The following is a 286575-nucleotide window of genomic DNA, read 5'->3' as shown; positions in this document are numbered from 1 at the left end:
AGAGATTACACTAGTGCATTCCAGCCTGGGTGAGAGAGAGAGACTCTGTCTCAAAAAAAAAAAAAAAAAAAAAGAAAGAAAGTAAAGGAATACAGAATGGCTACTCCATAGGCAGAGCAGCAGCATGGGGTGCTTGAATATGATACTTATAGTTATTTTTTGAATATATGCTGAAGAAGGGGTAGGTTATTCATGAGGTTTCCAGGAAAGAGGTGGAGAATTCTTGGAACTGAGGGTTCCTCCCCCTTTTTAGACCATAGACATGGCCATGGCATCTGTAAACTGTTATGGCAGTGGTAGGAGTGCCCTTTAGCATGCTAATGTATTAGAATTAGAGTACAATAAGCAGTGAGGTTGACCAGAGAGATCTCTTCCGTTGCTATCTTGGTTTTGGCTGGCTTCTTTCCTGCAACCTTTTTTTTTTTTTGAGACAGAATCTCACTCTGTCACCCAGGCTGGAGTGCAGTGGCACAGTCTCGGCTCACTGCAACCTCTGCCTCCCAGGTTCAAGCGAGTCTCTTGCCTCAACCTCTCAAGTAGCTGGGACTACAGGCACACACCACCACACCCAGTTAATTTTTTTGTATTTTTAGTAGAGAATGGGTTTCAACATGTTGGCCAGCTGGTCTCAAATTCCTGACCTCAGGTGATCTGCCCACCTTAGCCTCCCAAAGTGCTGGGATTACAGGCATTCGCCACCACACCTGGCTAATTCTGTGTTTTTAGTAGAGATGAGGTTTCTCCATGTTGGTTAGGATGGTCTTGAATTCCCAACCTCAAGTGATCTACCCACCTTGGCCTCCCAAGTGCTGGGATTACAGGCATGAGCCACTGAACCAGGCCAAATTAATCACTTTTATCTCTTTTAATCTCTTTTTTTGAGACAGAGTCTTGCTCTGTCACCCAGGCTGGAGTGCAGTGCCGGATCTTGGCTCACTGCAACCTCTGCCTCCCAGGTTCAACCAATTCTCCTGTCTCAGCCTCCCGAGTAGCTGGGACTACAGGCGAGCGCCACCACGCCCAGCTAATTTTTGTATTTTTAGTAGACACAGGGTTTCACTATGTTGGCCAGGGTGGTCTCAATCTCTTGACCTCATGATCCGCCCGCCTCAGCCTCCCAAGTGCTGGGATTATATGTGTGAGTCACTGCCCCGGCCATTAATCACTTTTATGATAAAAACTCATGTAGGGGAGAGAGATCCAAGATGGCTGATCACTAGCAGGTCGGGATTGTAGCTCCCAGAGAAAGCGCACAGAACGAGAGGACGCCACACTTTCAGATGAATTTTTGTTACCCATGGACCAGAAGATTCCCAGTGGAGGAGCCCCACGGGTCGCCAGGGCGACTCTTGTGGCCGGCGTCGCGGTTTTGCCAGCGGTTCTTGGTGCAGAGTAAACGGGACTGGGTCCCCTTTTGATCGACATTTGGAGCTCCGGGAAGGCAGAGTCGCCCATTTACCTGATTGAAGAAGGGACTCAAGAGGGAAGCCAGACCAGAGATTCCTGGGCAGAAAAGCACCATGAATCTTGATGCTGCTGTTTTAGCCCGCGCAGTGGGTTGCTCAGATTCCTGCGCTGGGAATCAACAAGTTGGACGTCCACTCAGAGACCTAATTTGAAAGCAGGCAATTACAAAGACGACAGGTGGATGAACTCACAATGATGGGAAGAAACCAGCGTAAAAAGGCTGAGAATACCCAAGATCAGAACGCCTCTCCTACAGGTGATCACAGTTCCTCATCAACAAGAGAACAAGGCCTGATGGAGAACGAGTGCGTTCCATTAACAGATTTAGGCTTCAGAAAGTGGATAATAAGGAACTTTAGTGAGCTAAAAGAACATGTTCTAGCCCAATGTAAAGAAACTAAGAACCTTGAAAAAAGGTTTGATGAAATGCTAACGAGAATTGACAACTTAGAGAGGAATATAAGTGAATTAATGGAGCTGAAGAACACAATACGAGAACTCCGTGAAGAATGCACTGGTTTTAACTGTCAAATTGATCAAGCAGGATATCAGAGGTCAAAGACCAACTTAATGAAATGAAATGAGAAGACAAGATTAGAGAAGAAAGAGTAAAAAGGAATGAGCAAAGTCTCCAAGAAATATGGGACTATGTGAAAAGACCTAATTTATGTTTGATAGGTGTACCTGAATGTCACGAAGAGAATGAATCCAAGTTGGAAAATATTCTTTGGGATATATTCAGGAAAACTTTCCTAACCTAGTAAGGCAGGACAATACTCAACTCCAGCTAATCCAGAGAACACCACAAAGATATTCCTCAAGTAGAGCAACTCCAAGACACATCATCGCTAGATTCACTAGGGTTGAAATAAAGGAGAAAATTTTAAGGGCAGCTAGAGAGAAAGGTCACATTACCCATAAAGGGAAGCCTATCAGACTCACAGCAGACCTCTCACCAGAAACCCTACAAATTAGAAGAGAGTGGGGGTCAATATTCAATATCCTCAAAGAAAAGAATTTTCAACCCAGAATCTCATATCCCGCCAAACTAAGCTTCATAAGCAAAGGAGAAAGAAAATTTTTCGCGAACAAGCAAGCACTCAGAGATTTCATCACCACCAGGCCTGCTTTACAAGAGCTTCTGAAAGAAGCACTACAAACAGAAAGGAACAACCAGTATCAGTCATCCCAAAAACTTACCAAAACGTAAAGAATATCTCTATAATGAAGAATCTACATCAACTAATGGGCAAAATAGCCAGCTAGCATTAAATGACAATATTGAACTCACAAATACTAATATTAATTCTAAATTTAAATGGATTAAATGCCCCAATCAAAGACACAGACAGGTAAATTGAATAAAAAGTCAAAACCCATAGGTACACTGTATCCAAATCTATTTCACAAGCAACGACATATAAAGACTCAAAACAAAGGGATGGAGGAAGATTCACCAATTAAATGGAGAGCAAAAAAAAAAAAAAAAACACGAGTTGTAACTTTCATCTCTCACAAAATAGACTTTAATAGTAACAAAGACTAAAAGAAACGAAGGACATTACATAATGGTAAAAGGATCAATGCAACAACAGGAGTTAATGATTATAAATATATATGCACCCAATACAGGAGCACCCAGATACATAAGACAAGTTCTTAATGACTTATAAAGAGACCTGGACTCCCGCACAATAATAGCGGGAGATTTTGATACCACATTGTTAATATTCGATGGATCAATGACATAGAAAATTAATAGGGACATCTATGATTTGAACTTAGACCTGGAATAAGTAAACTTAGTGAATATTTACAGAATTCTCCACCCCAGGTCCACAGAACATACATTTTTCTCAGTATCATATTACACCTATTTTGAAAGTGACCACATAATTGGAAGTAAATCACTCTTCAGCATTTGCATAGCATTTCACAGACTTAAATGAAAGATTGGTTGGCTGTTTGTTGTTTTCTTCCCTTATTCCTTCCTGTCTCCGTTGTTAAGCACAATTATCGGCATAAAAGAGGTTTTTAATACCTATTTTTAGATTGCATTCCAGCCCGGGCAATAGAGCAAGAATCCTGTTCTCTCTTCCCTTTTTCTTTCTCTTTCTTTCTCTCATAAAAAAAAAAAAAACAAAAACAAAAAACAAGCAAGGCTCATTAGCATTGCTCCAAAACTATTAACAGAAACTCAATTAGTGGTGAATTAAGAATGAAAACTCCTAAGGTCTGGGGTTCACAAGAAAAAAAAAAAAAAAAAACCATGTAGGGAAGCTGATGATGTGCTGCCCGCACCTCTTTTTCTTGGGCTGCCCCATTGGTGTGCTCCTGATGTTTTCCCGTCACCAGTAATGTCTCTAGCTCTGGACCTGGGTGCCTTATCCCAAAGGCTACTCTGCTATGTCAGACCAGAACCACCAGAGAATTAAAACTCTCAGGGGGAACCCAGTGCAGTAGCTCACGCCTGTAATCCCAGCACTTTGGGAGGCCGGGGCGGGCGTATCACTTGAGGTCAGGAGTTCGAGACCAGCCTGATGAACAAGGTGAAATTCCGTCTCTCTCAAAAATACAAAAAAATTAGCTGGGTGTGGTGGCAGGCACCCATAATCCCAGCTACTCGGGAGGCTGAGGCAGGAGAATCACTTGAACCCAGGAGATGGAGGTTGCAGTGAGCCGAGATCACACCACTGCACTTGAGTCTGGGTGACAGAGTGAGACTCTGTCTCAAAAAATTAAAAAATTATAAAAAATAAAAATAAAAGGTGGCTAATTTTTGCATTTTTAGTAGAGACAGTGTTTTTACCATGTTTGCCAGGCTGGTCTCAAACTCCTGGCCTCAACTGATCTTCCTGCCTTGACCTCCCAAAAAAAAAAAAAAAGTTACCCAGGTGATTGCAGTGACCAAGTAGGATTGACTGACTTTTCTATCCCTGGAGACAACTCACTGTGAACGACCCAGGGACCCAGGACTTCATGCAGTTGGAAGAGGGCCAGGGAGAAGTGCTGAGCTGGGTTGAATGTCTGACTCTGAGCCCTTGCCAGGAAAGTGTGGCAGCTGGTGGGCACAGTTCTGGTCTTAGTCACATCTTTCTCCAGGTGGCAGCTGGAGCTGCCAGATAAAGAAAGGTCAGCATAAGGTCTTATCTTGTTCAAAGCATTTGAACTTTTCCTTATATATATATATATATATTTTTTTTTAAAATTAATTAATTAATGAATATTTTGAGACAGAGTCTCTCGCTCTGCTGTTGCCCTAACTTCAGGTGACCCACACACCTCAGCCGTGAGCCATTATACCTGGCCTGTGGTTTCTTTTTTTTTTTTTTTTTGAGATGGAGTTTCGGGTTCTTGTTGCCCAGGCTGGACTGCAATGTTGCGATCTTGGCTCACTGCAACCTCTGCCTCCCAGGTTCAAGCAATTCTCCTGCCTCAGCCTCCTGAGTAGCTGGGATTACAGGCATTCGCCACCACACCCAGCTAATTTTGTATTTTTAGTAGAGACGGGATTTCTCTATGTTGGTCAGGCTGGTCTCGAACTCCTGACCTCAGATGATCTGCTTGCCTTGGCCTCCCAAAGTGCTGGGACTAAAGGTGTGAACCACTGTGCCTGGCCAGCCTGCCTCTTCTTTTTTGCCAAAGGAAATAACCACTTTGCAGATACGACATTTCAGCCTCTAAAAGAGGCATTTCCTAGAAGTCTCTCTCCCCAGCTTTCTAATTCCGGAATAATGGCCAGCCCGAGGGAACATTCCGTTCTAGCTGGGATGCTGCTGGTCTTGCCGGGTCATAGCCTTGCTTGGGGAAACTTCTCTCAAGACTCAGAATGGGGAAGAATTGCGCTTCTCCCAGGCAACTGGCAGTTTGTTTTTTATGCTCTGGAAACTGTGGCTCATGGGATGAGCTGCATTTCCCTTTTTTATTGGCTGAATGAAAGTTTGGAGGAGAATTTGCTGACTTTTGCTAACTCGCAGGTGCCTTGCCTTATCCATCTATTGGCTATTTGCCCTTGGCTCTGAAATCTTCCCTTAACTACAGAGTAGTTTTAGCTTTGGGCAAAGCTTGGGGAAGCCACCTTTAAGGTCCATTCTCAGCCTAAGAGAGTGGGGTAGGACTCTGGGACTCTCAGACGCAGAACAAGGCACAGGCATGGCACAGAATCAGCTTTGAGCCTTGGTTCTGCCATCCATGAGTTTTGTGGCCTCAAATAAATCACCTTCTCTCTCTGAACTACAGTTTTCTAGGCTGTAGAAAGGGGATAAGAAGATCTCCCTTAGCCAGGCGCGGTGGTTCATGCCTGTAATCCCAGCACTTTGTGGGGCTGAAGCAGGCGGATCACTTGAGGTCAAGCGTTCGAGACCAGCCTGGGCAACATGGTGAAACCCCATCTCTATTAAAAGTACAAAACTTAGCCAGGTGTGGTAGTGCATGCCTGTAGTCCCAACTACTTGGGAGGTGGAGACAGGAGAATCGCTTGAACCCTGGAGGCAGAGACTCCAGTGAGCTGAGATTGTGCCACTGCACTCCAGCCTGGGTGACAGAGGGAGACCCCGTCTCAAAAAAACAAAAAAAAAAGGAGCTGAGTGTCATGGCTCACGCCTGTAATCCAGCAAATCATCTGAGTTCGGGAGTTCGAGACCAGCCTGACCAACATGGAGAAACCCCGTCTCTATTAAAAATACAAAATTAGCCGGGTGTGGTGGCACATGCCTATAATCCCAGCTACTCGGGAAGTTGAGTCAGGAGAATCGCTTGAACCCAGAAGGTGGAGGTTGCGGTGAGCCGAGGTCGTGCCATTGCACTCCAGCCTGGGCAACAAGAGCAAAACTCAGTCTAAAAAAAAGAAAGAAAAAGAAAAGAAAACTTGCCTCCCAATAAAGCAGGAATAGCTACAAGAAACAAACCTCTTGAACACCAAACTGGATAGGAAGGGGTGATTTATTTGGCTGGGAGCAAGGCGGCCTAGCTGCCCAATGGCCAAGCTCTTATAACAAAGAAAGTCTCTGCCCTTATATAGGCTTACAACTCTACAATTTACATGTGAAAGGGTCTTGGGCCCTGGAGTAGGCGTGGGGTATAGTGTTTTAGGTGGGGGTTTGATCGTGTTTAAGTGAAAACAATGCCTTCCAGAAAGATTCCTCCCTACCATGCCTGCGATCTATAGGAGGGTGATTAAGGTGGGCCTGGTCTGCCAGCCTTTACTTCTCCTATTGAAATGCAGTGTGGAAGTCAAGGCGGGTGGTTTTAGATGCTTAAGGGTGATTAAGGGTCTCCTCCCTGACTAGAACCCTTTGAGAGTAATTGGATTAACTAGTAACAAACAAACAAAAAAGTTTGTTTTTCTTCCAACTCCAGGAGACACTTCGTTTGTTTGAAACAGGGTCTCACTCTTTCACCCAGGCTGGAGTGCAGTGGTGCGATCATGTCTCACTACAGCCTCAACCTCCTGGCCTCAAGTGATCCTCCCACCTCAGCCTCCCCAAGTAGCTGGGACTACAGCCACGTGCCACCATGCCCAGATGATTTTCTCTCTCTCTCTCTCTCTCTATATATATATATATATTTTTTATTTTATTTTATTTTATTTTTTTTGAGATGGAGTTTTGCTCTTGTTACCCAGGCTGGAGTGCAATGGCGTGATCTCGGCTCACCGCAACCTCCGCCTCCTGGGTTCAGGCAATTCTCCTGTTCTCCTGCCTCAGCCTCCTAAGTAGTTGGGATTACAGGCACGCGCCACTGTGCCCAGCTAATTTTTTGTATTTTTAGTAGAGACGGGGTTTCACCATGTTGACCAGGATGGTCTCGATCTCTTGACCTCGTGATCCACCCGCCTCGGCCTCCCAAAGTGCTGGGATTACAGGCGTGAGCCACCGCGCCCAGCATTTCTATATTTTTTTAAATTAACAAGCAACATAATCAAAAACAAAAATACACAACCTTAAAGCTGACAGCAATAAGTCAAACTGCTCCTGCAGTTCACGGATGTACCTGGGGTGCATGCTTCCTCATTGCCAGACAGGACATCGGCACATGACTGTGCCTTTAGGTATATATGTGACCAAGAAGAATCAGAGAAAACACTGGAAAACAGTATCAAGAACGTTCGCAGTGGCTCATGCCTGTAATGCCAGCACTCTGGGGGGGCCGAGGTGGGCGGATCACCTGAGGTTGGGAGCTTGAGACCAGCCTGACCAACATGAAGAAACCTTGCCAGGCATGGTGGCTCGTACCTGTAATCCCAGCTACTCAGCGGGAGGGTGAGGCAGGAGAATTGCTTGAATCTGGGAGACAGAGGTTGCAGTGAGCAGAGATCGCGCCATTGCACTCCAGCCTGGGCAACAAGAGTGAAACTCTGTCTCAAAAAAAGAAAGAACTTTTCATCAGGCAGTCCCAAAGCGCTCTGCTCTTTTCCTCTTCTTTGCCTCTGTGACCTCTGTGGTTCCAGTTCCAGCTGAACTTGTGACAATCCCAAATCGCTCCTTCCTCTTTGTCAGTTTCTCATCATCTTCAGACTTTCTGGAGATTGAAGAGACATTCAGACCAAACCTTCGAGCCCTTTCCTTCAGCTTATCCAAGTTAACCACGGGTTTGTTATCAGATAACAGACCTTTTGTTGGAAGTGAAGAAATCTAGCTACCCAAGAGCTTTCTTACTCTCCAAGCTCACAGGTACTGTGGGAAGTAGAAATGTTCCTTTTTAAAGTTTCCTTTCTTGTTAAAGAATAAGTGTGCTAATGACTTTGTTAAGCCCTATCCTACGTAGCTGCGAGACATGCCATGCTTACAGGCACGTAGTACATTCTATGTCCTTGTACTTTAACCAAGATACCTGTGCTGGATGTGCTCACAGGCATGCCCCAGCTCGCTATTGCTTTTACCTGTTTAGAAAAGTTTTCAGCTGTTAGCCAATCGGGTTTTAGTTTAGATTGTGAGGTCTGGCTCCAGCCAACGGAGGTCAGACAGAGCAGTAAGGAGATCCCAGATGTGCAAGGGATACATTTGTGTGTTTTCCTTTGTTCACTGTACTCTCATGGCAAGATGGCTAGTGAGGGTACCCTTCCTGCAGTCCAGGAAGTAAAAATTGCATTGCTAAAAAAATCCTTTGTCTCAGTGCTGATTTTTCTTTGCGGCTCCGAGCATCTGTTTCCAACAGGTACATTGAATCGATCCGCCCTCTTCTGCATTCTCTCGGTCTGTGGAATTTCAGATGTAGTTTTCACTACATTATTTTCTGCTGCCACCATCAACAGTTTTTTCAGGGGGTTCTTTCTCTTTGACGGGGAGCCCTATGGGCTTTATTTCTTCTTTCTCTGTTTCATCTCCCACTAAATCTTCTTCATTTGCCTCGTCTTCAGCATGTTTTTCAAGATATGCCTGGAGCTTGTGGATAAGATCTTTATTCCCTTGCTCTCCAAACCACGAGCAAGATATTCCTTTTTTTTTTGTATTTTTAGTAAAGACAGGTTTTGCCACGTTGGCCAGGCTGGTCTCAAACTCCTGACCTCAAGTGATCTACTCCCCTTGGCCTCCCAAAGCACGTCTTTTTTTTTTTTTTTTCCTGAGATGGACTTTTGCTCTTGTTGCCCAGGCTGGAGAGCAATGGCACCATCTCAGTTTACCAAAACCTCCGCCTCCTGGGTTCAAGCGATTCTCCTGCCTCATCCTCCCGAGTACCTGGGATTACCGGCATGCGCCACCATGCCTGGCTAATTTTGTATTTTTTAGTAGAGATGGGGTTTCTCCATGTTGGTCAGGCTGGTCTTGAACTCCTGACCTCATGTGATCCACCCACCTCAGCCTCCCAAAGTGCTGGGATTACAGGTTCGAGCCACCGCACCCAGCTCAAGACATTCTTCCTTTAGTTCAGCAAGCTTCAGCTTATGGAGCTCCACTGTCTTGGTCACCACCTTGTTACCCCTCTGCCCAGATGATTTTTAAGATTTTGTAGAGACAGGGTCCCACTAGGTTGCCCAGGCTGGTCTTGAACTATTGGGCTCAAGCAGTTCTCCTGCCTCAGCCTCCAAAAGTGCTGGGATTACAGGTGTGAACCTCAGCATCCAGCTGAGACATGCTTTTATTTTCCTGATTCTCCTTTATCTCTGTTGCACACAAACCAGGATGGTGCTTCCTCCTGGAAGAGCTTCCCAGGGCCGGGAACCCCTCCTACCACACTGCACCTTCTTCCGGCTTCCCTCACTAGCTCCCCATGTTCAGGTCTCACTGGCACAGCAGACAGAGGAGTTTCTTTACATCCACTCACCTTCTCTTTCTTTTTTTTGAGATGGAGTCCCCCTCTGTTGCCCAGGCTGGAGTGCAGTGACGCCATCTTGGCTCAATGCAACCTTCACCTCCCAGGTTCAAACAATTCTCCTGCCTCAGCCTCCCGAGTAGCTGGGATTACAGGTGTGCACCACCATGCCTAACTAACATTTGCATTTTTTTTTTTTGAGACTTAGTTTCAATCTTGTTGCCCAGGCTGGAGTGCAATGGCGCGATCTTGGCTCACCGCAACCTCCGCCTCCTGGGTTCAGGCAATTCTCCTGCCTCAGCCTCCTGAGTAGCTGGGATTACAGGCATGCGCCACCATGCCCAGCTAATTTTTTGTATTTTTAGTAGAGACGAGGTTTCACCATGTTGACCAGGATGGTCTTGATCTCTTGACCTTGTGATCCACCCGCCTCGGCCTCCCAAAGTGCTGGGATTACAGGCGTAAGCCACCGTGCCCGGCCCCAATTTTTGTATTTTCAATAGAGACAGGGTGCTACAATGTTGGTCAGGCTGGTCTCGAAATTCTGACCTCGTGATCTGCCCTCCTCAACCTCCCAAAGTGCTGGGATTACAGGCCTGGCCACTTTTTGCATTTTTCCCCCTTTTCCTTTTTTTTTTTTTTTTTTTTTTTTTGAGACAGAGTCTTGCTCTGTCGCCCAGGCTGGAGTACAATGGCGCGATCTCCACTCACTGCCACCTCCACCTCCCAGGTATAAAGGTAGCCAAGAGAAAGGAGAATAGACCCAAAGTCAGGCAAGAAACTTTCATTAACTTGCTGGGCTGCTCTGTAACAATCAGAGGAGGCAGCCCCAAGCTTACAACACATGGGCTTATATGGAGTGAGAGGGGGCATAAGGGAGTTTTCCTTAACAGGCACAGAGATACTTTGTTAACTTGTAACAGACCTACAGTACCTCATCCTGTGATTTTTGTGGCAGCAGTCTTTTAAAAAAAAAAGACAGAAACCAGGATTTTTTTACAGATATGTGTCAAACAGGAATTCACAAGTATGGATCGCCAACATGTTTTCCCTGTGCTCCCTCGAGCTGCCCGATAGCTGTAATCAGGCTTTGCTTAATGGCCACAGGTCTGGCAGCCTTGATGTGGCACCTAGATAGGGGTTCAGGAGTGCAGCTGCAGAGCCATCAGAGGGGAATGGGGGTCAGCCATCAGAGGGGGTTTTCTGAGACAGCACAGCTGATCCCTGACATTCCAGCCTCTTGATACCTAACAGAGGACGGGCACCAGAGTCATCTGGCTGCTTCTTGCTGGATAGGGGCGACGTATGGGGTGGGGGCTAGATCGCAGGGACTGTCGTTCCTGGAACTGTCGGTATTCTTAAAGCAGCAGCGTATCTTGTATTGTTCCATGGGTGAAAGCTTTAATACAGTCCTGTAAGAACTGGGTGAGAAGTCGGGAGGTCCAGCTAGTGGGAGGAGCCAGGGTGCCCAGCTCCAAAGATCAGCCCAGGAGTCTGAGAGGTGCTGTCTGATTGCAGAAGCTTTTTCATTTAACCGTCGAGTGGCATCCCATACTAGTCCTGACTGGTTAGTATAGAAACAGCATTCTTCCCCTAAAAAGGTGCACAGTCCTCCTTTCTCGGCAGTGACGAGGTCTGAACCCTGATGGTGTTGGGAATGTAACTGCTGCTAGAGAGTCTGTTTGGGATTGAAGAGTAAGAGTGGATTCTGCCCTGGCTGGCAGACTGTCTGACAGGTCTTTGGAGAGGGTGTGATAGTAGGACAGGGAGGTGGACAGCCCTGCCATCCCTGCTCCTGTGGCCGCAGGAATTCCAAGTCCTATTGGCAGGGGCGTTGGCCGCAGGGCTCGGTGCTGGCTGATTTGAGCTTTGATGAGAACTGCTAAGTTTGGTTCTCTTGAGCAATGTCTGTTTTGGGGCTTAGAAAGACTAGGGTGCAGGTGCCAGGCCAACCAGTGGGGAGGCAGAGGTAAGTTGAGGCCCCACACATGAAAAAGATGCCTTGGCTGTCAGACAGAACTGCTTGTGGTTGTTAAAAAGGTGTGTAGGGCCGGGCGCTGTGGCTCACGCCTGTAATCCCAGCACTTTGGGAGGCCGAGGCGGGTGGATCACGAGGTCAAGAGATCGAGACCATCCTGGTCAACATGGTGAAACCCCGTCTCTACTAAAAATATAAAAAATTAGCTGGGCGTGGTGGCGCGTGCCTGTAATCCCAGCTACTCAGGAGGCTGAGGCAGGAGAATTGCCTGAACCCAGGAGGCGGAGGTTGCGGTGAGCCGAGATCGCGCCATTGCACTCCAGCCTGGGTAACAAGAGCGAAACTCCGTCTCAAAAAAAAAAAAAAAAAAAAAAAAAGGTGTGTGAGTTTCTTGTTACTCTCCCACGCTCCTGGGGTGCTAGCTAGGGCAGCTCCGCTAGGCAGCTGAAAAGGGGTGAGTGGGGAAAGCTGAGTGGCCCCTGGTGTTTGTTTTCCTGTTGAAGAATCACTTTGTGTCTACCAGGATCCATTCAGAAAGAGTGGTTAAATGTGGGTATCAGGAGGCATTCTTCAGGGTGGGGGCCGCGCTGCAAGGGCTCCATGGGTGTAGAGTCATGCAGTGAGCATGCCTTCCATGGCAGAATCCTGATCGTTTCTTCAGTAGAGAGTTACTAATGACTTTCAGGGGTCCTGAAAAGCGGACAGCCTGCCTAAATGGAGCGGCTTGGGAGACTTGAAAGTTCTGATAGTCGGTTGGGGCCTGAAGCTGTAAGGTAGAGTTACATTATGGGGCAGTAGGTGCCCAGAGGTATACCTGAGGACAGATTGGGGCTTGGAGAGTTAACTCTGCATTCCTGGTGATGGGGCCGCTTATGGGCTTGTTTTATTGTCTTTGTACTGGGTGATTGGAAATAGAGGCACACAGAAGTTGTACTGCGGTTCCTGTGAAAGTATTTGTTGTTGTTTCCGAGTTGGGAAACCTGGCTAATGACTGCATGCCTAAGGGCTGGAGGAGGATTTACCTTCACATTGGGGTTGATGGGTTAACTTGGTAGAAGCCCAGGTTTTTGCAGGGGCAGGAGTGGCAGTATATGCAGAGGTGACACGGGGAGGCACAGCCAGCAGTCTCTTGCTGGGTTGGGTGGGATTGATTCAGCAGTGAATGGGTTAAGCTCAGGGTTTTGTAGAGGTAGTTAGGGATGATAGGAAGGGGGAGGGCTGCGGGGCTGCAGGGCAGTCACAGGAGCTGCAGAGATAGATAAACAGAGTGAGCAGAAAGGTAAACAGCTGTGTTTCATCTGGGAGAAGTCGCACAGAGTGCCTTAGAAAAGTAGGTCATTTATCCACTCCAAAAGAGAGTCAAGAGTGGGAGTGTGGGGGTAAAACCGGATGTCTTCACAGACAGAGCAGAGAAAGGGGTAAAGCGGCAGCATAGGCAGGGGCAGGCATTTAGGTTTCTTTAGGGACTCGGGGAGTACTTATGGCTTTTTTTTTTTTTTTTTTTTTTGAGACAGAGTTTCACTCTTGGTATCCAGGCTGGAATGCAATGGTGAGATCTCGGCTCACCACAACCTCCGCCTCCTGGGTTCAAGCAATTTTCCTGCCTCAGCCTCCTGAGTAGCTGGGACTACAGATGCACACCACCATGCCCAGCTAGTTTTCGTATTTTTAGTAGAGACAAGGTTTCACCATGTTGACCAGGATGGTCTCTTGACCACTTGGCCTCAGCCTCCCAAAGTGCTGGGGTTACAGGCATGAGCCACCACGCCTGGCCTGTACTTATGGCTTTTAAGAGGAGGGACACAGAAGGGAACTAGAGAAGCAGCAGAGGATGGTCGTGGGTGGGTTAGCGGGCGCTTCAGGAGCTCTTTTTAATCTGGAAAGATGGCACCAAGAGACATGTCCTGAGAGTTTAGCTGCAGTGGGGACGTGAGCAGCACTTGAAAGGGACCTCCTGCGTTGGCTTAAGGCTTGCTGGGTTAAGAGTTCTTAGGGCCGGGTGCGGTGGCTCACGCCTGTAATCCCAGCACTTTGGGAGGCCGAGGCGGGTGGATCACGAGGTCAAGAGATCGAGACCATCCTGGTCGACATGGTGAAACCCCGTCTCTACTAAAAATACAAAAAATTAGCTGGGCATCGTGGCGCGTGCCTGTAATCCCAGCTACTCAGGAGGCCGAGGCAGGAGAATTGCCTGAACCCAGGAGGCGGAGGTTGCGGTGAGCCAAGATCGCGCCATTGCACTCCAGCCTGGGTAACGAGCAAAACTCTGCCTCAAACAAACAAACAAACAAAGAATTCTTAGGAAGACACGTTCTCCTGGTAGGAGGGTCTGGTTGGTGGGGCCTTCCTGGGACTTTGGGAGGCCTGGTCCCCTTGTTCAGGGAGGAGATGGCGGATGAGGGAAAGCATCAGGAGGTATTCTCCTAGCTGAGAGTTGGAAGGGGTCTGTTTTGTAAGAGGAAAGGGCGTCTATCCATTAACTCAAATGGGCTGAGGAAGGAGGGTGCTTTCAGGCTGGCTCTGATGCAGGCTAGGGCTGTGGGCAGAAGAGTTCCAGGGTGTCTGGACTTCTAGAGCGAGTGTGGTTAACTGAGTTTTAACGATCCCATTTGCCCTCTCACCTTTTCCTGGTGACTGGGGCTGGTATGGGGTATGGAGGCACCGCTGGACGCCGAGGGACTGAGACCTGTCGGGTGATTTGGGAGATGAAGTGAGGGCCGATGTCTGATGGTATGGAGCGCAGAAGACCAAATCTAGGAATGATTTCTGTTAAAAGGGTTGGGGAGACTGCTGCAGCTGTTTCTGAGGAGGTGGAAATGCTTCTACCCACCCGGAGAAGGTGTCTATAAGAGTAAGAAGAAACAGTCCTTTTAACAGAGGCATATGGGTAAAGTCTATTTGCCAGTCTTCCCCTGGGAGTGTTCATCTTAGCTGATGTGTAGGGATAGGAGGAGAGTGGAGGGCCCCTGGGAGGAAGTGACAGAGCATGTATGACAGTTGGAGGTTATGTCTTTTAGTAAGGTGAATAGATGGGGGAAGAGAAATAAGGCCGAGGAGTAGGTACGGGAGCACGCACCGATATGGAAGGACTGGTGAAGAGATGTCGGAATTTCTTTGGTTTGTGCTTGGGGGAGGATGAGTTTTTGATCTCTGACTATCCAGTTCCGCTGGAAGGAGGCCCCGTGTTGTAGCAGTGACGCTTTTTCAGTGGGGGAATGTTGGGGTTGGATTGTGGGAGCGATGAGGAGAAGGGGGGCAGAGGCAGAAGAAAGGGAGGCTTTTTTGGGGCCTTGTCAGCCTTTCTGTTTCCTCTTGAGACCTTATCTGACCCTGTTTTGTGTCCTTCACAGTATATAACTCCTGCCGTAGCCGGGAGGTGTGCAGCTTGGAGGAGTTGGCAATTAAGGGGGACATTAGTAATGGGGGTTCCTTTGGCAGTAAGAAATCCTCTCTCTTGCCAGATGGCGGTGTGTGAATGGAGAATGTGATAGGCCTATTTGGAGTCAGTAAAAATGTTGACTCGTTTGCCTTTGGAGAGGGTTAGGGCCCTGGTGAGAGCTGTAAGTTCTGCCTTCTGGGAGGAGGTCCCTGGGGGTCGTACCTGGTGTTTTTATGGGAGTTAGCCGACTTGGAACAGGAGCCGTCTATAAATAACTGGTCATCAGGATCGGTGAGAGGTTCAGGGAGATATTAGGGAAACGAGGCTGTAGGTGATGGAGGATTTCAGGGCAGGAGTGGGTGGGAGAGGAGGAAGATACTGGAAGCAGAGATGCAGGATTGAGGGGAGCACTTCTGGAGAGGCCGAACTCAGGGTTTTCAAGAGGGCATGGAGTAGTTGGATCTGAGAAGGAGAAAGTGTGCTCAGTGCTCCGGAGGGGAGATCTTGTAGATTGTGTGGGCTGTGGACTGTGGTGTCTTGACGGAATGTTAGTTGTTCGCTTTCTGAGGCTAGGGTGGCAGCTGCTGCTGGGCTCTCAGACAGGTGGGCCACCTTTGGATGGTGTTGATTAGTTGTTTAGATAGGTAAGCTATGGGAGTGAAGGAAGGCGGATGTCCTTTTTGTTGGTCAAGGACTCCAAGGGCTATTCCATGGTTTTCGGCTGTGTGCAGAATGAAGGGCTGAGAGATATCATGCAAAGACAGAGCAGGAGCAGTGACGGGGGCAGCTTTAAGTTTGTGGGAGCTAGGGATTATGTTGCGTGAAGGATTCAGGGGCTCATTGAGAGGGCCTTTAGCTGCTTCATAGAGGGGGCAGGCTAGGAGGGCACAATTGGGAAGTCATATTCTGAAGAAGCCTGCTAGTCCTGGTGAGGAAGGAGACCCAGATATCTGGGATCACCTCCTCCTCGACTTCCACACTACATTTCAATAGAAGGAAAAGCAGGCCCACTGGCGCCTCCTGATCCACCTTCCTGTAATAACATGCTTGGTATTGGGGAAACTTTCCGGAAGACACTGTTTTTACTTAAAACGAGATCAAACCCCCACATCAGTTCTCGGTCCAGAGACAGAAACCTTTTTACATGTGATTCCTAAAACTGTAAACCCGAAACCCTTTCGTGTGATTTCTAAAGCTGTAAACCAGAAACCCTTTCATATGTGATTTCTAAAGCGGTAAACCAGAAACCCTTTCATATGTGATTTCTAAAGCGGTAAACCAGAAACCCTTTCATATGTGATTTCTAAAACTGTAAACCTGAAACCTTGCTACATGTGATTCCTAAAGCTGTAAATCCAAAACCCTTTCACCCGTGATTTCTAAGGCTCTAAACCTAAGATTCTTCCATGTGTAATATCTAGAGTGTAAGCCTCTATAAATGCAGAACCTTCCTTTGTTACACAGCTGGGTTTTAGACAAATCATTGCCCAGCTCCCAGAGGTAATAAACCTCTTTCCTCCCCCATTCAGTATTCGAGAGCTTGGTTTCTCTCCGCCGCTCCTGCTACATTTGGTGCATTGGCCGGGAAGCGAGTTTCGGTTGGCAGATGGCGGGAAAGGAGCCTCTCAGGCAGTTTGCCTAGCCCTTTGGAGCATCCCTGCAGGGGGTTCCTGCCCGCTGGGGTGACTTGATTCTTAAGAGGGCTTCTGGGCAGGTATTTGCCCAGTGAAAAGCCTCACCCCAGTAGCAGAGCAGAAAGGCCCCCGCAGTGTGAATCCACCCAGTGGCTGAACGCCGAGAAGGAACGGGTACTTGGAACGTCCCGACAACTGAATATGGTAGGATTGATCCCGGGGAAGATAGCCTACCCTCTCTGAGTGGAAGGGTGACCTGATCACCCACAGGTGCCAGATTCGGCACTTTTGAACTTGGTGCTCTCTCTCTCTCTCTCTGTAACTAACCTTGGAAGCTTTTGCTTATGGTTTCGATTTGGGTGGAGGGAGAAGAGCGGGTGTGTGTGTGTGTGTGTGTGTGTGTGTGTGTGTGTGTGTAGAGGGGTCCAACTGGGCTCCTTAGTCACAAAAGGTGGGAGTATCAGGCCCATTAGAAGGAGGGGCCTCATGCGTTGAGCAATTTGTAGGGCTAGTTGGAATTAGAGATAGCCACATAAGGCTGAGTGGAGAAGTCTTTGCCATCTAGGCGTTGTAAAAGGATTGAAGTGAATGTAAATCGGAGAGTACAGCGTCTCGCTGGGTGGGGACCACTGTGGGTGAAGTAGCACTCTGTTAACTGTGGGAATTGTTTCTTTGGAGTGTTAGCATGGGTCACTCTCATAGTAAGCCCACTCCTTTAGAGACCATGTTGAAAAAGTTCATGAAAGTATTTAGTGGGGATTATAGAGTAGCTATGACACCAGAGAAATTAAGGACTTCATGTGAGGTAGATTGACCAGCATTTGGGGTAGGGTGGCCCCCAGAGGGGACCCTAGACAGGTCTCTTGTCTCCAAAGTAAGTCACGAGGTTATGTGCAGTGAGCTAGAACACCTTGATCAATTTCCGTACATAGATTCATGGTTGCAGTTAGTTTTGAACCCTTCGACATGGTTGAGAGGGCAGACAGCATCTATTTTAGTGGCTGAGGGACAGACTGCTGGAAACCACCATCCCCCCCCGACCAACACACACAAAGAGATGTGGACTCCCAAGGTTCTGGCAGCTCCAGTGGCAGTAGAGTTTTTGATACCAAGCAGCCACCAGCTCTCGCTCACCTACTGCAAACGACTATTCAGACTCATAACCCCACTCCTGCTGATTACTATCAGCTGCGTATGTATCTTCTTAACAGGAACGAGAGGCTGGGTGACGCGTTTCGCATGTATACTTCTTTTGATCCTAAAAGCCCTGAAGACCAATGCATAGTAAATGTGATATTAGTCAGTCAGTGGGCAGAAGACATTAGATGAGAATTGCAGAAACAGGCAGGATTTGTGGGCATGCATGCTTCACAGAGCCTGGAAATAACTAACCAGGTGTTTGTAAACCAAGAAGCAGTGAGCCATGGAGAAAGTCGTAGAGAAAATGAGCGTCAGGCTTGAGGAAATGCCGACTTAATAGCTGCTGCTAGGAGAAGCGCCCCCGAGAGTGTGGGCAAAGGGGGGTTCCTGGAAAGCCCCACAGTCTACCCGCCCGTGCCTGCAACAGATCGGTGTGTGTTCTGTCAACAAGGGAGAACATCGGAAGGACCTGTGCCCCCAGCTAACGGGAAAACAGGGAGACCCTGAGCACGAGGCTTTAAACAAAAGTGAAGGAGCTCTGTTCAATCTAATGAAAGGGCCACTGGACTAAAGGGGGGGCCGGACTCAAATGCCCCCAAAGAGCCCATGGTCCGGACAACAGCCCTGCAACCCCACATCAAAGGAAACAAAACCAATACCATTAAAGCTATTAAGACATTAAAAGAAAAGACCTTAATGGACTGCCCCTACCCCCCTTCTCAGGCAAAACTTGTTGTGCAAATTAAGGGCTACTGCCATCTCATTTAATAAGAAAAACACCCTGCAGCTAAAACTGCCTCAGCAGGGGTTATCCAGGTTCTCATCATCCCTCTGGAAGGAGGGTAAAGACCTTCCCTAACCAGGAACTATAGACTGATATTTCCGCCCAGGTCAGTGCAGGGTGTGCGTGACTTTGCACCCACTTGCACCCGACTTGTGCTTGCAGTTGGGATTATTGCCAGTGGAGGATAGTTGATTCACTTGGTTGGACTTAAAGAATACTTCTTTAGCATTAGACTGGCCTCGGAGAGTCAAAAACTATTTGCATTTTAATGGGAGAAATCCAGAGGCAGGTGTGACCACCCAGTGCACCTGGACCTGGCTTCCTAGTGGCTCAGAGGCTCTCTCAGCATGCTTGGGGAGGCGCTGGCCCATGACCACCCCCTAGAAGTTTCTTGATTGCATGCTGCCCCCATATGCTGATAACCTTCTGTTGAAACACCCCACGGTAGTCGGGTGTGCAAAAGGAACAGATGCCTTACTTCAGCACTTAGAGGACTGTGGGTATAAAGTGTCTAAAAGAAAGCCCAGATGTGCCAAAAAAAAAAAAAAAAAAAAAAAGCAAATGCAATATCTGAGGCTCACCATCTGGAAGGGGGAACGCAGCCTAGAAGCAGAGAGGAAGCAAGCGTTTGCAACCTGCCAGAACCCGAGACTCAGGCAGGTGGGATTGCTCCCGGGAGCCATGGGTTTTGTAAATTTTGGATTTCCAAATTTTGCAGTACTAGCCAAACTCTTATAGAAAGTGACAAAATGGGGAGGGGAAAAGACAAGAAACCCTTTGAATGGGGCAGAAACTAAAAGCGAAATTTTTGTCAGCCCTGGCTGTGGGGCTACCCGATTTAACAAAGCCTCTCATGCTGTATGTGTCAGGAAAAAAAAGAGGAGGAAGAAGAGGAACGGCAATTAAAGATTCAAGCCTCAATTCTGGGAAGAATTTAAATTTCAAAGCACCCCACACAGTAGTGACCCTAATGAATACCAAAGGACATCGTTGGTTAACAGATGCTAGGCCTGCCAAAAACCTGAGCCTGCTAAAATGAAAATCTCCGCATCACCATTGGGGTCTGTGCAACACCCTAAACCTGGCCCTGGTACCCCTGGTGCCAGGAAGACCATAAAATAACCCATGCGCTGCTTCAAGATCTCAGTCTTAGCTTTGGACTGCCACTGCGCATCGGATCAAACAACGGATCAGCATTTTCGGCGAACTAGGCCCAGAAGACAGCAACGGCCTTGGAGTATTACTTTGGAAACTGCATGCTGCCTATTGCCCTCATAGTTTGGAAAATGTGAAAAGAATAAACCAGAGCATCAAAAATAGCTTAGGGGAAGTGTATCAGGAAACAGGATCAAAGTGGGTGCAGGCACCTCCCTTAGGGTTATTCAAATTTAGTTGCACTCCCTTTAGGAAGATAGAATATTCCCCTATAAAGTCTTATATCATAGGCCCCCCTCCCCTACTCCAGGCACTCCCAAGATCAGGAGTGGGGAGAGATTGAGTTAGGATGCTAGTTACCAGCTCTAGAGAGAATCGCTCAGGATACTTCAACCAGGATAAATGACAAGTGTCCTGTAAGCTTATTCTCCCCAGTTCACCCTTTCTCACTAGGTGGTCATGTGTGGATAAAGGACTGGAGTACAGCCCCTCTAAAGCCACGGTGGAAAGGACCTCAGACCTGATCCTGACCACTCCCACAGCTGTGAAGGTGGAGGGACTCCCAGCCTGGATCCACCACAGCTGTGTAAAAACCAGCAGCAGCTGAGACTTGGGAAGCTATACGAAGGCAAGGACTGCAGAATCACCTTAGAAGGGACAACAAGCCCTGCTCCAGCCACATCCCGGAAACTGGCTGCTCCACGCACGGCCAAAGCATGAGGAAATTCATCATGAGACTTGTTCTTCTTAATATTTGGACTTGCACATGAGGAACATTAACCAATTCTGAAGAATGCCCTCAGTGTGTACACCAGGTTATTAAGGTAGGGCATAAAGTTACTGCCATTCTTTTGTCCTACAGTTATTATAAATGTCCAGGAACACAGAAGGGAACCTGTTTATATAATGGCACTCAGTATAAGGTGTGTAATCTGGGGGATAGACAGCCCAATGTCTGCTACGACCCATCAGAGCCCCCTACACATACAACTTTTGAAATTAGACTCCTGAGCTGGGCGCAGTGGCTCACGCCTGTAATTCCAGCACTTTGGGAGGCTCAGGCGGGTGGATCACCTGAGGTCAGGAGTTCGAGACCAGCCTGACCAATATGGTGAAACCCCATCTTTAAATAATAAATTAAATTATATATAAAAAAAGAAATTAGACTCCTGACAGGGCGATGGAACGGCCCTACTAAATTGAGAGCCAGAACAAGGGAAAAGCAGCAGCTCAAAACAGGTTACACTAAGGTTGGATGCCTGTGCAGCCATCAATGCCTATCATCTCAGTAGGGGGGGCTGTGGCTCCCTCGGATGGGAACAAAGTTATGCAAAAGAGCATAAATACTTCTGCCAGAAAACCTATTGGGGCTATGACTCCCCCTATTAGTCATGTGTCACCTGGGTCACTTAAAAGTGATAAAAATGATCCTGTTTGCCTTGTAAAAGGGAGGGACACCATTCCATGGGGTAATGTCCCCTGTGTCTCAGGACACTAACCTGGTGAAATTAATAATCACAAACCCCCAAGACCCTAAGTGGGAAAAAGGGAAAAGTATAATGCTAGAAATGAATGAAGGGCTTACCCCCGAGTCAGTATCCAGATTCAGGGAAAAATCCAGAGATGCTCAGCCCGGCCAGTGTACCAGCGCTTTTATAATATATTAAATGAACCAATACTGGAGCTTCCAAAAAAAAAAAGACAAAGAACTTGTTCCTCCAACTTGCTGAAAATGTGGCCCATTCCCTCAATGTCACTTCTTGCTATGTATGTGGAGGGACAACTGTAAGGTTTAAATGAGAGGCAATGGAGGCCAGTTATTGAAATGAAGAAATTTAATTGGCTTCTGACTACCTAAGCCTTGGCCGCTGCCGCGGAGATGATTAGAAGGGCGACTTAGCGTTCTGGGCCGCACCATCGAACACCAGAGAATACGAGAGGGTTCAGGAAGGCGGGGACATCTCCCTTGGAATTCTGACCCTGATGAGGCCGGGGTCCTGGACCCATGGCAAGAAACAAGATGAGGCCAGGGTCCTGGACCCACGGCGAGCGAGAGGGTTCAGGAAAGTTGAGACGTCTCCCTCAAAATCCTGACCCTGAGCAACCCCTCACAGGGAGAAGACAAGAGTGTAGCGATGTTTCCTCTACGCTCAGGTCCTCGAGACGAGGCCAGGGCCCTGGGCCCTCGGTGGGAAGCCGGGGTCCCAGACCCACGGAGGGAGACGAGAAGGAGTCCCTGACGCTGCAGCGTTTACGAGCAGGGAGTCCATGAGGCAAACAGCAGGAGGGGTTGTGGGCAACAGAAGTCTTACCTTATGGTGGAACGGCTTTACTTTGTGATGGAACGGCTCCCTGGTCCAGCTTTGAGGGGAGGAGTTAGTTTCCCCCAGGAGAAGTCTTACAACTCCTCCTAGGTTTTGGCACCACTTGTAAGGGTTAAACGTGGGATTTTTTATAGGGAGTGGAGGTGTTTGATTGGTTGTGGGAGAGCAGGACGTGGACGTGGCAAGCTGCTATTGGCAGGTAGGCGGGATTTCCGGTGAGCAGGCTGCCTAGAGGGAGTGGGACCTGGACGGGATTGGGCAGGTTCTGGTGGGGCTTTTGAATTTTGGCGGGATTCTTCAACGGCTGGCTAGGTGCCGAGTGCAGAGCCTAGTGCCAAGTGCAGAAGTGGGCGTGGGATGATGACGTGCTTTGCTTTCTAGGTGGGGGGGGGGGGGGCATGTCCTAATGCCTGGAGGGGGAGAGGGCACGTCTGAGCTCCCGGCAAGGCAACCGGCCTTACAACAACTATAAGTGACAGGTGGCCATGGGAGGCCCATGAGCTATTACCCTCTGACTATGTCCCTGACCTAACCTCAGGTCAGAGGGTTCAAACCAACAGTTTCTGTGTTTTAAAGGTTTCAGTTATTAAACAATACTGTTTGACCAGAAAAGGAACAGACTTCACTGTTCCAGTTGGAAAGCTTAGCTGCATAGGGCAGCGATTGTATAATGGAGCAGTGAAGGATATTGTGCGAGACATGACCAAACTGGCACACGTGCCTGTGCAGACATGGCACGGATTTAACCCTGAGTCCTTATTTGGAGGTTGGTTCTCATCCTTACACTCTCATCATAAGTGTTATAATAATGATAGGCGTTTGTTACTCCCGCTGTTCCTTCAGATGATTGGGGGATTCATCACTACTGTGGTTAGCCAAAAAATGACATCACAAGTATATTATGTGAAACATTATCAATCGGTTTCTTCAGAGGATCTGGAAAGTGAGAAGGTGAGACCTCTCACTGATATTATAGAGTGGTGAGGGTCTCAAAGGTGGGGTGGTGAGGAAGGAGACCCAGGCATCTGGGATCACCCCCCGCCTCGACTTCCACACTACATTTCAATAGAAGGAAAAGCAGGCCAACTGATACCTCCTGATCCACTTTCCTGTAATAACATGCTTGGTACTGGGAAAAGTTTCTGGAAGACACTGTTTTTACTTAAAAGATCAAACCCCCACCCCACTCCTCCATATAGAGACTGAAACCTTTTCACATGTGATTCCTAAAACTGTAAACCTGAAACCCTTTCATATGTGATTTCTAAAGCTATAAACCAAAAATCCTTTCTTTTTTTTTTTTTTTTTTTTTGAGACAGAGTCTTGCTCTGTTGCCAGGCGCCAGGCTGGAGTGCAGTGGCACAATCTCATCTCACCACAATCTCCACCTCCTGGGTTCAAGCAATTCTCTTGCCTCAGCCTCCTGAGTAGCTAGGACTACAGGCAAGAGCCACCACGCCCAGCTACTTTTTGTATTTTTTAGTAGAGATGGGGTTTCAACATGTTGGCCAGGATGGTCTCGATCTCTTCACCTTGTGATCCGCCTGCCTTGGCCTCCCAAAGTGCCGGGATTACAGGCGTGAGCCACCGCACTCAGCCCAGAAACCCTTTCATATGTGATTTCTAAAACTGTAAACCTGAAACCTTGTCACATGTGATTCCTAAAGCTGTAAATCCAAAACCCTTTCGCTCATGATTTCTAAGGCTGTAAACCTAAGATTCTTCCAAGTGTAATATCTGGAATGTAAACCTATATAAAGGCAGAAACTTCCTTTATTAGACTAGCTGGGTTTTAGATAAATCATCTCCCGGCTCCCGGCTGTAATAAACCCCTTTCCTCCCCCATTCGGTGTTCGAGAGCTCGGTTTCTCGAGGCTGCTCCTGCTACACTAGGAAAGAGAGGATTTCACCCTTAGAAGTGGGTGGGGGCAGGCTGTCTATTAGTACTGCCCGTGCTGGGGTCATGGCTCGGGCCCGGGGCAGAGCTGGACTCCACTGTTGGAGTGGAGAGCTGTGTTTTGGAGGGGGAACCCTATATACTTTATTAGCAAGAAAGTTTAGATGGGTAATAGTGTGAGTTTGAGGTTGCAGGGAGCTATGATCACACCACTGCAAAGAAAAGAAAGAGAAAAAAGAAAAGAGGGCCGGGCACAGTGGCTCATTCCTGTAATCCCAGCACTTTGGGAGGCCAAGGTGGGTGGATCACAAGGTCAGGAGATAGAGACCATCCTGGTCAACAAAGTGAAAGCCCGTCTCTAATAAAAATACAAAAATTAGCCAGGCGTGGTGGTGCGTGCCTGTAGTCCCAGCTACTTGGGAGGCTGATGCAGGAGAATCACTTGAACTCGGGAGGCAGAGGTTGCAGTGAGCTGAGATCGTGCCACTGCACTCCAGCCTGGTGACAGAGGGAAACTCCGTCTTAAAAAAGAAAGGAGAGAGAGAGAGAAAGAGGAAGGGGGAGGCAGGAAGGCAAGAAGGCAGGAAGGCAGGAAGGAAGGAAAAGAAAAGAAAGAAGGAAGGAGGGAGGGAGGGAGGACAGACACCTGTGAGACAGTAGAAAGGCAGTCTTCAGGGTGGGAGATTATTTCTGCAGTACATCTGTACTGGACTGAATGACATATCCCCAGAATTCATTGTCCACCCAGAACCTCAGAAATGTGACCTTATTTGGGAATAGGCTGTTTGTAAATGTCCATATATGAGCCAAGAGAAGGCCTTGACTTAGGGTCCCAGGGGTACCCGAGGTCCCAGGGACTGGAGCGGCTCTAGCAAGCTCTGGAGGGCGAGCCAGGAGTCTGGAATGGAGGCTGAGCCAAAGATCCTGGCTAAGGGTCAGGGACTTTGTTTCTGGGACCCTGCCAAGTTGGGGTTTGGAAGGAGGTAATGGACCTTGCTTGGTGGTGGGGGCCCAAAATGAGGGGGTTTCTCATTGCAGGAGAGAATTTTCAGAGGATGGACTCCATTGCCAAAGGCAGGGAAGGTGGAAGTATGGAAAACGGCTGGCCACTGACATGCTATAGCCCCAGCCAGCACTTTCCCTTGAAATGAGAGACATTCTGACCAAAAAAAAAAAAAAAAAAAAAAGGAGCGAAATGGAGGTTCCCAGGACAGTGAGAAAGAGAGAGAAACATTCTCTTTTTTTTTCTTTTTTGTTAGCAAAATGAAGTCTCAAAAAAGTGCACTTCAGAAATGCCTATGGGCTGGTAATAAAGTAAGTACTCTGCATCATAGTAATTAAGTTTTGATTGCTAATGAGGAACCCCAGACACCTCCCTTTAAAAGCTGGCATGTGAGGTGGGAACAAAGCCCTAAAATTCAGATTTTATACATGGGCCGAGAAACATTCTCATCTCAAGGAAGGAGGGAGAGAAGCGATTCCCATATAACGTTTCCTTAACTGCAGAATTATTTGTTTTGTTTATTCACCATATCATTTCATTCCTCTTTACTAATTTATTGAAATATAATATACATATAGAAAAGTACATGGGCCAGGCACAGTGGCTCGCACCTGTAATCCCAGCACTTTGGGAGTCTGAGGCAGGAGGATCGCTTGAAGCCAGGAGTTTGACCAGCCTGGGTAACACAGCGAGACCCCCATCTCTACCAAAATAAATAAATAAATAAATAAATAAATAAATAAATAAAAGTTGGGCTGAGGGCCCCACAGGGTCGTGGGCTGTGCCTTACGCTGTGCTGAGGCGCAGGATCTGAGAAATAAAGAGATGGGACACAGAAGTACAGGAAAAATGCAGCTGGGCTCAGGGATCCACGCCACCTATAAGCGGAGTCAGACGAGGCCCCGAATGTCCAGAAGCGTGAGTATTTATTGTGTATAGGTTAGGGGGCAGGGCAGTAAGTGAAATAATCTTTAAGGATAGTGATAGGGTTGTGAGCAATAAAACATGGGGTCCGCCCCCATTAGGTCACCTAGGTCAGGAGGTGGACAGTGTGCAGCAAGGGGCCCTTTCCCAAGATGGCAAGGGCCATGTGCAGTAAGGGGCCCACCCCCATTAGGTCACCGAGGCTTGGAGGAGGGCCGTGCGCAGTGAAGAGGGTGCAGTGTGCAATACTTCTATCTATGGGCAAACTACTTCTAAGAAGATTTATAGGAGGATGCTTTAAGTCACATAGCAGTGACAGAGCTGTCAACACCTTCTGGCAGCTTCCAATGAGTTCTATGGGAAGATGCTTTTCGAGCAGCATAGTAGCAAGAGCTGATAAAGTTTACAGTCACCAAGGTGGATTGCCGTTCTGAGGGCAGCCTTCCACAAGAACTGGAGCAGGGTCCTACAACTCCTTTATCAGGAGGAGTGGCTCTTGCCCCAAGCCTGCCATATGGCGGGTATCTTTACGATACTGAACGCTGCCGCCTGGGCCATGGATTCTTGTCCTGGTATAACTGTTTTTCTCTTAAATCATGTTCTGCACTGTGTCTGCTCCAGGCATTCCTCCGATTATAAGCTAAGATATAATTATAGGTATATATGTAGGGAAATATCCTTTAGGCACTCATACTATCAACTATTATATGATTATATATAGAGGATTATATAAAGGGATTCTTCAAGCCCTAATTCTATAAACTAATATACGATTATGTAAAGGATTATATAAAAGGAAATAGCTGAGTAGTAACACTATAAAGTGAGATATTCTTTAAGCCCTAACTGTGTCAGGGTTCTGCTTAGCTCTCATTCCTCGGTGCCTATATGGGGGGTTACCCACAAATAAATTAGCTAGGCATGGTGGTGTGCACCTGTAGTCCTGGCTAGTCAGGCAGCTGAAGAATCCCTTAAGACTTGGAAAGTTGAGGCTGCAGTGAGCTATGACAGTCACTGCACTCCAGCCTGGGTGACAGAGTGAGATCCTATCTCTAAATTCTGCAAATGCTGAGTACAGCTCAATGAATTTCCACAAAGGTTAAAAGGTGAACCAGCACCCACATCAAGGAACAGAGAATACCAGCCCCCCAGAACTCCCCCTCACAACCCCTTTAAATCATTGCCCCGAAGGGTGACCACTCTTCTGACTCCCATATTTAAGATTAGTTTTGAGGGCTGGGCATGGTGGCTCACGCCTGTAATTCCAGCATTTCGGGAGGCGGAGGCAAGCGGATCACCTGAGGTCAGATGTTCGAGACCAGCCTGGCCAACAGGGTGAAACCCCGTCTCTACTAAAAATACAAAAATCAGCTGGGTGTGGTGGTGGGCACCTGTAATCCCAGCTACTCAGGAAGCTGAAGTAGGAGGATTGCTTGAACCCGGGAGGCAGAAGTTGCAGTGAGTTGAGATTGTGGCACTGCACTCCAGCCTGGGCAACAGAGCAAGACTCTGTCTTGGGAAAAAAAAAAATTAGTTTTGCTTGTTTGGTTTGATACTTTACACAGGTGGGATCCTACAACATTATTCTTTTGTATCTAGCTTTTTTTTTTTTTTTTTTCTGACACAAGTTCTCACTATGTTGTCTAGGCTGGAGCTTTGAACTCCTGGGCTCAAGCAATTTTCCCACCTCAGCCTTCCAAGTAACTGGGACCACAGGTGCACACCACCAAGCTCAGCTAATTTTTCTTTTTCTATTTTTCTTTCTTTCTTTCTTTCTTTCTTTTTTTCTTTTGAGTAGAAGTCTTGCTCTATCACTAGGCTGGAGTGCAGTGGCACAATCTCAGCTTGCTGCAACCTCTGCTTCCTGGGTTCAAGCGATTCTCCTGCCTCAGCCTCCCAAGTAGCTGGGACTACAGGCACACACCACCACGCCAGATAACTTTTGTATTTTTAGTAGAGACGGGGTTTCACCATGTTGGCCAGGACAGTCTCGATCTTCTGACTGCGTGATCCACCCACCTTGGCCTCCCAAAGTGCTGGGATTACAGGCGTGAGCCACTGTGCTCGGCCCATCAGCTAATTTTTCTTACTTTTCATAGAGATGGAGTCTTGCTATATTGCCCAGGCTTGTCTCCAACTACTGGACTCAAGTGATCCTTTTGTCTTGGCCTCCCAAAGTGCTGAGATTAGCAGTGTGAGCCACTACACCTGGCCCATATCTGGCTTCTTTTCCTCAGCCTTAGGTTGTGAGTTGTGTGTAACTGTAGTTCATTCTCACTGCAGTATAGTATTGTATTATGTTAATAAATGACAATTTATTTTCCATTCTACTATTGACAGACATGTGGGTTGTCTCCAGTTTGGAGCTATTACAAATAATGCTGCTATGAATATTCTAGTGTGTATCTTTTGGTGGACATATGAATACATTTATGTTTTTGTTTTTTGAGATGGAGTTTCGCTCTTGTTGCCCAGGCTGGAGTGCAATGGCACAATCTCGACTCACTGCAATCTCTGCCTCCCGGGTTCAAGCAATTCTCCTGCCTCAGCTTCCTGAGTAGCTGGGATTACAGGCACACACTACCACACCTGACTAATTTTTTGTATTTTTAGTAGAGACAGGGTTTGGCCAGGCTGGTCTCAAACTCCTGACCTCAGGTGATCCACTGCCTCAGCCTCCCAAAGTGCTGGGATTACAGCGTGGACCACTGTGCCTGGCCATAAACACGTTTCTGATGGGTATGTGCCTAGGAGCAGAATTGCTGGATTATAGAGCATGCAGATGTTTGGCATTAGTCAGTCCTGCCAGTAGTCTTCCACTCCCACCAGCAGTATGACGTCCCATGCACCACATCCCCACTTATATTTGGTGTTTTCCATTATAGCCATTCTGGTGAGTGTGTGAATAGTGGCACATTGTGGTTTAAATTTGCATTTCTCTGATGACTAATAAAATCAAGTTGCTTTTTATATTCACCACGTGGGTTTCCTTCTCATAAAGTGTTTATGTCTCAGCCATTGTCTTTTTCTTTTTCTTTTTTGAATGCAGTGGTGCCATCATAGCTCATGGCAGCCTCCACGTCCTGGCCTCAAGTGATCCTCCCACCTCAGCCTTTCATGTAGTTGTGACCATACATGCCTGCCTCCAGGCCTGGCTATTTTATTTTTTTTAAAAAACAGAGATGGGGTCTTGCTATGTTGGCCAGGTTGATCTTGAACTCCTGACCTCAAGCGATCATTCTGCCTTGGCCTCCCAAAGTGCTAGGATTATAGGTGTGAACCACCATGCCCAGCCCAAGCTAATTAAAAAAAAATTTTTTTGGCCTGGTGCAGTGGCTCATGCCTGTAATCCCAGCACTTTGGGAGACTGAGGTGGGTGAATTACCTGAGCTCAGGAGTTCAAGACCAGCCTGGCCAACATGGTGAAACTCCATCTCTACTAAAAATACAAAACTAGGCCGGGCGCAGTGGCTCACGCCTATAATCCCAGCACTTTGGGAGGCCGAGGCGGGTGGATCACGAGGTCAAGAGATCGAGACCATCCTGGGCAACATGGTGAAACCCCGTCTCTACTAAAAATACAAAAAATTAGCTGGGCACGGTGGCCCGTGCCTGTAATCCCAGCTACTCAGGAGGCTGAGGCAGGAGAATTGCCTGAACCCAGGAGGCGGAGGTTGCGGTGAGCCGAGATCGCGCCATTGCACTCCAGCCTGGGTAACAAGAGCGAAACTCCGTCTCAAAAAAAAAAATACAAAACTTAGCCAGGCATGGTGGTGTGCACCTGTAATCCCAGCTACTTGGAAAGCTGAGGCAGGAGAATCACTTGAACCCACGAGGCGGAGATTGCAGTGAGCTGAGATTGCAACATTGCACTCCAGCCTGGGCGACAGAGTGAGACTCCATCTCAGAAAAAAAAAAAGAGAGAGAGTGTGAACTAATTTGGAAATAGGGTTTTGCAGAACTAATTAGTGAAGAGGGGGATGTGCTGGATTAGAGTGGGCCATGTAGGGTGGTGGCTCACCGCTGTAATCCCAGCACTTTGGAAGGTAGAAGGATGGCTTCCTCCACTGCACTCCAGCCTGGGTGACAGAGCGAGACTCAATCTCAAATGAAAAAAAAATAATTAGGGCCGGGCGCGGTGGCTCACGCCTATAATCCCAGCACTTTGGGAGGCCGAGGCGGGTGGATCACGAGGTCAAGAGATTGAGACCATCCTGGTCAACAAGGTGAAACCCCGTCTCTACTAAAAATACAAAAATTAGCTGGGCATGGTGGTGCGTGCCTGTAGTCCCAGCTACTCGGGAGGCTCAGGCAGGAGAATTGCTTGAACCCAGGAGGCAGAGGTTGCGGTGAGCCAAGATTGCGCCATTGCACTCCAGCCGGGGTAACAAGAGCAAAACTCCATCTCAAAAAAAAAAATAAATAAAATAAATAAATAAATAAATAAATAAATAAATAAAAAATTAAAGAAAGGAAAGTTCAGCCTAAAGAAGAGAATGACTTTGGTCAGGCGCAGTGGCTCACACCTGTAATCCCAGCACTTTGGGAGGCCGAGGCAGGCAGATCATCTGAGCTCAGGAGTTCAAGACCGGCCTGACCTACATCGAGAAACCCCCATCTCTACAAAAACACAAAAATTAGCCAGGCATGATGGCAGGTGCCTAATCCCAGCTGCTCAGGAGGCTGGGGTGGAAGAATCACTGGAACCCAGGAGTCGGAGGTTGCGGTGAGCCGAGATGGTGCCATTGCACTCCAGCCTGGGTGACAGAATCTCTCCAGCCTGGGTGACAGAGCAAGACTCTGTCTCAAAAATAAAAAAAATTAAAAAATAAATAAAAAGAAGAGAACATCCAGAGCAAACATGACCATGGCTTCAGCAGATACTGTCAGGCAACTCCCCTTATTCCTTCAGTAGTCACTTCTGTAAACCAAAGGCTGCTTCCCGAGGTCTCTTCCTGAGGGCCTTGTTTCTGGTTACAGAGAACCCTCAGCTTGCTCATAAGACAAGCCAGTAGACCGGGCCTAGTGGCTCACTCCTGTAATCCCAGCAGTTTGGGAGGCCAAGGTGGGTGGATCACCTGAGGCCAGGAGTTTGAGACCAGCCTGACCAACATGGAGAAACCCCATCTCTACTAAAAATACAAAATTAGCCGGGCATGGTGGCGCATGCCTGTAATCCCAGCTACTCCGGAGGCTGAGGCAGGAAAATCACTTGAACCTGGGAGGCGGAGGTTGCAGTGAGCCAACTTCACGCCACTGCACTCCAGCCTGGGCAACTAGAGCGAAACTCCATCTCTAAAAAAACACCAAAAAAACTCCACAAGCCAAGCCAGTAGTGTGGGGTGCAGCCCTCAACCAGTGACAGCAGGGAACTGGGGGTACCTGATCCCTGCTCTGAGCCAGCTATGAGGTCTGCCCTGCACAGGCTTCCAAAACTCCTTGGCTGCCCACGCAATGACCTGCTTGAAAACTCCCCTTGTGTTGGCACTGCTCCCTGCCTCAGTTTCCCCTCCTCTGCCGGGGCTCTTATGAAATCACCTCCCAAATTAATGACTTGCACCAGAATCCTTGTCTCAGGGTCAGCCAGAGGAACTGAAATGAAAACAGCAGACTTCAAATCTTCCTACTCCTCAATTTCCTTTATCTTCCGAAAGAAACAAAGACAAGTTAGACATTTTTGTAAAGAACTGGGTCAATAGGTAGAAGAAATAGGAATACAGATTTCAGTTAAAGAAGAGTTTTTTTTTCTTCCTTTTGAGATGGAGTCTCGATCTGTCAATCAGGTTGGAGTGCAGTGGCACAATCTCGGCTCACTGCAACCTCCGCCTCCTGGGTTCAAGCAATTCTGCCTCAGCCTCCTGAGTAGCAGAGATTATAGGTGCTCACCACTGCGCCTGGCCCTTTTTTTTATTTCTATGATGGAGTTTCGCTGTCGTTGGCCGTGAGACCGGCACGTCTGCCGGGGGTCTCTTGACCAGCAAGAGGGTCCTAATACCTGGAAGAGAGAGTGCGCAGAAAAAAAGGGAGATAGAGAAGATGGGTCCGGAGGTCTGAAATGAGCTATGCTCAGATCAGCGATTTATTCTTTGTGCACATGATCTTATATATGGTTTTACATACAGTGACTGACGTCAGTTTTCTTACAGAATCATTATCAGGGAAAAAACAGAAAGTTACAAGGTAACCAAAGGAGGTTCAAAGTAACCAAGGGAGGGGGCAACATGCGAGCTTACCTAAAGGTCGCAAAAGATTCTTATCCTCTTATCCATTGTTACAGAAAATGACGTTAAGACAGGTGGGCAAGCAATAAATCAGGAAGGGAGCAATTTTCTAGTAATACAGTGAATGATCTCAATGCTTCTGTGACTACAGGTAAACAGAGTCATAGAACTAGCCCAGAACAGGGACTTCAACAGAAAAACAATAAGCTGGCATTACCTCAGTCATGCTCTAAGAGCAGTGAACTGAGAGTGACTCTCTGTAAGCTTAACATTTCCCACGTCTTCCTGTAGCCACCTCACTCGACTGCACCCAGTGGAGGGAAACGTGTCTGGGCTCAAACCCTGTCATGGCGGAGACACGGAGGGGCCTCTACGCTGGTGGGGGATCCCCACATTTTGCCATGTTGGCCATGCTATACATATGACCTTTAGGTGATTGTGCTGAATATGCTATATATATATGAGCTTCAGGTATCTATATATATATGAGTTTCAGGTGATTGTGCTGAATATGCTATATATATGAGCTTCAGGTGATTGTGATTATCTGTCAGGTTTGGGATCCTAAGTTAGAAGAGCTCTCTTGGGCAGGTGCAGTGGCTTACTCCTGTAATCCCAGCACTTTGGGAGCCCAAGGCAGGTGGATCATGAGGTCAGGAGATCGAGACCATCCTGGCCAACATGGTGAAACCCCGTCTCTACTAAATACAAAAAATTAGCCAGGAGTGGTGGTGCATGCTGTAGTCCCAGCTACTTGGGAGGCTAAGGCAGGGGAATCACTTGAACCCAGGAGGCAGAGATTGCAGTGAGCCGAGATCGTGCCACTGCACTGCAGCCTGGGTAACAGAGCGAAACTCTGTCTCAAAAAAAAAAAGAAGAAAAAGAGCTCTCTTGAGTGCCCCCAGCCAGCCCTGGCTGTGCCAGTGTGACTCTGAGAAGATGGAATGGCACATGCCTGGACCACTGTTTTTAAATATTCATTGTCGAGGCTGGGCTACTTCATGCTTACGTCTTGAGACCAGTCAGATCTCCACCCAGAGATAAGCAATGCTTAGAAAGCACACAAAACTTTGCCCAAGAGCCAGAAACTTATCTGCAACAACCAACTGTGCTATAAATTAACTTCGTTCAGTTCACTGGAATATTACTTAATTTCCTCTGCTTTTGTTTTTTAAACAAGGAAGTGTTGACTCAGCCAACAGCACCAGGAATGGGCCTCCCTGTGGTCCGCCCGTCCCTGCTCTTCTCCCAAATTCTCTTGCTTTTTTGTTCCTATTTATGGAATTCAATAAAGGGATCCCTGCCATCTGTCAAGGACCAGCTGTACTGTTTCAGAAAACCCCTTCCTGGCAGGCTGACTGACCCCCATTCCCCTCTGATGGCTCTGCAGCTGCACTCCTGAACCCTTACCTAGGCGCCACATCAAGGCTGCCAGACCTCCAATTAAGCAAAGCCTCATTACAGCTATTGGGCAGCTCGAGGGAGCACGGGGAAAACATATTGGCTATCCATACTTGTGAATTCCTGTTTGACACTTATCTGTAAAAAATCCTGGTTTCTGTCTTTTTTTAAAGAGACGGCCGCCACAGAAGTCACAGGATGGTGTATGTGTATAGTAGGTCTGTTACAGGTTAATGAACTATCTCTGTGCCTGTTACCAGTGGATAGATTGCCTCAGTCCTAAGACCCCGAATGCCCCTCTCACCCCATATACACCACTCGTTTTGTAAGCTCAGGGCTGCCTCCTCTAATTGTCACGGAGTGGCCCGCAGGTTAATAAAACTTGGTTGCCTGACTTTGGGTCTATTCTCCTTTCTCTAGGCTATCCTTACACCATCAGTCACTTGTTTTTTTTTGAGATGGAGTCTTGTCACCCAGGCTGGAGTGCAGTGGTGTGATCTCGGCTAGTTGCAACCTCTGCCTCCTGGGTTCAGGCAATTCTCCTGCCTCAGCCTCCTGAGTAGCTGGGATTACAGGCTCACGTCACCACGCCCAGCTGACTTTTGTATTATTAGGAGAGATGGGGTTTCACCCTGTTGGGCAGGCTGGTCTTGAACTCTTGAACTCAGGTGGTCTACCTGCCTCAGCCACCGAAAATGTTGGGATTACAGGTGTGAGCCACTGCGCCCGGCTTTTTTATTTTTTATTTTTTTATTTTTATTTTTAAAGATGGGGAACATCCACTTTTAATAAGCTCACAGTGAGGTAAGGAGTGCAGGAATCATCAACTATGATGAATAATCCTTGAAAATGTGGTTAAGAATTAAATAACATGATGAGTGTAGGGTTCTTTTCTGGGTGATTAAAATATCTTAAAATTGATTGTGGTGATGGTTGCATAATCTGTGAATATACTGAAAACCACTGATTTATAATTATATACTTTAAATGGGTGGAGCTGTATATGGTGGAGAGGGTTAGACTATTGCTTGAGTCCAGGAGTTCAAGGCTGCTGTGAGCTATGATCGCACCACAGCACTCCAACCTGGGCAACACAGTGAGACTTCATCCCCAACAAAATAAAAAAAAAAGAGTGAATTACGGTATCCCCCAGTAACCACAGGGGACTGGTTCCAGGATTTTGGCATGCAATTTTCCCTGCATTTCTGCAGGTTTTGCATCACTGAGTACTGTGTTTTCCATCCTCCTTTGGTTGGAAAAAGGCTGCCTATAAATGGACCCACAGAGTTCAATTCTATGTGCTGTGTGAACTATGTCCCAACAAAGCTGTTATATTACAATGGAAGAAGTAGCCAGGTGTGGTGGTGTGTGCCTGTAAATCCCAGCTACTCGAGAGGCTGAGGCAGGAGAATCACTTGAACCCTGGAGGCGGAGGTGGTGGTGAGTCAAGATCGTGCCACTGCACTGCACCTTGGGAACAGAGCAAGACTCCGTCTCAAAAAAAAAATAAAAAAATAAAATAAAATGAAAGAATGGCCTGGTGCAGTGGCTTACGCCTGTCATCCCAGCACTTTGGGAGGCCAAAGTGGGTGGCGGATCACCTGAAGTTGGGAGTTCGAGACCACCCTGGCCAACATGGCAAAACCCTGTCTCTACTAAAAATACAAAAATTAGCGGGGCGTGGTGATGGGTGCCTATAATCCCAGCTACTTGGGAGTCTGAGGCAGGAGAATCACTTGAACCTGGAAAGTGGAGGTTGCAGTGAGCTGAGATCGCCCATTGCACCCCAGCCTGGGCAACAGAGCAAGACTGTCTCAAAAAAAAAAAAAAAAGTTAAGTGTCATGGTGCAGGCTGGAATGGGTGGAAAATGATAAATAGTACCTGGGGAGGTAGGTCTGGAGGCACAATTTCCAGTGGAAATCAAGGTAGCAGAGAGGGAGGCAAGGCCCAGGAGAAGAAGGGACAGGGACAGAGAGAAACAGGGGTGTGATGAGACCAGAAGACCAGTGAGGGAACTGCCCCCCTTCCCTTTCTCCCCCATCCGAGGAGGCAGAGTCTCAATATTGACTTATCTATGTCTCTTTTTTACAGATTCACTACCAAAAGAGGCAAGAAAGTCTGTACCCATCCAAGGGGAAAATGGATGCAAGGATACATTTCTTTGTTGAAAACTCAGAAACAATGTGACTCATAATTTTCATCCAAGGATGCCTGGACCCTGCTCTTGGCTCTGCAGGCCTCGGGAGAGCCTGCACAATCTTTTCCGAAGCCTCCATGGGCCTGGTGGGGAGGAGAGGGTGTTTTCTTCCAGAAAACCTACGTTTTCTTTTTTCTTTCTTTCTTGTTTGTTTTTTAGACAAAGTCTCACTTCTGTCGCCAGGCTGGAGTGCAGTGGTGGGATCTTGGCTCACTGCAACCTCCGCCTCCCGGGTTCAAGCAATTCTCCTGCCTCAACCTCCCGAGAGGCTGAGATTACAGCCTTGGCCACCATGCCCAGCTAATTTTTGTATTTTTAGTAGAGATGGGGTTTCACCATTTTGGCCAGGCCGGTCTCAATCTCCTGACCTCAGGCGATCCACTCTCCTCGCCTCGGCCTCCCAAAGTGCTGGGAGATATTGGTTTTCTTCAAGGAAAGGAAATTAATTCCATGAGCAGGACTGGCTGCCTGGGAGGTTCCCAACCCCCGAGCTGACTCGGATATTGAATTCTGCCTTGGGTTTTTGTTTGTGCAAAAAAGCAAGGACAATTTTAATACATTTTGGTAAAATGCTCAGTGAATGTTTTAACATTATTTAGGGAAATAAGAAATAAGTTTATTTTATTTGGAAAGGTAAATTCTGTGCAACACCTCACAGCCTGTCCGTGCTGTGTAAATGTAGGAGCTCTGTGTTTGGCAGTTTTCTCTAAGAAAGCAAGACACTAATTAGTAAATGTGAATATTATCTACCTACCAAATGGAGGGTGCCTATGCCTATATGGCTTAAATAAGCATTTTACAAATATAATCAGCCAGGTGCAGTGGCTCACAGCTGTAATCCCAGCACTTTGGGAGGCTAAGGTGGGAGGATCACTTGAGCCCAGGAGTTTGAGATCGGCCTGGGCAACATAGTAAGACCCATCACTACAAAAAATTTAAAAATTACTCAGACATGGCGACATGTACCTGTAGTCCCAGCTGCTCGGGAGGCTGAGGTGGGAGGATTGCTCGAAACTGGGAGGTTGAGGCTGCAGTGAGCTATGATGGCACCACTGCACTTCAGTCTGAGCAACAGAGGAAGACCCTATCTCAAATAATAATAATTAAGACCAGCCTGGGCAACACATTAAAACCCTGTCTCGGCCGGGCACGGTGGCTCAAGCCTGTAATCCCAGCACTTTGGGAGGCCGAGGCGGGTGGATCACGAGGTCAAGAGATCAAGACCATCCTGGTCAACATGGTGAAACCCCGTCTCTACTAATACAAAAAATTAGCTGGGCATGGTGGCACGTGCCTGTAATCCCAGCTACTCAGGAGGCTGAGGCAGGAGAATTGCCTGAACCCAGGAGGCGGAGGTTGCGGTGAGCCGAGATCACGCCATTGCACTCCAGACTGGGTAACGAGCAAAACTCTGTCTCAAAAAAAAAAAAAACAAAAAAAAAAACCCTGTCTCTACGAAAACACAGAAAATTAGCCAGGCGTGGTGCCACACGCCTGTGGTCCCAGTTACTTGGGAGGCCGAGGCAGGAGGATTACTTGAGGCCAGTAGTTGGAGGTTGCAGTGGGCCAAGATCACACCACTGCAACAGAGTGAGGCCCTGTCTCAGAAATTTAAAAAAAAAAAAAAAAATATATATAATAAAATAGTAATAATAATTATTATTATTTTTGCAATTTCTTGCAAATTTTTGAGAATCTATACTGTTTATAATTCTTAATTATTAATATCTATAATCATTATAGATTCACGAGAAGTTGCAAAAATAGTATGGCGAGGTCAGGTATACCTTTTTTATTACTGAGACAGAGTCTCACTCTGTCACCCAGGCTGGAGTGCAGTGGCATAATTACAGCTCACTGTAGCCTCTACGTCCCTGAGTTCAGGTGATCCTTCTACCTCAGCCTCCCAAGTAGGTGGGACAACAGGCACGATCCACCACATCCAGCTTATTTTTGTATTTTTTGCAGAGACAAGTTTTCACCAAATTGCCCAGGCTGGTCTCAAACTCTTCGGCTCAAACAATTTGCCCACCTCAGCCTCCCCAAGTCCTGGGATTACAGGTGTGAGCCACCCTGCCCAGTCCCCAAATCTGTCTTTTACTTAGTTTACCCCAATGGCTACATCTTACATAATTATGATGCAATCGCAAACCCAGGAAACTGACATTAGTATAAAGTGTGTGCATAGTTCTGTCACACTGTCATTTTGTTTTTGTTTTTGTTTCGAGACAGAGTTTTGCTCTTTTTACCCAGGCTGGAGTGCAATGGTGCGATCTTGGCTCACCACAACCTCTGCCTCCTGGGTTCAAGCGATTCTCCTGTCTCAGTCTCCCGAGTACCTGGGATTACAGGCATGCACCACCACACCCAGCTAATTTTGTATTTTTAGTAGAGATGGGGTTTCTCCATGTTGGTCAGGCTGGTCTCGAACTCCCGACCTTAGGTGATCCACCCACCTCAGCCTCCCAAAGTGCTGGGATGTGGGTGGGAGACCCCACAAGTGCCGAGGAAGGAGTCAGAAGCCCCAGCCTGTTCCCACATGAATAATGAAGAAGAAAAGAACTAGACATAAAACTATAGTAGTTATTCATAGGTGATCTTAGTTATTCATAGGTAACCATTAAGATACATATATATATTTATATATATATATTCAGCATAATCTTTTTTTTCCCTTTTTATTTATTTATTTATTTATTTTATAAGACGGGGTTTCACCATGTTGGTCAGGCTGGTCTTGAACTCCCAACCTCAGGTGATCCATCCGCCTTGGCCTCCAAAGTGCTTGGATTACAGGAGTGAGCCACCATGCCCGCTGATTCAGCATAATCTTTTACTAATGCCTCTCAGGTCACAAAGTGTGAACCTAAGGTGACATGGTGAAAGAAGTGACCCTAAGGCAAGATGCTCTAAGCTCTCTGTCACGCCCGTGAAAGGGCTGCTGGAGGGTGCCTTGGCTGTGTGGCAGCACCAGCGCTGGGAAAGCACCCGCTGTTTAGCCAGCTGTGGAAGGAGACATCTAAGATGTCTCCTTCCCTGGAGGAGCTAGTAGAAAACTCTGCTCCCCGAAGCTCATGCGGTAGGCCTGACGGCTGTCAGGGAGGCCCGCAGACATCCGGGGGCTTAACTGTCTCTATGTGATGCTGTGCTTCAGCGGTCACATTCCAAGTCCACGCTCCTGTCCCGCTTCTGCACCTGGTTCCTTTTTTCTTACAAGAGATAATCAGTAAAAGTAACATATATCTTAATGTCTTTGTTCTGCTTGACAAGTATGGAAAAGCGCTGACGCATTATGCTCCTTACCTCATCTTGGCTGCTAGAAAGTCCTGGGCCCCCATCCCCATGACACGTGATGTACTTGACCTTATCACAGACCGCCAATGCCGCGCCCTACCTGCCCTGCCCCCAGCTTCGTACTCAATCAAAGTCAGGGTGTGCGGACACTCGGGGCCACTGCCGGACTCCACGCTTTGACTGGCAGTGGACCCCTGGGCCCAAACTCTTTTTCTCTCGGTCTCTGTGTCTTGTGTCTTTTATTTCCAGTTTCTCCTCTCTGCACCAGCAGAGAGGGGCTCAAAGGACCCTGTAAGGCTGGACTCTACACTGGGATTACAGGCATGAGCCCCCACACCAGCTCATACTGTCATTTTATCATGTGTGTGGATTTATATCACAACAACTGAGATCCCGAACTATTCCAATGTCATGGAGATCTCCCTACAGTTACCCGTTGAAAGTCACACCTCCCCTTCACCAACCATCTTTTTTTTTTAAGACAGGGTTTCGCCGTGTTGGACAGGCTGGTTTCGAACTCCTGACCTCAAGTGATCCACCCACCTCGGCCTTCCAAAGTGCTGGGATTACAGGCGTGAGCCACTGCACCTGGCCCCTTCACCACCATCTTTAGCTCCTAGCAACCACCGTCCTCATCCTTGGCATTATGAATTCTACTGTTTAGATGCTACAATTTTTTAGATGCTACATGTAAGTGAGATCATGCAGCATTTGTCTTCCTGTGCCTGGCTTATTTCATTTTGCACCATGTCCTCCAGGTTTATCCATGTTGCTGCAAATGGCAGGATTTCCTTCTTTTTTTAAGGCTGAATAATATTGCATTGTGTGTGTGAATCACATCTTCTTTATCCATTCATCCATTGATGGACACTGAGGTTGCTTCCATATATGGGCTATTGTGAATAATGCTTCAATAAACATGGACGTACAGGTACCTCATCGACATACTGATTTCTTTTTTTTTTTTTTTGGAGACAGAGTCTTGCTCTGTCACCCAGGCTGGAGTGCAGTGGCACGACCTTGGCTCACTGCAACCTCCGCCTCCTGGGTTCAAGTGATTCTCCTGCCTCAGCCTCCCAAGTAGCTGGGACTACAGGCATGCCCCACCACGCCTGGCTAAGTTTTATATTTTTAGTAGAGACAGGGTTTCGCCATGTTTGCCAGGCTGCTCTCCAACTCCTGAGCTGAAGTGATCCACCCACCTCAACCTCCCAAAGTGCTGGGATTACAGGCTTGAGCCACCGCGCCTGGCCGACATGTTTATTTCAGTTACTTTGGATAGACACCCAGAAGTGAGATTGTTGGACTGTACTGGCAATCCCGTCGCCTATTTTAACTTTCTAAAGAACCTCCCTGCCGTTTTCCATAATAGCTGTACCAATTTACATTCCCATCAACAGAGTACAAGGGTTCCCTTGTCTCCACATCTCATCAACACTTATCATTTGTGTTTTTAAAATTTTTTGTTTTAGGCCGGGCGCGGTGGCTCACGCCTGTAATCCCAGCACTTTGGGAGGCCGAGATGGGCGGATCCCAAAGTCCGGAGATCGACACCATTCTGGCTAATATGGTGAAATCCCGTCTCTACTAAAAATACAAAAAATTAGCTGGGCGTGATGGCGCATGCCTGTAGTCCCAGCTACTAGGGAGGCTGAGGCAGAAGAATCGTTTGAACCCGGGAGGCAGAGGTTGCAGTGAGCCGAGATTGTGCCACTGCACTCCAGCCTGGGCGACAGAGTGAGAGTTCATCTCAGATAAAAAAATTGTTTTAATTGAGACAGGGTCTTGCTCTGTCACCCAGGCTGGAAGGCAGTGGCATGATCATAGCTACTGCAGCAGTGACCTCCTAGGCTCAAGCAATCTCCCACCTCAGCTTCCTGAGTAGCTGGGACCACAGGTGTGTGTCACCTTGCCTGGCTAATTTCTTTCTTTATTAATATTATTTGTAGAGACGAGGTTTTGACATGTTGCCCAGCCTTCATTTGTCTTTTTGTTAAAAGCCATTCTATTTATTTACTTATTTATTTTTTGAGACGGAGTCTAGCTCTGTTGTCCAGGCTGGAGTGCAGTGGCCCGATCTCAGCTCACTGCCGCCTCTGCCTCCCGGGTTCAAGCGATTCTCATTTACATTTATATTTACATTGTAAAAATACAAAATCATTCATGAGAGCTATTGGCTATTAGTACTTGGCATTTAGGAAACACTCACCGCTTAAAGTCCAATCTTCTTAATTTTTTATCTCAGGTCTCGGATGATGTTTTAGATGGTGTTACCCCAGAAATAAGCCTTAAGAATCTGCATGTAATATGTTTTGGAAGTGATCTCACAAGACACCAATAGGGAGTAGGGACATGAGACAGAAAAGGGAAAGCGTCCAGTAAGTGTGCATTCTCAAGCAAGTTACCAACGTGAGCTACGATGCTTCATGTTGCTGAGGCGCTCTGGGCAATGATGTAGAATCCGAGGGGCAAGGGAGCAAGGGTATTTACACACCAACTCCAGGCACTCATTGGTTGATGGCTGATGTGGTGGGGCAGGGGCGAGTGTTAATTCTCTAGGAGTTCCTGCCGGCTGTGTACAAGGGCAGAGTAGACCACAGAGCTGCAGATTCTGCCGGCTGTAGAATAAATTAATTGTAAGGGGCCAGGCATGGTGGCTCACACCTGTAATCTCAGCACTTTGGGAGGCCGAGGAGGGCAGATCATTTAAAGTCAGGAGTTCAAGACCAGCCTGGCTAATATGGTGAAACTCTGTCTCTACTAAAAATACAAAAAAATATTGAGTGGTGGCGGGCGCCTGCGATCCCAGGCTGAGGTATGAGAATCACTTGAACCCGGGAGGCGGAGGTTGCAGTGAGCTGAGATGGACTCCAGACTCGGCGACAAGAATGAAACTCCATCTCAAAAGTTAATAATAATAAAAAGTAAAAATAATAAAATTCTGCTTGCCAAACTAGACATGAAAGGACAAAATGCCTCTTCCATTTGATAAGAATGTCAATGTTATGACCAGGCACAGTGGCTCATGCCTGTAATCTCAACACTTTGGGAGGCCGAAGCAGGGGGATCACCTGAGGTCAGGAGTTCGAGACCAGCCTGATAAGGTGAAATCCTGTCTCTACTAAAAATACAGAAATTAGCCAGGCGTGGTAGTGGGTGCCTGTAGTCCCAGCTACTTGGGATGCTGAGACAGGAGGATCCCTTGAACCTGGGAGTTGGAGGTTGCAGTAAGCTGAGATCGTCCCACTGCACTCCAGCCTGGGTGACAGAGAGGCTCTGTCTCAAAAAAAAAAAAAAAAAGAGTGTCAAGGTCATGTTTTCCAGAAGGCTTCCATGATTTTTGTCATGTCCCACACAACAGTGGCCCTCTCTGGCCTCTGGCATCTTTTGTTTCCCATGTACGGTGCTTTTATACAATTGTAAAATGGTTATTGCTGTTCTTAGCTCTGCTATCAGACTGCAGCCTCCTTGCGTTTGGGAATTAATTCATTTTTTTAATTAAAAAAATTATTATAAGGCCTGGTGCAGTGGGTGATGCCTGTAATCCCTGCACTTTGAGAGGCTGAGGTAGGTGGGAGGATCACCTGAGCCCAGGGAGTTGGAGGGTGCAATCAGAAGAGATTGCGCCACTGCATTCCAGCCTGGGTGACAGAGAAAGACCCTGTCTCAAAAAAAAAAAAATATATATATATATATATATATATACAATTATTATTTTTTAAAAATTGGGGGCAGGTTCCAATGGCTCATGCCTGTAATCCCAGCACTTTGGGAGGCGGAAGCAGGCAGATCACTTGAGGCCAGGAGTTCGAGACCAGCCTGGCCAACATGGTGAAACTCTGTTTCTACTAAAAATACAAAAATTAGCTGGGCATGGTGGTAGGCACCTGTAATCCCAGCTACTCGGGAGGCTGAAGCAGGAGAATTGCTTGAACTTGGTAGGTGGAGGTTACCATGAGCCGAGATCTCGCTGCTGCACTCCACGTTGGGTGATGAATCAAGACTCCGTCTCAAAAAAAATCTTTTTTTTTTGTATCTCCTATGTTTCCCAGGCTGGTCTCAAAATTCTAGTCTCAAGCAAGCCTCCCACCTCAGCCTCCCAAATTGCTGGGATTACAGGTGTGAACCACACCACCCAGGCATCAGGGATTAATTCTATCTTGCACAAATGAAAGACTCAGGAAACATCTGTGTAATATGCCACCAAACACAAATACTGCCAGACACCCTTTGCCCAGGCTCAACTTTCAATCAGAGCAGAGTACCTAGGGGAAGAGGTCCAGCCATCCAAGCTTGCAAGACAAATCCCTGGTTGAGGGACTTTTAGCTGTAGTTCTGCAAACTTACCAGAAGATGGCAACAGTCTCCTACCACTACTCTGTTGACAACGAAGATTTACAGAAAAGTCCATTCTGTGAGTCTTTACCAAGGATGGACTTGAAATCCAGAGTCATGTGCAATCTCTTTAGGAGGCGGGCAGGGAAGAGACAAAAGTAAAGGAAGACTGAGCTCAATCTTCAGAGAGTACATTTCATTGGAGAGCAATGAAATATACACAAAGCAATTAAGATCCCTACAAGATAACACACCTGTGAGTTTGACTGGAGACACCATCTCCTTGAGCTTCAGTTTTACAAAATAAGGAGAGTGGAATAGAAGACATTCATAGTGACTGGGTGCGGTGGCTCACGCCTGTAATCCCAGCACTTTGGGAGGCTGAGGCGGGGGGGTCACCTGAGGTCAAGAGTTTGAGACCAGCCTGACCAGTATGGTGAAACCCTGTCTTTACTAAATACAAAAAATTAGCCAGGCATGGCACGGTGGTGAATGCCTGTAATCCTAGCTACTTGGGAGGCTGAGGCAAGAGAATTGCTTGAACCCGGGAGGTGGAGGTTACAGTGAGCCCAGATTGTACCATTGCACTCCAGCGCAGAAGACAAGAGTGAAACTCCATCTCAAAAAAAGAAAAAAAAAGGCTGGGCGCCATGGCTCACCTCTGTAATCCCAGCACTTTGGGAGTCCGAGGTGGGCAGATCACGAGGTCAAGAGATCGAGACCCTCCCGGCCAACATGGTGAAACCCCATCTCTACTAAAAAACCACAAAAATTAGCCAGGCATGGTGGCACACGCCTGTGGTCCCAGCTACTCGGGAGGCTGAGGTGGAAGAATCACTTGAACCCAGGAGGCGGAGATTGCAGTGAGCCGAGATTGCACCGATACACTCCAGCAACAGAGCAAAACTCCATCTCAAAAAAAACCAAAAAGGAAAAAAAAAAAGAAAAAGAAAAAAAAGAAGACATTCATAGTGTCCCAACCTGGGTGCCCATCAACAGTGGACTGGATGAAGGAAATGGGGTACATATACACCATGGAATACTATGCAGCCATAAAAAGAATGAAGTCATGGCTGGGCATGGTGGCTCATGTCTGTAATCCCAGCACTTTAAGAGGCCAAGGCAGGTGGATCACCAGAGGTCAGCAGTTCAAGACCAGCCTGGCCAACACATGGTGAAACCCTGTCCCTACTAAAAATACAAAAATTAGTGTGGTGCCAGGCACCTGCAATCCCAGCTACTCTGGAGGCTGAGGCAGGAGAATTGCTTGAACCTGGGAGGCAGTGGTTGCAGTGAGCTCAGATCACACCACTGCACTCCAGCCTGGGCAACAAGAGTGAAACTCTGTCTCAAAAAAAAGAAAGGAAGAATGAAGTCATGTCCTCTGCAGCAACATGGATTCAGCTAGAGGCCATTATCGTAAGTGAATTAATGCAGAAACAAAAAGCCAAATATCACATGTTGTCACTTACAAGTGGGAATTAAGCATTGGGCACACAGGGACGTAAAGATGTTAACAATAGCCCAGGTGCAGTGGCTCACACCTGTGATCCCAGCACTTTGGAAGGCTGAGGGAGGATGGCTTGAACTCATAAGTCCAAGGGCAGCCTGGGCAACAGGGCGAAACCTCATCTCTACCAAAAATACAAAAACTTAGCCGGGTGTGATGATGCACACCTGTGGTCCCTGATGCTCAGGAGGCTGAGGTGGGAGGATGGCTTTAGCCCAGGAGGTGGAGGTTGCAGTCAGCCATGATTGCAACACAGCACGCCAGCCTGGGTGACAGAATAATACCCTGTCCTCCCCCACAAAAAAGTCTAATTTATTTTATTTTATTTTATTTATTTTTTTGAGAGTCTTCTTTGTCACCCAGGCTGGAGTGTAGTGGCGTGATCTTGGCTCACTGCAACTTCTGTCACCTAGGTTCAAGCAATTCTCCTGCCTCAGCCTCCTGAGAACCTGGGACTACAGGTGCATGCCACCACCCCCTGATAATTTTTGTATTTTTAGTAGGAATGAGGCTTCACCATGTTGGCCAGGATGATCTCAATTCTTGACCTCATGATCTGCCCACCTTGGCCTCCCAAAGTGCTGGGATTACAGCCATGAGCCACCATGCCCAGCCAAAAAAAATTTTTTTAAAGATGGGAATAATAGATATTGGGGACAATATTCTACAAAAGTGGGAAGGGAAGGAGAGGGAGGCAAGGGCTGAAAAGCTTCCTATTAGGTATAATGTCCACTATTCGAGTGACAGGATCAGGGGAAGCCCAAGCTTTAGCATCACGCATATCCCCTTGCAATGAACCTGCGCATGTACCCACTGATTCCAACAATTTTTTTTTTTTTTTGAGACAGAGTCTCGCTTTGTCACTCAGGCTGGAGTGCAGCGATGTGATCTCAGCTGACTGCAACCTCTGCCTTCCAGGCTCAAGTGATTCTCCTGCCTCGGCCTCCTGAGGAGCTGAGATTACAGGCATGCACCACCACACCTGGCTGATTTTGTACTTTTAGTAGAGACAGGGTTTTGCCATGTTGGCCAGACTGGTCACAAACACCTGACCTCAAGTGATCTGCCCGCCTCAGCCTTCCAAAGTGCTGGGATTACAGGCGTAAGCCACCATGCCTGGCCTAAAATTTTATTAAAAATAAAAATAAAAAACAAATCAAGTATATATGCACATGTGAACAATAAGTAGAAGATACTCAGATAAATTCCCTCAAAACAGCAAAGCATGCTTATGAGGCATCTAACAGAGAGGCCAGCAGGTGTCAGCAGAGCGATGCAAGGCTTCATGAAAGAGGCTGGGGCTGGGAGAAGGTTTGCTAAAGGAGAGTCAGTTGCAGTAATAGAAACTCTTGGCCATGCTGTGCCTGATCCTTCCCATTCATTTTTTTTTCTTCTTGTTTTATTTTTATTAATTTGTGTGTGTGTGTGTGTGTGTGTGTGTGTGTGTGTGTGTGTGTGTGTGTGTATTTTTTGTTTTTGAGACAGAGTCCAGATCTGTCGCCAGGCTGGATGGAGTGCAGTGGCGCGATCTCGGCTCACCGCAATCTCCTCCTCCCTGGTTCAAGTGATTCTCCTGCCTCAGCCTCCCAAGTAGCTGGGATTATAGGCACGTGCCACCATGCCCAGCTAATTTTTGTATTTTAGTAGAGATGAGGTTTCACCATGTTGGCCAGGATGGTCTCGATCTCCTGACCTTGTGATCTGCCCACCTCAGCCTCCCACAGTGCTGGGATTATAGGCATGAGCCACTGTGCCCGGCCAATTTATATATATTTTTAAGAGGCAGGGCTCTTGCTCCGTCACCCAGGCTGGAGTGCAGTGGTGTGATCATAGCTTACTGCAGCATCAGACTCCTGGGCTCAAGCAGTTCTCCTCTTCAGCCTCCTGAGTAGCTGGGACTACAGGTGCAGACCACCACCACACCTGGCTAATTTTTTTTTTTTTTTTTTGAGACCGAGTTTCGCTTTTGTTGTCCATGCTGGAGGGCAATGGGGCGATCTCAACTCACTGCAACCTTCGCCTCCCAGGTTCAAGCGATTCTCCTGCCTCAGCCTTCCAAGTAGCTGGGATTACAAGCATGCACCACCATGCCCAGCTAATTTTTGTAATTTTAGTAGAGACAGAGTTTCACCATGTTGGCCAGGCTGATCTCAAACTCCTGACCTCAGGTGATCCACCTGCCCCAGCCTCCCAAAGTGCTGGGATTACAGGTGTGAGCCACCAAACCTGGCCAAGGGGACAGCTGTTCTAAGCCCTGTAAAAAGCACTTTTTCTGCAACTTCCACTGAGATCAGTCAGGATAAGTTAAGTTATGCTGCAGAACAAAAACCCCAAATCTCCGTTTATGTTCCATTCATACTGCACGTGGAGCATGGGTAGCCAGAAGTTTTGCTCACATAATCACTCAGGGAGCCAGGTGAACAGAGGTCCTGTCTCAACCACCCTTTCAGTGGCAGTGGCAAAGTAAAATGAACTCCCAACAAGCAACTGTATGTCATGAGCCCTAAGTAGCACCTGTCAATTCTCACAACTCATTACAGATCAAGCTGCAATACCTCATTTAACCACAAGAGGGCCCAAAAGTCCACTCTCAGGCGACAGGAGGAACAAATATTATTAAGGATTAAGGACAAGTAGAGAGAGATTTGTACTTCAATAAAAAACTATGCACTGGGCTGGGCATGGTGGCTCACACCTGTAATCCCAGCACTTTGGGAGGCTGAGGTGGGTGGGTCACTTGAGGTCAGCAATTCGAGACCAGCCTGGTCAACATGGTGAATGAAACCCAGTCTCTACTAAAAATATATAAATTAGCTGGGTGTGGTGGCAGGTGCCTGTAATACCAGCTACTCTGGAGTTTGAGGCAGGAGAATCACCTGAACCTGGAGGTGGAGGTTTCAGTGAGCCGAGATTGTGCTACTGCACTCTAGCCTGGGTGACAGAGAGAGACTCTGTCTCAAAAAAAAAAGCTATGCATCATCTGTAGCATAACATTCTATCTTATCAGATTCTTATTTATTTATTTATTATTTTGAGACAGGGTCCCTCTCGGTCACGCAGGCTGGAGTGCAGTGGCTCCATCATTGCTCACTGCAGCCTCAATCTCCTGGGCTCAAGCGATCCTCCCACTTCAGCCTCCTGAGTAGCTGGGACTACAGGCACACACCACCATGCCCAGCTAATTTTTAAATCTTTTGTAGAGATGGGGGTCTCGCTGTGTTGCTTAAGCTGCTCTTGAGCTCCTAGACTCAAGAGATCCTCCCATCTCAGCCTCCCAAAGCTCTGGTATTACACGCGTGGCCACCATGCCCCCAGGCCCCACCTTATCAGATTCTGATTCTGTGTGAACTATTTTACCACTCTAATTTATAAGTGAGAGACATATGGAGTCTGCTGTGAATGACAGAAGTAAAATTGTGTTCCCTCCTATCTTTGAGGAAAAATCAATTTTGCCTCTATTTGCATATTCCTTTTTATATTTCTGATCGATAAAGTTGTGTGTTTTTCGAGGTCAGGAGTTCGAGACCAGCCTGACCAACATAGTGAAACCCCGTCTCTACTAAAATTACAAAAAGAATTAGCTGGGTGTGGTGGCACACGCCTGTAGTCCCGGCTACTCTAGAGGCTGAGGCAGGAGAATCGCTTGAACCCGGGAGGTGGAGGCTGCAGTGAGCCAAAAGCGTGCTATTGCACTCCTGCCTGGGCGACAGAGCAAGACTCTGGCTCAAAAAAAAAAAAAATTGTGTGCTTTCATATTCTGTTTTGAACTAGGTATGACATCTGCCTCCCTCCCTCATTATGAGCAAAATAAAATTTTTAACACGTGATCTTTTTTTTAAAGAAAAAGGAAGAAAGAAAGAGAGAAAGAAAAAAAAGAAAAAAAGAATGAAGAAGAGGAAGAAAAAGGAAGAGAAAGAGGGAGAGAGAACGGGAGTATTGCTTTATTGCCCAGCCTAGAATGCAGTCTAAAAATGGGAATTGAAAACCTCTTTTATGCCAATAATTGTGCTTAACAATGGAGACAGGAAGGAATAAGCGAAGAAAATAACAAACAAGCAGCCAACCAATATTTCATTTAAACCTATGAAATGCTATGCGATTACTGAGGAGTGATTTACTTCCAATTATGTAGTCACTTTTGGAATAGGTGTGATGTGGTACTGATAAGAATGTATGTTTTGTGTATTTGAAGTGGAGAGTTCTATAAATGTTTACTAAGTTTACTTGTTCCGGGTCTGAGTTCAAGTCCTGGATATCCTTGTTAATTTTCTGTCTCGTTGATCAGTCTAATATTGACAATGTGATGTTACAGTCTCCCACTATTATTGTGTGGGAGGCTCTCTTTATAAGTCATTAAGAACTTGTCTTATGTATCTGGGTGCTCCTGTATTGGGTGCGTGTATATATAGGATTGTTAGCTCTTCTTGTTGCATTGATCCTTTTACCATTATGTAATGCCCTTCTTTGCCTCTTTTGATCTTTGTTGCTTTAAGGTCTATTTTATCAGAGGTGAGAATTGCAACTCCTGCTTTTTATTTATTTATTTATGTTTGCTCTCTGTTTGGTTGGTAAATCTGCCTCTGTCCCTTTGAGTATTTGTGTATCGTTGCATGTGAGATGGGTCTGGATACAGCATACCGATGGGTTTTGGCTTTTTATCCAGTTAATAATATATATGAGTTTAATACTGCCATTTGATGCTAGCTGGATATATTTTTGGAAAGGCTGATACTGGTTGTTCCTTTATATGTGTAGTGCTTCTTTCAGAAGCTTCTGCAAAGCAGGCCTGATGATGGTAAAATCTCTAAGTACTTGCTTGTTTGCAAAAGATTTTATTTTTCCTTCACTTTTGAAGCTCAGTTTGGCTGGATATGAAATTCTGGGTTGAAAGTTCTTTTCTTTAAGGATGTTGAATATTGGCCCCCACTCTTTTCTGGCTTGTAGGGTTTCTGCTGAGAGATCTGCTGTAAGTCTGATAGGTTTCCCTTTGTGGGTAACCTGACCTTTCTCTCTGGCTGCTCTTAGTATTTTCTCCTTCATTTCAACCCTAATGAATCTGACGATTATGTGCCTTGGGTTTGGTCTTCTTGAGGAATATCTTTGTGGTGTTCTCTGTATTACCTGGAGTCCAATATTGTCCTGTCTTACTAGGTTGGGAAAGTTTTCCTGAATAACTTCCTGAAGAGTATTTTCCAACTTGGATTCATTCTCTTCGTCACATTCAGATACACCTATCAAACGTAGATTAGGTCTTTTCACATAGTCCCATATTTCTTGGAGACTTTGCTCATTCTTTTTTATCCCTTTTTCTCTAATCTTGACTTCTCGTTTTATTTTGTTAAGTTGGTCTTCAAACTCTGATATCCTTTTTTCTGCTTGATCAATTCGACTGTTAAAACTTGTGCATTCTTCGCGAAGTTCTCGTGTTGTGTTTTTCAGCTCCATTAATTCACCTATATTCCTCTCCAAATTGTCTATTCTCGTTAGCATTTCGTCAAACCTTTTTTCAAAGTTCTTAGTTTCTTTGCATTGGGTTAGAACAAGTTCTTTTAATTCACAGAAGTTTCTTATCATCCACCTTCTGAAGTCTACTTCTGTTAATGGAACACACTCGTTCTCCATCAGGCCTTGTTCCGTTGCTGATGAGGAACTGTGATCACCTGTAGAGGGAGAGGCATTCTGATTTTGGGTATTCTCAGCCTTTTTACGCTGGTTTCTTCCCATCATTGTAAATTTATCCACCTGTCGTCTTTGTGATTTCTGACTTTCAAATTAGGTCTCTGAGTGGACGTCGAACTTGTTGATTCCCAGCGCTGAAATCTGAGCAATCCACTGCGCCGGCCAAAACAGCGGTGTTAAGATTGATGGTGCTTTTCTGCCTGGGAATCGGCCAAAAGGGGACCCAGTCCCACTCACTCTGCACCAAGAACCGCCACGCTGAGGCGCCAGCAAAACTGCCGCCTGGCCACAAGAGTCGCACTAGCGACCCATGGGGCTCCTCCGCTGGGAATCTCCTGGTCCGTGAGCAACAAAAATTCGTCTGAAAGTGTGGCGTCCTCTCGTTCTCTGCGTTTTCACTAGGAGCTACTATCCCGAGATGCTAGTGGTCAGCCATTATCTCTCTCTCCAACACGTAATCATTTTTAAGATCTGTATGAGAGCCATGATTTTGCCTTTATCTAAAATTATCTTTATTTTGCTTTTTTTATCTTATGTTTTGCTTTTTTTTCTACAATATTTATCTTAGAATTTAAAAAGAGAATAGTAATATAATAATAGAGATAGGGTTTCGTCTGGGTGCTGTGACTCATGCCTGGAATCCCAACACTTTGGGAGGCTGAGGTGGGCTGATCACTTGTGGCCAGGAGTTGGATACCAGCCTGGACAACATGGTGAAACCCCATCTCTACTAAAAACACAAAAATTAGCTGGGTGTGGTGGACCATACCTGTAATCCCAGCTACTTGGGAGGCTGAGACACGAGAATTGCTTGAACCTGGGAGATGAAGTTTGCAGTGAGCCAAGATCATGCCACTGCCTCCCAGCCTGGGCAACAGAGTGAGACTCTTGTCTCAAAAAATAAAAAATAGAGTCTCAGTGTGTTACCTAGCCTGGTCTTGAACTCCTGGACTCAAGTGATCCTCCCACCTTGGCCTCCCGAGGTGCTGGGATTACAGGCATGAGCCACCGTACCTGACCTGAAAGATAATTTTCAGGCTGGCACAGTGGTTCACGCCTATAACCCCAGCACTTTGGGAGGCCAAGGCAGGTGGATCATCTGAGGTCAGGAGTTCAAGACCAGCCTGGCCAACATGATGAAACCCCATCTCTACTAAAAATACAAAAATTAGCCAGGCATGATGGTGCATGCCTATAATCCCAGCTACTTGGGAGGCTGAGGCAGGAGAATCTCTTGAACCCAGGAGGTGGAGGTTACAGTGAGCCAAGATCATGCCACTGCACTCCAGTCTGGGCAACAGAGTGAGACTCTAGCTCCAAAAAAAAAAAAAAGAACCCTCATAGGTCGTGTCAAGGTGTCTGGATTCAATTGTGTGGGCCACAAGGAGCCCCTGTGGGTCTTTTTTTTTTTTTTTTTGAGAAAGAGTCTTACTGTGTCACCCAGGCTGGAGTGCAATGGCATGATCTTGGCTCACTGCAACTCCGCCTCCCGGCTTCAAGCGATTCTCCTGCCTCAGCCTCCCAAGTAGCTGGGATTACAGGTGCCCGCCACCACGCCTGGCTAATTTTCATATTTTTAGTAGAGATGGGGTTTCACCATGTTGGTCAGGCTGCTCTGGAACTCCTGACCTGGTGATCCTCCTGCCTCGGCCTCCCTAAGTGCTGGGATTACAGGTGCAAGCCACCACGCCGGCTGCCCTTGTAAAATCTTGAGCAATCCATGAAGAGTAAGTGATTAGCTCTGTGCTGTTTTGTTTTGTTTTTTGTTTTTTGAGACAGAGTCTCACTCTGTCTCCCAGGCTGAAGTATAGTGGCATGATTTTGGCTCACTGCAACCTCCACCTTCTGGGTTCAAGTGATTCTCGTGCCTCAGCCTCCCAAGTAGCTGGGATTAAAGGCATGTGCCACCACGCCCAGCCAATTTTTGTATTTTTAGTAGAGACAGTGTTTCACCATGTTGTCCAGGCTGGTCTTGAGCTCCTGGCCTCAAGCCATCTGCCTGTCTTGGCCTCCCAAAATGCTGGGATTACAGATGTGAGCATCTAGCCCGGCCAGCTTTGTGTTTTAGAAATGTATGTCCGACACTTCTACAGAGAACAGGCTATCGGGCACCATCAAAAGCAGGAACAGGCCGGGCTCTGTGGCTTACGCCTGTAATCCCAACACTTCGAGAGGCTGAAGGAGGAGAATCCCTTGAGGCCCAAGAGTTCAAGACCAGCCTGGGCCATATAGCAAGACCCTGTCTCTATTCATTAAAAAAAAAGAAAAAGAGCCAGGCGCGGTGGCTCACGCCTGTAATCCCAGCACTTTGGGAGGCCGAGGTGGGTGGATCACGAGGTCAAGAGATCGAGACCATCTTGTCAACATTGTGAAACCCCGTCTCTACTAATACAAAAAATTAGCTGGGCATGGTGGCACGTGCCTGTAATCCCAGCTACTGAGGAGGCTGAGGCAGGAGAATTGCCTGAACCCAGGAGGCGGAGGTTGCGGTGAGCCGAGATCGCGCCATTGCACTCCAGCCTGGGTAACGAGCGAAACTCCGTCTCAAAAAAAAAAAAAAAGAAAAAGAAAAAGAAAAAGAAAAAAAAGCAGGGGGCCAGGTGCAGTGGCTCACACTTATAATCCCAGTACTTTGGGAGGCTAAGGTGGGCAGATCATTTGAGCCTAGGAGTTTGAGACCAGCCTGGGCAATGTGAGAAACCTCTACTCTCTACAAAAAATACAAAAATTAGCCAGGTGTGCTGGCACGCACCTGTAATCCCAACTACTTGGGAGGCTGAGGTGGGAGGATCCCTTGAGCCTGGGAGGTTGAGGCTGCAGTGAGCTGTGGTCGCACCACTGCACTCCAGCCTGGGACACAGAGCAAGACCCTGTTTCATAGGAAAGAAAGAAGAAAACAGCAACAACAATGACGCTACGCAGTGGCTCCCCATGGCACTGGGATAGACAGCCGCATCTTAGAATCGCTAGGAAGCTTTTGCTAAGTAAACTTGTCCCTGCCTGTGAGCTCATCCTCTCTAACCTCAGGCCCAAATTCCAGTATGTTCTGGGATACGACAGAAGCTGGGGGGTGAGGACCCAGGTGAGGTGAGCCTCTGGCAGGTGAGGAACCCAGGCACAGAGATGAACTTTGGCCTCAGAAGATGCGGGATACCTGCAGCAGACACGGGAGACGCCGTGGCTGGGAATATAAGAGCCGAGGATTGGCTGGAATGAGCTTGCTTCCCTAGAAGCCACTCGTTTTATTTTTTTTCCCCATCCTCTGGCTCCCTGCTGTGTTTGGTAATGACCTTGTCTTCTCCGTTAGGAATCCGCTGTTTCAGCTGAGGCTGTGATGCTACATGATTCCATTAATGCTCTCCTGGGGCAGCCAGACATCCAGCAAGTTCATTAGGTCTAAGACAGGGCAAGCCGGGAGGCACCAGGCTGGACCTCCACCCACCGGGAGGAGCAGGGCGGCAGCCTGGATCCCTTGTCCTCCCCGCTGCCAGCCAATCGCTCCAGCAAACCCAAGGTGCTTAATGAAGGGGTCTCTGTGCCAAGCAGGTCACTCACTGCCCCTTCTTGGGCCCTGGTGTCTTAAATAACGATAAGTCCAGGCCAGGCGTGGTGGCACATGCCTGTCATCCCAGCACTTTGGGAGGCCGAGGCGGGCGGATCATCTGAGGTCAGGAGTTCGAGACCAGCCTGATCAACCTGAAGAAACCGCATCTCTACTAAAAATACAAAAAATTAGCCTGGCATGGTGGCACGTGCCTGTAATCCCAGCCACTCGGGAGGCTGAGGCAGGAAAATCACCTGGAAGGCAGAGGTTGCAGTAAGCCAAGATTGCACCACTGTACTCCAGCCTGGGCAACAAGAATGAAACTCCATCTCAAAAAGTAAATAAATAAATAAATAAAAATAACAATAACTCCTTCCATGTATACGCGATTTTTTTGATTATGTTTGGGTTATTGTTTTTTTTATTTGTTTGTTTGCTCTGTCACTTGGGCAGGAGTGCTGTGGCACAATCTCAGCTCACTGCGGCCTCGACCTCCCAGGCTCAAGTGATCCTCTCACTTAAGCCTCCTGAGTAGCTGGGACCACAGCATGTGCCACCATGCCTAATTTGTGTGTGTGTGTGTGTGGGTGGGTGTGTGTTTAGTAGAGATGGGGTTTTGCCATGTTGCCCAGGCTGGTCTCGAACTCCTGAGCTCAAGCAATTCACTTGCCTTGGCCTCCCAAAGTGCTGGGATTACAGGCATGAGCCACTGCACCTGGCTCCAAGCAGTTTTCTTTCTTTTTTTTTTGAGATGGAGTCTCACTTTGTCACCCAGGTGCAATGGTGTGATCTCAGCTCACTGCAACCTCCGCCTCCCAGGTTCAAGCGATTCTCTTGCCTCAGCCTCCTGAGTAGCTGGGATTACAGGTGCGTGCCACCGTGCCCAGCTAATTTTTTTGTATTTTCAGTAGAGATGGGGTTTCAACATCTTGGCCGGGATGGTCTCGAACTCCTGACCTCGTGATCCACCCGCCTCGGCCTCCCAAAGTGCTGGGATGACAGGCATGAGCCACCGCACCTGGCCCCAAGCAGTTTTCTTATAGCAAGCCCTACTGCACGCATGCGTGATCTCTATGCTGCAGGCTGTGTTGAGCACGGCTGGGACGCAAGCCTGAACTCCAGTTGCCTGGGCTTGGATCCACCATTTATCAGCTGTGTGATCTGAGATAAGTTCTTGAACCTGAGCCCTCCATTAACCCCAGTTTCCTTACTGGTAAATGGAGATTGTAACGATATTAGGCTCATCGGGTAGCTACAGAGACTCCATAAGATAATGGATAAAAAGCTCAGAGACAGAGCCTGCTGTGTAGTAAGTGGTTCACAAAAGTCCATTGCTGTGTCAGCTCTTGTTTTTTTTTTTTTGAGAGACGGAGTCTTTCTCTGTCACCCAGGCTGGACTGCAGTGGTACAATCTCAGCTCACTCCAACCTCTGCCTCCTGGGTTCAGGCGATTCTTCCGCCTCAACCTCCCAAGTCACTGGGATTACAGGCGCATGCCACCACGCCTGGCTAATTTTTGTATTTTTAGTAGGATGGGGTTTCACCATGTTGGTGAGGCTGGTTGAACTTCCAACTTCAGGTGATCTGCCTGCCTCGGCCTCCCAATGTGCTGGGATTATAGGCGTGAGCCATCGCACCTGGCATTTTTTTTCCTTTTTTTTTTAGAGTTACGGTCTTGCTTTGTTACCCAGGCTGGAGTGCAGTGGTACAATTATAGCTCACTGAATCCAAGAGGCGGAGGTGACAGTGAGCCGAGATCACGCCACTGCACTCCAGCCTGGGCAACAAGAGCAAAACTCTGTCTCAAAAAAAAAAATTGGCTAGGCCCGGTGACATGTAGCTATAGTCCTTCCTATTTGGGAGACTGAGGCAGGAGGATCGATTGACACCAGGTTGAGGCTGCAGTGAGCCGTGATCATGCCACTGCACTCCAGCCTGGGTAACAGAGTGAGACTGTCTTAAAAATAAATGAATAAACAAAAAAGTCTGGGTGCAGTGGTTCACACCTGTAGTCCCAGCACTTTGGAAGGCTGAGGTGGGCAGATCACGAGGTCAGGACATTGAGATAATCCTGGCCAACATAGTGAAACCCTGTCTCTACTAAAAATACAGAAATTAGCTGGGCATGGTGGCGCTTGCCTGTAGTCCCAGCTACTCGGGAGGCTGAGCAGGAGAATCGCTTGAACCCAAGAGGCAGAGGTTGCCATGAGCCAAGATTGCGCCATTGCACTCCAGCCTGGGGGACAGAGCAAGACTCCACCTCGAAAAAGAAAAGGTAGCAGGGGGCGACAGTGAGATGAGTGACTACATACCTGTGCCCAGTGAGTCTACCTTTTACGTAAGGTGTGCATTTGAAAGTAAAGGGAATAGAGGAGGCAGGTGTCCTGGGTGTCTTGGGGAGGGGTGCAGAAAGGCAGAATCTCATCTTGTCTTTGTCCTGTGTTTGTGAGGATGAGCTAGTAAAGGACATTATCAGTGATAATGAGAAAATGAAAGGGCTGGTTTCCGTTTAGTCCCTAGGGAAGAAAGGCTAATGGTACTTAGTGAGGGATTGGGGATAATGAGCTGTGTCTGACCTCTCTTCCCGTCACGGCTGTGAACTCAGCTTCCAAGCTTTATCTGGGGTTTCCTGGGCCAACAGGGGTTCTGTTTAGTCTGCTGGGGACTTAGAATTTTGGTTTTAGATCAGGTGCAGTGGCTCATGCCTGTAATCCCAGCACTTTGGGAGTCCGAGGTGGGAGGATGGCTTGAGCCCAGGATTTCAAGACTCCATCTCTATTTTAAAATAATAATAATAATAAAGAATTCCTGGGGCTGCTCTGGAAAGTGAGAGTCAAAGCAGAGAGGGGAAGTGGGGGAAAGGAAGGAAAGGAAAGGAGGGGAAGTGACAGAATGCTGCTTTTGTTTGCTGTTATTAGCCTTAGAGAACCATAGATATATTTTAAAAACTTTTTGCTCACTCCTGTAATACCAGCACTCTAGGAGGCCGAGGTGGGTGGATCACCTGAGATCAGGAGTTCAAAAACCAGCCTGGACAACATGGCAAAACCCCATCTTTACTAAAAATACAAAAATTAGCCAGTGTGGTGGCACATGCCTGTAATCCCAGCTACTCGAGAGGCTGAGGCAGAATTGCTTGAACCTAGGAGGTGGAGGTTGCAGTGAGGTGAGATCGGACCACTGCCCTCCAGCCTGGGTGACAGAGCAAGACTCTGTCTCCAAAAAAAAAAAAAAAAAGGGCCGGGCGTGGTGGCCTATAATCCCAGCACTTTGGGAGGCTGAGGCGGGTGGATCACGAGGTCAAGAGATCAAGACCATCCTGGTCAACAAGGTGAAACCCCATCTCTACTAAAAATACAAAAATTAGCTGGGCATGGTGGCATGCGCCTATAGTCCCAGCTACTTGGGAGGCTGAGGCAGGAGAATTGCTTGAATCCAGGAAGTGGAGGTTATGGTGAGCCGAGATCACGCCATTGCACTCCAGCCTAGGTAGCAAGAGCGAAACTCCATCTCAAAAAAAAAAAAAAAAAGCTGGGCATGGTGGCTGACGCCTGTCATCCCAGCACCTTGGGAGACTGAGGCGGGCAGATCACCTGAGGTCAGGAGTTTGAGACCAGCCTGACCAACATGGAGAAACCCCATCTCTACTAAAAATACAAACTTAGCCAGGCGTGGTATCGCATGCCTGTAGTCCCAGCTACTCAGGAGGCTGAGGAGAATCGCTTGAACCCGGGAGGCAGAGGTTGCAGTGAGCTGAGATTGGCACTGCACTCCAGCCTGGGCAACAAGAGCAAAACTCCACCTCAAAAAAAAATTTTTTTTTTAGAGGTAGAGTCTGGTTCTGTTACCCAGGCTGGAGTGCAGTGGCGAAATCGTATCTCACTGCAGCCTCAAATTTCTGCGCTTAAGTGATCTTCCCAACTCAGACTCCCTAGTAGCTGAGACTACAGGCACGCACCACCATGTCCAGTTTTTATTTTTGTAGAGATGGGATCTCGCTATGTTGCCCAGGCTGGTCTCGAACTCCTGGCCTCAAGCAATCTTCCTGCATTGGCCTCCCAAAGTGCTGGGATTACAAATGGAAGCCACAGTGCCTGGCCAGAGGCTGCTTTTATTGGTTATTGTTAGCCTTAAAGAACTATTTGTTTTAAAAAATTATTTTGGGATAGCATCTAGCTCTGTTGCCCAGGTTGGAGTGTAGTTGGATTATAGCTCACTGCAGCCTTGACTTCCCAGGCTCAAGTGATCCTCCCACCTCAGCCTTTAGAGTAGTTGGGACTACAGGCATGTGCCACCACAGTCTACTAATTTTTAAAAAAATTTTAGCCAGGAGAGGTGGCTTATGCCTGTAATCCCAGCACCTTGGGAGGCCAAGGCGTGTGGATCACTTGAGGTCAGGAGCTCCAGACCAGCCTGGCCAACATGGTGAAACCCCGTTTCTACTAAATACAAAAACTAGCCAGGTATGGTGGCACATGCCTGTAATCCCAGCTACTTGGGAGGCTGAGACAAGAGAATTGCTTGAACCTGGGAGGCGGAGGTTGCAGTGAGCCGAGATTGCCCCACTGCACTCCAGCCTGGACGACAGAGTGAGACTCTGTCTCCAAAAAGAACTTGGGCTCCAGAAACCTGATGGGACAATGATGCGGCCATCCTCATAACAGATGCTAAACCAGATCCAAACCGAGTGTGGAATGGGACATATTTCACCTGTCATAAAGAGGCAGATGATAGGACACTTATTCCTATGGGTTTCTAAGAGATTAAGATTTCATGTCTGGAAAGCAGCATCCCTCAAAAGTACAAGAGGGGTGGCACAGTGGCTCATGCCTGTAATCCCAGTAATTTGAGAGGCCAAAGCAGTAGGATTGCTTGAGCTCAGGAGTTCAAGACCAGCCTGGGCAACATAATGAGACCCCTGCCTTGGCCAAAAAATTAAAACATAGGCCAGGTGCGGTGGCTCATGCCTGTAATCCCAGCACTTTGGGAGGCTGAGACGGGCAGATCACCTGAGGTCGGGAGTTCGAGACCAGCCTGACCAACATGGAGAAACCCTGTCTCCTAAAAATACAAAATTAGCCAGGCATGGTGGTGCAAGCCTGTAATCCCAGCTACGCAGGAGGCTGAAGCAGGAGAATCGCTTGAACCTGGGAGGCGGAGGTTGCAGTGAGCTGAGATCACACCATTGCACTCTAGCCTGGGCAACATGAGCAAAACTCTGTACCCTCCCCCCAAAAAATTAAAATATAAATGAGCTGAATGTGGTGGTACTCGCCAGTAGTTCCAGCTAAGTGGGGATTGCTTAAGCAATCCTCGGGAGTTTGAGGCTATAATAAGCAGTGATTGTGCCACTGCACTGCAGCCTGGGTGAGAGAGTGAGACCCTGTCCCCGCCTACCCCCCATCAAAAAAAAAGTACAAGAATTGTTTCCTAAATTGCTGGGAGAGAAGGTCAGAGTTAAACGCATCTCACAGTCTTGCAGTTTATATCCCGGGAGAGGTTTCCCTCAACTCTTGGCAAAGGGTTTTGCTGCTAAGGCAAGGAAGTGCGAGATCCTTCGTTTTAACTCCGAGTTTCACAGAGGAAGGTAACTCTGCTGAGTCCTTTCTCCACAGGGTGCCTCCAAACCACAAATTCCTGATTCCTCTTCTGGTTTATTCTACTAAGAACTAGGCTGATCCCTTAATCCCTGTTTAAAGGGGCCATGTTTATTGAAGGCATAAACTCTGGGCAAAGGGTCATAAATCACTCTGGGTCCACAGAGTGACGAGGGCACAAGACAGAGAATGGGCTCAAAGTGGTAATGTTATTAAGCATCTCGTCTGCTTCTCTGGTGTTTTTCCTTGGAGGTACACCCCTGAGAATCCTCTGCGCTAAAAATCTCTGCCTCTCCAGGCCCAGCTCTCCACACTCTCCAGCTGGCTCTGTGCCTGGAAGAAGGGGTGCAGACAGCACGGACCACATCACCCTTGCCCTTGGCTTCCAACTGAGTTTAGCCAATGGGGACACTAGCAGAAAATCAAAGTAGATGGTGGGGAGGGGGGAGAGAGAGAGAGAGACAGAGAGAGAGAGAGAGAGAGAGCGAGAGAGCCCAGAGCGGTGGCGCATGCCTGTAATCCCACCACTTTGGGAGGCCGAGGTGGGTGGATCATTAGTTTGTGACCAGCCTGACCAACGTGGTGAAACTCCGTCTCTACTAAAATACAAAAATTAGCCAGGAGTGGTGGTGGGTGCCTGTAATGCCAGTTACTCTGGAGGCTGAGGCAGGAGAATCGCTTGAACGTGGCAGGCAGAGGCTGCAGTGAGCTGAGATGGTGCCACTGCACTCCAGCCTAGGCCAGAGAGCAAGACTCCATCATAAATAAATAAATACAAATAAATAAATAAATATACAAAAATTAGCTGGGCATGGTGGTGGGTGCCTGTAATCCCAGCTACTTGGGAGACTGAGGCAAGAGAATCACTTGAACCTGGGAGGTGGAGGTTGCAGTGAGCTGAGATTGTGCCACTGTACTCCAGCCTGGGCAATAGAGTAAGACCCTGTCTCAAAAAAAAAAAAGAAGCCAAGTGTGATGGTGCACGCCTGTAATCCCAGCTCCTTAGGAGGCTGAGACAGGAGGATCCCTTGAGCCCAGGAGGCAGAAGTTGCAGTGAGCCAAGATTGTGCCATTGCACTCCAGCCTGGGCGACAAGAGCAAAACACCATCTCAAGATAAATAAATAAAAACAAAATTGAGGTCAGGCCAAGCTTGGTGGCTCCTGTCTATAAGCCCAGTGTTCTGGGAGGCTGAGGCAGGGGGATCACTTGAACCCAAGAGTTTGAGGCTGCAGTGAGGTATGATGGCACCACTGCACAACAGCCTGGGCTACAGAGTGAGAGTCTGTCTCTTAAAAAAAAAAAAACTAACAAAGAGGAAGGAACTATGTACAAAGGTGTGATAAAGGAGTCAACTAGAATGGGCAAATTGGCAAAGCATCAGTGATTGCTGGAACAGCGGGAAGTCACTCTACCCTATCTCTAAATAAATAAATTAATTAAAATTAAATTGAGGTTTTTTTTTTTTTTTTTTGGAGGCAGTGGCTCGCTCTGTTGCCCAGGCTGGACTTCAATGGCGCAGTCTCCGCTCATTGCAGCCTCAACCTCCAGGTTCATGTTATTCTTCTGCTTCAGCCCCCCAAGTAGCTGGGATTACAGGCACGTGCCACCACACCCAGCTAATTTTTACATTTTCAGTAGACAGAGTTTCACCATGTTGGCCAGGCTGGTTTCAAACTCCAGACCTCAAATGATCCCCCTGCCTCAGCCTCCCAGAGTGTTGAGATTACAGGCGTGAGCCACTGTGCCTGGCCAAGGTCATTTCCTCTTCCTCTGTCAGCATCCCTACCATGTTCTCACACTCGTTAATTGTCATCTCCCTCTCCACTAACACAAAAAATCAGGGGACATCTAATCTCTCCCAAAGGAACCCAGGGAAGGGGGTACTCCCAAAGCCTCCCACATAAACACAATCTAAGTAAAGGTGAAACCAGTCCAGTCCTTGCTATGCAAATGTAGCCTGAATGGCACCGCCATTGCCCATCCCCAATCCCTGTGTCCAGGTCTTATTTGTGTAACCTCCCGTGAGATAGAACTTCCTCCTTGCCCTTCCCTTCTAGGCCCTAGAGCTCCCCATTGATTTCCTCCCTTCCATCAGGCCTCCATGATCCATCCCCACAATATAAGTTCCTCAGTGCAAATGTCTGAACAAAAGCCTTCAGTGGCTCCCTGGTAACTGCAAATGCCTGCCCCCTTTTCACTTCTCTACTGAATGTGTGAATTTTTACCAAACACTCTTATTAATTAAAAAAAAAAAAAAAAGCCAGGTGCAGTGGCTCATGCCTGTAATCCCAGCACTTTGGGAGACTGAGGCGAGCGGATCACGAGATCAGGAGTTGGAGACCAGCTGACCGACATAGTGAAACCCATCTCTACTAAAAATACAAAAATTTAGCCGGGCGTGGTATTGGGCACCTGTACTCCTAGCTACTTGGGAGGCTGAGGCAGGAGAATCGCTTGAACCTAGGAGGTGGAGGTTGCAGTGAGCTGAGATCACGCCATTGCACTCCAGCCCAGCAACAATGCAAGACTCCATCCCCCCGACCCCCCCAAAAAAAATGCTGGGGCAGGATGGCTCATATCTGTAATCCCAGTGCTTTGGGAGGCCGAGGTGGTAGGATCACTTGAGCCTAGGAGATCATGACCAGCCTGGACAACCCAGCAACATTCCTCTCACTACAAACAAGTAATTTTTTTTTTTTTTTTGGAATGGGGTCTCGCTCTGTCTCCCAGCCTGAAGGGCAGTGACCCAATCTTTGCTCACTATGACCTCTGCCTCCCTGGCTCAAGTAGTCCTCCTGCCTTGCGAGTGGCTGGGACTACAGGCTTGCACCACCACACCCAACTAATTTAAAAATTTTTTGTACAGATGGGGTCTTGCTCTGTTGCCCATGCTAGTTTCAAACTCCTGAGCTCAAGCAATCCGCCTGCCTCGGCCTCCCAAAGCGCTGAGATTACAAGTGTGAGCCACCTTGCCTGATCAAATTAAAAAAAAAAAAAAAAACAAAACACTTAAATCATCAAATTATTATGCCTAAAGGTGCCATTCATTACTTTAGTTTCAAATAACTTTTAAAAAATACATCTACACCAGGTGCTGTGGCTCACTTCTGTAATCACAGCACTTTGGGAAGCCAAGGCGGGAGGCTTGCTTGAGGCCAGGAGTTCGAGACCAATCTGGACAACATAGAAAGACTTCATCTCTGCAAAAAGAATTAAAAAATTAGCCAGGCGTGGTGGCATGCACCTGTAGTCCCAGCTACTCGACAGGTCGAGGCAGGAAAATCGCTAGGGCCCAGGAGCTCAAGGCCACAATGTGTTATGATCTGCACTCCAGCCTGGGCGACAGAGAGAGATTCTGACTCCAAATGAAAACAAACAAACAAAAATACCTAAATTGGAATTTAACCAAAAACTTTAACTTTCTCCAGCGTCTCTGCTAAGCATCACACTTCTCTCTGCTTGCTGGTACCCTAGCTGACGTCTGAGCAGGATGGGATGCGCGCCTCAGAGCCTAAGATAAAACAAAGTGTCTGTAGGGCTTTCTACCAACAAATAAGTTCTGACGGATTCATTTGATGAGGTTTGGAAGGGAGGTCCCGGGAGGTGCCCGCGGACTCAGCCCTGAGCGCCGGAATCTGGGCTCTGCGATCCTTGCAGAAGGCATGGGCAGGGGCAGAATCAAGAGGAGCAGGATGGGAAGCCTGGGGGCTGGGTGGAGGCAGCTACCCACTGAGGCCGGGTCCGGCCAGGCGCCCACACTGCGCCAGCCTGCGGGGCTGCGCTTCTCGGGGCTGCGGCCGCGGAGCTGGTCCGGCGCTCCCCGGTCCCAGGCCCGGAAGGAGCTAACGAGCTATTTGCAGACGGGCCGGGATTCCCCCGGGGGAGGCCCCACTTCCCATCCCGCGTGATCCCCGCCTACCACCCCGGGCCCTCGCGGGGCACCCCCAGCAGGAGCAGGCAGGGCAGTGGGCGGTGCTCGGCGGAGGGCAGCGCGCTCTGGGCGCGCGGGGACTGCGGGCGGGAGGAGGAGAGGGTGGTGCGCGGGCGGGGGCGGGGCGAACGAGGGCAGATCAGGGCAGCCCGCCCCCAGGCCCCGCCCCGGCCCGGCCCTGCCCCGGCCGCACCCCGCCCCGGCGAACGGCGGGGCCCCAGTGACTGACAGGACTCCAGACCAGTCACCGCGCGCTTCGAGGCCCCGAGGGGCCAGTCGGGGCTGACCCAGCAGAGGTGCTCCTGATGGGGCGGGGGCGGGCGGGGGCGGGCGGGGGCGGGCGGGGAAGCCTTTCGGTGAGGGGCGGGGTCTCAGGAAGACTGGCAGAACTCACAGCCAATGGCGGGCGGGAGCCGTCCCGTTAACGCCGGATCCCCGCGGGTAGGGCGGGGCAGGCGGCGCCGTGGGGATCCCGGGGCGGCCGAGGGCCCCAGACTCGGCTCCTCGCGGCGACATGGATCGGATGGCCAGCTCCATGAAGCAGGTGCCCAACCCGCTGCCCAAGGTGCTGAGCCGGCGCGGGGTCGGCGCCGGGCTGGAGGCGGCGGAGCGCGAGAGCTTCGAGCGGACTCAGGTGAGGACGGGGGACCCCGGGGCATCCCTGGGGCACCCTGAGGGACGCGGTGTCCGGGAGGGGCTTTGAAGGGAATAGGAATCTTGCAGGCCCCAGTTGAGGACGGAGCGAGGGGATCGTGAGCGGGGACATTGGCGTGCAGATCTGGGCGATCCCAGGAATGTCGGGGACCCCAGGGTATCCCAGCTGGCCTGGGGAGAAGGGCAGGAGGGTCAGGGGCGGGCTCGGAGGAGAAGGCAGGATGCGTGCGGCCGAGCGGAGCCTGATCGGCTGGGGTCCCGGCAGGGGTCGCAAGGGGAGGTGAGGGGGGAAGGAACTGAAAAGGCGGAATGGAAAGGGTGCCCCTAAACAGCGGAAGGGCACGGGAGCCACTTGGAGACTCAAGTGTGGGGGCGGAGAGTGGGGGCGCCGGACTGGGAATGTGAAGGGTGAAGGGACCTCTCCTCCCCTCCTATCACTTCTTAGTTGCACTGACATCCCCTTCCAACCTGCACCCCTTAGCATCCCCCTTTCTAGTTGCCTCTTGCTTGGCTCTGGCCAGCCCCAGCTGTCAGCTCTGAGGCCGGGACGAAGGGGTCGGAGCAGGGAAAAGGAATGCAGGAAATGCAAAGTGTGGCCAAGCTGGGAAAATGACTTTGGGGGCAAAAGTGGACACTACTGTGCTCCATGGTGCCCCGAGCCCGCACTTGGGGTCTTGGTTTTATCCGCCAAGATGTGCCTGACAGCTACTAGGCAGACTGCCCTATTTGTCCTGGCTGACCAGGGCTCGGGGCCAAAATTCCTCAGTGTCATCAACAAAAAGCCACAATCCATTTTTACCTCCGAGTTTTTAATGCCTGGTGTATTGATTGGACTGAATTAAGCTGACATGTTGATGGTGTTCATCCGTTCATTTGTATGTAAAATCCATTTCAAAGAGTACAACGCTTCTTTTAATCCCAGTGCCAATGTTGTAGGGGCAGATTTGTTCTACACTCTTGTGCTCAGAGTGGAACCCTTGAAGATCCAGTTGGGTCCCCCACTGCCAGAGGCTGGTCCCCTGATGTGTTGTGTAAGGAATACTTCCCCCAGACACAGTTGGAGGGAAAGTGCTTTGGGATTTGAGTTAGAAAAGATGTGAGAATCTGACTGAGGGTTCTGTATATGGAATCTTTCAAAGAATAAAGCTTTTGGCATAGCGCGATACCTCACGCCTATAATCCCAGCACTTTGGGAGGTCTAGGCTGGTGGATCACCTGATCAGGAGTTCGAGACCAGCCTGGCCAACATGGTGAAACCCCATCTCTACTAAAAATACAAAAAATTAGCCGGCGGACGACTGTAATCCCAGCTACTTGGGAGGCTGGGGCAGGAAAGTTCCTTGAACCTGGGAGTTGAAGGTTGCAGTAAGCTGAGATTACACCACTGCACTCCAGCCTGGGCAACAAGAGCAAAACTCCGTCTCAAAACAAAAACAAAAACAAAAAAGAATAAACCTTTCCACCCCCAGAGAACTTCATCCTCTTCTTATTCTGAAAATCTTTGCCTGAGCCACCCTACCCCACACTGGGTCAACATAGTGAGACCATGTCTCTACAAAAAATAAAATAATAGGCTGGGTGCAGTAGCTCACATCTGTAATCCCTGCACTTTGGGAGGCCAAGGTGGGAGGATTACTTGAGCCCAGGAGTTTGAGACGAGCCTGGGCAACACGGTGAGATCCTGCCTCTATTTTTAAAAAAATTTTTAAATTAACCTAGTGTTGGCATATGCCTGTAGTCCCAGCTATTCGAGAGGCTGAGGCAGGAGGTTGAGCCCAGGAGGTTGAAGCTGCAGTGAGTTATGATTGTGCCACTCCAGCCTGGGTGACAAAATGAGACCCTGTCTCTACAACAACAACAACAAAAAAAAAAAAAAAAAGAAAAAAAAAAAAAAAGGAGAAAAGAAGTTGGCCCCACGCAGGTGTGTCTGAATGGTGTGAGGCAGGGGGTCTCCCATACCTGGTGATTCTACCCCAGGAGGGAAGTGGCAGATGGTCATTCATTTCACTTCTGCCTCCCAGGATCCAGCTGGGTTTGAGGCTTGTTCTCTGGTTTCATGGACCGGACCCCTGAAAAGAAGGAAGTTTTCTGTCGGTCTTGGATATTAGTGCGTCTGCTAGCTGCCTGGTCATATGAGGCTTCTTGCTCCATGAAACAGTGTGTATATTCCTTTTATTTTTATATTTTTGTAGAGATGGGGTCTCACTGTGTCACCGAGATTGGTCTCAAACTCCTGGCCTCTAGCGATCCTCCTGCTTCTGCCTTCCAAAGTGCTGGGACTATAGGCATGACCCATGGCACCCAGCCTATTGTTGTTGTTTTTAAATAAATGAAGTAAGAAAATAAATAGGCCAGGCGCAGTGGCTCAAGCTTGTAATCCCAGCACTTTGGGAGGCCAAGGCGGGTGGATCACAGTCAGGAGTTCGAGACCAGCCTGGCCAACACAGTGAAACCCTATGTCTGCTAAAAATACAAAAATTAGCTGGGCATGGTGGTGAGCACCTGTAGTCCCAGCTACTCGGGAGGCTGAGGCAGAAGAATGGCTTCAACCCAGGAGGTGGAGGTTGCAGTGAGCCGAGATTGTGCCACTGCACTCCAGCCTGGGCAACAGAGCTAGACTCCATCTCAAAATAAATAAACAGATATATTTTATAACAACCCATTTCTTCTAGAGTCTCAATAAGTAAAAACTAGAGCAAGAGAAATATGCATAAGACTTTGACCCATAATAGTGATAGAAATTAGGTTTGCGAAAGTTTCCACCCGTGAGTGGTGTGTTTTCTTGCTATCCAGGGACAGCCCAACAGGATAGTCTAGGTCAGTGTTTTCTGGTGTTTTACATTCTGTGGGACATTTGTGACTGGCCAGATTTGACCTGGGTGGGGTGAGTAGGGATGACGTAGAGTGGAGCAGAAAAAGAATTTTTCTGATGTTGGAATTCTTATTTTTATCTTTTTATTTTTGAGATGGGGATGTCACTGTGTGTGCCCAAGATGATCTTAAACTCCCAGCCTCAAGCGATCTTCCCATCTCAGCCTCCCAAAGTGCTGGGATTTCAGGTGTGAACCATTGCACTCAGCCTCTGGTGTTGAAACTCTTTAGGGGAGTAGGAGAGTAAAGAAAAAGAACAAGCCCAGACAACACAGTAAGACCCCATCTCTACAAAAAATAAAATTAGCAGGATGGGGTGGCATGTGCCTGTTGTCCCAGCAACTTCAGAGACTGAGGCGGGAGGATTGCTCAAGCCCAGGAGGCTGAGGCTGCAGTGAGCAAAGATTGTGCCACTGCAATCCAGCCTGGGCAACAGAGTGAGACCCCATCTCAAACATAAAATAAATAAAAGAACAGCTCCAAAACCCATCATTAGTCAATCTGCGAAAAATTATTTTGTTTAATGACTACCTATCAAATGTATTATGAGGTTGCAGAGCTTGGTAAGCAAAGGGGAAAATGTATTATGAGATATAAAAATGAATTCTAAGAAACTTAATGAGTTAAGAGACCGCGAGAATCAGCCAAGGTATAATAATAACTAACTAATTATTGTATTTGACATCATTCTAAGGAGTTCATTGTATTATCTTTTTAAATCTTGACAAGAACGGACGAGATGGGTGTCAATCAACCACATTTTACTCTCAGGAAAATCGAGGCACAGAGAGGTTAAGTAACTCACCAGAAGTCACACAGCTGGACATGGTCCCAACCTTTCCCTACTGCCTTGGGCTGCCTCCGAGTACTGAGCAGATGCTGGCATTGGAGCTAGAAGGCATTTGAGTCTTACGGCTAGGCATGTATATGAGCCATATGGCCTCAGGGACATTGTCTAACCTTTCTAAGTCTCGATTTCCTTATGGTTAAATAAAGATAATACTTATCTGGCAGATTTATTGTGGGGATTAAATTAAACAATATGCATGGAGGCATTTTGTAAACTGTGGAGTGCTAGTTCAGTGATTATTGTTTTTTTTTGTTTTTTTGTTTTTTGGAGACAGTCTCACTCTGTTCCCCAGGCTGGAGTGCAATGGCACAATCTTGACTCATTGCAACCTCTGCCTCCCGAGTTCAAGCGATTCTCCTGCCTCAGCCTCCCGAGTAGCTGGGACCACAGGTGCCTGCCACTGCGCCTGGCTAATTTTTGTATTTTTAGTAGAGACAGGGTTTCGCCATGTTCGCCAGGCTGGTCTCGATCTCCTGACCTCAGGTGATCTGCCCGCCTCAGCCACCCAAAGTGCTGGGATGACAGGCGTGAGCCACCGCACCTGGCCCAGTGATTATTATTATAATCTAACTGGGAAGACGAACCCGAGACAGCGGAAGAGTGAGGAATCATACAGGCTGCGGTTAGTTCTTCCTTAGGGGGATAGAAGTGGTACCAGGTACCAGGTAATATGGTAATTACCAAGAGCACGTGGATGAAGCACAGGCTTTGGGGTTGGAGCTCTCCCTGAGGACTGAACCACATCTTTCAGCATGAGTTAGTGCTTGCTGAGTGGACGAGGGGATGGGGCATTCCAGTGCAAGAGGAACATAAATAAAGAAACATCTAGACTAGGCAGAAAAGCTTCTCAGTGGATGCAGCCGAGACTCATTGGCTGGGGTAGAGAGAAGGGCAAAATTGGCCACTCCCTCCTCTGAACTATAGCAGGGCTGGTGACCTCTCCTAGCTCCTGTGACCTTGTGCTGTCATCATTTCTCTCCACGGCCCCCAGTGAACGCTGAGCTTATTGAGGGCAGGTCTGTGTCTTGCTCTTGCCTACATCCTGAAGCTCATGGTTAGTGGTGAATGGGGCCAGCAAGGGAACTCTTGGCCTGGGTAGATAGCTCAGCCTGGGCTACAGGAGATATTAATAATTTCTTTCTTTCTTTCTTTTATTTTATTTTATTTTATTGAGACAGAGTTTCGCTCTTGTTACCCAGGCTGGAGTGCAATGGCGCGATCTCGGCTCACCGCAACCTCCGCCTCCTGGGTCCAGGCAATTCTCCTGCCTCAGCCTCCCTAGTAGCTGGGATTACAGGCATGCACCACCATGCCCAGCTAATTTTTTGTATTTTTAGTAGAGACGGAGTTTCACCATGTTGACCAGGATGGTCTAGATCTCTTGACCTTGTGATCCACCCGCCTCGGCCTCCCAAAGTGCTGGGATTACAGGCGTGAGCCACCGTGCCCGGCCTTCTTTCTTTATTTTTTAAAAGATAGTCTTGCTCTATTGTTCAGTCTGGAGTGCAGTGGGATGATCATGGCTCACTTTTGCCTCAGACTCCTGGGCTCAAGTGATCCTCCCGCCTTAGCCTTCTGAGTAGCTGGGACTACAGGAGCATGCCTCTGTGCCTAGCTGATCTTTAAAATTTACTTATTTATTTTGTGAGACAGTCTCACTCTGTTGCTCAGGCTGGAGTGCAGTGGCCTGATCTCGGCTCACTACAACCTCAACCTCCCAGGTTCAAGCGATTCTCCTGCCTTAGCCTCCCAAGAAGCTGGATTACAGATGTGTGCCACCACACCTGGCTAATTTTTTTTATTTTTAGTAGAGACAGTGGTCTCACCTTGTTGGCCAGGCTGGTCTTGAACTCCTGACCTCAGGTGATCCAGCCGCCTGAGCCTCCCAAAATGCTGGGATTGCAGGTGTGAGCCACTGTGCCCAGCCTAAAATTTTTTTTGTAGAGATGGAGACTTGCTATGTTGAGCTCCTGGGCTCAGACAGTCCTCCTGCCTTGGCTTCCCAAAGTGGTGGGATTACAGGTGTGAGCCGCAGTCCCCGGCCTGGAATTACTTGATGTTTTCTGCTAATGCTCCAAGTTGGCTTTTGGTCTAGCCTTGCCTCTCACATACCCAGTGTAGAACCAGACGGCATGGGTATCCAAGAACTCTCACTGCACTGCCTGCTGCCTTCTGTCCTGGAGTCTATATCTTCAGACCAGCTTACATACCTACTCCTGCCAGCCTCCTCCAGGAAGCCTTGCCTCCTGAACTCTCCTGGCACCGTCCTCATGTTTCACCTGGCCACAGTCACTGCCAGAGTAGGCACCACTGACCTGCCTGATGGCCCAGTCACTGTCCCCATCTCCAGCCAGACCCTTTGTGTGTTCCCCACCCAATCCATTACAAGCCACCTTCCAGCTTTAGGGAAGTGAAAAGTACTTCCTGCCCTCAAAAAAAAAAAAAAAAAGAAAAGAAAAAGAAACCAGATGTAATAAATAAGGAGACCTTATCAGGAGTACTTTACAGTTTATAAAGCATGTTCCTAGCCATCATTGGGACCACACGATAATTAGTCATTATCATTTTCATTTTATGGATGAGGACATCGTGACTCAAAGAGCTTGGTAACTTGCCCAGGGTCATCCCACGGGCGAGTGGAAGGGCCAGGACTCAAAGCCAGGACTCCAGATTCCAAGCATCAGGCCCATTTGACCACACTGTCCTCCCGCCGGCCAAGAGGGCGATTCTGGAATCAGCCAGGAGGGCTGCCAATCACAGGGCAAATAAAATACCTTGTCTGTTTTTACTTAGCTGGAAAATGGTTTTCTCCATGGTTTGTTTATTTCTTCAACATCCGTTTAGTGAGCACATACCGTGAAGGAGACACAGAGATGAGTAAGATAGAGAGACCTTTCCAGGGGGGGCTCGTGAGTCAGCTGGGAGGCGGACTGGCCGCGGTGCGGCTCCGGGACAAGCCTTGGTGCTCGATGTGGTCTGGCCCCGAAACATCGGCATCACCAGGGCCATTAGGATGTCGGGCACCACCCAGAACTACTGAATCAGGGCCTGTTGTTTTCACCAGAGCCCCGGGTAGTCTGTGCACGCTGACGTTTGAGCACCAGTACTCTGTGAGTTCTGGGATTAGAGGAAAAGACAGAGGAGGGAAGAAACCTTTAGAAAGTCACAGTCTCTTTGGGTGGGCTGGGCACAGCAGCTCATGGGAGGCCGAGGTGGGAGGATTGCTCGAGCCCAGGAGTTTGAGACCAGCCTGGGCAACACAGTGAGACCCTGTCTCTAAAATAAAATAAAATATAAAATAGGGCCAGGTATGGTGGCTCACACCTGTAATCCCAGCACTTTGGGAGGCCGAGGTGGGCAGATCATGAAGTCTGGAGTTCGAGACCAGCCTGACCAACATAGTCAAACCCCATCTTTACTAAAAATACAAAAATTAGCTGGAAGTGGTGGTAGGAGGCTGAGTCTGGAGAATTGCTTGAACCTGGAAGGCGGAGGTTGTGGTGAACTGAGATCACGCACTCCAGCCTGGGCGACAGAGCGAGACTCTGTCTCAAAAATAAAATAAAATAAAATAAAACAAAATAAAATAATTAGGTGGGCATGGTGGTGCTCTCTGTGGTCCTAGCTACTCGGGAGGCTGAGGCAGGACAATTGCTTAAGCCCAGAAGTTGAGGCTGCAGGGAGCCGTGATGGCACCACTGCACTCCAGACGGGGTGACAGAGCAAGACCCTGTAACAAACAAACAAACACAGAGCCAGAAACAAACAAAAAATCTGTGGGTGGTACATTCGTTGGAGCAAAGGATCTTAACGCGTCCTGCATTGAGAAGAGGCTTGGATCCTAGAGAGGAAGAGACGGAAACAAATATTTATCAAGGTCCCGCTGGCTACTAGAAACATGCAGGATGATTTATATCCATTATTTCATTTTAATATCTCAGGCTCAGGGAGGCCGAGGGACTTGTCCAAGGTCACACAGCGAGTAAACCGAGAGAGAAGGCAGGGCTTCACAACCAAATGGCAAAGTCCTTTTTCTCGTGTTTACATTGTGGGTGCCTCGGCCCTCTTGCTCAGGATCTTCAGCAGATGCTCAGCCTTAGTTCAGCAGTTGAAAAATTTTAGGGCTGGGCCAGAAGGATCCGTGGTTCTGAACCCTGGCTGGAGAGCTCTTTAAAAAATAAAATACTGGGGGCCGGGCGCGGTGGCTCACGCCTGTAATCCCAGCACTTTGGGAGGCTGAGGCGGGTGGATCACGAGGTCAGGAGATCAAGACCATCCTGGCCAACATGGTGAAACCCCATCTCTACTGAAAATACAAAAAAATTAGCTGACTGTGGTGGTGCAGGCACCTGTAATCCCAGCTACTCGGGAGGCTGAGGCAGGAGAATTGTCTGAACCCAGGAGGCTGCAGTGAGCCAGATTGAACCACTGCACTCCAGCCTGGGCAACAGAGCAAGACTCTGCCTCAAAAAAAAAGGCATTTCAGTTCAGGAGTGGTGGCTCACACCTGTAATCCCAGCACTTTGGGAGGCTAGTGCGGGTGGATCACCTGAGGTCAGGAGTTCGAGACCAGCCTGGCCAACCTGGTGAAACCCCATCTCTACTAAAAATACAAAAATTAGCCAGGTGTGGTGTCAGTCACCTGTAATCCCAGCTACTCAGGAGGCTGAGGCAGGAGGATTGCTTGAAGCTGGGAGGTGGGGAGGTTGCAGTGAGCCGAGATCACGCCACTGCAGTCCAGCCTGGACAATAGAGCAAGACCCTGTCTAAAAAAAAAAATTTACTGCCCACATACTGTGTGCAGGTGTTAAAGGCCTTACATGAGCTATCCTTCTCAATCTTTGCAAGATATGTATGAATTATAATCCCTATTTTAGCTCAGGCGTAGTGGTGCATGCCTGTAATCCCAGCTTCTCGGGAGGCTGAGGCAGGAGAATCGCTTGAACCCGAGAGGTGGAAGTTGTGGTGAGCCGAGATCATGCCACTGCACTCCAGCCTGGGCAACAAGACTAAAATTCCATCTCAAAAAAATTCTTATTTTACGGAGGAGGAAATTGAGGCTTTAGGCGTTGATAGCTGTGCTCTCCGTCTGTCTCTCTGTCGCTGCCTGGCACCCTCTGCTCTCTTCCTCCTTCCTCCTTTTGCCACTTGGGGTCCCCAAGGCACTATCCTCACCCCACTTCTCTTTTACCTCCTGTCCACTTCCTTTGCCCTCACCTCCGTCTGAGGTTTCTGTTCTCACTTCTGTGACACTGACTCCCTCATCTCCCTCCTGACTTCCCAGTGTGAGTGACCACTTCCCACTGGACATCTGTACCACCTCGGGCAGCCCCATGGCAGGACAATGGTCACCACCTTGTCTCTGGCATCAATTCTGAGCCCTCTCTCCCTCCGGCCCTCACAGCCGCATCCTGTTGAGAGCCTCTGTGAGGCTCCTCTCGCCCACTCATCCTGCATTTCTTGCATTTCCTGTTCTTATTACCTCTTGCCTGGATTTTTGTCATCCCGCCTGCCTACTAAATCATCTGTCTTGGACACAGTGTCCCTCAAATCCAACTTTGCATTTTTTTTTATTTTTAGGGATGAAGTCTCTTCTTGTTGCCCAGGCTGGAATGCAATGTCACGATCTTGGGCCACTGCAAACTCTGCCTTCTGGGTTAAAGTGATTCTCCTGCCTCAGCCTCCTGAGTAGCTGGGATTATGGGCTCCTGCCACCATGCCTGGCTAAGTTTTATACTTTTAGTAGAGACGGGGCTTTGCCAGGTTGGCCAGGCTGGTCTTGAACTCCTGACCACAGATGATCTGTCTGCCTCAGCCTCCCATAGTGCTGGGATTACAGGCATAAGCCACTGTGCCCATCATTCTTGCTTTTTAAGAGATAGGGTCTTGCTATGTTGCCCAGGCTGAAATGCAGTGATGCGATCATAGCTCACTGCAGCCTCGAACTCTTGGGCTCAAGCAATCCTCCCACCTCAGCCTCCTGAGTAGCTGGGACTACAGGCATGTGCTGCCACAACCAGCTAATTAAAATTTTTCTTTTGTAGAGACATGATCTCACTATATTGCCCAGGCTTGTCTCAAACATTTGGCCTCAAGCGATCCTCCTGCTTCAGCCTCCCAAATTGCTGGGACTGTAGACATGAGCCACTGCACTTGGCCCAAAAATGCTTTTTTTTTTTTTCTGTTCTAGTTTCTGTTTTTATTCACTTGTTAGAATTTTGTGTATGTGTGTTGTTTGTTTACCATGTCCTCTGCATTTTTTTCCTCAACTTTTAGGTTCAGAGCATATGTGCACAGGTTTGTTACGTGGGTAAACCACATGTCGCTGAGGCTTGGTGTATGAATGATCCCGTCACCTAGGTAGTGAGCATAGCACCCCATAGGTATTTTTCTGCCCCACTTCCGAACCCTGCACTCCCCACTCACCAACAACTACTTTTATAACTGGCGTTTTTCAAAAACTTTTGCTGCCTCCCCTGAGACCCTGCCTGATGTGGTGCCATCAGGGTCCCTGGTCCCTGTCTTTTGTTTGTTTTCTTTGAGACAGAGTCTCAGGACTCTGTGTCACCCAGGCTGGAGTGCAGTGTTGCCATCTCAGTGCACTGCAACCTCTAGCTCCTGGGTTCAAGCGATTCTCCTGCCTCAGCCTCCCTAGTAGCTGGGACTATAGGCGTGCACCACCACACCTAATTATTTATTTATTTATTATTTATTATTTTATTTATTTATTTCTTGTGATGGAGTCTCGCTCTATTGCCAAGGCAGAGTGCAATGGCATGACCTTGGTTCACTGCAACCTCCGCCTCCTGGGTTCAATCGATTCTCCTGCCTCTGCCTCCCAAGTAGCTGGGACTACAGGTGGGTGCCACCACACCCAGCTAATTTTTGTACTTTTAGTAGAGACGGGGTTTTACCATATTGGCCAGGATGTTCTCTATCTCTTGACTTTGTGATCCGCTCGCCTAGGCCTCCCAAAGTACTGGGATTAGAGGTGTGAGTCACTGTACCCGGCCCCTAATTTTTGTATTTTCAGTGGAGACGGGGGTTTCGCCATGTTGGCCAGGCTAGTCTCAAACTCCTGACCTCAAGTGATCCGCCCGCCTTGGCCTCCCAAAGTGCTGGGATTACAAGCGTGAGCCACCGCGCCTGGCCCCGCTGTTTTTCAACCTTAACTTACACCACATCCCTCCACTAGACAGCAACCGGATCATGTAGTCAGGTGAGCCAGGGCCCTCAGCCACCATATGTTCTCACATTCATTCAAGCCCACATCTCAGCTTCCCTTCCAGACTGGAAACTCCTGGGGGTAGGATCTGGGTCTTGGTGCCCAGTGTAGGCCCTAGCACGAGGCAGGCTCCATTCCTGTTTGCCAAATGTGCGAACAAAGAACAGTTGGAAGATCTGGGTGCCGTGGGCAGGCCCCCACTTGCAGAGGATTTTTCCCTTACAAATTTTGGAGACTCTCCCTCTGTCTCTGATTTCTACAGTGATTAATTCTTCCCAAATGCCTGTCTTGTGTGCCAGGCATGTGCACCCAGGGTGCCACAGAACCCCCTGCCTAGCTGGCTCCCTGGGAGGTTCCCTGTAGAACCCACGGACTCAGAGCCTCTGGGGTCTAGAAACAGAATTAGGGCTGAAGATCGATGACTTGAGTGTCTGCAAAGTTGAGAATATTTTATTTTATTTTTTGTTTGTTTGTTTGATTTTTCGAGATGGAGTCTTGCTAGTTGCCTAGGCTGGAGTGCAGTGTCACAATCTCGGCTCACTGAAACCTCTGCCTCCAGGGTTCAAGCGATTCTCCTGCCTCAGCCTCCCAAGTAGCTGGGATTACAGGCATGCGCCAGCACACCTGGCTTTTTTTTTTTTTTTTTTTTTTGTATTTAGTAGAGATGGGGTTTCACCATGTTGGTCAGGCTGGTCTCGAACTCCTGACCTCAAATGATCCACCAGCCTCGGCCTCCCAAAATGCTGGAATTTACGGGCGTGAGCCACCTCGCCTGGCAAGAACACTTTATAAGTGTTCCTAAAACATGGTTTTGGCCTTCCCAGGGCTTCTTTCTGATTAAGGCGGGACTTGCTGAGCTAGAAGATGTTCCCAGGAAGGGAGAGAGACTGGTAGTGCCTTGGGCACCTGGATGTGGCTGACTGGCAGTGGCCTGTATGCAGGTGCTGATGTTTGCAACAGGGCACAAGGGATGTGAGGGCGAATCCCGAGTAATATGAGGACCCTCTTTGGAGATCGAGAAAATCTGGCTCTGCTACTGAACTTCTTGTTTCAAAATGAGGAGGTTGGAAAAGATTTTGGCGGGTCCGTCCAGCTCAAAAATATTTTAGCTTTTAAAACTTCTGTAAGCCGCTTTCACATTGTGAACTACAGACATGCATTTCTACTGAGCTCTTAGCTGCTCTCTTGAAAGGAGTTTCAAATACCCCTGTATGTGGAATGAGAAACAGGTACTAGAGTCGGGGGCTCTTAAAAGGCCAGTGCATTGCTATAACAAGATATCTACAAAACCCACTTTGGGAGGCTGAGACGGGTGGATCACTTGAAGTCAGGAGTTTGAGACCAGCCTGGCTAACATGGAAAAACACCATCTCTACTGAAAATACAAAAATTAGCCAAGTGTGGTGGCATGCACCTAACTCCCAGCTACTTGGGAGGCTGAGGCAGGAAAATTGCTTGAACCCAGTAGGCGGAGGTGGCAGTGAGCTGGAATTGCACCACTGCACTCCAGCTGGGGCAACAGAGCAAGACTCTGTCTCCAAAAAACAAAAGCAAAAAATAGGATGTCTATAAAGCCAAACCAAAACAAACATAAAAGGATGGTATAGGCTGGGCACGGTGGCTCACTCCTGTAAACCAGCACTTTGAGAGGCTGAGGCAGGAGGATCACTTGAGGCCAGGAGTTTGAGAGCAGCCTGAGCAATGTAGCAAGACCCCCATCTCTGAAAAGGAAAATGGAAAAATGAAAAGAAAGGGTTGGTGAACCTTAAGAAGGATGGGTGTGTCCCTATGGCCCAGGAGAGCAGATTCCTGCCCAACTTGGGCACTGAAAGGGTTTCCCATCTTGCTCTTCTACAGGGCACTGATGAAGACTCTTTTGTGCTTCCCATTCACTGGCCCACTTATTCCACTACCTCAAGGCGAGGTGTGGTGGAGACAGGGGTGTGGCAGCGGGCACAGCCTTGCGCAGTGGGCTGGCGGCCAGCTCTCCTCCGGCATCAAGGAGGGTTGATGACCTGGAGAGATGACCACCTGGAAGGAGAACTTGTCAGCCCCACCTCCCGGCAGGGTGGTGGCTGTTTCCTGTTTTCCTGCCTGGGCAGGCAGGGAGGAGCTCTGTTCCCAACTTGTGGGCAGGACTTGTGAGGGGAGAGGGACCGTGACTTAAGGTGTCCACTGGCTCAGAGGAAGGGAGAATGACATCTTTTCTTGGATTGGAAAGGTTGCTGCTGCTGCCTCTGTGAATACTGCCATAAGACAGCCCAGGAAGCCACGTGGCTACGGCTTGTGTTTAACAACTAACACTGTAATTTAAAGGCAGGTTGACACATTACCCCTCTGAAGCCACAGAGCAAGCATACAGTAGATGGTTGTGATCAGTTTTCAAATACAGACACTGAGTCTCAGAGAGATTAAAAGACTTGAGAGCACTCAGGAAGTGGCAGAACTGAGGTTTGAACCTGGTATGTCTGGCCCCACATTTTATACTTTCTTTCTGTATCTCCCTTTAACACGGAAGCCTGGTCAGTGGCTTAGACATGTCTTAGAAAAGGTACAGGCGTTTATTTTGCTAAGTCTTTTTTTTTTGATGGAGTCTTGCTCTGTCGCCCAGGCTGGAGGACAGTGGCAGGATCTCAGCTCGTTGCAACCTCTGCCTCCCGGGTTCAAGCGATTCTCCTGTCTCTGCCTCTGGAGTAGGTGCAACTGCAGGTACCCACCACCACGCCTGGCTAATTTTTGTATTTTTAGTAGAGATGGGGTTTCACCATCTCTACTGGGTAACACTATCACCTGTTACCCAGGCTGGTCTCGAACTCCTGACCTCAGGTGATCCATCTGCCTGGGCTTCCCAAAGTGCTGGGATTACAGGAGTAAGCCACTGCGACTTAGTTTGCTAAGTCTTTTCCAGTTGACATATTTGGACATTGAAAATTCCTTCACGCCTGTAATCCCAGCACTTTGGGAGGCCAAGAAGGGTGGATCACCTAAGGTCAGGAGTTCGAGACTAGCCTGACCAATATGGTGAAACCCCTTCTCTACTAAAATTACAAAAATTAGCTGGACATGGTGGTGAGTGCCTGTAATCCCAGCTACTTGGGAGGCTGAGGCAGGAGGATCACTTGAACCTGGGAGGTGGAGGTTGTCCTGAGCTGAGATCGCACCATTGCACTCTGGCCTGGGTGACAGAGTAAGACTCCATCTCAAAAAAAAAAAAAAAAAGAAAAGAAAATTCCTCTCAGAAGAAAATATTTAAATATTTGCAACACACATAATTATCAAAGGGCCTATATTGAGAATATGTAAAAAATTTAAGAGAAACCAACAAAAAAAAAACTTAAAAAAAGAAAAGACCAGGCACCGTGGCCCATGCCTATAATCCTAGCACTTTGGGAGGCTGAGGTGGGCGCATTCCTTGAGCCCAGATGTTCGAGACCAGCCTGGGCAACATGGCAAAAACCCGAGGGTACAAAAAATACAGAAAGTTAGCCAGGCGTGTTCCTGTAGTCCCAGCTACTCGGCCACAGGAGACTCAGGCCATGGGCCTGGGGAGGTCACTGCATGATCACGGCACTGCACTCCAGCCTGGGTGACAGAGTGAGACCCCATCTCAGAAACAAACAAAAAGACAAAATAAAAGAAATAAGCAGGAGATACTTAATGAAAGGGGATAGACAAATGGCCAATAAACCTATGAAAACGTGTGCAGCTTCATTAGCAATCAGGAAAATGCAAATTAATCTTTAATGAGATACTGGCTGGGCACGGTGCCTCACACCTGTAATCCCAGCACTTTGGGAGGCTGAGGGGGGCGGATCACCTGAGGTCAGGAGTTTGAGACCAGCCTGGCCAATATGGTGAAACCCTGTCTCTACTAAAAATACAAAAATTAGCCTAGTGTGGTGGCACGTGCCTGTAGGCCCAACTACTTGGGAGGCTGAGGCAGGAGAATTGCTTGATCCTGGGAGGCGGAGGTTGCAGTGATCCGAGATTGTGCTGGTGTACTCCAGCCTGGCCGACAGAAAGAGATTCTGTCTCCAAAAACAAAAAAAATGCCCAGGCACTGCAGGTGGGACTGTAAACTGGGGCAACCACATCGGATAACAGTCTACTGCTATACTAAAATTAAAGACAGGCATACTCAGTAATTTAGCCATACCACTGCTAGTTATATATCCAACAGAAATGCATAACACTGCCGGGCGCGGTGGCTCACGCCTGCAATCTCAGCACTTTGGGATGCCAAGGCAGGCAGATCAATTGAGGTCAGGAGTTCAATACTAGCCTGGCCAACATGGTAAAACCCTGTCTGCTAAAAATACAAAATAATAATAATAATAATAATAATAACTGGACATGGTGGCACACGCCTGTAATCCCAGCTACTCGGGAGGCTGAAGCAGGAGAGTCACTTGAATTTGGGAGACAGAGGTTGCAGTGAGCTGAGATTGCTCCACTGCAGTCCAGCCTGGGCAACAGAGTGAGACACTACCCACCACCACCAAAAAAAAAAAAAAAAAATTGCATAGCACATGCATCAACAGACATTTAGAAGAATATTTATAATTATACTTTATAATAGTCTCAACCTGGAAACACCCCAAAAGCCCATGAACAGTAGATGGATGTATATGTTATATAGTCTTTCTTTCTTTTTTTTTTTTTTTTGAGATGGAGTTTCCCTCTTGTTACCCAGGGTGGAATGCAGTGGTGCCCTCTCAGCTCACTGCAACCTCCACCTCCTGGGTTCAAGCAATTCTCCTGCCTCAGCCTCCCAAGTAGCTGGGATTACAGGAGCCTGCCACCATACCCAGCTAACTTTTTGTATTTTTAGTATAGATGGAGTTTCATCATGTTAGCCAGGTTGGTCTTGAACTCCTGACCTCAGGTAATCCACTTGCTTTGGCCTCTTAAAGTGCAGGGATTACAGGGGTGAGCCACCGCGCCGGTCTTTTGTCGGAATACTATACACTCATGAAAATAAATAAACTCTAGTTACATTCAACAACACGGATGAATCCTGCAAACATAATGTTGAGTGAAGAAAAAGCAGACATAAAGGGACATTTTCTGTATGCTTCAATTTGCTTGCTTAGATAGTAAAACTGTAAAGGAAAAAGGAAGTGATTCTCATAAAAGACCAGTAGAAGTTATCTTTGAGTGCAGGGGAGGTTACTGATTGGGAGGGTGGGCAAGGGGAGTTTCTGAGGCCCTGCTAACATTCTGCTAGCCTCGGTAGTGGTTTTTGATAATTCATTAAGCAATACAGTTTTGTGCAGTTTTCTTTACATTTTAAAATACAAAAAAAAAAAAAAAAAAAAAAAAGAACTCCTAGCTAGGCATGGTGGCTCATGCCTGTAATCATACCATTTTGGGTGGCTGAGGCGGGAGGATCGCTTGAGGCCAGGAGTTTGAGACCAGCGTGAGCAACATAGTGAGACCCTGTCTCTACAAAAAAAATTTTTTAACTAGCCAGGTGTGGTGGTGCGTACTTATATTCCCAGCTACTTGAAAGGCTGAGGCAGGAGGATTACTTGAGCCCAGAGAGGGAGGCTGCAATGAGCTATGATCGAGCCACTGTACTCCAGACAGAATGACAGAGTAAGACTCCGCCCCTAAAAACAACCAACAAAACAGAACTCCTTCCCCAGAGTAGGAGACAGTGTCTAAGAACCTGCCCCTTACCCTCTTGATGCACCCTTTGAGGTCTCTGTCAAATTCAGCCTCCCCTCGAAAGTGTTCCTGAGTCCACCCTAGACCTGGGGAGTGTTTGGTTTAATTTAATAATTAAATTTATTAATTTATTAAATTCAAGGGATTCTCCTGCCTCAGCCTCCAGAGTGGCTGGGAGTAAAGGCGTGTGCTACCACGCCCAGCTAATTTTTATATTTTTAGTAGAGACAGGGTTTCACTATGTTGGCCAGGATGATCTCAATCTCTTGACCTCATGATCTGCTTGCCTTGGCCTCCCAAAGTGCTGGGATTACAGGCATGAACCACCACACCCAGCCCCTTTAACTTTTAAGAAGAAATTTGAGGCTGGGCATGGTGGCTCACGCCTGAAATCCCAACACTTTAGGAGGCCAAGGTGGGAAGATTACTTGAGGTCAGGAGTTCGAGACCAGCCTGGCCAACATGGTGAAACCCTGTCTCTACTAAAAATACAAAAATTAGCCAGGCATGGTGGCGGGCCCCTATACTTGGGAGGCTGAGGCACAAGAATCACTTGAACCCGGGAGGCGGAGGTTGCAGTGAGCTGAGGTCGCACCACTGCACTCCAACCTGGGTGACAGAGCAAGACTCTGTCTCAAAAAGAAAAAAAAAAAAAAGAAAGAACTTGAAACCTGTAGCCAGTGCATAGACGCATTGGTTTGCCAGAGTCCCCACTACTCTCTGTTAATTGTCTTCCACCAGCTTCATGCATTGAGCCTTGTTTTCCCAGTTCCTGGAGCTGTCTAATGTGTGGTCTCTGATTTAATCCAGTTTCCTAGAGGAAACTGAGGATTAGAAAAGAAATAATAACTTTCCTAGCGTCCATGCCACAAGTAATCCCCAAATATGAGGGAGACCCAGCCTTGTGTCTGGGTCTAGGTTGTGTCCGAAGACTCTGGAGAGGTTCTGAGCCTGGACTTTGGAACCAGACAGTTTACCTGTTATGGGTACCAGGCAGACTGTTTTAAGAGACAATGGCAGACATGGGTTAATCTGAATCCGTTCAGTAGAGATCCATTAAAAGAGTGCAGAGGGCGGGGCGCGGTGGTTTCTGCCTGTGATCCCAGCACTTTGGGAGGCCAAGGCACGTGGATCACTTGAGCCCAGGAGTTCCACACCAGCCTGACAATATAGGGCTATGGAAAGGATTAAATGATAAAACGCATGAAAAGTCCACAACATTGTGCCTTGCATGTGAGCATTGAGAAATACCAGCTCCTATTCATCTTCTCTTACTAGTATTTAGTAATATCTAAGGTTCTTTCTCTTTAATTTTTATTAATTTATTAAATAGACACAGGATCTCTCTATGTTGCCCAGGCTGGCATTGAACTTCTGGGCTCAAGCGATCCTCCCTCCTCAGCCTCCCAAAGTGCTGGGATTCCAAGTGTGAGCCACTGCATGCGGCCAACATCTAACTGTTGGGGTCTGGGGTGCTCTTTGGCACAGAGCAGGTGCACAGATGTTGGATAAGTAGATGCGTCCTGGCTTATCTGCTCCCTGGTTAGGCCTGAGTTGAGGGCTATCTAGGAGAGGATATGGGGTGGGAGTTCCCTGAGTTTGCGGCAACTATGTGGTTTCAGAGAGTGGTGAGCAGAACCACCAAAAGAATTACTGGGAAATTTCAGGAGGTGTTTACCTGAACTGTGACCCACCTTTGCTCAGGGCCTCGGGAGAGCTGTGTGCTTGGAGCATTCTGTGTGTTTCGGCCGAGTGTGGTGGGTCATGCCTGTAATCCCAGCACTTTGGAAGGTAAAGGTAGGTAGATCACCTGAGGTCAGGAGTTCGAGACCAGCCTGAGCAACATGGAGAAACTGTCTCTACTAAAAATGCCAAAATAGCTGGGCATGGTGGTAGCCTCCCGTAATCCCAACTACTCAGGACACTGAGGCAGGAGAATCGCTTGAACCTGGGAGGTGGACGTTGCAGTGAGCTGAGATTGCACCACTGCATTCCAGCCTGGGCGACAGAGTGAGACTCCATCTTAAAAAAAAAAAAAAATCTGTGTGTTTCTGGTTCTGTGACCTCAAGAAAGACCTGGTGGCACAAAGCCGGCTCAGAAGTGACAACTAAAATGATGGAGGGCTGCAGAGAGAAGTATCCAGTCTGGAAAGACAAAGGCTGGAGAGCAAGGGTACAGATGGGCCGGGAAGAACGTTGGCTGCAAGTCAGAGGACTGGGGTTTGCGTCTGCCTGCTGTCAGTTATGTGATCTTGATTTGTTTGTTCTGCATTTTATTTTCATTAAAGGTATACATGTACCAAGTTACCAGAACCAAATCATTATACAGGCTTGTTACCAAAAAACAGCTGTCTCTTAGACTCTTCCTCCTTCTCCAATCATTTCCTAATTCCCAGAAGCAACCAGTTAATCAGCTAATCTTTTTTGTGCATTTTTTTTTGAGACAGGGTCTTCCTCTGTTGCCCAGGCTGGAGTGCAGTAGTATGATCATACTTTATAGTAACCTCTTACTCCTGGGCTCAAGCAACCCTCCCACCTCAGCCTCCCACATAGCTGGGACTACAGGTGTGTACCACCATGCTAAACTAATTTATTTTTACTTATTTTTTTAATTTCATTTTTTATACCATAAGGCTTTCTTGCAAAACTCATCTAATTTTTGAATACTTTTTTTTAGAAATGAGGTCTTGCCATGTTGTCCAGTCTGATCTCAAGCTACTGGCCTGAAGCAGTCCTTCTACCTCGGCCTCCTAGTGTGCTGGGATTACAAGTGTGAGCCACCACAACTGGCCCCAGCTAATTCTCTCTCTCTCTCTCTCCCTCTCTTTCTCTTTTTGAGAGTCTCACTCCGTCACCCAGGCTGGAGTGCAGTGGCGCAATCTCTGCTCACTGCAACCTCCACCTCCTGGTTCAAGCAATTCTCATGCCTCAGCCTCCTGAGTAACTGGGATTATAGGTTCCTGCCACCATGCCTGGCTAATTTTTGTATTTTTACTAGAGATGGGATTTCACCATGTTGGCAAGGCTGGTCTTGAACTCCTAACCTCAAGTGATCTGCCCACCTCGGCCTCCCAAAATGTTGGGATTACAGGCATGAGCCACTGCATCCAGCCTTTTTTTTTTTTTTTTTTTTAATTTTTAGTAGAGACAAGGTTTCACCATATTGGCTAGGCTGCTCCTGAACTCCTGACGGTGATTGCCTTCCTTGGCCTCCCAAAGTGCTGAGATTATAGGTGTAAGCCACTGCACCCAGCCCCAGCTAATTCTTTTAACTGCTATAGTTTGTAGCTAGTGTTATGAACCTGCCATTATGGAAGATAAAGATCCAACATTCATTTACTCATATGTCCCCCCACTTCCCATGACAAACATTTTTCTCCCCTGTCCCCCCAGAATTTTAACTCTGTGTTCACTGTTGACTTTCTCACGACTTTCTAAGTGTCAGGGACAGCTGAGCTCCTTGGGTACCTGGAATCCTTTTCCTTTCCTGCACACATTTCTGTTATTCCTGGAGTAACTAATTGTCTTTGTTTGGTTGGGTTTTTGTGTATTTATCACCAATGATCCATAATTCTCCCTTTGGTCTGTAATCGCCTCTTAATATGACAGGTATCCCATCAATTTCATCATGCATGGGTCAAGTAATACTGCGCGTGGACAGGGGCTTTGTAAGAAGTAAGGAATCGGCTGGGCGTGATTGTTCACACCTATAATCTCAGCACTTTGGGAGGCCGAGGCGGGCAGATCACAAGGTCAGGAGATTGAGACCATCCTGGCTAACACAGTGAAACTTCGTCTCTACTAAAAATACAAAAATTAAAAAAAAAATACAAAAATTATCTGGGCATGGAGACATGTGCCCATAGTCCCAGCTACTTGGGAGGCTGAGGCATGAGAATCGCTTGAACCCAAGAGGCAGAGCTTGCGGGGAGCTGAGATCTCGGCATTGTACTTCAGGCTGGGCAACAAGCCTGTCTCAAAAAAAAGAAAAAAAAGAAGTCAGGAATTGGCCGGGCATGATGACTCATGCCTATAATTCCAGCACTTTGGGAGGCCAAGGTAGAAGGATTGCTTGAGCCCAGGAGTTTGAGACCAGCCTGGGCAATATAATGAGACCCCATCTCTACAAAACAAAATTTAAAAATTAGCTGGGTATGGTGGCATGCGCCTGTAGTCCTAGCTACTCGGGAGGATGAGGTGGGCAGATCACTTGAGGTTAGGAGTTCAAGACCAGCCTTGCCAACATGATGAAATCCCATCTCTACTTGAGTTAGAGATTCGAGGCTCCAGTGAGCTGTGATCACACCACTGCACTCCAGACTGGGCGACAGAGTGAGACCCATTTCCAAACAACCAACAAATAAACAAACAAAAACAAAAAAAACCAAAAAGGCTGGGTGTGGCGGTGGCTTATGCTTGTAATCCTAGCACTTCGGGTGGGTAGATTATCTGAGGTCAGGAGTTCGAGACCAGCCTGGCCAACATGGTGAAACCCCATCTCTACTAAAATACAAAACATTGGCAGGGCATGGTGGTGTGCTAATCTCAGCTACTTGGGAGGCTGAGGTTCGAGCCTTGCTTGAATCCAGGAGGCGGAGGTTGCAGTGAGCCGAGACTGCACCACTACACTCTAGCCTGGCCGACAGAGTAAGACTCTGTCTCCAAAAAAAACAAAAAAGAAGTCAGGAATCTTGAACATGACATAGATCGGTGATGATTGTTTTTGTCTGGAAATTTCCAAACTGGAAAGTAATGATAGGGTGATGTGGTTTGGATATTTGTTGGCACCAAATCTCATGTTGAAATGTGCAGCGTTGGAGGTGGGGCTGAGTAGGAGGTGTGTGGGTCATGGGGGCGGATCCCTCATGAATGACTTGGTGCCATTGTACTCCAGCCTGGACAACAAGAGTGAAACTGTCTCAAAAAAAAAAGAGAGAGAGAAAGAGAGAGCATGTTGCTTGGCAAACCCTTAAACCCTTAGTCAGGGCTAAGTGAATGTGCTTTCCCTTGCCCTACTGGGCCTTTCATTCTTGGGGACTCTAGAGACCCACATACACAGAGAAACAGGACAGGATGGTTTCCAAGTAGGGAAAACTGGAATAGCTCGGGTTGCATCTGAGGATGGAGAATGTCCAGTGCTTGCTTTGAGGAGGAGCTGCTCTGTGTGCCCTGGGTCTTGGAGGCAGAGGTGGAGTAGGACCTTCCTAGGCAGCCTTGCAGAAATGTTGCTGTCGCCTTCCCCTGTTGCAGTGCTGCTAGCACCTGCTACTAGTAAGACGCTGTAGTCAGCCTTAGCTCCAGCTTCAGTTCTGTTCCTTATTACTTTGCAGAGACCCAGGGAAATAAGTCATTGCACCCGTAATATGGGATCTTGAACTGACACCTGGCCTCACTGTGTGCATTGAATGAGAGGGTCTAGAGCCATAGCCAGTGCTGGTGGCTGTTTCTTCTCCTCACAGCCTTCACTAATGCCTCCAGTGGAGATGCCCACTGTCCACCAGGTCCCCCATGGCCCTCACTTTGTGCCCCTCCAAGGGCCCTTTCTAGGGATGCCTCCTGATTTGTGTCTTGTTTGCTTTATGACCTAGAGCTCCGGTAGGCCACAGGGCTTTGCATGTAGGGGCTACTGAGGAAATGTGTTGAGTGAGTGAATGAATGAGTAAGTGAAGGAGTAAGTGGCCAAATGGATGAGTAAATGAGTGAGTGAATGGTTGAATATATGAGTAAATGAGTGAGTGAATGAATGAGTGATTGAATATGTGAGTAAATGAGTGAGCAAGAGTAAATTAGTGAGCGAATGAATGAGTGAATACGTGAGTAAATGAGTGAGCAAGTCAGTGAATTAGTGAGTGAATGAGTGAATGGAGTATATAAATGAATGGATGAGTGACTAAATGCATGAGTAAATGAGTGAGTGAATGGATGGTTGAATAGGTGAGTAAATGAATGAGTGATTGAATATGTGAGTAAATGAGTGAGCGAGAGTGAATGAATGAGTGAATGAATGACTGAATATGTGAGTAAATGAATGAGCAAGTCAGTGAATTAGTGAGTGAATGAATGAGTGATTGAATGAAGGAATGTATAAATGAGTGGATGAGTGACTGAATGCCTGAGTGAATAAGTGAGTAAATGAGTGAATTTATATGAGTGAATAATGAATTTATATGAGTGAATTTATTTATTTTTTTTTCCATTTTTTATTTTTTAAATTTTTTTTTAAAGATGAGGTTTCACCATGTTGGCCAGGCTGGTCTTGAACTCCTGACCTCTGGTGATCCACCCACCTCGGCCTCCCAAAGTGCTAGGATTACAGGCATGAGCCACTGCACCCGGCCTATATGAGTGAATTTAAATGAGTGAATAAATGAACAAATGAGTGAATGAGGGATTGAATGAGTGAGTAAATCAGATTGACAGAATGAGTAAATGAGTGAATGAGAGCAAAGGAATGAGAGTGAATAAAGGAGTGTGTGAATGAGAGAGTGAATGAGAGAGTGAGTGAATAAATGAGAGTGAATGAATGAATGCACGATTGAATGGATTCCCCTCCTGCCTGTGAAAGAGGGCTATCTGTGTACCACATATTGGCCCAAAGCATTGCCCCTCATCAGACTGTTCTCCAGGATGACTTTGGAAATGTTCAGACCAAACACACACCCCTTTGTGATTTTTCCCCCCGCTATCTGGGGTGCGAGCCACCTATCCAGAAAAAGCACTCAGCTCATTTTTTCACACCGTTTCAACATCTCAAGCTTTCAAGCTGTTTGTCAGTGCCTGGAACGCTCCTGGCCTCTCTCCCTGTTGCTGAGAACTTTTTGCCACAGGAAATCAGGCTCATTTTGAGGGCCAAATAGTAGCTAAATATAGCTTCCCGGCACAGATATTTAAAGAGCTATGTTGATGATGTTATGTCTGAACAGAGAAGAAGGGGAAGAAAATAACTTTTTTTTTTCCTCCGTAAAGAAGAGCAAAGTTACACCAGATTTTCTGTGGGGCTACAGGGAGCCGAGCGATGGTGAGGTGTCAGTGTTTTAATTACAGAATCACCAGATGTTCATGCTACAACTGTCACCAGCCTGGGGCTTGGGATTTAGATTTCTGTCGCCAGGCAGTCATTTCTTTACAATTACTTCTCATTTCTATTTAAGAATACCTTCTCCTTGGAAAGTAACCTGCGATGAGTGTGTGCTTCTCACCAAGCCCAGGAAAGTTACGACAGGGAGGCATTATGAGAGCTGTGCTGTCCCCTCACTCCGAGACTGGCAGGGGACTGGGTGGAGGAGCCCCCTCTCTCCCAAGTGGTGGTTGACAAGCAGCAGGTGATAAGGGATGAGGCCCTGGGATCTTTCCTGGTGAAAAGTCAGCTGCAGATGCAGAGGCCAGGAAACAGGGCGTACCTCAGAGAGAGGTCTGGACTGAAATTCCACTCATGCCTTCCCTGGAGGCAGACGGCTTCCCATCTACCCTCTCCTCTGGTTTCCATCTTGGGCTCGTTGGGTGATCAGGACAATGTCCAAAAAAGTATAAAACTTTAGGATACTGTTTTTGATCTCAACTGTCCCTTCTAGACTATAAATAGGACTATCCCAGGAGTTCTGAATTTTCCTTGGGGCTGAACTTGTATCTCTTTTGAGAGAGAAACTGCCTAGCTCTTTCTATAAGAAGCTCTGCCCAGTGAACTCTCTTAAACTTTGAAGGTCTGCAAATGTCTACCTTTCACCCTCTTTTTTCCCTCCTCTGTTATGGCCAAGACTGTATAGGTCCTTGCTTGCTGATAAGTATACAAGCATCATGAACTATTAATGCTAGCATTAAAAAGCCTGACCAATGTAATTGTGATACTTTGCTAAAGAGTTTGCTGAAGGGTTATCAAGGGATGTTGCAATCCAAGAGTTGGAGACAATTTACCCACAAATTAGGACATTGGAACTCAGAATCTTAGAAGATTGCTAATTTGTAAATCTTTCACAGGGAATATCCTGATAACACAGGATGGGCTATATTACATAGTATACCCACAGCATATTAACAATTTTGGGGAAATTCTGGACTTTCCAGAGCATGATATTGCCACAGATAGTGTGCAATTCTCACAGGGAGACAAAAGATGGAAGACACAGTAATAATAGAAGGGGAACACACACATATATGAAAGATGAGTAATTTAAAATGTTTGGTTTTGTCTTGGTCATTTGGGGCATGTGTCACTTTAGAGAAATTTTTATAATGTTCTTTATAGTCTATGGAATAGTTAGTTAACATCATATAAAGCCTCCCTTAATCAAACCTTCCACTAATTTCTCATTTTAGTGAAATTAAACATGATTTTACCTCTTAAAAAGGCATTAATAAAAAAAAATACAAGATAGAGTCTCACTGTATTGCCCAGGTAGCGGTGCAGTGGCTACTGATGGGCATGATCATAGTGCACTATGGCCTCGAACTCCTGGCCTCAAATGATCCTCCCACCTCAGCCTCCCAAGTAGCTGGGCCTACAGGCATGTGCCACCGTGCCTGGCCCTACAAAAACATTTAGAACTAACACCAGTTCTTCTCAAGCTTTTCCAAAAAATTGAAGAGAAGGGAACATTCATTAATTCATTTTATGAGGCCAGCATTACCCTGATACCAAAGCTAGACAAAGATACTGCAAGAAAACTATTGATCAGTATTCCTTATAAACATTGATGTAAAAATCTTCAATAAAATACTAGTAAACAAAATTAAGCAGCATATTAAAAGATTTACACACCATGACCAAGTAGGATTTATTGCTAGAATGCAAGGATGGTTTAACTTATGAAAACTGGTCAATGTATTACATCACATTAACAGAATGAAGGAAAAAAACCCACATGATCATCTCAATATATGCAGAAAAAGCATTTGACAAAATCCAGCACCTTTTTCTGATAAAAACATTCAACATGGCTAGGCACGGTGGCTCATGCCTGTAATCCCAGCAATTTGGGAGGCCAAGGAGGGTGGATCACAAGGTCAAGAGATCGAGACCATCCTGGCCAACATGGCGAAACCCCATCTCTACTAAAAATACAAAAATTAGCTGGGCGTAGTGGCACGTGCTTGTAGTCCCAGCTACTTGGGAGGCTGAGGCAGGAGAATTGTTTGAACCTGGCAGGCAGAGGTTGCAGTGAGCTGAGATCGTGCCACTGCACTCCAGCCTGGTGCCTGGCGATGGAGCAAGACTCTGTCTCAAAAAACGACGACGACAACAACATTCAACATGCCAGGCACAGTGGCTCACCCCTGTAATCCCAGCACTTTGGGAGGCCAAGGTGGGTAGATTATGAGGTCAAGAGATTGAGACCATCCTGGCCAACATGGTGAAACCCCATCTCTACTAAAAATGCAAAAATTAGCTGGGCGTGGTGGTGCACGCATGTGGTCCCAGCTACTCGGGAGGCTGAGGCAGGAGAATCACTCAAACCCGGCAGGTGGAGGTTGCGGTGAGCCAAGATCGCACCACTGCACTCCAGCCTGGCAACAGAGGGAGACTCTCCATCTCAAAAAAAAAAAAAAAAAAGAAAGAAAATTGACACTTTTGGGACATCAATAGACACTAACAACACTTAAAAAGGCAACCTACAGAATGGGAGAAAATATTTGTATATCATATATCTGATAAAGGATTAATATCCAGAATATATCAATAACTCCTAAAGCTTAACAATGAAAAACCCAATTCAGAAATGGGCAAAGGACTTGAATAAACATTTCTCCAAAGAAGATATATATAAATGGTCAATAAGCATGTGAAAAAAATGCTCAAAATCATTATGAAAATGCAAATCAAAACTACAGTGAGATACTACCTCTCACCCATTAGGATAGCTACTATCAAAAATGATCAATAAATAAAAACCCAGAAAATAAGTACTGGTGAGGATTTGGGGGAAATTGGAACTCTTGTGCAGTGTCGGTGAGAATGTAAAATGCAGCCACTGTGGAAAACAGTCAGGTAGTTCCTCAAAGTGTTTTGAAAAGGCCAGGCATGCTGGCTCACACCTGTAATCCATGGATCTTAGGAGGAGGAGGTGAGTGGATCACTTGAGGTCAGGAGTTCAAGACCAGTCTGGCCAACATGGATAATAGAGATAGTAGAGATGGTGTCATCTCTACTAAAAATACAAAAAATTAGCCATGCATGGTAGCAGGCACCTGTAATCCCATATATTAGGGAGACTGAGACAGGAGAATCACTTGAACCCGGGAGGCCAAGGATCATGCCACTGCACTTCCGCCTGGGCAACAGAGCGAGACTCCGTCTCAAAAAAAAATTAAATTAAAAATAGAATTACCATATGATTCATCCATTTTGCTCCTGGATATATACCCAAAAGAATTGAAGGCAGGTTCATGAAAAGAGGTTTGTACACCCATGTTCACAGCAGCGTTATTTACACATCAGCTAAAATGTGGAAGCAACCGAGGTGGATGAATGGGTAAGCAAAATGTGCTTATGAATATAATAGAGTATTATAGAACCTTAAAAAGGTAGAGATCTGGCTGGGCGTGGTGGCTCACACCTGTAATCCCAGCACTTTAGGAGGCCAAGGGCAGATCACGAGGTCAAGAGATCGAGACCAGCCTGGCCAACAATGGTAAAACCCTGTCTCTATTAAAAATACAAAAAAATTAGCTGGGTGTGGTGGCGCGTGCCTGCAGTCCCAGCTACTCGGAGGCTGAGGCAGGAGGATTGCTTGAGGCAGAGGTTGCAGTGAGCCAAGACCATGCCACTGCATTCCAGCCTGGTGACAGACAGAGCGAGACTCTGTCTCAAACAAAACAAAACAAACAAAAAAAAAGGTAGAGATCCTGTCACATGCTACAACATGGATGAACCTTGAAGACATGATCTTAGGCGAAATAAGTGAGTCCTAGAAAGACAAATACTGTATGATTCCACTTCTATTAAGTGCCTGAAGCAGTCACAAACATAGAGACAGAGAGTAGAACAGTGGTTGCCAGGGGCTTGGGGGAAGGGAGATGGGGAGTATTTGTTGAATAGGATGGAGTTTCAGTTTTGCAAGAGGAAGAGCTCTGGAGATGGATAGCAGTGATGGATGCACAACAGTGTCAATGTACTCAGTGTCAGTGAACCGTACACTTAAAAATGGTTCAGATGGTAAATTTCATATTATGTGTATTTTACCACAACTTAAGAATTGGAAAAGAAAGAAAGAAAAAGGCATTCGTACTTATTTAAAGACGTATTAAAACAGAGGGTAAGGTGGAATTCTAAGCTTTTAAAAAATCCGTTTTTGGAACTAGCGAATTTGCATTATCAAAATAGTTGCCTGGGCATGGTGACTTACGCCTGTAATCCCAGCACTTTGGGAGGCCAAGGCAGGCAGATCACCTGAGGTCAGGAGTTCAAGACCAGCCTAGGCAACATGGTGAAACCCCGTCTCTACTAAAAATACAAAATTATCTGGGCATGGTGGCACAAGCCTGTAATCCTAGCTATGTGGGAGGCTGAGGCAGGAGACTAACTTGAACCCAGGAGGCAGAGGTTGCAGTGAGCTGAGATTGTGCCATTACACTCGAGCCTCGGCAATAAGAGCTAAACTCCGTCTCAAAAAAAAAAAAGCTGTTATGAACTACCGCTAGGACTGGTGTAAGACTTTTGTCATTATTGTCTGTGAGATCATGTTTGGGGGAGATTAAATTCTGTGGGGTCCTGCATGTGTCTTGACTTATGGAGGTATTTCTTGGGAAGGTTGTATGGTTGTCTCTGCTAGGTTCTTACCAGGTTCACTAGTTCCAGGTCAATTTTTATTGGTTTTCTAGGACAGGGTTTCCATGCTGCATGCATCTTGGGGGAACTTGGCACACCTATGCAGCCCCGGCCAGGGGCCCTGGCTTTTCCCTAGACTCTTCACCAAAGGCTTGGGGCCAGCAGCTCTGGCTGGGAGCTCAGTTCCAGATCCCGGAGGCACACACAGTCAGTGGTCTCAACTTTGTTCCCATAGAGATTATTTGTTTATCCCGTGCATGTGGCTTTGATTTGCAATTAGGAAGCCACTGGAAGGTTTTAAGTAGGATGTGAAATGGTCCATCTACTTTATGTTTTGTTTTATTTTTAAAGAACTCTGCAGCTGCATTGTAGAAGTCTTTTTTTTTTTTTGAGACAGAGTTTTTGCTGTTATTACCCAGACTGGAGTGCAATGGCGTGATCTCGGCTCACCGCAACCTCCGCCTCCTGGGTTCAAGCAATTCTCCTGCCTCAGCCTCCCGAGTAGCTGGGACTACAGGCACGTGCCACCATGCCCAGCTAATTTTTGTATTTTTACTAGAGACAGGGTTTCACCTTGTTGACCAGGATGGTCTTGATCTCTTGACCTCATGATCCACCCGCCTCGGCCTCCCAAAGTGCTGGGATTGTAGGCGTGAGCCACCGCGCCCGGCCGCATTGTAGAAGTCTTAATTCCTGCTATGGTTTGGATGATTGACCTCCTTCAAACCTTATGTTGAAATCTGATCCCCAGTGTGGAGATGGTGGCCTAATGGGAGGTATTTGGGTCTTGGGCGCAGATGTGTCATAAATAGATTAATGCCCACCTTCACAGAGCGGGTGAGTGAGTTGTTGCTCTGTTTGTTTCCTGATAGCTGGTTGTTAAGAAGAACCTGAAACCTTCCCTTGCTGTTTGCTCCTCTCTCTTTTTTTTTCTTTTTTAAAAATATATTCTAACCAGAGTCATGTGATACTATTCTTTCTTTCTTTCCTTCCTTCCTTCCTTCCCTTTCTTTCCCTTTCTTTCTTTCTTTCTTTCTTTCTTTCTTTCTTTCTTTCTTTCTTTCTTTCTTTCTTTCTTTCTTTCTTTCTTTCTTTCTTTCTTTCTTTCTTTCTTTCTTTCTTTCTCTCTCTCTCTCTCTCTCTCTCTCTCTCTTTCTTTCTTTCTTTCTGAGACAAGGTGAGTCTTACTCTGGCACCCAGGTTGGAGTGCAGTGTCTTTCCTCCTCCTCTGTCACCATGTGATCTGTGAGGACACCGGGTCCCCTTCACCCTCAGCCATAAGTGGAAGCAAGCCTGAGGCCCTCTCAGAGGCAGAAGCAGGCACCATGCTTCTTGTGCAGCCTGCAGTACCGTAAGACAAATAAACCTCTTTTCTTCATAAATTACCCAGCCTTGCCGGGCACAGTGGCTCATGCCTGTAATCCCAACACTTTGGGAGGCCGAAGCAGGCAAATCATGAGGTCAGGAGTTCGAGACCAGCCTGGCCAACATGGTGAAACTCTGTCTCTAAAAAATACAAAAATTAGCCAGGCATGATGGTGCACGCTTGTAATCCCAGCTTCTTGGGAGGCTGAGGCAGGAGAATTGCTTGAACCCTGCAGGCGGAGGTTGCAGTGAGCTGAGATTGCGCCATTGCACTCCAGCCTGGGCAATAGAGTGAGACTCTGTCTCAAAGAAAAAAAAACAAAAATTAGCTGGGCATGGTGGCAGGCACCTGTAGTCCCAATTACTCAGGAGCCTGAGGCAGGAGAATTGCTTGAACCCAGGAGACAGAGGTTATAGTGAGCTGAGATCGTGTCACTGCACTCCAGCCTGGGTGACAGAGTGAGACTATGTCTCAAGAAAATAATAAATGAGCCGGGCACGGTGGCTCACGCCTGTAATCCCAGCACTTTGGGATGCTGAGGTGGGTGGATCACAAAGTCAGGAGATCGAGACCATCCTGGCTAACATGGTGAAACCCCATCTCTACTAAAATATAAAAAATGATAAATACATAAATAATAAATAATAAAATGAGGACAGACATACCTGGCAGAATTGGGATTTTTGTGGTCTGTTGTCGTTGTTGTTGTGATGAAGTCTCACTCTGTCACCCAGCCGGGAGTGCAGTGGTTGCGATCATAGCTCACTGCAGCCTCAACCTCCTGGGCTCAATCGGTCCTCCCACCTCAACCTCCTTAGTAGCTAGGACTACAGGTGTGCACCACCACACCAAGCTAATTCTTTAATTCTTTTTAGTAGAGACAGAGTCTTGCTTTGTTGCCCAGTCTGGTCTCAAACTCTTGGCCTCAAGTGATCCTCCTGCCTTAGCCTCCTGAGTAGCTGGGACTACAGGCGTGCTCCACCATGCCGAGCTTAATTAAATAATTTTTTTTTTTTTTTTTAGAGATGGGTCTCACTATATTGCCCAGGCTGGTTTTGAACTCCTGGCCTCAAGTGATCCTCCTGCCTCAGCCTCCCAAAGTGCTAGGATTACAGGAATGAGCCACCAGACCATCATTTGGTAGTGTTTTTGTTTGTTTTGTTTTTGAGACACCGTCTTGCTCTGTTGCCCAGGCTGGAGTGCAGTGGCATGATCTTGGCTCACTGCAGCCTTTGCCTCAGAGGTTCAAGCGATTCTCCTGCCTCAGCCTCTAAGGTGGCTGGGATTGCAGGCGTGCATCACCATGCCTGGCTAATTTTTGTATTTTTAGTAGAGATGGGATTTCATCATGTTGGCCAGGCTGGTCTTGAACTCCTGACCTCAAGTGATCCTCCAAACTCAGCCTCCCAAAGTGCCGAGATTAAAGGCATGTGCCACCATGCCTGGCCTTGATAGCATTTTTATGAGAATGAAATGTGAATATTCTCGTCCCATTCAGAGAGGCTACAGTAGTCATTTTTGTTTAGGGGTTAAAAGAATTCTTGTTTTCAGTGAGGGGCTACAGACGTTCTCCTCATCAGGTCACCCTAGCCCCAGAAGACGTTTCCCTCTCCCTCTCGTTGGTTTTCCTGAGGTGTTGTCTTTTGTCTCTGCTGTGGTTGTGTTTTGAGTGACTGTGGATACTAAGCTTCATGTCAGTTAACCAGCAAATAACGTTTATCAGGACTCACTTAAGCGTCAGGTGTGAAAAAACGGATTCCACCCTCATGGAGACTCCGTGTGGTCCTTTGAGGGCAGGGGACCTGTCGTCTTCTGCTTTCTCTGCAAAGCAGAGAAAAGGTTCTGGGTGAGCAAGTTAGCTGAAATGTCAGTCTGCCCTCAACAGTGCCCGTGATGCCACAGGAAAGGTTGGCGCCACAAGTCAGGGCTGAACCTGGCTTGATTGCTGGGTTCAAGTTGCTTCTAGACCCCCAGGAAGAGCTGACGGACTCATAGTCACTGCAGTCACTTTCATAACCACAGTGGCAGAGGATATGAAAAGGGTGGGATGAGCCCAGGAAGCCAGTATAAACTGTCTCAAGCTGTTTATTCAAGAACTCAGTGCCAGCCAGGCACAGTGGCTCACACTTGCAATCCCAATGCTTTGGGAGGCTGAGGCAGGTGGATTGCTTGAGGCCAGGAGTTTGAGACCAGCCTGGCCAGCATGGCAAAACCCTATCTCTACTAAAAATACAAAAATTAGCCAGGTGTGGTGGCGTGCACCTGTAATCCCCGCTACTAGGGAGGCTGAGGCACAAGAATCACTTCAGCCTGGGAGGCGGAGGTTGCAATGAGCTGAGATCGTGCCTCTGCACTCCAGCCTGGGCAATAGAGCGAGACTCTGTCTCAAAGGAAAAAAAAAATCAGTGCTGCTCCCTCGGCTCCACAGCTTGTAGGTCATTCCAAACCCAACAACCATGGGAAAGAGAAGAGAAGCTCAGAGGAGCCGGATGAAGGTGGAACCCACCTTCAGGGGCTGGTGAGCCTGGACCTGGGTCAGGGCCTTGGAGGACTGGGGCGTGTGGCTGAGGGGAAGAGCAGAGGATGATGTGAGTAAGCAGAGACCACTCGCAGCAGAGGCCACAGACTGGCGTCTCAAGGTCTGGATTCCTTTGTGGGCCGGTTTTGTTTGGCCCATGCCATGTTCTTTAAAACTTGGAACTGAATGTCTTTATATGGAGAACTCACTCTTTCCTTCCCCACAACCGTCACCATCCTCCTTTTCTATCCTGATCTGCTGAAACACATTGATAGAACCAGCCTAGACCCCTGCTCTATCCACTGAAAACCCAGGAGATCAACGGAAAAAAAGGTCTTAGAATTAATAAATAGTTCAGTTTAGGGAATAAGAGTTCTGGGAGTGAGCTATATAAAAATCAAGAATATATTTTCCAGTATATCAGCAACTTGCTTGTCATAGAAAACAGACCCTGTTCACCAAAATGGCAAGACCAGAAAATACCTTTGTAAGAATCTGTGAAAGCTGAGTACCTATAGTTCCAGCTACTTGGGAGGCCGAGGCAGGAGACCGCTTGAGTCCAGGAGTTTAGGTTCAGCCTGGGCAATATAGACAGACCCCATCTCTTTAAAAAAAGAAAAAAGTCTATGAAATCTCTTGTCCTTCACTTCAAACATAGTTACTGCATATTTGCTAATGTATTTCATTTTAAAAATAGGCATACAGGGCCGGATGCAGTGGCTTATGCCTGTAATCCCACTTTGGGAGGTTAAGGTGGGCGGATCACCTGAGGTCAGGAGTTCAAGACCAGCCTGGCCAATATGGTGAAACCCTGTCTCTACTAAAAATACAAAAAAATTAGCCAGGTGTGGTGGTGGGTGCCTGTAATTCCAACTACTTAGGAGGCTGAGACAGGAGAATCGCTTGAACCCGGGAGGCAGAGGTCGCAGTAGCCTAGATCATGTCACTGCATTCCAGCCTGGGCAACAAGAGCAAAAGTCCATCTCAAATAAAAAAAAAAATAATTTTTTTTAAAAAAAGGTAATACATTCAAGTAGTTCCAGAAAAAAGAGTGAAAGGAGTCCCTTCCACTCCTGACCTCCCACAGCTTAGCTCCTACTCAACCTAAGACAGAGAACCACTAATTGACTGATCTCTTATTGTGTCCATCCACGTATTTTATTTTCACATACAAGCAAATACAAATATATGGGAATATTATTTTCCTAGCTCCTTGTATATAATAGTTTGGATTTTTTTTTTTTTTTTTTTTTTTTGCAGGGTGTCACTCTGTCACTCAGGCTAGAGTGCATGATATGATCATAGCTCACTGCAGCCTTGAACTTCAGCCTTGATCCTCCTGCCTCAGCCTCCTGAGTAGTTGGAACTACAAGTGTGTCCCACTGTGCCTGACTTTAAAAAAAAATTGTATTTAGAGTTGGGGTCTTGCTATGTTGCCCAGACTGGCCTCCAACTCTTGGCCTCAAGCAGTCTTCCTGCCTCTGCCTCCCAAAGTGCTGGGATTACAGTCACAAGCCACCACAACTGCCCAGAACCCTGGCAGCATTTTTACATCAGCTTTACAATAGGCTTCCTCATTCTTTTTACAGCTGAATAGTAAAAATAGTGATTTTTAGATAAGACCATGGGCTCCAGAGTAGAACTGCCTGGGTTAGAAACCTGGTTCTACCTGTGACAATTGGTCTAATCACTTGTCTTTCTGTGCCTCCGTTTCTTCATGTATAAATGGACATAGTAGATACCTACTCACCTTGTTGCAAGAATTTAGTGAGATGGTGCATCTAAGAATGCTTACAACAGTGCCAGGCAGCTAATGAGCCCTCTAAATATTAGCTACTTTTCTTATTCTCTTAATAATAACGAATACAAAATAGGAAAAATGATAGTGACTTGGGAGGATACTTTACATAGATAGATCTGTTGATAGTTATAACACTTGACTGGGGCTGAGCACAGTGGCTCACACCTGTAATCCCAGCACTTTGGGAGGCCAAGGCGAGCAGATCACCTGAGGTCGGGAGTTTGAGACCAGCCTGACCAACATGGAGAAACCTTGTCTCTACTTGAAAAATTACAAAATTAGCCGGGCGTGGTGGTGCATGCCTGTAATCCCAGCTACTTGGGAGGCTAATGCAGGAAAATCACTTGAACCTGAGAGGCAGAAATTGCAGTGAGCCAAGATTGCGCCATTGCACTCCAGCCTGGGCAGGAAGAGTGTAACTCTGTCTCAAGAAAACAAAAAACAAAAAAAAAACTTGGCTGGGCATGGTAGCTAACACCTATAATCCCAGCACCCAGCTGGGAGGATCACTTGAGCCCAGGAGTTTGAGACCAGCCTAAGCAGCATAGTGAGACCTCTGTCTCTACAAAAAAATAAAAAATAAAAAAATTTAATTATAAAACTTTACCAAGAAATATGTCAGATGAATTAATTGAGAGACATACTTTGTTTCTGGGTGGAAACTATGGAATTTGTTATGTCATCTCTTTCTAGGGTAACTTTTAGACTTATCTCATTTATAGCCAAGACCCCAGTAGGATTCATGTTGAAACTGTTTTGTTTGTTTGTTTTTGTTTTGTTTTTTGTTTTTGTTTTTTTGAGACGAAGTTTCGCTCTTGTTGCCCAGGCTGGAGTGCAATGGTGCCATCTCGGCTCACTGCCACCTCTCCTCCCAGGTTCAAGCAATTCTCCTGCCTCAGCTTCATGAGTAGCTGGAATTATAGGCATGCGCCACCATACCCAGCTAATTTTTGTATTTTTAGTAGAGACAGGGTTTCACCATGTTGGTCAGGCTGGTCTCGAACTTCTGACCTCATGATCCACCTGCCTCGGCCTCCAAAGGGCTGGGATTACCAGGCGTGAGTCACTGTGCCTGTCCATGTTGGAACTTTTTTTGTTTCATTTTGTTTTTGAGATGGAGTCTCACTCTGTCGCCCAGGCTGGAGTGTAGTGGCACGATCTCAGCTCACTGCTACCTCCGCCTCCTGGGCTCAAGTGGTTCTTCTGCCTCAGACTCCCAAGTAGCTGGAATTACAGGTGTGCACCACCACGCCTGGCTAATTTTTGTATTTTTAGTAGTGACGGGTTTTACTATGTTGGCCAGGCTGATCTCTAACTCCTGACCTCAAGTGATCTGCTAGACTCAGCCTCCCAACGTTTTGAAACTTTTTTTTTTGAGACAGAGTCTACCTCTGTTGCCAGTCTGGAATGCAATGGGATGATCTCAGCTCACTGCAACCTCCACCTCCCGGGTTCAAGTGATTCTCCTGCCTCAGCCTTCTGAGTAGCTGGGATTACAGGCAGCTGCCACCACACCCAGCTGATTTTTGTATTTTTAGTAGAGATGGGGTTTCACCATGTTGGCCAGGATGGCCTCGATCTCCTGATCATGCCAGGCTGGAACTTTTAAATTCTAAAATTTATCTGGAAGAATAAATGAGAATGACTTTTAAATTTTGAAGAAGAATCCATCCAGGAGAAACTTCTTCTGCTAAATATTAAAAACGTATTTGTGTGTGTGTGTTGCCCAGGCTGGTCTCAAACCCTTGGCCTCAAGCGATCCTCCTGGCTCAGTCTCCCAAAGTGCTGGGATTGCAAGTGAAAACAGTTTTAATGATTAAAACGGTGACTCAATAGCTTGAAATTGAACCGATCAGTAGATAGAATAAATAGCCCAGAAACATACCTTTATACACATGTAAATTAACTGTACAATATAGACAACCTTGCAGGTCAGTAGGAATAGAAACATCATTTGATAAATTAGGCGAGGCTAATTTGGTTAGCTGTTTGTGAGAACAGAATGTTTTAGATTCTCACCTTAGGCTGCATGCCTGGATAAATTCCAGGTAGATTTAAAAAGTTAAATTTGAAGGAGAGAAAAATCAAACCATTTAAGAAAAAAAACACTTGGGAAGACAGAAGGAAGCATTTTGGGGTAGGGGAAGACCTCTGAGTTATAAAGCACTCAAAAGTATGCAAGTTGAAAACATTAGGCCGGGCATGGTGGCTCACACCTGTCATCCCAGCACTTTGGGAGGCCAAGGTGGGTGGATGACTTCAGGTCAGGAGTTCGAGAGCAGCCTGGCCAACATGGTGAAACCCCATCTCTACTAAAAGTACAAAAATTAGCCAGGGGCAGGCACTTGTAATTCCAGCTACTTGGGAGGTTGAGGCACAAGAATCGCTTGAACCCAGGAAGTGGAGGCTGCAGTCACCCAAGATCGTACCACTGCACTCCAGCCTGGGCAACAGAGCGAGACCCTGTCTCAAAAAAAGAAAGAAAGAAAGAAAAGGGCTTCAGCTAAAGTGGCAGAATGGCTACACAACTTCCCAAGATTAGCTGCGTATATGATAGTGAAGAAATAAAAATGATGAAGACCCACCAGGACAAAGAGAATGAAAGAGGGATCATTATCGAATAAGATATTTTTGCGCATTTTGGAAAGAAAAGAAGAAATGATAGGCAGGGCACAGTGGCTCACACCTATAATCTCAGCACTTTGGGAGGTGGGCAGGTAGCTTGAGCCCAGGAGTTCGAGATCAGCCCGGGCAACATAGTGAGAACCCATCCCTACAAAACATACTAAAATTAGCTGGGCATGGTGGCTCACACTGGTCCCAGCTACTTGGGAGGCTGAGTGAGGCAGGAGGATCGCTTGAGCCCGGGAAGTCAGTGCTGCAGTGAGCCATGATCACACCACTGCACTCTAGCCTGGGTGACAAAGCAAGACCGTGTCTCAAAAGAAAGAGAAAGAAAAGAGATGCTGGCAGGAGGAAAGCAAATGCCAAGACAGGCTTGAACTGGGAGGCATCATGTTGGAGGCACAGGGGCAGAACTGAAGTCAGGTGGAGAGAATGTCTAAGAACTGGTACTACCCGGGCATGGTGGCTCATGCCTGTAATCCCAGCACTTCAGGAGGCTGAGGCAGGTGGATCCTTTGGGGTCAGGAGTTCCAGACCAGCCTGGCCAACATGGTGAAACCCTGTCTCTACTCAAAATACAAAAATTAGCTGGGCGTGGTGGCACATGCCTGTAATCTCAGCTACTCGGGAGGCTGAGACAGGAGAATCACTTGAACCTAGGAGGCGGAGGTTGCAGTGAGCTGAGATCATGCCACTGCACTCGCGCCTGGGCAATAGAGTGAGACTCCATCTCCAAAAAAAAAACAAAAACCAACTGGTACTGCCCCACAACCCCTGCTGAATTTCAGCAGGCAAGTATTTCTCTTGCAACTGTGTTGGGCTGGAGCAGTGGAATGGGCTGGGGAAGCTGACCCAGAGGAGCTCCTAACTCAGAGACTTCATGTGGCAGAGGTTTGGGTATAGCAGATGCTGAACACAAGGAGATTAACTGAAAGTCTAGAATGTTTCCTCTATCCAGACGAGGCAAGTACAAGCCACCTGGCATCCACGTTCCATGCAGGTGATCAGAGGATGCTTCTCTGCAGAAACCCAAGGTCTCAGAGAAAAAGCCTGCACAATCTGACATTTAGAAGTCCCCAGTGAGAGTGCTGGCTGCCTGCCCACTCTCCCTAAAAAGGAGTTTGCCAGCTGATGAGCTCCACCATGCACACGGAATTTCCAATTAACTTTTTAGAGCCTCACTGCTAATATAAACATCTAACCAAGGAGCGGCTGATGTAGAAGAATCAAGAAACAACGGGAAGAAAAGCACTAAAATAAGCAATGGGGAAAAGACCATCTTTAAGAAACAAAGATGGTGCTAATTCAGAAGATGGAAGGAACTTTTCCATAGTGTTCTCATCGAGTTCAAGAGGACAGTGCCTCATAAAACAAAAATAGAATGCCGTGGAAAGAACTCAAAATTTTATCAGAATGCAGAGAGGATAAAGTCAAGGAACTCTCAGAAAGTAGCCAAAAAACCCAAGAGTTGGAAAGTACAGAGAACAGATAAGAGCCATAGAGAAGCAATCCAGGCCAGGCATGGTGGCTCATGCCTGTAATCCTAGCACTTTGGGGAGGCTGAGGTGGGAGGATCACTTGAGGCCAGGAGTTTGAGGCCAGCCTGGGCAACATAGTGAGACCCCATTTCTGCAAACAAAACAAAATTAAAAAAAAAACAGTAGATAGATGTGGTGGTGCTGAGTAGTCCCAGCTACTCAGAAGCCTCAAGTGGGAGGATTGCTTGAACCCAGGAGGTTGAGGCTGTGGTGAGCTGTGATCACACTACTGCACTCCAGTCTGGGAGACAGAGTGAGACCCTGTCCCTGACCCTGAAAAAAACAGAAAGAAAGAAAAGAAAAAGAAAAAAAAGAATCAATCCAGAAGGTTCAGTATGAAAGTATTTGGATTTCCATAAAGAGAAAACAGACAATAGAGGTAAGGACATGAATGAAGTTGTACAAGAACATTAACCAGAAACACGTCTGCAGACCACGAATGCCCAGCATAATAAATGACAAAGGGTCGGGCTTGGTGGCTCACACCTGTAATCCCAGCACTTTGGGAGGCTGAGGCCAGCAGACGAACTGAGATCAGGAGTTCGAGACCAGCCTGACCAACATAGAGAAACCCTGTTTCTACTAAAAATACAAAATTAGTCGGGTGTGGTGTCGCATGCCTGTAATCCCAGCTATTCGGGAGGCTGAGGCAGGAGAATCTCTTGAACCCAGGAGGCAGAGGTTGCGGTGAGCCGAAATCTTGCCATTGTACTCCAGCCTGGGCAACAAGGGTGACACTCTGTCTCAAAATAATAAATAAATAAATGACAAAGGACACACCAAGGGGCAGCCCTGTGGAATTTCAGAACACCAGGGTTAATGAGGGGATTCCACAAGCTTTCAAAGAGGAAAAACAGGCATCTCATAAAAGAAATGAGAATTGGGACCAGGCACAGTCGTTCATGCCTGTAATCTCAGCACTTTGGGAGGCCGAGGTGGGTGGATCACGAGGTAAGGAGTTTGAGACCAGCCTGACCAACATGGTGAAACCCTGTCTCTAGTAAAAATACAAAAATTAGCCCAATGGGGTGGCTCGCTCCTATAATCTCAGCTACTGGGGAGGCTGAAATAGGAGAATCATTTGAACCTGGGAGGCAGAGGTTGTAGTGAGCCGAGATCACACCACTCCAGCCTGGGCAACAGAGCAAGACTCTGTCTCAAAAAAAAAAAAAAAAAAAAAGAGAGAAAGAAAGAAGAAAAGAGAATTGGATGGTTCTGAACTTTTCGACTAGATACTAGGTATTGCTTCTCAGTGTTGTTGCCATGCAGGGAGTGATTTTCTTTCCCTCTTTCCTTCCTTCCTTCCTTTTTTTTTTTTTTTTTTTTGACAAGGTCTCACTTTGCTGCCCAGGCTTGAGTGCAGTGGTGAGATCAGAACTCACTGCAGCCTTGACCTCCCAAGGCTCAAGTGATCCTCCTACCTCGGCCTCCCAAAGTGCTGGGATTACACACGTGAGCAACTTCGATGGCCGGAAAATCATTTCAGTCCGTTATTTCCTACCCAGCCAAACAACTAGTAAAGGGTGAAAACAGGACAAAGACATTTTCAGAGAATTCAGGATGCAAAAAACGTATCTCTATGAATCCTTTTCCCTGGAGGGTGCATGTCAGCAAGACAAGCGGAAGAGAACATGACGGAGAAGGGGGTGCAGTGCCAAGGGCACTGACGTGCGGGGTGCCTCCTGGAAACCAGGCGCCCCGCAGAATGCCTTAAACAACAGAACATTTGGAAAAAGAATGTCTGTGGCATGAAGAAAGTTGTGCAAATAAAACGACAAAGGAGTTACTCCAAGAAAAACAAAAAAATTGAGCAAGAATGGAAACGTGATCATAGTCTCACACTTGGTTCTGTGCCGAATGCCATTTACATTGTCATATTTTTAAATTTTTTTATTTTTTGTAGATAGGGTTTCGCTCTGTTACCCAGGCTGGAGTGCAGTGGCGTGATATCGGCTCACTGCAACCTCTGCCTCCAGGGTTCGAGCAATTCTCATGCCTCAACCTCCTGAGTAATTGGGATTAAAGGTAGACACCACCATGCCTGGCTAATTTTTGTATTTTTAGTAGAAATGGGGCTTCACCAGGTTGGCCAGGCTGGTCTCAAACTCCTGACCTCAAGTGATCCACCTGCCTCGGCCTCCCAAAGTGCTGGGATTACAGGCGTGAGACACTGCACTCGGCCACATCGTCATAATTTAAACACTGATCATTTACTAAAATATTTGTGTAATTCTTGTTCAGAAGATGGGGAAGAGAGATATTAGGATATCCAAGGGAATTATTTCATATCTGTCATTATAGAAAGTCATTAGGTAATATTTAAAATTAATAAAGTGTCTGGGCACAGTGTCTCACGCCTGTAATCCCAGCACTTTGGGAGGCTGAGGTGGGTGGATCACTTGAGGCCAGAAGTTTGAGACCAGCCTGGCCAACATGGTGAAACCTCATCTCTACTAAAAATACAAAAAAAATTAACCAGGCGTGGTGGTGCACGCCTGTAATCCCAGCTACTCGGGATGCTGAGGCACGAGAGTGGTTTGAAACTGGGAGGCGGAGGCTGCAGTGAGCCAAGATTGTGTCACTACACTCCAGCCTGGGTGACAGAATGAGAATCTGTTTCAAAAAAATAAAAAAAAAGGCTCACTGATAAAACAGAGGAAGATGCCTCTCCTCCCACCCTCTTCCTGATGGTCTCTATGCCTTTCTCCATTTATCATCCCTCTCACCCCTTCCCCTCTCTCTTGGGCTCCGATGAAACATTGTTGACTGCAGCTTTGGAAGTTTAGATCTGAGAACCAACCATAGAATATTTCAGTTCTAGGAAATAAAACCAGTTTATTACTTAAAAAAAAAAAAAATAGCCAGAGATGGCAGTATGTGCCTGTAGTCCCAGCTACTTGGGAGACTTGAGGCAGGAGGATTGCTTGAGCCCAGGAGTTTGAGGCTGCAGTAAGAGTAAGCTATGATCATGCCACTCTACTCCAGCCTGGGCAATACAGCAAGACCCTGTCTCTAAATAAATAAATAGCAATGTAGATATATTAATTGGAAATATCAAGTTTATCATTACTGACCAGAAGGGAAAAGAGATTAAAAAGCATGATGGGTTTGGGGAGTGGAATTGGGAGGTGGGGAAACAGAATGGAAACTGCGGGCTGCTTATTAGAAGCTGGTTGTTTTTAATTGAGGTAAAATTTGTACAAAATAAAATTAATCATTAACCATTTTAAAAGGCTCAGTTCAGCGGCATTCAGGACATCCACAGTGCTGTACAGCCATCACCTCTGTGTTGTTCCAAGATATGTCACCCCTCCCCACTCCCTGCAAAGGAAAGAAACCACAGACCCATTACACTGTCACTTCCTAGTCCTCTGTCCCTCTTCTCCAGTCCCTGGCATCCACTAGCCTGCATTCTGTCTCTATAGATTTGCCTATTCTGGAAGGTTTTTTTTTTTTGAGACAGTGTCTCACTCTATTGCCCAGGCTGGAGTGCAGTGATTGGATTTTGGCTCACTGCAACCTCCGCCTCCCAGGTTCAAGTGATTCTCCTGCCTCAGCCTCCTGGCTACCTGGGATTACAGGCATGTACCACCACACCTGGCTAATTTTTTGTATTGTTAGTAGAGACAGGGTTTCATCATGTTGGCCAGGCTGGTCTCGAACTACTGACCTCAGGTGATCCATCTGCCTCAGCCTCCCAAAGTGCTGGAATTACAGGCATGAGCCACTGTGGCCGGTCCTATTCAGGAAGTTTTTTGTTTTCTGAGACAGAGTCTCACTGTGTTGCCCAGGCTGGAGTGCAGTGGCTTGATCATAGCTCACTGCAACCTCTGCCTCCCAGGATCAAGCAATTCTCCTGCCTCAGCCTCCCAAGTAGCTGGGACTACAGGCACGTACCACCGCACCCAGCTAATTTTTTGTATTTTTAGTAGAGACAGCGTTTCACCATGTCGGCCAGGCTGGTCTCGAACTCCTGACCTCAAGTGATCCACCTGCCTTAGCCTCCCAGAGTGCCGGGATTAGAGGCATAAGCACCACGCCTAGCCCTTTTCTGGAAGTTTTATATAAATGGCATCACACACGTGTGAACTTTTATGCTCCATTCCTTTCCCTTAGCAACCTTTCACTTTCAAGGTTCACCCACACTGGAGCATGTATCAGAACTCCATTCCCTCAATGGCTGCACAGTATCCCATTGCATGGATTATACCACCTTTGTTGATCCATTTCATCAGCGGATGGACACTTGCTGCCTTTTGGCTATTGCAAATAGTGCTACTGTGAACATACCTGCACAAATATTTGTTTAACTCTCTGTTTTCACTTGCTCCATGTACATATCTAGGGTTGGAATTGCTAGGTCATATCCTAAATTTACATTTAACTTTTTGAGGAATAACCAGACTTCTCCACCGTGGTCATACCATTGTACATTTCCACCAGCAATATACAAGGGTTCCAGTTTCTTTACCTTCTTGCCAACACCTGTTATTTTCCGGTTTTAAAAGTTATAGCTATCCTAGTGGATGTGGAATGGTATCTCATGGTAATTTTATTGTGCATTTCCCTAATAGCTAATGATGTTAAGCATCTTCTCATGTGCTTATTGGCTAGTTGCATATCTTCTTCAGAGCATTGACTATTCGAGCCCTTTACGTGTGTGTGTGTGTGTGTGTGTGTGTGTGTGTGTGTGTGTGAGATAAAATCTCACTCTGTCGCCTGGAGTGCAGTGGTGCAGTCATGGCCCACTGCAGCCTGACCAGCCTTGTGCTCAGACGATCTTCCCAGCCCAGCCTCCCGAGTAGCTGGGACTACTATAGGTGTGTGCCACCACACACCGCTAATTTTTTAAAAAATTTTTTGTAAAAGTGGGGTTTTGCCATGTTGCCCATGGCTGATCTTGAAGTCCTGGGTTCAAATGATCAGCCTGCTTCAGCCTCCCAATGTGCTAGGATTACAGGCATGAGCAAGACCCTTTCTCAGAGAATAATAATATGATTATAATGATGATGATGCCATCAGGGCTGCAGACCCGGAGGCAGGGCTCGCAGATCCCCATGAGTGCCTAGTGATGGATGACAATGACACTATTTACAAGTTCTCCACCAGCGCCCTTAGCACATCCACTTAGTTGACATCCCTCGTCCAACAGCCGGTCCTGGCTGAGGTTTCTCAGGGAGATACCTAAGGGAGAAGCATCAGTACTTTCAACGACAGCCCTCCCCCTGCATTCGCTCCTGTGGTTTATTTGTGGAAGCACAGCTGGAGTCGGAAACTGTACTCCAAGGAGCCTGCCCCTGAGTGCCACAGCACAGCCAACATTTTAATTTATATTATATATGCATATGCGTATAATATATGCATATATAATTTGCACAATGTATGCATATTTATATATGTATGCGTGTATAATTTTCTACAGTGAGTTGCTATTACCTTTATTTAATTTTTTTTTTAAGGTAGAGTCTCACTCTGTTGCCAGGCTGGAGTACAACGGCGTGATCTCAGCTCACTGCAACCTCCACCTCCCAGGTTCAAGTGATCCTCCTGCCTCAGCCTACCAAGTAACTGGGATTACAGGCACACACCACTATACCTAGCTAATTTTTGTATTTTAGTAGAAATGGGGTTTCACCATGTTGGCCAAGCTGGTCTCAAGCTCCTGATCTCAATGATCCATCTGCCTCGTCTTCCCAAAGTGCTGGGATTACAGGAGTGAGCCACCATGCGCAGACTATTTTTTAATATATTTTAATTTTTTAAATTTTATAATAAAGATAGGATCTCACTATGTTGCCCAGGCTGGTCTTCAACTCTTGGCTTCAAGTGATCCTCCCACCTCAGCCTTCCAAAGTGCTGGATTACAGGCGTGAGCCATCACTCCCGGCCTGCTATTACCTTTATTATAAGGCAGACATCAAGGCCCGCCTGTGTCTCTCTTTGGGCGTTCACTCTGCTTGTTTGTGTTCACGTCATGCTGACTGGCTGCCGGCAGGCTGCCCAGAGGCTCTGCAATAGACAGGGGTCCTACGCGTGGCCACAGGGTGGACCAGAGCCAGGGGACCTTAGAGGACAAAGGGGGCCTTGATGAAAGCCCTGGTCAGCTGGTCACTAGGAAGCACTGCTGCTCTGCTTGTCACCCAAGTCAGGGACACGCAGGGGCCACGGGGCCGCTCTCCGCTGCTGGTTCCTGGGGAGGCTCTGGAATTTGAAGCTGGCTGTTAGGGGGCAGAGCTGGGAGGCTCGTGCAAACCACCTCCCACCTGCTGGTTTGCTGCAGCTGTCCCAGGAGAGGACCAAAGGCCACCGAGGGAGGGAGGAAGGGAGTAGGCAGCTGCTGGTGGTGGGCACGGGGCCAGAACCGGGACGGCGGGTGGAGGGTGTGCGTGGGGGGCCTGACAGGTGGGGCTTTGTGTCCTGGATGCCCAAGCAGATCTCCCCCTAGTGCGGCTTCCTGTCAGCTGGGCTGCATTGCGAGCTTGGCGGCCTGCCCATCCCTCACCCGTCGAGGGGCTGCACCGAGAACTCATTCCCCCGCTGCAGACGCAGCACAATGGACTTCCCCTTGGAGCCTGGACTGAGAGCCTTCTGCGTATGTGATGAGGGGTCTCCCTTTCCCACCCACCCAACAGCTCTGCAAGCTCCTGCCCTGCCCTAGGGGAGGACCCGAGTCTTTGACCCCAGTTTAGCGGAGGAGAAAGACTCCTAACAAGTAGACTGAGTGAGTTTAGTGGCTCAGGTGTGGAGGGGATAGTAAGCGGCCTTTGGAGGAATGGGAGGCCTCTTTCTAGCTGGGGAGGATAAGCTTACAAAGGTGGTACCACATAGGCTGGCCTGGAAGAACTCTTACAGCCCAGGGCTCCAGAGAGAAAATTCAATGGTGAAAACATCACGTGGAAAGGCCTGGAGGCATGGGAGACAGCCGGGTTCTGGGAGCAGGGAGGGTTGGGGAAAAGGGGCTGGAAAGAGAAGAGGGCAAAGGAGGCTGAGGAGGCTGAGAAGGAACATTGGGCTCAGCTTGTTTGTCATCAGAGACTTTAAAGGTGGAGAGACTGGCAAGAGCCAGACGTGTTTTTTGTTTATTTGTTTGTTTTGTTTTGTTTGAGACGGAGTCTCACTCTGTTGCCCAGGCTGGAGTGCAATGGTGCGATCTTGGCTCGCTGCAACCTCCACCTCCTGGTTTCAAGTGATTCTCTTGCCTCAGCCTCCCAGGTAGCTGGGATTACAGGTACCTGCCACCATGACTGGCTAATGTTGTACTTTTAGTAGAGACACGGTTTCACCATGTTGCCCAGGCTGGTCTTGAACTCCTCACCTCAGGTGATCCTCCTGCCTTGGCCTCCCAAAGCGATGGGATTTACAGGCATGAGCCACCATGGCTGGACTTGATGTGTTTTAGAAAAATAGATTTTCACAGCAGGATAAATAAGAGGTGGGAACAAGACAGACCAGCAAGGAGGTAAACTGAGAAGTTGTTGTAAGAAGTTGAGACATGAGAAAGGCGCTGGGGCCCAGCTACAGGTTGGCTCCTGCTTCTGGGAGGTACCTCTAGACTCCTGGAGGGAAGGCCAGGGACGGCCTGAGACTTTTGGTGACAGCCTCAGAGTGGACCAGACAGCCCGAAAATCCTGCTGCCACAAATACTCAGAAATGCTCAATAAAGAAAACAAATTTCCTTTTAGACACATAGCAAAGCTCATCAAGCCAGAAGTAGGGCTCATGCCTGGAATCTCAGCACTTTAGGAGCTGAGGCCGGAGGATCATTTGAGTCTGGGAGTTTGAGGCCAGCCTGGACAACATAGCAAGACCCTGTATCCAAAAAACAAACAAACAAACAAACAAACCTAAAAAAATTGCCAGGTGTGGCGGCAAACACCTGTACTGTAGTCCCAGCCACTTGGGAGGCTAAGGCAGGAGGATGGCTTGAGCCCCGGAGGTCAAGACTGCAGTGAGCCAGGATTGCACCAGTGCCCTCCCGTCTGGACAACAGAGTGAAACTCTGTCTCAAAAACAAAAAAATGAAAACAAATGCTCACCAGTTGATAAGAGAATCTCTCTCTCACCTTCCTGATCTCCTTCCAGCATTTTCCAGGGCCCCTCCCAAATACCAGATAAGCTCCCTGCTCTGACATCTTTGTCTCAGAGTCTGCTTCCATGGGAACCCCAGCTAAGAGGAATTCTTCAATACATGACGTTAGAGCAACTGGTTCTGCACAGGGAGAAATAAAATTAGAATATTACTTTATGCCTTAACTAAAAATAAATCCCAAGTGTATTAAAGGCCTAACTACAGAAACCAAAGCTTTTAAACTTTTCAAAGAATATATGAGAGAATATCTTTCTGATCTTAGTTCCAATAGGGAAAAAATTCGTAAGACACTGAAAGCATATAAATAAAGGACAATGTTGACAAAATCGACAACTTTGTCAACAAAAGATGCCATTGTACATAAAAAGGCCATAGGCTGGGGCTGGGCACGGTGGCTCACGCCTGTAATCCCAGTAATTTGGGAGGCCAAGGTGGGTGGATTCCTTGAGGCCAGGAGTTCAAGACCAGCTTGGCCAAAAAACCCTATTTCTACTAGAAATACAAAAATTAGCCAGGTGTGGTGGCGCACACCTGTCATTCCAGCTACTAGGGAGGCTGAGGCACAATAATTGCTTAAACCTGGGAGGTGAAGGTTGCCATGAGCCGAGATCACGCCATTGCACTCCACCCTGGGCGACAGAGACTCTGTCTCAAAAAAAAAAAAAAAAACAAAAGGCCACAGGCTGAATAAACTATTTGTGGTACAGAAAACTGACAAAGAATTGGGAATCGAGCCGGGTGCAGTGACTTATGCCTGTAATCCCAGCACTTTGGGAGGCTGAGGCAGATGGATCATGAGGTCAAGAGATCGAGCCCATCCTGGCCAACATGGTGAAACCCCGTCTCTACTAAAAGTACAAAAAATTAGCCAGGCGTGGTGGCACGCACCTGTAGTCCCAGCCACTCAGGAGGTTGAGGCAGGAGAATCGCTTGAAACCGGGAGGCAGAGATAGCAGTGAACCAAGATTGTGCCACTGCACTCCAACCTGGGTGACAAGAGTGAGACTCCATCTCAAAACCAAAAAAGAAAGTAAGAAAGAAAAAAGAATTGGGAGTCTGAATGTATGAAGAGCTAGCACAGAGATGTAAGAAGGAAGCAGCAATCCAATGGAAAAGTGGGGAAAGACATCAGTAGACATTTCACAGAAGAGGAAATGTGAACCATAACGAACATATGCAATACCATTTCACGGCAGAAATTTAAAAGCCTGACAAAACAAGTGTCAGCAAGTAGATGGAGCGGCTGGGGCACCTGTTCCCTGGTGTTGGAAGTGTCCAGTGTCTCCACTACTATGGAAATCAATTCGGAAATAGAAGTTTGGTTTTTAGGGGATTTTTTGGTAGAAACAGGGTCTCACTATGTTGCCCAGGCTGGTCTCCAACTCCTGGGCTGAAGCGATCCTCCCGCCTCGGCCTCCCACAGTGCTGGGATTACGCACCATGCCCAGCCTGGAAATAGATTCTTAAATGTGCATACGTTGGGCCCCAGCTTTCCACTTCTAGGGACACATGGACAAGGATGTATAATCAGGATTATTCACCAAAGCACAGAATAATTAATTTTTAATTATAAAAAGTCAAAAGCAACCTAAGTGTCCATCTATGTGAGAGTAGCCAAATACATTGGTAGTGTGAGATACTCATCAATGGTTTATATTTAATTAACCTGAATTAGCTCTGAAAATCTGTAAATTCTGGACCCAAAAAAGCAAGTGGGGGTTCAGCTTCTGCTTAGGATATAAGAAAAAAAAGAGAGAGAGCAAATAGCTGAAATGGTACTGCTTTTTATATCCTTTTTTTTTTTGAGATGGAGTCTTGCTCTGTCACCCAGGCTGGAGTGCAGTGGCATGCTCTTAGCTCTCTGCAACCTCCGCCTTCCCACCCAGTTCAAGCAATTCTCCTGCCTCAGCCTCCCAAGTACCTGGGATTACAGTTGCACGGCACCACACCTGGCTAATTTTTTGTATTTTTAGTAGAGACAGTTTCACCATGTTGGTCAGGCTGGTCTCGAACTCCTGAGCTCAGGCAATCCACTCACCTTAGCCTCCCAAAGTGCTGGGATTATAGGTGTGAGCCACTGTTCCCAGCCCCAGCCCCAACTTTTTTTTTTTTTTTTTTTTTGGAATATAGAGATGGAGTCTCACTATGTCGCTCAGGCTAGTCTTGAACTCCTGGCCTCATGCAGTCCTCCTGCCTCAACCTCCCAAAGTGCTGGGATGCATGAGCCACCATGCCTTGCCAAGACGAGGAATTCACTTCAGAGAATTACACAGCTTGTTCAAGTTCATGTTAGCTGGTCAGCTGCAGAGGAAGGATTCAACCCCAGCTCCACTATGAATTAGGGAGGTTTTGTAAACTGTCAAGTGCTGTACAAATGTCCATTTGTTTCTCTTTTCTCCTTAATGAACTTCAGAGACCAGAACAGACACCTTAACAAATTGGGAGCAAGTGTTCTTTTTTCTACAAAGCCAGGTGGCAAGGATGGGGAGGGATGAGAGGTTCACAGATGTCAGTGACGTTCAGCATCAGATGGAGGACATGGTGCTATGAGATGGGGCATGCTGCACCTCCAGAGGCTCCGGGCTCCAGGTATCTTTCTCCATGCCAGAAAGCTGGGAGCCCTGAGTGGTCTGTTTCAAGCTGGCTTCCTCCTGCCCTCGAGCTTCCCCAGGGTGCATCCGCACACACATGTACCCATGCACACACATTGACATGCATGCACACACCCTGCTCTCCTGTGCATCTCCCCAACTAGCTCAAGTGAATGCCTTTGCCTCTCTTGCTTGCTCTTTGGCTCAGGCCAGTCCCTGCTCAGGAAGCCCTTTTGCGGTCACAAGAGACCATTACAGCTCATTTGGTCAAACAGCCCCCATCCAGCACCTCGAAGACCCTTCATAAATCTCAAGGAATGATGAAAACCTCTTGCAGGTAATTTAAATTCTCTGGGCGCCCTCCTAACGTCCTTAAATAGCACGCCCCATTCCATAGAACCAAGTCCTTGCCTGACCAGCAGAGCGGGGACGGATTAGCGCACATTCCCTCCAGGGCAGCGGTGTGGGCACACATCAGCAAAGAGGAGGTTGAGAATGGACAGAATAGCTTGCTCCTGTTTCTGAGTTTTGTAGCAGGTGTGTTTTGGAGTGTGTGTGTGTATTTTCTCGCTCTCTCAGTGCTTTATTAAGCATCCCAAGGTCAAAGACCTGCATACGTAGCTAAAACTCTTGACTCCTGGGAAATGGGAGTATTAATTCCCTCTGGGCTGAAGTTTTCTGTTTTGTTTTGTTTTCTGACTGTAAAATGAGGATGTTGGCCAAGCACAGTGGTTCACACCTGTCATCTCAGCACTTTGGGAGGCTGAGGCAGAAAGATGGCTTGCTTAAGCCCAGGAGTTCAAAACCAGCCTGGACAACATAGTGAGATCTCACCCTTAGAAAAAAATTTTAAAAAACTAGTTGGCTGTAGTCCCAGCTACTCAGAAGGCTGAGGCGGGAGGATCGCCTAAGCCCAGGAGTTTGAGGCTGCAGTGAGCTATGATCGCACCACTGCATCTTAAAAAAAAAATCAGGGTAGGCCAGGTGTGGTGACTCACACCTGTAATCCCAGCACTTTGGGAGGCCAAGGTGGGTGGATCACGAGGTCAGGAGTTCAAGACCAGCCCAGCCAAGACGGTGAAACCCCATCTGTACTAGAAATAGAAAAATTAGGTGGGTGTGGTGGCGTGCGCCTATAATCCCAGGTACTACAGCACTCCAGCCTGGGTGACAGAACAAGACTCTGTCTCAAAAAAAAAAAAAAGAGAGAGAGGATGTTGCTTTTGATAAATAGCCTTCATACATTTAAATTTATTTATTTAACGGATGTTTATTGACCTCTTTCCATGAGCAGGGACTGTGCCAGCCCTGGGGAGATGGTGGGTGGACAGGACAGGACAAGATACCACCTTCATGTGTCTGGTGGGTGAAGAGATGTTCGAAATGAAATGACAAGCATGATACAGTCATAAAGAAGAGCAGGTGCTGGCTAGGCACTGTGGCTCATGCCAGTAATCCCAGTACTTTGGGAAGTGGCAGGACGCTTAAGGCCGGGAGTTTAAGGTCAGCCAGGGCAACATACTAAGACCTTACCGCTACAAAAAATAACAATTAGCCAGGCATGGTGGTATGCACCTATAGTCCCAGCTACTCAAGAGGCTAAGGCAGGAGGATCACTTGAGCCTGGGAGGTTGAGGCTGGAGTGAGCTGTGGTTGTGCTGTGGTGCTGTGGTGCTGTGGGGTGGTTAATGGGAGAAACACCCAGGTCTGGGGACTGCAGGAAGGGAAGTTTTGGCTGAGATCCAAAGGAATGGCAGGAATTAGCTGGAAGAGGAGGTCAAGAAGAGCATTCTTGGTGGTGGTCCCAGCATACGCAAAGGCCAGAAGGTGGAGAAGATGCTTCTCATTGCGGGAACGGTGCAGAACGCCTGCAGGGTTGACAAGAAGGGGATTAGGGGCAGATGCACAGGGCCTTGAGGCCCTGCTAAGAAAGTTATATTTTATCACCGGGCGCAGTGGCTGACGTCTGTAATCCTAGCACTTTGAGAGGCTGCGGCGGGCAGATCACCTGAGGTCAGGAGTTCAAGACCAGCTTGGCAAACATGAAGAAGCCCTGTCTCTACTAAAAATACCAAAATTAGCTGGACATAGTGGTGCATGCCTGTAATCCCAGCTTCTCGGGAGGCTGAGACATGAGAATTGCTTGAACCCGGGAGGCAGAGGTTGCAGTGAGCTGAGATCGCATCACTGAACTCCAGCCTGAGCAACAGAGTGAGACTCTGTCTAAAAAAAAATAAATAAAAGTTATATTTTATCCTAAGGACAGTAGCAAGCCTTCAAATGGTTGGAAGCAGAGGAATGTTATGATCGCATCTGTATTTAATAAAAAAATCTGTCTGGCATACAGTGGCAACCCCATAAAGATTTGAATGAGGTGAGAGGATGGAGGAAAGAGAGGCTTCAGTGTGAAGAATGGGTTGGCAGGGATTGGAGGTGAACAGGGGATCCGTTAGGATGGTGACCGCAGAGGCGGAGAGAAATGGATAGAGATACTTAAAACCCGGAGTTTCGGCCGGGTGCGGTAACTCCTGCCTGTAACCCTAGCACTTTGGGAGGCCGAGGCAGGCAGATTGCCTGAACTCAGGAATTCGAGACCAGCCTGGGCAACAAGGTGAAACCCTGTCTCTACTAAAAATAAAAAAAATTAGCCGGATATGGTGGCAGGCACCCGTGATCCCAGCTACTCGGGAGGCTGAGGCATGAGAATCCTTTGAACCCAGGAGGTAGAGGTTGCAATGAGCTGAGATAGTGCCACTGCACTTCAGCCTGGGTGACACAGTGAGATTCTGTCTCAATAAATAAATAATGTTGGAGTTTCAAGAACTTGGTCACTGAGAAGATGTGAGAGGAGGCTACTCACAGACTATTTCCAGGATCCTGGCTTTGGCTACAGATGAAAGTAGGATGATGTCACAGATTTGCAGAGGTGGTCAGGAGTGGATTTGGGACATCTTGATTCTGAGGTCACTGTGAGATATTGCTAAGCAGATCTGGAGGTTAGAGAGATGGACAGTAAGTTGGAGTACAGGCGGTAAAGGCCTGGGCTGTTGGAGACTGCCAAAGGAGAGAGTGCAGAGGACAAAGGGAGTCTGGGTCTACCTTGAGGACACCAGCATTTAACATACAGGTTGGGAAGAAGCTAATCAAGGAAATGAAAATGAAGAGGGAAAGGAAGGAAACCAAGAATGCCTGGCCCATGGGGGTCAAGGGAAGGAGGTCTCATGAAGGATGGAGTGGCAAGTGCTGGAAAACAAGCTCTAGTTAGACGGGAACTGATTGAAAAAGTGGAAAAGTAAATCTCTGGATTTTGCAAATAGAGGTTTATTGTTGGCTGGGCAAAGTGGCCCCCACCAGGAATCTCAACAATTTGGGAGGCCAAGGCCTAAGGATCACTTGAGCCCAGGAGTTCGAGACCAGCCTGGGCAGCAGAATGAGACCCCAGCTCTACAAAAAATACAAAGATGAGCCAGGTGTGGTGGTGCGTACCTGTCGTCCCAGCTACTCAGGAGGCTGAGGTGGAAGGATCGCTAGGGTCGGGAGGTCAAGGCTGCAGTGAGCCGTGATCACACACCTGAATTCCAGCCTGGGTGACACGGGGAGACCTCATCTCAAAGCAAAACAAAAACAAACAAGACTGATTGTTGATCTAGCAAGAGTGGAGCCTGTTAAACAAAGACCGTCAGTGAAGACAGGTATTTCAAGAAGTTTAACCGGGAAAGGAAGGAGGGGGTCATCGCTGGAGAAGACTGTGAGGTTGCAGATGGTTTGGTTTTGTTTTTAAGTTAGCTACCCTTGTTTAAAAGCAGGTGGGGATAAACTGATAGAGAATGGTGGACAGAACTGGGCTAGTTTTTGTGTGTGAGAGAGAGACGAAATCTCACTCTGTCGCCAGGCTGGAGTGCAGTGGCGTGATCTTGGCTCACTGCAACCACCGGCTCCCAGGTTCAAGCGATTCTCCTGTCCCAGCCTCCTGAGTAGCTGGGATTACAGGCATGCACCACAACGCCTGGCTAATTTTTGTATTTTCAGTAGAGACGGGGTTTCGCCGTGTTGGCCAGGATGGTCTTGATCTCTTGCGCTGCTGATCCGCCTGCTTCGGCCTCCCAAACTGCTGGGATTACAGGCATGAGCCACCATACCCAGCGGGGACTGGCCTAGTTTTTATAGCGAAACCAAACATCCCATAATTCTAGCTTCCTTGGCTATTGTTTTAGGCTACTATTACCTTCTTGCTTATCAAGGTGCTGACTTCTTAAGGTTAGGTAGGTGCCTGGAATTTCCGTTGAAGGAATCTACAATTTTCCTTTATTTCCATGATGCAGTGGCCTGCAGGCCCCTAGGAGGGGGTTCCTGCTCCATCTCAAAGCAGGAGCTGGAGGAGCATGGGCCTGGCTGCTGCTCCATACCAACCAGATGGCCCAGCAGATAATCGGCAAGGAGCACAAGCTTCAGCCCTGCCTGGTGCCCTGGACCAGCTACATAAACATAAAGGAGGCCAGGCACAGTGACTCATACCTGTAATCCCAGCACTTTGGGAGGCCGAGGTAGGCGGATCACTTGAGGTCAGGAGTTCAAGACCAACCTGGCCAACATGGTGAAAGCCCGTCTCTACTAACAATACAAAAATTAGCCAGGCATGGTGCTGTGCACCTGTAATCACAGCTACTCGGGAGGCTGAGGCAGGAGAATTGCTTGAAGCCAGGAGGCGGAGGTTGCAGTGAGACAGGATTATGCCACTGCATTCTAGCCTGGGTGACAACAGAGTGAGACGCTGTCTCAAAAAAAAAAAAAAAAAAAAAAGGAATATGACTACTCCTTCATGGCTGCCATCCACATCTTGGGTGAAATATCTCTTGCTAATTTGCGATAACAAGGGAAAGAGAATTCTGTAAGGTGTAGTCCAGCTCAGCTATGCTCACAGAATACAAATTCATCATAAAGACCACTTCGTTTTTAAGAAAGTATTTATTAGCAGATCCAGGTACTGTTTTTAGGATGTTGGGCTAAACTGTGAATTAGAATGAGTCCGTCCTCATGGAATGTAGGTTCCAGTAGAGAAATCAGACAATAAGCACGTACATCTCTGATACGATGTCATTTGTAATAAGCACTATGGGAAGACAAAAGCCACGGGGTGGGAGCTGGGAAAGAAGGAGGTTATGTGAGAGAGGGTGCGTGCTTGGAAAACCATTTGATGAAGTCCATTTGATCAGAGGCCATAATGAACTGATGGAACCAGAGAAGCAGAGATCATGAGAAAGAGGTTTTGTTTTTGTTTTTTGTTTTTTTCAGGCAGAGGAAACAGTATGCGCAAAGTCTCCAAGGCAGGAGTAAACTCGTTCAAGAAATGCAAGAATGCCAGAGTAGCTGGAGCACTGAGCGGGGCGGAGAGCGGTAGAGGTGAAGCTGGAGAATCAGGCAGCAACAGCGAATAGTCATTCTGTGACCTGTCTAGTGATTCCCTTGAAAACCCTACTTGAAAGCCTTGTCTCTCTCTTTTTATTTATTTTTTATTTTTTTGAAATGGAGTCTTTCTTGCTCTATCACCCAGGCTGGAGTGCAGTGGCACAATCTCAGCTCACTGCAACCTCCGCCTCCCAGATTCAAGGCATTCTTCTGCCTCAGCTACCCTGAGTAACTGGGATTACAGGCACCCGCCACCACGCCACGTTAGTTTTTGTATTTTTAGTAGAGTCAAGATTTCGCCATGTTGGCCAGGCTGGTTTTGAACTCCTGACCTCAGGTGATCCACCTGCCTCAGCCTCCCAAAGTGCTGGGATTACAAGCATGAGTCACTATGCCCAGCTAAAAGGCTTGTCTTTTTTTACCTTACTTAATGTCTCCCAGTGCTACATGCCTTTTTGTTGCATATTTTATTTTATTTTTTAAATTTTGAGACGGAGTTTCACTCTTGTCCCCCAGACTGGAGTGCAGTGGCATGATCTCGGCTCACTGCAACCTCTGCCTCCTGAGTTCAAGCAATTCTCCTGCCTCAGCCTCCTGAGTAGCTGGGATTACAGGCGTTCACGACCACACCCAGCTAATTTTTGAATTTTTAGTAGAGACGGGGTTTCGCCGTGTTGGCCAGGCTGGTCTCGAACTCCTGACCTCAGGTGATCTGCCCATCTTGGCCTTCCAAAGTGCTGGGATTACAGGCGTGAGCTACCAAAACTGGCCCATTTGTTGCATATTTTTACATCACAGTTGCCTAAGGTCATAGATAACAGTTGTATTTTCAGTAGAGACAGGGTTTCACCATGTTGGCCAGGATGGTCTCCATCTCTTGAGCTCGTGAAACGCCTGTCTCAGCAAACAATAGACTAGCATAAAGCTTTAAAGGAAAGGCTAAAGAATGAGATGTCCATAGGGGGCTTGTTTAAGCTCTGACGTACTCCCGGCATCCAGATGGCCATGTTGGGTTGGCTGTGTGCATGCCCAGGAAAGACTTGAGAAGGCAATAATAACTCCCCTTGGACTGACCTTGAAGCTCTGTGCAAGCAGAAGGTGAAAGCTGAGGCAGAGTTAGAAACTGCCTGGTTGGATGTTGAAAGTTTCCAGGGACCCAGAGCCTCTCAGCAAAGAGTAGATGTATCGGTTCCAAGAGTTTAAGGAAATCTGTCTAATCATTAGCTAACCACTAAGTTAACTGCACAGAGAATTCAGTGGCCAGGCATGATGTAGAATTCAGACTTTGCATAATTATGAGGAAAGTCGCTGAACCAACAGCAACCATAATAAACAGCAGCAACAACAAACCCTGCAGAGGAGGCAGAATCTGACTTCCAGCTTGACCACATTGTATTATTTGAAATGTCCGGTTTTGAACAAAAATTATGAAACATGCAAAGAAAGAAAAAAAAATATGATCCTTAGGGAGAAAAAGCAGTCAATGCTAACAGTCTCTGAGGAAACCCAGAAATTGAAATTATTAGAGAATTTATTGATTTATCAATCAAGTGATCCTCCTTCCTCAGTCTCCCAAATAACTAGGACTACCAAGCACGCACCACCATGCCTGGCTGATTCTTAATATTTTCTGTAGCAATGGCATCTCACTATGTTGCTCAGGCTGGTCTTGAACTCCTGGCCTTAAGTTATCCTCCTGCCTCGGCCTCCTGAAGTTCTGTGATTACAGGTGTGAGTCTAGCTTAGACAAATACTTTAAATCAGTTATTTTAAGTATGTTCAAAGAACTAAAGGAAACCATGTCTAAAGAATAAATGAAAAGTATGAAAACAGAATCTCAAACAGAAAGAGATGATCAATTAACAGATAGAAATTATAAAAAGGAACTAAAAGAAAATTGTGGAATTGAAAAATACAATGACTGAAACAATTCAGTGGAGACCAGGTGTGGTGGCTCATGCCTGTAATCCCAGCACTTTGAAAGGCTGAGGCGGGTGGATCACCTGATTTCAGGAGTTTGCAACCAGCCTGGCCAACATGGTGAAACCCCATCTCTGCTAAAAATACAAAAATTAGCCAGTCATGGTACTACGTACCTGTAATCCCAGCTACTCAGGAGGCTGAGATAGGAGAATTGCTTGAACCCGGGAGGCAGAGGTTGCAGTGAGCTGAGATGGTACCACTGCACTCCAGCCTGGGTGACAGAGCAAGACTTCGTCTCAAAAAGAAAAAAAAAAAAAAAAAATCAGTGTAAGGGCTCAACAGCAGATTTGAGAAGATGAAAGAAGAATCAGTGAATTTAAAGGTAGGCCAATTGAGATTATTCAGTCTAAGGAACAGAGAGAAAAAGAATGAAGGTTATTGACCTGCGGGACACTATCAAGCCTATGAACATACGTATAATAGGAGTACCTGTGGAAGAAGAAAGAGCAAAAAGAATATTTGAAGAAATAATGACTTGAAAACATGCTAAATTTGATGAAAACAAATAGTAGCCTACACATCCAAGAAATGCAATGAACTCCAAGTAGGATAAATTCAGAGAGGTCTACACCAACACACGTCATAGTCACAGTCAGAAGACAAAGAGAAAGCAGTGAGAAGTGACTCATCACATACATAGGAATTTTAATAAAATTAAGAGCTGGCTTCTCATTAAAAAAAAAAAGCCACAGAGGTCAGAAGGCATGAAAGGAGAAAACTGCCAGCCAAGAATCTTATCTTTCGTAAAACTCTCCTTCAAAAATGAGTGAGAAATTAACATTCCTCAGTTAAATAAAGGAAATCTACTAAAAAACAAACAAACCAAAAAAAACCCCACGGCTAACATCATACTTAACAGTGAATGACTAAACATTTTCCCCCTAAGATCAGGAACAAAACAAGGATGACTGCTCTTACCACTTAAATTCAAGATTGAAAAGAACTTGTGAGAACTAGAGGTTCTGAAAGGGCAGCTAAGCAAGAAGAAATGTGTAAAAGACACCATGTTGGAAAGGAAGACATGAGATTATCTCTATTTTTCAGTGACATTATCTCATGTGCGTAGAAAGCACTTCAAAGTTTTCTATTACAACAGCGGAAACTATTAGAGCTCACAAATGAGTCAAAAATTGCAGGATACGATATTAATATTTTATTTATTAATTTTCTTTTCTTTTTTGAGACAGAGTCTCGCTCTGTCATCTGGGTAGGCTGGAGTGCAGTGGTGCAAGCATGAATACTGCAGCCTCGACCTCCTGGGCTCAAGTGGTCCTCCAACCTCAGCCTTCCAAGCAGCTTGGGCCACAGGCATGCACCAGCATTCCCAGGTTATTTTTGTACTTTTTTTGTAGAGATAGGACTTCACTATGTTGCCCAGGCTGGTCTCAAACTCCTGGGCTCAAGCGATCCACCCACCTTGGCCTCCCAAAGTGCTAGGACTATAGCCGTGAGCCACCACACCTGGGCCAATATTAATATTTCAAAAATTAGTTGTATTTCTATATGAAAAATCCAAAATGAAATTAAGAAAACCAATAAAAAAAAAATTTAACCAAAGATGTGCAATACTTGTATACTGGAACTACAAAATATTGTTGGAAGCAATTAAAGAAGACCTAAATAAATGGAAAGACATTTTATGTTCTTGGGTCAGAAGACTTAATAGTGTTAACGTGGCAATACTTTGCTAGTCAGTGCAACCTGTATCAAAATTTCAAATGCCTTTTTGCAGAAATAGACAAGCTGATACCAAAATTCATATAGAAATGCAAGGGACCCCAAATAGAAAAAGCAATCTTTGCTTGGTGGCTCATGCCTATAATCTCAGCACTTTGAGAGGCCGAGGTGGGCGGATCACTTGAGGTCAGGAGTTCAAGACCAGCCTGGCCAATATGGTGAAACTCCGTCTCTAATAAAAACAGAAAAAATCAGCCAGGCATGGTGGTGGGTGCCTGTACTACTTGGGAGGCTGAGGCAGGAGAATCACTTGAACCTGGAAGGCAGAAATTGCAGTGAGCCGAGATCACGCCATTGCACTCCACTCCAGCCTGGGCAACAGAGAGAGACTCTGTCTCAAAAAAAAAGAACAAAGCTAGTGGACTCCCCAATTTCAAAACTTACTACAAAGCTGCAGTTGTCAAAGCAGTGTTACTGGCATAAGGATAGAAACGTAGTACAGGAATGGAATTGAGTGTCCACAAATAAACTCCCATGTCTGTTGTCAACTGATAGTCAACAAGGATGGCAAGGCTTCACACCATATGCAAAAGCTAACTCCAGATGGATCAGAAGCCTAAATGTAAGAGCTAAACCTATAAAACTCTTAGAGGGGGCCAGGCACGGTGGCGCACACCTGTAATCCCAGCACTTTGGGAGGCCAAAACGGGCGGATCACAAGGACAGGAGTTCAAGACCAGCCTGGCCAACTAGTGAAACCCCATCTCTACTAAAAATACAGAAAGTGAGCCAGACGTGGTGGTGGGCACTTGTAGTCCCAGCTACTCAGGAGGCTAAGGCAGGAGAATTGCTTGAACCCAGGAGGCAGAGGTTGCAGTGAGCCAAGATCCAGCTACTGCACTCCAGCCTGGGCAACAGTGCAAGACTCTGTCTCAAAAAAAAAAAAAAATACTCTTAGAGGGAAACATAGGTGTAAATCTTCATGAGCTTGGATTAAGCAATGGCTTCTTAAATGTGACATAAAAGCATGAACAACCAAAGAAAAAATAAACTGTTCTTCAACAATATTACAAATGTTTTTGCTTTAAAGGACACTATCAAGAATATAAAAAGGACCAAGCATGGTGGCTCACACCTGTAATCCAGCACTTTGGGAGGCCGAGGTAGGCAGATCACTGGGGATCGGGAGTTTGAGAGCAGCCTGGGGAACATGGTGAAACCCCGTCTCTACAAAAAATACAGAAGTTAACCAAGTGTGGTGATGCGCCTGTAGTCCCAGCTGCTTAGGAAGCTGTGGTGGGAGGATCACTTGATCCCAGGCAGTGGAGGTTGCAGGGAACTGAGACCTTATCCCTGCACTCCAGCCTGGATGACAGAGCAAGACTGTCTCTTTCTTTCTTTCTTTTTTTTTTTTTTTAAGACGGAGTCTCGAATTGTTGCCGAGGCTAGAGTGCAGTGAGAACTCGTCTCACTGCAATCTCTGCCTCCTGGGTTCAAATAATTCTCCTGCTGCAGCCTCCCAAGTAGCTGGGAATACAGGCGTGCACCACCACACCCAGTTAATTTTTTTGTTTTGTTTTGTTTGTTTGTTTTGAGACAGAATCTCGCACTGTTGCCCAAGCTGTAGTGCAGTGGCAAGATCTCAGTTCACTGCAATCTCCACCTCCTGGGTTCAAGCAATTCTCCTGCCTTAGCCTCCCAAGTAGTTGGGACTACAGGAATGCGCCACCACGCCCAGCTGATTTTTTTGTATTTTTGGTAGCAACGGGGTTTCACCATGTCGGCCAAGAAGGTCTCGATCTCCTGACCTTGTGATCTGCCCACCTTGGCCTCCCAAAGTGCTGGGATTACAGGCATGAGCCACTGCGCCCTGCCAAGCCTGTCTTTCAAAAGAAAAAAAAAGAATGTAAAAAAAAGACATCTCATAGAATGGGACAAAATACTAACAAATAGTTATCTCATAAGGAATTGATACCCAGAACATATACAGAATTCTTAAAACTCAATAACAAAAATAAAATTCAGTTCAAAAATGGGCAAAGGAGTTGAATAGACATTTCTTCAGAGAAGATATACAAATGGTCAATAAGCACATGCAAAGGTGCCCATCACTAATCACGAAGAAAATTCGAATCAAAACTGTGATGAGGTAACACCTCACCTCTGTTAGGATGGCTACTATAGAAAAACATGGAAATTGGCCAGGCGTGGTGGCTCATGCCTGTAATCCCAACACTTTGTGGGGCCAGGGCAGGTAGATTGCCTGAGGTCAGAGTTTGAGACCAGCCTGACCAACATGGTGAAACTCCGTCTCTACTAAAAACACAAAAATTAGTTGGGTGTGGTGGTGCAAGCCTGTAATCCCAGCTACTTGGGAGGCTGAGGCAGGAGAATTGCTTGAACTTGGGAGGCAGAGGTTGCAGTGAGCTGAGATCACACTATTGCACTCCAGCCTGGGCGAACAGAACAAGACTCCATCCCGCCCCCGCCCCCCAAAAAAAAGAAAAGAAAAAAAGGGAGGCCAGGCGAGGTGGCTCGTGCCTGTAAATCCCAGCACTTTGGGAGGCCAAGGCAGCCTGACCAACATGGAGAAACCCAGTCTCTACTAAAAATACAAAATTAGCCAAGTGTGGTGTAATCCCAGCTATTTGGGAGGCTGAGGCAGAAGAATCACTTGAACCCGGGAGGCAGAGATCGCGGTGAGCTGAGATTGCACCACTGCACTCCAGCCTGAGCAATAAGAGCGAAACTCCGTCTCAAAAAAAAAAAAAAAAAAGGAAGAAAAGAAAAGAAAGAAAAACATGAAATAAAAAATGCTAGCCAGGTTGTGGAGAAAAAGTGCTGGGATTACAGGTGTGAGCCACTGCACCCGACCAGGGTTTCTTTTTGGGGTGATGAAAACGTTCTGGAATTGAATCGCACCTTGTGCATCATTGGTGGAAATATAAAATGGTACAATGCTGTGAAAAACAGTATGGCAGCTCCTCAAAAAATTAAAAATAGAATTACCATATGATCCAGCAATTCCACTTGTGGGTTTATATCCAAAAGAATTGAAAGCAGAGCCTTGAAGAGATATTTGTACCTCCGCATTCATACCAGCATTATTCACAATAGCCAAAGCATAGAAGCAAGCCAAGTGTTCATCACCAGCTGAATGAATAAGCAAAATGTGTTATATGATGAATGTTATTCAGCTTTAAAAAGGCAAGCAATTGGCCGAGTGCCATGCCTCGCGCCTGTAATCCCAGCACTTTGGGAGGCTGAGGCAGGTGGATCACAAGGTCAGGAGTTCAAGACCAGCCTGCCCAAGATGGTGAAACCCTGTCTCTACTAAAAATACAAAAATTAGCCAGGCATGTTGGTGGGCACCTGTAATCCCAGCTACTCAGGAGGCTGAGGCAGAGAATTTCTTGAACCCAGGAGACAGAGGTTGCTGTGAGCCAAGATTGTACCACTGCACCGCAGTCTGGGCGACAGAGGGAGACTCCGTCTCAAAAAAAAAAAAAAAAGGAAAGAAATTCTGGCCAGGTGCAGTGGCTCAAGCCTGTAATCCCAGCACTTTGAGAGGCCAAGGCAGGCAGATCACTTGAGGTCAGGAGTTCCAGACAAGCCTGGCCAACGTGGTGAAACCCCATCTCTACTAAAAATACAAAAATTAGCTATGCATGGTGGTGGGTGCCTGTAATCACAGCCACTCAGGAGGCTGAGGCAGGAGAATCACTTGAACCTGGGAGGTGGAGGTTGCAGTAAGCCGAGATCGTGCCGTTGCACTCCAGCCTGGGCAACAAGAGCAAAACTCCATCTCAAAAAAAAAAAATTATATAAAAAAGGAAGGAAATTCTGACACATGCTACAACATGGATGAACCTTGAGGACATTATGCTAAATGAAATAAGCCAGTCACAACAAAGACAAATACTGTATGATAAATACAGCATGACTCCCTTTATATGAGATACTTAGAATAGTCACAATCATAGAGACAGAAAGCAGACAGGTGAGACTGGGCGCAGTGGCTCATGCCTGTCATCCCAGCACTTTGGGAGGCAGAGGTAGGAGGATCACTCAAGTCCAAGAGTTTGAGACCAGTCTGGGCTACATAGCAAGACCCTGTCTCTACCCACCCTGCTAAAAAATGTTTTAATTAGCTGAGTATAGTGAGCATGCCTGTAGTCCCAGCTACTTCGGAGGCTGAGATGGGAAGATTGCTTGAGCCCAGGAGGTCAAAGCCGCAGTAAGCTGTTTGTGCCACTGCACTCCAGCCTGACTGACAGAGCAAGACCCTGTCTCAGAAAAGTAGACTGCTGTTTGCTAGGGGCTGGGGAGAGGAGAGAATGGGGAATTATGTTTAATGGGGACCGGTTCCATTTTACAAGATGAATGGCAGAGATTAATGGAGATGAATGGCAGCAATGGTTGCACAAATTATGGACATGTTTAGCACCACTGAATGGTACATTTAAAAATAGTGGGCTGGGCACGGTGGCTCATGCCAGTAATCCCAGCACTTTGGGAGGCCGAGGCGGGCGGATCACCTGAGGTCGGGAGTTTGAGACCAGCATGGAGAAACCCCGTCTCTACTAAAAATACAAAATTAGCTGGGCGTGGTGGTGCATGCCTGTAATTCCAGCTACTCAGGAGGCTGAGGCAGGAGAATCGCTTGAACCCAGGAGGTGGAGGTTGTGGTGAACTGAGATCACGCCACTGCACTCCAGCCTGGGCAACAGAGCGAAACTCTATCTCCAAAATGAATAAATAAATAAAAATAAAAAGGAATGAAGTGCTGATGCCTGTTACAAGACACATGAACATTGAAAACATTATGCTAAGTGAAGAAGCCAGACAGAAATGGCCACCTGTTTTATTATGACCCCATTCTATGAAACGTACAGAATAGGCAAATCCCTGGAGACAGAAAGTAGATTGGCACTTGACAGGAGTGGGGGAAGGATGAATATGGAGTGACTAGTAACAGGTATGGGGTTTCTTTTCTTTTCTTTTCTTTTCTTTTTTTTGAGACAAGAGTCTCACTCCATCACCTAGGCAGGAGTACAATGGCACAATCTCAGCAAATTGCAACCTCTGCCTCCTGGGTTCAAGTGATTCTTGTGCCTCAGCCTCCCAAGTAGCTGGGATTACAGGCACGTACCACCACACTCAGCTAATACTTTTTGTATTTTTTTTTTAAAGTAGATACGGGATTTCACCATGTTGGCCAAACTGGTCTCGATCTCCTCACCTCAAGTGATCCTCCCACCTCAGCCTCCCAAACTGCTGGGATTATAGGCATGAGCCACTGTACCTGGTCAGAGTTTCTTTTTGGGGTGATTAAAATGTTCTGGAATTGGTGATGATGATTGTATGACCTTTAAAATACATTAAAAATGACCGGGCGTGGTGGTTCACACCTGTAATCCCAGCACGTTGGGAGGCTGAGGCAGGCGGATCACGAGGTCAAGAAATCGAGACCATCCTGGCCAACATGGTGAAGTCCTGTCTCTACTAAAAATACAAAAATTAGCCGGGCGTGGTGGCACTCGCCTGTGGTCCCAGCTACTCGGGAGGCTGAGGCAGAAGAATCGCTTGAACCCAGGAGGTGGAGGTTGCAGTGAGCAGAGATTGTGCCACTGCACTCCAGCCTGGTGACAGAGCAAGACTCCATCTCAAAAAAATTTATCTATCTATCTATCTATCTATCTATCTATCTATCTATCTATCTATCTGTTAAAAACCACTGAAATCTACCCTTTTAAAAAATGGTGAATTCCATGGTGTCTGGAATATCTCAATTTTTAAAAAATGTGTTATTCTGATTACATGTAGAGATAGGCTGCAGGTGTCTAAGAGTGGAAACAGGGCGGATGCTGCTGCCTGGTCCAGCAGTGAGCTGATGGTGTTATCATTGGGCAGGAGGCTGGCCCACGGGGATGATGGCTTGAAAAGTTGGGAAGTCCCAAGTGCAGGAATCCTATAAAGAGGCTATTATTCTCAATAGGAGACGGGACACTCCCCGACCCCTGCCAGTGAGGCAAGAGGGGATATGAGGTCAGGGGCAGGCATTTCAGAAAACTGATCTGACTTTTGGTTTGGTGCCAGAAAGGGTTTATGAACCATTATGGGCAGAGGCCTGAAAGCTGCAAATAGCTGCAGGTTAGCAGAGGTCACGGCCTTGGCGTCTAGGAAAATCATGGAGACCTGGAACCGGGCATTCAGGGAAGCTGTCATCTTGAAGTGTCCCTGACAATAATTTTTGAGTTGAAATATGGGGGCTTGAGATATTCATCATAATTATCATGGCTTGGTAATACAAACTATCGCCCAATTGGAGATTTGGGATGTCTGTTTCATAAAATCAAAGTCACTGATTAGTCTAGAATTGGCATTGCATTTTATAATCACAGTATCATTTTGAATTGGGCATACGCCAATGCATTAATAAAGAAGTAAAAGGTAGAATTAATACATTAAACTGCTGAGTGCAGTGGCTTATGCCCTGTAATCCCAGCACTTTGCCAGACTGAGTTGGGAGGATTGCTTGAGGCCAGGAGTTTGAGACCAGTCTGGGCAACATAGTGAGACCCCGTCTCTATCAAAAAAATTGTTTTTAATTAGCCAGGCATGATGGCACACGCCTGTAGTCTCAGCTACTTGGAAGCTGAGATGGGAGGATCACCTGAGCCCAGGAGCTCAAGGCTGCAGTGAGCTATGATTGAGCCACTGCATGCCAGCCTGGGCAACAGAGGGAGACCCTGTTTTCAGTTTAAATAATGAATAAATAATATTAAATGAACAATTTGGTTTATAGAATTTTTTCATTTGCAGTATCTGTCTTGGTCTCTACTCAACAGCCTTGTGAAACAAGGTTTGCTATTTTCAGGCCTCTGTTTATACGTGGAAATGGAGGCTTAGTGAGTTAACACTTTTCTAAGAAGCCTGAATCCAGGTCTTCTAAATCTCATGTTCTTTCCATTATCGCTCCATGAATCAAGTAAAATACTTTTTGTTTATTCAAATTCTCAGAGTTTGTTGCCAGGGTACCTTTTCCCAGAAAGTCTATTTTTATAGAATGTCTTTGATTCTTGCGCATCCCAGTGGCTATTTTAAATAACATTTTTTTCCTGTTAATTATGTTCATGTTAATTTTAGAAAGTCTAGAAAAACAGTTTTAAAAATCACCACTCATAACCACTCTTAACATTTGAGCATATTTCTTTCCAATGTCTGCCTATAAATACACCACCTATAAATACATATACACATAGATACATGTATATATTTATAACTATTTTTCCAAAACTGTGCTCATACTATATAAATGGTTTCATGTCCTGCCTTTTTGTTTAGTATGATCTTGTGAAACACAGTGTGGCATAACGGTGAAGGTTAATTAGGCCCTGGAGCCAGAACAAAACACTCTGTTAGGTGTGTGTGCCCTTGTGAATTACTTAACCTTTTATCACCTTGATTTCTTTCCTCTGATCCCAGCTGACCTGTGTTCTTGGGGTCCGGAACTGTTCTGTCTCTGAAATACATCCATCCTTCCTCCCATTGGATGGCAGGGTCCTTACCTTCCATCCCACTCCCATCTCCCTTGCCCTGTGACTTCAATAACACCCGCTCTATCTAACCTTGGGTCCACCATGCCCAGTTTCCTGAATGCTTCTGGACAAGACCACACAGCGGAGAATATCGGTGTCGCTATTGACCCACAGCCTTCTTGTCCTTTTCCTTTCTTTGTAATTTTTGTTTGTTAGATTGTATTTATTTTTTAAATATATCATGTATGGGCTGGGCACGGTGGCTCACACTTGTAATCCCAGCACTTTGGGAGGCCAAGGTGGGTGGATCACCTGAGGTCAGGAGTTTGAGATCGGCCTGGCCAACATGCAGAAATCCCATCTCTACTGAATAAACAGAAATTAGCTGGGCGTGGCGATGGTGCATCTGTAGTTCCAGCTACTTGGGAGGCTGAGGCAGGAGAACCCCTTGAACCCCGGAGCAGGAGGTTACAATGAGCTGAGATCACGGCACTGCACTCTAGCCTGAGCCACAGAGGGAGACTCCATCTCAAAAAAGTAATTAAAATTAATTAATTAAGCACAATTTTTTTTTAATCTACTGTACAAAAGGGTGATCAGTGCATCCCACATCCCCCGACCTGTGGTCCTTCTCCCCAGAGGCAGCCACCTCTGTGCAACTTCAAGCATATCCGTGTAGGTCTGCAGCCGTATTGCACGAGTAACATATATCTTGGATATTGTTTCAGTCTGAATATACCGGCCTGCCCAGTTGTTCTGTTTTGTTGGTTTATTTTACATTGCCACATAAAGGGAAGGTTTCCTAAAGCATGCCACGAACCTAGAAGCTATAAAGGAAAAGTTGATCAATTTGACTATGGAAAGACAGGGCACGGTGGCTCACGCCTGTAATCCCAGCACTTTGGAAGGCCGAGGCGGGCAGATCACTTGAGTTCAGGAGTTCGAGACCAGCCTGGTCAATATAGCAAAACCCCGTCTCTACTGAAAATACAGAAATTAGCCAGATGTGGTGATGGTGCTCCTGTAATCCCAGCTACTCGGGAGGCTAAGGCAGGACAATCACTTGAACCCGGAGGCAGAGGTTGCAGTGAGCCAAGATCGTGCCACTGCACTCCAGCCTGGGTGACAGAGCGAGACTCTCTGTCTCAAAAAAAAAAAAAAAATTGACTATGGAAAAATGAGAAGCTTTAGTAAGAGAAAATATACCATTAGTAAAACCACAAGATAGAATGGGCTCCACGTCCCACTGAGCCTTGAACACTGCTCAGTGGCCCTTCTTTGCCCCCCGTGGTTCTCCTCACAGATACTGCTTCAAACCTTCCTGCCCCTCCAAGCTCCAACTCCATCCCTACTAATTTCACACAGAAAACCAAAGTCATCAGATGGAAATGCCCTCTGCTTCCTGCAACCAGACCTTTATTATTATTAATTTATTTATTGAGATGGAGTTTCGCTCTTGTTGCCCAGGCTGGAGTGCAATGGCATGATCTTGGCTCACCACAACCTCTGACTCCCAGGTTCAAGTGATTCCCCTGCCTCAGCCTCCTGAATAGCTGGGATTACAGGTACCTGCCACCATACCTAGCTAATTTTTTTTTTGTTGTTTTGTATCTTTAGTAGAGACAGGGTTTCGCCATGTTGGCCAGGCTGGTCTTGAACTCCTGATCTCGGGTGATCTGCCCACCTCGGCCTCCCAAAGTGCTGGGATTACAGGCATGAGCCACTATGCTCCACCTTTTATTATTATTATTTTTTAATTACTCTTATTTTTTATAGAGACAGGGTCTTGCTCTGTCACCCAGGCTGGAGTGCAGTGGCTTGATCATAGCTGACTGTAGCCTCCAACTCCTGGCCTCAAACGATCCTCCTCCCTTAACTCCCTGACTAGCTGGGACTACAGGTGTGCACTTCCATGCCGGGCTAATTTTTAATTTTTTTTTTTGTAGAAACAGGGTCTCACTATATTCACTATATTGCCCAGACTGGTTTCGAGCACCTTAACCTCCCAAAGATCTAGGATTACAGGTTTGAGCCAGCAAACCCAGACTACCAGACATCTTGATGTATTTGAACACAAATTAATCTCTTCCTTCCCTCTGTTAAAATGGAAGGTATCTGGGCCAGGCATGATGGCTCACACCTGTAATCCCAGCACTTTGGGAGGCTGAGGCGGGCGGATCACTTGAGGCCAAGAGTTCAAGACCAGCCTGGCCAATATGGTGAAATCCCGTCTTTACTAAAAATGCAAAAATTAGTTCAGTGTGGTGGCACATGCCTGTAATCCCAGCTACTCAGGAAGCTGAGGCATGAGAATTGCTTGAACCTGGGAAGCGGAGGTTGCAGTGAGCTGAGATTGCACCACTGCACTCCATCCTGGGCGACAGAGCAAGACTCTGTATCAAAAAGAAAGAAAAGAAAAGAAAAATATAAAACAAGGGAAGGCATCTGTCCCCCTGCAAGAAGCTGACACCTCCCTGTTTTCTGATCCCATGCAATCTTGCCCTAGTAGGACTGTTGCTTGATTGATTAGCTGAGTCAGAAAGCTAGAAGCCAATTTGTCACTCACTATTCCACTCCCCTCCTGCTTCCTTCCATTACCGTCTCCTACTGGGTTTTATCTCCTAAATACTCCCTGGCTGTATTCTCTCATCTCTTTCCTATTTCCACTGCTCATGGTCAGGACTCACTTGTTATGCCCAGAACTTGGCATCCTCCTCCTCACTGATCCCAGGCTCCGCCCTGGCCATCCTCGGAGCTGTCTCTGCACAGCGGTCAGTGATGCATCAAAAACTCAGATCTGCTCCTGTTCCCTGGCAAACACCCTGAACTGACCATCTGCCTCCTACTTCGGTAAGCCTCACCTGCCTTAGCGGTAGGAGCAGTGTGGGGAATTTCCTGGTTGAGGAGGGAGCAGCTGGAAAAGCTTCCCCATCCCATCCAAGTCAGAGACCTTCAGGATAGTCTTGTCACCCAAGGCTGTTTCTCTCACGACCATTGACTATCTGGCTCTGCAGACCCACCTGCCATCATCTCTTGCCTTGGACTTCATGCCTAGTGACATGCCAACCTCCCACACACCTACCCTGCTTCTTCCAAGAACATGCTTAGCACCCGGTTTCACCAGGGCGGTGGCTGCTCTGCTTCCAAACTCAGCTCTGGCCAGGTGTCAAGGCTCATGCCTGTGATCCCAGCACCCGAGACACAAGGATCGCTTGAGGTCAGGATTCAAAACCAGCCTGGGCAACATAGTGAGACCCTGTCTCTACCAAAAATAAAAAATTAGCCAGGCATGGTGCTGCTCATCTCTAGTCCCAGCTACTCGGGAGGCTGAGGAGGGAGGCTCACTGGAACCTGGGAGTTCAAGGCTACAGTGAGCCGTGATCACTCCATTGCACTCCAGACAAAATGTGGCAAAACAACAGAAATCTTAGCTCAGGCATTATCGTCCTTGAACCCCAGGCTGGGTAAGGTATGCCTCCTCCTCTGGGCAATTATTATTATTATAATTATTATTATTTTAGGTGGAGTCTTGCTCTATCACCCAGGCATGAGTGCAGTGGCACAGTCTGGGCTCACTGCAACCTCCACCTCCCAGGTTCAAGTGAGTCTCCTGCCTGAGCCTCCCGAGTAGCTGCGATTACAGACATGTGCCACCACGCCCAGCTAATTTTTGTATTTTTGGTAGAGACAGGGTTTCACCATGTTGACCAGGCCTGGTCTCGAACTCGTGACCTCAGGTGATCTGCCCACCTTGGCTCTCAAAGTGCTGGGATTACAGGCGTGAGCCACGGCAATTGACCTTGGCAGTTCTTGCATCCTAAACTTGCTGAGTGCCTGGTTGAAGAGTCTCGTGGTCTGGCTGCCTCGTAGGAAGCTGGCCAGGAGCTATGTGACTCCCTTTAGAATGCAGAACACATATCACCAGTTGGTCCCTAGCTAGGGTCCTAGCAGTCAATCCTGGGGTGATAGGAGAAGTCCCACTTCCTTTCTAGCACTTGCTATGATATTGAAACTTCATTTATTTATTTCAGAGACAGGGTCTCACTCTGTCACCCAGGCTGGAGTGCAGTGGTGCAGTCGTAGCTCACTGCAGCCTTGACCTCCTGGGTTCCAGCCATCCTCCCACCTTAGCCTCCTGAGTAGCTGGGACTACAGGTGCATGCCACACTCCTGGCCCTGACACTGTATTTATTTAAATGATCTATCTTTGAGCTTGCCTTCCCACTACACTACAGACATCTGGAGAGCAAAGACTCTGTCCGGGACCTTCCTACTAAACTGGCACACACCTGGTGCACAGCTGATTCAAAACAGAACTTGCCAAAACACCCACGGAATGTTTTCTTGGTCGTCGTACCAGAACAGATGATCATAAAGACAGTTTATGAAACGTAATTAGGATAAGTGTAAATTCTTGTAGTTACATCTGAAACTCACAGGCATGCAAATATCAGATAGGCAACCGTGGCTTGCTCATGTAGAAAAAGGTGGGGATTTTCATTGAGGAAGCCTCAGCGTGGGTTACCGGTGTGGTGAGGCTGCAGGAAGCGGCTCAGATCTTAGCCACCTGTACTGGTGTCCTCTGAGATCTTGCTCTGTCCCTGTCTCCATTCTCTTTCATGTCTTCAATAGTTATTCCTCCTCTCAGCCTATAAACAGTCCCCTGTGTCCTCTAACCTTTAAAAACCTCTTTCCAGACGGGGTGCAGTGGCTCACACCTGTCTGTAATCCCAGCACTTTGGGAGGCAGAGGCAGGTGGATCACCTGAGGTCAGGAGTCTGAGACCAGCCTGACCAACATGGTGAAACCCTTTCTCTATTAAAAATACCAAGATTAGCTGGGCATGGTGGTGCATACCTGTAATCCCAGATTTTAGGGAGGCTGAGGCAGGAGAATCACTTGAACCTAGGAGATGGAGGTTGCAATGGGCTGAGAACATGCAACTGCACTCCAGCCTGGGTGAGTGCCGTCTCAAAAATAAATAAATTAATTTAATTAAATTTTTAAAAAACTTTCCAGCCAGGCATGGAGGCTCACACCTGTAGTTTCAGCACTGGGAGAGTCCAAGGTAGGAGGATTCCCTGAGGCCAGGAGTTTGAGACAAGCCAGGACAACATAGCAAGATTTCATCTCTACCAAATAAAATAAAATAACATAGCTGGGCATGGTGGTGCAGTCTGTACTTCCAGCTACTCGGGAGGCTGAGGTGGGAGGGTTACTGGAGCCCAGGAGTTCTAGGCTGCCATGTGCTGTAATCGCACCACTGCAGTCCATCCTGGGTGACAGAGCGAGACCCTGTCTCAAATAAATAAACAGAAAGAGTGGAGACCCTCCAGCGTGAGCCTCCTCATCATCTCTGATTTCACCCACCATGACATCTCCAGCTGCGCCCCTCCCTCCCCTCCACCTTCACCCCTCATCGTGGCTCACTCACCCACCCACTCTCCACTTCACACCTCCTCAGAGACCCTGCCCACCCACCCATCTCTCTCCCATTGCGCTTCCTTCTCACTCCAGACCTTCTACCTCCCACCACGTGCAAATCTTCTCCATCCTTAACAACCTGACTGCCTCCTCTGCGTCCTTCCACACTCTCAGGAACTTCCTGTGATTCCCTGCCCTTCGCCGCCAGCCTTTCCCAAAGAGAAGTCCGCCTCAGCACTTCCCTCTGCTCATTTCCCATCAGTGGCTACAGGGCACACATTTGGACTTAGGCCTGTGCTGCTCTGCTGTGGCTGCCCTCAACGTGGCGTCAGGACCTAACAGCACTTGCCACTTGTAGCATCTTTTCTTCCCTGTTCCCTCACTTCGCATCCTTGGGGATCTCTGCAGGATTGGACCCACTTCGCTTCTTTCAGGGCTCCCGACAGTCCTTATCTTCTACTTGGTGTCCCTCCCTTTATTTTTAAATTAAATTAATTTTTTTTTTTTTTGAGACAGAGTCTCTGTTGCCAGACTGGAGTGCAGTGGCACGATCTCGGCTCACTGCAACCTCCGCCTCCCGCGTTTAAGTGATTCTCCTGCTTCAGCCTCCTGAGTAGCTGGGACTACAGGAGTGCGCCACCATGCTCAGCTAATTTTTTGTATTTTAAGTAGAGACAGGGTTTCACTATGTTGGCCAGGCTGGTCTTGAACTCCTGATCAGGTGATCCACCTGCCTCAGCCTCCCAAAGTGCTGGGATTACAGGCATGAGCCACTGTGCCCGCTTTTTTATATATTTATTTTTTTTGAGACAGGGTCTCATTTTGTCACCTAGGCTGGAGTGTAGTGATGCAAAGATGGCTCACTGCAGCCTCCACCTCCAAGGTTCAAGTGATCCTCCCTCCTCAGCCTCCTGAGTAGCTGAGACTACAGGAATACATCACCACATCCGCTTAATTTTTGTATTTTTGGTAAAGACAGTATTTCACCATGTTGCCCCCTGCTGGTGTTGAACTCCTGGGCCCAAGTGATCCACCCATCTCGGCCTCCCAAAGTGCTGGGATTACAGATGTGAGCCACCACGCCAGCTAATTGGTGTCTTGACTTTCTTTGCTTCCTGCAGTGACTGCTCTTCCCATTCTGAATGCAGGCTTTCCCCTTGCTCTGTCCTTGGTCCCTTTCCCTCTTTATGCTTTCCCCATTATCTATAATAATAAACAAAGAGATAGAGAGGGTTCTGAGAGCTTTGAGGATGAAGGGAGTTCTTTGTTGGTTTGGTGGTATTGTTGGGTTTTCGTTGTTATTTTCTTTTTTCTTTTCTTTTCTTTTTTTTTTATAATGGCATGAGGGATTCCTTGGGGCACGATGGAAAGAGCTGAAAGGAGGCCAACAAACAAATCACATGCCTTTTTTTGTTTTTTTTTGAGACGGAGTCTCGCTCTGTCACCCAGGCTGGCGTGCAATGGTGCGATCTCAGCTCACTCACTGCAACCTCTGCTTCCTGGGTTCAAGTGATTCTTCTGCCTCAGCATCCTGAGTAGCTGGGATTACAGGCACACACCACCATATCTGGCTAATTTTTGTATTTTTAGTGGAGACCAGGTTTCACCACGTTGGCCAGGGCGGTCTTATCTCCTGACCCCGTGATCCTCCCACCTCGGCCTCCCAAAGAGCTGGGATTACAGCGGTGAGCCACCGTACCTGGCTCGCATGCTTTTACTATTTTCTGGACATGCCCCAAACATTCTTCATCTTGATGCCATTTTGTTGATCCTGTCCACGGGTTGCATTCCCTCTTTGCTCTTAACCTCTGTAGCATTCTGGTAATGCTTCTTTTACCCATCAAATAATCATGATGTCTTATTTTTGTTTTTGTTTTTGAGACAGAGTCGCAATCTTTCACCCAGGCTGGAGTACAGTGGCGCAATCTCGGCTCACTGCAGCCTCTGCCTCCCAGGCTCAAGCAATTCTGCTGCCTCAGCCTCCCTAGTAGCTGGGACCACCAGTGCGCACCACCATGCCCAGCTAATTTTTGTATTGTTGGTAGAGACGGCTTTTGCCATGTTGGCCAGGCTGGTCTCGAACTCCTGACCTCAAGTGAATCTGCCTACCTTGGCCCCCCAAAGTTCTGGGATTACAGGTGTGAGCCACTGCCCCTGGCCTATGCTGCCATTTTTTACCACGTACCATATCTTAAATACTTTGGCAGTAGACTTAGGCTGTCTTGAGAGCAGAACCTGAGTTATTTTACATCCCTTGGAGCACTTAAAAGAGGTCCTTGCATATAGTGGGTACCCAATAAAATGCTTTCTCAGCAAGATCCGCTAAGGGGAAAACCATGAGTTTTTGATGCAATCCCTTCCGCTCCCCTCCTCTTCCTTCCCCTCCACTTCCCTCCCCTCCCTTTTTTCTGGAGTCTCACTCTGTCACCTAGGCTGGAATGCAGTGGAGCAATCTCAGCTCACTGCAACCTTTGCCTCCCAGGCTCAAGCAATTCTCCTGCCTCACTCAGCCTCCCGAGTAGCTGGGATTACAGGCATGCACCACCATATCTAGCTAATTTTTGTATTTTTTTGTAGAGACGGGATTCCACCAGGTTGGCCAGGCTGATCTTGAACTCCTGACCTCGTGATCCACCCACCTCAGCCTCCCAGAGTGCTGGGATTACAGGCGTGAGCCACTATTCCCGGCTCTGCTAACCTTTTTAATGACAGTAATTGCCATAAAGCATTGTGAATTTTAAAGATGAGGATGCATGTCCGGCAATGGGCATTCCCTCCCCTCACAGAGCTGGGAAGGAGCTGGAAGAAGGGGAGTGTTATAGGCACCAGCATGGAGGACACCAGGGCACCCAGGGAGTCCAAGGCCAAGCATTTTTGCAGGTTTCAGGATTTGGGGGAAAGACATTTGCAAGATTGCCCTGGTTTGCCACAACGCTTTCAACCCTGTGACTGGCCAGAAGTAGAACGAGACAAAATGACCCAAAGCAGCGTGTGAGGACATGTCGATACCGCTTGATGTGTTTCCACCAGGCAAATGACTGGCGAGCCACTGGAATTTCACTGTACTTGGTATGGCTCTGGCCCTTTTCACCTTCACATAGTCCTGCCTTAGTTTGCTTTCTTCCTGGGGTGTGTGTGTGTGTTTTAGATGGCGTCTCACTCTGTTACCCAGGCTGGAGTTCAGTGGTACAATCACAGCTCACTGCAGCCTCAACCTCCCCAGGCTCAGATGATACTCCCACCTTGGCCTCCTAAGTAGCTGGGACTACAGGTGTGCACCACCACACTCAGCTGATTTTTTAAAAATCTTTTGTAGAGATGGGATTTTGCCACAGGCTAGTCTGGAACTCCTGGGCTCAAGTGATCCTCCTACCTCAGCTTCCCAAAGTGTTGGGATTACAGGCGTGAGCCACGGCGCCCAGCCTCCTGCTGTTTTAACAGCCCTTTTCCTGCCTCTTTTCCTCCCTTGGCCCCCACTGCACACAGGCCAATACCCAAACCCAGTGACCCCTGTGCTTCCTTTCCCGCCTGAAAAATTTAGCTGCTGGGAGGACATTCCAACCCTTATCTCAATTCTGGCAGCTCTTCAAGTGGCCTCACACAAACTAGTCCTGAAACTGGGCGGATTTGTTCTCCACCCTCCAGAATTCCTTCAAAAAATGAGGAAGAGGCCAGGCGGGGGGATCGCCTCAGGTCAGTAATTCAAGACCAGCCTGGCCAACATGGTGAAACCCCATCTCTGCTAAAAATACAAAAACTGGCTGGGCATGGTGGCGTGTACCTGTAATCCCAGGTACTAGGGAGGCTGAGGCAGGAGAATTGCTTGAACCTGGGAGGCGAAGGCTGCAGTGAGCTGAGATCACAACACTGCACTCCAGCCTGTGCGACAGAGCAAGATTCTGTTAAAAAAAAAAAAAATGAGGAAGAGGCTAGTAAGCCATCAAGTAAATCCTTTTGGAGTGTCTTGGGATGAAGAGTTTGTTTTTGAAATGTTTCTCTGTTGGTATTTTTAGATCAACCACTTTCTTTTTAACTACTGCATAGTATTCCTTAGTATGAAAGCACCGAGTTTTCTTTTTCTTCATTTAAATGTGTGTGTGTGTGTGTGTGTGTGTGTGTGTGTGTGTATGTGTGTATTCAGATTCTAGATGCAGGGGGTATACGTGCAGTTTTGTTGCATGGATATATTGTGTGATGCTAAGATTTGGGTGATGCTAAGATTTGGGCTTCAAATGGTCCCGTCACCTATATAATACTAAATATTAACAGGTAATTTTTCAGCCTTTCTCCCTCTCCTTCCCTCCTGCCTTTTGGAGTCTCCAGGGTCTATTCTTCCCAGCATTATGTCCGTGTACTCAATGCTTAGCACCCACTTAGAAGGGAGAACATGCAATATTTGATTTTCTGTTTCTTTCTTTCTTTCTTTTGAGACAGAGTTTTTGCTCTTGTTGCCCACGCTGGAGTGCAATGGTGTGAGCTCAGCTCACTGCAACCTCTGCCTTCCGGGTTCAAGTGATTCTCATGCCTCAGCCTCCCGAGTAGCTGGGATTACAGGCATGTGACACAATGCCCAGCTAGTTTTTATATTATTAATAGAGGTGGGGTTTCTCCATGTTGGTCAGGCTGGTCTCCAACTCCTGACCTCAAGTGATCTGCCAGCCTCAGCCTCCCAAACTGCTGGGATTACAGGTGTGAGCCGCTGTGGCCGGCCTGGTTTTCTGTTTCTTTTCTGTTGAATACATGTAGGAAAATGGCCTCCAGCTGCATCCATGTTGCTGCAAAGGCTGTGATTTTGTTCTTTTTAGGGCTGCATAGTATTCCATGGTGTCTATGCACCGCATTTTCTTTCTGCACTCTACCATTCATGAGCACCTGGCTTAATTCCATGTATTTGCTATTGTAAACAGTGCTGCAGTAAACATACATGTGCATCTGTCTTTTTGGTTGAATGATTTATTTTCCTTTGGGTCCTAGTGATGGGACTGCCGGGTCAACTTTCTACTGTTGCTGGAACATGCAAGTCGTTTTTGCTTTTCCCTAGGGAACAGTGCTTCAGGGAATGTCCTTGAATGTGGCTCACGGTGAACTTGTGGGATCATTTGTCTAGGATAGATTCCCAGGGGTCAGACTGTGTACGTATTTGAAATTTATCAGACCCTGCCACATAGTCCTATTCAAAGACCGCACCACTGCAGGGCAAGTGTCTTCCTTTACGGTTTCATCATTGTATAGCTTGCTTAAGAAAGTCTTCTCAGTACTAAAGTTGTAAACAGATTTTTCTTTCTTTTCTAAGTTTATGGTTTTGCTTTGTACATTTGGCTCCGGACACAAACTGGGATGTTTTTCTCCCAGAGCGAGAACTTTTTCTCACTTTTCGGTACCACCTCAATAGCCTGCCCTTTCCCTTCTAATTTGGAATGCCACCTTTATTATAAACTAAATTCCGATAAACATACTTGGTCTATTTCCCTAATCCATGGGCTTCTCCTGCTATGTGTTTTGGTGTGTATATGTTTGTGCTTTTTAAAAAAAAATTGGGATAGGCTGGTGCAGTGACTCATGCCTGTAATCCCAGCACTTTGGGAAGCTGAGGCGGACGGATCATGAGGTCAGGAGATCGAGACTATCCTGGCCAACATAGTGAAACCCAGTCTCTACCAAAAATACAAAACTTAGCTGGGTGTGGTGGCGTGTGCCTATGGTCCCAGCTGCTTGGGAAGCTGAGGCAGGGGAATCGCTTGAACCCAGGAAGCAGAGGTTGCAGTGAGCCGAGACTGCACCACTGCACTCCAGCCTGGTAACAGAGCAAGACTCCATCTAAAAAAAAAAAAAAAGAAAAGAAAAGAAAGGGAGGGTAAAATATATATAACGTAAAGTTTGCCATTGTTACCATTTTTTTTTCTTTCTGTGACAGGGTCTCGCTCTGTCACCAGGCTGGAGTGCAGTGGCGCAGTCATGGCTCACTGCAGCCTTTACTTCCCAGGCTCCAGCAATCTTCCTGCCTCAGCTTCCTCAGTAGCTGGGACCATAGGCCCATGACACCCCGCCCAGCTAACTTTTGTATTTTTGGTAGACAGGGTTTCACCATGTTGCGCAGACTTGAATTCCTGAGCTCAAGTGATTCACCCACCTTGGCCTCTCAAAGTGCTGGGATTACAAATGTGAGCCCCTGCACCCAGACTGTAACCATTTTTAAGTATACAATTCAGTGGCATTAGTTACATCTATAATGCTGTATAACAATCACCACTATTTCCAAAATATTTCATCACCCCCAACAGAAAATCTTACTCACCAATAATCTATGCTATTTAAGCTATGTATATATTATAATAATCTAAGCTATGTTACCCAGGCTGGCCTGGAACTCCTGGGTTCAACTTTCTGTTGCCATGACTTCGCTTATTCTAGATCTTCATATAAGTGGATTCATACAATATTTATTCCTTTGTGTCTGGCTCATTTCCCTCCTTTCCTTCCTTCCTTCCTTCCTTCCTTCCTTCCTCCCTCCCTCCTTCCCTCCTTTCCTTCTTCCTTCCTTCCTTTCCTTCCTTCTTACCATCTTTCTCTTTCTTTTCTTTCTGTCGCCTGCCTTCCTTCCTTCCTTCCTTCCTTTTGAGACAGAGCCTCACTCTGTTACCCAGGCTGGAGTACAATGGCACGACCTCGGCTCACTGCAACCTCCACTTCCTGGGTTAAGCAATTCTCCTGCCTCAGCCTCCCAAGTAGTTGGGATTACGGGCATGCATCACGACGCCTGGCTAATTTTTTTTTGTTGTTGTTGTTTTTGTATTTTTACTAGAGATGGTGTTTCACCATGTTGGTCAGGCTGGTCTCGAACTCCTGACCTCAGGTGATCCACCTGCCTCGGCCTCCCACAGTGCTGGGATTACGGGCATGAGCCCCTGCACCTGGCCATGTTCTGTTTCTTAGAGGACCCCTTGGCTTCCCTGTATCTCATTGGTGCTCTGGAAGTGCTGTGGCACTCCTGCTGCAGAGCATGGTGAGGCATGCGACCTGGTTGCAAGTGCCTTTGCTAAAGCCAGAGGTACCCACCAGTTTTCGAGACTGCAGAGATTGTGTATGCCCAGCACTCAGAATAGGGCCTGGCACGGTGAAGTCATTTCTTGCATGCATTCACTCACACATTCAACAAGTACTGACTGAGCATCTGCTCCATGCCAGGCACGCTCGGGAGGTAGGGACGCAGCCAAGAATGGTAAAGACAAAGGCCCCAGGGCCCCAGCGATCACTCAGTGGCCCAAGAACAGGTCCCAGGAGTCCTAACTCCCTTCCCATGCTTTTTTTTTTTGAGATGGAGTCTCATTCTGTCACCCAGGCTAGAGTGCAGTGGTATGATTTTGGCTCACTGCAACCTCCACCCCCCAGATTCATGTGATTCTCTTGCCTCAGCCTCCTAAGTAGCTGGGATTACAGGCACCCACCACAATGCTTGACTAAGTTTTGTATTTTTAGTAGAGACGGGGTTTCACCATGTTGACCAGGCTGGTCTCGAACTCCTGACCTCAGGTGATCCACCTGCCTCGGCCTCCCAAAGTGCTGGGATTACAGGTGTGAGGCCTCAACCTCCTATGCTAAAGTGATCCTCATGCCTCAGCCTCCTGATTAGCTGGGACTACAGGTATGCAGCATCATAAACACCTGCTAATTTTCCTATGTTTTGTAGAGATGGGGTCTCACTCTGTTGCCCAGGCTGATCTCGAACTCCTGGCCTTAAGAAATCCTTCCACCTCAGCCTCCCAAAGTGCTGGGACTACAGGTGTAAACCATCATGCCTAGCCTTTGCCTATTTTATTGATAGACACACTGAGGCCCACAGAGAGTAAGATGCCTCAGATTACAGAAAGAGTGTGTGTCTGAGGCTTAACGTGTGTGATATCTGACAGTTGTGGACACATTTTATCAAGTGCTTCCTTGCCAGTGAGATTCCCAGAGCAGATCCCCAGCCTGGGGAGGAATAGGAATTCCTCTGCTTAATGAGATCAAATGTGTTGGTTTTTTTTTTCCCCCAAACCTTTATTACCCAAATCACATATCCTAATGAATGCAGCTGACATATATATGTTATTTACCAGGGTTTTCAGAGACACCCTCGCCAACACACCCACATATACCATTTCGCCAAATATCTGGGCACCCCATGGCCCAATCATGTTGACACGTGTAATTAACTGTCACACTCAGCCAACCTCAGGAGCACCTCCTGTGAGCTTTGCTGAGAGCGTCTGTTTGCATTAGCCTTTTACAACCCTATAGAGTGGGTATTACCCTGTTCACAGGGGGAGAAACTAAGCTTTAGCATTCACATCTAAAGAGATATGAAGCCTCTTCCATACCCATCCTTGGTAGGAGTTCGACTGTGAATATGACTTTCTATTTTACTTCTTCCCCACTTCAGACTTTCTGTGGCTCTGATCTTCACATTGTATCCTATTCTAATATAGTTTTTTTTTTTTTTTTTTTTGAGACGGAGTTTCACTCTTGTTACCCAGGCTGGAGTGCAACGGCACGATCTCGGCTCACCGCAACCTCCGCCTCCTGGGTTCAGGCAATTCTGCCTTAGCCTCCTGAGTAGCTGGGATTACAGGCACGCGCCACCATGCCCAGCTAATTTTTTGTATTTTTAGTAGAGACGGGGTTTCACCATGTTGACCAGGATGGTCTCGATCTCTTGACCTCGTGATCCACCCGTCTCGGCCTCCCAAAGTGCTGGGATTACAGGCGTGAGCCACCGTGCCCGGCCCTAATATAGTATTATAAATGATTCTTTTCATTAACAGCAATAATGAACATGTGGCTGGGCATGGCGGCTCATGCTTATAATCCGAGCACTTTGGGAGGCCAAGGTGGGAAGATTGCCTGAGCCCAGGAGTTCAAGACCAGCCCAAGCAACAAAAACCACACTCCATTTCTACAAAAAATTTAAAAATTAGCCAGGAGCAGTGGCATGCACCTGTAGTCCTAGCTACTCAGGAGGCTGAGGTAAGAGGTTCGTTTGAGCCCAGGAATTGGAGGCTACAGTGAGTTTTAATCACACCACTGAACTCCAGATGACAGAGCAACCCCCATCTCTAACAAAATGAAAAAGTAAACCTAAAACAATTTTAAAAATTAATATACATATAATGCTTTTTTTTTTTTTTTTATTTTTTTGAGACAGAGTCTTGCTCTGTCACCCAGGCTGGAGTGCAGAGGCACAATCTCAGCTCGCCGCAACCTCTGCCTCCTGGGTTCAAGTGATTCTCCTGCCTCAGCCTCCTGAGTAGCTGGGATTACAGGTACGTGCCACCGTGCCCAGTTAATTTTTGTATTTTTCATAAAGATGGGGTTTCACCATGTTGGCCAGCTGATCTTGAACTCCCGACCTCAGGTGATCCACCTGCCTCAGCCACCCAAAGTGCTAGGATTACAGGCATAAGCCACTGCACCAGGCTCATATAGTGCTTTAATAAAAATAATCTCTAACCTTAATGTAACAGTAGGTATGCCAGGCAATTTTCTAAGTACTTCCATAATATTAACTTAGCCTCAAAACAACCTAAGAGGTAGTTATGATTAGTCTTGTTTTTTGTTTTGTTTTGTTTTGTTTTTGTTTTTTGAGACAGAGTCTTGATTTTGTCTCCCAGGCTGGAGTACAATGACACGATCTTGGCTCACTGCAACCTCCACCTCCCAGGTTCAAGTGATTCTCCTGCCTCAGCCTCCCAAGTAGCTGGGATTACAGGCACCTGCTACTACGCCCAGCTATTTTTTTTGTATTTTTAGTAGAGGGGGAGTTTTGCCATGTTGGCCAGGCTGGTCTCGAGCTCCTGACCTCGTGATCCACCCACCTTGGCTTCCCAGAGTGTTGGGATTACAAGCATGAGCCACCACACCTGACCAATTAGCCATGTGTTATAGACAGAGAAACTGAAGCACAGAGAGGCTGACTGACTTGCCCAAGGCCACACGTAGAATAAGTGCTGCAAGCCGGGTGCGGTGGCTCATGCCTGTAATCCCAGCACTTTGGGAGGCCGAGGCGGGTGGATCACGAGGTCAAGAGATCGAGACCATCCTGGTCAACATGGTGAAACCCCGTCTCTACTAAAAATACAAAAAATTAGCTGGGCATGGTGGCGCGTGCCTGTAATCCCAGCTACTCAGGAGGCTGAGGCAGGAGAATTGCCTGAACCCAGGAGGCAGAGGTTGCGGTGAGCCGAGATCGCGCCATTGCACTCCAGCCTGGGTAACAAGAGCGAAACTCCGTCTCAAAAAAAAAAAAAGATTAAGTGTTGCAGCCAGGGTTCCTGCCCAGGGCCTCCTCCGAATTTGACAGTGACCCACCCGAAGCTACACAGCGGGGAATTGCTGGAGACAGGAAGGACTTGAACTTGGGATTCTGATATAAGAGCCACTCTGATTCAGCATCCCTACTCTGGCTTTAGAATCCCGGGTTGTTTTTACAGCGTGGAGGGTCCTTGAAGACCCTCTCACCCTCCCCTGTCTTCATTCAGGCTGAGTCCCCCCAGTGCCCCTCTCTCCACCTATGTGGGCAGCTGTCTTGCTAAATGGCTTTAGTTGCAGAGCTCAGGTCATGGCTCTCAAAAAAAAAAATGTGTGGGATGAGTAAGCACCTAAAAATAACCCAGGATCAATTTTGTGTGTGTGTGTGTTTGGTGGGGAGAGGGCTGTGTTTTCCTTTCTCTTCCCTCTTCTCCCTCCCTCTGCCCCCAAGGCCAGTAAATTGCTGCTGGCTGACAGCCAGGCCAAGCTGGCTTCCTGTAAGCCGTGATAACATGGAATTAGCCCAACTGCCATCCTCCCCAGGGCGGGGACGCCAGCTCTGAACCACTACAGGCGACACTGAGCTGGTACTTCCTACCCTCAGCCTGGTCCATGCTTCTGGGACACATCTTTGCTTTGGAGATAACTGGGCAGAGCCGGGCGCGGTGGCTCACGCCTGTAATCCCAGCATTTTGAGAGCGGGTGAGCGGATCATTTGAGGCCAGGAGTTCGAGACCAGCCTGGCCAACATGGCGAAACTCCATCTCTACTAAAAACACAAAAATTATATGGGCGTAGTGGCAGGTGCCTGTAATCCCAGCTACTTGGGAGGCTGAGACAGGAGACTCACTTGAACTGAGGAGGTGGAGGTTGCAGTGAGCCAAGATTTCGTCACTGCACTCCAGCCTGGGTGACAGAGGGAGACTCCGTCTCAAAAAAAAAAAAAAAAAAGAGAAAGATAATTGGGCAGAGACACATCCCTGTACTTGTCCTCCAGTGCAGAAGTGGTAGGAAAACCTCTCCCAGTACAAGGCTGGCAGCTCCTGAACTGGGCCGTTAAGGGAGCTCCAAATTACCACTTACAGGGAGGAGCCGGCGGGCAGGGGCAGAGAGCTCTGGCAGGCTGGGCCACCCCTGAGGCAAGGTTTCCAGGCTGTTTGCTGACTCAGGGACTTGGCTAAGTGGCTCCTGTCTGTCCTGGTGCCTCTAATAGGCCCTCTGACCCCTGCCAGCCACCCGCAGCTGCCTGGAGAGGCTTTAGAAAACCAGCAGATCTTTGCTGCCCAGAACCCACCAGCTAGTGGTGGCATTGTAAGACCAAGCCAAGTGTTTTCCTTAGGCGGGTCTATCTTGCAGAATGGTTAGGTTCTGAGGGTGCACTAGCCATCTGCATATAGCTCAGCCATGCTTGAAGTCACCCTTTTCCCTGTGAAGTTAAATCTGTGGAAAGGGACCATGGTCACCTGTGTTTAATATGAGGGGAACAGCCGTGTCAGGAGGGAAAGGAGATCTATTAATATCAGGGGCAAAGCGTCCAGAGGTCTCCGCCTATGCTGAACCTTTGACCGAAGGATGGAAAATTCCAGGTGGGAGCTTGGAAATTCCCCGTGTAGGAGAAGCAGTGAGGGAAGTACCACACTTCCTCATCTTCCGCACCCCTCAGCTTCAGCCAAGACCAGGGCGGGGGTTCCTGAGTCCTGGCTGCGGTTGTTCGGTTGTTCATAGTCTTGGCTGTACATCACAGCCTCCTGAGGGAAGTTTAAAGTTCTGATGCCCAGGTGGATCCCAGACCTGTTACATCAGAATCCCTGGGGCGGGGCTCAGGCTTCCCAGGTGACCGGAGTGTGCAGCTGGGGTGGAGAACGGCAGCCGGCAGTAACACCCTCTGTTTTTCTCCACCGTCTGTCTGGCTCCTTTATTTCTGATCTCTCAGATTCAGAGGTAGGCACGGCCGTGCATACCGGGTGTTTGGAAAATGGTGTTCAATGTCATTGCCGCTACTACTGCTAATAGTAATTTAGGTTCACTCGAAGGGCCAGGAGCATTGGAAAAGTGCTTTGCTAGGATTTCATTTAAAAATGTTCCTAGCCTGGACAACACGATAAGACCCCATCTCTAAGAAAAATTTAAAAAATTAGCCAGGCATGGTGGCATGCACCTGTAGTCCCAGCGAGACCAGGTCTCACTATGTTGCCTGGGCTGGTGTCGAACTCCTGAGCACAAGCGATCCTCCCGTCTTGGCCTCCCAAAGTGCTAGGATTACAGGCATGAGTCACGGAGCCCGACCCTGTTCCTCTTAATGGCCCCACTGCCTCCCAGTCCTAGGGTCTGCTCTCTGGGCAGGCTGTCTCTGTGCCACCTTCCTTCCCACAGCACGTCTCATCTCTCCTTGTCCCCTTCTTGAAGCCATGACCGTATTGCAGGCTTTGGACTCCCTGGCTCACCTCTGCAACCCCTGACTTTCTGCAGCCTAGGGGAGTCTATCTTGCAGAATGGTTAGGTTCTGGGGGTGCACTAGGCATCTACATATAGCTCAGCCACGCTTGAAGTCACCCTTTCCCCGTGATGTCAAATCTGTGGGAAGGAACCATGGACACCTGTGTTTAATATGGGGGGAACAGCCATGTCAGGAGGGAAAACAGATCTATTAATATCAGGGGCAAAGAGTTCGGAGGTCTGCACTGAATCTACAGAGGGAGGAACCATAGGAGCCACCCTTTGAGACTTGATGCTCCTCCATGACCCTGCCCAGTCACTCCAACCAGCCCCAGCTACTGCAATCAGCCCCAGCTACTCCAACCAGCCCCAGCTACTGCAATCAGCCCCAGCTACTCCAACCAGCCCCAGCTACTCCAACCAGCCCCAGCTACTGCAATCAGCCCCAGCTACTCCAACCAGCCCCAGCCACTGCAATCAGCCCCAGCTACTCCAACCAGCCCCAGCCACTGCAATCAGCCCCAGCTACTCCAACCAGCCCCAGCTACTCCAACCAGCCCCAGCTACTGTAATCAGCCCCAGCTACTCCAACCAGCCACAGCTACTCCAACCAGCCACAGCTACTGCAATCAGCCCCGCTACTCCAACCAGCCCCAGCTACTCCAATCAGCCCCAGCTACTCCAACCAGCCCCAGCTACTCCAATCAGCCCCAGCTACTCCAACCAACCCCAACTACTACAACCATGTTGGCCAGGCTGATCTTGAGCTCCTGACCTCAGGTGATCTGCCTGCCTCGGCCTCCCAAGGTGCCGGGATTACAGGTGTGAGTCATTGCATCCAGCCGTGTTCATGCACAGTTTTATTGGTACCAGAGCAAGAGGGGTACTCAGAACTTCTAGGCCCTCCCTCTTAGGAGGCCCTGGCCCTTTCCTAACCAGGAGGGTCCACTTCCAGGCACCTTAGGTAGACCCCGTAGTATCTGCCCCTGTCTCCGGTCTGACACTGGTCCTAGAGGGGCTGATGACTGCAGAGCACTGGCCTTTCCTGGCTCTAAGCGGTGCCACAGGCCTTACCTCATTTCTCATTTATGCTGCAGCTCTCAGGGCTCCCCAGGGGTAGTTCCAACATCCCCAGCTGGTGCCCAGAGAGTGCCATGGGGCAGACAGATCCTAGCTGATGGCCTCACTCCTAAAAGGCTGACAGATGGTCAGTCAAAAGTGACCTCAGCCCTTGCTGTGCCTAGTGGACCCCTGGGGCAACGGGGCCATGAGTATGGACGGGGGGAAGCAAAGAACATGCAGGCAGATGACTGGTAGTGGTTACTCCCTGCGAGACCCTGGGCAGGTCAATAACGTCGCTCCATCTGTGTCCACAGTGGTGAGGGCTGCTGGGAGCATCAGAGAGGACAGCATAGGCAGAACACTGGCGATGCCCCTGGCACTTTGCAGGTGAGTGCCTTGCACTTGTAGACCCTGTGGTCAGCAAAGCACTGCACAGCTGCTCATTAGATTTAGTGACTTTGGCTGGGCGTGCTGGCTCACACTCATAATCCCAGCACTTTGGGAGGCCGAGGCAGGCAGATCACCTGAGGTCAGGAGTTCGACACCAGCCTGGCCAACATGGTGAAACCCAGTCTCTACTAAAAATACAAAAAAGAAAAAAAAATAGCTGGGTGTTATGGAGGGCACCTGTAATCCCAGCTACTCAGGAGGCTGAGTCAGGAGAATCACTTGAACCCCTGAGGAAGAGGTTGCAGTGAGCCAAGATCATGCCATTGCAGCAGAGCAAGACTCGGTCTCAAAAAAAAAAAAAAAAAAAAGAATTCATTTTAGATTCAGGGGGTATATGTGCAGGTGTGTTACATGGGCACATCGTGTGATGCTGCGGTTTGGGATTCTGATGACCCCGTCATCCAGGTAGTGAGCACAGTACCCAACAGGTAGTTTTCCACCCTTGCCTCCCTCCTGCCTTTTGGAGTCCCCAGTGTCTGTGGTTCCCATCTTTATGCTCATTTGCACCCAATGTTGAGCTCCCACTTATAAGTGAGAACATGCAATATTCGGTTTTCTGTTTCTGTGTTAATTCATTTAGGATAATAGCCACCAGCTGCGTCTATACTGCTGCAAAAAACATGATTTCATTCTTTTTTATGGCTGCATAGTATTCCTTGGTGTATATATCCCACCTTTTCTTTCTCTAACCCACTGTTGATGGGCAGCTGGGTTGATTCCATGTATTTACTATTGCGAATAGTGCTTTGACGAACATATGAGTGCAGGTGTCTTTTTGGTAGAATGATCTATTTTCCTTTGGGTAGATACCAGTAATGGGATTGCCAGGTCAAATGATAGTGCTATTTTTAGTTATAAAAGAAACAATCCAGGCTGGGTGCAGGTAATCCCAGCACTTTGGGAGGCCAAAGCAGGTGGATCACCTGAGGTCAGGAGTTCGAGACCAGCCTGGTCAATGTGGTGAAACCCCATCTCTACTAAAAATACAAAACTTCGCCAGGCATGGTGGTGGGTTCCTATAATCCCAGCTACTTGGGAGGTTGATGCAGGAGAATTGCTTGAACCCAGGAGTTGGAGGTTGCAGTGAGCCTAGATTGCACCATTGCACTCCAGCCTGGGGAGCAAGAGTGAAACATCATCTCAAAAAAAAAAGTAGGCCAGGCGCAGTGGCTCCCGCCTGTAATCCTAACACTTTGGGAGGCCGAGGTGGGTGGATCATCAGGTCAAAAGATCAAGACCATCCTGGCCAACATGGCGAAACCCCATCCTCTACTAAAAAAATAGAAAAATTAGCTGGGCGTGGTGGTGCGCACCTGTAGTCCCAGCTACTCAGGAGGCTAAGGCAGGAGAATCGTTTGAACCCTGAAGGCAGAGGTCGCAGTAAGCTGAGGTCGCGCCATTGCACCCCAGCCTGGTGACAGAGTGAGACTTCATCTAAAAAAAAAAAAGTAAAGTAAAAAATAAAGTAAAATAAACAATCCTTGTAAAGTGCTTGTCATGCCTGGCACTATGGTGAACGTGATCAATGTTATCTGTTATAATTCATCGCATGACACAAGTGCCCCCTCCCCCACCAGCAGCAGCCACCTTCCTAGTTCCTGAATGACGCTGCACCTTTCAGGTGTTCTGAACTCAGCCCTAGGTCTAGGAATTCGTGTGTTTCCTGAGGGTGTAATTATGTCCCAGAAAGAGAGGCGGCAAAAGGCTTTTCTCACTGGAGTGAAAGTGAAGATTCCTGAATTCATTGAAAAAGGCCATCTTCTGTCCAAAACAAGCCCAGTGAGAACGCTCTGTGCCACAGCCGCCAGGATCACAGCCCCGCTGGGATCTCACTCACCCTAGCTAAGGCTTTGCTTGCAGGCATTCCCATGGGGAGATGAGGAATCATTCAGCTAGTGGTGGTTGGTTCCTGTCCTCCACGGCTCAGCTGGGCATGGTCAGTGACTCTAGTTCCTCCCCCGCCCCATATGACCTACTTATTTGCTGCCATTTTAATGAAAATGACTACCGTTATCTTGGCTTTTAATTTTTTTTCTTATGTTTAAACTTTTAAAAAATTATCCTGTCTGGGTGCAGAGGCTCATGCCTGTAATCCTAACACTTTAGGAGGCCGAGGCGGCAGATCACCTGAGGTCAGGAGTTGGAGACCAGCCTGACCAACATGGTGAAACCCCATGACTAAAAATACAAAAATTAGCCAGGCGTGGTGGCACACGCCTGTAATTCCAGCTACTCAGGAGGCAAGAGAATCGCTTGAGCCTAGGAGGTGGAGGTTGTAGTAAGCTGAGATTGCGCCATTACACTCCAGCCTGGGCGATGAGAGTGAAACTCCATCTCAAAAAAAAAAAAAATTACCCAGAAGCTTCCAAGAGCCAGCCACCAAGTAAGCTGAGAGACAGGTGCATGGAGCCAAGAGCCACCGCCCACTGTGTTGGGTCTTTATCTACATGGGTTTGCTTAATTCTCACATTGACCCTGGGAGGGATAATATTTATTAGCCTGTTTTTCTATAAGAAAACTGAAATTCAGAGAGGTTAAAGAACTTGCTCGTATCTAGAAATAAATGGAGCCACAATTCAGCTTGAGAGCTGTCTGACTCCAGGGCCTGCCTACCTATATTTTCTTCCTTTTTTTCTCTCTCTCTCTTTTCTTGATACAGTCTCGCTCTGTCACCCAGACTGGAGTGCAGCTGCGTGATCTCAGCTCACTGCAACCTCCGCCTCTCAGGGTCAAGCGATTCTCCTGCCTCAGCCTCCCAAGTAGCTAGGATTATAGGTGCCTGCCACCACGCCCAGCTAACTTTTGTATTTTTAGTAAAGACAGGGTTTCACTATGCTGATCAGGCTGGTCTCGAACTACAGACCTCAAGTGGTCCACCCGCCTGGGCCTCCCAAAGTGCTGGGATTACAGGCATGAGCCACTGTGCCCTGCCATACTGATTTCTTTTAACAGCCATCATTATTATGCAGGTAATAACATTTCATTACATTCTCCTTATAAATATGAAAACACTGCAAAAGGACCTTCGGACTACCCCTCCCCATCCCACTGCTCCTCCCAGGTCTCAGCCGTGCACTCTTCCACAATACCTGCAAAATAGGTGTGGTAATAATAATACTCATTCTATCTGCCTTTCCTGACTTAAAAAAAATTATTTTGATTTAAATAGAAATAGAGATGAGGTCTCACTATGTTGCCCAGGCTGGTCTCGAACTCCTGGGCTCAAGCAGTCCTCCTGCCTTGGCCTCCCAAAGTGCTGGGATTACAGGTGTGAGTCACCACACCTGGCCCCTTTACTGACTTTTTACGAGTCAAATGAAATAATGAGTAAAAATGTCTTTTGTAAACATGACAGCCCTCTGCATAGGCTTACTGTTAGCATTAGCATAGTAACATACGTTACTTAAGTCCCTTTCATAAGCAGTATTGTTTGGCTTAAATATCATTACTGGGAATTAGTGGACATCTATGCCTCTAAAGATGGTTATAAAGCCTTGCCAGAGCCTGCCAGGGAGAACCTCAGGGTAGTCTTTAGGGCTAGGCTGCAGAATCTCAACTCACCAGTAGGTGTCAGCCTCTACCAAGATGCGCCCACCACACCTTCTGTAGGAATTAGGTCTACGATCTGACTTCTAGTCCTGTTCTGTGCTTTTCAGTGGACGTTAAAACGTAGGGGTGTTGGGCCGGGCGCGGTGGCTCACGCCTGTAATCCCAGCACTTTGGGAGGCCGAGGAGGGCGGATCACTATGTCAAGAGATCGAGACCATCCTGGCCGTGGTGAAACCCCGTCTCTACTAAAAATACAAAAATTAGCCGGGCGTGGTGGCACACACCTGTGGTCCCAGCTACTCGGGAGGCTGAGGCAGAAGAATCGCTTGAACCCAGGAGGTGGAGGTTGCAGTGAGCCGAGACTGTGCCACTGCACTCCAGCCTGGCAACAGAGCAAGACTCGGTCCCCAAAAAAAAAAAAAAAAAAAAAGTGGGGTGTTGTGGGTGTGGAATTCCAGCTGGAAGTAAGGGGCAGGGCACTCAACATGCAAAGACTGGTGAGGCAGCGTTTGGCCTGAGTTTGCTCACAGGTGAACCAGGGAGTCCTGGGCTCAGATTCTCCTATCCTAGGGAGATGCGAGCTGGGCTCAAGTGCTGTCCATTGTGGGAAGGGACTCCCAAGGGACCGGCTGTGTCCAGATGGGTCAGGGAAGGTGACATTTGAGGTCAGTCTTGAAGGATGAAAAAGACTCTTCCAAGTTCAGGAAGAGGGAAGCACGTTCCAGGAGCATCCTGAACACAGGTGAGCAGTTTGATAGGTGGGCAGGGTGGAAGGATAAGAATGGGGCAGATATGACCACAGTAGTGAACCAAATGAACCATAGGATGGTTTTATTTTTGTTTTGTTTTGTTTTGTTTTGAGACAGAGTCTCGCCCTGTGGCCCAGGCTGGAATGCAATGGTGTGATCTCAGCTCTCTGCAACCTCTGCCTCCCGGGTTCAGGTGATTCTCCTGCCTCAACCTCCTGACTAGCTGGGATTACGGGCACGCGCCACCATGCCCGGCTAAGTTTTGTAATTTTAGTAGAGACGGGGTTTCACCATGTTGGCCAGGCTGGCCTTGAACTCCTGACCTTAGGTGATCTTCCTCCCAAAGTGCTGGGATTACAGGCAAGAGCCACTGTGCCCAGCCAGAAGGGTTTTTTGTTTGTTTGTTTGTTTGTTTTGTTTTGTTTTGTTTTGGAGACAGGGTGTCCCTCTGTCACCCAGTCTCCTCACCTGGCTTCAAGCAATCCTCCCACCTCTCACCTTGGCCTCCCACAGTGCTGAGATTATAGGCATGAGCCACTGCACCTGGCCTGTTCTGTCTGTTTGTTTGTTTTTCCATTTGGGATGGGCTGGCCCGTGAGGAGTCACAATTAGATGTGTATATGATGAATTGGACAAGAAGAGACTGGAGGCAGAGGCTGTTGTCGAAAGTCTTATTCAGGGAAGCAACAGTTAATAAGACATAGATTGGAAGCTAAGTGCAAATGAGAATTGCAGGGATGTGGGACCTGATTAGATGGAGTGGGAGTGGGAATTGTCGCTAGAGGAATTAAGGCTGCCTTTGAAGTTTCCAGCTTAACCAGCTCAGTGGAGGTAGAAACATTAGTTGAGCCAGAAAACAGGAGGAAGAACAGATTGTGAAAATAGAGAAACAGCCAGGAGAGGTGGCTCATGCCTGTAATCCCAGCATTTGGGAGGCTGAGGAGGGTGGATCACCTGAAGTCAAGAGTTCGAGCCCAGCCTAACAAGGCAAAACCTACTAAAAACACAAAAATTAGCTGGGTGTGGTGGTAGGTGCCTGTAACCCAAGCTACTAGTGCGGCTGAGGCAGGAGAATTGTTTGAACCCGGGAGGCGGAGGTTGCGGTGAGCCGAGATCACGCCATTGCACTCCAGTCTGGGCAACAAGAGCAAAACTCCATCTCAAAAAAAAAAAGAAAGAAAGAAAATAGAGAAACAAGGAGTAAATAAGAAAGAAAGAAAACAAAAATAGAGGGAAGGCTGGGCATGATGGCTCACACCTGTAATCCCAGTACTTTGGGAGGCCGAGGCAGGTGTCTGCAGTCTACACCTGAAGTAAGATGGAGACACCTGGGCCCGCGGTCTGCTCCCTGAAGCTGAGGGACCCTTGACAAGGCTCCAGACAGATTCACAAAATGAAAATCACCACCACTCCGAGAGCCCTTACATTCCTGTATTTCCGCCTTTACATTATCTTATTTATTTTCCTTTTTGAGATTGAGTCTCACTATGCTGCCCAGGCTGGAGTGCAGTGGCGTGATCTGGGCTCACTGCAACCTCTGCCTCCTGGGTTCAAGCGATTCTCCTGCCTCAGCCTCCTGAGTGGCTGAGATTACAGGTGTGCACCACTATACCTGGCTAATTTTTGTATTTTTAGTAGAGACGGGGTTTCGCCACGTTGCCCAGACTGGTGTCAACCTCCTGACCTCAAGTGATCCACCTGCGTTGCCTCCCAAAGTGCTGGGATTACAGGAGTGAGCCACCAAGCCCGGCCTTATATTATCTCTTATATCTTGATGTTCTCACATACTGCTAGGAGGCAGGCAGATAAAGAATCTCAATTTCGTCTATAAGAACTCAGCTTTGATGGGAAGGGGCTGAGATAGTAAGCCTAGCAGGCCCTGGGGCCATGATGGGAGATTCCTTGGCTGGCTTCTGGGGGCCCCTTCATGTGGATCTCTTCATGTGGGTGCAGAGGTCAGCCTCGCAGCTGTTCCTGGATCCCATCACCTGTTCATTATTTTTCTTTTTTTTTTTCTATTGTCCAGGCTGTAGTGCAGTGGCATCATCTTGGCTCACTGCAACCTCTGCCTCCCAGATTCAAGCAATTCTCCTGCCTCAGCGTCCAGAGTAGCTGGATTACAGGCGCACACCACCACACCCAGCTAATTTTTGCATTTTGAGTAGAGACGCGGTTTCATCATTTTGGCCAGGCTGGTCTCGAACTCCTGGCCTCAAGCAATCTGCCTGCCTCAGCCTCCCAAAGTGCTGGGATTACAGGCATTAGCCGCTGCACCCAGCCCACTTGTTCATTATTTTAAAAGCCCCAACTTCAGGGTTGTCCCGTGGCAGCATGGGAAGCCCTTTTGGGCTTGGGCCGGATGGTCCTTACTTAACTCTCCCCTGCCCCCCAGTCCCTGCCAAGTGTGTGGGACCTTGGCAGGGGCACCTCCCTCTCCCTCTCTGGGTCTTAGTTTCCTCCCCGTTTAAAGTGGGGTTGGTGCAGGGGGACTCTCAGGTCCCTGGTGCATCCAAAACCTTACTGCCACCTGATTTTGGGGGGAGGAGGGGCCGGCTGTTGAAACTATATGTTTGGACGGCCAGGCTTTTTCCGGAGAACTTGCCCCAAAGGAGCATTTGACAGGAGTCCTTTTGGGGCCACCAGCTGTGTTTACTGCAGAGGGGAACGTCTGCCGTGCATTTCGGTATCAAATAAGGAAAGGGACATCGGGATTCTGGCTCGAGAGAACGGAACTCCCAGCTCAGGGCAGACATCATTTAGGAGCCACAGAGCCAGTTTCCCTCACTCCAGGAAGGGCTGGCCGTGGCTCACGTGGGAGGGGGACGCTCAGGGCCTTCCTGGGGATACCTGTTCCACTTCCTCCCAATTGTCCATCTGTTTGGAGACCCCAGACTCATTCGGAAGGCCCCTCCGGATTAGCCGCAGGAGGCCAGCAACCGGCTGTGAATTCCCCCTTTGTCCGGGGAAGCCAAGCGGGGAGGGGCCGAGCGGACCCCCTGCCCCCACTGGAATGTCGGCCTCCTGCGCCCCCCATCTCCCCTTCCTTTTCCACCACCTCCCCGGCTCACTTCCTCAGTCCCACCGATCCCACCACCAAAACACACGCACGCATGCACACACCCGGAGCCGCACACACACACACGCTTCCTGGCGGGCCGGCGGCCTCTAGCTCCGGGATCGGCGATCCCCGCCACCGGGAGCTAGGGGGAGAAGCCACCTTTTGTTATCCAAATCACACCCTCGCCGTGCGCGCCCGGGGGCCGCGGGATCGGGCCCGGGAACCCGCCTCCCGGTCTCCCCCCGTGTCCCCGCCAGCTGATTCCGGGATTTCCCGATCCCTGGGGGCTCGGGCGCGCCGGTCCCTGCCGGCGGGGCCGCGCCTCCCCCGCCCCCGACGCGCGCTGCGGCTCCGCGCCCGCCCCCTCCCCCTTCCCCTCCCCCTCGCCGCCTCCCCTCCCCCTCCCCTTCCTTTCTCCGGTCCAGCCTCGGTGCAGCCGCCGCCGCCGCCGCCTGCCCCGGTCCGCGGGGGCCCTGCCGACCGCCCTCCCTGCAGCATGGCACCCTCGGGGTGCGATTAGCCGGGAACAGCTTTGGGGGAAGCGGGATCTCCAGGGGTGGGGGGGTGCCCCGCAGCCTCGGTCATGGATGTGAGCAAGATGGTAAGTGTGAGCAGGGGCTTTGCCCCTCTCCCCCTCCCCCCCACCAGCCCTGGCGCCCTCCCCTCTCCCCCTCCTAGTCGGCGCGATCCATTGAAAGTTTCTGGATTGTTGATCCAGCCTGTTGGCCCCAACTCCAGGCGTGCCGGAGGAGGGAGCCGGGCCAGGATTCTGGAGGCGGCTGGCCGGCCGGGATGGGCTCTCGCTTTCCCGCCGCGCCGCCGCCGGGCTGCCCGGGAGATCGCGCTGGATTCCAGGGACCGGGCTGCGGAGCTCGCAGCCCACCTGGGGAGACCTGCGGGGCGGAGGGAGGGCAGCGCCGCCGGAAGGGGCCCCCTGCCCGCACACCTACAGGAGATCGATGGGAAGATGTATGGGGCTGAGCCCGTGGGCAGGGAGGCACAGGTGGCGCCGGGAGGACAGGGAGGAGAAGCCAGGGTTTCAACCATCCTAGGAAGTGAGGGGGCAGAAATGGAGCAGAGAGGGGGGAGGTTCTAGGTGGGCCACTTGGGAACCCCAGCTTCATGGGCCTGGGGTGCAGCCAACATCTTGCCTCTAAGCATGACTCCCCATTCCTTTAGAGATGGGCTTCTCTGGAGGGGTCTGTGCCTTTACCCAGAGCAGCCCTCCACCCCCACCTGCACCCCAAATACAGTAGGAGCATGAAAAAATCATAGCTTATGGATTGAGACCAAGGAGCATCCCTCAGCGGGTACCAGGATGTGATTTGGGGGATTCTGATGGGAGGGGGTTCTCAGGGAGCGCCTGGAAGCCGGGAAACTGCAGGTGTTCCCAGGGATCTTGATTGGCTGTCACTCTGAATGGAGACTGAAGGGTGCCCTTGCCATCACGACTACCCTGACCCGCAGTTTAGACTTGGGGCTTGGGCTGGATGGTCCTTACTTAAGTCTCCCCTGCCCCCCAGTCCCTGCCAGGTGTCCCTACCTTCCAGCCTTGCAACCCTCAAGGGCCTATGTGTCAGGCTGGTGTGGTGGGAGGGAGGCCATCAGGGCTTTCCAGGAAAGGAGCTGTCGTGGGCTGTGTCTGTGTGTGTATTTGGGTGGTGGGGGGAAGGGAGAGGGTTTGGGTCTGCCCTTTAGAGATGAGAAGGTACTAGAATTTAAGTTTACCTTGTTCAGAATTACATTACTTTTCCCCAGAGGGTGCCCTTTTGAGGCAACCAAGGGAGGTTGGTTCTCTGCTCAGCACTGGCCTTTGGCACTCTGTCTTGGCTAGGAGACAATGGGATGGGGGCGATGACAGGTGAGGGTCCTCTTCTATGGCCTGCATCAGTCTCAGACTGAGCACCGCCCCTGGGGCTGGGGGCTGGGTGAGGGGCTTCATGGGTTCCCCTCTTTATTTGGAGAGACATATCTATCTGGCTATGGTTGGGCAGAAGTTGGACCAGCATTCCCTGTCTGTCTGCCATGAAAGCTTGCTTTCTTTGGGCATGTATTAGAACTCCCTCTCAAAAAAAAAAAAAATCCTCTCTGCAGCTATGGGGGTGGAGATGTAGAAAACTAAGCAAGAGTTCTTTCCTAGAGGTGTCTGAGCAAGACCAGAAGAGTCACCTCTCTGGGCTATGCTTAGGGGGATCTGAATCTTTGAAGCTCCACTCCAGTGCCCACTAAACCAAACCACCCCTAAGCATCCTCCCAGCCCTGCACTCAAGTTCCCTGCAAAGGTTGGCCTGCAAGGACCAGCTTATAGGGCTCAGGGACCTCTGTCCATTCATCCCTCATTAATTCAACGGCATTTATTTAATTCCCGTGATTTCTATAGCAAGTGCTAGGTAAAGAACACAAAGAAACATCATCGGAAACCTCCCTCCCTGCTTCTCAGGGCCCTTAGCGTGAAAGTGAAGGATCCAGAGAGATACAGGCCAACTCAGCAGTTAGCTATCAATGCAGGCCTGGAGCAGAAGGCCAAAGCTTTGAGGACCGTGGGCGTCTGAGAGGGGATTGGAGTGCAGAGTTCAGATGGAAGACCAAGACCTCAGTTGGCCCTTGGAGGTTGGGTGGGGTAGGCATTGCCTGTTGGGAGAATTGCAGGAAGAGGATGGGCAGAGCCCACTGGGTGAGGCTGAAGACATTTGGCTGGTACAGAGGTTTGAGATCAGGAAACATTGAGATGGTTGTTTGGGGCCAGACCAGCAAGGCCTTGAATGCCATCCAGGGCGTTCTGACCCCGACCTGTAAGCACTGGGAAACCTCTGGAGAATTCTGAGCCCTGGGGAGGTGCATCTATTGCCTCTTTCCTCTTTTAGCTTGGGGTCCAAACAAAAGTGATATTAGATTCTCATTAATCATTGAGCAGCCAAGCACCCAGTCCAGAAACAATTGTCCGCAGCTCTTTGTAAAGAGCACAGACCTTCGACTGTGTAGCCAGAAGAACCTTACCCACCCTGGGGAATTGCCGTCTGCTTTCCAGTCCTGCAAGAGGCCAAAAGTACTTTCTGTTCTGGTCATTAAATTCCCATCTCTGGTTTGCAGTCCTCGCTCTGGAGGCCGTTGGCTGCAGGCTTGACCTCAAATGCAGCCTTTCAGGAACATCCTTGACAGATGTCAGTGTCAACCTTGGAGTGTCAGTCTTTCTCTTGCTTACGCAGCATAAGAGAAAGCAGATTCTAGTTTACCAGACTCTGTGTGATTTTTATTTTTATTTTTTTTAGACAGAGTCTCACTCTGTCGGCTGGAGTGCAGTGGCACAGTCTCGGCTCACTGCAACCTCCACCTCCTGGGTTCAGGCCATTCTCATGCCTCAGCCTCGATAGTAGCTGGGACTACAGGCATGTGCCACCATGCCCAGCTAATTGTATTTTTAGTAGAGATAGAGTTTCACCATGTTGGCCAGATTGGTCTTGAACTCCTGGGTCCAAGTAATCCACCTGACTCAGCCTCCCAAAGTGTTGGAATTACAGACCTAAGCCACCACACCTGGACCTCTGCATGATTTTTTTTTTTTTTCTTTTTTTTTTGAGACAAGGTCTTGCTCTGTTGCCCAGGCTGGAGTGCAGTAGTGCAATCTCAGCTCATTGCAACCTCCGCCTCGCAGGTGCAAGCAATCCTCTTCACCTCAGCCTCCTGGGTAGCTGAGATTACAGGCGCACACCGCCATAACCTGGCTAATTTTTGTATTTTTTGCAGAGACGGAGTTTTGCCATGTTGCCCAGGCTGGTGTCAAACTCCTGGGCTCAAGCAATTTCCCTGCCTAAGCCTCCCAAAGTGCTAGGATTATAGGTTTGAACCTCCGCACGCTGTGTCCCTGCATGATTTTGAGCAAGTTTCTTCTGTAACTTCTTACCTTCATCTGTAAAATGAACATAATAAAAGAGAAGGTTGGAAATACTCCGTTGAAGGCATAGAAGCTGGAGTAGTAAGTCTTCCGTAGACCTGGTGGCTGTTCTGATAAAGATCTCTCGTCTGATCTGGGCCAAAGGTGACTCTTGATTTCCCTCCCATGCTTTAATGTTTTGATTGGCCTACAGAGCTGAGCACAGGCGGTCTTTCAGACAGCTTTTGGGACCAATTGTCCCAGGCCTGGTTATCAACTGGAGACAGTGGATTCACCAGCTGCTGCGACCCATGAATTTTTGATGACATCAGATAGCTGCCTAAGGGAGAGTAGGTTTAACCCTGCACTCAGGAATAAAGTGCAGATGCCTTTTATGGGTTGATGATGGAGGCTGTGCCTTTCGCTAAACACAGAGAACGCATGGTACTGTAATTTGGGAAATAGAGTCAACACTATCAATTATTACCAAAGAACATACAGTTTATATAACAATTTATATTTGTGTGGTGCTTTACAGCATACAAGGCATTTTTTTTCTTTTGTTTTTTTTAGAGACAGGGTCTCACTCTGTCACCTAGCCTGGATTACAGTGGCACAATTGTAGCTGATTGTAGCCTTGAACTCCTGGGGTCAAAGCCATCATCCCACCTCAGCCTCCTGAGTAGCTGGGACCAAAGACATGAGCCACCAAGTGGGGCTAATTTTTAATTTTTTTTTTTTTTTTGTAGGGACGGGGTTTTCTGTGTTGCCCAGGCTGGTCTTGAACTCCTGGCCTCAAGCGATCCTCCTGCCTTAGCATCCCAAAGTGCTGGGATTACAGGCATGAGCCACCACACCTGGCCTATACAAAGCATTTTTACACTTGTTCTCACTACAACCCCATGAGGAAGGCAGGGCAGAAATGATTAGCCACGTTTTATAGATAAGAAAGTGAGTTCAGAAAACTGACATTTGATATTCCATATCAGGGGTAGAATCAGGTCTTGTGTCCAGTTCTCTGACAGTCAAGGTATGCTCTATAGTGATATAATAAATAAAAGGTAAGGAAAAAGACATGGAGACTAGATTGTAGAATGGACACTAGTTAATTTCAAAAGATGAGCTAAGGGTCGGGTCTTGGCCTCTGGGTCCCCTGGGGAAGAAGACCTAGGAAAGAAGGATGAGTGACTATATGTGGACTCTGAGCCTCGTCAATCCCCTATATCTGTTTTTGTTGATTTTTTTTTTTTAGAGACAGGGTCTCACTCTGTTGTCCAGGCTGGAGTGCAGTAGTGAGATCATAGCTTACTGCAGCCTCGACCTCCTACGCTCAAGCAGTCCTCCCAATCTCAGCCTCCCAAGTAGCTGGGACAACAGGCAGGCACCACCACCATGCTTGACTGCTTTTTTTTATTTTTAGTAGAGACAAGTTTTCGATATATTTCCCAGTCTGGTCTAGAACTCCTGAGCTCAAGCCATCCTCCCACTTCAGCCTCCTGAAGTTCTGGGATTACAGGCGTGAGCCACTGTGCCCTGCTCCCTGTAGCCCTATAGCTGTTTTTAAAATTTAGGAGTTTCTTTGTGAATCTGACTGCTTCCTCAAATGTAAGACACCCGACTCACCCAGCAGGCAGATGGGAGGGGTGGAGAGAAAAGATTTCAGATGCTCTGAGTAAATGATATTGATGGTGGAGCAGAAAAGACTTCTGGTCAACCCGTTGCTGCTGGTGTCACATGTGTTTGCTGGGTTGGAGGGACGTGGTAGAAGTTAAATGCCCCACTGGAGAGATCCCTGTGCAAAATGATATCAAAGACTGATGGGTGACCCGCCCAGCAAACAGCACCGTTTTCAGCCCTGGCCACAAAATCCATTTAGGGGGTTGCAGCCAGCATTTGAAAGAGTGAAATAGGCCAGGTGTGCGGGGGCTCACGCTTATAATCCCAGCACTTTTCGAGGCCAAGGCGGGCAGATCACCTGAGGTCAGGAGTTCAAGACCAGCCTGGCCACCATGGTGAAACCTGTCTCTACTAAAAATACAAAAATTAGCCGGGCGAGGCAGCATGCGCCTGTAATCCCAGCTACCTGGGAGGCTGAGGCAGGATAATCACTTGAACCCAGGAGGCAGAGATTGCAGTGAGCCAAGATCACACCACTGCACTCTAGCCTGGGCTGGAGTAAGACTCCATCTCAAAAAAATAAAAAATAAAAACAAGAGTGAAATAGATGAGAAAACATCCAGGTATATTCCACGTAAGAGGGTAAGCATTAGTTCATGAAACTGATTTTGGTTGTATCTATGCATTCACACAGGTAAGTTTGACTGGCTGGACCCGTCAAATGTGTGTTTTTTTCTTCAACTTTTATTTTAAGTTCAGGGGCACATGTGCAGGTTTGTGAAGTGTGCCATGCTGGTTTGCTGCACAGATCAACCCATCACGTAGGTGTTAAGCCCAGCATCCATTAGATATTCTTCCCGATGCTTTCCTTCCCTACCCTCTGACAAACCCGTGTGTGTTGTTCCCTGCCACATGTCCATGTGTTATTGTCACTCAGGCCCTACTTATAACTGAGAACATGCCGTGTTTGGTTTTCTGTTCCTGTGTCGGTTTGCTGAGGGTAACAGCTTCCAGCTCTATCCATGTCCCTGCAAAGGACATGGTCTCATTCCTTTTTATGGCTGCATAGCATTCCATGGTGTATGTGTACCACAGTAAAGTGTGTTTTTTTTTTGTTTTTTTTTTGAGACAGAGTTTCGCTCTTGTTACCCAGGCTGGAGTGCAATGGCGCAATCTCGGCTCACTGCAACCTCCGCCTCCTGGGTTCAGGCAATTCTCCTGCCTCAGCCTCCTGAGTAGCTGGGATTACAGGCACGCGCCACCATGGCCCGCTAATTTTTTGTATTAGTAGAGACGGGGTTTCATCATGTTGACCAGGATGGTCTCGATCTCTTGACCTCGTGATCCACCCGCCTCGGCCTCCCAAAGTGCTGGGATTACAGGCTTGAGCCACCGCGCCTGGCCTAAAGTGTTTTTTACTGCTGTCAGTTGCCTAGTCTATTTGTGCTGCTTTAACAACACCTGAGACCTGGTAATTTATGAAAAACGGTAATTGGCCAGGCACAGTGGCTCCCACCTGTAATCCTAGCACTTGGGGAGGTTGAGGCAGGAGGATTACTTAAGCCTAAGAGTTTGAGACCAGCCTGAGCAACACAGTAAGACCCTGACCCTGTCTCTCCAAAAAAATAAAAATTAGCCAGGCATGGTGGTACGTGCCTGTAATCCCAGCTACTCGGGAGGCTGAGCTCAAAAGGTCAAGGCTGCAATGAGCTATGATGACATGACTGCACTCCAGCCTAGGTGGCAGAGTGAGACCTTGTCTCTAAAAAAAAATTGCTTAGGAGAAAAGAATGTTTGATTTACCCTTTGTGGATTATTACCTTTCGTTGTCACTATCACTAAGATTTTATCTCCACCAAGATGAGGTTCCATTACTGAATATCCCCTTTTCATGCACACCCCTGGATGCAGACGTTAAGATATGAAGGGATCCAGGGCTGAGGACGGCTGCATCCTTGTCTGTCGAAGAGGTTTACAGAGTTGAGAGAGAGGGATTTCCTTGAAATGCACCAAGTGTGACAACACATCAATAGACATTTGCAAGTGACAGAACAATCTCACCTGGATTATTTTCTTCCTCACAACAGCCTTGAGAAGCAGGATTTGGTGTCCTAGGAGGACCTGTCTTCAGAAGCCCCTCGGAGTTGCACTTCCGGTCAGGGTCTAAGTCCACATGCAGACATGGGTTTTAAGACAGCCCCTCCCATGGTGCACTTTTGCCCCGACCACACTCTCCCTCCCACTTCCCTGCTTCCTGCTGTCTTTCCCCTCTTCCATTCTCCCCGAAACACACACGCAGCTCTGTGAGTTTCTTGAAGCTTAAGTCCAAGCGCTGTTTCCCCTCTACCTTTGCCTCCCATCTTGCCCAGAGAGGCCCCAGTTCAAAGCCAGGACACGCACGTGGTCTCACAGCTGCCCCTGAGCCAAAGGATTCCACAATCAGAGAAGAGTCCTACTATCCCCAGAGCCCCAAATAAATTAATCCATGGGTCATTTAAGAAAAAAAAATTTCCCCACGTCTCCTTTAGATTCCCTGAAGTCCTAACGCATCTTTAATTTAGAGGAGGTTCCTGTGGGCAAATAGGGAGGGGTCAGGGTGAGAGGCGTTTTTGTAAATGGGAATGGTTGAGTGAGTGGGATCCTAGCCAGACACCACGGCCCTGTCGCCTGTGCACAGAGGATTAAGGGAACCCTGTCTGTGACCTGAGGCTGCTCTAGATGCTGAGCCTGGGCTTTGGAGTCACAGAGGCTAAGTCCCATTGCCACCACTTGCCAACTCTCAGATCATAGACAAGTTAGTTGATCTCGATGTATTGCTTCCTCATCTTAAGACAGGTTGGTGCTGTTGAGGTGCTCATTTAAAGTACTTTGCACAAGCCAGGCATGGGTGGCTCATGCCTGTAATCCCAGGGCTTTGGGAGGCTGAGGCAGGAGGATCACTTGAGCCCAGGAGTTCAAGACCAGCCTGGGCAAAATAGCAAGACCCCATCTCTACTTAAAAAATTAAAAAAAAAAATTATCTGGGTGTGGTGGCATGGGACTGTGGTCTCAGCGACTAGGGATCCTCACAGCTAAGGCGGGTGGATCACTTGAACCCAAGAGTTCAAGGCTGCAGTGAGCTGTGATTGCACCACTGCACTCCAGCCTGGGCGACAGAGCGGGACCCTGTCTAAAAAAATAAAATGAGATAAAGTAAAAAATGTAGTACTTGGCACATAGTAGGGGCTTAGTAAGCCACGGTTATCATTAGTAACATCTTTGCTCTTTCATTTAGGCTACAAATCTGAAAACTTTAGGGGGATGGGGAGAGCATTGCTTCTTTCCAAATGATCAGTGCTGGGTGAGCTCTGTCTGCTGGGGCAAGCAGACCTGTTAGTAGTTGCAATACACGTGATGCAATGCACAAAGTATGAGGTGTGTGTCAGCCTGGAGAAGGTGGGGTTAACCAGCAGGCAACTTAAGGAAGGGTGTCATTAAGAAAACTAGGGACAGTGGGGAAGGGTATTTCAGGCACGTTAAAAGTGTAAGGTCACGAAACCACAGGGTTTAATCAGGAGCTACCTCTGGTTGATGCTTGAAAAGTAGGCACACTCCCTATCTCTGTGGGGCTGACAAAGTTCCTGGGTTACGGAATCCCAATTTTTTTTTTTTTGAGATAGAGTCTCACTCTGTCCCCTATGCTGGAGTGCTGTGGTGCAGTCACGGCTCACTGCAGCCTCAACCTCTCAGGCTCAAGTGATCCTCCCACCTCAGCCTCCCGAGTAGCTGGGACTACAGGTGCTCACCACCACATTGGGCTGATTTTGTATGTTTTGTAGAGACAGGGTTTCACCGTGTTGCCTAGGCTTGTGTTGAATCCCTGAGCTCAAGCGATCCGCCCCGCTTGGTCTGCCAAAGTGCTGAGATTATTGGCATGAGCCACTGTGCCTGGCTTGTTTTCCTTTTCAGAGAGAAGGTCTCGCTCTGTCCTTGAGGCTGAAATGCAGTGGTGCAATTCCAGTTCCGGTTCACTGAAGCCTCAACCTCCCGGGCTCAATTGATCCTCTCACCTCAGCCTCCCAAGTAGCTGGGACTGCAGGCATGTGCCACCATGCCCAGCAATTTTTAACTTTTTTGCAGAGACAGGATCTTGTTATGTTTCCCAGGCTGGTCTTGAACTGCTGGCCTCAAGCAATACTCCTGCCTCAGTCTCCCAACTTGGCCTCCCAAAGCTGAATCTTTTTACACCTCATTGATTCCTGGAAGAGCTATGCTTTACAAAGGGGAGCAGACCGGGTGCGGTGGCTCACACCTGTAATCCCAGCACTTTGGGAGGCCAAGGCAGGCTGATCACCTGCGGTCGGGAGTTCGAGACCAGCCTGACCATCATGGAGAAAACTCGTCTGTACTAAAACTACAAAATTAGCCTGGTATGGTGGCACATGCCTGTAATCCCAGCTACTCGGGAGGCTGAGGCAGGAGAATCACCTGAACCTGGGAGGCGGAGGTTGCAGTGAGCTGAGATCATGCCACTGCACTCCAGCCTGGGCAACATAGCAAGACTCCGTCTCAAAAAAAAGGAGGGGGGGACAGCAATTGAAGGAAACACAGGATGCACAGCAGGTGCTGAGTGCATGAATGATTACAAGACAAAAGGAGAAGACATTCCATTTGAGAGAGAGGTGCTGCACACAGCCTGAATACAACCCGGGGGAATGAATGTTGAGTAGGTTTTTTAGGAGTGGGGCCAGAGAAACGGAGAGGAGGAGTGGGCACAGGTGTGAGGTCCCGTGTTAAAAATAACAAGCAAGTCTCTAGTAGAGCCAGTAAGTGGGGCTGCCTCCACTTGACAATCAGACATGGATATGCTATTCTGGCCAACAGGCTTACCCTGCCTACCAGTCCCGGGGCCTGGAGATGGCTCTCACTGGTACCAGGATAAGTGTAGGCGTTGCAAATCGTGGGTTGGACAAAGTTTTTTTGAAATGAACATTTCATTAACTTTCTATCATAACCTCTCTTTTGAGCACTCAGTGCGGCCTCGTATTCTGGGACCTAAAATCACTTTTTCTTGCTGGATTTTTCTCAGGCTAGAAAGAAGTCTTACGAAATCACTGCCTCCCTACTCCCCCTAGCTCAAGATTATGTCACCAGCCCTGGTGCTGGGTAGGGATGTTTCCAGTGGTTACAACCAGGGTCCTGGCTATTGTCCTTTTTGCCCTGTGTATGTGAAGATTGTCCCCTGAGTCAGCAGACACTGAGGACCCAGCCAGACCTCATGCTAGGAATAGATAATATAAGAGAGAATGTGATCCTTTGATGGCTTCTGCCTTTAAAAAGGTACAGGCCAGGCACAGTGGCTCACACCTGTAATCCCAGCACTTTGGAAGGCCGAGGCAGTTGGATCACTTGAGGTCAGGAATTTGAGACCACCCCGGCCAACATGGTGTCTCTACTAAAAATACTAAAATTAGCCAGGTGTGGCAGCACGTTCCTGTAATCCCAGCTACTTGGAAGGCTGAGGCATGAGAATCGCTTGAACCCGGGAGATGGAGGTTGCAGTTAGCTGATGTCATGTCACTGCACTCTGGCCTGGGCAACAGAGCGAGACCCTGTCTCCAAAAAAAAAGGTACAGGAGATAAAATTATAATATTAGTTTAATATTAGTAATTATAATAGTGTAATTAGTACAACATTAGAGATTTAAGCAAAGTTCTATAGACGTTCACAGGCAGGATGATTAATTCTGCCAAATGGTACAGGAAGTGGGGTGGGGAAGGTGACATTTCATTTATTCATTTATTCAGAAAAGATTTATAGAATGCCTTCCATATGCCAGGTGCTGTTCCAAGCACTTGGGATACGTCACTGAACCAAACAAAGATTCCTGCCTTGTGGAGCTGAGCTCCTGCAGGGATTGAGGGGTTAAGTCATAGATAATAGCAATAAATGTAAATGAGAAAATTTTTTAGGCTGTTCGAAGGTGGTAAATGATCCAGGTAATGGGGTTAGATGCAGAAATGGTTGCACTGTCCTAAATATGCTTGGGTAAGAATTGTAAATGAGGGGTGAGCTTGTCATTCCCAGCAGGGGACTTTCCTTGGCTGCCAGGGGACTCTGGAACTCCCGTTCATGGTGTGTTCTTAGCTTACTGTCTGGCTGAAATCCTGGACTCTAGATTTAGCTCATGGCTCATTGTTGAGAGTTGCCTGAGTCTAAATCTCAGGGCCCTTTCCCTGCGCCCAGCTCCCCTTGACCATCTTCCTGTGGTCTACACAACTGTGGATCCAGCCATCAGCCAAATGGTGTACACAGCACTGAACGCTCATCCCATTTCTGCCAGATTTTCTAGAAGTTGGAGGGAAGATGCTGCCTCTCATATCCAACAAATCTCTGGTAAGGGAGCCAAGGTCAAATGGGTAGTTCTCTGGCCATAATCCTGGGTGTAGACTTGATGCTATCCACAGTAAACAAGGCCCCCTCAGCCCTACCAAAGTAACATCAACTGGAACGAGGCTGGGGGTGACAGAGCACTGTGTCTCATGCAAGTCTCAGAAAAGCATAATTCCTATTTTCATGTTCAAGCTAGAGAAACTGAGGCCCAGAGAAGTCAAAGCACATAGGACCCCTCACTTTGATCTAGGAACAGTATTTCAGAGTGGTCCCGGCCTTGGGTCCTGAGGTTCAAAATCTGTCTCTATGGCTTACTCACCTGGGCAGGTTACTGGGCTCTTTCTATGGAGATTTAAGGAAACTCCTATAGAAACTCAAGTAGGAACGATTAATTCTGGCAAGTGGTATAGGAAGTGGGGTGGAGAACGTGACCATTCATTCATTCATTTATTTGGAAAAGGTTTATAGCATGCCCTTCATATGCCAGGCGTTGTTCTAAGCACTTGCTTAACTGAAGTACACGCTTTGCCTTCTCGGTCCCCGAGGAGAGATAGCCTTGAGTGCATAGGTCCTGATGCTGGACTTAGCAGGGCTGGGGCTCCTGCACATTGGGTAGATTTTAATACCATATAGCTGTGGTCATCAGCACCAGCAGTAAGGAAACAGGTAATCCACAGAAATGTTAAACTTCTGCCACTTTTCAGAAAATATGAAAAGGTATAAAGTAAAGATCAAACATTTTCCCACCATCTAAAACTACTGCTAACAGTTTAGTGTAGGTCCTTACAGACTTCTGTGTGTGTGTGTGTGTGTGCACTAGGTTGAATCATATGAAATTGCCTTTTATAGAAGTCGAAAACAGTCAAATTTTCTTTTGATTCAACCAAACACAAGCATATACACATAGATCAATACACACATATTTAAACAAAATGGGACCACGCCATAATACAGTTTTGTAGACTTTAATTTTTGTTTTCACTATGCTGGGATCTGGAAACAATGTATCAGAGTGGTCCAGGACATCCATGGGTTCTGGGGTTCAAAACCAGTTTCCACTGTGTACTCACCTGGGGGGTCACCAAGGTCTCCCTTTGTGAGGCTTTCCCCTTTATACGGTGGGCATAGTCCTAGTAACTTCCATACAGAGTTGTGGTGAGGGCAGATGAATTACTGCATGTAAAGTGCTTAGATCAATGCCTTGGCATGGAGCATTCAGTCAATGTTAGTGTTACTATAATTCCAGATGAGCAGGGGGTGATGTATTGTTTCATTATGATCTGTCCTCTATTAATTACATTTTCCACTGTCGGGGTGAAACCCTTGTACATTCACCTAAGAGTATGTATCTATTGGCTTATGTATGCTTAAAGATTTAAGTTTTAAGGTTCTAGCTTTTAGGAATTCTTTTTCCTAATGTTTTTCAAGCTAGGTAGTGAGTACAGGGGAAGCTTCCTTGGATGCTGCCCTATGACCCTATAAATTATGCTTCCAGGTCCTGGCCCTGGTCTTAGTCCATTCTTGCTGCTGTAACAAAATACCATAGACTGGGTCTATAAACAATAGAAGTTTATTTCTCGCAGTTCTGGGGCCTGGGAAGTCCAAGATCACAGCACCACTAGATTCTGTGACTGGCGAGAGCCTGTTCCATAGATGGTGTTTTCTCATTGCATCCTTACATGGCAAAAAAAGGTGGAAGAGATGAATGCTGTGCCTTCACATAGCAGAAGAGATAGAAGGGGCAAGCAGCTCTCCAAAGCCTCTTTTTTTAAAGAGACAGAGATTCACCATGTTGCCCAGGCTGGCCTCAAACTCCTGGGCTCAAACAATCCACCTGCCTTGGCCTCCCAAAATGCTGGGATTACAGGTCTGAGCCACTGCGCCCAGCCTCCAAAGCCTCTTTTATGAGGGCATTTGTCCTCTTCACGAGGGCAGAGCTCTCATGACTTAATCACTTCCCAAAAAGCCCTACCTCTTAATACCATCACAGTGGAGATTAAGTTTCAACATGAATTTTGGAGGGGACACAAATACTTAAAACTATAGCACCCCATCTCTGCTTTTCTACTCGCTAGAAACAGTGACTGCTCACCAGTCCCCAACACTGGGCCTTGCTCGCTTCTGTGGCTCAGTCATGCTGTCACCTCTACCTGAATGCCCTGGCATCTCCCCTTTCCAGGCCAGCTTCTCAGCTGGTTAGGTTGGTTCTTCCTCCAGGCAGTCATCACCAACCCTTCAGCCTCAGATAGATGCCCACACCCCAGGTCTCCGTACGGTACATTCCCACCAATCTCTCTCCTCTGACAAGGCGGACACGGTGCCATCATCTTTCTCCCCATCTAGACCTCACTCTTTGAAACCAGGACTACATCTTAGTGATCTGTGAGTTGACTTGACTGGGTGCTCAGTACTCCTACCCAGGAGTTTGAGACCAGCCTGGGCAACATAGCAAGACCCCATCTCTATAAAAACTTAATCAATGGTGGCTCATACCTGTAATCCCAGCACTTTGGGAGGCCAAGGCCGGCGGATCACCTGAGGGCAAGAGTTCGAGACCAGCCTGGCCAACATAATGAAATCCCCAACTCTACTAATTTTTGTAAAAATACAAAAATTAGCTGGGCATGGTGGCAGGTGCCTGTAATCCCAGCTACTCAGGAGGCAGGAGTCTGAGCCAGGAGAGTCGCTTGGACCCAGGAGGTGGAGGTTGCGGTGAGCCGAGATCGCGCCAGTGCACTCCAGCCTGGGCAACAGAGCGAGACTCTGTCTCAAAAAAAGAAATTAAACAAAAATATACCTATGTACAGACACAGAGGGATGACTGTGTATATTTGATGGGTGAATTCAATGAATGAATGAAATCCTGACTATCTGAATGAATGACAGAACTTAAATAAATGGAGATGGTTTGGGCAGGGTGGTTAATCTTGGTTACAGAGGTGGCATGAAGTGAAGGCATGAGGGTCAAATTAGGCAGGACATGTTTGGGAATGGGAAGGACAGGAATGAATTCTAAGACTTGAATGGCAAGTGGGGGCTGGATCTCAGGGCCTTGAGTGCCAGGCCAGGCAGTGGAGCAGTTTCCCCATGAGCCCTAGATGTTTCTGGCATGATTGGAGCTGTGCTTTAGAAAGGCAGGGTCTGGGCCGGGCGCAGTGGCTCACACCTGTAATCTCAGCACTTTGGGAGGCCGAGGCGGGTGGATCACTTGAGGTCAGGAGTTCGACACCAGCCTGGCCCACATGGTGAAACTCAGTCCCTACTAAAAATACAAAAATTAGCCAGGCATAGTGGTGCACACTTGCAATCCCAGCTACTCGGGAGGCCGAGGCCAGAGAATTGCTTGAACCCAGGAGGCAAAGGTTATAGTGAGTCCAGACTGTGCCACTACACTTTCTGGGTGACAGAGCAGGACCATGTCTCAAAAAATGAAGAAAAGAAAAAAGACGAGGGGTCTGGTGACATTATAGCCACCAGGAGACCAGTAGGCTGTCAGGCCTGGAGGCCTGGGTGGGGCTTACCCTGCTGTGGCCCGTTGGGTGACTTCCCTCTCTACACCCCTATACTTCTGAATCTCACAGCAATTTTCTCCTCAACTCTAAAGAAGGGCTCTTGTTCACCCCCAAGACAGAAGTAGAAGGGAGAGTTCCTGGCAGCTTTGCTTTTTGAGGAAGTCACGTCACAGCCATGCAGCCGATGATGAAATCCACCTCCGGAATTAGCAACAATCCCTCTTTCCACTTTAGAAAACTGATTAGCAAATCCTCCCCAGCTTGTTCTCACTCCCTGGGTCCGGAGCAGGGAGCATCCATCAGCCTGATTCTGTGGCCTTCAGAGTGTAACCAGAGCCTCACTCCTTACTCACTCTCTTTTCTTTGGTTCTGACCTGAGATAGTGAGGCCTGTGCTTTGGAGGGGTGTGTGTGTGTGTGTGTGTGTGTGTGTGTGTGTGTGTGTTTCTTTTACAAGATCTGGCTCTGTCTCCCAGGTTGTAGTGCAGTGGCATGATCATAGCTCACTGTACCTTCTGGACTTGAGTGATCCTCCCGCCTCAGCCTCCCTAGTAGCTGGGACTAGAGACGCCACCATTCTTGGCTAATTTTTAAAATTTTTTGTAGAGGTGTGGTCTGACTATGTTTCCCAGGCTGGTCTCAAACACCTAGGCTCAAGTGATCCTCCTGCTTTGGCCTCCCGAAGTGCTAGTATTATAGGCTGAAGCCACCATGCCTGGCCTGGTTGTATGTTATTTGTATATTAATAAGGATTTCAGTTCCTGAAACCTAGGATAGGACTTACTTGGCCTTGACCTGTAAGTTCTCAAGTTCTTTTTTTTTTTTTTAAGACATGGTCTCACTCTGCACCCAGACTGGAGTGCAGTGGCATGATCTTGGCTCACTACAACTTCCATCACCTGGGTTCAAGTGATTCTCCTGCCTCAGCCTCCTGAGTAGCAGAGACTACAGGTGCATGCCATCACACCTGGCTAATTTATGTTTTGGTAGAAATGGGGTTTCACCATGTGAGCCAGGCAGGTCTCGAACTCCTGACCTTAAGTGATCCACTCAGCCTCCCAAAGTTCTGGGAATATAGGCGTGAGCTGTTATGCCTGGTTGAACTCCATGTTCTTATCAGTGGAAAGGCATGTCAGTCCAGGAAGGATATAGCCAGGATTGACAGATCTGGAGTGAGATCTTCGTTCACATCCTGGCTCTGCTACGGGCTGGGGTCATCTAACTAGCCATGCATTACAAGTAGCTCGGCAAATCACTCCCCCATTGTAAGTCTCAGTTTCCCCACCTGTTCAGTGCAGTTAGTAGTCACTGTCACTATAAGGGTTAAACGAGGTAATGAATGGGAATGAATCTATTACAGATCAGAAGAGGTTAATTGAATTAGAGCCTGAACCATAGAGAGGTAGAATCTGTGTTTAATTTAATTAATTTATTTATTTAAGACAGTCTTGCTCTGTCACCCAGGCTGGAGTGTAGTGGTGCAATCTCGGCTCACTGCAGCCTCGCCTCCCAGGTTGAAGTGATTCTCCTGCCTTAGCCTCCCAAGTAGCTGGGACTACAAGTGCGTGCCACCACGCCCAGCTAATTTTTGTATTTTTGGTAGAGATGGGGTTTCACCATGTTGGCCAGGCTGTTCTCGAACTACTAACCTCAGGTGATCCACTTGCCTCAGCCTCCCAAAGTGCTGGGATTACCGGTGTGAGCCACCTCACCCAGCCAGGTCTGTGTTTTAGATTAAGAACTCAAAACCCTAAAAGAGAATATAGGAAGAAGGAAGTTGAGAAAAGAACTGAGGAGAGAAAATGTGGATGTTTGGCCTTGTATTTTCTCTGCTTCCCTCCTAGACTCCTCATACTTCCCCTCACTTCAACTGCGAAGATGTGTATGCATGTGTGTGCACGCACACACGTGCACACACACATACACACACACAAACACACACACACATTTACAGCCCAGGTCCTGGTGCCAATCTTCCCCAAGCAAGCACCAATCAATTCCATCTCTCTTTTCCCTAAAAGATCCTATTAAAAAACAAGAAGGGTGAAAGGGCCAGGCACGGTGATTCGTGCCTGTAATCCCAAGACTTTGGGAGGATGAGGCAAGTGGATTGCTTGAGCCCTGGAGTTCAAGACCAGCCTGAGCAACATAGCGAGACCCCCATCTCTATGTATTTTCAAAAAAAATATTTGAAGAAAAGAAGGGCACAAAAGTGACCAAGTACATTTAAGTATTGATTTCATCCGGGGAGGTCCAAGCACTTTTTATATTTGTATTTATTTATTTATTTTGAGATAGGGTCTTGCTCCGTCGCCCAGGCTGCAGTGCAGTGGCACAAACGTATCTCACTGCAGCCTCAACTTCCTGGGCTCAAGTGATCCTCCTGCCCTCAAGCGATCCTCCTGCCTCAGCCTCTTGTGTAGCTATGAGTATAGGCATGAGCCACCACACCCTAATTTTCTGATGTTTTGTAGAGATAGGGTCTCACTATTGCCCAGGCTGGTCTCAAATTCCTGGGCTGAAGCAGTCCTCCCGCCTTGGCCTCCCAAAGTGCTGTGATTACAAGCATGAGCCACCAAGCCCAGCCTCAAGCCCTTTACAAGCCAGAAAGGCTGTGAGGAGGAGGAGAAGAGTTGGTTTGAGGACAAGGGAGAGGCTCGGGGGAGAGCGGGGCTGGAGAAGAGGAGGCGGAGGCTGGCTCAGCTCCTTTCTCCAAGTGGCACTTGCCTGCGCCTTGAGTGCAGCTCCCGGCATCCTGCGCACTCCTCAAGTCCTGAGCTCTCAGCCCTGACCTGGCTTCCTGTTTCACTGTGAAGAGACGCGATCCGTGAAAATTGGCACTGCCCTCGCCCTTATGTCCGCCTCCGCCTCCGTCTGCATCTGTCTTGCGGGATCTGGCCCGGCCTGCCCTCCTGCTGGGCACCAGGCCCCATCCCCGTCCCAGCCACTCTCCCTTCCGCGCCTCACGCACATGCAAACGCGCTATCATGCCTCCCGTTGGAAACAAGAAAGCGTTGACCTCACCTCCTCCCAGCGGCTGCCCTCTTTCTCTCTCCCTCTTCACAGCAGAAATCCTGGAGACCACTCCTTGCCTCCAGCATTCAACCTTCCCTTTCTCTCCTGGCTTTACCATCAGAGAGGGAAATCTATTTATTTATTTATTTGTTGGTTTATTTACTTATTTTTTGAGACAGAGTCTCACTCTATCATCCAGTCTGGAGTACAGTGGCACGATCTCGGCTCACTGCAGCCTCCATCTCCTGGGTTCAAGCAGTTCTCCTGCTTCAGCCTCCCAAGTAGCTGGGTGGCATGCTAACGACCACATCTGGCTAATTTTAGTATTTTTAGTAGAGACAGCGTTTCTCCATGTTGGCCAGGCTGGTCTTGAACTGGCCTCACACGATCTGCCCACCTTGGCCTCCCAAAGTGCTGGGATTACAGGTGTGAGCCACCGCCTGGCTCGCTGCAACAGTGAAGGAGGCGGTCTCTCTGCTATGGTTCCTGCAGCCACGCTGATCCCTGCAATTTGTTCTCAGCACAGCAGCCAGGGGGATCCTAGTGAATCATAGTTTTACCGCTTTGCTCAAAACCTTCCAGCAAGGCTGGGAGCAGTGGCTCACATGTGTAATCCCAGCAATTTGGGAGGCCGAGGCAAGAGGATTGCTTGAGGCCAGGAGTTCAAGACCAGCCTGGGCAACATAGCAAGACCCAGTCTTTACCAACCCCCCACCAAAAAAAAATAATAATAACAGCTTCCAGTGGGGCTAGTCCTTACCAAGGGCCACGAGGCCCCTAGGGATCTGGCCCCTCCTGCTCCTGACTTCTGGCTCCAGCCACACTTCCTCATGCCTGCCACCTGGGCTTCTGCTCCTGTGCCTGGAACTCTTCCCCCCAGTATCTGCCAGGCTCACTTCCTCATCATTTTATTTATTTTTTGAGACAGGGTCTTGCTCTGCTGCCCAGGCTGGAGTGCAGTGGCACTATCATAGCTCACTGCAGCCTCAAACTCCTGGGTTCAGGTAATCCTCCCACCTCAGCCTCCCCATTAGCTGGGACTATGCCACCACACCAGGCTAATTTTTTCCTTTAAATTTTTTTTTATAGAGACAGGATCTTGCTATGTCACTCTGGCTGTTCCCAAGCTCCTGGTCTCAAGCAGTCCTGCCTCCTCGGCCTCCCAAAGAGCTGAGATTATAGATGTGAGCCACCTCATCAGCCTGTCATCACTTACAAGTCTGTGTCCCTCCCTCTGTCACCTCAGCACAGTCTTCCTCAGTGACCCTTTGGGAGGTTATAATGCTGCCTAGAACACTCCAGCCCCGTCCTTGCCATCTTCCATAGCACCTGTCACCATCTGAACTATCATAGATTTTATTTCTTTGTTTACTGCCTCTGCCTGTCTACCCTGCTAAAATATAAGATCCATGAGGGCAGAGATTGTCATTTCTGTTCCTCGCTGTTTTTTGTTTGTTTGCTTGTTTGTTTGTTTGTTTGTTTGTTTTGAGACAGAGTTTCGCTCTGCCACCCAGGCTGGAGTGCAGTGGTGCTATCTTGGCTCACTGCAGCCTCCATCTCCTAGGCTCAAGCAATTCTCGTGCCTCAGCTTCCTGAGTAGCTGGGACTACAGGCGCGCACCACCACACCTGGCTAATTTTTGTGTTTTTAGTAGAGATGGGTTTCACCATGTTGGCCAGGCTGGTCCCGAGCTCCTGACCTTAAGTGACCCACCTGCCTTGGCCTCCCAAAGTGCTAGAATTACAGGCATGAGCCATTGTGCCCGCTTTTTTTTTTTTTTTTTTTAAGACAGGGTCTTGCCCTGTTGCCCAGGCTGGAGTACAGTGGCACAATCTTGGCTCACTGCAACCCCTGCCTCCTGTGCTCAGATGATCCTCCCACCTCAGCCTCCCAAGTAGCTGGAACTATAGGCACACACCACCATGCCTGGATAATTTCTTGTATTTTTGTAGAGACAGGGTTTTGCCATGTTGCCCCGGCTGGTCTTGAACTCCTGGGCTCAAGCAATCCACCCACCTTGGCCTCCCAAAGTGCTGGGATTATAGGCATGAGCCACCACACCCTCACTGTATTTCCAGAGCAGTGCCAGGCGTATGATAGGCCTTCCAGAAATATATGCTGAATGAATGAGTGACTATGAAAATAATTCATAGCAGTTGTTCCCTGGGTTTAGGGAAGACCAGAAGAGATTGGGGTGGCCCCTGAGAATCTGTTACCCGTGATCACAGTGAAACAGAAATAGATGACACAGAGCAGGGTGGGTGTCTTTTAGAAGAAAATAGGTGACCATCTATATTGGGCCAGTTCTATACTTAGCAAGACGACATGGGAGGAGAGCTATTTTTCTGAGCTTTATGTAACAGATGTGATTTTGTATAAATCACACTTCTGTAAACTGAATCCTATCTTAAATGTACTAACGGCAATTGCTATTTAAAGGAATCAGATGCCAGTGTCTTCTGTGAAATGAATAATAATCTCCTAATTTGGCCTTAGTGTCAATTCACATTTTCCAGAAAAAAATTTACTTACATCAAGGTATGCTTGTCTGAGCTGAGAAACTGTCTTCATTCTCCCCATTTCCACCGTATTTATTGTTTCTTCTCTCTTTGCTCTCATTCCTCCTTTTCGTCACGATTTTTCTTTTTTTCTTTTTTTTGAGACAGAGTCTCTCTCTGTTGCCCAGGCTGGAGTGATCTTGGCCCATTGCAACCTCCACCCTCTGGGCTTAAGCGATCCTCCTGCCTCAGCCTCCCGAGTAGCTGGAATTACAGCATTCACACGCCACCACGCCTGGCTAGTTTTTGTATTTTTAGTAGAGATGGGGTTTCGCCAGGTTGTCCAGGCTGGTCTTGAACTCTTGACCTCAAGTGATCCACCCACTTGGGCCTCCCAAAATGCTGGGATTACAGGCGTGAGCCACCGTGCCTGGCCACTGTTTTTCTTTTAGCTGAATTTTTTTATTAGACTCTGACATAGAATGTTCTTCTGTAACATCACTAGAATTAACTACCATGGGCCCTTCCCGGGCCAAATGAGTCCAATTTGGGGGTAGAGCAAAGGCATCTGGGGGGTTGTACAAACTAGGGGTACAGGATTCTCAGATGATATCCCGGCCTAGCCAAGTCTGGGAACTACTGACCAAAGGCATTCTTTCTAGGCACAGTGATTCCTACAGAAATAGAATAAAAGGTAGGATATCAAAGATGTTGGGCGGGAGGCCGAGGTGGGAGGCTCACGTGAGCCCAGGAGGTTGAGACCAGCCTGGCCAACATGGTGAAACCCATCTCTACTAAAAATACAAAAGGTAGCCAGGCATGGTGGTGCATGCCTGTACTCCCAGCTACTTAGGAGGCTGAGGCACGAGAACTGCTTGAGCCTGCAAGGCGGAGGTTGCAGTGAGCTGAGATAGTGCCACTGCACTCCAGCCTGAGCAACCTAGTGAAACCCCATCTCTACAAAAAACTTGGGGAATAAAAAACAAGGATGTTCTCAAGGGAGAGGCATCAGGTTTTGTAGTTCTGAGATGCGGCTGGGGCTTCTTGACTCATTCACTTGACAGAAAGGTCCCTTTTAGAAATTGGGTTCTGCAGGAGACCCAGAGCTGGATAAGGGACTGTGCTGGGGGACCTCCTGTGAGTCAGGCGTCACCCCGCCTTGTGTCTTCAGATCATTGGAGAAAAGTTGCGGTATGTTAACAAAAGAGAAGAGACAAAAGTAACCTCACCGTTAGAGAGCTGGGGAAACGGCCGGCGCGGTGGCTCATGCCTGTAATCCCAGCACTTTGGGAGGCCGAGGTGGGTGAATTACAAGGTCAGGAGTTCAAGACCAGCCTGGCCAACATGGTGAAACCCCGTCTCTACTAAAAATACAAAAGTTAGCCTGGCGTGGTGGTGCACGCCTGTAATCCTAGCTATTCTGGAGGCTGAGGCAAGAGAATCGCTTGAACCCAGGAGGCAGAGGTTGCAGTAAGCCGAGATCGTGCCATTGCACTCTAGCGTGGGCAACAGAGTGAGACTCCATCTCAAAAAAAGGAGAAAAAATAGCTGGGGAAATGGCTGGGTGCAATGGCTCACACCTGTAATCCCGAAACTTTGGGAGACAGGTGGGAGGGTCCCCTGGGGTCAGGAGTTCAAGACCAGCCTGGCCAACATGGTGAAATCCCCATCTCTACTGAAAATACAAAAATTAGCCAGGTGCGGTGGCTCACACCTGTAATCCCAGCACTTTAGGAGGCTGAGGCAGGTGGAACATTTGAGGTCAGGGGTTGGTGACCAGCCTGGCCAACATGGTGAAAACTATTTCTACTAAAAATACAAAATTAGCCAGAGGTGGTGGTGCATGCCTTTAATTCTAGCTACTTGGGAGGCTAAGGTGGGAGAATCTCTTGAACCCAGGAGGTGGAGGTAGCAGTGAGCCGAGATAGCACCACTGCACTCCAGCCTGGGTGGCAGAGTAAAACTGTGTCTCAAGAAAAAAAAAAAAACCTGAGGAAACGAGAGGGTGTTAGAGGGCACGAAGAGAGGAAGTTGGGCAATGCTGTGGTTTGTAGGGAGGGCATAGCCCAGGGTTTCCCACTCTTGCTGACAAGCTGCCTATCCGGAAGGCTTCCCCCGGAAGCTCTGGCCAGGGCCATTACAAAAGGCCACTCCAATCTGGCTCCGTGAATAGTGAAGGATCAGGATATGTCTGGTGGATTTACCCAAGGCTGGGCTTTCTAGGCAGAGAGCCTTGCCCAACCAGTGACTATGATGAATGGGGAATGAACCCTCTGGGTGCAACACCTGTGAGCGTGACTTTGCAGTTTGGGGTGCTGTGGAAGCGGAACCAAGGCTTCCTCCATGACGAGAGATGCAGCCTCACAAGGGAGGAGCCCCTTTCGAAGCCACAGCACCCTGTGGTTGAGAGGAGGGAACATAAGGCAGCTTTTCCTTTTCCCCAAGACCTGGCGTCTGAGTCTCTTACCCTGTGCCCTACATCCCAGGCCACTCTGAAAGCCTGAGTGGGCACCCCGAGGGTCGTCACAGATATTCTGTTATGGAGGGAGACAGCTGGCATACGGGGAAAAGGAGACCAAGAAACCAAGACTCACACAGGGAACCAGGCTGAGGCTGGGCGCAGTGGGTCACGCCTGTGATCCCAGCGCTTTGGGAGACTGATGCAGGAGGATGGCTTGAGGTCAGGAGTTTAAGACCAGCCTGGACAACATAGGGAGATCCCCACCTCTACAAATAATAAAAATGAGTGGCCAGGAGCGGTGGCTCATGCCTGTAATCCTAGCATTTTGGAGGCCGAGGCATGTGATCACCTGAGGTCAGGAGTTCAAGACCAGCCTGGCTAACATGGTGAAACCTCGTCTCTACAAAAAAGATTAGCTGGGTATGTTGGCAGGTGCCTGAAATCCCAGCTACTTCGGAGGCTGAGAGGCAGGAGAATTGCTTGAACCCAGGAGTCTGAGGTTGCAGTGAGTCGAGATTGCGCCATTGCATTCCAGCCTGGGTGACAGAGCAAAACTCCGTCTCAAAAAAGAAAAAAATTAGCTGGGCGTGATGGCATACGCCTGTGCTCCTAACTACTTTGGGAGTCTGAGGAGGGAGGATCGCTTGAGCCCAGGAGGTCGAGGCTGCAATGAGCCGTGATTATACCACTGTACTCCAGCCTGGGCAACAGAGCAAGAATTTGTCTCAAAAAAAAAAGTCATCTAAATGCAGTTACTGTTGTTCCCAGCATCAGTCAGATCAGTCACTGTGCCTGACATGTACCTCCCGGGTAAACATGGGGAGGAAGACAGGCTCCACAGGCTCGGGGAGCCAGCATGCCTTACCCTAAAGTGATGGGGGCCAGTAATCAGCCTCTGTAAATGTGGACATCCACCTTTATAGGCTGCTTTATCTAGCCCAGGGGCCAGCAAACATGTTCTGCAAAGGTCCAGATGGTAAAACGTTTTTGGCTTTGTGGCCTCCTGCTGCTAGTTTCTCCCTCTTCCTCCTCCTCCTCCTCCTCCTCCTCCTCCTCCTCGTCCTCCTCCTCGTCCTCCTCCTCCTCCTCGTCCTCCTCCTCCTCCTCGTCCTCCTCCTCCTCCTCCTCCTCCTCCTCGTCCTCCTCCTCCTCGTCCTCCTCCTCCTCCTCGTCCTCCTCCTCCTCGTCCTCCTCCTCCTCGTCCTCCTCCTCCTCGTCCTCCTCCTCGTCCTCCTCCTCCTCCTCGTCCTCCTCCTCGTCCTCCTCCTCCTCCTCGTCCTCCTCCTCGTCCTCCTCCTCGTCCTCCTCCTCCTCCTCCTCGTCCTCCTCCTCCTCGTCCTCCTCCTCGTCCTCCTCCTCCTCCTCGTCCTCCTCCTCCTCCTCGTCCTCCTCCTCCTCCTCGTCCTCCTCCTCCTCGTCCTCCTCCTCCTCCTTCTCCTCCTCCTCGTCCTCCTCCTCCTCGTCCTCCTCCTCGTCCTCCTCCTCCTCCTTCTCCTCCTCCTCGTCCTCCTCCTCGTCATCCTCCTCCTCCTTCTCCTCCTCCTCGTCCTCCTCCTCCTTCTCCTCCTCCTCCTTCTCCTCTTTCTCCTCCTCTTCTTCCTTCCCACTGTTAAAAAATTGAAAACCTGGCTTGCGCCTGTAATCCCAGCACTTTGGGAGGCTAAGGCAGGAGGATCAGCTAGAAGCCAGGAGTTCAATATCAGCCTGGGCAACAAAGCGAGACCCCCATCTCTACAAAAAAATCTCTCAATTCCTTGTACTGTGTGTTGCCCACCCAAGCCAGAAGGCTTCAGCTCGCTTGGCACCCAGGGCAATCCTACCAGCATCGAACTCATCCTGGACTTGGGTTGTCTCTTTTGGAGCTTTTTCTGGCTTTTTCAGTTCAAAGATTGTTCCAGACAGAAAAGACAGAAGCAGAATTAGAGTTTCTGATCTCCCTGGGCTGAAAGCAGCGCACCATCCCTCCCTTGTTCCCTTCACTTCTCGTGTAATATGGTAGCCCTTGTGTGTATCCTACACCTGTTCTGGAAGCTTTGTATCATTGGGGGTTTAGTTTTCTGACACTTTCATTATTGTGTGTTACTCATAGATATAAGTAACTTGTACACCCATAACTGGTCTCTTTTCTTCATAAAGTACATTTTCTGTTTCTGTATTTGTTTTTTGTTTTGTTTTGTTTTTTTGAGGCAGTCTCATTCTGTCACCCAGTCTGGAGTGCAGTGGCGCGATCTCACCTCACTGCAACCTCCGCCCCCTGGGTTCAAGCGATTCTCCTGCCTCAGCCTCCCGAGTAGTTAGGACTACAGGCGCCCACCACCACACCCGGCTAATTTTTGTATTTTTAGTAGAGACAAGGTTTTACCGTATTGGCCAGGCTGGTCTCAAATTCCTGACCTCAGGTGATCCACCCGCCTCAGCCTCCCAAAGTGCTGGGATTACAGGTGTGAGGCACCACGCCCAGCTGGTTTTTTTCTTGTTGTTTTTGTTTTTCGTTTTGAGACAGAGTCTCGCTCGCTGTATCACTCAGGCTGGAGTGCAGTGGCACCATCTCGGCTCACTGCAACCTCCACCTCCTGGGCTCAAGCGATCCTCCACCTCGATCTCCTAAAATGCTGGGATTGCAGGCGTGAGTATAGTCAGAGAAGGAAGGAAAGGACAGAAAGACGAAGTACAGTCTTTGTCTTTTTGAGGACAAGATCCACTTTTTTGTTGCAAGACTAACATGACTGTTTAACTTCAGGGTCTCTATCTGTCATCCAGGATAGAGTTCCGTGGCGCAGTCATAGCTCACTGCAACCTCCAACTCCTGGGCTCCAGTGATCCTCCTGCCTCAGCCTCTCAAGTAGCCAGCACTACAGGTATACCACCATACCCCGCTAAACTTTTATTTTTATAGAGATGGGGTCTTACCGTGTTGCCCAGGCTGGTCTCGAACTCCTGGCCTCAAGTAAGCCTCCCGTCTCTACCTCCCAAAGTGCTGGGATTCCAGACATGAGCCGCCATACCTGGCCACAGGATCCACTTCCTATCATCTGTGTGCTCTCTTGCAGCCCCTGGTGTGGTGCCCTGCGTCCTGGCAGCTGTGTGCGGGTGCCTGGTTGTCCATTACTGTCTATGAAAGGCCCTCTTGTGGTTGTATGGCAAAGAGTCTTACCACCTGTATGGCAGCCCTGCCTTGCGTATAGTAGGTATTCAGTAAAACATTTTCTCAGGCTGGGCGCCGTGGCTCATGCCTGTAATCCCAGCACTTTGGGAGGCCAGAGCAGGCAGATCACTTGAGGTCAGGAGTTTGAGACCAGCCTGGCCAACATGGTGCAACCCCATCTCTACTAAAAATACAAAATTAGCTGGATGTGCTGGTGGACGCCTGTAATCCCAGCTATTCAGGAGGCTGAAGCAGGAGAATTGCTTGAACCCAGGAGGTGGAGGTTGCAAATAGCCAAGATTGCCCCACTGCACTCCAGCCTAGGCAACAGAGGGAGACTCCATCTCAAAAAAAAAAAAAATCATTTCTCAGTGTTTTTTATCTTTTCTTATTGTGACAAAATACACATTACGTGAAATTCACCATTGTAACCAATTACAGTGTATAAGTAGCATTCGGCACATTCGCTATGTCGCACAACTAACGTGACTATTTAATTTCAGAACATTATCATGACCCCAACAGGAAACCCACACCCGTGAAGGAATCACTTCCCAGTCCCTCTCCTACCAGACCCCAGTGGCCACCAGTCAGTTCTCTGTCTCCATGGATCTGCCCATTCTGAGCCTTTCATACAAATAGGATTGCACATTGTCTCACATTTCATGCCTGGCTTCTTTCATGTAGCATGTTTTTGAGGCTTATCTACCTTGTAATTCTTTGTGTGTGTGTGTGTGTGTGTGTGTGTGTGTGTGTGTGTGTGTGTGTGGTGGTAAAATATACAAACCATAAAATTTACCATTTTAGGGCCCAGTGCATGGCTCACGCCTGTAGTCCCAGAACTTTGGGAGGCTGGGATGGGCAAAGTGCTTGAACCCAGGAGTTTAAGACCAGCCCAAGCAACATAGTAAAATCCCATCTCTACAAAAATTAGCTGAGTGTGGTGGTGTGTGCTTATAATCCTGGCTACTCAGGAGGCAGAGGCAGGAGGATCACTTGAGGCCAGAAGTCTGAGACCTGCTTAGGCAACATAGCAAACCCCATCTCTACAAAAAATATTTTAAAATTAGCCAGGTGCGGTGGCATGCACCTGTCATCTCATCTACCTGGGAGGCTGAGATGGGAGGATTGCTTGAACCCAGGAGGTTGAGGCTGTAGTGAGCCATGTTTGCACCACTGTACTCCAGCCTGGGCAACAGAGTGAGACTCTGCCTCTTAAAAAACAAAAACAAGGCGGGCAGCTGTCATGGGTAAGAAGGTGAGGCAGACAGTAGCGGGGAGGCTGTTGGCTGGTGACAGGTTGTGTTGGATCCTGGGAGTTACAGAAGGGAGCACGCTGTGGGAGAGGCGGCGCACTCAGATGGACCTGGGTTTGAATTCTGGCTTCACTTCTTGTGGGCTGTGCTACTTGCAAGCAGCTTGTGGAAAATAGGGGCTCAGATTTCCCGCCCTCTAGGGCCCAAAGGAGGATGAGAAGCAAATTACCAGTGCAGTGCCTGGGAGGAGGAAGAGACCCAATGAGGGTCAGCGGCTGCTGCTGCTACCACTGATCCGGTGACAACGGCTCTATTATTATTATTTTTGATCAAGAGAATAATTAAAAAGACCCTGATAGGCCGGGCGCAATGGCTTACACCTATAATCCCAGCAATTTGGGAGGCTGAGGCGGCAGATCACGAGGTCAAGAGTTCCAGACCATCCTGGCCAACATGGTGAAGCCCCGTCTCTCCTAAATATACAGAATATTAGCCTGTAATCCCAGCTACTCTGGAGGCTGAGGCAGGAGGATCGCTTGAATCTGGGAGCTGGAGGTTGCAGTGAGCTGAGATTGTGCCTCTGCACTCCAGCCTGGGCAGCAGAGCAAGCCTCCGTCTCAAAAAAAAAAAAAGACCCTGATGTTGGACAGCAAATTCCAACTGTTGCAGCTGGGACCAGAGCAGTCTCCAGGAGCACTGAAGGCTCCCCAGGGGGGATGCTCTGTTGGCTTTCCGTGCCTCACCTGTCCCTCTGCTCTCCAGGCTCACCTGATCTCCATTTGCTTCTATATTCTCCCTGTCATCCTCGCTCACGCAGAAGGTCCCAGCTGTTAAGCTGAGCTGTTGCCACCTGGACTGCAACCTGCCATGGCTAGCCCCTTCCTTCCTTCCTTCCTTCCTTCCTTCCTTCCTTCCTTCCTTCCTTCCTTCCTTCCTCCCTCCCTCCCTCCCTCCCTCCCTTCCTTCCTTCCCTCCTTCCTTCTTTCCTTCCTTCCTTCTTTCATCACCCAGCAGGTTGGAGTGCAGTGATACAATCATAGCTCACTGCAACCTTAAACTTCTGGGCTCACGCCATCCTCCCACCTCGGTCCCCTCAGTAGCTGGGACTGCAGGTGTGTGCCACCTTACCCTGCTAATTTTTATATTTTTAGTGGAGATGGGGTTTCACCATATTGGCCAGGCTGGTCTTGAACTCTTGGCCTCAAGTGATTTGCCCACCTTGGCCCCTGAAAGTGCTGGGATTATAGCCTCTTTTTTTTAAAAAAAAATCTTATTATTATTATTTGAGGTGGAGTTTTGCTCTTGTTGCCCAGAATGGAGTACAATGGCATAATCTCAGCTCACTGAAAACTCCGCCCCCAGGTTCAAGCAACTCTCCTATCTCAGCCTCCCGAGTAGCTAGGATTACAGGCACACACCACCACGCCCGGCTAATTTTTGTATTTTTAGTAGAGACAGGGTTTCACCATGTTGGTCAGGCTGGTCTCGAGCTCCTGACTTCGGGTGATCTGCCCGCCTCGGCCTCCCATAGTGCTGAGATTACAGGCGGTGCCACCGCGCCGGCCTCCTCTGCACTTCTTTTGCCCTTCTCCTTTCCCATCTGGGCTGCCTGTTCTCAGGTTGTCCTTCCCTGGCCCCTTGCCTGGGGACCTGCCACCCCCACCTGGGGCACATCCCTGTGCCAGCTCCTGCCATGGGACCTTTTCGAGCCAGGCTGGCCTTGGCAGCCCGCGGGTTGGACTCCTGCCAAGAGCTGTGTGTTGTGACCGGACAGTGCCCAGCCGGCCCCACAGGCCAGGCCCGGCCCCACTCCCCACACAAGCAAGGCCAGAGGGTTTCCAATTGGCCACCGCCTGGCTGGGCTGTCCTAGGCCAGCGGAGGACGGGGAGTGCTGGGGAGGGAGGAAGAGAGGCTGGGAGAAAGGCGCCCTTCCTGCGGTGCCTGCTGGTAATTGGCTCTCCGGAACCAGCCTGGGACACGAGGCCCTGCTGGGTCAGGAAGCGGTGGACAATGCCGCCCTTTCAGGGGAGACACGGCTTGGTCTTAGGTCCTGTGTGACTCCAGGGAAGTCCGGAGAACAGCCTGTTCTCAGATGATGTTCCCTAACCCAGAGCCCCCTCCAGAGGTGAGATGCTGAGCCCCACACTGCCCACCCTCGGGAGTGGGAGGGGCCGCTGGGCATTGGCCTGTGGAGGGGCCGGGGACAGTACAGAACCAAACGATGTCCTTTCTGAGAGTCTGGGGCGGGGAGGAGAAGGGAGTAGATTTTCTCAAGAGACTGTGAATCACACACTTGGGACTTTTTTTGCAACGGAGTCTCACTCTGTCACCCAAGCTGGAGTGCAGTAGTGCAATCTCAGCTCACTGCAGCCTTCGCCTCCCTGGTTCAAGTGATTTTCCTGCCTCAGTCTACCAGGTAGCTGGGATTACAGGCACACGCCACCATGTGTGGCCACTTTTTGTATTTTTGGTAGAGATGGTGGGGTTTCGCCATGTTGGTCAGGCTGGTCTTGAACTCCAGACCTCAAGTAATCCACCCACCTCCGCCTCCCAAACTGCCAGGATTACAGACCTGAGCCACTGTGACTGGCCTACCTGGGACTCTTTCTAAAAAAATTTTTATTGGCCAGGTGCCGTGGCTCATGCCTGTAATCCCAGCACTTTGGGAAGTTGAGGCAGGTGGATCACTTGAGGCCAGGAGTTCAAGACCAGCCTGGCCAACATGGTAAAACCCTGTCTCTACTAAAAAGAAATATAAAAATTAGCTGGACGTGGTGGCATGCATCTGTAATCCCAGCTACTTGGGAGGCTAAAGTAGGAGAATCATTTGAACCTGGGAGACAGAGGTTTCAGTGAGCCGATCTCACACCACTGCACTCCAGCCTGGGTGACAGAGTGAGACTCCATCTCAAAAAAAATAAATAAATTCTTTTGTAGTGATGGGATCTTACCGTATTACCGTATGATCTTACCATAGTCTCCCTATGCTGCCCAGGCTGGTCTCGAACTCCTGGGCTCAAGAGATCGTCCTGCCTTGGCCCCTCGAAGTGCTGGCACAGGTATGAGCCACCACGCTTGGCCTCTACCTGGTGCGCTTTAGATGGGGGAGTGCTAGGAAGCAGCCAGTCCTGATGATTTATGGACTTAGGACCTGCCTTCAAAACTGTGGGCCTATGGGGAAGGAGAAGGCAGGGTCCCTGCCCTTGGGATTCTAGTCTGGGTAGAGAGGGAAGGTAATACTCAGTGTCAAACATATTGAGAGAAATAGGAATTCAAAAAAGAAAAGAAAGGCCAGGTGCAGTGGCTCACAACTGTTATCTCAGAGCTTCGGGAGGCTGTGGGGGAAGGGTCACTTGAGCCTAGGAGTTCAAGACCAGCCTGGGCAGCATAGGGAGACTCCATCTCTACAGAATATACAAAAAATTAGCTGGGTGTGGTGGCACGTGCCTGTAAGTCCCAGCTACTCAGGAGACTGAGGCTGGAGGATCACTTGAGCCCAGGAGTTCAAGGCTGGAGTAAGCTATGATCACATCACTGCACTCCAGCCTGGGTGACAGAACAGGACCCTGTCTCTTAAAAAAAAAAAAAAAGGCTGGGCACGATGGCTCACTCCTGTAATCCCAGCACTTAGGGAGACCAAGGCAGGTGGATTACCTGAGGTCAGGAGTTCAAGACCAGCCTGGCCAACAGGGTGAAACCTTGTCTCTGCTAAGAATACAAAAATTAGCCGGGCGTGGTGGTATGGGCCTGTAATTCCAGCTACTCCAGAGAATCGCTTGAATCCAGGAGGCATAGGTTGCAATGAAATGAGATCGCACCACTGCACTCCAGCCTGGGCAACAGAGTGAGACTCTGTCTCAAAAAAAAAAAAAAAGGGAAGACGGAAGGAAGGAAGGAAGGAGGGAGGGAGGGAGGGAGAGAAGGAAGGAAGGAAGGAAGGAAGGAGGGAGGGAGGGAGGGAGGGAGGGAGGGAGAGAAGGAAGGGAGGGAGGAAGGAAGGAAGGAAGAAAAGGAAGGAAGGAAGAAGAGAGAAAAATACATTGTTGGTCTGAGTAGCTTGGTAAGTCTTTAAAAAAGATGCCATTGAGTGTGAGCTTGAAGGAGGTCAGGGTTTGGAAAGTAGAAAGAAGAGGGGGTGTGTACAATGGGGGGGTGGGATGGAGAGGTGGTACACAGTGTTGGTAAGCCACGGGAAACTGTTCCTAGCAGGGAACCTCCGCCCTGGAAACCTTTCAGTATCTGACATTCCCCGGCCCCCTGGAGGACCCACAGTTAGCCTTAGAACCCAGAATGAGCCCCAGGAAGCCTTGCCACAGGCTAGGCAATGGGCCCCAAAGCATGGGGTGGACTCTGCCTCATGGGTACAGCTACTAGGATGAAGTGTTGCCCAGGGAACCTGGGCGCGATGATGACAGTGCCCGAGAGCTCTTGTGAGCCCCCTAGAGCTGCAGGAGAAGGGTCTGGGACAGTCCTGGCAAGCTCAGGCAGTGCTTACAGACGCCATGTAGCTGCTGGTTTGGGAAGAAACTTTTTACCACGGCCAGTGCTAGACCAGGCTCTTGTCAGTTGCACTGGAGTTACACTGGGAGGCAGTGGCTCCCAGGGTGTTCTCCACTTTCCTTAGTGCACTGGAGAAGTAACTCATTCAGGAGGATGAAGAGGGACATTTGTATCAGGTTTCTCCCCTGCTCAAGAGCCTTCTGTGGATCCCCAGTACCCATCAGATCACAGTTCCTCGGCCTGATATCCAGAGCGTTTCGTCATCCCATAGGCCTTTTCAGAGTCTAAAAATGGGAAGAGACCCAGAAGTCACCTAATGTAATCTGAGCCTGTCCATCTCTTCCACAATAACCCAGGGTAAAAATTGCCTCTTCTCTGCATGTGTGTTTCTAATAATGAGGAATCCTCTTTCATGAGACAGCTTTAATTAAGTTCATCCAGAAACTGCCTCTCTGGACTTCTACCCACTGGCCTAGGTTCAAGCCTCTGGAGTTTTTCCTGCTTCCAGATGATCATGCTTCAGAATATTGATATTTCTCTAAATTTTCTTCAGATCTTAAGTCCATTTCAGTCCAGGTCACTCTCTTTTGGAAATGGTCCAGCTTCTTAGTTTCCTTCATAATGTAGAAAACCTGAAACTGAATATGTTTCACGCATGGCCTGATATATGTAGAGAACTGGAACCATACCCTCCCTCATTCTGAACACTATACTCCTTTTAATGCATCCAGAGAGATCAGACTTGCATGTTCATCAACCATATCAAAATATTGCTAATATTAAGTTAGCAGCCAAATGAAACACCTTAATTCTTTTCACAAGCACTGCTGTGCCTGTGAGTTTAGGCCTAAGTATGGAAAATTTCCTTTATACCTACTGGATTTCATCTTGTGACGTTTAACCCATTTTTCCAGTCTGTGGATTCTGATTGTGTCTCTGTGGTGTAGACGGCCTTGTCTAGTGCTGAGGTTGTGATCCTGAGCCTGAGCGGCATGGTCACTGCCAAGTCTGAAACCCCACCTTATACCTGCTGATGGAGCGGGCCTGGATAGTTTACTTAGCAGTTCTTTTTTTTTATTTGTATTCATTTATTTTAGAGACATGGTCTCACTCTGGCTGCCAGGCTGGAGTGCAGTGGCGTGATCATGGCTCACTGCAGCCTCAAACTTCTGGGCTCAAGTGATCCTCTTGCCTCAGCCTCCCAAGTAGCTGGGACTACAGGCATGAGCCACTGCACTTGGCTAATTTTTTTTTTTTTTTTTAAAGGCTGGGCACGGCGGCTCATGTCCATAATCCCAGCACTTTTGGAGGCCAAAGTGGGTGGATCGTTTGAGGTCAGGAGTTTGAGACCAGCCTGGCCAACATCGTGAAACCTCATCTCTACTAAAAATACAAAAATTAGCCGGGTGTGGTAGCATGCACCTGTACTCCCAGCTATTCGGGAGGCTGAGGCAGGAGAATCACTTGAACCCAGGAGGTGGAGGTTGCAGTGAGCTGAGATCACGCCATTGCACTCCAGCCTGTGCGACAGAGTGAGACTCCCCCGAATTATCACCTCCAAGCTCCATCCAGTTCCACTCCAGCTTCTGCTGCCGCTGGCCCATTCTCCTCCACCTGCTGTCATCCCTTCTTGCCACTCAGAAGCCCACTGGCCTCCATTCGCAGCCTCGCCTGCTTTCTGGCTTCTCCCCTATCCCCTGCCCGCCCCTCAGGTCGCTCCATGCCTGTTCACTTTGGTGCCTTTACTTGTGGCACTTCCTCTACCTGGAAGCCCTGTCATCCAGAACCCCGGCCCCAGTCCCCTGCAAGCCTGAGCCCCTTCACGGTACATAGCAGGTGGTGGTTCATAGGTACCTGAGCCCCTTCACGGTACATAGCAGGGCTTGGAACCAAAGAGTATGACCTTGGGCAAGTTTCTCCGCCTTTCTGAACAACAGTCCCAAGCACCCCCAGCGTTTCTATGAGACATACATGAGAGAAGTGGGTAAATGGCAGGGGATAGCACCTGAACAGAGTCAGCCCTCCCTTCCCTTTAAGAAGTTGTTGGAAACAGATGCTCGGTGCCACAAAGAAAAATTAGCACTGAGACAAAGGGTCTCTCGGCAAGCAATTTTTACTTTTTTACTTTCTGCACTGCAGGAAGGGTACCCTCACCAGCCATCTTGCCATGAGAGTACAATGATCAAAGGAAAACAGACATTTTATCCCTTATGCATTTGGGGTCATCCTTACTGCTGTGTCTGATCTCTGTTGGCTGGAGCCGGACCTCACAATCTAAACTAAAACCCAATTGGCTAATAACTTAAAACTTTTCTAAACAGATAAAAGCAGTGGAGAGCTAGGACATGCCTGTGAGCACGTCCAGCACAGGTATCTTTGTTAAAGTACAAGGACGTAGAATGTACTACGTGCCTGTAAGCATGGCATGTCTCACAGCTACATAGGATAGGGCTTAACAAAGAGTTATTAGCACGCATATGATTTATTCTTTAACAAGAAGGAAATTTCGAAGAGGAACTGTTTTACTTCCCACAGAAGTCTTCCTCGAGCAGAGTCTCAGTTTAAAAGGTTTCTCTCTCTTTTCAACACTTACAGCACAGGACTTTCCTGATTTCTGCTATACACACACACTCAGAGAATCAGTAGTTACAAATGCACGGTGTATTATTTTACGTGGCTTAACGGAATTTTAAGGATTTTTAAAATTTGTTACTTTAAGGTTTTTTTGTGAGCAAGGTTCGTAATGACCACAAGCTTGAGCAATTGGTCAGGCACTGGGAACAGGTATTTTTAGGGTAAATCTAAGTCTCACCCATCATGGGTCCTCTCTGGAGGCCCTGAAGCAGTTTCTAGCATTTTCCTTTCCTTCCCTTCCTTCCTTCTTTCCTTTGTTTCTTCCTTCCTTCTTCCCTCCCTCCCTCCCTTCCTCCCCTCCTCTCCCTTCCCTCTCCTCCCCTCCACGCTTCCTTCCTTTCTTCCCTCCTTCCTTCCTCCCTCCCTCTCTCCCTTCCTGCCTTCCTCCCTCCCTCCCTTCCTTTCTTCCTTCCTTCATTCCTTCCTTCCTCCTCCCTTCCTTCTTTCCTTCTTTTCTAAGACAAGGTCTTGCTCTACCGCTCAAACTGGAGTATAGTGGTACAATCTCAGCTTACTGCAGCCTCCAACTCCTGGATCACTCAAGCGATCCTCCCACCTCAGTCTCCAGAGTAGCTGGAAATACAGGTGTATGCCACCACATCCAGCTAATTTTTTTGTAGAGATGAGGTCTCACTATGTTGCCCAGGCTGGTCTTGAACTCCTGGCCTCAAGTGATCTTTCCGCCTGAGCCTCCTAAGGTGCTGGGATTACAGGTGTGAGCCACTGCATCCCGCCCCACTTCCAGCACTTCCAACTAACTGGTTTGCTCCTCCTCCTCATGGCCCATATTCCTTACAGGCCCTCCCAAACTTCCTGGAAATTGACCACATCCAGGTCATTATCTTACAGACTTGGGTTTCTTGTCCTCCTGCGTTTTCACGTGCCTCGTCAGTCCTTTCTGACTGCAGACAACCTTTATGGGCTCCGGAAGTATGGAGACTTTGCCCAGGGGTCTGTGCAGCCAGAATTTTGCCATTGTCATGGTGCCAGGGGAAGAACTGGTTGAAGCGGCTGTAACGCACTGGAGGAAGTGTGCAGAGAAGAGAGTGCTTGGGTCAGTGCTGTTAGCAGAAGCTGAGGACCACGGCCCAGGGAAGGACGTGTTAAGAAGCTGTAAGCACTGTGTCTCCATAGGAGAGCAGCGCTGCTTCGTGGAGAGGTTTGCAGAATGAACCCTTCACTTCTTCCTTGCATCTTTTTTTGTTTTCTTGGAGACAGGGTTTTGCTCTGTCCCCCAGGCTGGAGTGCAGTGGTGCCATCACTGCAACCTCTGCCCGCTGGGCTCAAGTGATCCTCCCACCTCAACCTCCCTGGTAGCTGGGACTACAGGCGTGTGCCATCACACCTGGCTAATTTTTGTATTTTTTAGTAGAAACAGGGTTTAGCTGTCTTGGCCACGCTGATCTCAAACCCCTGGCCTCAAGTGACCCGTCCGTCTCTGCCTCTCAAAGTGCTGCGATTACAGGCATGAGCCACTGCACCCGGCCGGGAAGGATCCTTTCTAGCTTCTCGTGGCCACTGGCTGTCCTTGGCATTCCTTGGCTTGGAGGCACATCACTCTTCTCTGCCTGTTTTCACGCATCCTCCCTGCGTGTCTCTGGATCCCTACATCTTCTCCGAGGATCACCGGTCGTATTACATTCCCTAATATGACCCTACTCCAGTATGACCTCATCTTAACTAATTACATCTGCAAATGCCCTGTTTGCAAATAAGATCATGTTCATAGGTACAGGGGAAGGGGTTGGACTCGATTATATCCTTTTGTGGTGAGGGGTACACAATTCAACTCACAACAGAGGTTATACTGTTTAAGTCAAGTCTGGTAGGGAGAAGAGAACACGTAAGGAGACATGGATTTAAGAACATATCCCAAAATTTTAAAAACCAGCAGCTGGATGTGGTGGTGTGTAGCTGCAGTTCCAGCTACTTCAGAGGCTGAGGCAGGAGGATCGCTGGAACCCGGGAGCTCCAGTCCAGCCTAGACAACATAGCAAGACCCTTTCTCTTGGGAAAAAAAAAAAAAAAAAAAGCTAGCAGGTGTGGTGGCTCACTCCTGTAATCCCAGCACTTTGGGAGGCTGAGGCGGGCAGATCACTTGAGGTCAGGAATTGTAATAAGCTTTGTTTCTTTCTTTTCTTTTTTGAGAGGGAGTCTTGCTCTCTTGCCCAGGCTGGAGTGCAATGGTGGGATCTTGGTTCACTGCAACCTCTGCCTCCCAGGTTCAAGCAATTCTCCTGCCTCAGCCTCCCAACTATCGAGTAGCTGGGATTACAGGCGCCTGCCACCACGCCCAGCTAATTTTTGTTTTTTTGTTTTTCTTTTTCTCTGAGGTTGAAAATAAGGAATAATTTTTGTATATTAGTAGAGACGGGGTTTCACCATGTTGGCCAGGTTGGTCTCGAACACCTGACCTCAGGTGATCCACCCGCCTCGGCCTCCTAAAGTGCTTTATTTTCAAAACCAAGTGTCAATCTGGTCTGGTTTTGGCTTGTTACCTTAGTTTGCTGATCTGTGGGTCTATATCATCAGCCACGAAACTTTTTATTCTCTGGATTATTTGAAGTAAATCTTAGATATTATATCATCTTGCAGGTAAATATTTCAGTATGAACCTTTAGAAAAAAACCTCTTTAAAAATTAAACCACAACATATTTATCACACCTAAAATTTTAAAGATAATTCCGGCTGGGCACAATGGCTCACGCTTGTAATCCCAGTGCTTTGGAAGGCTGAGGTGGGAGGATCACTCCAGGCCAGGAGTTTGAGACCAGCCTGGGCGACATAGTGAGACCTTGTCTCTACTAAAAATAAAGTAACTGAGCATGGTGGATACTCAGGAGGCTGAGGCAGGAGGATCGCTAGAGCCCAGGAGTTGGAGGCTGCGGTGAGCCATGATTGTGCCACTGCACTGCAGCTTTGGGGAGAGGACAAGATCCTATCTCCAAAAAAAAGGGGGTTTTGCACCTCATTTACAGAATTTTCCAGATGATACATTTAAGTAAGAAAAGCAAGATGTAGAGAAATCTGTATATGACAATGTAATTTTTGTGGCCTCTTCAGTATGTAGGTATTTATGTGTATGTATGGGAATTTGTATGTGACACATAACAGGTTTTTAACATGGGTCAGGGATAGAATGACATCAAAACGGAAAAAGGAGAAAACCTGTACTTTAGAAAACAGCCAACGTGGAATAATCACATTTCTGTGTTTGTGCAAATGGTACTCCTATGTATATGTGCTTTGCAAAATTAAAAAGAGTTATGGTTTAGCCGGGCACAGTGGCTCACTCCTGTAATCCTAGCACTTTGGGAGGCAGAGGCAGGAGGATCGCTTGAGGTCAGGAGTTCGAGACCAGCCTGGTCAACATGGTGAAACCCCGTCTGTACTAAAAATATAAAAATTACTTGGGTGTGGTAGTGCACTCCTGTAATCCCAGCTACTTGGGAGGCTGAGGCAGGAGAATTCCTTTAACGCGGGAGGCAGGGGTTGCAGTGAGCTGCGATTGTGCCATTGCACTCCAGCCTGGGTGACAGAGCAAGACTTCATGTAAAAAAAAAAAAAGTCTGTAATCCCAGCACTTTGGGGTGGGTGGATCACCGGAGGTCAGGATTTCAAGACCAGCTGGCCAACTAACATGGTGAAACCCTGTCTCTACTAAAAATACAAAAATTAGCCAGGCATGGTAGCATGCACCTGTAATCTCAGCTACTTGGGAGGCTGAGGCAGGAGAATTGCTTGAACCCAGGAGGCGGAGGTTGCAGTGAGCCGAGATCACGCCACTGCACTCCAGCCTGGGTGACAGAGCAAGATTCCTCAAAAAAGAGCTACTTTAAAAAGGATTGAGAGGGAATGTTTAATGTCCTTTGATGTCGTTAAGGAAGTACCAGGAATTTGCTTAGGAGCTGGAAAATGCCGAAGAGTGTGGGAAAACAAAGACTTAGTGGCCATGCCAGTGCTGGCCAGCTGGGGAAGGCTCTGTGGAAGGTTTAGAGGGGACAGAGAGGCAGCTGGGGGGTCCTGGGCCACGGTTGTTCCCTGGTTGCTCCCTGATCTCTGTGCCTCTTCCTCCCGCTCCCGGGAGAACTAATGTTTCCCTGGGGGCTGAAAAGCATCTCTTTGTGCGGGCTTTAATTGCCATGTGTTGTGCCAAGGGAGTGAGTGGCAGGCGGGAGCAGCAGCTGGGCACAGCCAATGCCAGGCAGCGGTGCCCACTCCCTCAGGACAGCCCGGCCAGCTGGCTCCCGGGAGTGCTGCCCACCTCTGCCCCCAGCTGGGCGCCTGCAGAGGGACCGACCACCCGTGGGGCAGGGGGAGGATCGCTGGAGGAGGAGAAAGGGGCGGGCAACTGGGAGGGTCTCAGCCACTCTCAGAGGCTTATTCATCTCATCCTCCTTCCCCTCCCCCTTCTTGTTTTTCAGACTGTCAGCATCAATAAGGCCATTAATACGCAGGAAGTGGCTGTAAAGGAAAAACACGCCAGAAATATCCTTTTGGATGTTGCTTGGAAGACCGACCACCAGGGAGGTTAAAGCGTGGGGACTGAGGTCAGGGCCAGGCTCCCTTGCTCAGCTCCAGGAAGGGGCAGCCCTGCGCAGGCCAGGCCCCTGCAGCTTCTGATGACAGCAGCTTCCCAGAGAGCACAGACCTTCAGGGTGGCAGAGACCAAGGAGGCCGTGGAGCCCAGGCCTTTCGATTTGCCAAAGATCCTGCTCCTCTCCTTGAGGACTTAAGCATTCCTTGTTTTCTGTTTCCAAGTGGGGTCTTGCTGTGTTGCCCAGGCTGGAGTGCAGTGGCTCAATCACAGCTCACTGCAGCCTCCAACTCCTGGGTTCACGTAGTCCTCTCATCTCAGCCTCCCAAGTAGCTGGGACTACAGGTGTGCCTCACTACACCTGGCTAATTTATTTTCTGTTTTGTAGAGAGGGGGTATTGCTCATCACCCAAGCTGGTCTCAAGCTTCTGGCCTCAAGCAATCCTCCCTCCTCTGTAATCCCAAAGTGCTGGAATTACAGGGGAGACCCACCGCATCTGGCCGACTCAAGCTTTGGAGAACGTCGAAGTCACTTGAAAGTCACCTTCCGGTGAGAGATCTCCTGAGGGTCTGGAGGGGTTTTCACTGGCTATCAAAGCCCTCCAGGTCCTCTCTGCCCACAGAGACAATCAATAATCATCTCCTTTTCTGAGCATGAAAGCGGGGGAAAAAAAAGAAAGAAAGAAAAAGAGAGTATTTTTTTTTTCTTTTTTGAGATAGTCTCACTCTGTTTCCCAGGCCGGAGGGGAGTGGCATGTTCTCGGCTCACTGCCACCTCCGCCTCCCGGATTCAAGCGATTCTTGTGCCTCAGCATCCTGAGTAGCTGGGATTACAGGCGTGTACCACCACACCCGGCTAATTTTGTAATTTTAGTAGGGATAGGGTTTCGCCATGTTGGCCGGGCTGGTCTTGAACGCCTGGCCTCAGCCTCCTAAAGCGCTGGGATTGCAGGCATGAGTCACCACGCCTGGCTGAAAAAGGAAAGTCTTAGCTTCAGTGGTCGGTTGACCTTAAACCAAGGCAGGGGCTCTACCTTCGTGATCAGGTTCAATCTATGCCAGAGGACAGAGGACAAGAGCCTTGCAGTGGATTAGGGAACGGGTGACTTGAAAGCCCTCTGGTAAACCCGCCACACGTAGGAGCAGACTGTGGCTTTGTAGAAAGGTGCAGGACCATAGTGGCTGGTGAATCCCTAGGGCTCTGCCTTTGAGGGGCAGAATCCTGGAGGTGGAGAGCTTAATCCCCAAAGGCTGAAGGAGAGAGGGTGCCAGGGGAGTGGCTAAGCTTTTAATTCTCTGTGTGCTGGGCCAGAGTAAGGTGGAGTTCCGGGCAAGCGGAGTCCGGACTTCTTTTTTTTTGAGACAGTCTTGCTCTGTTGCCCAGGCTGGAATGCACTGGTTCCATCTCCACTCACTGCACTCTCCACCTCCCAGGTTCAAGCAATTCTTCTGCCTCAGCCTCCTGAGTGTCTGGGATTACAGGCACCTGCCACCACGCCCAGCTAATTTTTGTATTTTTTAGTAGAGACGGGGTTTCACCATGTTGCTCAGGCTGTTCTCAAACTCCAGAGCGCAAGCAATCTTCCTGTCTTGACCTCCCAAAGTGCTGGAATTATAGGCATGAGCCACCGCACCCAGCCTCGGAGGCTGGACTTCGGTCTCCAATGGGAAGCTCCTCCGTGCCTGGGCTCTTGGGGGCTGTGCCGCAGCGAGGCAGGCCAGAGCAGCGTGTCCCAAAGCCATCGGGACAGAGCAGCTTGTCCCAAACCCATGGAGGCCACCGACCCTCCAGGTTAGATAGCCAGAGAAGCCCAGCATTGCTTAGTGTGGCGTGTGAACTGTTTGCTAGGGAGAAGGCAGCTCGCCTCAGTAGGAAGACGCTTTGGCTGGATTTAGGATGGGGGCTGTGGAACTCTCTAGGCTAACCCAGAAGTCTAGCCCTACAGCAAGCCTAGCTGGATCTTACTCTTTTTTCCCCCAGAAAGACACAGGCCCCTTGCTTTCTTTTATCATGTTTGGTACCCTTGCAATGATTCAAACCAAGCCAAGAAAAGCCTTTATTTTAAATGGCTCAGTTGATTTTCTCAGAGGAAATGACACAGCCTTGACCTACGAGTAATTTGTGATCAATCTGATATATGAGTGAGGGGCTAGGCGCAGTGGCTCATGCCTGTAATCCCAGCACTTTGGGAGGCCTAGATGGGTGGATCACAAGGTTGGGAGTTCAAGACCAGCCTGGCCAACATGGTGAAACCCCGTCTCTACTAAAAATACAAACAATTAGCTGGGCGTGGTGGCACATGCCTGTAATCCCAGCTACTCAGGAGGCTGAAGCAGGAGAATTGCTTGAACCCAGGAGGCAGAGGTTACAGTGAGCCAAGATTGTGTCACTGGACTCCAGCTTAGGCAATAGAGCGAGACTCCATCTTAAATAAAAAAAAGATATGCGTAAGGGAGAGACAGTTATCACTGGGCAGCCTGCTCTTCAGGACAAGATATGGGGGCAGAGAGGCCAGGCCTGCAGCAGGAAGGTCAGGTCAGGTCACACGCTGCCAGGGAGGCTTCCTGGGAGGAGGGAAGGGATCCTGTAGGGTCCTGGAACTCTCGGGCTCACTCTGGGACCTTGAGTGGGGCCTCCATGAGCCTTATGTCACTTTCTGTTCGATCAAAGAGTTGGACAAAGAAGATTTTGGGTGGGGTGCAATGGCTTATGCCTGTAATCCCAGCACTTTGGAAGGTGGAGGCAAGTGGATCACCTGAGGTCAGGAGTTCAAGACCAGCCTGGCCAACATGGTGAAACCCCATCCTACTAAAAATTCAAAAATTAGCTAGGCATGGTGGTGGGCACCTGTAACCCCAGCTACTTGGGAGGCTGTGGCAGGAGAATCGCTTGAACCCGGGAGGCAGAGGTTGTGGTGAGGTAAGCTGAGATCATGCCATTGTACTCCAGCCTGGGCAACAAGAGTGAAATTCAGTCTCAAAAAAAAAAAAGATTTCAAAGATTTAACAATCCAGTTTTAACATTCTGTTAGTCTCTGATTCACAATTTCTAAATGGTGACTAAATGTTGAAAAATCAACTCCATACAGTAGAGTTTTAAATGCCTAGTTAGAGATATCGCCAAGATTTTTTTTTTTTTTTTTTTTTGAGGCAGGGTCACACACTGTCACCCAGTCTGAAGTGCAGTGGCACAATCAGTTGGAGGCTCACTGCAGCCTCTAACTCCTAGGCTCAAGTGATCCTCCCGCCTCAGCCTCCCGAGTAGCTGGGACTATAGGCACACACCATCATGCCTGGCTAATTTTTTACAGAGACAGGGTCTCGCTGTGGTCCAGACTGGTCTTGAACTCCCAGCTAGCTCAAGCAGTCCACCCACTGGACCTTCCAAAGTGCTGGGATTACAGGCGTGAGCCATCGCACTCAGCCCCTTTATGTATTATCGAGTCTTATATCAGCTGCCTTAGATACAAACTAAATAAGCATTAGGAAGTCTGACTTCAGAAACGCTGCTTAGACGTTTATCGCAGATGCCCAAATGCTGAACAGGTTGGCCCGCCACCTTGCTATTCACTCCTGGGGGGCTGGGGACTGAGTCTTATTTTTCTTATTTTCTTTCTTTTTTCTCCCTGAATGCATTTTACAGTCTTTGACACATAACTGGGGCATAAAGATGCTTATAATGTGAAAGAATGCCAGGAAGGTCCCCTTGCCCATTTGAAAGTCAGGGTGTCTCAGCCAGGTGCGGTGGTTTGCACCTGTAATCCCAGCACTTTAGGAGACCAAAGCAGGAGGATCAGATAAGCCCAGGAGTTCAAGACCAGCCTGGGCAACATAGCGAGATCCCTCTCTACAAAAAATAAAAAATTGGTTGAGTGTGGTGGTGCATGCCTATGGTCCCAGCTACTTGGGAGGCTGAGTAGGGAGGATCACTTGAGCCCAGGAGTTGGAAGCTGCAATGAGCTATGATTTCACCACTGCACTCCAGGCTGGGCAACAGAAGGAGACACTAAAAAATAAATTTAAAAAAGTAATTTAAATTTAATAAAATAAAGCCAGGGTGCCGGGCTAGCTTTGTTTAGGAGGCTGCTTTCAGGAAAAGTAAGCCCTGTTTGCTGGGAGAAGTGAGTGTGGGGAGGCTGGGGGCTGCCAGTCTCTCCTCACTGCTTCCTGCAGTCTGTAGGGGCTGTACTTTAGGTGGAACCAAAAATTATTTCAGAAATCACTCCTGCACCAAGGCCAGGTGTGGTGGGTCATGCCTGTAATCCTAGAACTTTGGGAGGCCAAGTGAGGCAGATCTCTTGAGGCCAGGAGTTCAAGACCAGCCTGGGCAACATAGCAAAACCCCTTCTCTACTAAAAATACAAAAATTAGCCAGGCATGGTGGCACATGCCTGTGATCCCAGCTATTGGGAGACTGAGGCACGAGAAACACTTGAACCTGGGAGGCGGAGGCTGCAGTGAGCCAAGATTGTGCCACACTGCAATCTAGCCTGGGCAACCGAGCAAGACCCTGTCTCAGAAAAAAAAAGAAAGGAAGGAAGGAAGAAGAGAAAGAAAGAAGAAAGAAAGAAAGAAAAATAAAGAGAGAAAAAGAAAGAAAGAGAAAGAAGAAAGAAAGAAAGAAAGAAAGAAAGAAAGAAGAAATGCTCTTACACCAAAAGCTGACTTTAGCTTCCAGACCCAAATATCTGTTCAAGCCCACCCCTCTCTAAATGAAAATGTCATCAAGGAAAGAAACTTTGTGGTATCTTCCAGCTCAGAAGCAAAATAACATGTGCTATGGGTGAGTCATTTAGTTTCCTACCTGAGGCAAGTCTTTCTGCCCTAAATGACACTGCACTTGAGACCTGAGCCTTGCTGAGGAAAGCTTAAAGTTCCGGGCACAGAGTTGGCCTTACAGTTGATAGCGCCCAGTTACTGAATCGTGTGGGAATACACAATTAGAAAAGACAAGTGGAAATTCCTCGCTCCAAAAAGGGCTCACTAATGACAGAGATCTGGATGCTGAACTTAAAATCATGTGAGGCCAGATGGACGTTTATTTATATAGAGACGGAGTCTTGCTCTGTCGCCCAGAGTGCAGTGGCACAATCTCAGCTCACTGCAACCTCCACCTCCCAAGTTCAAGCGATTCTCCTGCCTCAGCCTCCTGAGTAGCTGGGATTACAGGCGCCTGCCACCACACCCAGCTAATTTTTTGTGTTTTTAGTAGAGACGGGGTCTTACCATGTTGGCCAGGCTAGTCTCAAACTCCTGACCTTAGGTGATCCACCTGCCTCGGCCTCCGAAAGTGCTGGGATTACAGGTGTGAGCCACCGCGCCCAGCCATTTGAGTGTTGTTAAAAAGTTAGGTGTCATAAGGCCAGGCACAGTGGTTCATACCTGTAACCCCCGCACTTTGAGAGGCCAAAGGGGAGGATTGCTTGAGGCCAGAAGCTTGAGACCAGCCTGGGCAACATAGCAAGATCTCTCTACCAAAAATTTAACTTAGCCAGGCATAGTGGTGCATGCCTATAGCCCCAGCTACTTAGGAGGCTGAGGTAGGAGGATTGCCTGAACCCAGGAGTTTGAGGTTACAGTGAGCTATGATCACATCACTGCACTCCAGCCTGGGCGGCAGAGCAAGACCCTATCTCAACCACCGCAACAAATAGCTGTCGTTATTCCCAAGGGAACCATCACCAACTCAGCATTCTCATAGAAAGGGCAATCCAATACTACCCTGGCCTACAGGGCATTTGTGCAAGTTAGAAAAAGACACACCTCTCTCTCAAGATACTTCCATCTTGAGAAATTGTCTAATCAAGTGGATTTTATTAGAACAAGTATTGCCATCTGCCCTAAAACTCCCAGAATGAATGTACAGTTCTATGGTCTCTTAGATCTGAGCGGCGCTCCCTCCAAGTCACTGCCAACCACGGCTTGCACAACTGCTCAGTCCCCTGCAGTGGCTGGGTGTGGGCGTGATCCCCTGAAGTGACAGAGTGCAGCCTCGATCCCCTGCAATGGCTGGGTGCAGGTATGATCCCCTGCAGTGGCTGGATGCAGGTGTGACCCCCTGCAGTGACTGGGTGCAGGTGTGATCCCCTGTAGTGGCTGGGTACGGGGTTGACCCCCTGCAGTGGCTGGGTACGGGGTTGACCCCCTGCAGTGGCTGGGTACGGGGTTGACCCCCTGCAGTGGCTGGGTACGGGGTTGACCCCCTGCAGTGGCTGGGTACGGGGTTGACCCTCTGCAGTGGCTGGGTACGGGGTTGACCCCCTGCAGTGGCTGGGTGCAGCCTCGGTCCCCTTCAGTGACTGGGTGTGGGTGTGATCCCCTGCAGTGGCTGGGTGCAGGCATGACCCCCTGCAGTGGCTGGGTGTGGGCGTGATCCACTGAAGTGACAGAGTGCAGCCTCGATCCCCTGCAGTGGCTGGATGCAGGTGTGACCCCCTGCAGTGACTGGGTGCAGGTGTGATCCCCTGTAGTGGCTGGGTACGGGGTTGCCCCCTGCAGTGGCTGGGTACGGGGTTGACCCCCTGCAGTGGCTAGGTACGGGGTTGACCCCCTGCAGTGGCTGGGTACAGCCTCGGTCCCCTTCGGTGACTGGGTGTGGGTGTGATCCCCTGCAGTGGCTGGGTGCAGGCATGACCCCCTGCAGTGACTGGGTGCAGGCTTGACCCCCTGCAGTGGCTGGGTGCAGACTGGCTCCCAGGAGGCAGGGCCCATGTCGTTGTTTTCCATAACCCCCGCTCACCGTGCATACTGGGCACCCACCATGAGAAAGGGGCACAGACCTTTTGGTCTGTCGTCAACCGCCTGCCTCTGTCTAGCAACGCAGTGCTCTGCTGGAAGTTCTGCCATGTGTTCCACAAACTCCTCCGAGATGGACACCCGAACGTGAGTTCCTGGGACTGTACGGTGGCAGGGAGCCAGGGACCCTTGTGGGGAAAGTGACCGCCTGGGCCACAGAGGCTGCTGTCCTCTCCCACACTGCCCCCTTCTCCTGGCCTTTGGGTTCCCATTAGAGATGGGTGAGCTCTCTCCCATCAGCCTGTCCTCCCGCCCCAGCCTCACCTCCGCCTCTCTCCATCCTCCTTTACTTTGTCTCTCCTTCCTTCTCCATTCTCTCATGGCCTGTTCCTTCCCCTCTGCAGGTCCTGAAGGACTCTCTGAGATACAGAAATGAACTGAGTGACATGAGCAGGATGTGGGTGAGTTTGAAGATGAACCCAGGAGCCACCTGCTCCTCTTCTCCTTCCCCAGAGGCCGCAGAGCAAGGACTGGAGAATGAAATAACTTCATCTCCTTCAGCTTGTTGAGGATTTCTCCATGAGCATCAGGGAGGGACTAAGAATGCCCCCAAAGAGTACCATGATATCTACAGTCTTCAGGAAAGTTCCAGGGCCTGGGAACTTCTCCTGCCAATGGAAACTCATGTCACAAAGCTGTCCAGGCATTGGGATTCCTCAGCAATAGTTACACGGCCATGGTTCCTGCTTTTTTTCCCTTTCTTTCTTGTTTGGTAGAGACAGGTTCTTGTTATGCTGCCCAGGCTGGTCTTGAACTCTTGGCCTCAAGCAATCCTCCCACCTCAGCCTCCCAAAGTGCTGGGATCACACACATGAGCCACTGTGCCCAGCCCACAGTTCCTGCTTCTTCTCTTCTTCCACTGGTCCCTTTGGAGTCACAGTGCATTGAGAATTAGAATTAGCATCCCATCCAATTCTTTTTTTTTGAGACAGAGTCTTGCTCTGTCACCCAGGCTGGAGTGCAGTGGCACGATCTTGGCTCACTGCAACCTTCACCTCCCGGGTTCAAGTGATTCTCCTGCCTCAGCTTCCTGAGCAGCTGGGACTACAGTTTGTCCACCACCATGCCCAGCTAATTTTTGTATTTTTAGTAGAGACAGGGTTTCACCATATTGGCCAGGATGGTCTCCATCTCCTGACCTCATGGTCCGCCCACCTCGACCTTCCAAAGTGCTAGGATTACAGGCGTGAGCCACCTCACTCGACCAAGCATACCCAATTCTTTTTTTTTTTCTTCTTTTTTTTACAAGATATGACAGCAAGAAGCATACCCAATTCTTAATGCGAGAGATTTTTCTTTCCTGTTTAGGGATTCTCTGTGCTTTCGGATGAGGGAGGAGGTAGATGGCAATATCACAGTCAAAGGAAATGAGCATTTCTATACACACACCCCAATCACCCCATATTCTGATGTCCATGGATGTGTATATGGAGAGGGATAATCTGCATTTTGAAGGCTCTCCCTTGGCCAGGTGCAGTGGCTCATGCCTATAATCCTAGCACTTTGGGAGGCCAAGGCAGGTGGATAACCTGAGGTCAGGAGTTTGAGACCAGCTTGGCCAACATGGTAAAACCCTGTCTCTACTAAAAATAAGAAAATTAGCCAGGCATGGTGGTGTGTGCCTGTAATCCCAGCTACTCTCTAGAGGCAGGAGAATCACTTGAACCTGGGAGGCGGAGGTTGCAGTGAGCTGAGATTGGGCCACTGCACTTCAGCCTGGGCGACAGAACAAGACTCTATCTCAAAAGAAAAAAAGGAAAAAAAAGTCTCCTTCGTTGACTCTGATATGTTCTTCTGCCTCCACGAGTTGAGAACTACTACTTTAGCCTTTTTGCACAGTCTTACCTGTATCTGTTTGCACTTATAAAATGTTGGCAACTGTGTAGTCCTATCTACCTATCATAGGTGAGGAAACACAGGCCCAGAAAGGGAAGCAGCTTGTCCTAAAGTCACAATACTGGTACCAGAACAAAGTTGAGAGTTGTTCCCAGATTGCCCAACAGTGTGCTAGAAAACTTTCCCTGTAACATGTACAGCTCAGGTAATTTTCATTTTTGTTAGAATTTGCCTGGTATATATTTCTCCATCTTTTTACTTTAAGCATTCCTGAATTTTTATATTTTAGAAATAACATTTATAAATAACATTTAGTTGGATTTTGTGTGGTTTGTTGTTTTTTGTTTTTTTTTTTCCAAAATGGTAGTCTTTGTCTTTTAACTGGGCATTTAGTCCATTCACATTTATTATAATACATGATATGTTTATATTTATCTCTCTCCCATTTTATTTTATGCTTTCTATTTGTCCTGTCTGTTCTGCTTCTATTTCTCTCATTCCTTGCCTTCTTTTGGATGGGCTGGGTGTTTTCTTCTCATTCTGTTTTTTTCCTCATTACTATTTGGGAGGTTAAAAAACAAATCTACTTTTTTGTTTTTGGTATGTTCTCTAATAATTACAAAATGCTTGCTTGGTTTACCTAGGTCTGCCTTTCATATCTTTGTTTTCTGTATAACACAAAGACTTTATAATATTTTAGTTCCATTCAGTCTCTCAATTTATATGTTAGTATAACCATGTATTTTGGTTTTGGTTGTTTATCTTTGAACCCTGTAACTTATTGTTCTATTTTACTTGTTGTATTCAGTGTTATCCGTAGATCTTCCATCTGAAAACACTTTCTTTCTGCCTGAATTATTTCTTTTAGAACTTCCGTAATGAGAGTCTACTGGTGGCTAACACTGTGTTTGCTTCTTTGAGAATGTCATTATTATTATTATTATTATGTTTATTTCTTTATTTTTGGAGACAAAGTCTTGCTCTGTTGCCTAGACCACAGTGCACTGGCACAATCTCAGCTCACTGCAACCTCCGCCAGCTACTCGGAGGCTGAGCCAGGAGAATCACTTGAACCTGAGAGGCGGAGGTTGTAATCCCCGAGTAGCTGGGATTACAGGCACCCACCATCAAGAATGGCTAATTTTTGTATTTTTAGTAGCGAATAGGGTTTCGCCATGTTGGCCAGTCTGGTCTTGAACTCCTTACTTCAGGTGATCTGCCTGCCTTGGCCTCACAAAGTGCTGGGATTACAGGCATGAGCCACTGCACCCAACTGAGAATGTCATTATTTCAACCTCACTTATAGGAGGTATTTTCTCTGGGTTTAGGTTTCAGGGTGACAGTTATTTTCCCTTAGCACATAGAGGATATTATTCAAGATATCTTTCCGCTGATTTCTGGCTTTGATTATTTTCATGGAGTCAGGTGTGAGACACTATTGCTCCTTTGAAGCTAATACGTGTTTTATATCTGGGGATTTTAAGATCTTAGAATATGTCTAGGAGTGAATTTATTTTGGATTCTTTGGATGGTGGTTTAGTGTCTTTTATTCGTTGTGAAAATGTCTCATTGTCACTTGAGACAGTGCTGGTGTCGCATTCTATCTTTTCCTTCTCAGATCTTTTTTTTTTTTTTTTTATATGGAGTCTTACTTTGTTGCTCAGTTTCACTGCCACCTCCACCTCCCGGGTTCAAGCGATTCTCCTGCCTCAGCCTCCCAAGTAGCTGGGACTGTAGGCATGTGTCACCACACCCAGCTAATTTTTGTGTTTTTAGTACAGACGGGATTTTGCCATGTTGGCCAGCCTGGTCTCGAACTCCTGACCTCAAGCGATCTTCCCTCCTCAGCCTTTGCACACTGTCCAAAGTGTTAGGATTGCAGGTGTCAGCCAATGCACCCAGCCCCTTCTCAGATTTTGGCTAGACATGAGTCAGACTTTCTCATCCTACCCCTTATGTCTCTAAACCACTCTTTCAGTTTTTTCTACCTATTTGTCTTTGCTGTATTCTGGACAATTTTTATCATTGCTAACCTTCAGTTTGCCTCCTCTCCAGTTGGGTGTAATGTGTTATTAAACTTCTCCATAGGATTTTCAATTTCATTAGTACAGTTTTCTTCTTTTCTTTTCTTTTCATTTTTTTTTTTTTCTTTTTTTTTTTTGTGTGTGTGAGACAGAGTTTCACTCTTGTTGCCCAGGCTGGAGTACAATAATGGTGTGATCTCTGCTCACTGCAACCTCTGCCTCCCAGGTTCAAGTGATTCTTCTGCCTCAGCCTCCCAAGCAGCTGGGATTACAGGCATGCACCACCACACCCAGCTAGTTTTGTTTGTTTCGTAGAGATGGGATTTCACCATGTTGGCCAGGCTAGTTTCAAACTCCTAGCCTCAGGTGATCCACTCACCTTGGCCTCTCAAAGTGCTGGGATTACAGGCATGAGCCACCACACTCAGCCAAGTTAGTACAGTTTTCATTTCCTGAAGTTCTGTTGTTTTTTTTTTTCAAATCTGCTTGTTTTTTTGCAGGGGGTTGTTGTTGTTATTGTTTGAGACAGGGTCTCACTCTGTCACTCCGGCTGGAGTGCAGTGGTGCGATCATGGCTTACTGCAGCCTCAACCTACCAAGCTCAGATGATCCTGCCACCTCAGCCTCCCAAGTATCTGGGACACCAGGTGTGCACCACCACACCAGCTAATTTTTGTAGGCACAGGGTTTTGCCATGTTGCCCAGGGTGGTCTCCAACTCCTAGGCTTAAATGATCTGCCCACCTCAGCCTCCGAAAGCACTGGGATTACAGGCAGGAGGAGCCACTGTGCCCAGCCCTGCTTCTCCTCCTTTATAATTTATTATGCCCTGCATACATTTTTGAAACAGTCTCTTAATTCTTTAGATATATGAAACATAGTTATTTCATATTTATTTTGTAATTCCATTATCTAAAGTCCTTAGAGATCTGTTTCTGTCCTCCATCACTTTTGGTGCATTTTGCCCACGTTGTGTAGTTTCCTTTGTGTTCGGTTATTTTCTACTGTAAGCTGCTCATCTTCCTTGGAATTTTGTCTGTGGGAATTCTTTGAAGTGTGTAATGAAGGCAGGTTCCTCCAGAGAGAATTGGCATTTGCTTCCATTGAGATCACGCAAAATTAAGTTCTCAGCTTAAGGTTTTGTGAATTTAGGGCAGATTTTCCTCCCTTTGATCACAGCAGTGATTTGAGGCTATAGAATTCTTCATAATCCTTAGGAAGGACTTTCTCAGTGCAGTAATACAAGCATGTGTCATTTTATTATTTACCTTTACTTTTCCTATACCAAGAAAGCAGTCTTTTGTGCGTGTGTTGGTGGTGGTGTTGTTTTGAGACAATTTATTGCTCTGTCACCAAGGCTGGAGGTATGGTGATGTGATCACAGCTCACTGCAGCCTCAACCTTGTGGGCGCAAGCAATCCTCCCACTTCAGCTTCCTGAGTAGCTGGGACCACAGGTACCACACCACCACGCCTGGCTAATTTTTTAATTTTTTGTAGAGATGAGGTTTCGCCATGTTGGCCAGGCTGTTCTCAAACTCCTGAGCTCAAGCAATCCTCCCTCTTCAGCCTCCCAAAGTGCTGGGATTACAGGCATGAGCCACTAAGCCTGGCTTGGCAGATCCCCATCCCATGTGTAATAGTGTAGATGCTATCAGTCTATTGAATCCATCTGGATGAGATGTTCCCTCCACTCCCTAGAGATACGGAAGAAAATAGCCCACTGTGATTTTGCCAAGGGTGGGAGACTCAACATTTTTTGTTGTTGTCGTTGTTGAGATGGAGTCTTACTCTGTCACCCAGGCTGGAGCGCAGTGTCACAATCTCGGCTCACTGCAACTTCTGCCTCCTGCCTCCCAGGTTCAAGTGATTCTCCTGCCTCAGCCTCTGAAGTAGCTGGGACTACAGGTGTGTGTCACCACACCCAGCCAATTTTTGTATTTTTTGTAGAAATGGAGTTTCACAGTGTTGGCCAGGCTGGTCTCAAACTCCTGACCTCAAGTGATCCACCCACCTCAGCCTCCCAAAGTGCTGGGATAACAGGCGTGAGCCACCACACCTGACCAGACTCAACATTCTTCAGTAGGCAGCTTTGTCCAGAATTTATCAAAGGAAGTTCTTATGTTTGTACACAAGATTGTGCTGTAAGGAATGTTCATTGAAATGGTTTATGATAGCAGAACCTTCAACTGTTTTGAATTGGCTTCAGCTCACTTGAATTTGTTGATTCATACAATAATACTGGTCAGTCACTAAAAATAATGAAAGAAAGTTTAAGAACTTGAATAAAATAGCAGCATATAGGCAAGAAAAAGAGATTGATTGTATTTTACATTTAAGAATAAAGGTAGGGTCGGGTGCGATGGCTCACACCTGTAATCCCAGCACTTTGGGAGGCCGAGGCAGGCAGATCATGAGATCAGGAGTTCGGGACCACCTGATCAACATGGTGAAACCCTGTATTTACTAAAAATACAAAAATTAACCTGGTGTGGTGGCACAGGCCTGTAATCCCAGCTACTTAGGAGGCTGAGGGAGGAGAATTGCTTGAACCTGGGAGATGGAGGTTGCAGTGAGCTGAGAGCACCATTGCACTCCAGCCTGGGCAACAGAGCAAGACTCTGTCTCAAAAAATTAATTAATTAATTAATTAATGAAAGGTAGATGGCCAGGCGAGGTGGCTCATGCCTGTAATCCCAGGACTTTAGGAGGCTGAGGCGGGCGGACGGGCGGATCACCTGAGGTCAGGAGTTCAAGACTAGTTTGGCCAACATGGTGAAACCCCATCTCTACTAAAAAATACAAAAATGAGCTGGGCGTGGTGGCACACACCTGTAGTGTAATCCATGCCCTTTGGGAGGCCGAGGCGGGCAGATCACTCAAGGCCAGGAGTTTGAGACCAGCTTGGGCAACATGATGAAATCACATCTCTACTAAAAATACAAAAATTGACCAAGCATGGTGGCACATGCCTGTAATCTCAGCTACTCGGGAGGCTGAGGCAGGAGAATCACTGGAACCCAGGAGGCGGAGGCTGCAGTGAGCCAAGATTGTGCCACTAGCCTGGGCAACAGAGCTAGACCCCATCTCCAAATAAATAAAATAAAGGGGAGAAGAAAAAGAAGATAGATTCTTTACCAAAGAATTTGTGGCAGTCGGGCGCCGTGGCTCACGCCTGTAATCCCAGCACTTTGGGAGGCCGAGGCGGGTGTATCACAAGGTCAGGAGTTCGAGACCAGCCTGACCAACATGGTGAAACCTCGACTCTACTAAAAATACAAAAATTAGCTGGGCGTGGTGGCACATGCCTGTAATCCCAGCTACTCAGGAGGCTGAGGCAGGAGAATTGCCTGAACCTGGGAGGCGGAGGTTGCAGTGAGCCAAGATCGCGCCACTGCACTCCAGCCTGGGCAACAGAGTGAGACTCCGTCTCAAAAAAAAAAAAAAAAGCATTTGTGGCTGCAGATCTCTCGATTCCCGTGTTCTTACTGTTGACTCTTCTTCCTCTCCTCTTCCTGAAAGGGCCACCTGAGTGAGGGGTATGGCCAGCTGTGCAGCATCTACCTGAAACTGCTGAGAACGAAGATGGAGTACCACACCAAAGTGAGTCTCTGCAGACAATTCTGCCATCCCCACCGCCTCACCTGCTCCATAGCCCTCAGCACGTCCCCAGGCTCAGTTCTCAGATCTTTCGGGCAATAGACTGCTTGGGTTTCTGGGGCAGTGTGCGAATTGTGTACCCCAGCTGTGCGAGAGGAAAGCCGCTGCCAGGCCCCTGGGTCGTGATGAGGGCTGGGATTTTGGTCCATGTCTTCTGCACTCTCTGTTCCCCATTTTGCAACTAGAAAGAGCAACTGGCCAGGCGCAGTGGCTCACACCTGTAATCCCAGCACTTTGGGAGACCCAGGTGGGCAAATCACCTGAGGTCAGGTGTTCGAGACCAGCCTGGCCAACATGGCAAAACCCTGTCTCTACAGAAAATACAAAAATTAGCTAGGCATGGTGGTGCATGCCTGTAATCCCAGCTACTCCGGAGGCTGAGGCTTGAGAATGGCTTGAACCCAGGAGGCAGAGGTTGCAGTGAGCCAACATGGTGCCACTGCGCTCCAGCCCAAGCTACAGAGCAAGACTCTTTCTCAAAAAAAGAAAAGCATTAAATGAGAAGTGGAAGGAGGAAGAGCCTATGGTAGGATTTTAGGTGGAAAAGGAGAGAAGGGAGGGAGTGGAGAAAGCAAGGCTGGGAGGAAGGTTAGGGAGGAAGGGGAGTGGGACGGGGGCTGGGGCGGCAGCGCTGCAGGGGTGATAGAGATCGGAGGGCCCCTTTCCTTGTGTATAGGAAGAGAGCAGAGTTCAGTGGCATCAGAAGCAGCCAGTGCCAATGGCCAGGCCCTTAGCTTTTAATCACGTGGAAGGGCAGAAGGGAATGGTCACGTGGGCTTCAAGAATTCGGATCGAATGAGGATGCAGCTGGCTTTGCTTCCAAAGGCTCTGGAGCTCACTGCTCTCTTGTTTTTCCTGGTTTTAGAAAGCAGGGAAAATAGGGAAGCTGGTGTTGTCTAAGTGTGGAGGAGCAAAGGACTTTTCCAGTTTTTAGCAATTAGCAATACAAGAGCGGGGAAGCAGGCTGGGTGCAGTGGCTCACACCTGCAATCCCAGCATTTGGGGAGGCCGAGGCTTGATGTGAGACCAACTTGGGCAACATAGCGAGACCCCATCTCTTTAAAAAAAAATTTTTTTTTTCAATTAGGCTGGGCATGGTGGCTCACGCCTATAATCTCAGCACTTTGGGAGGCTTAGGCGGGTAGACTACCTGAAGTCGGGAGTTCAAGACCAACCTGGGCAACATGGTGAAACCTGTCTCTACTAAAAATACTAAAAAATTGGCCAGGCGTGGTGGTGGGCACCTGTTAATCCCAGTTACTCAGGAGGCTGAGAGGCAGGAAAATCGCTTGAACCCAGGAGGCTGAGGTTGCAGTGAGCTGAGATCATGCCATTGCACTCCAGCCTGGGCGACAGAGTGAGACTCCATCTCAAAAACAACAAGAAAAACTCCCGCACACATTAAAGAAAAATTCATTCTCTGGCCAGGAGCGGTGGCTCATGCCTATAATCCCAGCACTTTGGGAGGCCGAGGCAAGCAGATCATCTGAGGTCAGGAGTTCAAAACCAGCCTGGCCAGCGTGGCAAAACGCCGTCTCTACTAAAAATACAAAAAAAAAAAAAAAAAAAAAAAATTAGCCCAGCATGGTGGTGTACGCCTGTAGTCCCAGCTACTTAGGAGGCTAAGGTGGAGGATCGCTTGAGCCCAGGAATTGGAGGCTGCAGTGAGCGATGATCACGCCATTGTACTCCAGTGTGGGCAACAGTGAGGCCCTGTCTCTAAAAAATAAAACAAGAAAGAGAAACAGGAGAGAGTTGCTTCCCCCTCCTCTGCCATGTAAGCGATGTAACCAGGATGAGGCCCCTCCTCCAGGGACGAAATCTGTCAACACCTTGACCTTGGACTCCTCAGCCACCAGAACTGCGAGACACTGTCTGTGGCTTAAGCCACCCAGTGTGTGGTATCTTGTTATAGCTGCCCGAGCTGACAGACTGATGTTCAGGCTGGAGAGCATAAATGCACAGTGACACCAGCTGTGAGTCCTTTTCCAGGGACCATTGGCAGTTGGCCCTAGGTGCAGAGCCCATGACAAGGACCCAGGCTCAGCAGGTCCTTGAAGCAGTGTGGTGGAAAGGCAGGCAGGGGGTGGGTAGTGGAGCCAGGCCACCAGTCATGATCTCCAGACTGAGCCAAGAAGCAAATGCAGGGAGAGAGATGGGGAGGAGAGGATTGGCCACGTCTGAGACAGAGGAGCTTGAGTAGTGGGTGGATTTGAGGGCGGAAGAGGACTGTAAGGGCAGAGGCCTGGGTGCTGTAGCCAGAGAGGAAGACGCTGGAGTGGAGAGTTCTAGGCAGGGATGTTTTAGATGATGGCAGAGTCCAGAGTGGGTGCACGTAGCTTGGGGTGGAGTCGAGGTGAAAGTACTGAAATTAAGGAGGTCAGAGGTTATAATCTCAGGGTGCATGACTTGGGGCAAAGGAAAACTGTGTCCCGGGTGCCAGAGACTTGGGTGAATGCCAGGTAGGGACCAGGAGATGCCTATCTTCATTGATGAGGAGATAAAAAGGGGGAAATGATCAAATCAAATGAAACTGCAAGCAAGAGCCATGGTGATGTGGAGTGGAGAAACATTAGCAGCTGGGCACAGTGGTGACTGATGCCTGTAATCCTAGCACTTTGGGCAGCTAAGGTGGGAGGATCCCTTGAGGCCAGGAGTTCGAGACCAGTCTGAGCAACACAGCAACACCCCATCTCATTTTATTTAATTTGTTTAGATTTATTTATTTATAATCCCAGCACTTTGGGAGGCTGAGGCCAGTGGATCACTTGAGCTTAGGAATTTGAGACCAGCCTGGCCAACATGGTGAAACCCCATCTCTACTAAAAATACACAGATTTGCCAGGCCTGATGGCGCCATGGTGGTGCATGCCTGTAATCCCAGTTACTTGGGAGGCTGAGGCAGGAGAATTGCTTGAACCCAGAGGCAGAGGTTGCAGTGAGCCGAGATTGCGCCTGGGCAACAGAGGGAGACTCTGTCTCAAAAACTTTCAAAAAATTAAAGATTTATTTATTTATTTATTTATTTTGAGACAGAGTCTCCCTCTGTTGCCCAGGCTAGAGTGCAGTGGCGTGATCTTGGCTCACTGCAACCTCTGCCCCCTGGGTTCAAGAGATTCTTATGTCTCAGCCTCCTGAGTAGCTGGAATTACAGGCATGCGCCATCAGGCTTGACTAATTTTTGTATTTTTAGTAGAGATGGGGTTTCACCATGTTGGCCAGGCTGGTCTCCAACTCCTGACCTCAAGTGATCTGCCCAGCTTGGCCTCCAAAGGGCTGGGATTACAGGTGGGAGCCACCGTGCCCAGCCTAGAACCTAAGGTATTCACTTGTACATGTAGAAGCCCCACGATGGAATAGCCACCCATCTCTGTGGCCTTTTCCCTTTGCCACATGGACAAACACACAAATGACAGGATCATGCTATAGATACTGAGCAATGACTGATGACACCAGCTAGTTTTTCTTTTTTTCTTGTTTTGAGGTAGGATCTCACTCTGTAACCAGGCTGGAGTACAATGGCCTTGAACTGTAGCCTTAAACTCCTGGGCTCAAGCCATCCTCCCGCCTGGGCCTCCCAAGTAGCTGGGACCGCAGCTGTGTGCCACCACGCCCAGCTGAAAGAGAGTTCTTCATGTGCCCCATCCTGACTCCCTTTGCCTCCTTTCCAGAATCCCAGGTTCCCAGGCAACCTGCAGATGAGTGACCGCCAGCTGGATGAGGCTGGAGAAAGTGACGTGAACAACTTGTAAGTGGCGCCTGCCCTGAGCCCAGGGAGGGAGAAAGCTTTTGTGCATGCTGTCGCTTCTTATGCGGGTCATTGAGGGCCTGATGGGAGGGGCCTTGGCTGGGGTGGGCACCAAAGCCCCCGGGTGACTTGGCCTTGGGGCCACTTATTTATTGCTGGGGCCTCATCCAGAACCCCCGCCTGGCTGTTTCACACCCCAGGCTTTCCTGTCTGTCTCACGTTCAGCCCTCAGACTCTGACACTGGTACCTATCCTCTCCCTCTGGCATTGTCACTTTTTTTTTCTTTTTGAGAGGGAGTCTCACTCTGTTACCTAGGCTGGCGTGCAGTGGCGCAACCTCGGCTGGCTGCAGCCTTCACCTCCCGGGTTCAAGTGATTCTCCTGCCTCAGCCTCCCGAGTAGCTGGGATTACAGGTGCCTGCCACCACGCCCAGGTAATTTTTGTATTTTTAGTAGAGATGGGTTTTCACCATGTTGGCCAGGCTGATCTCAAACTCCTGACCTCAGGTGATCCACCCACCTTGGCCTCCCGAAGTTCTGGGATTACAGTTGTGAGCCACCACACCTGACCTGTCGACGTTACTGTTGACCCTTCACCAGCCTGCATTTGCAAATGGCCATAGTACCCATGGGCTTAGACTTGGAGCTGGAGTTGTGTGTGTTCGCGCACGCATGTGAGCGTTGGGGACCGGGGGCGGGAGTGTCGAGCATCAGGGAGGAGACGGGTAACAGACCGGCCTCAGGCTGTGGAGTGTAAGCTCTCTTTCCTCTTGGGTCCAGTTTCCAGTTAACAGTGGAGATGTTTGACTACCTGGAGTGTGAACTCAACCTCTTCCAAACGGGTGAGTCTCTTCCCTCCCGTCTAACTCAGACTCTCATGGGACCCGCCCAACTCCCAATCCTCCTCTCCCTGCAAGGTGTGAGGCACAAGGGGTAGGGAAATGGAGACATTGACACCCCATCTCTGGGCTCTCGATTCCTCTGCAGGGAGGGACTGAAGCTCTTTGGTATTTTTTTAAAATTCTATTTTAAGTTCCGGGATACACGTGTAGAATGTGCAGGTTTGTTACATAGGTATACATGTGCCATGGTGGTTTGCTGCACCCATCAACCCATCATCTACATCAGGTATTTCTCCTAATGCTATCCCTCCCTTAGCCCCCCAGCCCCCAACAGGCCCCGGTGTGTGATTTCCCCTCCCTATGTCCATGTGTTCTCATTGTTCAGTACCTACTTATGAGTGAGAACATGCGGTGTTTGGTTTTCTGTTCCTGTGATAGTTTGCTGAGAATGATGGTTTCCAGTTTCATACATGTCCTTGCAAAGGACATTCACTCATCCTTCTTTATGGCTGCATAGTATTCCATGGTGTATATGTGCCACATTTTCTTGATCCAGTCTATCATTGATGGGCATTTGGGTTGATTCCAAGTCTTTGCTATTGTGAACAGTGCCGCAATGAACATACATGTGCATGTGTCTTTATAATAGAAAGGTCTCTGCCGGGCACAGTGGCGCACGCCTGTCATCCCAGCACTTTGGGAGGCTGAAGAGGGCGGATCACTTGAGGTCAGAAGTTCAAGACCAGCCTGGCCAACATGGTGAATCCCCGTCTCTACTAAAAATTCAAAAATTAGCCAGGCGTGGTGGTGTATGCCCGTAGTCCCAGCTACTCGGGAGGCTGAGGCAGGAGAATTGCTTGAACCCAGGAGGTGGAGGTTGGAATGAGCCAAGATTGCACCATTGCACTCCAGCCTGGGTGACACAGCAAGACTACATCTCAAAAAAAAAAAAGAAAGAGAGTGAGAGAGAGAGACAAGGTCTTGCTTTATCGCCCAGGCTGGGCATGTTATGGCACACTGCAACCTCCACCAAGCGGTCCTCTCACCTCAGCCTTCCCAGCAGCTGGGACTACAGGCACACACCACCATATCTGGCAGATTTTAAAATATTTTTTGAAGAGATGGGGGTCTCACTGTATTGCCCAGGCTGGTCTTGAACTCTCGCCCTTGAGGTATCTTCCTGACTCAGCCTCCCAAAGTCCTGGGATGACAGGCCTGAGCTACCACATTTGGTCACCTAGGTATTTTCAAAGTGGGTGGTTTCACGTCTGAGCAGAAAGACCACACACTGCCCTTTCCTGCTGGCCTCCCTCCTGAAGCGCAGGCCTCCAAAATCCCAAAGACAGGACTTACCTCTTTGCTAGCCCCTGGACCGTGGCCATGGCCCTGCACAGCCCTTGGTCTGGTCCTGTCTGCCACTCAGAGCTGGGCTGGCTCACGGGCCCCATTTCTGCTGAGGAGGAAGGGCTCATGTCTGTTCTTGAGTTGGCGGGCCATGAGAACAAGCTCATCAGGACTGGTTGTCACCCAAGTCCACATGAGAAGCACACAGAGTCCTGTTCCATGAGCAGGGGGAGTTGGCCACACTTCCGGGCTCCCATCTGCCAAGAATTGTGGTGCCTGCAGACCCCTAACACTTCCCTGACAAGCCTCAGGTGGTCCCCTTCTCTCCGGCATGTCTCCTCCCCACACCTCCCAGCAGGCTCCCCTCCCTTCGCTGGGCGACGTAAGCCCAGTGTTCTGAGACTCAGCACGTTCTGCAACAAGCATCCAACTGAAAGAGGATGTTCCGCATTGCGGGTCTCCATGTGCAAGCTTGGCGGCCTCATGCGCAAGCCTGGCGGGCTTCTCTGCATGTGGACACACAGGGCTCAATCTTGGGGCTTGGACTCTCTTGCCCCAAATTTCAGCTTCCTTCAGCATGTTCATCTGTGCAGATATGCCTGCTACTGGCTTCTTTTCCAGAATATTCTGTTTTATGTCGTACTATGGCTGGGACAGGGCAACAAATTCTATAATATATTGACCAGTTTTCAGCACAGGATGTGGTCAGAAAAACACCAGAAATAGTCCGGGCGCAGTGGCTCACGCCTGTAATCCCAGCACTCTGGGAGGCCAAGGTGGGCGGATCACCTGAGGTCAGGAGTTCGAGACCAGCCTGGCCTAACATAACCCCATCTCTACTGAAAATACAAAAATTAGCCTGACATGGTGGCGCATGCCTGTAATCCCAGCTACTTTGGAGACTGAGGCAGGAGAATCGCTTGAACCTGGGAGGCGGAGATTGTAGTAAGCCAAGATCACGCCACTGCACTCCAGCCTGGGTGACGAGCAAGATTCTGTCTCAAAAAAAAAGAAAAGAAAAGAAAGAAAGACAAACACCAGAAACAGTTGGAAACTGCGGTTTGTGGGAGAAAGGGATACTCAGCTGACTAGGAAGCTATTTGAGCAGGGCTCAATAGCTTCAGTACAAAAGTCAGTGGAAAAATAAAAATAAAACACAGAATCCAGTCTGTGCCCTAAGCTACTCCCAGTCCGATTGAAAGAAGTGATGTAGATGCATTTTTTATCTTTTTTGATGCATTGGGGCCAGACGAGGTGGCTCATGCCTGTAATCCCAGCACGTTGGGAGGCCAAGGCAGGTGGATCATGATGAGGTCAGGAGTTCAAGACCAGCTTAGCCAACATGGTGAAACTCGTCTCTACTGAAAATACAAAAATTAGCCAGGTGTGGTGGTGTGTGCCTGTAATCCCAGCTACTCAGGTGGCTGAGATAAGAGAATTGCCTGAACCCAGGAGGCAGAAGTTGCAGTGAGTGGAGGTTGCAGTGATCAGACATTGCACCACTGCACTCTAGCCTAGGCAACAGAGCAAGACTCCATCTTGAAAAAAAAAAGCATTGGAAATGTTTGCATAAACGTATATGAACAAGTATACATTGTTGTGGCTAACTTTTCATCGCTTGGATTTGGGTGGGAACAACATAGGCGGATAATTCAGAATTCATTTGCATTTAGCTTTCATTTATTTTTTGTTTGTTTTGTTTCTTTTGAGACAGTCTGGCTTTGTCACCCAAGCTGGAATGCAGTGGTGCAATCTCAGCTCACTGCAACCTCTGCTTCTGGGGCTCAAGCCATCCTCCCACCTCAGCCTCCCAAGTAGCCGGGACTACAGGCGCGTACCACCGCGCCCAGCTAATTTTTTTGTACTTTTTGTAGAGACGGGGCTTTACTATGTTGCCAGGCTGGTCTCAAATTTCTGAGCTCAAGCGGTCTGCCTGCCTTGTCCTCCCAAAGTGCTGGGATTACAGGCATAAGCCACTGCACCCAGCCTGCATTTAGCTTTGGAATGTGCTAGATCTGAATGCAGGCATCAGTGAGATGCTTGGAATTGTCATCCTCTGGGAAAGTGCAGCCTAGGAGTTGCAGTTCAGCTGCTCCAAGCTCTCTCCCTGTGGCCCTTGCCTCTCCTTGGAGCTGGCTGTCTGCCTGCTGCTGCTGCTGTGGTGTTTAGGGAAGAGCAAGTCAAATGTTTCAACCTTTGGGTGGTCCTTCCAGCTCCTGACAGACAATGGATCATGAATAAGTGAAGATGGTGATGGGGCTCAAGAGGACTTGATTAGCTGGGCGCGGTGGCTCACGCCTGTAATCCCAGCACTTTAGGAGACTGAGATGGGTGGATCACCTGAGGTCAGAAGTTCGAGACCAGCCTGACCAATATGGTGAAACCCCATCTTTAAAAAAAAAATGAGTACTTGATTAGCTGAGAGAATGAGTGAGGAGTGCAGGTGGTGAGCTCAGCCATCTTTTTTGTGCCATATCTCATGAGCCCTAGCTCTGGTTTTTTGTGTTTTGTTTTCATTTTTGTTTTTTGAGATGGAATTTTGCTCCATCACCCAGGTTGGAGTGCAGTGGCACCATCTCAGCTCACTGCAACCTCCACCTCCCAGGTTCAAGCAATTCTCCTGCCTCAGTCTCCCAAGTAACTGGGATTATAGGCACATGCCACCACGCCCGGCTATGTTTTGTATTTTTAGTAGAGATGGGGTTTCACCATGTTAGCCGGGCTGATCTCGAACGCCTGGCCTCAAGTGATCTGCCTGCCATGGCCTCCCATGAGCTACCGTGCCCAGCCTGCTCTGGTTTTATATGCATCGTTCGCTAATATTATTACCATGAGATGCTGAGCTCTTCCTTAAAATGAGGAACCATGACCTACTCATCTTTCAGTTCTCTCTGTTCTAGCCCAGCCTGGTGAATAGCAGGCACTCAGCAATAAAAGAACGCTTGCTTTTTGAAAAACAGCAGGCAGCCAGGTGGGGCGTGGCTCACGCCTATAAACCCAGTACTTGAGGAGGCCAAGGTGGGAAGAGTGCTTGAATCCAGGAGTTAAATACAGGTAGCTCTGCTCCAAAAGACTGAGTAATTCACCTTAGAGATTCCCAGAGCATGCAGCTGGAAGTTTCACTATGTAATGAACTGTTTACCTATTTCATCACTGCTGTTTTTCTTTTCTCTTTCTCTTTTTTTTTTTTTTTTTTTTTGAGCTGGGGTGTTGCTCTGTCGCCCAGGCTACAGTACTGTGGTATGGCACAATCATAGCTCACTGCAGCCTTGACCTCTCAGGCTTAAGTGATCCTCTCTTGCCTCAGCTTCCTGAGTAGCTGAGACCATGGGTATACGCCACCACATCCGGCTAATTTTTAAATTTTTTTGTAGAGATAGGGTCTTGCTATGTTACTAGGCTGGTCTCGAACTCCTGAGCTCAAGTTCCTTCCACCTCAGCCTCCCAAAGTGCTGGGATTATAAGCATGAGTCACCATGCCCAGCCTCCTGTTTTAAGAAGCACCCCCGATGTACACTGTCTAACAGGGTACTCACTAGCCCCATGTGATCATTGAACTTGATTACAGTTAAATAACATTTAAAAGTCAGGTCCTCGGCTGCACTAGGCATATTTCGGGCATATTTCAGGTAGCCACATATGGCTAACATATTAGAAAGTTTATGTGACCATTTTCATAATTACAGAATTCTACTGGATAGCACTATTGTGGGCGATTCTGATGCGTGCTAAAATTTGGCAACCACTGAGCTTGAACATATAGTTTTCAACCCTGGATCCAGGTTAGAATCTACCTGGTGGCTTTTTTTTTCCCTTTTTTTTCTGAAACACAGCCTCGCTCTGTTGCCCAGGCTGGAGTGCAGTGGTGCAATCTCAGTTCACTGCAACCTCTGCCTCCTGGCTTCAAGCAATTCTTGTGCCTCATCCTCCTGAGTAGCTGGGACTACAGTGCCACCACAGTAGTCTACCTGCCACCACACCCAGCCAATTTTTGTATTTTTAGTAGAGATGTGGTTTTGCCATGTTGGCCAGGCTGGCCTGGAACTCTTGACCTCGAAGAGTCCGCCCACCTCAGCCTCCCAAAGTGCTGGGATTACAGGCATGAGCCACGGTGCCTGGCCTCAGGGGGGACGGCAGGGGGAGGCTTTTGAAACACAGGGATAGCTGGGCGCGGTGGCTCAAGCCTGTAATCCCGGCACTTTGGGAGGCTGAGGCGGGTGGATCACGAGGTCAAGAGATCGAGACCATCCTGGTCAACGTGGTGAAACCCCGTCTCTACTAATACAAAAAAAATTAGCTGGGCATGGTGGCGCGTGCCTGTAATCCCAGCTACTCAGGAGGCTGAGGCAGGAGAATTGCCTGAACCCAGGAGGCGGAGGTTGCAGTGAGCCGAGATCGCGCCATTGCACTCCAGCCTGGGTAACAAGAGCGAAACTCCGTCTCAAAAAAAAAAAAAAAAGAAACACAGGGATATCCCAACATACCGCAGACCAACTGAAACGGGGGGCGGGGGGCGGTTCTGGGTATTGCAGGAAGACCTTAGTTTTTCAGTCTCCTCAATCTCAAAGCAAAAGTCAAGAACCCATGCACTTTTCACAGCATTCTTATTGAAGTCTTATGAGACCCTTACAAGGTATGCACTGTTACAGCTGCGTGCGCGCTATAGAAGAGCTTCTGGGGACACAGAGGGGCTGAGTACCTTGTCCACGGTGACACCGCTTTAGATGTTCCTGGGGACCAAAGGGCATTCCTGGAAGGCATTGGGAATCGAGGGCAGGCAGGGAGATGGAACAGCCTGTGGTTCCTGCCAGTTGGAGCCTGAGGAAGCCGGTAGACTTGGGGATGGCTGCCTTGCAGTGACAGCTGCTTTTAATTTGTGTCAAGAAGAAAAGCTGCCTTTTAATTAGAACAGTTTGGGATTTTTTTTTTTTCAGCCGCCAGACTAACCCAGTTACCAGGGATTAGTGCAGTCAGGGGAAACGGAACACACGCAGCCCTGGGCTTCCCTCTGGGCCAGCTCCACTCACAGAGGGACCGCGGGGAGGGTCATTTCATTGCCCGCCGCGTGCAGAGTCTGCAGAGGCAGTGGGTGGCCAGAGCAAGAAGGAAAATCAGCCCTGGCCGGTGGTGTGCACCGAGTGTCTGCAGCCAGGCGGCCAGTTGCTTGGTCTAGATGGGGGGTAGGGGATTCGTGTGGAGGGAGTCCTAGAGTGAGAAATTGAGGGAACAACTTCGTCTCTGAAACTCAAGAGGGTGAAGGCAGGACTTCTACTTTTGTTGATAGGTGTCCCGAGTTTCAGCCTTGGATCCTGACATGTCTTCCTTCTCCCAAGCCCTTTTTCTTATTTTTCTTTCTTTTTTTTTTTGGTGGAGTGGGGCAGTTTCTTTTGAGATTGAGTCTCAATCTATCGCCCAGACTGGAGTGAATAGCACCATCTCAGCTCACTGCAACCTCCACGTCCCGGGTTCAAGCGACTCTCCCACCTCAGCCTCCCAAGTAGCTGGGATTACAGGCACCCACCACCACACCCAGCTAATTTTTGTATTTTAGTAGAGATGGGGTTTCACGATGTTGGCTAGGCTGGTCTCAAACTCCTGACCTCAGGTGATCCACCTTCCTCGGGCTCCCAAAGTGCTGGGATTACAGGCATGAGCTACTATGCCTGGTTTGTTTTGTTTTATTTATTTATGTATTTATTTATGAAACAGCTTCACTCTGTCGCCCAGGCTGGACTGCGGTGGTGCAATCTTGGCTCACTGTAGCCTCCACTCCTGGGTTCAAGAGTTTCTCCTGCCTCAGCCTCCCAAGTAGCTGGGATTACAGGCATGAGCCATCACAACTGGTTAATTTTTGGATTTTTAGTAAAGATGAGGTTTCACCATGTTGCTCAGGCTGGTCTCAAACTCTCGGGCTCAGGCAGTTCTCCCACCCCAGCCTCCCAAAGTGCTGGGATTACAGGTACAAGCCACCGCACCTGGCTGAGACCCAGTCTCTTAAAAAAGAACAAAAGGAAGATGAGGCTCCTCCTCCATGTCCTCCATGGTAGGAGCTCTCCCAGGTTATAATCAAATTTCTTTCCTGGGCTAGCATGGGGCTCTGCATTTAGTTCACCCGCTCATGATGCACTGAATATTTTGACTCTCAGGAGCAGAGTCGCCTGGCCTGATCATCATTGGCCCCATCAGCTCTTGGGCTCTCTGACAAGTCTGTTAACTTACCACCTCTCAACAAAACCACTTCTTTTTTTTTTTTTTTGAGATGGAGTCTTGCTCTGTCTTTCAGGCTGGAGTGCAGCAGCGAAATCTCAGCTCACTGCAAACTTCGCCTCTTGGGTTCAAGTGATTCTCCTGCCTCAGCCTCCTGAGTAGCTGGGATTACAGGCATGCACCACCATGCCTAGCTAATTTTTGTGTTTTTAGTAGAGATAGGGTTTTCCCATGTTGGAGAGGCTAGTCTCGAACTCCTGACCTCAGGTGATCTGCCCGCCTCAGCCTCCCAAAGTGCTGGGATTACAGGCATGAGCCACCGCACCCAACCAAAGCCACTTCTTGACTTTGTGACGGCCTTCAAGTTACTTACGTTTCGTTTCTTCACCTGTCTAATGCAGATACGTTTACCTATCTCATGGGAGTGATGTGAGAGTTAAATGAATTAGATGAGGTAAAGCATGCACAGAATCGGTCCTTGGTATATGTTAGACCCCTGCCTCTGCCCCTCCATAGAGATCGTCTATCATTTCCTGGCCCTACCACCTTTCTCCCTCACTTTTATTTCCTAGTGTTCAACTCCTTGGACATGTCCCGCTCTGTATCCGTGACGACAGCAGGGCAGTGCCGTCTTGCCCCGCTGATCCAGGTCATATTGGACTGCAGTCACCTTTATGACTACACTGTCAAGCTTCTCTTCAAACTCCACTCCTGTGAGTACCACAAGCCAGATCTTCTTATGTGAGATTCAGGCCAGAGGGAGGATCCCAGCCTGAGGATGTCCCTGGAGAAATGCAGCCCTTCTCAGTGACTTTGGCTGTATCTCCTTCTGTTCCAAAAGGCCCCGGAGCTCCTGACCATTGTGAGGATACAAGAGCAGGGCCCGGGCTTTGGTGTGTCCAGGAAAGCACCTGGCTTGCCACTGTTGTGTCCCAGTGTGTTACGGGATCTTTAGGGTGTTGATTTTCTGGCTGGAAACCTCTGTGGCTAGCGGCGCCTTTGCCTGAATTCTTGTTCTGCATCCAGGAAGTATGAGGTATGCAGACAAGCGGAGGGTGCACAAGATGAAGAGGAGCGTTACTGAGTATTAGAACAGCTCAGAGGAGACCGCAGCGGGTAGCCCTCTCTGTAGGCAGAAAAGAGACCACAGAGTGAGTAGCTCCTGACTGCAGCTGGTCGTCCTGGCGTTTCTGCAGGTCTCTGAAGCCCTCAGTAGAGAGGGTCGCTCCTCTTTGTAATTGGTCATCCATCTCTACTTAGCTGTGGCTGAGCTCAGGGCTTTTATGGGCCTCAGAGGGGAGGAAATGCACCCCCACTGGTCCATGGGCAGACCCAGAAAAGGCACCATAAATTCCCACTTCAGTCTGTGGGATTGGCAGCCCAGCCCCCACTGGGGACCCACTGCTTCCACCCAGGAATCTCTCTGCCTCCCGCTGCCATTCATGGCACCAGGGTTCAGCCCCAACTTTGCTCTAAGATTGGAGTGGGTGCCGACAGGAGGGAAACGAAGCCAGGCAGCAGAAGACGGCTCTTCTGGGTCTGTAAGGGGAAGGAGAGCCTTCCCAGGCCCTGAAGAGTGCAAGGATGCCTGAGTCTGCAGCTGGGCTTGTGGGTGGGTGTGGGGTAGCGGGGCTGCTACCTGCTCCGGGGAGCAGGAGGCCCTGGTCTGCAGCTGCAGCTGCACCTGGGAGCGCAGGGTTCCTGCCTGCTCCCGGCCCCCCAGAGAGCACAGGGAGGCTTAGATCTGCAGCCACAACTTGGGCAGCTACAGCCCCACCCAGCAGAGCAGAGGCTTCTGCCTGCCCCATGGAGTACGCAGCCTTGGCCATGCCTCCCTGCTTCAGCTGGCATGATGGCAGTGGCAGGCCACCTGGACTGGTGGCTGCCATCACCAGGTCCTCTCTGTCTGCCTCTAGCTTCAGCACATCACCATTCCTTAAATATGTCATGTATCCTACGAACCACACAATTAACAGCAGACCCGGCCTAGACCTGCATGAGCTAACGTAATGATTTCCAGACTATTTATCCACACGATCCCTTTGTGCAAATGGAATTTTATGGAGAAATATAAATTATAAAACACAGCTGCTCATTAAATGGAGACCTAACCCTCACCTAGCTTTAGTTCCCTGGGGTGCCCTTAGCAGAGTATATATAGTTTAGAGGTTCTGGTCTTGCAGCTCTTATACGTTTTTTTTTTTTTTTTTTTTTTTTTTTTGAGACAGTTTCACTCTGTCACCCAGGCTGCAGTGCAATGGTGTGATCTCAGCTCACTGCAACCTCTGCCGACCGGGTTCAAGAGATTCTTGTGCCTTAGCCTCCCAAGAAGCTGGGACCACAGGTGTGTGCTACCACACACAGCTAATTTTGTTTGTTTGTTGAATTTTTGGTAGAGATGGGGTTTCCCCATGTTGACCAGGTTTGTCTCAAACTCCTAGCCTCAAGTGATCCGCCCACCTCAGCCTCCTGAAGTGCTAGGATTACAGAGTGTGACCCACCGCACCCAGCCAGTTCTTGCACTTTTCTGTGCTTCTGGTTTAAAATGATGTGTCTGGGCCAGGCACAGTGGCTCACACCTGGAATCCCATCACTTTGGAGGCTGATGCAGGCAGATCTCTTGAGCTCAGGGGTTGGAGATCAGCCTGAGCAACATAGTGAAACCCTTGTCTCTACAAAAAATACTAAAATTAGCCAGGCATGGTGACATGCACCTATAGTCCCAGCTACCCAGGAGGCTAAGGCTGGAGGATTGCTTGAGCCCAGGAGGTCAAGGCTACAGGGAGCCATGTTTGTGCATTCCGGCCTGGGCAACAGAGCAAGACCCTGCCTCAAAAAAAAAAAATTGTAGTCTAAGACAGCATACTCTGTAACTATGGTCACTGACACGTGATGAATCTCGTTATTTAGACAGCACAAGGGAAGGAAGTAGCATTGCTTAGATTAATCTGGGATGGTTTTGTGGAAGGGGCATTAGAATTAGCTGCCCAAGGATTAGAAAGGCTTAGCAAGTTAGCCTGCCGGAAGGGAGCTGAGAGGGTGCAGTGAGCCCCCAAGAGAAGGGACCAGCTACTTAGAGCATGGAATACAGATGAACTTTTCATTGTTTTCAATGGAAACTTCTCGTTATTTCCAAGAACACTGTTGCTCAGTAGAACATTGCCACTGCCTTTTTGTAAAATGGGGAGTTAAGCCGGGCGTTGTGGTGCACACCTGTAGTCCCAGCTACCCAGGAGGCTGAGAGAGTTATGAGAAGAGACAGGTAATTAAGTGTTTGGATTTAAAGGCCTTCTTTGAAGGCAGGGTGATACCCAAGACCCACACTGATTGCCTCCAGGCTGGGGAAGGGGTAGGAGGGATACTCTCTATAACATATATCTTTTTTTGAGACAGGGTCTCACTCTGTCATCCAAGCTGGAGTGCAATGGCACGGTCTCAGCCCATTGCAACCTCCACCTCCCGGGTTCAAGCCGTTCTCCTGCCTCAGCCTCCTGAGTAGCTGGGATTACAGGTGCCCGCCACCACACCTGGCTAATTTTTGTATTATTTTTAGTAGAGACGGGCTTTCTCCCTGTTGGCCAGGCCGGTCTTGAACCCCTGAGCTCAAGTGATCTTCCTGCCTTGGCTTCCCAAAGTGCTGGGATTACGGGTGTGAGCCACTGCCCCCGGCCCTCTTTTCTAAAAATAAACATTTATTTTTGGTTTAGGTCTACGGAAAAGTTATAAAAATAGTAACGAGCGTTCTCGTATACCCAGCACCGTTTTCCATGTATTCATATGTTAGTATGAAACGTTTGTCACAACGAATGAACCAGCGTTGATACTTTATTATTAATTAAAGTTTGTACTTTATTCGGATTGTCACAGTTTTTACCGAATGTCCTTTTCTGTCCCAGAATCTCATCCAGTACACCATACGACACCATGTGACATTAGTCGTGATGTCTCCTTAGGTTCCTCTTGGCGATGATGTTTCATTTCTCAAACTTCCCTTATTGTTGATGACTTTGACAGTTTTGAGTTTTTTTGTTCCTGGATTCTGTTTGCCTGATGTTTTTCTCCTGATTTAACTGGGGTTAAGGGTTTTGGGGGAAAGATCACAGGTCAAGTGCCATATTCATTCACTGTCCACTTTTGCCATTTTGTTTTTGTTTTTGTTGGTTTTTTTTTTTTTTCCCATGACCGGGCCTTGCTCTGTCACCCAGGCTGGAATGCAGTGGTGCAATCATAGCTGACTACAGCCTCAAATTCCTGGGCCAAAAGATCCTCCCTCCTCAACCTCTGGAGTAGCTAGGACCCCAGTACACACCACCACACCGGGCTAACTTTTATTTTTTAATTTTTCTAGAAATGGGGGTCTTGCTATATTGCCCGGGCTGGTCTCAAACTCCTGGGTACAAGCGATCCTCCCCGCTCAGCCTCCCAAAGTGCTGGGATTACACATGGGAGCCATTGCGCCCAGCCATCTTTTGCCATTTTGATAATCATGTTTTATACATGTGTTCCCTGATTTTATCTAATGAATGTATGACCCATTTCAAAATAACAAATTTAAATTTAAACAAATAAAGCAAACAGTAAAAGGATTGCCAAGCCATGGATCTATAGCTGAAATATGCAAATTCGCACATCTGAGAGGTGACAGGCCCTCAGAGAACTGGCTCTGTAGAGGAGGAGGCTGCCCTAAGAGGCCACCGCGTGTACAGTGTCACAGAGTTAGCTACCGACCAAGCCAGGACTGGAACTCAGATCCCAAGCCTCAATCCTTTGGGTTTTGTTGTTGTTGTTGTTGTTTCTTTTCTTTCTTTTTTTAAGGATGGGGTTTCACCATGATGGCCCAGCTGGTCTTGAACTCCTGACCTCAGGTGATCCACCCGCCTCGGCCTCCCAAAGTGTTGGGATTACAGGCGTGAGCCACCGCGCCCGGCCCTGTTGTTGTTGTTTTGAGATCGAGTCTCTGTCACCTGGGCTAGAGCACAATGGCGTGATCTCAGCTCACTGCAACCTCTGCCTCCCGGATTCAAGCGATTCTCCTGCCTCAGCCTCTGGAGTAGTTGGGACTACAAGCACATGCCACCATGCCCAGCTAATTTTTTGTATTTTTTAGTAGAGATGCGGTTTCACCATGTTAGCCAGGATGGTCTTGATCTCCTGACCTCGTGATCTGCCTGCCTAGGCCTCCCAAAGTGCTGGGATTACAGGCGTCAACCACCACACCCAGCCCCCTTGTTCTTTTTTTGGCAGAGTCTTGCTGTCAAAAAGTGCAAAAAGTGCAGTGGTGCAATCTCAGCTCACTGCAACCTCCGCCTCCCTAGTCGAAGTGATTCTCCTGCCTCAGCCTCTGGAGTAGCTGGGATTACAGGCGCCTGCCACCATACCCAGCTAATTTTTGTATTTTTAGTAGAGGCAGGGTTTCACCATGTTGGCCAGGCTGGTCTTGAAATCCTGACCTCAAGTGATCCTCCCGCCTTGGCCTCCCAAAGTGCTGGGATTACAGGCGTGAGCCACCGCACCCAGCCTTCAATCCCTTATTCTTTGCCTTCTGACAGCCATCCTCTGGGGCAGGCTCTATGGATCTCTTCCAGACTAATACCAGCCCTGAGCCTCAGCATGAAACAAATGCAGGCAATACCTGAGAAAGAACTGCTCCCTCCTGCGCCTGCCATGGTCCTGCTGGGTTAGGTCACCGTTGCTTCTCTAGTCTGGGACACAATTTCCACCCTATTGTGCCCGGCATGACTTGTCCTTCAGGAACTCACCGAAGTGGAAGGATTTGGAGGATAAGCATCTCCACACTCCTGCTGGTTCCTGCTGGGCTCCCTTGGTTACCAGACCTCGGGACAGCTCTAGGCCAGTCGTGGCCCCTGGCAGTGCTGGCCACATGCCCCGAGATGGCTGGGCCCTTCCCCCTCCAGAGCCCTGCCGTGGCTTCCCTGCCTTCTGGTCCTCCTTCCCTCTCACACTCTTTCCAATTTCTTCCAGGCCTCCCAGCTGACACCCTGCAAGGCCACCGGGACCGCTTCATGGAGCAGTTTACAAAGTAAGTGGTTCAAGTAACAGGAATGGAGGTGAATCCAAGAGCGCTATGAAATCATTAAGTCAGGCCAGGCGCAGTGGCTCACGCCTGTAATCCCAGGACTTTGGAAGGCCGAGGCGGGTGGATCACAAGGTCAAGAGTTCAAGACCAGCCTGGCCAAGATGATGAAACCCTGTCTCTACTAAAAATGCAAAAATTATCGTGGTGGTGGGCACCTATAATCCCAGCTACTTGGGAGGCTGAGACAGAGAACTGCTTAAACCCAGGAGACGCAGGTTGCAATTAGTTGAAATCGCGCCACTGCACTCCAGCCTGGGCGACAGAGCGAGACTCTGTCTCAAAATAAATAAATAAAAATAAAATCATTAAGCCACGTGAGAACACTGGCTTTAAAATACTTGAGAGGTGGCTGGATACATGGCTCATGCCTATAACCCCAACACTTTGGAAGGCTGAGGCAAGAGGATTGCTTGAAGCCAGGAGTTCCACACCAGGCTGGGCAACATAACGAGAACCCGTCTCTATAGAAAAACATGTAAAACAAATTAGCTGGGCATGGTGGTATGCACCTGTGATCCCAGCTACTCTTGAGAGGCTGAGGCAGGAGGATGGCTTAAGTCCAGGAGTTCGAGGCTGCAGTGAGCTATGATTGTGCCACTGCACTCCAGTCTAGGTGACAAAGTGAGACCCTGTCTCTAAAAAATTTTTTAAATACTTGGGGGTAAATTTATCCTCATTCTATGGTGATAAAGTGACAGACAATAGCTCAGACAGAGACAAATCCACCTACAGCTAGGGTGACTATTGGTTCTCTGATAAATCTCACAGAAGCATACAGAAGAAAGAGAGTTCATCCATTCTTTAGTTGCCTGCTTACACCCCAGACTTCATCCTCTTCTCTTTTCCCTCTCCCTAAATTCTGGTCTTGTAGCATTTATAGACTGATAACCCCTAAGTATGTAGCTCTAGCCAAGCCTTACTTCTGAATTCCAACCTCTTGTGCCCAATTAGACATCTGTATACCATACTTAAATCTCCAACTGTACTCTAGGTTTTCCCAAAAATAACCTTTCTCTCTTCATTCCTTTATTTTTTTCCTTTTTGAGACAGAGTCTCACTCTGTTACCCAGCCTGGAGTGCGGTGGTGCGATCTCAGCTGACTGCAACCTCAGTTTCCCTATCTCCAGTGATTCTCCTGTCTCAGCCTCCCAAGTAGCTGGGATTATAGGCATCCACCACCATGCCTGGCTAATTTTTGTATTTTTAGTAGAGACAGGGTTTCACTATGTTGGCCAGGCTGGTCTCAAACTCCTGACCTCAAGTGATCTGCCCGCCTTGGGCTCCCAAAGTGCTGGGATTACAGGCGTGAGGTACCGTGCCCAGCCCCTCCCCATTCTTTTCTATCTCAACAAATACTGCCATCATCTATTTAGGCCAGAGATCTGGAAGTCACTATCTTCCTCATCCCCCGTGTCCAATCCACTAGCAGGTTTGGTTGATACCCTACAAATATGACCTGCTCCTGAGGTGGGATGGGGGACTGGACTCCAGAGGCAGGGCTTGGGCATCCAACCAAATTAAGGACAAGTAAAACAGGGAAGGGGAGGAAGCACCTCTGCTAAGACACGCCCACCAGTATGCCGTGAGAGTTTACCATTGCTATGGCAACATCCGGAAGTTAGCGCCTCTTTCCATGGCAATAACCTGACAATCCGGAAGTTACTTTGTCTATAGAAATTTCTGCATAACCTGCCCCTTAATTTACATAAAACTAAAAGTGGATGTAAATATGACAGCTGCTATTCTGGGCTCACTGCGCTGCTACTGTGCACTGCTGCCTCAGTAAAAGTTGCTAACACCAGCCGGGCGCAGTGGCTCACGCCTGTAATCCCAGCACTTCGGGAGGCCGAGGCAGGCAGATCACTTGAGGTCAGGAGTTCAATACCAGCCTGACTAACATGGTGAAACCCTGTCTCTACTAAAAATACAAAAATTAGCCGGGCATGGTGGCACACACCTGTAATCTCAGCTACTCGGGAGGCTGAGGCAGGAGAATTGCCTGAACCCAGGAGGTGGAGGTTGCAGTGAGTCAAGATCACATCACTGCATTCCAGCCTGGGCAACAGAAGGAGATTCCGTTTCAAAAAAAAAAAGATCTTATTTAGGCCGGGTGCGGTGGCTCACGCCTGTAATCCCAGCACCTTGGGAGGCTGAGGTGAGTGGATCACTTGAGGTCAGGAGTTCAAGACCAGCCTGGCCAACATGGTAAAACTCAGTCTCTACTAAAAATACAAAAATTAGTCAGGTGTGGTGTCACACACCTGTAATCCCAGCTACTCGGGAGGCTGAGGCAAGAGAACTGTGTGAATCTGGGTGGCAGAGGTTGCAGTGAGCTGAGATCATGGCACTGTACTACAGCTTGGACAGCAGAGCAAGACTGTTTTGAAACTGCATCTCAAAAAAAAAGAAAGCAAGCATGACCAGGCAAAAGGGAAGGAATAGGGTGAGAGTTGGGAGGACAGAGGGAGCTGAAAAGGGCCTCCTGGCTTCTGTATATGTGCATCCTCTTGTTTTTCCTGTTAATTTCCTCACCCTTGACCATGGCTCCCAAATGCCAAGTTTCAGCTTCTCTGGCCGCTTCCCCGGGAGCGAGCAAAGGACAAGTCCGTGGTGGTTCCCACCTCCTGGTTCCTCTGTTCCATTTGAGAAGCTGAGTACATATTCTAAGATAAATGGCTTCTTTAGTCCCAGGAGACAGGCCCTGGGGCTGATTTCCTGGAATGTGAAATTCCGGTAGCTTGTGAAAGCAGTCAGCCTGTTACTGTTGGCTCCAACCCAGCAAGATGGGGACGTGTGGTCAGGTGATCTCATTTCCTTTCATTTTCTTCTCGCTTATGAAAACATCTCCCCTGAGTAGATGGGAACAGCCTTGCTGTTTCGCACAGACACAGCCACCTGTCTGAGACCTCACTGTCCTTGAATTCAGGGCAAGTGGCAGTGATGTCACAGAGATGGGCCTAAGTCTTGGAATCTGACAGGCTGTAAGGAGACCCCGGGGGTTTCATTTATTGGGCTAAGCTGGAGAAAATTCTGTGTTGCAGGTGAAGGAGTTAAGGCCTATGTTCCCTTGTTATCTGAGAATAGATAAGTCTGAGCTGGGCATGATGGTGCAAACCTATAGTTCCAACTACTTGGGAGGCTGAGGTGGAAGGATTGCTTGAGCCCAGGAGGTCAAGACTGCAGTGAGCCATGATCATGCCACTGCACTCCCGCCTGGGCGACAGAGCAAGACCTTGTCTCTAAAAAAAGATTAAAAGAGGCCAAGCGTGGTGGCTCACACCTGTAACCCCAGCACTTTGGGAGGCCAAGCTGGGTAGACTGCTTGAGCACAGGAGTTTGAGACCAGCCTGGACAACATAGTGAGACCCCATCTCTACCAAAAATGTAAAACAATTAGCCAGGTGTGGTGGCACACGCCTGTACTCCCAGCTACTTGGAGGCTGAGGTGGGAGGATCCCTTGGGCTCAGGGAGGTCAAGGCTGCAGTGAGCTATGATCATGCCACTATACTCGAGCCTGGGTGACAGAGTAAGACCCTATCTCAAAAAATATTTAAAAGTAATAAAGATAAAGAATATATACATCTGGATACTCTCAGCTTTCTTGGTCTTCAGTGTTTAGATTCAAAATAGATATTTGAGAATGAGAAAAAGATGTTGATTTTGCCAGGTGTGGGGGCTCACGCCGGTAACCCCAGCACTTTGGGAGGCCAAGGCAGTAGGATTGCTTGAAGCCAGGAGTTTGACACCAGCCTGGACAACACAGCAAGGCCCTGTTTCTACCAAAAAATTAAAAATCAGCTAGGCATGGTGGTGCATCCCTGTAGTCCTAGCGACTCGGGAGACTGAGGCAGGAAGACAGCTTGAGCCCAGGAATTCGAGGTTGCATGAGCTATGAAAAAATGTTGGTTTCCTCGTGTGCATATCCACCCACGATTAGGACACACTCCCAAGCGATTGTAACACTCCAAGTGTTTATTGAACGGCTCCCCTGTTCCTGGCACTGGGGAAACAGCTCAGCAGAGCTGTCCCCACTTCCCAGGAACTTATAGTGCAATTGTGAAGAGAGCAAATAGTCCAAAAACAAGAAGTAATTAAAGAAGAGAGCTTCCTTCGTGATTAAATTCCCTTCCCGTTTCTTATGGTTACTTGGTTTATCCTCAGAGAAAGTCAATTTCTCTTAATGTTACTCTAAACCAAACACTCCTAGGAAGTTAAGTCTGCAAAACAACGACATATATTCTACAGCGATGAAGAAATCGGCTTTTGGATTACCTCCTCTTCCAAAGGATTTGTAGCATGAACTACTCTTCCCTTACCACCAGGTCCCTAAGGACCAGCTTTAAATAATCCTTCTCTGTAGCATCATAATTGAATCCCAGCGCCATGGAGTTTATCTCCTTGACAGCCTGGGCCTTTGGACTAGGAAGGGGGCAGGAAGGCCAGGTGGCTGCTCTGTCCCTTACGTGGGGCTTAAAAAGACACCAGCACCCCTCAGGTCCTTCTCCACCCCTAGGTTGAAAGATCTATTCTACCGCTCCAGCAACCTGCAGTACTTCAAGCGGCTGATTCAGATCCCCCAGCTGCCCGAGGTAAGCGTGCCCGACCACATACCCTGGGCACTGCAGAGGCCCCAAGTACCCTCTTAGAGGCTGGCAGGGCCTGGCAAGCGAGCACTGTTTGAGGATGTGTCTCCGTCTTCAGAACCCACCCAACTTCCTGCGAGCCTCAGCCCTGTCAGAACACATCAGCCCTGTGGTGGTGATCCCGGCGGAGGCCTCGTCCCCCGACAGTGAGCCAGTGCTAGAGAAGGATGACCTCATGGACATGGACGCCTCTCAGCAGGTGAGGACCACTTGGGAGAGGAACTTGGCCTTTCCCTTCTTGCCTCCAAGTACAGGGGAGAGGCTGGGGGAGACCCTGGCCAAAGCCCATTGACGCTAACCAGGTTCAGCCTTCTCTTCACCTGGTAGCAACCTTGGCTGAGCATCCTGCTCTGTGGCTCCCAGAAGGATCATAAACGGGTCTGGCTGGGTGCAGTGGCTCACAGCTGTAATCCCAACACTTTGCTAGGCCAAGGTGGGAAGATTGCTTGAGGCCAGTTCAAGACCAGCCTGGGCAACATAGGAAGACCCCATCTTTACAAAAATAAATTAGCCAGATGTGGTGGCACATACCTGTGGTCCCAGCTATGCAAGAGGCTGAGATGGGGGGATCGTTTGAGCCTGGGAGGCCAAGGCTAACAGTGAGCCGTTATGCCACTGCACTCCAGCCTAGGCAAGAGAACAAGAGCCAGGACCTAAATAAATAAATAAATGAAATGAAAATTAAAAAATTAGCCAGGCATGGTGGTCTATACCTCTACTTCTAGCTACTCAGGAGGCTGAGCCAGGAGTTTGAGGCTGCAGTGAGCTATGATTGCACCACTGCACCCCAGACTGGGCAGTAGAGTGTCTCAAAAAAAAAAAAAAATAAAAAAAATAGGCCAGGTGCAGTGGCTCACTCCTGTAATTCCCAGCACTTTGGGAGGCTGAGGCGGGCGGATCACCTGAGGTCAGGAGTTCAAGACCAGCCTGACCAACACGGAGAAACCCCATCTCTACTAAAAATACAAAATTAGCCAGGTGTGGTGGCGCATGCCTGTAATCCCAGCTACTCGGGAGGCTGAGGCAGGAGAATCACTTGAACCCAGAAGACGGAGGTTGCAGTGAACTGAGATTGTACTCCAGCCTAGGCAATAAGAATGAAACTCTGTCTAAAAAATAATAATAATAAAGTAAAAATAAATAAAATAAACAAATCGGTCTGAACCAAATTGAGAAAAGGGACATTCTCCCATGTCGCTCAACTGACCCACACACAGCATTCTCTGGCTCTCTGACTTATTCTCACTCCTTTTTGGTCAACCACAGAATTTATTTGACAACAAGTTTGATGACATCTTTGGCAGCTCATTCAGCAGTGATCCCTTCAATTTCAACAGTCAAAATGGCGTGAACAAGGATGAGAAGTGAGTCCAAGCTGGGTTCAAGCAGATGGTGCAGGAGCTAAGTTCAGCTGTGGTCTGCCTCGAAACACTAACCAAAGAGGAGGGGCTACTTAGACAAAGAACATCTTGAAGGGTCGGGTGCTGTGGCTCATGCCTGTAATCTCAACATTTTGGGAGGATGAGGCAGGAGGATTGCTTAAGGCCAGGAGTTGAAGACCAGCCTGAGCAACATAGCAAGATCCCAGCTCTATTAAATAAAAGTAAAACAAGTAGCTGGGCAGGTGGTATACACCTGTAGTCCCAGCTACTCAAGAGGCTGAAGTGGGACGATCGCTTGAGCCTGGGATATCAAGGCTGCAGTGAGCTATGATCGTGCCTCTACACTTCAGCCTGGGCGACAAAGCCAGACTCTCTCTAAAATAAAACTAAACACACACACAAAAAGTCTTGATCCTCAAATATTGGCCCCTTTAATCCCAGAAGAAAATCCATAACCATGGACTTATGACTATTAGATTAGTATCTGATTTAGAGTATAATTTATGAAGTTTCAAAGAATTATCCCCAAATTAATACCAGCTTTTAATTTCCTCCCCTGAGCTCACAATTAAAAGAAGAGGGCCAGAAGCACTATGGAAGCAAACTCATTCCCCTTCTCTTCCCAGGGACCACTTAATTGAGCGACTATACAGAGAGATCAGTGGACTGAAAGCACAGCTAGAAAACATGAAGACGGAGGTATGCCTTGGATCTGCTCTGCTTTTGTCCTTCACCAAAACACGGTAGATTTGAATGTTACATTTGCATCACACTGGCCAGGCACGGTGGCTCACGCCTGTAATCCCAGCACTTTGGGAGGCTAAGGCGGGAGGATACTTTGAGACCAACCTGGACAACATAGGAAGACCCCATCGCTACAGAAAAAATTTAAATTAACTGAGGTTGGTGATGTGCACCTGTCATCCCAGCTACTCGGGAGGCTGAGGTGGGAGGATCGCTTGAGCCCAGGAGTTGGAGGCTGCAATGAGCCATGATCGCACCCCTGCACTCCAGCCTGGGCAACAAGGCAAGACCCTGTCTCCAAAAGAAAAAAATAAAGAAAGAAACTGCATGGGCCGGGCACGGTGGCTCACGCCTGTATTCCCAGCACTTTGGGAGGTCAAGGTAAGGTAGAAAGATTACCTGAGGTTGGGAGTTTGAGACAAGCCTGGGCAATATGGTGAAACCCCGTCTCCACTAAAAATACAAAAATTAGCCAGGTGTGCTGGGAGGCACCTGTAATCCCAGCTACTCGGGAAGCTGAGGGCTGAGAATTGCTTGAACTTGGGAGGCAGAGGTTGCAGTGAAGCAGCACTCCAGCCTGGGTGACAGAGCAAGACTGTCTCAAAATTAAAAAAAAAAAAATTGCATCACATAATCACAAAGACACTTTTTGGTCCACATCCTTAGGATAGGTTAATTAGTAGAAACGAGCCAGGTGTGGTGGTATGCGCCTGTGATCTCAACTACTCAGCAGGCTGAGGTGGGAGGATCACTCAAGCCCAGGAGTTTGAATCCAGCCTGAGCAACATAGCGAGACCCCGGTCTCTATAACCAAACAAAAACTGGTAGAAATGCTAAATCCAAAAGAACCAGGTCTTCCCGTGGCCTCTGTCATGATGCATGTCCATGTTACATGCCTTAAGGGCAGCATTTAGGCCAGGCACAGTATCGCTGTGATACCCAGAGATGACCCTGGGTCCCCACGAGGCTCAAAAGCTGTGGGAAACAAGACCAGACTTTCTCACATGACGATAAGGAGAGATTGGTATGCCAGGCGCAGTGGCTCACACCTGTAATCCCAGCACTTTGGGAGGCCCAAGCAGGAGGATCACTTGAGCCCAGGAGATCAAGACTAGCCTGGGCAACATAGCAAGACCCCATCTCTACAAAAAACTTTTTTTTTTTTTTTGAGACAGAGTTTCACTCTTGTTCCCCAGGCTGGAGTGCAATGGCATGATCTCAGCTCACTGCAACCTCCGCCTCCCAGGTTCAAGCGATTCTCCTTCCTTAGCCTCCCAATAGCTGGGACTACAGGCATGCGCCACTACACCCAGCTAATTCTGTATTTTTAGTAGAGACAGGGTTTCTCCATGTTGGACAGGCTGATCTTGAACTCCCGACCTCAGGTGATCTGCCTGCCTTGGCCTCCGAAAGTGCTGGGATTACAGGTGTGAGCCACAGTGCCCGGCCCTATAAAAAAAACTTTAAAAATTCGCTGGGCATGGTGGTGTACACCTGTACTGCCGGCTTCTTGGGAGGCTAAAGCTAGAGGATCTCTTGAGTCCAGAAGGTTGAGGCTGCAGTGAGCCAGGATCACCTCACTGCACTCCAGTCTGTGATAGTGATACCCTGTCTCCCCCAACCAAAAAAAAGAAGAGGAAGATGGCTATGTGCAGTGTTGGTGCTGTATCGATAACTGCCCCTCAGAGTGGCTGGTCAGGTGACTTCAAGCACAGGGACAGCCACCACTACTCCTGGCCACTCTAAAGAGGACCACAATTGCCCAGCCATCATCCCCTGTTACTGCTGATTGAGGAGCTCCTAATGACCAGAAGGCCCAACCCTAATGAGACGTGGGGAGTTGACTTGGGGAACCGGGTATTTACATGGAAGCGTGGTAGGACCCGCTTCTCCGGTTCACACCCGTGACCCGTGGCAGTGGGCGGTTGGCCTCATGACCCGAGTCCCCCACAGAGCCAGCGGGTCGTGCTGCAGCTGAAGGGCCGCATCAGCGAGCTGGAAGCGGAGCTAGCCGAGCAGCAGCACCTGCGACAGCAGGCGGCCGACGACTGTGAGTTCCTGCGGGCAGAACTGGACGAGCTCCGGAGGCAGCGGGAGGACACAGAGAAGGCTCAGCGGAGCTTGTCTGAGATAGAAAGTGAGTGGCGGGTGGGGGCAGTGGCAGAGGTGGGGGTGGGCTTGGGGGGCAGGTGTGGGCAGCAGAGCCCAGCTAGACTCAGGATGAGGCACAGAGGCTGGGCAGGGGCACCCCCCACAGCTGTGTCCTTCTAGAAGCACTGTCAGGAATGCCAGCTCTTACCCTCAATCCAGAGGGCGGGTTTGAGTCCCGCAGGTACAAAGGCCTGTGTGAAGCACCGCTGAGCACATAGATGGGAAATATAGACGATGGCGCTGAAGTGCTTGCCCTGGGCAGTGGATGCTAAGGGAGAAGGAGAGAGGATTGAGGTCCTGACAAAGAAATTGACACAAAAGCTGAGAGCCAACCAGGCACAGTGTCTCATGCCTGTAATCCTAGCACTTTGGGAGGCCAAGATGGAAGGATTGCTTGAGGCCAGGAGTTCAAGACCAACCTGGGCAACATAGCAAGACCCCATCTCTAGAAAAAATAAAAAGATTAGCCGAGTGTGGTGGCACGTGCCTGTAGTCTCAACTACTCTTGAGACTGAGATGGGAGTATCACTTGAGCCCAGGAATTCAAGGCTGTAATAATCTGATCTGCATTCCAGCCTCAGTAACGGAGAGCTTTATCTCTAAAAAAATTTAATTAAACTTGTTTGAAAAGCTGAAAGCCCAGATAGAATAAATGCCATGTATGTAAGTGCTGAAGAGGCATGAGGCCCTGGCTGATTGTTTCTTTGTTTTGTTTTCTTTTCTTTTTTTGAGGCAGAGTCTCACTCTGTCCCCCAGGCTGGGCTCACTGCAACCTCCGCCTCCCGGGTTCAAGCAATTTTCCTGCCTCAGTCTCTTGAGTAACTAAGACTACAGGCGCACACCACCATGCCCGGCTAATTTTTGTATTTTTAGTAGAGACAGGGTTTCACCATGTTGGCCAGGCTGGTCTCGAACTCCTAACCTCAGGTAATCCACCCACCTTGGCCTCCCAAAGTGCTAGGATTGCAGGCGCGAGCCACCTCGCCTGGCCCCTGGCTTGATTTTTAACCAGTGGAATTCTTTTTAAAGATGACTTCCCAGAGAAGTTTCTGTAAGTAGGATTTCCAAGGGAGAAAAACATATATGGATTCCTGAAATCAAAGGAGGATCTTTGGCTAGGCACGGTGGCTCACACCTGTAATCCCACGGAGGCAGGTGGATCGCCTGAGCCCAGGAGTTTGAGACCAGCATGGGCAACATAGTGAGACCCTTTCTCTACAAAAATTAGCCAGGTGTGGTGGCATGTGCCCATGAGCCCAGATACTCAGGAGACGGGGGTGGGAGGATGGCTTGAGCCCAAGGAGGTCGAGGCTGCAGTGAGCAGTGATTGTGCCACTGTACCCCAGCCTGGGTGACAGCAAAACTGTCAAAACAAAACAAGGAGGATCTTCGAGGGACCCTGGCTCATGGCAAGGAGGGCAAGGGTCCCTGCTAGGGTAGACTCCTCACCTTGGTCCTTGACAATACAGGGAAAGCGCAGGCCAATGAACAGCGGTATAGCAAGCTAAAGGAGAAGTACAGCGAGCTGGTTCAGAACCACGCTGACCTGCTGCGGAAGGTAGGACCCTCAGCCCCCACCACCATCCTGCAGGCCTCGCACCTCGGGGGAGAGAGCGGCTCGGACCTGCGGCTTCCCCGGGGCCGGCACCCCCTCCATTGATCTCTAAGGCATTGCCACCATCTCGGGAACCACACCTTTTCAGGCTGCCTTGCCTCTGTGTCTTGGGCTCTGTCCTGGCTGCCAGCCCCGCTGTAGGTCACCCACCTTCTTTATTATTTTGGAAATACGTGAGTGGCAGGCATCTGAAGGTGGTAGCTCTGTTCCCGCTTCCCTCCCAGTAGGAAAGTGATTCCTACATCTGACTCTAGGGGGCGCACAGCCAGAGTGTGATCGATCGTTCATCCTAGGAGGAGGATGTCCCCTAAGCCTCAGATCTCCTGGTTCAAGACACTGTTCTTTTGCAGAATGCGGAGGTGACCAAACAGGTGTCCGTGGCCAGACAAGCCCAGGTAGATTTGGAACGAGAAAAAAAAGAGCTGGAGGATTCGTTGGCACGCATTAGTGACCAGGGCCAGCGGAAGGTGAGTGGGAGAAGGAGTGCTCGGGAAATGAAGGAGAGTACTGTCGAGGTGGTGGCGGGGGCTTCGTGGTCTTCTGCTCCGTTGGCAGTTCTGTGGGTTGGTTGGCATCACACTGCAGGGAGCAAACCATGGCGGCCACACAGAACAGCAAGACACTGTCACCAGTGCATACACGAAATAATGGAAGGACCCAAGTTACATGGGTTTAATCAGCAAAGGCTTTCCAAGGATGAGTCTGGAGGAAACTTTAGGGAAAGGAAAACACATGGGTAGCAGAGAGACAGGGACAAGCATTATTTACAAATACTTGCAGACAGGCCAGGCACTGTGGTTTATGGAATCCCAGCGTGAGGGAAGATGGCTTGAGGCCAGGAGTTCCAAGCCAGCCTGGGTCACAAAGTGAGACCTTGTGTCTACATAAAAACTAAGAAATTAGCTGGGCGTGGTAGTGCATGCCTGTAGCCCCAACTACTTGGGAGGCTATGCAGGAAGATTGTGAGCCCAGGAATTTGACACCGCAGTGAGCTGTGATCATGCCACTGCACTCCAGCCTGAGCAACAGAGCAAGACAAAAAAAAAATGTAAAAATTAGCCAGGTGTAGTGGCATCTATGCCTGCAATCCTAACTACTTGGGAAGCTGAGGTGAGAAAATTGCTTGATCCCAGTTTGAGATGGAGGCTGCAGTGAGCTATGATTACCTCTCTGCACCCTAGCCTGGGTGACAGAATGAGACCCTGTCTCTATTTAAAAAAAAAAAAAAAAAGGCCGGTGTAGTGGCTCACACCTGTAATCCCAGCACTTTGGGAAGCAGAGGTGGGTGGATCACCTGAGGTCAGGAGTTTGAGACCAGCCTGAACAACATGTTGAAACCCCTCTCTACTAAAACTACAGAAAAATCAGCCAGGCGTGGTGACGCGTGCCCATAGTCCCAGCTACTTGGGAGGCTAAGACAGGGGAATTGCTTGAACCTGGGAGGCAGAGGTTGCAGTGAGCTGAGATTGCACCACTACACTCCAGCCTAGGCAACAGAGCGAGACTCCATCTCAAAAAAAAAATGCAAGAGAATACCATTATGTTGGGAGAGGACTGATCGGCAGATCAGAGGCTTAGAGGTGGAGTTACAGATGTCGGAGAGATCAAACCAAATGTCTCAGATTTAGAGGAGTAGCTTTCACACTTTTCTGTGACCACACATAAAAACTACATCTGTCTCACAGAAATACAAGTTTCACCAAGCAATACTTATCCTTACTATGTGAATTCATTTGGATATTTCTGTTCTATTTAATCCATTTTTTAAATGATAGCTGTGAATTCTTACTAATGAGTCTCAACCCACTCTTTGACAAAAGCCATTAGCAAAGAAGTCAAAGAAAGAGAGTCATTTGGAGCTGCAGAGATGCTGTAGTTGAGCAGTATACCAGCTGCTGGGATGCCTGGATTTATGATCCAGTTTGGTTTTGGTAGTATGGACTCAAGCATGACATTTGGGAAATATTTCTAAGGTTCCTTCCTGGAAGCCAGGTGCAGTGGCTCATGCTTGTAATCCCAGCACCTTGGGAGGCCAAGGCCGGAGGATTGCCTGAGGTCAGAAGTTCGAGACCAGCGTAGCCAACATGGCGAAACCTCATCTCTAGCTACTCGGGAGGCTGAGGCAGGAGAATTGCTTGAACCCGGAAGGCAGAGGTTGCAGTGAGCCAAGATCGCACCACTGCATTCCAGCCTGGGTGATGAGAGTGAGACTCTGCTCATAAATAAATAAATAAATAAATAAATAAAATTCTTTCCTTGACATTCCACTTAGCCAGAAGAAACATTTTCAGTACACTCTGGGGTCTCGCCGCCTCCTCCCACACTGCATTTTTGGGGGGTGTAACTTACATACGGTAGAGTTTACAGATCTCTTGTTGATCGCTTGGGACATTTTTATGTTTTTATATCCTTTACTGCCACCACCCAGATCAGAGTCCCTCTGCTTTTCTTCTCTTTCAGACACAAGAACAGCTGGAAGTTCTAGAGAGCTTGAAGCAAGAACTTGCCACAAGCCAGCGGGAGCTCCAGGTTCTCCAAAGCAGCCTGGAAACGTCTGCCCAGGTAAATGCCTCCTTTCTCTTTTTTTTTTTTCTCTGAGACACGGTCTTCTTCCATCACCCAAACTGGAATGCAGTGGCGCAATTTCAGCTCACTGCAGCCTCCACCTCCCTGGGCTCAGTTGATCCTCTCACTTAGCCCCCAAAATATCTGGGACTATAGGCACACACCACTATACCCGGCTTTCACTATGTTAACCAGGCTGGTCTCGAACTCCAGGGCTTAAGTGATCCTCCCACCTCGGCCTCCTTAAGTGCTGGGATTATAGGCATGAGCCTCCATGGCTGGCCTCCTTTCTTGCCCCACCCCTGGCTTTGGCATTGCTGTCATCCACCATCCTTGGCCTGGCCAAGTCGGCCCCAGCTGCAATCAGAGCATCTTCGGGAGGGAATCAGAGTGGCAGGTTCAAGAGCCGTCACCTCCCAGTCCTTGTAGCCAGGTGGTGGGTTGGAACTCTAGGAAGTGGGGATTGTTTAACCCAACCAGCGTCTCTCTCTTTCCTTGCGGTCACCTTTGCAGTCAGAAGCAAACTGGGCAGCCCAGATCACCGAGCTAGAGAAGGAGCGGGACAGCCTGATGAGTGGCACAGCTCATAGGGAGGAGGAATTATCCGCTCTTCGGAAAGAACTGCAGGACACCCAGCTCAAACTGGCCAGCACAGAGGCAAGTAACAGATGCGGAAGTGAGCAAGCACCTGTGAACTCCCACCAAGGGCTCTGCGCGTGCACAGAGGCCAGGAAGACTCTGGAGCTGCTGTGAAGAGGGGTGGGGCCCTGATTGTGAAGGCATTCTGTAGGTATAATGCCAGCCCCTAATGCCAGCAGGCCCTGCATTGCCTGCAGGGACCATGAGGAAAAGCAAAGTGCTCTCTTTTTTGTATGATAAGGGAAATTTGGCATTCCCTCCCAGACATGAGAAGGGGATGCAGTAATCCATCCCACCAGCCTCTGTGGGTAGCAGCATACCCTGTGCACAGAGTTAAAGCAACTTTCTCTATCTCAGGCTAACTGGCTTGGACCTCACTGGCCATGACTTGAGCTAAGATGCTAGGAGCTATGTCGGGCCCGACCCGCAGACCCTGACCCAGCGAAGGATGAACAAATGCACTCAGACACACATATCCAGTGAAAGAGCAGGCTAGGGGACCAGGCCACTTATAGACACTAAGGAGGATGCCGTAAAGAGTCAGCAGCCATGGCGCCCACCGACCAGACCCATGAGCCTTTGTTTAGTACAGATTTAATGACAAAGGCCTAAAGCAAACACCATTTGTGGGTAATTAATTTTGCTGACCCCCCAGTAGAGATCATCTACCCGTGGATGTTCAAAGGTCGGTCTTAGGACCACATGAGTAAACAAGTTGTTTAGATAAACTCCCCTACATTCCTTTGTATCTGCTCTATAGCTATTTGCTCAAGGAAAGGGGATTAGGCTGCCTTCAGCCATAGCCTCCTTCCCAAGGCTTTTGAAAAAACCTCCCAGCCTTCCAAGGTTTACATCCTTTTCCTACAATTTCTCCCACCACCCTGACTGAACTCCTACAGAGCTCCAACCAGGTCATGCTGCTCAGGTTCATTATGGAGTCTAGGGCAGAGTCTCACCTCCCTGGACCCTTTTTAGGAATCTATGTGCCAGCTTGTGAAAGACCAACGAAAAATGCTTCTGGTGGGGTCCAGGAAGGCTGCGGAGCAGGTGATACAAGACGCCCTGAACCAGCTTGAAGAACCACCTCTCATCAGCTGCGCTGGGTCTGCAGGTACACTTGCAATTGCTCAGCGAGGATGGTGGCCTTGGGGCCAGGTCCTTCCAGACTGAGACTCTGTTGATGTACAGTCTCATGTGAGACAGCACAGGGCACTCAGCTCAGTGGCATGTCAGCATTATCTTAGGGGCGCCCAGGCCCCATCCTATATCAGTTAAATTTGGAAACTCTGTGCATTAGGGCCTGTACACTAGTATTTTCTTTTTTTTTTCTTTTTGAAATAGGGTCTTAGTCTGTTGCCTAAGCTGGAGTGCAGTGCAGTGGCTCACTGCAACCTCTGCTTCCTGGGCTCAAGAAATCCTCCCCACTCAGTCTCCCAAGTAGCTGGAACTACAGGCATGCAACGCCATGCCCAGCTAATTTTTGTTTTTGTTTTGTTTTTGAGATGGAGTCTTGTTCTTGTCACCCAGCCTGGAGTGCAGTGGTGCAAACACAGCTCACTGCAACTTCCACTTCCCAGGCTCAAGCAATTCTCTTGCCTCAGCCTCCTGAGTAGCTGGGATTATAGGCATGTGCCACCACACCCAGCTAAATTTTGTATTTTTGGTTTCACTGTGTTGGCCAGGCTAGTCCAGAACTCCTGACCTTGTGATCCACCTGCCTCAGTCTCCCAAAGTGCTGGCTGGGATTACAGGTGTGAGCCACTGCACCAGCCAATTTTTATATTGTTTTTAGAGATGGCGTTTCACCACGTTGCCCAGACTGGTCTTGAAGACCTGGGCTCAGGCAGTCCACCCACCTTGACCTCCCAAAGTACTGGGATTACAGGCATGAGTCACCATGCCTGGCCTTGGCTAATTTTTTAATCTTTGGTAGAGATGAGGTCTCACTATATGCCCAGGCTGGTCTCGAACTTCTGAACTCCCACCTTGGCCTCCCAAAGTGCTGGAATTACAAGCATGAGCCACCACACTAGGCCTAGCAGTATTTTCTAAAGGCCACAGGTGTGATAGCCACCACTTTAGACAGTGGGTCACACTGACAGGAAAATCCACCAGGAGCGGACAATTCTGTGTTTCTGTATGGAAAAAACTATGTTCTGAATCAAGAGGTAGTTGCTCACGAACTTCACGTCTAGGCAGGAAGCTTCCCCACTAGGTAAGCTCCTCCATTAGGCACTTAATTGACGAGGATGAAGCCAGCTGTGAGAACTTGCCCTGACCTTACCCTGTGTTCCCTCTCACAGATCACCTCCTCTCTTCGGTCATGTCCATTTCCAGCTGCATCGAGCAACTGGAGAAAAGCTGGAGCCAGTATCTGGCCTGCCCAGAAGGTAAGAAGGGCCAAGGAGAGTCTCTGTCATTAGTGATGGTGGGACAGGGTTCAGAAGCACCTGAATGCGGGAATAGTGATGGTTTCCCCTGCATCAGGAAAGGCGTGTAGGCAACTCATGAAACAGGGGAGAAGAGGGTCTGAAAGTGACATCATCAACCAGACCTGAGAAACTTCCTTTTCCTGGCAGACATCAGTGGACTTCTCCATTCCATAACCCTGCTGGCCCACTCGAGCAGCGATGCCATCACTCACGGTGCCACCACCAGCCTCAGAGCCCCACCTGAGCCTGCCGACTGTGAGTACCAGGGCGTGAGGGGCTGCTCATGTACCAGAGGAGCAGAGGGTCTTTAAAAGTCTCTGTTGGCCTGGGCGAGGTGGCTCACACCTGTAACCCCAGCATTTTGGGAGGCTGAAGCAGGCAGATCACCTGAGGTTGGGGGTTCGAGAACAGCCTGAACAACATGGAGAAACCCTGTCTCTACTAAAAATACAAAAATTAGCTGGGCGTGTTGGCGCATGTCTGTAATCCCATCTACTCGGGAGGCTGAGGCAGGAGAATCACTTGAACCCTGGAGGTGGAGGTTGCAGTAAGCTGAGATCACGCTATTGCACTACAGCCTGGACAACAAGAGTGAAACACTTTAAAAAAAAAAAAAAAAAAAAGTCTCTGTTGGGCCGAACATGGTAGCTCATGCCTGTAATCTAGCACTTTGGGAGGCCAAGGTGGGCAGATCACTTGAGATCAGGAGTTCAAGAACAGCCTGGCCAACATGGTGAAACCCTGTCTCTACTAAAAATATAAAAATTAGCCGGGCATGGTAGTGCACCTGTAATCCCAGCTACTCAGGAGGCTGAGGCAAGAGAATCGCTTGAACCCAGGAGGCGGAGTTTGCAGTGAGCCAAGATCGAGCTACTGTACTCCAGCCTGGGTGACAGCAAGACTCCGTCTCAGAAAAAAAAAAAAGTGTCTGTTGCCTTGCATCTCTAGCCCTGACTGAGGCCTGTAAGCAGTACGGCAGGGAAACCCTCACCTACCTGGCCTCCCTGGAAGAAGAGGGAACCCTTGAGAATGCTGACAGCACAGCCATGAGGAACTGCCTGAGCAAGATCAAGGCCATCGGCGAGGTACTTGCAGTAGTATCATTGAGGAGCATTGTTTTTCTTCTGGGTGTGCATGCTGGTGAACGGCCAGGGAATTGACGATGTTCTGACCCAGTTCTTTCTGTACTTACAACTTGATTTCACAAAGAGATTGTTAAAATTGGAACATCTGGCCAGGTGCAGTGACTTACACCTGTAATCCTAGCACTTGGGGAAGCTGAGTCAAGAGGATCACTTGAGGCCAGGCGCAGTGACTCATGCCTGTAATCCCAGCACTTTGGGAGGCTGAGGCGAGCAGATCACTTGAGGTTAGGAGTTGGAGATCAGGCTGGCCAACAGAGTGAAACTCTGTCTCTACTAAAAATACAAAAATTAGCCCAGCATGGTGGTACCTGCCTGTAATCCCAGGTACTCGGGAGGCTGAGGCAGGAGAATCACTTGAACCCAGGAGGTGGAGGTTGCAGTGAGTCGAGATCGCGCCATTGCACTCCAGCCTGGGCAACAGAGCAAGATCCGTCTGAAAAAAAAATAAGATCTCTTGAACCCAGAAGTTTGAGACAGGCCTGGGCAACAAAATGAGACCCTGCCTCTTTAAAAATAAAAATTAAAACTTTTTAAAAGGGCTGGGTACGGTGGCTCATGCCTGTAATGCCAGCACTTTGGGAGGCTGAGGTGGGCAGATCACGAGGTCAGGAGTTCGAGACAAGCATGACCAACATGGTGAAACCCCGTCTCTACTAAAAATACAAAAATTAGCCAGGCGTGGTGGCATATGCCTGTAATCCCAGCTACTCAGGAGGCTGAGGCAGGAGAATCACTTGAACCCGGAAGGCAGAGGCTGCAGTGAGCTGAGATCATGCTATTGCACTCCAGCCTGGGTACAGCAAGACTCCATCTCAAAAAAAAACATTAAATAATTTTTTAAAAAAGGGAAAAACCTAACCTCCTGAAGGACTTTCCAGCTATATTTAATTCACTGGCTGTTAGCTGAGAATCTGCTGTGTTGTCATCACTACACTAGGCAATATCAAAGAAATATAGGCAGCTCCCCTGTCTCCAGGGATTTTTATCTAGATGGGCAGGTAATACCCAAAATGGAAATAACAGTGTACTTATTCATTTACTAAAGTAGTGACCGAACATGGTGGCTCACACCTGTAATCCCTGCAGTTTGGGAGGGCAAGGCAGGAGAATCATTTGAGGGCAGGAGTTCAAGATCAGCCTAGGCAACATAGTGAGACCCCGTCTCTACAAAATAAAAATAATTTAAAATTAGACAGGCATGATATCGGGCACCTGTAGCCCAGGTACTCAGGAGGCCGAGGTAGGGAGATCACTTGAGCCCAGGAGTTGGAGGCCACAGTGAGCTATGATTGTGCCACTGCACTCTAGCCTGGGCAACAGAGCAAGACCCTGCCTCTGCTATAAATAAGTAAGTAGTGAGTATGTCCTGTATAGCAGAAATTGGGTTAGGTAGAATTATATAGGGACAGAAAAAACATGGACTCTATGGGAAAGAAAAATAAGAAAAACATTTCTATGCAGTAGAATCTTTTTTCTATTTTTTCCCCAATGTTATAAATTGGAATATATTGGTTAAAATAAGAGGATAGGGCTGGGCGTGGTGGCTCACACCTGTAATCCCAGCACTTTGGGAGACCGAGGTGGGTGGATCACCTGAGGTCAGGGGTTCGAGACCAGTCTGGCAAACATGGCAAAACTCCATCTACTAAAAATAAGAAAAGTTAGCCAGGTGTGACGGTGAGCACTTGTGGTCCCAGCTACTCAGGAGGCTGAAGCAGGAGGATCACCTAAGCCTAGGAGCTCAAGACTACAGTGAAACATGATCACACCACTGTACTTCAGGTGACAGAGTAAGACCCTGTTTCTAAAAAGAAAATGAACAACAAAGATCAGGGCTGGGCATGATGGTTCACGCCCGTAATCCCAGCACTTTGGGAGGCTGAGGCAGGCAGATCAGTTGAGGCCAGGAATTCAAGACCAGCCTGACCAAAATAGTGAAATCCCATCTCTATTAAAAATATAAAATTAGCCAGGTGTGGTGGCTAATTTTGTAATCCCAGCACACCTGTAATCCCAGCTACTTGGGAGGCTGAGGCAGGATAATCCCTTGAGCCTGGGAGGCGGAGGCTGGAGTGAGCTGAGATTGCGCCATTGCACTCCAGCCTGGGTAACAGAGTGAGACTCTCTCAAAAAAAAAAAAGATTATCTTCATTTTTGCCCCCCTAAATAAGAGAGTTAGTTTCACATGTTATAGACTGTAGGTAAGTGGATACTGTATATATTCTTCTACAACTTGCTTTTTTCACTCCATATTCTGTGAGATTAATCCAAGAAGACACATTCATTTTTACTGCTCTTTAGTATCTATTGTGTAAATATAGCTTCATTCATCTGTCTGTTCTCTTGGTGGTGGACATTTGGATTATTTCCGGTTCAGGCCGTTATGAATTTGCCCCTATGATCATGCATGCGCATATCTCCTGAGGCTCACATGTAAGTTTCTCTAGAGTATATACGTAGAAACAGAATTACTAGGTTATAGGATGAATCTCACACATGGAACGTTGAGTGAAAAATTAAGTCATGAAAAAATACATACGGTATGATTCCTTTTATATAAAGACTCAAACATTCAAACTTAACAATATATTGTTTAGGGATACATCTATATGGAGTTAAAAAGTAATAACAATAAGACAGGCTGGGCATAGTGGCACATGTCTGTAATCCCAGCACTTTGGGAGGCCAGAGCAGGAGGATCACCTGAGGCCAGGAATTTGATACCACCTGCACTACAAAGCAAGACTCTGTCTCTACAAAAAAAAGTTTAAAAGTTAGCAGAGAGTGGTGCACACCTGTTTTCCCAGCAACTCAGGAGGCTGAGACAGGAGGATCACTTGAGCCCAGGAGTTGGAGGCTGCAGTGAGCTGTGAAGGCACCACTGCACTCTAACCTGGGCAACAGAGCAAGAGTTTGTCTTTAAAAAATAAAAATAAGGCCCAGCGTGGTTGCTCACGCCTGTAATCCCAGCGCTTTGGGAGGCCGAGGCGGGTGGATCACGAGGTCAAGAGATCAAGACCATCCTGGCCAACATGGTGAAACCCAGACTCTACTAAAAATACAAAAATTAACTGGGCCTGTTGGCGCATGCCTGTAATCCCAGCTCCTCAGGAAGCTAAGGCAGGAGAACCGCTTGAAACCTGGGAGGCAGAGGTTGCAGTGAGCTGAGATCGCGCCACTGCACTCCAGCCTGCATGACAGAGCGAGACTCCATGTCTCAAAAATTAATAAATAAATAAGACATGACAATCACTCTCTTGAATTCTGTGTCTCTTGGGGTAGAAGGCAGGGAGGAAGGAGGTAGAATCCGGGCACATACAAGTCCAAAGAGGATTTCAAAGGTATTCATAATGTTTCCTACAGTATTCCTTAAGTTTTAAGTTGGGTGGTGGATAGCATGCATCTTTTTTTTTTTTTTTTTTGAGACAGAGTTTCGCTCTTGTTACCCAGTCTGGAGTGCAATGGCGCGATCTCGGCTCACCACAACCTCCGCCTCCTGGGTTCAAGCAATTCTCCTGCCTCAGCCTCCTGAGTAGCTGGGATTACAGGCATGCACTACCATGCCCAGCTAATTTTTTGTATTTTTAGTAGAGACGGGGTTTCACCATGTTGACCAGGATGGTCTTGATCTCTTGACCTCGTGATCCACCCACCTCGGCCTCCCAAAGTGCTGGGATTACAAGGCGTGAGCCACCGCGCCCGGCCGCATCTTTATTCTTATCCTTTGAACTATACGTATGTATTTTATACCTTAGTATGTATAACACGTCATGTTTTAAAAAGTCATGGCGTTTGCTATTAGTCAGAGCTTAGTTCAGATCCCTGCCCTGCCATCTATTAGCATGACTGTGGTAAAGCGGTTGTACCTCTGACCCTTGGCTTCCTATCTCTACAGTAGGAATAATAACTGCCTCAGATGATTGCTATGGAAGCAGAGTTAAGTCAGGTTCAAAGTGGAATACATCATCAGCATTTGAAAAAGTTTAGGCCAAGTGTAGTAACTCAATCCCAGCACACTGGGAGACCAAGATGGGAGGATCACTTGAGCCCGGGCATTTGAGACCAGCCTCGGCAACATAGTGAGACCCCACCTCTACTATAAAAAGCAATTGGCCAGGCGTGATAGTGATCTCCTGTACTCCCTGCTACTCCGTAGGCAGAGGTGGGAGGATTGCTTGAGCACAGGAGGTCGAGGCTGCAGTGAGCTATGATCATGCCACTGCACTCCATCTCTAGAGAGCAAGACCCTGTCACAGAAAAATAAAAAATTAGGGCCAGGCGTGGTGGCTCACACCTGTAGTCCCAGCATTTTGGGAGGCTGAGGCAAGAGGATTACCTGAGGTCAGGAGTTCGAGACCAGCCTGGGCAACATGGTGAAACCTGTCTCTACTAAAAATATAAAAATTAGCCTGGCATGGTGGTGCATGTCTACAATCCCAGCTACTCAGGAGGCTGAGGCAGGAGAATCGCTTGAACTCGGGTGGTGGAGGTTGCAGTGAGCTGAAATTGTGCCATTGTACTCCAGCCTGGGCGACAGAGTGAGAATCTTCCTCAAAAAGAAAAAGAAAAAATTGTAAAGATACCTCCGGTGTAGCTAATACAATTGACACTACACAACTAAGGGACTGGAGTCTTAGTGGTGGCGGAATGGCCTTGCAGGAAGAGGCAGTGATGGCATTCTGGAAGGAGGTGGGTCCTGAGTGAGGAGGGGCACAAGGTTCCAGAGTTCGTGTCACAGAGAGGACCAGATGGGGTCGTGAAAGAACCCCCTGAAACTCGCGACGCTTGCAGAAGGTGTTCACTGGGTGGCCTCCTGCCTCTGCCAACTTGTAAGGGCTACAGATGGCAGAGGAGAAGAGAGAGGAGGTCTCGGGGTCAGTTTTGCCTTTGTGATGTGTTCACAGGAACTCCTGCCCAGGGGCCTGGACATCAAGCAGGAGGAGCTGGGGGACTTGGTGGACAAAGAGATGGCGGCCACTTCAGCTGCTATTGAAACTGCCACAGCCAGAATAGAGGTAGGAGGTTTGCAGCTGCCTGTCTGCAGCACTGCTCATTAGACATGCCACAGTCGTTCATTATGGCCATGGTGACCCCCTAAGACAGAAACCAGAATTTGCCAGGCACAGTGGCTCATGCCTGGAATCCCAGCATGTTGGGAAGATCACTTGAGTCCAGGAGTCTGAGACCAGCCTGGACATCATAGCATGACCCCATCTCTACAAAAAGTAAAAGAATTAGCTGGACGTGGTGGTGCATGCTTATAGTCCCAGCTACTCCAGAGGCTGCAGGAGAATCACTTGAGCCCAGGAGTTGGAGGGCTACAGCAAGCCATGATTGCACCACTGCACTCTAGCCTGCATGAAAGACTGAGACTCTGTCTCTAAAAATGTTTTTAAATTGTAAAAAAAAAAAAAAAAAAAAAAAAGAGAGAGAGAGAGAGAGAGAGAGAGAGAGACCAAAATCTGAACTCACTAGTTTTTCTGAGTGATAGAAAATGAGAAGGTCCTCATGAGAGAAGCTGATCTGTTTCCTCAAGAATCAGATATTTTGGTGTCAGAACATCCTGGGTTGTGGCTGGACATAGTATCTCATGCCTGTAGTCCCAGCACTTTGGGAGGTCGAGCCAGGCAGATCATGAGGTCGGGAGTTCAAGACCAGCCTGACCAACATGGTGAAACCAGGTCTCTACTAAAAATACAAAAATTAGCTGGGCATGGTGGCGCATGCCTGTAATCCCACCTACTTGGGAGGCTGAGGCAGGAGAATTGCTTGAACCCGGGAGGCAGAGGTTGCAGTGAATGAAGATCACACAACTGCTCTCCAGCCTGGGTGACAGAGCAAGACTCCTTTTTGGGAAAAAAAAAAAAATTTAGAACATCCTGGGTTGAAGTTGCAGACTGACCACTTAGTTGTATAACCTCCGTTAATTAGTCACCTACTAAGATTCAGATCCCATTTCTATAGGGTGGCAGTCATAAGAAGAAAGAGTGGGGCCAGGCAAGGTGGCTCACACCTGTAATCCCAGCACTTTGGGAGGCTGAGGCGAATGAATCACAAGGTCAGGAGTTTGAGACCAGCCTGGCCAACATGGTGATACCCCGTCTCTACTAAAAATACAAAAATTAGCTAGGCATGGTGGTGGACACCTGTAATCTCAGCTACTTGGGAAGATGAAGCAGGAGACTCACTTGAACCCGGGAAGAGAAGGTTGCAGTGAGCCAAGATCATGCCACTGCACTCCAGCCTGGGTGATAGAGCAAGATTCTATCTCAAAAAAAAAAAGAAAAAAAAACAGTGAAATGAGATAATGCACATTTATCTCCATGCCAAGCACTTAGGAAATTAATGGCACCCCTAATCAGTGGTAATGATTTCCCACAAAAAAACAGAGAGGACACTGCAGGGAAGATTCTACGTTGACCCTTTGGTGGAGGACTCAGGCCACCTGCTGTGATGTGCACACCTGCCTCTAGCACCTGGTAGCAGCTGCACCTGTTGGCTTGGTGCTGTGGCTCTCAGAGTTCAGCATGTATCAACCTGAGTGCCAGAGTGTAGAGACACTCACAGGTCACCTGGGTGCCGTGGCTCACACCTGTAATCCCAGCACTTAGGGAGGCCAAGGCAGAAGGATTGCTTGAGGCCAGGAGTTCAAGGCCAGCGTGGGCAACATAGCGAGACTCTGTCTCTATAAAAAAAATGTTAAGGCTAAGGCAGCAGGATTGCTTGAGGCCCCGAGTTCAAGACTAGCCTAGGCAACATAGTGAGACCCCCCCCCCATCATTGTCTACAAAAAATAAAGAGGCTGGGCAGGGTGGCTCACACCTGTAAGCCCAGCACTTTGGGAGGCCAAGGTGGGTGGATCACCTGAGACAGGGAGTTCGAGATCAGCGCAACCAATACGGTAAACCCTATCTCTACTAAAAATACAATAATTAGCCGGGCGTAGTGGCGCATGCCTGTAGTCTCAGCTACTCAGGAGGCTGAGGCAGGAGAATCTATTGAACCCAGGAGGCAGAGGTTGCAGTGAGCTGAGATCACACCACTGCACTCCAGCCTGAGCGACAGAGCAGGAAGTCGCACCACTGCACTCCAGCCTGGGCGACAGAGCAGGACTCCATCTCAAAACAAAAACTAAAAAAAATTTTTTTAATTAGCCAGGTTCAGCAGAACACAGCTATAGTTTCCCCTACTCAAGAGGCTGAGGCAGGACAATCATTTGACCACCAAGTATTTGAGGCTGCAGTGAGACCCTGTGTTTGATTAAAAAAAAAAAAGGCCAGTCGTGGTGGCTCAGACCTGTAATCCCAACAGTTTGGGAGGCCAAGGTGGGCGGATCACTTGGGGTCAGGAGTTCAAGACCATCCTGGCCAACATGGTGAAACCCTGTCTTTACTAAAAATATAAAAATTAGCTGGGCATGGTGGCAGGCACCTGTAATCCCAGCTACTTGAGAAGATGAGGCAGGACTATCACTTGAACCTGGGTGGTGGAGGTTGCAGTGAGCCAGGATCACGCCACTGCACTCCAGTCTGGGCAACAGAGTGAGCTTCTGTCTCAAAAAAAAAAAAAAAGACACGGATCATAGAGCCAGCCTGTTGCAGCTGTACTCCCCCTGAATAGATTAGAGTCTGGACTTTTTTCTGACTCTCTCAAGGATGTGGGCAGGGACTTGGGGACTTCCACATTCAGGTTTCTCAGCTACCACAGGATGTTGGACTGAATGTATAGTAAGACATTAGTGGATTCTCAATATTCAAGGTACATTTAGCAACCATGCTTCTTTTTAACAGGAGATGCTCAGCAAATCCCGAGCAGGAGACACGGGAGTCAAATTGGAGGTGAATGAAAGGTCAGTCTGCATGGCATGGTGGGACCCTGGGGAGCAGGATTCTGTCTTCCTGGCATTGGGCTGCACTTTGCGTACTTATTAGGGAATTAGAGGAGAGCAACAGCAGCCACAGGGAAGCGCTGAGTTGATGTAATCATCAATGATGTATTAATGATGACAGCATATTGCTGTTTCACTGCAGAAGAAAAGAAACCCGGGCCGGCGCGGTGGCTTACGCCTGTGTAACAGCGCTTCGGGAGGCTGAGGAGGGAGGAGTTTGAGACCAGCCTGGCCAAGGGGGTGAAACCCCGTCTTTACTAAAAATATAAAAACTAGCCCAGCATGGTGCTGCACGCCTATAATCCCAGCTACTCAGGAGCTGAGGCAGAAGAATCGCTTAAACCTGGGAGGCGGAGGTTACAGTGAGCCAAGATTGCGCCACTGCACTCCAGCCTCGGTGACAGAGCAAGACTATCTCAAAAAAAATAAAAGAAAAGAAGCCTTGGAAAAACACTATTCCTTACGACGGAGACCCACAATCAGAACTCTCACTCCCTGACCTCTCCTTCAGGGCCTCCCCGCAAGAATGTTCCAGCAATCTCAGCACCTTCCTTACCTCCCTTTCCCATTCCAAGCTCACCTTTGGCTACAGGTCGAAAAGAGAACAGTCGTGTTCATTCACCTTGAATCATGGTCTCTGTGTATCCCTGACTTTGTTTGTTTGTTTGACAGGATTCTTGGTAGCTGTACGGGCCTCATGCAAGCTATTCAGGTGCTGATCGTGGCCTCTAAGGACCTCCAAAGAGAGATTGTGGAGAGCGGCAGAGTGAGCATGGGTGTGGGCCCTGGGCGGGGGCCCTGGGCCAGAAGAGCAGGCATCGGTGACAGATTCCCACTTCACTGGACTCTAGCGATGCTGCCGTCTTGTTCTGTGTGTCTACTGAGCACACAGCCGCCCCTCCTGTAGACATTAGCGGATGCCCTGGGGAGAAGTCAGAGCTCTAGGACCTACCCAGAGGGCAGCCAGGCATGTCTCCCAACCCCAGCTCCCTTTGCACAGGCAGACACTGTTGGAACTTGCTATGGGAGCCCCACTTACATTACAAACCTGGGTACACTCAGGGGGACAGGAGGACTTTTGCAAACTAAGCAGATCCTGAGAGTCAACTTCAGACTGACTTTTCCCAGGGAGCTCTGCCTTGTCTGTTTCCAACAGCAGAGTCAGTTCACCCTTACAGGCAGACTCTGCTGTCAGCCTCTTATCAACGCATCACTTTGTGGTCTCATGCCTTTGCTGGCATTATCATCATCTTGTTTTCTTTCCCATTTTCCCATATGCTGCCGCAACTGGGAGACACAGGTCCAGGGAGGGGTTAACGAGCCGGAGAACAGTGCCATAAAGCAAGCTGCCAGGCCTGCTTTGCTGACGCCTTTTATCTTCTGAGAGCTGATGTTTTCTGTTTCTAAAATCGAAAGATGGACTGAACGAGGATTATCTGCAGATTCTCAGACTATCAGACACTTCCAAAGCATAAAAACATTTTTCAAGTCCAAGTAGAAATTTTTTTTAAATGTATTAACTGTGTAGCCTCCTTTTTCCAGCAAATCGCAGAGAGTGGCTGGACTCTTTTCAGAGCATAACTTATTCTTCTGCGAATATATATTCTTACATATACAATACGGAAATGTTGTGGTATGGTAGAAACACTATAGGCTTTGGGGGCAGAAAAGCCCAAGATCTACTTCCGTTTATTTCCTGCGTGACCTTGGGAAAAGCCTTTTTGTTTATTTGTTTGTTGTTTTGTTGTCTGGGGTTTTTGGGGTTTTTTTGTTTGTTTGGTTGAGGTTTTTTTTTTTTTTTTTGAGATGGAGTCTCGCTCTCTTGCCCAGGCTAGAGTGCAGTGCTCGGCTCACTGCAACCTCCGCCTCCCGGGTTCAAGCGATTCTCCTGCCTCAGCCTCCTGAGTAGCTGGGATTACAGGTGCCCACCACCATACCCAGCTAATTTTTACATTTTTTTGAGATGGAGTCTTGCTCTGTCGTCCAGACCGGAGTGCAGTGGCACGACCTTGGCTCACTGCAACCTGTGGCTCCTGGGTTCAGCAATTCTCCTGCCTCAGCCTCCCAAGTAGCTGGGACTACAGGTGCCCCCCACGACACCCAGCTGATTTTTGTACTTTTAGTAGAGACAGGGTTTCACCATGTTAGCCAGGATGGTCTTAAACTCCCGGCCTCAAGTGATCTGCCTGCCTCAGGCTCCCAAAGTACTGGGATTACAGGCATGCGCCACTGCACCCGGCTGGAAAAGCCATTTTTGTCTCTGAATCTTTTTCTTTATTGTAAAATGGGAATACTAATGCTTACATCTCCCAGTTGCTATGAGGTTGATTTGGGATAATAGATATATATAAGCACCTGCCATATAGTACGTGCTCAATAAAAGGTGGCTATTACTATTTTTTACTTCCCTAGGGTACAGCATCCCCTAAAGAGTTTTATGCCAAGAACTCTCGGTGGACAGAAGGACTCATCTCAGCCTCCAAGGCTGTGGGCTGGGGAGCCACTGTCATGGTGTAAGTGCCCATTGGTGCCAAGGCTCCTTCCCCAACCCCTCTTCCATTCATCCACTCCAAGCAATAGCTCAAAAAGGAAAAAAAAAAATCTGTCCCTTAGAAATGAACTGTTGATCAGAAAGTCAATAGGACTGAGTTTAAAAGGGAGCATGGCTCTCCCAGGGGGACACAGGCAGGCAGCTTCCCCTCCCTATTTAGCCAAGGGCGATGGGGTGGTCTGGAGGTGGCATCATGGGGAAGTTACAGCTCATCTGCCTGTAACCTAGACCCTCTTGTCCTTTTCTATCAGGGATGCAGCTGATCTGGTGGTACAAGGCAGAGGGAAATTTGAGGAGCTAATGGTGTGTTCGCATGAAATTGCTGCTAGCACAGCCCAGCTTGTGGCTGCATCCAAGGTAGGACCTGTACTGAACCTCCTAGGACCCTGGACGCCGTGGTTAGAGAGTACTAGGCTAGGCTAAAGAGTACTTGGCTGGGTTAGGCAGTACTTGGCTGAGTTAGAGAGTACTTGGCTGGGTTAGACAGTACTTGGCTAGGTTCGAGAGTACTTAGGAGTTGGAGAGTACTTGGCTAGGTTCGAGAGTACTTAGGAGTTGGAGAGTACTTGGCTAGGTTAGCTAGTACTTGGCTAGGTTAGACAGTACTTGGATGATAGGATGGAACTGGCCTTGAGAACAGATGATTAATCTAGGACTCAGGTGGATCCAATCCCAAATAAAAATTCAGCCTCTTAAGGGTCCCATACATCCTCTTCTAAAAGCCTTTTGTGTGACAGCACGGAATGCCTGTACCCAGTGCACCACACATGTCCCTCATGGCTTTCCTCCCATCTATCACAAGTGGCCTTAGAGAGTCCCAGCAATGCCAACTTCTGATTAGCAGTCCTGGAATTCAAGAAACATTCAGATACAGAATAGGTTGGCCTCATAAACAGGTTACCCAGATTGGCTCTGAGATTCCACAACCCCTTCTTATTAGTCTTCAAATTTGAATCAGGCCAGGCGCGGTGGCTCATGCCTGTAATCCCAGCACTTTGGGAGGCCAAGGCGGGTAGATCACCTGAGGTCAGGAGTTCAAGACCAGCCTGGCCAACCTGTTGAAACCTCATCTCTACTAAAAATACAAAAAATTAGACAGGTTTGGTGGTGGGCACCTGTAATCCCAGCTACTGGGAAGGCTGAGACAGGGGAATCGCTTGGACCTGGGAGGCAGAGGTTGCAGTGAGCCGAGATCACGCCATTGTACTCCAGCCTGGGTGACAAGAGTGAAACTTTCTGAAAAACAAAAATTTTTTTTTGAATCAATATCATCAATGTCCCCAACTAATTTTCATGTAAAGCTGGTACCCAAAATCCTTTGAAGAGTTTCACAGTCTCCCAGAGTTTTCTTTATTTGTCCTTATTTCTTGTCATCCCAAATTGGTTTCCATAACTGGGTACACTGTCCAAATAAGTGATAATGCTTAGTGTTTGGGAGCCGCCAAGCAAAGAGGCCAGGAATAATTTTGTATGTGATAGATATGTCAGGAGCTGACCCTGCAGGCAGCGGATTTTGAGAAATTGATTGGTGATCACCATTTGGCCCACACGTGTGTGTTAAGAACCATCAGAGGAATTATTTAATTCAGTCCTTGTTGTTCTAGGTATTGTGTGAACCTAAATCCACTTTGTCCTGGTAGGTGAAAGCTGATAAGGACAGCCCCAACCTAGCCCAGCTGCAGCAGGCCTCTCGGGGAGTGAACCAGGCCACTGCCGGCGTTGTGGCCTCAACCATCTCCGGCAAATCACAGATCGAGGAGACAGGTAGCCTTTCCGAAGAACGCTTTTCCTATGCACTCTGTTGAGCTCTTCTCTGCATCTTGTCCTGCGATCCCAAATCCCACAGTACTGTGTCTACATTCTTTCATATTTTTCATCTTTTTATTTTATTTTTTCTTTATTTCTGTTTTTGAGACAGGGTCTCACTCTGTTGCCCAGACTGGAGTGCAATGGTGCGATTTCGGCTCACTGCAATCTCCACCTCCCAGGTTCACATGATTCTCCTGCCTCAGCCTCCTAGGTAGCTGGGATTACAGGTGTTCACCACAGCGCCCAGCTAATTTTTGTATTTTTAGTAGAGATGGGGTTTCACCATGTTGGCCAGGCTGGTCTCAAACTCCTGACCTCATGATCCGCCCACCTCAGCCTCCCAAAGTGCGAGGATTACAGGAGTGAGCCACCACACCCAGCCCCCTTAGTTACTTTCATGCATTGTTGACAGATGGCAAACCAGGTGTTTCCACAGGGCATTGCCATTGGCCACTTCTCAGGTGCCAGTCAGCCAGGGTAGAATTTGATAAGACCTTCTTGTTTCCATCCTTGCAGACAACATGGACTTCTCAAGCATGACGCTGACACAGATCAAACGCCAAGAAATGGATTCCCAGGTGAGAACTCCGTCTCTAAGTCTAGATAGCCTCTATTGCCTAGACATGGACTCTAAATATTATTCTTATGGAGAAAAGCCAGAGGGAGAGATACCTGGGTGGAAATGAACACAGATGCACCTACTAATCCAAGACGGAATGTAAATCAAGCTGGAAGAGACAGCGGAGGCGGAGAGGGTGATTAGTGCAGATCAGAATCCTTGGTTGGTTGGGTTTTTTTTAGGCGATGTCTCGTCTTGTTGCCCAGGCTAGAGTACAATGGCATGATCTCAGTCCACTGCACTCTCTGCCTCCTAGGTTCAAGCAGTTCTCCTGCCTCAGCCTCCCAAGTAGCTGGGACTACAGGCATGCGCCACCATGCCCAGCTAATTTTTGTATTTTTAGTAGAGACAGGGTTTTGCCATTTGGCCAGGCTGGTCTCAAACTCCTGACCTCATGATCTGCCCACCTTGGCATCCCAAAGTGCTGGGATTGCAGGCATGAGCCAGAACTCTTCTCCCTTTTTTTAAAAATAAAGACAGGGGTCTCACTATGTTGCCCAGGCTGGTCTCGAACTCATGGCCTCACACAGTCCTCCTGCCTCAGTCTTCCTCCCAAAGTGCTGGGATTACAGGCATGAGCCACCATGCCCAGCCAAGATCAGAATCTTAACTCTTTCCCACTAGCCTTGGACTAATGCTCCTCTAAATGTTATCAGGGAACTCTTAGTATCCACAGATCTAATAGTCTTACTACAAACATGGTTTAGACTTCTGGTATGAATTATTTGTGTATGACCTTTAGTTTTAAAAAAGAAAATCCTGTTAACTCATCAAAGACAATGCCATTATTTCTCTCTGTTGTTCTATAAAGTCATGCCATGCAATATAGGTAACAGCAAGGTCCTTTTTTTTTTTTTTTTTTTTTTTGTTAGCAAGGTCCTTAAAAAAAAAATTGACATTGTTTTTCTAGAATTATTGGTCATCAGTTTTGGGGTGAATTTCAAATTGGAATTGTTAAACCACTCCAAGATGTGTCACACGGCACTTTTTTTTCCTCTCTCTCTTTGAGTCAGGGCCTTGCTCTGTTGCCCAGGCTGGAGTGCAGTTGTGTGATCACAGCTCACTGCAGCCTCAAACTGCTGGACTCAGGTGGATCCTCCCACCTCAGCCTCCTGAGTAACTGGGACTACAGGTGCGCACCACCATGCCCAGCTAATCTTGCTTTTTTTCTGTGTTTTTGTTGTTGTTGTTTGATTTTTGTTTTGTTTTGTTTTGTTTGAGATGGAGTCTTGCTCTGTCACCCACGCTGGAGTACAGTGGCATGATCTCAGCTCACTGCTACCTCTGCCTTCCGGGTTCAAGCGATTCTCCTGCCTCAGCCTCCCAAGTAGTTGGGATTACAGGTGTGCACCACCAGCTAATTTTTGTATTTTTAGCAGAGATGGGGTTTCACCATGTTGGCCAGGCTGGAATGAATTCCTGACCTTAGGTGATCCTCCCACCTCGGCCGGCCTCCTAAAGTGCTGGGATTACAGGGGTGAGCCACCGCACCCAACTTCTTTAATTTTTGTAGAAATGGGGTTCTCACTATATTGCCTAGGCTGGTCTCAAACTTCTGAGCTCAAGCAATTCTCCCACCTGAGCCTCCCAAAGTGTTGGAATTATGGGCATGAACCACTACACCTGGCTCAGCATCTTTAGGAAAAGACACAGATCACCAGAAAAGCCAAATTTCTGTCTGAATACTGAAGGGACTTCTGCTTAGTGGTCTCACTCAGTCCCTCTTGACTTTATTTTTATTATTATTATTATTTTTTTTTTTTGAGACAGAGTCTTGCTGTGTTGCCCAGGGTAGAGTAAAGGGATACAATCTCGGCTCACTGCAGAACCCACTCTGCCTCCTGGGTTGAAGCAATTCTCCAACTCAGCCTCCCAAGTAGCTGGAATTACAGGCACCCACAACCACGCCTGGCTAATTTTTATATTTTTAGTAGAGGCGAGTTTCACTACGTTGGCCAGGATGGTCTTGAACTCCTGACTTCAAGTGATAATGCCTGCCTCAGCCTCCCAAAGTGCTGAGATTACAGGCATGAGCCACTGCACCCGTCCCTTCTTGACTTTAAATACCACCTATATGTGGATAAATTCCAAATTCTTCTCCCCAACTTAGATCTTCTCCTGGAGCCCCATACTTATCCAGCAGTCTTCTTGATAACTCTCCACTAATGCCCTAGAAGCATCTCAAGCATAACTAATGTCCAAAAATAGGCCTCTTGGTGTCCGTCACACTGCACTCTGTCCCTCCCCTTGTTTGTTCCATCTTAGTAAATGGCACCCCCACCACCCACTGGGTGCTGAGCCACAGACAGTCATCCTTGATTCCTCTCTTTCCCTCACCCTCTACGTCCAATCCATCTGCAAGTCCTGTCAACTCTAAATCGCAAAACAAAACCTTAATCTTTCCACTTCTTTCCATCTTCCTACCCACCGTTGTCTGATTCTTGAACTACTGCAAAAGCAACTTATCTATAATGTTATGTGCTTAGTCATTTTAAAATAATCCTGTGGTAGGCTGGGTGCAGTGGCTCATGCTTATAATCCAGTACTTCAGAAGGCCAAGGTGGGAGAATTGCTTAACCAGGAGTTCAAGACAAGCTGGGGCTACAATAGAGAAACCCCGTCTCTACACAGAAATTAAAAATTAGCCGAGCGTGGTGGCACATGCCTGTAGTCCCAGCTACTCTGGTGGCTGAAGCAAGAGGATCACTTGAGCCCAGGAGTTTGAGGCTTCAGGGAGCTGTGACCATGCTCTTGCACTCCAGCCTGTGTGACAGAGTGAGACCCTGTCTCTAAAAATGACAACAGTAATAATCCCGTGGCAGGGTGGGGTGGCGGGGAGAATAGCAAAGAGTGTTGCAGAGGCAAGTCTGGCCATATGGTTAGTTAGTTGGTGGATCTGGGTGAAGAGCACAGTGAGATCACTCTACTAGTCTCCATACCTCTGCAGACATTTTACTTTTTCCATAATAAAAAGTTTCAAAACAAAAAATGAACCACTTCACTGGGTCTAGTTGCTTCTACTCTTGACCCTCTACAGTTCATTCATTCTCTATGTGATTTATTTTAGAAATGTAAATCTCAGGATGACCCCTGTCTGCTTAAATCCTCCCAGTGGCTTTCCTTTGCATGTACAACATCCAAGCTCCTCATCGGGCCATGAGCCTGAGTGAAAAATGATTCTTGCCTGGTTCTCAACCTCCTCTCGCAACCCTACCCCTCTCTCGTATGTCTCATATACAACTTCCTTCCTTCTCCCAACACCTCCAGATTTGTCTTGCCTTAGAGCCTTTGCTCTGGCTGTTTCTTCTGCCTGGAATATTCTCCAGAGCGCAAGACAGCTGAGCTCTTAAGGCCACATAAGCTGAAAAATGACTTTCTGAGAATAGACTTGACTGATTTTTCATAGTATTTATCACATCTCCCTGTATCATTTCTTTATAATCTGATCTTTTCTTCTTCATTCGTTTGTCCCTTCCCTCTACAAGGTAAGCAGAGACATTGTCTGTTTACCACTGTGTCTCCAGCACCTATAACAGCCTGGTATACATGATCAGTGCTGAGCAAATACTCTTTTGTTTTTTGTTTGTTTTTTGTGGGTTTTTTTTGAGATGGAGTTTCTTTCTTGTTGTCCAGTCTGGAGTGCAATGGCACAATCTCGACTCACTGCAACCTCTGCCTCCTGGGTTCAAGCAATTCTCCCGCCTCAACTTCCCAAGTAGCTGGGATTACAGGCATGTGCCACCACACCTGGCTAATTTTGTATATTTTTAGTAGAGACCGGGTTTCATCATGTTGGTCAGGTTAGTCTCAAACTCCTGACCTCAAGTGATCCACCTGCCTTGGCCTCCCAAAGTGCTGGGATTACAGGTATGAGCCACGGCAACCAGCCAGCAAATATTCCTTGAATTAAGAAATAAAATAAATTACATTAATGAGAAATAGAGCTAGCCAAGATCACCTTTCCCTTTAGTAAGATCGTCCATGCTTTTTCTTGTAGCGATAATAAGCCTAAGTTGCACAAATACATGAAAGGTATCAGAACCATCATATTCAGTTCCTACCTGGGTTTCCAGGGAACTGGGATTGAAGAAGGGTTACAACTAGATTGGAACTCACCATACAGTGAGGCTAAACATTAGAGTTGTTTTTAGATAGTGATTTATCAGAGGAACAGAAGATAAGCCCACCTCCCATTTAGGCATTTATAAAGCATCATTCAATTCCAGTAGAGGATCACAGTGAGTAAAACGTAAGAGCTACTGGGATAGATAAATGAATGGGAGAATGGAAAAATTAGAGCAGAGAAGAGAATTGAAATTGAGGACTGGATAAAGTATGGAGACAGGTTGAATAATATGGAAGAAGAGGAAAGCCACAATGCAGCAGAAAGGGGATGATCAAAATAGTATAGATGTAGGCTTGGTGTTTCATGCCTGTAATCTCAGCACTTTAGGAGGCCAAGACAGGAGGATTGCCTGAGGACAGGAGTTCACTACCAGTCTGGGCAGCAGAGCAAGACCTCATCTCGATAAAAAATATAAATAATTAAAAATTAGAGAGCTGATCAAAAGAAAATCCCACTTACTTTCCCTTACAGGTTAGGGTGCTAGAGCTAGAAAATGAATTGCAGAAGGAACGTCAAAAACTGGGAGAGCTTCGGAAAAAGCACTACGAGCTTGCTGGTGTTGCTGAGGGCTGGGAAGAAGGTGAGCTGACTCCAAAGAGGGAGGGGAAGCTGTGTGGCCAGGGCCTTCCCCTAGAATGGAACAGAACAAGGAACCCACCAGATCGATGGCTTCTTCCTTCTCTCTTCATGAAATCTGTTTTCTCTTCAGTTGTAAATAACCTTTAAGCCTAACTCTGGGTGAAATTGTGGTGAATTGAAAGCTTTTGTTGTCACCTTTTAAGACCTAAACATTGATTATAACTCACTCACTGTCATTCCCTCCCAGGACCAGCTAGCCTGTCAACTCCCTGGGAATTTAGTTTCTGGCCAGCAGAGAGTTGAAAAATGAGTGAATAGTGGTCAGTGGAGATCTGACAGACAGAGACAAGTGAATTACAAGGTTCTGACTATCTAGAGCCAGTGAAGGGCATCAATTGCCAAAAGATAGAAGGAATCAGTTGCTGAGAAATGGAGTGGCATGGAGTCACGTTTAGCCTGCCAGCCCAGAGTCTTGCCATCCATCACCTCTAGTCTATATGTTGCTGTCTGCATGTCGAAAGCAGTCAGCTTGATCACAGCCAAGATTGTTGACTCTTATTGGACTTGACTGACTCTGGGCACCAACCATAGACAGATCCTAGTCATTCCTAGACACCAAACTTGGGGACTAGGTGATTACACCATGGTTATGATTATAATGTATTTTCGAGACATACATGGTGGCAGGCTTTGTTGGTTAAGTGAATGCATGCATGCAGGAAGTGCTTTGCAACATAAATTACCATTGTCTTTTAGGCACAGAAGCATCTCCACCGACATTGCAAGAAGCGGTAACCGAAAAAGAATAGAGCCAAACCAACACGCCATATGTCAGTGTAAATCCTTGTTACCCATCTCTGTGTGTGTTATTTCCCCAGCCACAGGCCAAATCCTTGAAGTCCCAGGGGCAGCCGCACCACTGCCATTACCCAGTGCCGAGGACCTGCATGACTCTTCCAAAGACTCCCTCCATAGTGACACCCTTTCTGTTTGGGCCCATGGTCATCTCTGTTCTTTCCCCGCCTCCCTAATTAGCATCCAGGCTGGCCAGTGCTGCCCATGAGCAAGCCAAGGTCCAAAGAGGGGTGGTAGGGGGCAGGGCCACTCAACAGAGGGGACCTCCATCCAGTCCTGCGGACTGCTTGACCCCTACACAATGGGTATCCTTAAGAGAGGAGCTGCTTGCTGTTTGTTCACAGCTTGGAGAGGGAAGAGCTTATGCTTTTTCTTTTCTGTTTTCTTCTCAGTCTTTTCAGTTTCATCATTTACACAAACTTGTGAGCATCAGAGGGCTGATGGATTCCAAACCAGGACACTACCCTGAAATCTGCACAGTCAGAGGGACAGCAGGAGTGTCCTGGCTGCGAATGCCAAGGCCATTCTCCCCCTCTTTGGGCAGTGCCATGGATTTCCACTGCTTCTTATGGTGGTTGGTTGGGTATTTTGGTGTTTTTTTTCTTTTTAAGTTTCACTCACATAGCCAACTCTCCCAAAGGGCACACCCCTGGGGCTGAGTCTCCGGGGCCCCCCACTGTGGCAGCTCCGGAGATGGTGCTGCCCAGGCCTCTCCTTGGTGCTCCACCTCCGCCTCCACGCTGAGCAGGTGCTGGCCCACCCAAGCCACGCTTCAGGGTCAGGCGGAGCTGCTGAGTGACAGCTTTCCTCAAAAGGCAGAAGCAGAGCGAGTGCCTTTCCCTCCTAAAGCTGAATCCCAGCGGAAAGCCTCTGTCCACCTTCACAAGGGAGAGGACAACAGAAAGAGGGACAAGAGGGTGCACACAGCCCAGGTCTTCACAGGACACATTTCTTAGGAGTTCCCGAGACCAGGCTCAAAAACCTTTATCACATGCTTGAACGGAGCTGGTGAGATCAGCAACACTACTTCCCCCGGAATGAACTGTGAATGGTCTGTGTCACGTAAGCCATCTCCCTTGGCCCAGAGAGGGAGTGTGAGAGCGATCCCCAACTCCTTTCTGCAGATGCCTGCCTTGGCATCCTCTTGATTCGGAAGATCATTCCACCTTCTACGCAATTGACAAACCCGGAAGATCAGGTGCAATTGCTCCCATCAGGAAAGAACCCTATACTTGGTTTGCTACCCTTAGTGTTTATTACTAACCTCTTTAAACAGCAACAGCCTACGGAGAAATGCTTGGATCAATCAGGACTTCAGGTGTGACTACGGCAAGGTTCATCTTTCTGCCCAGCTACATCAGCCTTCAAGAATCAGAAGCAAGGCCAAGGTGCTGGACTGTTACTGACTTGGATCCCACAGCAAGGAGATCGTTCAGAGCTCTGGGGTCAGAGAAAATGAGAAAGGAGGGAACCAGCGGCTCTAACTCTGATCAGCCACATGCCCCAGGCTCTCGCTGCCCTGTGGACAGGATGAGGACAGAGGGCACATGAACAGCTTGCTAGGGGTGGACAGCCCAACGGCACTTTTCCTCTTCTAGATGGACCCCAGCATTTAAGTGACCTTCTGATCTTGGAAAAAACAGTGTCTTCCTTCTTTATCTATAGCAACTCATTGGTGGTAGCCATCAAGCACTTCCCAGGATCTGCCCCAACAGAACACTGCTACATGACGGGTTGTGAGACTTCTATTTGATCACTGTGAACCAACCCCCCTCTCCCTAACCTGCCCCCTTCCCCAACTCCCTCTCTGTACATTTTCTAAGTGGGACATTCAAAAAAATACTCTCCTAGGACCTCGGATGACCATACACAGATGTGTGACCTCCATACTAGGCTAAGGAAGTATCAGCAGTAGAAATTGGGCAGTATTATGTTGAATGCTGCTTTCTGCTTAGTATTTTTTTGTTTCAAGGCTCAGAAGGAATAGTGCATAAGCATCCCTGTCCCAGTTGTGGCAACTAACCCAATCAGTGTATTCTTGATGTGGGTCAATATTTCCAAAAGTGGCTAGTCCTCACTTCTAGATCTCAGCCATTCCAACTCATAGGTTCCAAATTACCAATGGGGCAAAAATTCTAGTGTATTGGATCAAATTAAGATTCTCTGCCCAGCAAGGTGCAGTGGCTCATGCCTGTAATCCCAGCACTTTGGGAGGCCAAGGCAGGAGGATTGCTTGAGCTCAGGAGTTTGAGACCAGCCTGGGCATCATAGCAAGACCTCATCTCTACTAAGATTAAAACAAAAAAAAATTAGCTGGGTATGATGGTGTATGCCTGTAGTCTCAGCTAGCTGGGGAGCCGAAGCAAGAGAATTGCTTGAGCTTGGGAATTCTAGGCTGCAGTGAGCCCTGATTGTGCCCTTGTCTCAAAAAAAAAAAGAAAAAAAAAAAAAAGATTCTCTGCCTGAGCCCCGCCCAGAAGTTTGAGGCTGCAGTGAGCCATGATTGCACCACTGCACTCAGCTTGAGTGACAGAGCAAGACTCCATCTCTTTAAAAAGAAAAAGAAAAAATTGTCTGAATAATATTCTTTCTAAAAAGAAGCCACAGAAATGTTTAAAACCTTATCAACTTAGCCTGAGTCATAACGGTTAAGAAAGCACTTAAACAGAAGTGCACTGAAGCAGAAGCTAATTCAGTGTCACATGAGGAAGTACCTGTCAGATGTCACATAATTGCTTTTGTAATAGCTCAGATTAGAACAGCTACCCCATTCTCTAGACAAAATCAAATTGTCCTATTGTGACTCTCCTAAAAATGAAGATGAAGTATTTGATGACACACCTTGGATTAAAACGGGAATCACATCTTAAAGCTAAAAATGAACCTGCCAGCCTTTAAATGAGTCACTGAGCATCACTAGTGACAAGTCTTGGGTAAGCGTAAACGGGACAGCAACAAAATAATGGCTTAGGATCGACAAGAGGTTGAAAAACAGCTGCATCTGTTACTTAAGTTTGCAATACAGTGCCCTGAGACCTCTAGAGAAAAGATGTTTGTTTACATCATAAGAGAAAGAGGCCAGACGAGGTGGCTCATGCCTATAATCCCAGCACTTTGGGAGGCTGAAGCAGGTGGATCACCTGAGGTCAGAAGTTCAAGACTAGCCTGGCCAACACGGTGAAAACCCATCTCTACTAAAAATACAAAAATTAGCTGGGCGTGGTGGCGGGCACCTGTAATCCCAGCCACTTGGGAGGCTGAGGCAGGAGAATCGCTTGAACCCTGAGGGCCAGAGGTTTCAGCGAGCCGAGATCACACCACTGCACTCCAGCCTGGGTGACAGTGAGACTCAGTCTCAAAAAAACAAGAAAGAAAGAAATAGAAGAGAAGAGCCACCTTGGCAGGGTCATTTTATATCTGAGGAAGGAGTTTAAATGAGACTAGTTTAGATTGTTTGCTGATGTGGCCGTCCATAGCAGTATCCCCAAAATCCCACTGGAATACGGGTCCCTTAACCCAGTGGCTGGAAGAACCACCATCTAGAGCATCTTTTTTTGGAACCGTCCCAGCTACCAAGTCAGACAGCAAGGTTTATGCCACCAGGTAACACGGGGATCACATGTACATGTCGCTCCAGTCAGATTAGTTGGCTTTGGTCTCTCAACCCTGCGGAGGAGCTAGTTCTCAGCTTGCAGCTGGGAAGTTCTCTCTTAGCTCCTTAGTCTAGAGGGGTCTCCTGGCTCTGCTTGACCCTGGTCTTTAATAATCAGTCAGTATCTTGCTGCCTTCTACCACCTTTCCAAATCTCTGGAAATCCTGCCAGTGAAAGCCTTCAGTTCCAACATTGGCTTTCCAAGCAAACTGGCTTTGCTCTCTCTCTGCCATCCTTGTCCTCCAGAGACTGCACCACGTGTAGCATAGAAAACCACCACCACGGACCTGCCAGCCATCGACGCAGCAAACCAGGCCAGCTGTTTGCTGTCAAATTCCTTCCTCTCCCAGGTCCAGGCCAAATACAGGATCAGCACCATTCCGTGGTGCTGTCAGGAGCCAAAGCAAAAGGAAACTATTCAAATCCCTTTGGGTTCCATTCTGAGAGTAGATTTTTCCAGACATGTCTTTCAGGTGACCCTCAACTACCTCAGGTTTGAAGGCCCTAAATGAAACTGATTACCACTCATAGGGGCAAACCGAGGGGGTTCGGTTACATCTTGGTGACAACGCAATTGTCTCAAACTTAGAACAAACTCTTTCACACTTTGGTTTGCAGGGATAGGGTTGGGTTTGTTTTTCTTCTGTTTTTAACCTCTCCCCCAGTTTTCCATTAGGGTAGTTCCTTGAAATGAATTTCATTTTTCACTGAGTGCCTACCTTCCCAGGGCAGGTGACCACTGGCTTCTGTTTCCCTCCAACAATACTTTTATTATGATATTAAGACCTTTCTTTGTATAATACATTGCATCTGTGTTTTCAATTTTTCAAATAAATATTTCCGCCTGGCAATGGAGCATGGTGGTGATTGACCGGCCAGCTATGATCTTGCCACTGCACTCCATCCTGGGCAACACAGCAAGACCCTATCTCTTTAAAAAAAAAAAAAAAGACATATCTGTTTGCACTTCTTAAACATGCTCCATCCTCCTTGTATACTACCCTGTCCGTGGGAATGATCAAATAGAAAGTCTCGAACTGGTTAACACTGATTGACGCTGGGCACGGTGATTCATGCCTGTAATCCCAGCACTTTGGGAGGCCGAGGCGGGAGGATCGCTTGAGGCAAGGAGTTTGAGACCAACCTGGGCAACATGGCAAAACCCTATCTTTATAAAAAATACAAAAAAATAGCTGAGTGTGGGGTGTGCATCTATAGTCCCAGCTACTAGGGAGGGTGAGGTGGCAGAATCAGGTGAGCCCCTGGGGAGGTCGAGGCTGCAGTAAGCCATGATTGTGCCACTGCACTCCAGCCTGGGTGACAGAGACCCTTTCTAAAAAAATATATTTGGCTGGGCATGGTGGCTCACATCTGTAATCCCAGCACTTTGGGAGGCGAGTGGCTCACAAGGTCAGGAGATCAAGACCATCCTGGCTAACACAGTGAAATCCCGTCTCTACTAAAAATACACAAAATTAGCCAAGTGTGGTGGCATGTGCCTGTAGTCGCAGCTACTTGGGAGGCTGAGGCAGGAGAATCGCTTGAATCCAGGAGGCAGAGGTTGCAGTGAGCGAAGATTGAGCCTGGGCAACAGAACGAGACTCTGTCTCAAAAAAAAAAAAAAAAAAAAATATATATATATATATATATATATATACATATATGTATATAATTTTTTTTAAAACCTGTCATCTAGAAGGTCAAGCCTCATAAAATCTGGGAGTTCAGGCTATGGCTCCACCCTCTGCACCCTTGAGATGCAAAGTAACCTGTTACTTTAAAATGAGATGTGACCAATTCTGCTCAGAAACAGAAGCTACTGGTCATAAAGGGATTCAGGGGCCGGGCGTGGTGGCTCACGCCTGTAATCCCAGCACTTTGGGAGGCCGAGGCGGGTGGATCACGAGGTCAAGAGATCAAGACCATCCTGGTCAACATGGTGAAACCCCGTCTCTACTAAAAATACAAAAAATTAGCTGGGCATGGTGGTGCACGCCTGGAGTCCCAGCTACTCAGGAGGCTGAGACAGGAGAATTGCCTGAACCCAGGAGGCGGAGGTTGTGGTAAGCCGAGATCGCGCCATTGCACTCCAGCCTGCATAACAAGAGCGAAACTCCATCTCAAAAAAAAAAAAAAGAGATTCAGAGCAAGCCAGTCACAGCTACCAGAGGATTTACAGAGGGGAGCCAGCTGGGCTGCAGGGCCACCTTTCCACAGCATGATTGTCTTCAACCTAACACCGCCAGTGTGTTAAGCCAGGGGACCTGCAGGTGAGACACAGATGAGGAAAGGCTGGGCTTGGTAAGCAGGAGAATTGGCCCAAATGACTCATCACGTAAGCAGAGAATGAGGCAGGTAATCAGAAGCTAGCATCTCTAGCTAGGGAGATCAAAGAACTAGTGGGATCACCTTACTCAGTAGGAAGGTGAACTGGATAAATACCAAAGACGGGGACACTTGCCTGCAGCTAGACTTTTCTGCTCCAAGTGGCAGAATGCCAAGGTGAACCTGCTCCATTTAAAGCATAGGGTGGCCGCGGGGGCTCACGCCTGTAATCACAGCACTTTAGGAGGCTCAAGCAGGTGGATCGCTTGAGTCTAGGAGTTCGAGGCCAGTCTGGGCAAGATGGAGAAACCTTATCACTACAAAAAATACAAAAAGTTAGCTGGGTGTGGTGGCTCATGTCTGTAGTTCCAGCTACTCAGGAGACTAAGGCGGGAGGATTGCTTGAGCCCAGGAGGCGGAGGTTGCAGTGAGCTATGATGGCACCACTGCACACTCCAGCCTGGGTGACAGAGCCAGAGGTTGTCTCAAAAAAAAAAAAAAAAGTCTTGAACTGTCCTTTAAAAGCAAGCTCTAACTAGGCTGGGCATGGTGGCTCATACCTGTAATCCCAGCACTTTGGGAGACCAGGGTGGAAGGATCACTTGAGGTCAGGAGTTCAAGACCTGCCTGGCCAACATGGTAAAACCCCGTCTCTACTGAAAAATACAAAAATTAGCTGGGTGTGGTGGCATGCACCTATAATCCCAGCTACTTGGGAGGCTGAGGCACAAGAAACACTTGAACCTGGGAGGAGGCAGAGGTTGCAGTGAGCCGAGATCAGGCCACTGCATTCCAACCTGGGCAACAGAGCAAGACTGCCTCTCTAAATAAATAAAAGCTCTACTCATTTGTGCAGACAGTGGAAAGCTGTTGATTGGCTTTAGGCAAAGGGACAACATGATGAGATTTGCATTCTGAAAAGACCCCTCTGGTTGTAGAATGGAGGGTGGAGCGGAGCCAGAGTAGATTGGGGAAACCAACAAGGAAGCTGTTCTCATGGTCCAGACAAAGGATGACGGCATGTGGGACAGCCTAGTGGCAGGAGAGACACATGGCAGGTAAGGGGGACCTGGACAGACAAGCTTTGGGTTAGACGGAGGCCAGGGAGGGAGCGTTTAGGGCGGGGTCCTGGGTTTCTGGCTTGTAAAACTAGTGGTGCCATCTACCTGGAAGAGGGCCAGGCTCAGCATAGATATTATGACATTATGTTAGATATTATGTTTGGAGATGAATTGCCTTTTTTTTTTTTTTGAGATGGAGTCTTGCTCTGTCACCCAGGCTGGAGTGCAGTGGTCTCGGCTCACTGCAACCTCTGCCTCCTGGGTTCAAGCGATTCTCCTGCCTCAGCCTATTGAGTAGCTGGGATTGCAGGGGCACGCCACCATGCTCTGCTAAGTTTTGTATTTTTAGTACAGACAGGGTTTTACCATGTTGGTCAGGCTGGTCTCAAACTCCTAACTTAGTGATCCGCCCGCTTCGGCCTCCCAAAGTGCAGGAATTACAGGTGTGAGCCACTGCACCTGGCCTTTTTTTTTTTTTTTTTTTTTTTTTGAGACAGAGTCTTACTCTGTTGCCCAGGCTGGAGTACAGTGGTGCAATCTCAGCTTACTGCAACCTTTGCCTCCAGGGTTCAAGGGATTCTCCTGCCTTAGCCTCTTGAGGAGCTGGAATTACAGGCACATGCCGCTACACCCAGCTAACTTTTGTATTTTTAGTAGAGACAGGGTTTCACCATGTTGACCGGGCTGCTCTCAAACTCCTGACTTCAAGTGATCCTGTGCCTTGGCCTCCCAAAGTGCTGAGATTACAGGCGTGAGCTACCGCACTCTGCCCGAATTGCCCCTTTTTCTTTTTTTAAGAGGCTGGGACAGGAGATCTTGTGCTGTCACCCAGGCTAGAGTGCAGTGGCGCGATCATAGCTCACTGCAGCCTCCAGATCCTGGCCTCAAGTAATCCTCCTGCCTCTGCCTCCCAAAGTGCTGGGATTATAGGTGTGAGCCACCACACCTGGCCTCAGTTGAGTTGCCTTTGAGATATTCTAATGAAGATGTGAGGCGAAACTCAGAGAAGTCAGAGGTCATGGGAATTAAATGGTACCTAAAATCACAACTGAAGGAAAGAGCACCAAAACAAAGGGTGGGGGGGGCGTCCATAAAGGAGCCTTGAAGAATTTCTGTATTTAAAATAACCACGTTTAGGCCGAGCGCGGTGGCTCACGCCTGTAATCCCAGCAATTTGAGAGGCTGAGGTGGGTGGATCATCTGAGGTCAGGAGTTTGAGACCAGCCTGGCCAACATGGTGAAACCCAGTCTCTACTAAAAATACAAAAATTAGCCGGGTGTGATGGTGGGTGCCTGTAATCCCAGCTACTTGGGAAGCTGAGGTGGGAGAATCTCTTGAACCCAAGAGGGAGAGGTTGCACTGAACTGAGATTGCACCACTGCACTCCAGCCTGGATGACAGAGTGAGACTCCGTCTCAAAAAATAATAAAAATAGGCCGGGCGCGGTGGCTCACGCCTGTAATCCCAGCACTTTGGGAGGCTGAGGCGGGTGGATCACGAGGTCAAGAGATCGAGACCATCCTGGTCAACATGGTGAAACCCCGTCTCTACTAAAAATACAAAAAATTAGCTGGGCATGGTGGCGCGTGCCTGTAATCCCAGCTACTCAGGAGGCTGAGGCAGGAGAATTGCCCGAACCCAGGAGGCGGAGGTTGCGGTGAGCCGAGATCGCGCCATTGCACTCCAGCCTGGGTAACAAGAGCGAAACTCCGTCTCAAAAAATAATAATAATAATAATAATAATAAAATAACCAAGTTTAATGTATTTTTTGCTACGGTCAGTTGCTTAGTCCCTTTGTGCTGCTTTAACAGTATCTGAGACCTGTTAATTTATAAAGAATGGAAATTGGCTGGGCACAGTGGCTCACGCCTGTAATCTCAGTACTTTGGGAGCCTGAGGTGCAGGATCACTTGAGCCCAGGAGTTCAAGAACAGTCTGGGCAACATTGGAGACCCCATCTCTACAGATAATAATAATAAATAGCTGGGTGTGGTGGTGCACACCTGTAGTCCCAGCTATGTGGGAGGCTGATGTGGGAAGATCACTTGAGCCCAGGAGTTCAAGGCTGTAGTGAACTATGATTGCGCCACTGCCCTCCAGCCTGGGTGACAGGGTGAGATCCTGTCTGGAATAAATAAATAAATAGCCAAGTTCAGTAGGCTGAACTCAAGGTGGAGAGGTAGGAAATAAATCAGGAGGAATGTGGCATTTGAAAACCAAGGGAAGACAGCTTTTTAGGAATGAAGCCTGAGTGTCAAGTAAGCAAATCAGGAGGCATCGTGGGAAAGCTGCCTTGACAAAGTGACGGCTAAGATACAGAGGATGCGGAGGCTTTATATAGACAATGATGCAGGGAACTCTCACTCCCAGTGGGAGTTGCAGCATATGCAAACGCCCTGTGCAAAGCTCTTCTGAATGCACGTGACAAGCAAATGCAAGAGGAGCTGTGATTTTACCCAAATGGAATGATCACAAAAGGCTGTATTTGTAGAGACCCCCAACTCTACAAAACTTAGCTGGGCATGGTGGTACATGCCTGTAGCCCCAACTACTCGGGAGGCTGAAGTGGGAGGATTGCTTGAGGCCATAAGTTTGAGGCTGCAGGAAGCCATGATTGTGGGTGACAGTGAAACATTGTTTCAAAAAAAAAAAAAAAAAAAAGCCAGGCACAGTGACTAACACCTGTAATCCCAGCACTTTGGGAGGCCAAGACGGGTGGTTCACCTGAGGTCAGGAGTTCAAGACCAGCCTGGCCAACATGGTGAAACCCCATCTCTACTAAAAATACAAAAGTTAGTTAGTCATGGTGGCGCATGCCTGTAATCCAGTGCCGGTAATCCCTCGGGAGGCTGAGGCAGGAGAATCACTTGAACCAGGAGGTGACAGAGTGAGATTCTGTCTAAAAACAAAAAATCAATGGGGTGAGTGATCATAAGATCCAAACCATTTAGGAACAGAAGTGCAGAGAACCGCTGGTTACAGCAAAAGGGACTTACAGGCTAGAATGATGAAAGGTATATGTGAAGTGTTAAAGAAAAAAATTATTCCATCCTAGTCAACATAGTAAAACCCCGTCTCTACTAAAAATACAAAAATTAGCCAGCCATATTGGTGCGTGACGGTAGTCCCAGCTGCTCAGTAGGCTGAGGCAGGAGAATCGCTTGAACCCGGGAGGCAGAGGTTGCAGTGAGCTGAGATCGGGACACTGCACTCCAGTCTGGGTGACAGAGTGAGACTCTGTCTCAAAAAAATAAAAATAATTCAATGACACTTGTTAAGGACCGTAAGGAAGACTTTATTCAAAGGAGAGCCAATGGAGATATATGGGCCACTGCAATGGGGTCCTGCAGTGGGGAAGAGATTAGGCTCAACTCCAAGTACAGCGTGGGCAAGTGAAAATTTATAGCCAGAGAGCAGCCAGATCACGCCATTGCACTCCAGCCTGGGCGACAAGGGTGAAACTCAGTCTAAAAAAGAAAGAAAAAGCCATAGAGAGGTGCCAGAATCAGTTTGAAATACACAGAGGAACTCCAGAGTTTGAAACCCACCAATGGGGTTCTTCTTTAGTGCTCAGACTAGTAGAACAGGCTTTAGTTCAGTTTTGGCCAGATTGTGACGGAATGATTGTGACAGGGGACACCCCTTAGCAACTGTTAAAAATAAAGTGCCCCTAGGTTTTGGTTTCAGTCTACATGTGCAGTTTTCCAGGCAGTCTTTAGAACAATGTGATTAACTTTCAAAGAACTAAACAAAAACCAACCATCAACATCTCACCGTGGGAAATCACCAACTGTGTGTGCAGCTGCTCTATTTCCGGAGATCCCAGGAAAACCTGGCACCAGCAAGGATCAGATCTGAGTAGGGATTGGAGCCCTTAAGAAGCCACCCCCTTGGAGGCACTCAGTCCCTTTCGGGGGTGTGGGCCACCTGGGGCGGAGTTAGATTCCCACTCTCGTACACAAGGGTGATCGGGTTGGAGTCCCCCAGTCTGCAAGGTGAAAGAGGAGGGCAGCACCCAACCCAGCTGCTCTTTCCTCCCTCAATCTAAGATTCTGGGAGCCGGCTGGGGGGCAGGGAGTAGCCATGCCTCATTGCCTGGCAACCGGCCCCCTCGTGCCACTGTCACGGGAGTCGCCCCGCACTGACGCAGGCGCGCGCGGTGCACGTCGGAACCACGAGGTTTCCGCCTGCCCGGGCCGTCGCGGGCGATGGAGCTGCAGGCTTAGCGGCTTAGGAGGCTGGGGACTGGTCCTCGCGGCCGGGACTGGCGCAAGTTGAGGCCTCATAGGCCGCAGCCACCTGGGCTGGACACTTGGCTGTGGCCGTGATCTGGCCACCGCCCCCTGGAGCCCCTGCCTGGACGTGGTCTGGTCGGGTGAGTCCCTTCTGCGCCCTGGGGCCGACTAGGCCTCTCGCATCCCCCGAGTTCGGCCCTCGGCAGGTCACCCGCGGCTTCCTAACTCCAGCGTTGTGTGTCTTGGGTTTTGTCAAGCATGTGACAATTTAAAGGTAGTTCCAGCGCGTGGTAGGTGCGGAGTGTGGCTCAGCAAGCGCTCCGGCAGGTCGTGCGTTCGCCATTTTCATCCCCACTTACTGTGCTCCCGCTTCCTTGTGTCCCAGGATCCCACTCCTTCGATGAAACTCAGTCTTCCGCCTCTGCCTGGTGCTCCTGCTGTGGTTTCTGATCCTCAACTCAGCACCGTGTCTCTGTTCCCCAACGTTCTGTTTCTGTTCTGCACTGCCTCCTCCCCCCACCCCCATTTTGTCCTTTTTTTTTTTTTTGAGACGGAGTTTCGCTCTTGTTACCCAGGCTGGAGTGCAATGGCGCAATCTCGGCTCACCGCAACCTCTGCCTCCCGGATTCAGGCAATTCTCCTGCCTCAGCCTCCTGAGTAGCTGGGATTACAGGCACGCGCCACCATGCCCAGCTAATTTTCTGTATTTTTAGTAGAGACGGGGTTTCACCATGTTGACCAGGATGGTCTCGATCTCTTGACCTCGTGATCCACCCGCCTCGGCCTCCCAAAGTGCTGGGATTACAGGCTTGAGCCACCGCTCCCGGCCTTTTTTTTTTTTTAAGAGACAAGGTCTTAGCTGGGCACGGTGGCCCCATGTTTGTAATCCCAGAACTTTGGGGAAGCTGGGGCAGGAGGATCACCCGAGGTCAGAAGTTACAGACCAGCCTGGCCAACAGAGTGAGACCTGTCTCTACTAAAAATAGGAAAATTAGCCAGGTGTGGTGGCACGTGCCTATAGTCCCAGCTACGTGGGAAGCTGAGTCATGAGAATCACTTGAACCCGGGAGGCAGAGGTTGTGGAGTGCAGAGATCGCATCACTGCACTCCAGCCAGAGTGACAGAGTGAGACTCAGTCTCAAAGAAAGACAGAGAGACAGAGACAGACAAGATCTCTGTCGCCCAGGCTGGGAGTGCAGTGGTGCTATCACGGCTCACTGCAACCTCCAACTCCTGAACTCAAGAGATTCTCCACCCCAGCCTCCAAGTAGCTGGGACAACAGGTGCACACAGCTGACCACGCCTGGCTAATTATTTTTTGTAAAAATGGAGTGTCCCTATGTTGCCCAGGCTGGAGTGCAGCGGCATGATCATAGCTCATGGAAGCTTCAAACTCCTGGGCTCAAGTGACCCTCCAACCTCAGCTTTTGCAGTAGCTGGGACTACAGACCTGCCCACCACGCCCAGCTAATTTTTAAAAGTTTTCTGTAGAGGCGGAGTCTTGCTATGTTGCTCTGGCTGGTCTCTGACTCCAGGCCTCAAGCCATCCTCCCACCTCTACCTTCCAGAGTGTTGGGATTAGAGGCATGAGCCACTGCACCCAGCGTGTCTGTTCTGGACACACTTGGAGCACTTGTTGGCCTTCTATACCATCTCAAGGACCGGGGTTGTTCAGATGGCTCATAAAGACTCCTAACAAGGCATATCACCTGAGAACCGCATTTCATCTGTTTGTAGGACAGTCTTATGTACCTTTTTCATACCTCAGACACTGTCTAAATCTGAAGTGGTGGTATTTGCTTCCTCTCCCAGCCTTTCACCTCCTGTGTATTCACTAAATTCACCAGTCACGAAGGCATGAAACTGACAGATTTTACTCTTAAGGGCCTCTGCCTTCTGGGCAATGCCAGGTTCTAGACAACTGTCTCCATTGTTCTGTTCTTTGCATTCTCACTGCTCTCCCCTTTCCCCTCCTCCTGTATTTTAAGTATTAGCTTGCCTATTGCAGCAGTCTTTTCTTTGGTCCTCCTGATTGCTAGCCCCTTCTGCCATCATTCAGTCTACCCATTCTCATGAGACTAAGCTTCCTAAAGCATAAATCTAAATATGTTATTTAGGCTGGGCACAGTGGCTCACACCTGTAATCTCAGTGCTTTGGGAGGCCAAGGCAGGCAGATCACTTGAGGTCAAGAATTTGAGACCAGCCTGGCCAACCTGTCTCTACTCAAAATACAAGAATTAGCCAGGCATGGTGGCATATGCCTGTAATCCCAGCTACTCTGGAGGCTGAGGCTGGAGAATCACTTGAACCTGGGAGGCAGAAGCTGCAGTGAGCTGAGATCACAGCACTGCACTCCATCCAGCCTGGGTGACAGAGCAAGACTCTGTCTTGAAATGAATAGATAAATAAATCTGTCATTTACCTGCTTAAAAACTTTCAGTGGCTCCCAGCTGTGGTTAGTATAGATGCTTAGCTCACTAGAATGCCACCCAAGCTCTAGATCTGTGGCTTTCAAGCTGGGCTTTAAGATGCTTCATGAGTTCAAAGGGGAGAGTAAGGGGAAGAAGCTGAATTGGGGTTTCTTCCTTTCCAGCCCCATGTCAATCTTTGGGTTTCATTCCTTTTTCAAATTGTGCTTCCATTTAAAAATGAGTTCCAGTTAAAATATACATACATACGTGTGTGTTTGTGTGTGTGTGTGTGCACGCGCACGCTCTAGACTGGGCTTGGTGGCTTATGCCTGTAATCCCAGCACTTTGGGAGGTCAAGGTGGGCAGATCGCTTGAGCCTAGGAGTTTGAGGCCAGCCTGGGCAACATAGGGAGACCCCATTTCTACAAAAATATTTAAAAATTAGCCAGAAGTGGTAGCATGTGCTTGCAGTCCCAGCTATTCAGGAGGCTGAGGTGGGAGCCCAGGAGGTCAAGGCTGCAGTGAGCTGTCGTAGTGCCACTGCACTCCAGCCTGGGTGACAGGGTGAGACCCTGCCTCAAAAAGAAAGAAAAAACAGTTAAATTAGCTGGGCATGGTGGCACACACCTGTAGTCCCAGCTACTTGGGAGTGCTGAGGTGAAAGAGGATTGCTTGAGCTCAGAGTTCTGAGGCTGCAGTGAGCTATGATTGTGCCACTGCACTCCAGCCTGGGCAAGAGTGAGATCCCAATTCTTTAAAAAAAAAAAAAAAAAAAAAAAAAAAGCTGGGTGCAGTGGCTCACACCTGTAATCCCAGCACTTTGGGAGGCTGAGGCAGGCAGATCACCTGAGGTCAGGAGTTTGAGACCAGCCTGGCCAACATGGTGAAACCCCATCTCTACTAAAAATACAAAAATTAGCTACTCGGGAGGCTGAGGCAGGAGAATTGCTTGAACCTGGGAGGCGGAGGCTGCAGTGAGCTAAGATCAGGCCACTGCACTCCAGCCTGGGCGACAGCGTGAAACTCCATCTCAAAAAAAAAAAAGAAAAGAAAGAAAAAAATGCTTGAAAACTATTGCAGTAAATGATCTATTCTAAACTATTTTTGGCCATAACTCCCATTATTTACCCATCCCACAGTGTTCATTTCATACTTCTATTAGAACATGTCACATTCATTCAAAAAATATGTACTGATCATCAACTATTTGCCTGCCACTGTTAAGTACTAGGAATAAAGCAGTGAACTGAACATCTTACCCTCATAATTGTACACTTTATTGTAGGGAAAGATAGACACTAAACTATATGTGTCAAGGCCAGGTGTGGTGGCTCATGCCTGTAATCCTAGCACTTTGGGAGGCCGAGGTCAGGAGTTCAAGACCAGCCTGGGTAATATGATGAAATCCCATATCTACTAAAAATACAAAAGTTAGCCGGAATTCATTTGAATCTGGGAGGTTGAGGTTGCAGTGAGCCAAGATTGTGCCACTGCACTCCAGCCTGGGCAACAGAACAAGACTCCATCTCAAAATAATAATAATAAAATATATGTGTCAAATGGTGAAAATTACTGTGAGGGGGAAAAAAGTTCTTTGGGAGTGGGGAGTGATTACTTTTTATAAGGTGGTTGAGAAAGGCCTCACTGATAAGATACTTAGAGAGCTGAGGGAGGGGAAAGAGAGCCATGCTTATCTCCAAAGGAAAAGCATTCCAGAGAGGAATATGCATGGCATGTTTAGAACAGCAGGAAAAGCCAATGAGGCTGAGCAAAGTTCAGCAAAGGCAGAAAGAGTTGAGATCCAAGAGGGAGCAGGGAGTCATGTCACGCCTTGATGGGGAACATAAGGACTGTCTTTTACTCTGAATAAAATGGGAATCTTTGCAGGTTGAACAGAGGACTAATGAGATTTAACTTAGTGTTTTTAAAAATATCTCTCTGACCACTGCGTTGAGAACAATTCATAGGAGAACTCTGGTCAAAATATGGGTCCTGGTTATAAGGCAGCACTCCAGGCAAGACAAGCCAGAGGTATGGACGAGAGAGGCAGCAGCAGATAGAAGCAGTCACGTGCAGGATGTATTTTGAAAGTAGACCTGGCGAAACATGGTGTCTCAGGCCTGTAATTCCAGCACTTTGGGAGGCCAAGGCAGGAGGATCACTTGAGCCCAGGAGTTCAAGACTAGCCTGGGCAACATAGCAAGACCCTGTCTCTATAAAAAAAAAAATAAAAAATTAGCCAGGTATGCTGGTATGTGCCTGTAGTCCCCAGTGACTTGAGAGGCTGAGGTGAGAGAATTGCTTCAGCCTGGGAAGTCATGGCTACAGTGGTCATGCCACTACACTCCAGCCTGGGCAACAGAGCGAGACCCTGTCTCAGAAAAAAAAAAAAAAAGAAAGTAGACCCAAAAGATTTGCAGATGCTTTGTATACAGTGTGTAAGAGAAAGAGAGGAGTCAAGGATGACTCTAGGATTTTTGTTAGGTGAACTTTAAGAATGGAGTTGTTATTTATTGACTTGGAAAGGCTGCAGGAGAAACCAGTTTGGTGGGAGAGTACAAAATTGGGAATTTGGTTTTGCACACTTTTTTTTTTTCTTTTAAAAAAACTTAGGCCGGGCACGGTGGCTCACGCTTGTAACCCCAGCACTTTGGGAGACCAAGGCGGGCAGAGGTTGGGAGTTTGAGACCAGCTGACCAACATGGAGAAACCCTGTCTCTACTAAAAATACCAGATTAGCCAGGTGTAGCTCCTGCCTGTAGTCCCAGCTACTTGGGAGGCTAAGGCAGGAGAATTACTTGAATCCGAGAGGCAAAGGTTGTGGTAAGCTGAGATCACACTGCACTCCAGCCTTGGACAACAAGAGTGAAATGCCATCTCAAAAAAAAATGTAATGTTTTAAAAATAAATAGACAGGTGGGGGTTTACTATGTTGCCCAGGCTGGCCTCAAACTTCTAGACTCAAGTAGTCCTCCCATCTTGGCCTCCCAAAGTGTTGGGATTATAGGCATAACCCACTGCACCTGGGTTGGCACATGTTAAGTTTGAGGTGTTCCTCGGACATCCAAATGGAAACATCAAGTAGGCAATTGCATATGTGGCTTTCAAGTTTAGGAACGAGATTGAGATGACGATTAACAATGCTGGAGTCAGCCAGGTGTGGTGGCCCACGCCTGTAGTCCCAGCACTTTGGGAGGCCAAGGTGGGCAGATTACCTGAGGTCAGGAGTTTGAGACCAGCCTGGCCAACATGGCGAAATCCTGTCTCTACTAAAAACACAAAAATTAGCCAGGTGTGGTGGCAGGCACCTGTAATCCCAGCTACTTGGGAGGCTGAGGCAGGAGAATTGTTTGAACCTGAGAGGTAGAGGTTGCAGTGAGCTGAGATCGTGCCATTGTACTCCAGCCTGGGTGACAGAGGAGACTCTGTCTCAAAAAAAAATAAAATAAAATAAATGCTGAAGTCTTCAATGTGGAAACAGAATTTGGACTTAAGAAACAGGATGAGGTCACCTGGAAAGGCATTGTATGCTTTATTTGTGAATAGTTTTTCTCCGACTGGAAAGGGTAAGTTCTTTGAGAGGAGAGGCTCTGTGTGTTTCTGTGTTTCTTTTCCTTTTTTTTTTTTTTTTTGACAGAGTCTCGCTCTGTTGCCCAGGTTGGGATTCAGTGGCGCCATCTCAGCTCACTGCAACCTCCGCCTCCCAGTTTCAAGCAATTCTGCCTCAGCCCCCAAGTAGCTGGGATTATAGGTGCCCGCCACCCCACCCAACTAATTTTTTTGGTATTTTTAGTAGAGACATGGTTTCACCATGTCAAGCTGGTCTGGAACTCCTGACCTCAGGTGATCTGCCCACCTCAGCTTCCCAAAGTGCTGGGATTACAGGTGTGAGCAACCGTGCCCAGCCTATTTTTTGTGTTTCTGATAGCCCCTAGCACAGTTCCTCACGCATAAGTAGGTGCTCAATGAGTGCTTATTATACTGGTCAGTGACTTTATGATTTGAATGAGTGTATCCCCAATACCTAGCACAGAGTGGTACCCAGCAAATATTTGACGAATAAATATGTATTTGAATAAAGTGGAAAAGTGTTCATTGCCATGGGAAGTGTCAGAGAGGGGAATTCCAGATCATGAGTTCTCTTAAGATCACTCACACGGTCACCGCCGTAGGATTTATTTTTCCCACTTCATATTAAATTTAAACATTCTTGAGCACTAAATTTTTATGCTTTTCTCTACAGTTGTCCTATGGGTGAAGGTGGTAATGTGGGAAGCAGCATTTTCTAATCCTGGCCACACAAAAGAACCATCTGGTGAGGTTTTAGCATTTTCAGAATATTAGGCATCGCTCCAAAACCTACTAAATCAGAATCTCAGGGGTTGTGCCCTGGAAATTATTTTTTAAAAGCTCGCTAAGTGCTTCTGATTTAACTGGTTCTCTGGTGACATTTGGATAATGTCCTAAGGCCCCAGGCCCTGCTCTGTCATTGACTATCATTTTGAGTGAGTCATTTGATCTCTGAGTCTTTTTCCCAGTTATAAAAAATGAGGGTGAGAGCTGGGTGCCTAGATTTGTTTGTAGTATTTAATCTCATTTTGATGCATTCAGAGTCTGTGCTAATAGCCTCCCTTTTATTCCTGATGCTGGTCATCTGCATCCTCTCTCTTTGCTTTATTTTGATAAGTCTGGCTAGGGATTTCTTGTTTTTAATTGATCTTTTCAAAGAGACGACTTTTGGTTTAATTGATTTTTTAAATCTGTCTATTTTAACTTCACTAATTTCTGCTCTTACATTAATTTATTTTTATTTTTATTTTTTGAGATGGATTCTTGTTCTGTCATCCAGGCTGGAGTGCAGTGGCATGATCTTGGCTCACTACAACCTGTGCCTCCCGAGTTCAAGCGATTCTCCTGCCTCAGCTTGGGAGTAGCTAGGATTACAGGTGCATGTTACCATGCCCGGCTAATTTTTTCTATTTTTAGTAGAGACAGAGTTTCACCATGTTGGCCAGACTGGTCTCAAACTCCTAGCTTTAAGTGATCTGCCCATCTTGGCTTCCCATAGTGTTGGGATTACGGGCGTGAGCCAATGCTCCCAGCCTGCTCCCTTCTTTCTGCTTGTTTTGTGGTCATTTTGCTCTTCTTTTTCTAGTTTCTTAAAATGGAAGCTCAGATTATTAAGACTTTTTTTATTGTTTCTTTAAGCATTTAGGGCTACAAATTTACCTAAAGTCCACTTTGGCTGTATCTCACAGGATTTGGGTTTTTTTTTTTTTTTTTTTAGAGATGGGGTCTCCCTCTGTTGCCCACGTTAGAGTGCAGTGGTGCATGCAGTCATAGCTCACTGAAGCCTCAAACTCCTGGACTCCAGGGATCCTCCCACCACAGTTTTTCAAATAGTTGGGACTACAGGTATGCGCCACCATGCCCAGCTGACAGGTTTATGACATGTTTTATTTTTTTTAATTGAGGTGAAAGTCACACATCTTTTTATTATTATTATTATTATTTAGAGACTGTTGCCTGTGCTGGAGTGCAGTGGTGCAATTACAGCTCTCTGCAGCCTTGAACTCCTGGGCTCAAGCAATCCTCCCACCTCAGCCTGAGTAGACTCAGGCTAATTTTTTATTTTTGTTTTTTGTAGAGATGGGATCTCACTGTGATGCCAGGCTGCTTGAACTCCTGGTCTCAAGCGCTTCTCCCACCTCAGCCTCCCAGGCTGCTGGGATTACAGAAATGAGCAACCACACCAAGTCCACATACCATTTTAAAGTACAAAATTCAGGCTGGGTGTGGTGGCTCACACCTGTAATCCCAACACTTTGGGAGGCAGAGGCAGGCAGATCACCTGAGGTCAGGAGTTCAAGACCAGCCTGGCAAACATAGTGAAACGCTGTCTCTACTAAAAATGTAAAAATTAGCTGGGCATGGTGGCAGGCGCCTGTAATCCCAGCTACTTGGGAGGCCACAAGAGGTGGAGATTGCAGTCAGCCAAGATTGCACCACTGCACTCTAGCCTGGGCAACAGAGTAAGACACTATCTCAAAAAAAAAAAAAAAATTAGGCTTAGGTGGGGTGGCACATGCCTGTAATCCTAGTTACTCAGGAGGCTAAGGCAGGAGAATCACTTGAACCTGGGAGGCAGAGGTTGCAGTGAGCCAAGATCATACCACTGCACTTTAGCCTGGGTAACAGAATGAGTCTCTGTCTCAAAATAATAATAACAATAAAGTATATAATTCAGTGGCATTTATTTAGTAAATTCACAAGGTTGTGCAACCACCACCTCTGTCTAGTTTCAGAACATATATATCACCCCAAAAGAAAACCCCAAAAACCCGGGAATGGTGGTGCATACCTGTGGTCCCAGCTACTTAGGAGGCTGAGGTGAGAGGACTGCTTGAGCTCAGGTTGAGGCTTCAGTGAGCCAAGATTGCACCACTGCACTTCAGCCTGGGTGACAGAGCAAGGCCCTGTCTCAAAAAAAAAAAGCCCAAAAAGTCACTTACTCTTCTCCCCTGTCCCAACCCCTGGCAACCACCAATCTGAATTCTGTTTCTGTGATTTTACCTATTTGGTATATTTCATATTAATGGAATCATACAATAGGTGATCTTTTCTGTCTGGCTTCTTTCACTTACCATAATATTTTCACCATCCTACATTATAAAGGTATGTTTTGTTATACCTTCAGTAGCACACAAAAGCTCTGTTTCTATACAGCTCCATCTCTCCTTTATGTTGTTATTTTACAAATCCTATGTGCTCATTAACATAACTTTGTCATTGTTTTATGTATTTGTTTTTGAATCATAGAAAAAATAAACTACAAAATACAAAAATCCTCGATTTTTAATTAACTATGTAGTTAACTTTAGCTGTGTTCATTTCTTGATATGACTTCCAGTTACTGTCTAGTGTCCTTTCAACTGCAGCCTGAAGGACTTCCTTACTCGCAATACATTTGTCAGCTTTTGTTTATCTGAGGATGTGTCTTAATTTCCTCTGACTTTTGAAGAACAGTTTTGCTGAATATAGGATTCTTGGTTGACAAGATTTTTTTTTTCTTTCAGCACTGTGTATATTAGCTCACTGCTTTATGGCCTCTGTGGTGGTTACTGATGAGAAATTGGCTGTTAATCTTACTGAGATCCCTTGTATATGACAAGTTACTTCCCTTTTGCTGCTTTAGGATTTCCTTCTTTGCTTTTGCCAATTTGATTATAACTTGTCTTACTGCCTCTGAGAAAATAAGAAGAGTAGGTAGCAGAACTCTACGTAAAAATGGGTCCAGTTTTGTCCATTTAACCTTGAAAGACGTGACACCTCACAAGTCTTTCAAGGTTAAATGTACAAAACTGGATCCACTTTTACCTATTGGTAAATAGGGTAAAGCAGGGTGCTGGATACACACAGCCACCTTCATGACACAGATCTGGGAATCATCGGCACGTGAGTGAGGATGAAACTAGGGGAGGAAATGTGGTCATATTGGGAGACTTGCTCAGCGATCAGAAGCCAGAGATGGAATCCTGGGGAACATCAACATGTAAGAAGCAGTGGAGGAAGAGCGATCCACAGAGGAGGCCCATGCTTATTTGTACAAGGTTTGCCTCCTGGGGGTGCATACATTATCAATAATTCTCATTGGCTTCTTCAGAGGAGGATGTTCAGGCAGACATGACATTTTGAGAATCTGAGAATACAGCTGGAGAGATGGGAAGAAAGAGTTCAGAGAGGTTGGGTGACTTGCACACACTCTGTGCAGTTTCACAAACCTTCCTTCTCCTGTGTGGCTCAGCAAGATCTCTTTCCAACATTACCACCTCAGTAGGGTGAACAATACATTTCTCATCTACCATTTGACAAATGTATGCTGAAATGCAATTAGTTTGCTAAACCTTGGAAAACAACTCAACAAAGTTCTGCCCTTTGCATTATAAACCCAGTACACACACACACACACACACACACACACACACACAAACTTGTCTAAGTGTATATCTCTTTTGAGTTTATCCTCTCTGGAGTTTTTTGAGCCTCTAGAATGTGGAGATTTGTGCCTTATATCAAATTTGGGCAGGTTTTGGCCATTGTTTCTTCAAATATTCTTTCTATCCATTTCTCTCTGTCCTCTCCTTCTGGGTCTGCCATGTGTTGGTCTGTCTGATGGCATCCCACAGCCTCTTAGGCTCTGTTCATTTTTCTTAATTCTTTTTTTTTTCCTGTTACTGTAGGCAGGATAGGCTGGGTGCTGTGGCTCATGCCTATAATCCCAGCACTTTGGGAGGCTGAGGCAGGAGAATAATTCAATACCAGTCTGGCCAACATAATGAGACCACATC

The 286575-nt window shown here is 48.2% G+C and overlaps 1 protein-coding gene, 1 long non-coding RNA gene and 1 pseudogene across 7 annotated transcripts; 2 read left to right on the top strand and 1 right to left on the bottom strand.

The window, feature by feature from the left end:
* Window positions 1-7850: 7850 nt before the first annotated feature.
* On the bottom strand, window positions 7851-9795 carry LOC105715002 (SAP domain-containing ribonucleoprotein-like; annotated as a pseudogene).
* A 3166-nt stretch (window positions 9796-12961) lies between these two features.
* Window positions 12962-39927, top strand: LOC105715033 (uncharacterized). 2 transcript variants are annotated; one of them, XR_001106947.3, is made up of 3 exons: window positions 12962-13025; window positions 35650-35841; window positions 39535-39927. It is a non-coding gene; the product is annotated as an uncharacterized LOC105715033 (long non-coding RNA). The 2 variants fall into 2 exon arrangements; XR_010342430.1 differs by having other exon boundaries at window positions 39531-39927.
* A 24234-nt stretch (window positions 39928-64161) lies between these two features.
* Window positions 64162-265024, top strand: HIP1 (huntingtin interacting protein 1). 5 transcript variants are annotated; one of them, XM_064375672.1, is made up of 32 exons: window positions 64162-64281; window positions 196133-196196; window positions 202985-203127; window positions 203385-203441; window positions 210421-210501; window positions 214230-214306; window positions 215087-215148; window positions 223272-223412; window positions 228682-228739; window positions 233311-233386; window positions 233499-233639; window positions 234707-234804; window positions 235449-235521; window positions 237520-237703; window positions 239187-239275; window positions 239683-239799; window positions 241793-241894; window positions 242411-242554; window positions 243512-243647; window positions 244840-244926; window positions 245116-245223; window positions 245917-246053; window positions 251018-251128; window positions 253904-253962; window positions 254674-254767; window positions 256414-256514; window positions 256804-256909; window positions 258193-258316; window positions 258878-258939; window positions 263578-263686; window positions 264442-264515; window positions 264933-265024. In XM_064375672.1, the coding sequence occupies exons 1-31, from the start codon at window positions 64162-64164 to the stop codon at window positions 264492-264494; spliced, it is 3114 nt and encodes a 1037-aa protein (XP_064231742.1). In that variant the 3' UTR covers window positions 264495-264515; window positions 264933-265024. The 5 variants fall into 5 exon arrangements, with proteins under 5 accessions (XP_064231742.1, XP_064231741.1, XP_064231743.1 ...); XM_064375671.1 differs by lacking the exon at window positions 264933-265024 and having other exon boundaries at window positions 264442-264834; XM_064375673.1 differs by lacking the exons at window positions 64162-64281; window positions 264933-265024 and adding an exon at window positions 137997-138306 and having other exon boundaries at window positions 264442-264834.
* Window positions 265025-286575: the final 21551 nt, after the last annotated feature.

The sequence above is a fragment of the Aotus nancymaae genome, unplaced genomic scaffold (genome assembly GCF_030222135.1).
Source record: "Aotus nancymaae isolate 86718 unplaced genomic scaffold, 86718_ANA_hifiasm-v0.15.2.pri h1tg000012l, whole genome shotgun sequence".
Lineage (NCBI taxonomy): Eukaryota > Metazoa > Chordata > Mammalia > Primates > Aotidae > Aotus > Aotus nancymaae.
The sequence above is the reverse complement of the archived record's forward strand: the minus strand, read 5'-3'. Positions and strand labels throughout refer to the sequence as shown.

What these genes read in the sequence shown, in the direction of transcription:
- HIP1 (XM_064375672.1), top strand. Translation starts at nt 64,162, where the DNA reads ATGGATCGGATGGCCAGCTCCATGAAGCAGGTGCCCAACCCGCTGCCC. An exon ending in AGATCCCCCAGCTGCCCGAG is followed by an intron (nt 233,387 to 233,498) that starts GTAAGCGTGCCC and finishes CTCCGTCTTCAG; the next exon opens with AACCCACCCAACTTCCTGCG. An exon ending in GAGCTTGTCTGAGATAGAAA is followed by an intron (nt 237,704 to 239,186) that starts GTGAGTGGCGGG and finishes TTGACAATACAG; the next exon opens with GGAAAGCGCAGGCCAATGAA.